Source organism: Electrona antarctica (assembly GCF_951216825.1).
Source record: "Electrona antarctica genome assembly, chromosome: 17".
Lineage (NCBI taxonomy): Eukaryota > Metazoa > Chordata > Actinopteri > Myctophiformes > Myctophidae > Electrona > Electrona antarctica.
In genome coordinates, this window is record NC_136798.1 from 36,647,534 (window position 1) to 36,930,033 (window position 282,500).

General features: G+C 43.5%; 3 protein-coding genes and 1 long non-coding RNA gene across 13 annotated transcripts in view; 2 read left to right on the forward strand and 2 right to left on the reverse strand.

Annotated features, from left to right (window-relative positions):
- Positions 1 to 30,987, forward strand: part of sash1a (SAM and SH3 domain containing 1a) — a 274,948-nt gene extending 243,961 nt beyond the window's left edge. For 5 of the 7 annotated variants that reach the window (XM_079526965.1, XM_079526964.1, XM_079526966.1 and 2 more), the window contains 12 exons: positions 350 to 485; positions 822 to 1,831; positions 4,496 to 4,570; positions 5,345 to 5,488; positions 6,472 to 6,604; positions 8,765 to 8,934; positions 10,286 to 10,495; positions 14,839 to 14,989; positions 16,622 to 16,750; positions 21,242 to 22,293; positions 27,127 to 27,258; positions 27,956 to 30,987. In XM_079526965.1, coding sequence (XP_079383091.1) covers positions 350 to 485; positions 822 to 1,831; positions 4,496 to 4,570; positions 5,345 to 5,488; positions 6,472 to 6,604; positions 8,765 to 8,934; positions 10,286 to 10,495; positions 14,839 to 14,989; positions 16,622 to 16,750; positions 21,242 to 22,293; positions 27,127 to 27,258; positions 27,956 to 28,219 — 3,606 coding nt within the window. In that variant the 3' untranslated portion in view covers positions 28,220 to 30,987. The remainder of the gene's footprint in view (positions 1 to 349; positions 486 to 821; positions 1,832 to 4,495; positions 4,571 to 5,344; positions 5,489 to 6,471; positions 6,605 to 8,764; positions 8,935 to 10,285; positions 10,496 to 14,838; positions 14,990 to 16,621; positions 16,751 to 21,241; positions 22,294 to 27,126; positions 27,259 to 27,955) is intronic. The other 2 variants (XM_079526968.1, XM_079526970.1) reach the window with 1 other exon arrangement.
- Positions 30,988 to 35,886: 4,899 nt separating this feature from the next.
- On the forward strand, positions 35,887 to 146,474 carry usta (uronyl 2-sulfotransferase a). 2 transcript variants are annotated; one of them, XM_079526976.1, is made up of 9 exons: positions 35,887 to 36,538; positions 82,772 to 82,894; positions 95,309 to 95,352; positions 109,845 to 110,000; positions 120,787 to 120,866; positions 123,038 to 123,191; positions 140,125 to 140,222; positions 141,945 to 142,102; positions 143,257 to 146,474. In XM_079526976.1, the coding sequence occupies exons 1-9, from the start codon at positions 36,310 to 36,312 to the stop codon at positions 143,547 to 143,549; spliced, it is 1,335 nt and encodes a 444-aa protein (XP_079383102.1). In that variant the 5' UTR covers positions 35,887 to 36,309; the 3' UTR covers positions 143,550 to 146,474. The 2 variants fall into 2 exon arrangements, with proteins under 2 accessions (XP_079383102.1, XP_079383103.1); XM_079526977.1 differs by lacking the exon at positions 82,772 to 82,894.
- LOC306941477 lies at positions 53,081 to 53,929 on the reverse strand. The gene is made up of 3 exons (XR_013792163.1): positions 53,688 to 53,929; positions 53,512 to 53,571; positions 53,081 to 53,374 (listed from the first exon to the last, which is right to left on the reverse strand). It is a non-coding gene; the product is annotated as an uncharacterized lncRNA (long non-coding RNA).
- Positions 146,475 to 209,259: 62,785 nt separating the features above from the next.
- The window catches only part of akap7 (A-kinase anchoring protein 7), a 148,074-nt gene continuing 74,833 nt past the window's right edge, over positions 209,260 to 282,500 (reverse strand). For 2 of the 3 annotated variants that reach the window (XM_079525449.1, XM_079525447.1), the window contains 2 exons: positions 235,423 to 235,458; positions 209,260 to 211,366 (listed from right to left, as the gene is read on the reverse strand). In XM_079525449.1, coding sequence (XP_079381575.1) covers positions 211,104 to 211,366; positions 235,423 to 235,458 — 299 coding nt within the window. In that variant the 3' untranslated portion in view covers positions 209,260 to 211,103. The remainder of the gene's footprint in view (positions 211,367 to 235,422; positions 235,459 to 282,500) is intronic. The other variant, XM_079525448.1, reaches the window with a different exon arrangement.

Genomic DNA, 282,500 nt, shown 5'->3' on the forward strand with positions numbered 1-282,500 from the left:
ACCAAGGGATACAAATTTCAGTGATGAATGAGCAGACAAAGTTGGAACTGGAACGCTATAAACCTGAAGCCGATAATGATCTTTGTGGAATGCTCTCTCCCGATTAGTGCTGTGGTATCCCACCAAGAAATGCATTTTATATTTATTAAAGATCTGGGGAGACGGGGAGACCCCTGCAACTGAACAAAACACTATACTGTAGCTATGTTTGATTTCAGAATAATATAGAACTATAACTTAAATTTAACAAATACATTTTAAGGAACCAAATTGATCACTTGCAGCATCCTAGGAAAGTTGTGTCATGGTTCAGTAGTTAATTTATCCTCTCTTTACCCTCTTCCACTAGTCTCGGGAACAGTCGGACGACGAACATTCCGAGGAATCGGTGAAATTCAAGCGGCTCCACAAGTTGGTCAACTCCACCCGCCGTGTCAGGAAGAAACTCATCAAGGTGGAGGAAGGCAAGAAACGTGGTTCCGAAGGTAAGAAACCTGTCCGAAATATATTATCATACATGCATATTTAACAAATGTTACTTAATTGGTTTGAACATATGGGTATTAATAATATTCACATTATAGCAGAATCACGCACAAAATATTTCTTGTAAAAAGATATTCTGTAAAAGCCTAAAACATGTCATCACGTGTCATCACTCATCATACAAATATTGTATAATTCACAATAGTTGTATGCCGACACATTTATATCACACAATTTTGGTAAACAAATCACATGATTGCACTTTGTTTTCTATTAATACCATGTCGTTCCACCATCAAGAGTCACAGATTGCCGTATATCGTTTCTTCTTGTAGATTCTCTGAGTCTGGAGGCGTCCCCCACCTGTGAGGACAACGCGGCTCTGTACACGGGGGTCCTGAAGAAGCCCCCTCTGGCGCAGGACGCCTCGCTGTCCTCGCTGCCCTCCCTCGCGCAGGACCAGCTGTCTGCGGACGGGGACACGGACAGCCTGACCACCTCCCCGTCCTCCAGCAGCCTGGACACCTGGTCGGGACACAAGTTGGTGAAGACTTTCAGTAAGTCCTCCAGCACCCACGGCCTCATCCGGCCCCCCAAGAGGAACCCCGCGTGCTCCTCCTCCCCCGGGGGCGGCATCGGGAGCTCCGTCGTCGCGGGCCTGGGCGGCAGCGGCTCCTCCATCTCGGAGCTTGAGAGCTGCGGACTGGACGACGAGGGGAAGCTGTCGCACTCCACGACCGACGGCGAGATGCGGAAGGCCCTGAGCTCCATCTCCCACGGGGTAAGTACCAACGAGAGCCTCTACGCCTTCTACGGCCTAACCAAACCCCGTCCCAAACCCCACGGCCAGTCCCGCCTCCTGGTCTCGCTGGACGACGGCCCCCACCAGGGCAGCCCCAAACACCAGCCGGCCGGCCGGCACCACGGCGGCTGGACGCACCGGAAGCCCGACCCCAACTACGCGTACTCCACCAAGCACCTGCTGTACCAGCGCTCGCGCAACACCAAAGCCCCCGCCTCCCCCCTGTCTGTCGTCACGCCGTCGTCCCCCGCCCGCTGCGACGTGGCCAAATCGAAGATGTTCGGAGGCGGGGGAGGGGGCTGGGCGTTCCCCTCTCGCAGCAGGCTGCGCGGTCGCACCGCGGTCAGCGAGCTGAACATCACCTATGTGGTGGAGCGGAGTCTGTACGGCCACCTCAACTGGGCACAGCTGGTCCGCCCGGTCACCCTGAGCCGCACCGAGCGCCGCTGTCTGCTGGAGGAGGACCGAGAAGCGGACAGGAAGTGGGCGGCTAGCGTGGACCGCTGCACCAAGCGCGTGCTGTTGCGCATCCAGCAGAAGTCTGTGAGTTCAAGCCCTTGGGGGTTCACCTCGTGTGAGCAGGAGGGCTCGGTGGACTTCAGAGTTGCAGAATAGCTCACGGAACTAGTAAGGCGAGGCGGCGGTGCATTGTGGCCTACCGCAGAGGGACAGGAAAGGTCAAACTCAACCTCTTTCTCATTTCAGCATCGTCTGCGTAGATACAAAAGAAAACGGAGTCTTTTCACACTAATGAGATAAGAACCATAGGCATTAAAAAAAGATTCCATAGTCCATTTCAAGAGCCAACCTCTTTCTCACAGAGCATACTAAATGACTTCCTCATAATGTCCTCTCTTAGGACCTTTAAACGAGGGCCTGTGGCATTGGACCCTTTTATTTTTTTATTTTAGGATGATATGAAATGGCGATGGACTATAATAGTGTCCCACTTTGGGAGTTAAGTAAGCCGCCGCAGAGTTTTTATAAATGTCACCTCCTTCAAACACACTCATGTATCGTACACACAAACACACACACACACACACACACACCCTTCCCCGCAGGAATAATGGGGGATGTGGTACAAGCTCTCACTCTCGCATTTCCTCTGTGCTCCACAAACACATAGTGTAGCCTCCTCGGGTTTTGAATGAACTGTAAACCTGTGTCCTCAATCACTGAGCTGTATTGTAAGTAAGTAAGTACTTAGCTGTATTGCTACGTTGCAGTGTCTGATGAATATAAAGATATACAGAGAAATGAAACTACAGATGCACACAGAGAAGTGGGCATATATGCAGGGAAAATAGAGTTAATGGCTTCATGACATCTCTTATCTTAAGCGTATTGTTATTTAGTAAGCTGTCCCAGCTTGTGCTGTATCTATATTAGTTTATACTAGTGACACCAGTTAGCAGGCGTGGCGATACAGGAGAGCTATTCTGCAGCGCTGAGGAGACCCGAGTCCAACCCTGTGCTGGTGAAATCTCCGGACGTCGTCACTCATCGATTTTTGAATCCACCCCATTCCGTTGTTGCTTTTCTATTCTCTTTGGAACATGCCTCTGTGGTTGCAAAATGTGATATATGGTGTGTATTATATATTTTTTTCTCTCTCTCTTTTTTTCCTTTTTTTTTTTTAACTTTCCTTACACTTTTCGTTGGAGGACACACATTTCTGGCTGCATGGTCATTTCATTGAGCATCACCATCATCTTGGAAGCCGTTTAGATTTTGGGGGTGGCTGTCTACTCCAAACTGCAGTTTACTGGGAAGACGCCATGTGGATGTGCAGCCGTTTGTTTGGACGACGTCTATTATGACGCATTCCATTATAACGGTTCTCTCAACGCCAAAACGTATCACGTGGAAGAACTTGGAATGGGGATGTTTGGAAGCTCCGTTGAGTAGATTTATTGGGTCTGCAGATGGCTTTTGAACCCGAAAGCCCTATTTTCAAAAAATAGCGAACATAGAAGATCGTCATGAGCTCTCATGAGGTTAATGTGGATCTGCTATTTGGGGTATTTTGGGGGGTGGACATTGAGTGGTTGTGTCAGTGACTGTGTCCCATTGTGAAACCGTGTGCTTTGGGGCAGATCTGTATGTGCTCATCTGGATGTGTTGAAATATGTCCTAGGCTATTTGTGGGAAACAATTATTCAGCCGAGGAAGCTTGCCAGATTGCCAGAGGTCAAAGCCTGCAATAAGAACCTTGATCCGCTCCCTCTCCCTCCCCCGCCACACCACCATGCAGTTCTACCACTGTCTTAATTATTTTCTTTGTACTTGACCTCCAAATGAGCCAACATGAGTATTATATATGTTGGCTCTCACTAATGTTCCTTGCTTCCCAAATAACAACACACTCATGTCTGAAAATACCTATGACAAGCGGATGACAACGCACAGCTCTTACAATTTTCTTTAGAACACAATGTTATTTCACTATATATCGTAAATGAACTGGCTACAACGGGCATTACACACGCACTGTAAAGTCACTCGGACCTATACGATGTGTGTGTGTCTCTGTACTAAACCCAATTACGTATTGCTCTTAATTAACCACAGGGGAAACATCGACGCTTGGCATATTCAACGTATGTTCACTCATAAAACACATAATTGAAAATATTCGCTCGGCCACATCAAGTGACTTCATTTAACTACCTTCACCATGTTCACAAGGGATCGCCAAGTAAAAAAAAATAACATGACTCACTGCCTAGTTTAAACATTGACTGCATACTCTGTAAAATCACCAATGGACGCTGACCTATTTGTGACTCTTAAGTGTACGAATGGACCCATATGGACCCATACAGGTCCATATGTGGATCCATTCGTACACTTCTCAGAGTTAAATTAACACACTCCTCCTTGGTCGATAACTCAAGCTAATTTGTCTGCGACTGCACAGCAACTCACAAACTTAAAAGGCAACCTCATATAACTCTTTTCATGTTACATCATGTCTGTTGCTTGTCCACAAATTCCATAATTAACGAGATGGTGTCACCCATATATAGTTTACCCATGCAGACCCATATGCTCATGTACATTAATCAAACGGTGTTGTGCCAAGCATGAATCATTGTAAAGCTGACTTCTCGCTGGGTGTGTGGCCGTTTGAATTGATGTCGTTTAATTTGGCTCGGTTGCTTCTGAGGCTGACCCCCTTGATTTGTCTTTTGACCCCTCCAGAGGACGTGCAGTTTCGGAGGATTCGACCTGTCCAACCGCTCGCTGCATGTGGTCAACGCAGGCTCGGAGCCCAACGTAAGTACTGTACTCTAAGCTTACACAGAATTTCCATTTTCCTCTTGGAACTTTTGACCTGTCCCTGTTTTGGGTATGTTATTACAGGTGAATCTTTTCAAATGTTTTAACGGTGCAGTAAAAGTGTCTTTTGTTGAAGCAAAGACATTTTGTTAAGTTAAAATCTATAGTCTGATAGTTATTAATTATTATAGAGGGTATGCCCATGCATAATGGCAAAGTGTATGGCAAATGTTGTTAATGTTGTTTAATACAACCAGATAGGACTTTTCTGTTTGGATGTATGGACTGTCAAGGCCAGAACTTCCGGGTATGATGATGATGTTTGAAAATGATGCATCTGACGTGATTGTGAGCTTGCAGATCGACTAGCTAACTCTATATTTGAAATACGGCTTAAGAACTCGGCTTTTAGCAGTGAGCCCAGTGTCTCTGGTGTCATGGACACTGGGCTCACTTACGTCCTGGACTACATGTTGTCTCAGTAAGACAGCCCTACCCCTATCCACAAGGAGGAGCAGTGCACCAAAGCATTATGGAAATTGTAGTCCAGGAAGTAAGTGAGCCCAGTGTCCATGCCATCAGAGACACTGGGCTCACTGCTAAAATCTAAAATATCTAAAACCACATATTACACACATAAAGACCCCCAGGAAAGTGTTCTAAGTGTCCCTTTAACTCTCGTCATTGTGTTCCATCCCCTCTGTTGTCATGTCATCTTTCTTCCCCTCTCCCGAACTTTATTTTACCCCCCCCCTGTTACCCCCCTGTCAGAATAAAGAGCAGGAGGCCATATACAGAGAGGTGGTCAAGTCCCCCGCCACGTCTCGTATCTCGCTGGGCAAGAAGGTCAAGTCGGTCAAGGAGACCATGCGGAAACGCATGTCGAAGAAATACAGCAGCTCCTTGTCCGAGCAGGTAAATAATGTTTCGCCGTTGGTTTGTTGAACTGAACGTCTATGCAGCAGTTGCATTCCATTTCCCCCACTTTTCACAGCAGCGAGCCACATGCAGAATGTAGCAGACATTAGAGCTGTTGTTGAGACTCCAAACATTTCACAGGATGTTTCTCACTGGATGCCACGTCTTCTGTTCAGTCCACGGGCTCTCAGCCTGTGAGTGGGTGGGAGTGTATTTGTGTTAGCTACAGAGTAAACATGGAGCACTTAAACGCAAGTGTGGACACACGCGTACAGATGTTTCGCAAAATGTTGACACACACACACACACACACACACACACACACACACACACACACACACACACACACACACACACACACACACACACACACACACACACACTCAGCTGTCCTCACTTTAGACTGGTCTCTCCCTGGGCTCATGGTGTGCAGGGTGGAGTGTGTGTTGGATTCTGAGATCATGGAGTGATGCAAGCCTCCCCTGGGCAATCTCTTAAGAAAGGGAGACTTGATTTTGAGACTTGAGTGTTCTTGCGCTGTCCGTTTGTCTCTGTCCCTGTGTTATCCTGTGTGTCTGCTGCACAAACACATGTAGTGTGTACACTACAGTATACAGTAAATGCGTCTCCATGACTGCATTGGCCTCTTTTCTTGGCATTTGGCTTCCCGTCTCGTCTCGAGTCTCACTGCCAGAGCAAAACAAAACATTAACTGCCATGCCATAATGTGCTGATTATTTTGTAAGCCACAGTGACACCTAGTGGTTCATTGAAATTTTGCCGTTATGTGAACTAAAAATTGTTTTCCTGAGTGATGATGGGCTTTTGAGCGGGCTAATGAATTCTACATTTCTCTCTTCCTTTTCCCCTTATCCCCCCCCCCCCCCCCTCCAAATCTCCTGCATTACTCCCCCATGTTCCTCCTCCTCTTCAATGTCCCTCTGGTGTCTCCCTCTCGCCCTCTCCTTCCTGCCTTCCAGTCCAGCCCAGATGCTGCTCCTGGTTCCCCTCAGTCTCCCCAGCCAGACACCGACTCCCTGGAGAAACCCAAGCTCAAGGCCGGGGGGTCCGTGGAGAGCCTGAGGAGCTCGCTCAGTGGACAGAGTTCCATGAGTAAGTGATGACAGTCATGACACTGTTGATTTTTGACAGCAACTTTTAGATTTTGAGTTTCAGTCATGGTCTTTATGAATAAAGTTCCATTTAGTTTTTGTCACCTTTCAGTCATCTGATTTTTTTTTAGTTTTAGTTGATTAAATATAATGTACCGTAAAACTACAGTTGATTTAGTCTAAAAAAACAAAAAAAAAACAGAAAATACACTGGCATAGAGCCCTGAGGGACTCTCTTCAATCACGTATCGGGCTTATGTGGTTAATATATTTTCAGGAAAAAAATGGTGACACAAGCCCTGTTTTGGGGAGCCTGATGTTGACAGTACACATGGTGGAACACTAGATGGAGCTCTCACAACATGCAAGCAATCACCTTCTATTTTGCTCACATTTTCCATGGATGTGTGACTTAACCACTATTTACTTCGTTGAGTATGAATAGGCCTTTACTAGCCTCCTCCCTTTTTCCCACTAAATATCATAAGATTTTAGTCGACTAAATCCACAGTTGATTTAGTCGACTAAAATGTATTTTGGCGGGCCTTGATGCCCTCGTAATGACATGCTGAAAATAGCCGATCTACAAGATCTTGTACATTGGCTATTTTCAGTCCCTTCCTAACATTTTAGTTTTTTTTTAATTTGTTGACAACATTTTCAATATATTTAGTTTTAGTCATCATAGCTTAGTTTTCCATTTAGTTTTCGTTAGTGAAAAAAGGTAGTCGACGAAAAAATATTCGTCATAGTATTCGTCGACGAAATCAACACTGGTTCAAGTGGTAGTAAAATGACATGAATTCCAAATGTGAATACGGCTCCACGTTATTATCACAAAGACACGTGCAATTCCCCGTGATAATTAACGTCTAGTCACCAACAGGGCCTGTTTCAGTGTGATCACTACTTTTCTGGTCTACCAAGTTGTCAGAATGTCATTAGAACTCACTGAAGCTTGTACAAAGTCACGCTGTGTAATAATACGAGTTCAGGGTAAAGTCTGTGAAAATGTAGCCTGCTTAACTGATAAGGCTGCTGAGACACACACACACACACACACACACACGTGTCACACACACACACGCACGCGAGCGCACAGTCGCACACTTACACCTTCTCACAGACAGACAGACAGACAGAGAGACAGACAGACATAAAGTAATGATTAGATGCAAAGACTGGTCTCTCATTCCAACTAGTGCCGTGATTACAGCCTCCTCTCATCCTGGAGACTATGATGAATTATCCACTTGCTGCCCTCATATTTCATCTCAGCCCCAATAACCACAAACGACTGGCGCTAAATGGTCGGTCATTTGACTCCTACATTTTCAATTGGTGCACTAGTGTGCATAGAAGGGCAATTAATTGAACCTTTTTCAGTCGTCCATGTTCATTGCTTCGACGAGACCATTTGTGACCAGATTTGACTGAGAGACTGCCATCGCGCAAATTACAGCTTTTCACCAGAGGAGAAAAACCTTTTTTCTTTTTTTTTTTCCTCAAAATGAGTTGATAGCACAGGCAGACTCTTCACATACTAGAGCATGTCTGAAATAAGTGTCAGAGCTGAAATCGACATGTAAATATGAAATAAATGCTTAAACATGTAGCTAGATGTAATGTTAGAGAACACAGAAGTGAACCTTTCAAGCCTGTTTTCTCAACTCGCTGTTTTCTGCAAGACATTACTCTATAAACCATATCTCCAAAACTGGTGGGTCAAACTGAACAACCAATATGTCAATTTGAAGCTATGATTCCCTGCTTTCATATGCCATGAAAAAACGAAAATCCAAAAAAATCCAATGGCAGTCCCTCAGTCAAATTTAGTCACATTTGATGAGTCCAGGGAGAGTAAATGGTGGATTCAAACAGTGGTGGGGGAAAAAGTACTCAAATGTTTTACTTAAGTAAAAGTATCAATACTGCCATGAAGAAATACTGTGTTGCGTCGCATCGCGACACATTGTGAGCTTGTAGATCGGCTACTTTCAAATGGCCGAAATTGTGCTGAAGTGTTTTGTAATTATGATCAAAATAACCAGTACCCAAAGTTTTCAACTGATTGATATTTGGATATTTGGATCCGAGATGTAGTGGAAGTAAAATGATTGAAAATTGGAAATACTCAAGTAAAGTGTGTGTGCGTGTGTAGGCGGTCAGACGGTCAGCACCACAGACTCGTCGGCCAGCAACAGGGAGAGTGTGAAGTCTGAGGACGGTGACGATGAGGAGCCAGCCTACAGGGGTCCGTTCTGTGGCCGTGCCCGCGTCCACACCGACTTCACCCCCAGCCCCTACGACTCCGACTCCCTCAAGCTGAAGGTAAGCTCGCTTCATCAACACCACCCGTCACAATCAGAAGCAGAGGCAGCTTTATTGTAGCGAGGAGATGCGCACACCGTTTTAAAAGCTCCCAAAGTAATTTATTGAAGACAGAGCGGACAAAGAAATACAACGTTTGTGCGGATCTCCTCTCTCCTTTCTCAGTCTTTTTTTTGGATCCTGCACCCGTTGGAATTTTCGGATGTGCGTGCACCTCTTGACCATTTCAGCTTTATTGTAGCCCCCTGGCATGGTCAGACTGATGTCACTGTGTGAAGATTTATTTCAAACAGATTCCAACATCACAGCAAAAAAAAAAAAAGTCTCACTTTAAATAGTGGGCTCTGATTGGTCACCCACAACTCTGGGGTGAGCGAAATGTAATTCAAACCGAGGAGTGCCAGACCGATCTCCCCAGGGATTTTATTTATTTTTTGTAGCAAGGAAAAAATAAAGTTTGAGCAAAGCTTTTACCACAAACTGTACAAGTAAAGGATGTATGGGTCCTCCTCATACGCGTTCTCAATATTATTGTGCCAATATTCTCATGTGCTTTTTTTTGTAATTATTTCTCAATATTGACAAGCGTTTGCTACAAAACTGTACAGCTAAAACAGTTTGTTTTATCTTTTTACCACAAACTGTACAAGTAACGGTTGTACACGTCTATACACTCACTCGGTCACATCCACAGAACTACTGGCATTGATAACTTAAAGATGTTTCCTCCCCTCATCTGCTCCCCAGACATGTCTAAAGTATGTTACCGTGTGGAGTATGGATGGTAAAGAATAAAAGAATATGTTTGACTTCTCCGTGGAAGGGTTTCTTTGAGCGCACCTAAACGTTGTATTTTACAGCTCCACATTCATACAGTATAGATACTGTGACTGTATGTGTATTTACTGTACACACAGCCTTAAATGTTGCGCCACCCCTTATCCCTAAACCTATTTGCCATTTTTTACAATTTTGAACAACGTTTTAAAATAGTTCAAATTGCCGTTCTACAAGCTCACAACGTGTCGATGTAGATCGGCTAGTTGAACTATTTTAAAATGTTTTTCAAAATAGTAAAAAAATGGCAAATAAGTTTAGGTATAAGGGATAAGGGGTGGTGAAAGATAGGGCCCACGGTGTATATACTCTTGAGCGCAAACATTTTCATGTCTGAGACTTGCCCCGACCTGCCGCCGACGACAAGTGCTCAATGGCATTTCTAAGGAAACAACCGTGTTTCTTATTAAGTTTCTCCGTTGACACTTCTCTATACCTCGTGCCAAGCAGGAAGTCTTCTTGAGTAGCAATCGGTCTTGTCTTTTGTCCTGCTCACATCTCCTTGGTCCTGCAGCGTGGCGATGTGATCGACATCATCAGCAAGCCACCCATGGGGACGTGGATGGGACTGCTCAACAACAAGGTGGGCACCTTCAAGTTCATCTATGTGGACGTGCTGAGCGACGAGGAGGAGAAGCCCAAGAGGCCCGTGAGGAGGAGGAGGAAGGGCAGACAACCCAAGCCCACCTCCGTGGAGGACCTGCTGGAACGCATCAATCTCAAGGTCGGTGAACAACCAGAAATGATGCATATAGTAAATCCCTAAATGCTTGTTGCACGCTGCTAGAGGAGAGGATGGTGGGGTGTTGTTGTTGGGGTATTTTGCACATACTGTATCTGGAACTTGTCCTCTACATTTACCCATCCGAACTATTAGGAGAAGTGGATACTATTCAGCACCTGGGAGTGGTTGGGGATCAGTGTCTTACTCAAGGACACTTCAACACTACTAAACCTGGAGGGGATATCGTACCCGGGGGACCGGTTCCACTCCCAGATGGCCAAGATTACCTCCTGAGCCACATGCCAGCAGAATTTTAGAATAATCTCTAGTGGTTGTCTCTGAATTCTGTGGCAGATTACCCTTTTGACAAGTAGATGGGCTAAAGCAAACTTGTTATGTTGTACGTAGATACATAAAGTTACAACACGTGATCCCGGGGCCAGCACACGCTCTGGTCGCAAAACATACGATGTTTGACATCACGCATAAACATTATCACCCACATTCGCACACCCAGATCGTGACAAGTCGCCGTGTCTTTCAATTAAACCTACATGTAGCCGTGCACTTCATAACATTTCCTCCCACACGACAAGCCAGTCCTGTTTTATCTCTGAGCGCTGAGATTAAAGACCTAGAGGCTCTGCCACCAGTCGAGGACAGAGCAGCGCCACGGCCAGGTATTGATGTTACATCACCGGTGACGTCCTAGAGCAGTGGTGGGCAACTGGCGGCCCGGGGGCCACATGCGGCCCCCACCTTCACTTAATGCGGCCCTCAGGTTAATGGCAGAATACTGATATAATATTGGTTTCAGCTGTTTACAATTCCACAACATGCTTTAATTACTTCAGTCTAAATTAGTAGCTCAATGCTTCAACACTCGTATAATTAAAGGCATTTGATTTCAATTCGAATATAGCAAAAATAGCCGATCTACAAGCTCAAAACGTGTCGCAGCGCGACACGTTTTGAGCTTGTAGATCGGCTATTTTTGCTACGACTAATATATGGCCCTCTGGAGTGAGTGTGGAAATATAGTGGCCCTCTCCATCGTCAAAGTTGCCCACCCCTGTCCTAGAGTCTTTATTAGAAGGTCCGAGACCACAAGCAGAGTGGAAGTTTAGATGTGCATCAAAGCATTCTCCTTCATCACAGTCACCGCCAGAGTCTAGGAGTGGGAGGGCTAGACTAAACATGCTTTGCCATTCCGTGGAGCACGCCAATTTAATTTTAATTGATTGATTGAATTATCCGCGTATAGAGGGTATGCACGTGACATCATCATCAAACCCGGAAGTTATGCAGGAATGCCTACTGAGTGGCAAAAAACTACTTTCTGGCCTTGACAACCCATGCATCCATACAGAAAAGTCCTATCTGATTGCATTAAACAACATTAAACTCACATTTGCATGTTGCTTTCCCACGCGATGTGCCATTCACTTTAAGCATGCGCATACCCTCTATTACCTGCCATTTAAAAAATACTGCGTAAGCTTGCATGACGGCTAATTTCGTCAACAAACAACATACCAACATAAGTATGATTGTCATAAATCACACGGTTGGGGTATAAAGCCGAGGCAACAGCACGTGAATTATTCTATTAATTGGTATAACTATTCCATCTTGGTTCCTTTTGTCTACTCATACTAACAGCTGTAAATTTTGGAATACCGAGAAGGATTTCCATGCACTCGTCTCCCTCTTCGTGGGATGTCCTTGACATGCCGCTGTCTGCAATTATGACCACACACACCCTTTGTGTCCGCCTTTGTAAACCTCTGCATGCTTCGGATCTTTTGGCCGTCGCTGGTTTCGTAGCGTGTTTGGACGCCGTGTTGGCCGGAGGGCGAACGATGCTGTGGAAGAGACGTTGTTTGTGTTAGCCGGTGGTCCTTTGTTTGCAGTGGTGTAAAGTAACTAAGTACATTTACTTAAGTACTGTACCTAAGTACAATTCTGAGGTATTTGTACTTTACTTGAGTCTTAACAATTTCCAATACTTTTACTTCTACTCCTCTGCATCTCAGAGGCAAACATTTTACTTTTACTCCACTACATTTATTTGAAAACTTACTAGTTACTTTGGAGATTTTCAAAAGATTTCTTTTACACATTTTAAACTTGTGAAATGGGACATTCTGCAATATGAGCACCTTTACTTTTAGTACTTTAAGTACATTTTGATGCCGATACTTTTGTACTTTTACTTGGGTACGTTTTGAATACAGGATACATACATACTTCTACTTGTAATGGAGTATATCTACATTGCAGTATTGATACTTTTACTACATTGGAGTGCTTTTCCCCCACCACTGCCTGTGTGTTTGTGTTAGCCGGTGGTCCTTTTGTTTGGCCCCTTCATTATGCTAACCAGAAAGAGAGCAGTAGAACGCACGGTGCTGCTCCACAGCGTACACTGTGCCGTTGTGTAATTGACGGTCTGTCTCGCTGGTGACACGCTGTCTGTGTGTTCCTTCTCCAAGGTTCCAGAAGAACGCGTTATAGTGTCTATTCTGAGGGGAAAAACCAATTCACACTGATGATGATAGTGAACGATAGTGTCATCTAGTTAGATATTTTGAGTCTGATTTTCTTTTCTTCTTTAGGCGTGTACAATGACTACTTAGCCGAAGCGCTGTGGGCTGAATGACTTGACTGTGTGTGTGTGACTGTGTGTGTGTGTGTGTGAGTGTGCGGTGGCGGCATGGCCAGTGACGTAATTGACGTAATGAAATCAATAAATCCCTTATGGCCACTGACGTAATTGACGTAATCGATTGATTCCCAATAATCGGGAGCTTATTGTCGCAAAATTTAGCATTTTTTAGCTAATTTGGCTAACGGCCGATGTAATCTTCCTAAAACCGGCCGAAAATCCGCGTGTGCACGGTCGATCGCGCACGCGCGTGATCGCGCATGCATCGCTGCGTAAAATGCGATGTTTTGGGCTTGATTAGAGCTTAATTTGACTTAGTTATGAAAATTACGATGATAGCTTAGCATTCCGGACATCTTTCATTGTGGCACACTAGCAAAGCTACTGCCGGATATTTTGATCCTAACCGGATGTGGTCATCGTTCACTCGCTCCTTTTGGTCAGAATCGGCAAAATGGTGACGTTACCGCCACCATCAGGACTGATTGTCCCAATACTATGGTCTTGCCCCGTCAGAATGAGATATAGTGTGTATATCGCGGATTTTTCTATTGGCATTAAAAAGACAAATTAAACATTTGAAAAATGCTGGCTGAAGAATCAATCCACTGTTAATTAGGCTTGGCCACAAGAGGGTTAAGTCATCTCCTTTCCCACCATTGATGTTGCCACGCTTGTCCTTCAAGTTCTATTTGCTCTTTTGGTCACAGCAAGAATAGCTTGGGATGGTGGCCCAGAGATCAGCTTACCGAGTACATTTAAAAAAAGAAAACAGATGTTAATGGTCCATCCTGCTACTGACACCCAGTCCTTTAATGACTTGTAGTGTTACAAAGTTAACAGGTTCTTGCCATTTTTCTTCACAAAATAGATATTTAAATGTGGTTCATTAAGTTTTTGGCCATTTTATAAGCTCTTAAGTTTTCACCCAGTACATATTTAGATGTGGTTCGTTGTCGATGTAAAGAACATACATGGTATGGATGGTAAATGAAGAACAGATGTAGGTGTTCTGTAAATACCCCACCTCTGTGTTTCTATAGCCTGTATTCTGTTACATTACACTGTGTACACTACTGTGCTTCTTACTCTGCCTGGTAACAAAAATCCAAGCACACCGCTTTTCTCCACAGGCCCATTGCCAGAGGGTGATGTAAGGGCCCGGGGTATTGCAATTTGCCATTGGTCTGGCACCGCTGGGTGGATTTCACTCCCTCCGAAGTAGTGAGGGACCAATCGGGAACCTGTATGCAAATATGGGGCGGGTGTATCACCAGAGGCATTTTTTTTAATCCGCTCCTTGGAAATGCAGGTTCCACACAGAGATCCCTCCCCCCCCCCCCCCACCAAAAAAAATGAAAAAATCACACCTGTGTGAAGTGAGGGGCGCTAATATATTAAAGTCTAACTCATGTTGATTAGGTGATGTAATGGTGATGTAAAACAAATGGTGCCAACACAAACATTAAACGCCATTAACAACAAAGAGACGATATGACGTAAATGACACATTATGACGTACATTTTCCCTTCATTGTCAATGCGTTTACGAAACAAACGTTGAACTATAAAGACAAACGCTAAACCTGTGTATCGGAGGGGCTGGCGCCCCTCAAAACCAGTTTGGGAGCTCACTGGGTCTAATGCTCTGGTTTGTGTCCGCCCGTCATTGCAGGAGCACATGCCCACCTTCCTGTTCAACGGCTACGAGGACCTGGACACCTTCAAGCTGCTGGAGGAGGAGGACCTGGACGAGCTGAACATCAAAGACCCGCAGCACCGCGCCGTGCTGCTCACCGCCGTGGAGCTGCTGCAGGAGTACGACAGTAAGTGGCTTCTCCATGTGGCCTCCGACCGGCCCGTGGTTTCTCCATGTGGCCTCCGACCGGCCCGGTGGTTTCTCCATGTGGCCTCCGACCGGCCCGGTGGTTTCTCTATGTGGCCTCCGACCGGCCCGGTGGTTTCTACATGTGGCCTCCGACCGGCCCGGAGGTTTCTACATGTGGCCTCCGACCGGCCCGGTGGTTTCTCCATGTGGCCTCCGACCGGCCCGGTGGCTTCTCCATGTGGCCTCCGACCGGCCCGGTGGCTTCTCCATGTGGCCTCCGACCGGCCCGGTGGTTTCTCCATGTGGCCTCCGACCGGCCCGGTGGCTTCTCCATGTGGCCTCCGACCGGCCCGGTGGTTTCTCCATGTGGCCTCCGACCGGCCCGGTGGCTTCTCCATGTGGCCTCCGACCGGCCTGGGGACACCTCAGCAGTGTGGCTTCTCTATGTGGCCTCCGACCGGCCCGGTGGCTTCTCTATGTGGCCTCCGACCGGCCCGGTGGCTTCTCTATGTGGCCTCCGACCGGCCCGGTGGCTTCTCTATGTGGCCTCCGACCGGCCCGGGGACACCTCAGCAGAGTGGTCGAAATCAGCCCTCGACGGCTTCTGTCAGAAATATGGGGAGGGAAGACATACTGTACATGGCCGGTACAGTATGTCCAAACCACACCGGTAAGGGCTCGTTTTAAGGTCAACCAAGTAGTGAGTTGCATTGGTGTGGTTGACCTTAAAACGGTTTTGTGTGGTTGACCTTAAAACGCTTTTGTCCCAAGGAGTCCCTACCATTGTGGTTCTGGCTTTAGGACTGAGGTTAGGGTTTGGGGTAGGTTTAATAATGTCTGACATACGTAGTACCTACGTTCACCCGTGGCTTTGTGCGGTGCCACTCAAAGTGACTACTGGGTTGGGCTTGCTGGATGCACCCCTAGTATGTATGTCAGAAGCATTTGAGGGCTGATTTCACCCCCATGCATACCCCTGACTTGAGGAGGGTTCCAGACCAGGGCGTCTCCAGCTAAATTATTGATAGTTAGGAACCGCACGGTCCCTCATGCTGCGTTCACACGGGCAGACGTAACGACGCAAAGCCACACAGCGTAGCTGTTGCTGCTTTTGCAGCAGCTACAAGCGTCAGATTTGCTTTGTAGCTTCACGTCGCTGGCTTCCATTGACAATGAATGGTAGACTGCGTCGTTGCGTCTGCCTGTGTGACTGTGAGTCTGTAACTTGTGGACCCACTTGTGGAAGGTCAATTTCAAGCATCGGGTTGTCAGCACAGAGTAGTGTATTGCATTTGTGTTCAAGCAAATATACCAAAAAAAACGTACCTTCCGCTCTTCCCCTCTCACATACGTTAATGCGCAGTTGCGCGCACCTGCACACACACACACGCATGTGCACGTAAGGTATTTGTACTTGCATGGAATAAGCCGTGGAACATATGACATTTAATTTGGCTTTAGTTTTACATTATTGTTTACATTATTGTGCTTATCATGCAGATTTCAGCGCGTCTCAATATTGCGTCTCAATATTGATTGAGAAGATAATGTTTTGTAATTGTGTTTTTGGTGTATTATAATCCCGTAACGGATGTCGCTATAATAATGTCTTCTCCCTGTGCGTTTCCAGGCAGCAGTGATCCCGAGCGCAGCGGCTTGTCGGGCTCCCAGGAGAAGCTGCTGTCAGAGGGGTGCGGCCTGGTGGGAGACTCCCCGCGTGACTCCGGCTGCTACGAGAGCAATGAGAATCTGGAGAATGGTAATGACAGCCTAGCCTAGCCTAGCCTTGCCTAGCATTAGCGTAACCTGGGCCTAGCCTAGCGCTGCAGTGACTGTGACTATTCCTGCTTGGTTTTCCGATACGGGCTTCCACCTGCTCCGCCTCTTGCCATGCTTCAGCATTCTAACACCCAGTCCATCTCACCGTCTCGTCTGGACTGGTCCCTGCCAATCAAACTCTATCTGCCATGTCACCAGACAGATCCACCCCCTGCTCTCCCCTCAACCATCCTCTGGCATCCCGGTGCTGTGTGGAGAAACTCTCCCGCCTTTTATCGCCTTGCTCTCTTTTCTTCTGTCCTTTCACGCTCCACTCTTTCCACCCGCTCTTTTCCATTTTCGTAGGCATTCTGTGTCACCAGTGCCGACACCCCGTCATAGCCGAGAGGGACCCGGCTCACAGACCGCTAAGCCTGGTCCGCCCCACAGTGGTGGAGTCCTGTGTGCAAAGGCAGAGACCCTCCCCTATGCACAGAACTGTTCTGTTGAGAACAAGCTCGCTTTCCGATCACGGACCCAGGCGGCCACCTCCTCCACCCATAGGGGTGGAGTTAGTATAGCGATACCAGGAGGATCGTTGCCCCACGAGAGAGTATTTCTGTTAATATGCTGTAGGTGTCTGAGCCTGGAACCCGGCCCATGAAGCAGCATGCCAGGGAACACTCTGGTTTTGCTGTGGTGGTAATAGCCACTGAGTTAGTGACGAATCAAAACAAACGGCATTTAAATCTCTTTGTGTCCGTACCATTTCAAGATGTCACTTTGCTTGTGTTTACCTCTATAGTGACCATGATGTTGCACAAATACTCAAATGTGCCTAAAAAAAAAGTTGTTGGATGAAAATATTTTTTAAATCGTAGTGCATAGATTGTAAATTATAAAAATCATTATTTTTTTCCTTATTATTGCAGTATATTGAGGTCTTATTCCTGGGATTTTTCTTTTAATTCTTTTTAATTTCTTTTAATTTTTTTCATTTTATTTTGAAGACTTGCCAGAGTTCCCTGAAACGATTGTGTGCTTGCTTTCTGTCCCACCCACCCACACACAACTTTCTGTTAATAGCTCCACAACTCATAAACCATTGCTTTGTCATAGCTTATCTTCTCTTTCTCCATCTAATGGGTTCCAGTTTTAACCACTGCGTTCCCCTTTATGTGTGTACTATGTGTGTGTGTCATACAGTTCAAACAGTAAATTGTGCAATTTGCCACAGTAGAGATTTCAGTTGTGGAATAAAAAACCACTTCTATAACAGAAGGACCCGGGTCCTGCTCGCTTTATTTCATGTCTCTTCTTTCTTTCTGTGTCTATTTTTCCTTCCATTCCACTAAAAGCTGGTCTAGTCTAACTGCATAACATGCAGCATGCATTCTGCATTCTGCTTACGATGTCTGGGTTCTACGGTACTATGATGACACGGCATGTTAATTATTTGCATTATGCTTAATCAATAGAGACATTCCGAGTTGCCACACACTCGTAGCTCTGGCGCGATAATTTATTGAGACATTATTAAAAAAAAGAAACAGAGCCTATACCACATACATAGACCGCCAAAAAACAACCACAATACAAAATATAATGCTACATTGCTTTAATGTTAATGTTGGATCACAGATTAACTCTGATGAAGGCAGTTTGGCAGTTTTTGTCTTTAGAATTTTGAAAATGTTGCCTCAGAGCGTGTGGCAACTAATTATATTCATAACAGAGCTTGTGTGGTTTTAAATTCAGAGAAGGAGACGGAGAATTAAATCACACCAGGTGTCAGAATGTCCTTCCTGGACTTCTCCTTTGTTCTCCTCCATTAGTAAGCACATGCGTGCTGTGACTGTAGAACCCTGAACAATGTTCTGGTTTTTGTTAATAAACTTTCTTCTGTCTCTGTTCACTTTCCCTGTAGCTCATCATAGATGCTCTTTTGACTCATGCCATGAACATAGTATTCCCCTCTAACTAATAACTATCAATAGCGTTATAATTTTCAAATGCACACAGTAGTACATGTGTTTACTACGTTCAGGTGACTTAAATAACTACTTTATTATAACAAATTTAAATTAACAACATGTGTATTGTCTTGAAAGTGCTGGGGAAATGCTTTCACCAGTATTGTTTTTTTGTTTGCTTTATCCTCCATTCCCTAGCGGTTGTATATCCTAGTTGTAATATTGCCTAGGCTGTAATCCATTAGACTGATGATCTTCCTAGATAAATATGGCCATGACTGCAGAGGAAAATACTGTGGGGGGCCATAAATATTTATTTGCTGAGGTTGCACCATTATATAAAGCATGCCTGTACCTCACAAAGAAAGTCTACAGTACACACAAGCTCGATTTGCTCCACCATAATATCAATAATAATACAAATGAGTATCTGCAATGGGGAAATTGTATATCTTTTTTTTTTTATATGACTGTTTAATGCATAGTTATGCATTTCTCAGCCAGCACTGCATACAAAATACACGAGCAAAGGAGGGAGTAAGCGTTGCTTCTTTAGAAAGTCAATGTTTAATCTGCAGTCTCGATATTTGAATTCGACATAAAATCCCAAAATGTACAAGGTGATTAAAATGACTTTTAGGCTGTGAAGCATCCTAAAAATCCTTTGCAGACAAAAGGCAGTACGTGCGCCAATACCATCTGCCAGCTGAGGAGAGAGACAATGATATAACATTTCATCTATTTCTGTCATCACTTCATTCGTAATCTTTGGCATGGCATACTTTTATGGTGTTCCATCCTTCTCTTCATAACTTAAGACTGGAGATGGATGGTAAGTCATCTTGGCCCTTTCTTGTGGTGTGATGTTTTTGAAGCCCCTTGTGTCTATATTATGTTCAGTCAGGATTCCTCATAATATGACAATAACTAATCAATCAAACTCTTAATTCACACCAGCAGGTCACAACAACGCTGGCACATTTTGTGAACGTGTCAAGTTTTAATAGAAAGTCTATGGAGACACATGGCCCTATTTTTGTCAGTGCCTTAATCCTTATGCCTAAACTTCTTGCCTTTTTTTTTTACCATTTTGAAAAAACATTTTATCACCACATATTTCACCACATACCCGAGGACGGTGGGGTTGGCGAAAGGGCCTTTCTGTGTGGAGTTTGCATGTTCTTCCCGTGTCCCCTAGGGTAGGTACCCTCACAAAAAACATGCAGTAATAAAGTAGTCTCTAAACTACCTCCCCTGGCCAGCCGGGGCGCCTGATAGAGGGGAAAGGAACTGGTAGGAATAACGTGTTCCTTGCACGCGCTATGTCCGGCCGGGGAAACACTCCCCTGTCATAGGTGAAAAGAAGCAGCTTGGACTCCTCATGCATAGCATGAGGTCAGTCCGCTGCCCCCCCAGGTTGGCAGAGGAAGTGTAGCGCCTGCAGGATTACATTAGATTGACACTGGGTTAAAAAATGGGTTGTAAAAATCGTGGGATAAAAATGTACTAAAAAAAGAAAGAAAAACATTAATACAAATTGTTCAACTAGCTGGTCTATATCAACGTTGTGAGCTTGTAGATTGGCTATTTTAACTATTCAAAAATGTTTTTCAAAATTGTGAAAAAAGGCAAAGAAGTTTAGGGATAAGGGGTAAGGCACTGGTGAAAATAGGGCTCAATTTTTGTCCATGCTAAATGTGTATTTAATATATCCTCTGATGCGAGGACCTGCCGTACAACAGAGCTACAAGGGCTGTCACCAAAATTACTCCTACAATAAATAAATGTTATGCAGGATGGCTTTAAGCATTTTCCACTTTGTCTCAGATACCCCCTGTAGCTGATCAATCTTTTGATTAATTTCACATCTACAGCTGCCAGTTGAAATCTTCACCTTGGCAGCAGACAACTAGCTGATCCGCCGCTGCTGGTGTGAATTGAGCGTTCGGTCCTTTCCAGTGGCAATTACTCTGCAAATGATACAGAAAAAGATCAAAACTGCCCTTAAAGATTCATTCATCAGTTACCCCTGAACTGTTCTGGCAGACCTCTTAGTTGAGTTACCCCTGAGCTGTTCTGGCAGACCTCTTAGTTGAGTTACCCCTGAGCTGTTCTGGCAGACCTCTTAGTTGAGTTACCCCTGAGCTGTTCTGGCAGACCTCTTAGTTGAGTAGATTGTGCGTTTGTTTTTTACTTTTTTTGTGTGTGGAATTTTTTTGTACTTTCAACAGTTACTACTTTAGTTGTAGTAGCCTACTCCTACTTCCTCTTTACTTACCGTATTTATCATAATCAATAACTACAGTTTTGAAAAGGATGTGTGCCCAAATGGCAGCAGAGGCAGAACCTGTCTACAGTTTATAGATTTTGTGTTACCGTAGACGGGTGTGGCGAGTTGCTCCCTGTCTGTCAATCGCTTAAGAAGGAAGGAATGGGTTTATGTCAATACTATTAATTAAAACATTAATACAATACATATATTTAAGTGAGCTTGAGCATTTACACGTTATGTGTTGCAGGTAAGAGCAAGAAAGCCTGCCGCTCTGGGCGCTCCTCCGCTGGCCTCCAGTCCCCAGACTACCCCACTCTCCCTATGACCCTCTCTACTGAGGCCCTGCAGCAGAGCAACAAGAGCCAGCGCACAAAGTTCTCCAAGGGCTTCTTCCTCAAGCCCACCCTGAAGGGCTTCAGCCTGCTTGGGCTGCGCAAGGCCCACCGGCGGTCCCCTATCCCGGCCAGCCGCAGCTGCGAGGACCTGGATGGATCCCCGCAGCCCGCTGGACTGTGGAAACGCTCTCATTCCCTCGGAGACCTCCGCTGGGAGCAGTGCTTCGACCAGAAGAAGGACGTCAGCCTGGAACTCAAACCCGCCAAAGGAGGATCAAAGTCGGCGGACAACAGCAGCCCCGTCAGGAGACATGGAGATGGAGGCTCCCCAAGTCATAACGGAGCCCCCGCCGTGAGCCCCAAGGGGAGGATGGACCGCCCCCCTGTGCCCTCCCAGTTGCCCCTCCGCCCCCCCTGTCCAAGCACCCCTGCTCCCACCCCCCCAGAGTCATTATCCAGTCTCACTCCAAGTCCTCCTCCGTCTAACACCAGTGTGGAGAGGATCATTCGGACTCATCCCAAAAAGCCTCCGGTCCCTCCTCCCGTTCCAGCCAAAAAGTCCAAGGAGAGGCTGGCCAACGGGCTACGTCACCCACCTCATTCCCTGCCTTCCTCGCCTTCCCCGACTCCCTCCCCTACCCACCCCGTCACCCGCTCCCATCCCGCCAGCCCGGTCGTCCGTAGCAGCTGCAGGAGCCCAAGCCCCAGTGCTCCGGCTCTACCCACCAAGGCCCCCAGCAGCCCTGCTAGCCCCTGTGCCTCCGCCTCGCCAGCCTCGCCCGTCAGGGAGGAGCCAGGTTCCTCTCCAGCTGTGCCACCGCCCTGGCTGTCGGATCTGGGGGGCAAGGTGGCGGTCGCTAGGAAGGCGTCTCATTCCAAGTTGGGTCCTGACCTGCTCACGCTCCTGGAGCAGAGGATGGAGACGGAGGGCATCGATCTGACAGAGGAGCCCTATTCTGACAAGGTCAGTCAGTCAGCCGCTCAAATCTCCCGATTGCGTATCCAATAACATTATATAATACGTTCTTAACGTAATGAAGTAACATGGTAATGTTTAAATACACATTTTTGTCCCTTTAGAATCAGAACCTGAAACAAATCTGACACTTTATAAGCTTGGTGCCTTTACAGCCCTACCCACACCAAAGGGTCGGGTCGGGACAAAACATTTTTTAAGGTCAACCACACCAATTCAACTCCTTGCAACTCAATGAGTTGCATTGCCGTGGTTTACCTGACCCGACCGTTTGGTGTAATTTGGGTTTAAGACCAATGTACACTTTCAGGACTACTGGACTACTACTCACACATTATTCTAGGGGAGCAATGCAACAGAGACACAACAAGGCAACCTGTAGAGGTGTACATAGTCGAGCTGCATGGCTGTGTTCCAGCAAGTTTATTTTTGTGCCCTCTGTTGGGCACGTTTGTGGACATACATATTTGTAATGTACTGTATACTGTTTCTGCTCAAGTAGTACAACGGACCACACATACATTTATTTTGTCAATGAGGCCTGTCTTCAACTATCCATAGTTCCATACTTAACAGTAAACATGGCTTGTGAGTTGACTAGTGAGATAAGAAACATGTTCTGCCCATAAAGAACAGGCATACGCTCATATTCTCACAGTAACTACAGTTCCAGAGAACATCCCAGACAGCCATGGTTATATGTTGTCTGGCGTCAGGGCCTCTGGGGCTACATCATAACATGCCTAACTTGACTAAGTCATTATTTGATTGTAGCTCAGCTGGAAAATGTCTCTCGTAGCCCAACAACATGAGCGGCTTGTTTTGGGAGCAATTTGGCTCCAACATAGGCTAGTAGAGTGCGTTTTTGGTGTGTGTGTGTGTGCGCGCGCGCATACACACAATTGTACTTTGGTGGGTATTTGTGTGCATGTGCCCGTTTGTTTTCATTCAAATGTGATTCTGTGTATGCGGCGGCGCGTCTACAACAATACAGAGACCAGCCAGAACAAGAGACTGTGGGCTGAGTGTTACTATGGTGCGGTGCAGACTGTTACGTTTATGGGCTGAATCTCACTGAAGGCAGGCGCGCTAGTAAAGTATGCAGCCACGGGCCAGACCCCAGACTGGGCCCCTTTATCGTGACACACACACACACACACACACACACACACACACACACACACACACACACACACACACACACACTATCTAGAGATTATAGTAAGAAATTGTGTTCACAACTTCACAGCCCAGCTGGATTACTACTAGTGGAGAGGCACGCTAGTACTGCCACTTGAGTATTACTAGAGCGTTGCCTGTTGGGCAATGGCCTACTTGCAAGTTGGAAATGCATGCCCCACCCAGTTATTAGGTCTGTGTCCCTTTTATGCCCATATATGGAGTTCTTTGTCAGGCATGCCTATGCAGAAGTCAGAACACCATTGTGATGTCAGAACAGGCCAGCTCCATATATGGTCCAGGCCCAGGCAGAGGCTTTTGTGCTGGTTCTGGACAACCGGCTAGCGCGTGTGTCTAATTTGAAGTCGGTGGGGCCAGCGGTTTTCAAGTTACGTGGTTTACAGACGTACGTACACTAGGGCTGACCTCGATTAGTCAAATAGTCGACTAATCGATCGGAACGGGTCTCAGTCGACTGACAACCTCTCAGTCGATGTTCACCAAAAAAAAAAAAAAAAAACAGTCTGGACGATTTTTTTCTTTTGGGCCGGGTGGAAAACCCCTCCGTTATAATGGTATGCTCCCAGTCCCCGCACCGCAGCATCGGGGAACACTCTGGCAGCCAGAGTAAAGGCTGGGAGGGACCGAGCCGAGGGAGGCTACTGTACTGTAGCCTACATGTTGTTTATGCTCCGGAGTCCAGACCCATGCAGTTTAATAATATACAGTCACAACAGAATGCACACTGCTGTCTCGTGTCTCATCACAATCCCAATGCGCCACCCGTGAAGTCGGGGGGAAAATAAAAAACAGGCTGCTAGTGTTAGTGTAGGGTCAGGGATCGTTAGCTTAGCGCGTAGCTACTGATTCAACCCACTGATTGAACTTCATCTCCGCCTGTAATCTAGGTTATTTTTTTATTGACAACGTGAACGAACCCCGACACCAGCGCTGCAAAAATAGACAGATCTACAAGCTCTCAACGCGTAGCGAACGGCGCTGCAAAAACAGGCAGGACGCGATGCCTTGAGAGCTTGTGGATCAGCCTCCCCGACGGTGCGGGGAGGCAAGAGTTCTCCGGGGAGGAGGAGAAGTTACCAGGGCAGGCTACATGTTGCTGCGGCTAACAACACTGTCACCAGCCAGTGGTTGTGATGTTAGCTTGGCTTGCACTTCATCTCCACCTGTAACTTTTTTTTTATTTTGTTACCCTGGCTGCGCAGCTGCGCTGCAAAAATAGACGGATCTACAAGCTCTCAACGCGTAGCGAACGGCGCTGCAAAAACAGGCAGGACGCGGCGCCTTGAGAGCTTATCGCCCAACCTTAATGCAAATGTGTTTTTTTTGGGGGGGGGGGGGGGGGGGGGTGCAGGGGGGTGTTCAGTCGACTATCAGTCGACTAACAGCAAATTTATTCATATTAATTTCGACTATACAAATCCTTAGTCGGGGACAGCCCTAACGTACACACGTACGTCCACACTGAGACTTGGTGCATTTATACAGTAGATAGATATATGACTACTGTCCATACAGCAAACTAGTGATACAATGTTGACGGTGGAACTCTTTGAAGTCCATTCCTCTCCCTTCTTTTGTGGCAGCTTAATTGGCATTAAAGCGAGCCGTGTGTGTACATACAGCGCAGAACAGGACCTAATGAGAGACTGAAACCACATCATAAAGTGCACTGATCCAACGTATGTGGTAGGCTACCAGCGAGAGGCCTTTGAAGGGCCCCGTGATCCTGGTAGGGAGGACAGCAGGTCAGGTGTCTGTCTGGCTGTATGACCAGCTCCCCATCCCTTCCTCCAAGTACGCTCCACCCAGACCCACCCATTCCTTCTTGGCCTCCAGACCAGACCAGACCTCCAGGTCTGTTTGACCAAGCCTGGCTGGATATCAGCCATAGCTCCAGGTGTCTAGGATGGGGGGGACGGGAATGGGAAGGGAAGGGGAAGGAACTGCAAGAAAAGAGGGCTGGAGAAAAAGGCACCCTGCCCCCATAGGGGTGGCAGTGACTAGAACGGCCACTTGCGAAACTGAATGTTCTCGGTTGGATCCCTGGCTCCCCCTGGGTTACTGTCAAAGTGTCCTTGAGCAAGACACTGAATCCCTAACTGAGCAGGTTGGTGCCTTGCATGGCTTCCTCCACGGTCGGTTTGTGAATGGGTGAATGTAATGCACAGAGTGAGAGGATCTACTAAATATTATTGGGTTAAATATTTTGCCTTTCACTGCCACTACTCAAAACAGCTGATATTTGACCATTATTATTATTATGCAACCGATGTGTCCCGATTTTTAACCATTTTCAACCTGCCGTATTTGGGCATGTCATTATTATAGGACATGCTTTGATTAAAAAATGTAGCACTTTATGACAAAACATTGTCAAAATATCGGGTAAATGGCGGGCCAGGATTCTCCAAAATCTGAATCGTCATGGGATCTAAAGATCTCGCATCGGCCGTCTGGCTCTATTCAACATGTTGTCTCTCACAGGCCCTTACTCAGAATGTTGTTGTTTTCAATCATATTTCGACATCTTATTGGCCATGTATGTTGCTCTGACTCACATTCGTCTCCCCCTTGGTTTTTAAAGCAAGACAGTTTTATTATAGTCTCACCCTCTTCATATCTCTCCGTCTCTGCTTTTGGATAATGTGCTCTTCTCCCAGCCCATAGTTCCTCTGTGCTTTGGCTTGTAATATGAGATTATTAGTCTGCTTCGCTCGCCCATAAACATCCACATCTGAGCTTCTCATGCCTCATAATGTCCACAATGAGCACATAAAATAAAAGAGGCTCCTCTGCGTTAATCCAACTCGTGTTACAATATAAAACATGCGCTCTGTCAACAAACCTGTCTCTGGTCTTAAGGACATTTTGTGTAGTTGATCTGTGATTTCATAGACCTTGTTGGTTTCCGCAACAGGCAAGACCTCCTTTGTTGTTAAAGGGGCATTCCACTCATTTTCAACATTTTACTATGTCATTAATATACCTTAGAGCTGTTGTGTGGAAATAATAAAAAAGTCCCCCCATTCTGTGTTTCCTAGAACTGTAAGTATGAAAAAAATCATTAACATGGTGAAACGCATCTTGATGACATCATCAAGATGTGTTTCACCATGTTAATGATTTTTTTTCAGACCTCTAGTTCTAGGAAACACAGAATCGGGGGGACTTTTTTATTATTTCCACAACAGCTCTAAGGTATATTAATGACATAGTAAAATGTTGAAAATGAGTGGAATGCCCCTTTAAGATCTCTGTTGCTTTTTAGCATTTTGTTTCGCTGTCCCCCCCCCCCCCTCCCCACCACCCCCCAGGATATATAGTACATACCGGTATACATATACACAGGATATAGTACTGTAGATAGTTTATTTGTTCTCAAGGAGGAAATTCTTTCCACTGGGGTCAGTGTTTGTGGTGTTTTGTTTTTGTGCACCAACTCTTGTAACCCGCTGGAGATGTGCGCGCGCACGTGTGCGTATGTGTGTGTGCGTGCGTGCATGCATGCTCGTGTTTGTTTTTTTTCATCAAGATGTCCTTATTTTTCAGTCTGCATTCCTGCAGTGCTATTACCATGTTCTCATTCTCTGTGTGTGTGTGTGTCTCTTTCCTTCTGTCCAGCATGGCCGCTGTGCTATCCCCCAGGCCCTGGTTCAGCGTTACTCGGAGGACCTAGAACAGCCTGTCAAAGATGTGGCGTCTACCATGGACCAGCTGCGCGTCAAGGAGCTCCGTAAACAGCACCGCATGGCTGTAAGTCCGCACGCTACCTCCTCTCCAAGCTTCATGACATGTCCATGCAGAAAGTCATTAAAGATGGAGTGGTTAGAATATTGAAATGTGTCTTCCCTGTGTATTATTGGTTTCTTCCTGAAAGCTGAAAGCCTTTAGCCAAATCCAAATTCCAATACCCAAAATCTCGGCCACTCGCTCACTGACACTCGCTCACTCCAGCATGTTAGTGTTACAGTGAAATTTGTGACCTGCTGATATATCGTGTAGTCACATAATGTCAGTGTCTGAATGTAAATCGTTGCAGTTGTCTGTTGTATGAAGTCCACAAGATGGTAACATATTTCGGCAGGTCACCAATTTCACCATAATTTGCCATGCTGGAGTGACCGAGTGTGAGTGAGCGAGTGGCCGAGATTTTGGGTATTGGAATTTGGCTTTTGAGTCAAAAGGCCCAATCAACCCCTCTACTAACCCCCCTCCCCCTTTATCATACAACAACAGCTGTGGGTTCAGTTCAGTTTCACCCACCTGAAAACCAGGCATACTTAATGAACTGGTGGGTGTGGCAACATAAAAACATAATTTTAACACTTTCTGTAGATAGTACCTGATGATCACCTTTTTAGGGGGCGGGGGTAGTCACGGCATTCCATCTTTAAACACATTGTATAACGTGACATCATTTTGAGCGGTACGTTGTCATTCCGTTCCTCAGATCCCCTCTGGAGGTTTGACAGAGATGTGTCGGAAGCCGGCGTCTCCGGGGAACATCCACACGGTCTCCGATTGGCTGGTCTCCATCGGCCTGCCCATGTACGCCGCGCCCCTGGCTTCGGCGGGATGCGACACGCTGGGCCGCGTGGCGTCGCTCACGGAGAGCAGCGTGTGGGAAGCCGGGGTGCACGATCAAAGACATGCCCGCCGACTGGTGAACGAGGCACGCTCGCTCACCGCACAAAGAGACATGCAGTCATCATAACCGCGCTGATGGAATGTATGGGTTGCAGGTTTTGCCTGGTTAGTCGATGCTGACTGATTTGTGGGTGGTCGAGAGCAAACTGGCCACAGGACTGAATGACCGTGCAAGTGGCCACAGCACAACTTCCTCTTGCACCTGTCAAGACTTGTGATTGGACAGTAGAGAAACTGACATCACACTCGACTTACAGTAGTAAGTGTCGAGATACCTTGCTCGTTCTCTCCATCTCTCTCTCTCTCTCTCTCTCTGTTGCTCTTTCTTCCCTTTCTTAAAAGTTTACGGCTTTTTGGAGTTTTCTCCTAACGCCACGACCAGATATCATATGCCTTTTAAGACTCTAGACTTGCTCCGTGGAATGGCTTCCATTCGTAAAACATCCCAATGGTCTTAAAACAGAAGACTTGGAACTGCCTTTGAGGAATATAGCACACTCTTTTCTAGGTCGGACATTTTTTCTTTTATCTTCTTTTTTATAAAGAAAGACTGTTCATCAATGTTTTTCTGTGTTTCATAAATGCTTCGTTTTAAACTCTTGTGTGAAACAAAAATTACCCACAGGTCTTAAAGATGTAGCGTGGCCAAAGTGGTTTCCTTATCACTTTGAATTCTTTAACGCTAACTGATTAATATTTTCTACAGCGACATAATTCTGTCAATATTTGGGTGCTTAATGAACTTAAACGCATAACTCAAACGATGAATAACCGGTTGTTTTGAAATGTTAAATGTCTTATTTTATATCATGTTTCTGTAATATACATATATTCTAATTTTAAAATGAGTTTACGTTAAAATGCGATGTGTTTTTTTGCCTTGTGAATGTTACAGCCTTATTTTGAGGCCATGTCTCGGTCAGAGAAGCTATTTTATATTTCAGATCGTTTGTCCAGTTTCACAGCAGTTTTGATGCATGTCATTTTTCAATATTTAGAGCCTGACAGGAAGCTGTGTGTTTCTTCAATAGTCAGCTACGGGGAGGGAGGCAGGCACATGTTATTGCCTTACCATTACAGTATAATATCTACAGTAGACTGAACATATTGTGTTCTAAATACCGAGCATTTGTCAATATGGACCCTGTAACCGAGGCTCGACTGTCCCAGAGGTGCCCCATGCCTGAATATTTTGAATGTGTCCGGTGTTTGAGGAAAAACTGAGATTTTATGAAAAACACAAACTAACAGACACTTGCACACGGATCCACACTGCAGTATCTGCAAATTAGAGTGATGTGGTTTCTGTACTTGTGGAGGCAGACATCAGATACAGACATCACACCCCATGTACTTAACAAAAATAAGATATTTTCAACGAACTAAGTGTCAATACAAACACATTGGCACACTTTCTGACAAGCACACACACACACACACACACACACAATCCTACCCACTGAGGTCGACACAGAATACAGAGTGAGGTGGGGAGACAGACATTGGCCTACTGTATATTCCAGAGAGACAGCAATCACATTCCGGAATTTATATTACATGTCTAATTTTGCGTATGTTCACCAATACTTTTGATATGTTGATGGATAATGAGCCTTTTGGAATGTTCTTGGTCCACCATCAAATATAGGTCACCTTTTTACAAAGTTTACAAAGTATAGACAATAATAATGTGTAGCTTTGACACTGTCCTCTCAAAATGTGTAGACACTGTTGGAATAAAAATCTAGAAAACAAAAAGTGAAGTGATGGGGTAAAAAAAAAAAAACGCTTCTCTTCCATAAGGGGACACAACATGGCAGTTATAGGTTGAGACTTTCATTTTGGGTCATCCCCGTTAACACGTCGCTACATTTCTAGGCCAGACACTGTCTGAACCAAATTTATTTTCTCTTTTTTGTGAATGTTTTGTCATTTAAAGCTTAAAATATCCATTGGTGTGTGGAGTTCTAAAGAAGAAAGTAAACTTACAACTTTGTTTGAACTGAAATTAAGTCTTATTCCCTGGGTTTGGAGTTTTAAAAACATAAGATTGAGTATTGGTACATTTTGAGGATGCTTTTGCAGTGGACACTCGATTGCTGTTTGATGCCTTTTTTCCTCTTCAATCAAAGTGGTGCTCTGGGTCAGCTAGAATGATAGAGGGGGGAGGCGGGAAGGTCGTTGGTTTAAAAAAAAGACTCAACCTTGAAGATGTATTTTGTAAAGAATGAAAATACAGACACTGTATATGCACTTTAGAAGGTAAATCTAGCTGTTTTATAGGCAGAATTGGCTAACTTTTGTTCAGAGGTCCATATGTGGACGTTTGTTGTCAGGTATTGTAAAGGGTTTGAATTGGTCATGCTGGTATTTTATTTTAGTATTGAGTTCCCGATGCCAAGTCAGTGTACAAATGTTAATAATCATGGTTCATTCACAAATTAACCTAGATTTCCCCGATTACTCACTTCCAGTTTGTTTTTTGCAGTCTTTCAAAACTAAATTCTTAATTACATATATGAAATGCTTAACAAAGGTTGCACATTCTGTATATGTAATTGGTATTTAAATAACTTATTTTTTGGCTTTCTTTTCATATCAACTGTAATTAGCTGTACTATATGAATAGCAATACCTTCCTGCATAATGCATATTGCTTTAGCCAGTAAGAAGCAACAGTATGTATTGTAAAATAAGTGAGTGTACAAATTATTTTATTTGGTTTCATCTAGCTAATGATTGTCCATAAAGATTTGCTTGTGTATTGAAACAACAAAGTAATGTCCATAACTATTTGTCATTCTGAAATATAATAAAAGACATTCTTGCCATTTAGTGGCTTGTAGCTCATCTTTTTGCATTCACACTTGCATGTGAGTGCGCGCGCGCACACACACACACACACACACACACACACACACACACACACACACACACACACACACACACACACACACACACACACACACACACACACACACACACACACACACACACACACACACACACACACACACACACACGTTACAATGGTGACAGCTAATTTACTTAATCTCATCTCACCATTGTGTATAACAGCTAAACCTGCTTCACATTTGGTCTTTTGGTTGCTTTTGTAATTACGTTATGAAACTAGAAATATTAACTCGGTAGAGTTCATAACTCAGCCAATGATATGCAATGCAAAGTTGGGCAGCAGCATCACGGGAGAGGTGAAGAGCATAAAGTAAGTGAAAGTCACCTCACACTCAGCATTCCATTTGAAAGGTACATTCTTGCCAACCATGTGGTTCAGTAAACTGTAGTTCAGGCCCGCAGACTATCCTGGACAAGACTACTTCTCAGTGGGTGAGGTGGTCCTCCAACGTGTGACTGTAAATCAATGGTACACCGTGCAGATGTGCCATGGCAAGCCCGTGAAGATCATATTCATTATGGCAGGAGAATAATTGATCAGGCCCATCGGCATGACCCGCCACTGGTATAAGCTTCTGCCTGTCATGAAGGATGTTTTCTCCTGCGGCCCTTCCAACTGCCACTAGCCAATTTAAAAGTCAAGTCGGCTAACCCAGGATGAGCCAGCCAGGGCGGGCGTCAAGGCTGACTGTCACCACCAAGTATGAATCCTTGATTGTCACAGAGTTGAGGCAATAAATGCAGAATACCCATTGCCTTTCCTCCTAACTAGCACCACTGGGATCACCCTGGTACTGCCAAATGATTCCACCGCCCCATCAGCCAGTAGCCCAGCCACCTGACGTTCAATCAGCCGCTTCGCCAGAGACACCCGCTATAGGCACGTTGCTTGACAGCAGGATGGTCACCAATCCCAATGTGGCGTTTCATAAGTGTGTGCTCCTGCCTGTGTTTCTGTCTGAGAGGTTGCACAGACCACCAGATCTCTGCAGGAGTCCTGACAGCTCTGTCCTCTGCTGTGCCGTAATGGCTGCATCATCCAGGGTGGCGGGTAGAGTAGGGGATGGTGGCTGAACCGTTTCAACATCAGGGGGAATGGGGATGTGTTGTAATATCAGCATCCTCTACGAGGTAAAACTTACCCAGATGCAAGCCCTATTTAAGCTCAACTGTCTTCCCTGTGGGATTAAGCACACAGGCCACCGTGACATCATTCTTCACACTTGCCACTGTGTGCCACCACCAGTCCAGTTGTGTCAGGAATGTTAGGCTCCAAGTAGCTGTCAAAGTCTGTGGTAGGAAAGCCTATGCCAGAAGAGGAAAAGACAGGACACAGAGACGTAATGCCGTGACCAATCCAGCCGCAACCAGCACTTTACTCTTCTCTCTTCCAGCATTATGTCAAAACTTTAGAACTCTGCCAATAACTCCTGCCTCACGGCAACTCTGACAGGACACACTGCCCTAAATACCAGAGCATCTTTTCAACACATGTAAACACAGGATATTCTGTCGAAATATCGAAATGTATTTCAATAAATTGCCACAGCTCAGCATTTTCTAGAGTTTGGATAGAGGGGGGAATTATACTGTGAAGACCCATGCTGACACCCATATCTAATAAACCTATTGTGCTTCATGGACACCTAAGTAAGCATGGAGTGGTTACTTTGAAGACAAAAGTGTGTAAACACAAACATTGAAGACAAAAGTGATGATGCAAATTGTGATTGGCCAGAATGAGATGATGTATGAAGACATATGATGATAAGAGCGTCCCTCTCACTTCACACAGTTGTGGTTTTTGATAAACCGTTCACATCTGGTCAGGATCAAGCCAACAAAACCAGTTTCACAACAGGTTCATTGGCTATCTGGCATTGATTGTTGCACAGCTGTTGTCAATTAAACATATAGTCACAGTATCAGTACATTTCTTCAATGAAATACTACTGTATGAGAGTAATGGTGGTTATTTTAATGCTTACTTACAGTACGAATTGAGCTGCGGGGAAGTGAACACATTTGGAGGAGCATTTCCACCAGGTGGAAGGAGCCTTTTGCCCCTGCTTTATGTAGTTGGTAAGGCGGTAAGCACTTTTGTATGCCTTTATGAGACTATGAGCAGTCACCGTCTATGTCCCAGCTATCTCTTTTACAGATGTAACTGCTCATCCAATTGAAAATAACTCAGGAGGAAATTGTGAGGCAGCAGGGCTTTGTGAAAAGTGCATTGTAATGAAAAATGTCAGTTGCAGCTTGCTTCCAATATGTCTAGTGCACCTTTCTCAGTGGAGGTACAAAAGGTAACAACTTATAAAGCTTAATATGTTTTCCTTTTCTCTTTCAGCTCAGTGACATTTTGTTTTGTCACCTGGAAAGAGAATCCTCTTTAGTAGCTCTTTTGGCCTTTGAGTATTATCTTTTTGAAATCCACTTCATGTTCTAGGGATGATGTTAACATGGCTGTAACCTGGTATACATTTATTGTAATCCTGAGATATATGTAAAACTTTTAATGTTTTAGATAATGTAATCCGGTGTAAGTTATTTACCCTACAATGAATGTCTTGGAAAGAAGACAGGACTGAAGCAAATCTCCTGATACTGAAACCTCTTTCACTTTGCCCAGAGAGGGTAAAACATGCTTCACTATGACCTTGTTGACATCTGTATTTCTGTATATTGCACTCTGGTACTTCATTATGTTTAGTAGGCACAGAGCTCCCAAGACCAGGACACTGCATTATGCCTTGTTGTATAGTGTCAGACTAATTTACCATTCATTTACCCAAGATAATCTCCCCCCTCCAGGTGTCCTTGATCAAGAGGTTATCCAGCAAAGCGTTAAACACTTAAAGGCCTCGACAAAGCTGTTTTATTTTTTGGCTATTTTTTTGGCTCTGTAAAAATAAAAAGATCTACAAATTCACAACGCATCATATCACATCTTAAAATTGGCACGTAAATCTTTTCAAATGGGGGTCTGCACCAAATACATCAATTTGCGAGTCTTTGATATGAAAATGCCCAGTGTCATTACATTTGCTCAGGCTGAATAGTTCTGCACTGCTGCTCTGCTGTCAGTGAAAGTAAAATAGCCATAGGCTTTGTGGAGGTAGCTAAGTACTATGCAGAGCTTAAGCACAGGTGTACCCTGAAGGTGCGGTGTTGCTGAGGAAAGGCATGGTACACATAACAGCTTGCCTAGGGGGAAAGAACATGTTACGCACGCACGCACGCACGCACACGCGCACACGCGCACACACACACACACACACACACACACACACACACACACACACACACACACACACACAAGTCACAGTATAGCTGTCAGTCAACGAGGAAGCCAATACTGTAAGTGTGTGAATGATGCAGGCTGTACAGAAATGTACAGCCTGTACAATGTTATATATAATGTCTTAATACATTGTGTGTTTAACTGTCTTGTTGTACAGTAGTAGGCTATATATTCTAAAATCAAACCACACCGATATGGAGTCATTCCTTCATTGAAGTGTGTAACATTTACACTCCATTGGCTCCCGGTCGCTGCCCGCACAGAATACAAAACTCTGATGCTGGCATTCAAAGCAACCAAAGGCATGGCCCCCCCATATCTCACAAGTATGATCGTACCCTACAAACCCTCCCGCTCACTCAGATCAGCCAACGCAGGGAAGCTGGAGGTACCTTCACTAAAAACGCCGGGACAACGCTCCACACGTCCCAAACTCTTCTCCCTTCTGGCTCCAAAACTATGGAATGCACTTCCCATTGCAGTCAGAACTGCAGCCTCACTCCCAATCTTCCGCCGTAGTCTGAAAACCCACCTCTTCAGACTCCACCATGGCCCGTAGCACTTGCCCTAGCCTAGCCCCTTAGATAGCACATTATGTAGACTTAGATAGTATTTTAAACAGACTTATAGCTTGTTATGTAGACAGCTCTAGAATTGCACTTTATGTAGTCATAGCACTTTATAGTACACATGTATAATATATTATATAGTATAGTATGTATAGTTTACATAGATACTCCACTGTTACGTTCTTAGTTTACGCATGATTCATGATAACTACTTTTTATACATGTGATGTATGCCATGCTTTTTGTTATTGCTTAATGTAAGTCGCTCTGGATTAAGAGCGTCTGCTAAATGCCTAAATTGTAAATTGTAAAATTACATTGCGTAAGCTACATTCTGCATTCCGCATAAATGTTTTACACTCGAGTCATTACTTACTTACTTACTTACTTACTTACCACTCATTTTAATTTACCTCCGATTTGTATTCCCAGTTCCACAGATGCCGAGCCCAATTGACCTTATGCACATCGCTGCCATCTTGCCAGCAAGGTGGTAACTAGATACAATTTCCCATTGACAGCCCATTCATCCAAACAGAATCTGATTCAGTCAAACTCAGCAACATTGCAGCTGTACTTAAAGCTTCAATTATCCTCTTTTTATCTCTTTTTAAGTGTTTGTTTCATAAACATCCACTGTAGTATAGACTGTAGACATTTTAATGTTATGAGCTACTTCCTGTCAAGAAATTCCTTGCAGATTATTTTTCTGCAGTGTCAGAGTTTGGAAGCACTCCTTATCAGTAAAGAACCTGCTGCCTCCTGCATTATGTGCAAATTCAAAACAGGTGGTACGCATTGGCCGTCGTTGAGTGATATTCAACGAGCACTTCCAAACTACACACCACTTGACAGGAAGTAGCTCATAACATTGGATTTTTATGAAACAAACACTTTGCAGATAGAAAGAGGATAATTACCTAGAGAGCAGAGAGGGAGACTCGTCTCATTTTGGAGTGTCGATCCATGCTCCCCTCTCCCTGAACACGAGGTGACGCTGTTTTACGCATTTGACTCGAACCAAAATCTTGTGAGGTGGAAGTTTTTCTTCCACGTTCAGTAATCTGACACCGCCGCCGTCCCGTCCCCGTCCCCCACACACCCCCAAAAGAAAATCCGAGCAAACTTCATTTGGAAGGAAGCAACTGTACAACGAAGCACGAGAGCGAGGGAGACCGAGCGCAGGCGAAACGGTGTGCGCAAAACAACTCGTGGCGGCGGAGGAGGGTGCCTGCCTAGCTGCCTGCCTGGCCGCGTCTCCGATTTGAGGTGTCCGTTTTCAGATGATATCAAAGCAAGAAGTTTCACTTTCCACACGCGGATGGGTGACTACCGCTTCCAGCTGCGGCGCTCTGTGAGGAGGAGACGATGAAGAATTACGGCAACAGTCCCCTTCACAACAATCAGACTCCGAACCACATCAGAGAGAGGAACAACAAGAAGTATAGCGCGCTGTCTGCTATTATTCCGCTGCGTTTCTCCCTGCGAGGTTATGGTTTTTGCATGGCTACGTTGTTCCTCTTCTGTTTTGGCTCCCTCTTTTACCAGCTGAACGGAGGACCCCCTAAAATCTTACTGGACATCCGACAATATCTCGGTAAGAACTTTTTTTGTTTGTTTCTTTCTTCTTCTTTCTCCTCCCCCGTGCCGTGGCTGAGCATTCCTGCTCTGCTGTCAAAGCAGCAACATCTCCAAAGTGGGCATTAATACAAGCTACTACACAGCGCATTAATAAGGCTACTTTGCTTTTGTAAGGAGGCGTAAAAAGACACGTTCAAGTATGCACGGGGCAACATCTGATCCATATGTCGTCCTCCTCCACTGCTCTGCAACACCTGGAGCGTATTCACTCTGAGACCTATCTCAACGATTCCCAGAAGTTGATGTTTTGTAGACCATACAGTTGTAAATGTACAGATAGTGTCTGCCACTGCATGCTTTCTTTGGTTATTTCTTGTCTATTCGACTCTCATCTGCGCTCCGCGTTATTAATTCAAAACACAAAGTATTAGTAATGCCTTTGGTACACGACGCTGACTTGTCAGAGCAGGACTGGACTATTGTCTATTGTGGTAACAGGACCATAGCAACTGTAAAGACTGATATTGGAATGGGAAGGATGGATTGCGTGTATACTGTAGTCTGTACTGTACTGTATGGTACAGTGCGCTCTGACTTGTGCCACACAGCCACAGTGTTCCCATTCCCATTGATTGCGCACGGCTCACACAGACAGGTGGCACGTACAGACACGTCTACTTAATTGTTTAGCTGACTTAATGTCGATGTCTTATTCTTAACAGCAACAAGTGACAACATTGTCTATACTCTATATGATTTAGCCCATTGAAAAGTTATGGAATAGTCTGCATGTAAGTAAGGTGCTTTTCAAATTATAAAATCTTACCTCAAGGGCCAAAGCAGATTTTTGTGGATTATGTAAATACCCGGGGATGCAACTGCCCACACTTGCAAAAAGAAAAAAAGCTAACAAACGCTTATATTTTGGGAAATGGAAAAATCAGCTTCAGTTCTTGCCAATGCACAATGCCCATGTGCAATTTAATTTTGATTGGCCAATGCATTGAGGAGAAAAATGGATGCACATAGACAGTCAGACAGAGTTTCCTCAATTAGTTGCAATGTTGTGTGTGAGTGAGATGAGCGTGTGTGCATGCGTGTGTCTCATTCCCATGGTCAACACACACACTTGAAGCCTCCCCATTCTTGACAGTATCAGATGCTGTCGGTGATTTCCTATCAATGTCTACAGTCTAACACAGCAGGTACCAGAGGAGCAGCAGCAGGAAACTAAAGGTGTGTGTGTGTGTGTGTGTGTGTGTGTGTGTGTGTGTGTGTGTGTGTTGAAAGGCGGTCGTGTTCTTACCTACTTCGTACAGGGGGATTGGGGCCTTTTATGACGTGATAAACATCTGGAACAGAATGAGAGTCACTCACCAAGTCAGCCACTAATCCCTAGGGTCAGATTGGTTTCCTGTAGACACGTTCACACACGTACACGCACACGCACGTTCATGTACACGCACACACACGTCCATGTATACGCACACGCACGTTCATGTACAGTACACACACACACACGTTCATGTACACACACACACTATTCACTCACTATTTTGCTAGGGCAGCCGCAGCACAATATTTGCAGAATGCACACAAACAGTCTAGCTTTGTTGTGACTGTACTGTACTATTGTTGTGTCTGCGCGTTATGCATTTTGGCACAGGTGGACATACCAAGACAATACAAATAAACTTCATAAAACATAGCCTATACCAGGGGTGCATGTGTTGGGTACTTAGACATACCCAACACAGTCCTACAGTCATGAGTCCGACACCCTACCCCAAAACCTAACCATTTACAATTTAGGCATTTAGCAGATGCTCTTAATCCAGAGAGATTTACAGTAAGCAAGAACAAAACATGATGATACAGCAAATACATAGAAAATAGTCATCAAGAATCGTACGTAAGCAGTGAACAGTGAAACTATGCGTATACATAGACTGAGTGATATCTACATAAGATGCTATCTAAATTAAGTTGAGAACTTGAGCCTTTGCATACGCATGTAAGGTCGTCGAGGCTAGGGCAAGTGCTACGGGCTAAGAAGTCTGAAGAGGTGGGTTTTCAGACTATGGTGGAAGATTGGGAGTGAGTCTGCAGTTCTGATTGCAATGGGAAGTGCATTCCATTCCTTGTTTTGTAGCCAGAAGGGAGAAGAAGTTGTCCCGGTGTTTTTAGTGAATGTACTTCCAGCTTCCCTGCATTGGCTGATCTGAACGCGCGGGAGGGTTTGTAGGTCCAATCAGACTTCTACGATATGTGGGTGCCAAACCTTTGGTTGCTTTGAAGGCCAGCATCAGAGTTTTGTACTCTGTGCGGGACCTAACCCTAACCGCACACGGCAGCCACGGTGATTTGTAACCGGCAAGGGTTTGTCGGACTCATGACTGTAGGACTGTTGGTATGTCTAACCAACATACTGTATGCATAATTTGCATATGTAATGTATGTATGTATGTAATATGAAAACATATGTTTTCATCCTTTTTCGGGGTCAAGGTCCATTATGTATTCTGCATTTGAGCCACACGTACCACCATTTGATAAGATTTAGCCTCTCAGAACCAAAAGTTTGTTTACCAACTCTCTGTCATTTTACTGGGGACCACGTTGAACCCCCTCAAGGACCACTGGTGGTCCCCGGACCACTGGTTGGAAACCACTGGCCTATACTGCTATAACATTTGAGATGTAAGAATCTGTTGAATTGGGAGATGGGACATGATGAAAAGAGAATGTAAAGATAAGACAATGCTCTTAGGGGAAATTACTGACAGATCATTCTCAGCTGCAGCAGATGACTGTTGTTCTCCCTTTTTCCTTCAGCAAAACTCTTACCTTTAATTTAGCTCTCTATCACTCTTAAGAAAAAGAGAACCTGCAATTTGCTGCCTATCACCCTGCCTCCTCTTCCATTCTCTGTCTGTCAGACAAAGGGAGACACGTGCGTGCGTGCGTGCGTGCGTGCGTGCGTGCGTGCGTGCGTGCGACAGTCATACTAGCAGGCTTTAATGAGAGCAGGTTGATCGGATGATTTATTTGCTTTTAAGCTGCCCATGTTACCTTTGGCTGTACATACAGTGCTGCGCAGGGGTGAGGTTTCCTAGCGGGGTGGGTGTGTGTGTGTGGCGTGCGCATGTGCACAGGAGTAATGGTGGGTTGATTTGTGTGTGTGTGTGTGTGTGTGACTGTGTGTGTGTGTGTGTGTGTGTTTTTTAGTCATACCCACTGTCGAGGGAACAGACTTTGTTTTGTTTGGTCCGGCGGGGTGGCTGGCGTTTGAGGGCGTCACTCAACATATCACCACAGTAACCACTCAAATGGACAGACCTTCAGGCTGGATTTACTGCCCCCGTCTCCTATCTGTTCCCTCTCATTAACTCTCCTGCGCGTGTACTGTACACACGCACACACACGCACGTGCGTGCACACACACACACACACACACACACACACACACACACACTAACACTTTCTCTCTTTTTCTCTCGCTCTCACACTCAAACTGACGTTCACCTGACTAATTCAATTACTTCTCGGGAACGTGCCAAACAGTCTCCACACTTGAGAGACCTGATTGTGTAGTCTGTGTGTGTGTGTGTGTGTGCGTGTACGTGTGTGTGTAGTGTTTCTGCAGTGTTTTTCTCAGAAGTTTTTCTTTGGACTGACTTCTCTTGGCAGAGCTAAAAGGTCACAGTCAGGAACAGCTGCCATTGTGGCAGCTATGATTAATCTGTGATTATTGTACATTAAAGTATTTTCTATTTCTCATTAGGATCATAAATTCACTTGCAATTTGTTCACGGTTTAGCTACACACACAAAACATGTAGGCTACTTTATAAAGGAAATATGAAGTGATTTACAGGAAACTCTTATTCTGTCAATAGTTTGAAGATCATCTAATGTTACTTTGAACAGTAGGCTCCTCTTTCTCCTTGTGCATGGTACCCAGTACTCTCCACCCACCAATGCACACATCCATGTATCAAAGAAGTGAGTCTCCAGTCAGGATGCAAATGGGAGTCTCAGGATAGAACATCATCTCAGACAGGGGAAGTGAATGTTCTGATGGGACAGTGAGTTTGGCTGTTCACTGATACTCTTTGGCATGTGCTCATATAGGTCTCTATAGGGGCTGGAGCTAAGAGAAAGACACACAGAGACGATTTAACTTTTTCAGTACCCGGTTTTCCACCTCTCCATCTCCTTGGAAAGCCATGCTTCAGGGTCAGCCAGCATGCTGTGTGTGTGTGTGTTGTGTGTGTGAGCTGAATCCTTAGACATTTGGATGAACCCAGGTTCACAGGCCTCCCTGTTTGTGTGTGTGCGTGCATGTTTGTACTTGTTAGTTTGAGTACAGGGTGTGGGTGAATGAGCAAGTGTTTGATTGTGTGGACGTGTGTGGGATTGAGTGTGTGTGCTAGAGTGAATGTGCGTGTTGTAATTCAGAGATCCCACCACCATAAATCATAAATGCTGAGTAAAGTCAGACGTGCAGTCTCAGTCTCTCTCTCTCTCGCTCTCTCTCTCTCACCAAGTAGCAGTCTGCTTCACAAAAGCGCTCTGTAACCCTAACACATACATAGTACACCTACACATACTGTGTTAGCATTTCAGCTGCCAAAACCTGGCCAGTATTAGGTGCAGACTCTAATGCCGTATTAGGAATTTGATAAGTATTCAATTGGCAAAAATGTAAGTTCTCTCTCCTCTTCCCACTTTTAAACCGTTTCCTCATCTCATTTTTCCAACTGTAAAAAAAGTAAAGTTTTAGGTGAATTCACATAAAATCTTGCTTGGCCGTCAAACAGCTGGTATGACGGGGTGCGCCAGATGTAAGTATTTATAAGGCATAGACAGCACTAGGGCAGAGCTAGACGAGAAAAGAGTGATAGTGAGACAACCCCAACTGTGAGAAGGCCAAGGAAGAACACGTAGTAAAAATTAGAGCCCAACCAATATATCATTCTGGCCGATATATCAGCCATTATTTTGGAGACATCAGTATTTGTATTTAGGCAGCGTATGTGCCCCAATTTCATTAACCACATACAACTGACGTCCCTATTTTGAGTATTATTGTCTATAGACATGCTAAAATGAGTTTTCAATAAATTAATAATGTAAAGATATTATATATAAAAAATGCACATCTACAGTAGATGCAGATCATCTATTTTAGCAAATGGTTGAATATGGCTAAACCAAGTAGTATCCAGTTTGTGTGTTTTTTTTTAAAGTAAATGTTCTGAAATACAAACTTTAATCAAATCTATGTTTTTTAATACATAGATTATCAAAACATTGATAATCTGTGTAGTCTAGGAATCAGAACCCAAAATCTGATATGGGTCAGGCTCTAGAGTCTAGCATAAACCACCATGCGTGAGTCACTCACACAGCACAGACGTCATACACACACATGGACATTCTAGTCACACTTCACTGATCACAAGTTTTTGAAACCTGACAGACTGACGTAATCTTTTAGCTTGAAACACACCTTTTTTAGTCTGTTAGAAATTGAACATCCTGCAAGAAGTGTTCCCTCTTGACTCATTCGGTTGTCCCCCCCCCAAGAAAACAATTCCTATAAGCTGTACAGTATATGCGTTTTTGTATAACAAAACAAAAACAGACGATCTACAAGCTCTCAACCATGCAAAAGCAAAACAGTGTGGGATTACTTTTTCTTTTAATTGACACATTTTCTAATGTATTGTGTATTATTGACACACCCCTTGCAAGGCCAGCCCTTGCTGATTCGGATGTTGCAATGACGTACTGTACCGTAGCATCCTTATTGTTTGCAAAGAAGAGAGTTGTGATATGAAGCCCTTGTACAAATTAATTTAGCTGGCACTTCTCCTTGGACAATATTGCATAGATAGATTAATATCAGTAAGACGCCCTGAGGCCCTAGATCTCCATATATGGAGCTGGCCTGTTCTTACATCACAATGATGTTCTGACATCTGCATAGACTCCATATTTGGGCATGCCTGACAAAGAACTCCATATATGGGCATAATAACTGGGTGGGGCATGCATTTCCAACTTGCATCGTTCCAAGTAGTAATAATAAATATAGCTGCAAGCAGCGATAAAGCGGGACCAAGATAGAAGAAGAACAATGCGCAATAAGATCAACACGCACAAATGAGACCGACGAGCCGAGTTGTCGGTACCGGGATTTGAACTCACAACCTTGTGGACCGAAGGCGGGAGCTCTACTGACTGAGCTACACAGAGACAACCAGTGACTACATAGTAAACAGTAAAACCATTCAGTGATTTGCTAACAAGAAGGTGTGTCCTCATTTTGGACACACCGCGTGCGTGCGTGCGTGCGTGCGTGCGTGCGTGCGTGCGTGCGTGCGTGCGTGCGTGCGTGCGTGCGTGCGTGCATGCCTGCCTGCCTGCCTGCCTGCCTGCCTGCCTGCCTGCCTGCCCGCCCCTGCCTGCCTGCCTGCCTGCGTGCGTGCGTGCGTGCGTGCGTGCGTGCGTGCGTGCGTGCAAACTTCTCTTTGTGTGTGTGTGTGTGTGTGTGTGCGTGCGTGCGTGCGTGCGTGCGTGCGTGCGTGCGTGGCTGCATGCGTGTGTGTGTTAGGCAGACATTCGTTCATAACCATGGATTTGGATTGAAGATCATCTCTTTAGTTTTTGTGGTGTTTAACATAAGGTGGCAATTATCACACCAGTCTTTAAAGTTATTGATCTCACTGATATAGCCCACAACAATATGTACAAATAAGACTGACAAGCTGAGTTGTCAGTAGCTGGATTTGAACACACAACCTTGCGGTCCAAGGGCAAGAGCTCAACTGACTGAGCTACACGGAGACAATCAGATACTCCATTGTTAACAGGAAAATCATTCAGTGTTAGTTCAGCATAAGTACTCAAACTTTGGTGTGTGTGTGTGTGTGTGTGCGTGCACGCGCAATTTTCATTGGCTCATAAAAACTTCATTTTTTCACTTAGAAAAAAATGTGCTACGATTATTTAAATTAGCAGATCTACATGCTCATAACATGTCCCGGTACGGTACGGTACGGTACAGTACGGTATGGTACAGTATGGTACAGTACAGTACAGTACAGTACAGTACAGTATGGTGCAGTACAGTACAGTACGGTGCAGTACAGTACAGTACAGTACAGTACAGTACAGTACAGTACAGTACAGTACAGTACAGTACCATATGGTACAATACGGTACAGCACAGTATGGTACAGTACAGTACGGTATTACACATTGCACTTATTACACTATTACACTACTATTACACTATTACACTATTACACTAAATACACTTATTACACTATTAAAAAATTTGACTCAATACACTATTTCAATATTACACAATTACACTATTACACTTATTACACTATGAGACTTATTACACTATTTCAGTTACTAGTATCTCTATTATTGTGATGCCATGTCCTAGTGCCTGATGGGTCAAATGTAATCTACTTCAATATTTATATAGTTGAGTCATCACAAATCTTGCAGCACACAATGGATACACTGAGTTGTCTTTACCGGGATTTGAACACACAACCTTGTGGTCCAACGGCGAGAGCTCTACCAACTGAGCTATGCAGACACAGTCAGTTGACTCATTCTAAACAGTAACATCATTCAGTATAAACTTTAGTGTGTGTGTGTGTGTGTGTGTGTGCGTGCGCGCGCAATTTTCATTGGCTCATAAAAACTTCATTTTTTCACTTAGAAAAAATGTGCTACGATTATTTGTCCGTATATGTCCAAAGTTCACGTGTAGAAGTTTTCGTGCATTTTGAGCAAAGATTCTGGGAGACGTTACATTTTAACTGTTTTTCATATAATTCAAAATGGCGGGTGATCTAAAGGTCAGAGGTCAAAAGTCAGAACACGAAAGTTGTTCGGCATGAGGAGACACATATGTGTATCAAAGTGTCATTGCCAACGGTCAAACGGTTCATGAGATATGCACGTTCAAAGTTTGCAAGTTTGCAAGTTTTGCATCAATTGAGTGTTATAGCGCCACCATTTGGCCAATCATGATGGGATTCGCATAGTAAAGTGACATAAGCATGTGTGTGTATTAGAGGCAGAAGAATAATTTTCACAAAACAGCAATTTTCATTGGCTCATAAAAACTTCATTTTTTCACTTAACAAAAATGTGCTACGATTATTTGTCCGTATAGGTCCAAAGTTCACGTGTAGAAGTTTTCGTGCATTTTGAGCAAAGATTCTGGGAGGAGTTACATTTGAACTGTTTTTCAAATAATTCAAAATGGCGGGTGATCTAAAGGTCAGAGGTCAAAAGTCAGAACTCGGAAGTTGTTCGGCATGAGGAGACACATATGTGTATCAAAGTGTCATTGCCAACGGTCAAACGGTTCATGAGATATGCACGTTCAAAGTTTGCAAGTTTTGCAAGTTTTGCATCAATTGAGTGCTATAGCGCCACCATTTGGCCAATCATGATGGGCTTCACATAGTCACCGTTTGGCATGGTCCTCTATCATGTTGACAAGTTTTGCGCAAACCGACTGCACGGTTCAGTCAGAACAGCTATTTTTGGCAGAAGGAGAATAAAATAAAGTACTGATCATATAATTCAAAATGGCGGGTGATCTAAAGGTCAGAGGTCAAAAGTCAGAACACGAAAGTTGTTCAGCACGAGGAGACGCATATGGGTATCAAAGTGTCATTGCCAACGGTCAAACGGTTCATGAGCTATGCACGTTCAAAGTTAGCATTTTCAATTGAGCGCTATAGCGCCACCATTTGGCCAATCGTCTTGGGCGTCGCATATTCACCGTTTGGCATGGCCCTCTACCAGATTACCGCGTTTCGCGAAAACCGACTGCACCATTCAGTCAGAACAGCTATTTTTGGCGGAAGAAGGAGAAGAAGGAGAAGGAGAAGGAGAAGAAAAATAAACACAAAAACAAGTAGTGACCAAAGTCACTGCGTGACTTCTTGGTCCCTAATAATATAATAACCGGTGTTATAGCCATACAATCTCGGAAGATGCATGCAAACACTAAAGCAGCAGTGCGCCGGCAGTGCGAGAACAAGCGCAGACCGATGCTGAAATTACACACACACACGTGCTCGGGCAAAGGGTTTTGTTGCACCAGCCCAGCCCAGTCATAGAAGTGTGATTTTTGGCAAACACACTCTCCTCCTCTCACACATACACTAGCAGACCCGTTCTACACTTCCTGTTATATGAAAAAAAAAGCTTTTATTTTTTTCCCAATCGTATTTGGCCTTCAAAAGTTGACCGATGTATTCGTTCTGCATCATGACTCAGGAAGGTGGAGTCTGCACACTGTGGGGAAAATGACCAATGTTGCACACAGGTGGTGCAAGGGCAGTTTGGAAATGGTGCTGGTATTAGTTGAGCTGTCCCTCAACACGTCAAAATGCTCAGCAGGGCTAGTTTGTGTACATGGATTAGACTGTGTATATGGCAGTGGAGTGGGGCTTGCCAGATGGAAACATACTACTTCTTCTGTTCTAAAAATAACCGATTCAGCAATGCATCGCGATCCGGATGCAGTGCAGCAATAATAAGCGATAATCGAAGCCAAAATATATGTAATATACTGTATAATTTGTATATATGTATATTATGTTATATGTATACAATTTAATTCTAAATAAAGTATGCTGTTCAGTATATCTGACTGCTTGTATTGACTGATGAAAAAATTGCGTGTGGTGGCGTGTAGTTGAAACTTGAAAGCCAACGGCGATAAAACCGAGAAACTGGTGCTCGGATAAAATGTTTTTCATTGAACAACGCGGAATGCACGGGTGCTTATAGCCGACCCAGCAACATTCTAACATCCTTGGCACCTTGGGTGAGCACTTTCTATTTGAAATCGGAACGTTTATGTTATGTGTACACATTTGCTTTGTAAATGTAGCAGTGCCAAAAAACAGGCTGAAGTTGTGCCATGACACTTGTGAAGTATGAGCGTCATGTAAACCATGGCTAGTGAGTGTGAGGTGAAGGAAAGACAACATAGCCATATTAGCCAGCTCCTCTAACATTACCTTCATTTATGCAGAATCTTGGGTCATGTTGGAGTTCATACAAGTAGAACCTGACCAATTATGTTTGGGTCTGATAGGAGTACCAATCCAGATTTCTTTCAAGTCCTCAAACCGATTATCGATGTTTGAACATTTTCTAATCACTTTGACAAAAACTTTATGACCAAACAAATAAATTAACATAAACACATGCGTTTTTGATAGATTAAAAATGGTTACTAAGTCAGGAACGTGTCCCGATGTGATCCGTGTTGTGAGCTTGTACATCTGCTATTTTGAAACATTTAAGAAAATTGCTGCATAATTGCCGATACCAATGTTGTCAAAAACCAGTGCCAAACCGATATATTGGTTGGGCTCTACATACTAGTGCTAGTAGTCACAACTCCCAAGACAGCCCTGTGATGGACGCAAACAACACCTAACTGACATCACATCCAGCCTTTATGCCAAAACAATCATTCGGGTGGTAATTCCCTCTGGGCTGGCAAAAACAAACAACCCTTCCTAGTGTGCGGAGGCAAACTGTGCCTACTGTTTGTTTATCTGTTTTTAACATGCGCGGTGGTTCCTTTAATTGGGTTTAGGGGGTCAATAAAGGGCTAATGGTTTTCACATGAGTGGAGAGCCAGAGAGCGACCTGGGTGCTCTGACTTCTAGAATAGATTGAGCATGTACATTTGCAAATAGAAAGTGTACAGTAAATACATGTCAGCGGAATTTATATCATATATTTCTGTGTTGTTTTACATTTTAGTCTGATGTCTATATGCCCAAATAGGCCTCTTAACCACTTCATTGAACAGAGACCCCGGGCCAGGACTCCCCCTCCTTTTTCCCTCTACAGTGTAGAGTCTACACCAAGGGCTCCATTTTCGTCACCGCTAAAGCCCTTATCCCTAAACTTCTTTGCCTTTTTTTTTTACTATTTTGCAAAACATTTTTGAATAGTTAAAATGGCCAGTCTACAAGCTCACAACGTGTCAATGTAGATTGGCTAGTTGAACTATTCAAAAATGTTTTTCAAATTAGTAAAAAAAAGGCAAAGAAGTTTAGGGATAAGGTTGATGAAAATGGAGCCCCAAATCTCTTCTCCGAAAATAGCCGATCTACAAGCTTTGTGAGTTTCTAGATCGGGTATTTTGGAGCGAATGGTAGCCTGTCTTTGCCTAATGCTTGCCTGTTATGACCAAAAATGGGAACGCTAGGGTTAATGCTGTGCGATTGTAAACTATTGATTTGCATGTTCTCTTATGTAACAATGTTTTTGAGTGGTGCAACCACTCCAATGAACAGCAATGTCCGTGTCCGTGTTTGTGTGTGACTATGTGACCAGTACCAATGAGTACCAAAAGTGGCGCTGTTGTGCCAGAAACGGAGAGAGAGAGATAGTGCTGCATGTTGCCTGCTAATGAGAGAGAGAGAGAGAGAGAGAGACAGAGAGGGGGGGGGGGGGGGGGATTTGCACCACTCGGTTCACACGGGTGTGATTTTTTTTGGTGATATTCAAGCCTACTGTAGTTTAAATAAATGTCGGGTCTGTTGATTTTATTTGTTGTGCTGTGTGGTACCCCGCCCGGCCTCCCATCCCTCCCTTCATCAGGACAATGTGAATTGATCTGGGAATTCATTCCGTCTAAACAACCTCGTCATTAGATAATAAGCGCAATTAGCATCACCAATTAGCGCCTACATGGCAGAGAGGCTCCTAACAACCTCTCCAGAGAGGATAATTATCCCCCATTAACTGCATTTGTTTTGTCACACAAAGGGAACAGATGAAACGCAAAAGAGCGACACACTTGGTGTCAGCCGTAGCCGTCTAATGCAGAGTGAAAAGGTAATGACCACACGACCCCCTGATAACTTCCACAATGACACTGTGGGGAATAGAATGACCACACGACCCCCTGATAACTTCCACAATGACACTGTGGGGAATAGAATTACTTAACTTGTGGCCTTTCCTTCGTGTGTGATATAGGCCAGATTGAGTGGAGCAAATAAGGCAAAACGTAAATGCAGCAATCAAAACCGTATAGCATATAATGAGCCCACAATGAAAAGTGAGACACTAAACATTAAATCTAATTGAATCCCATAAGCCCTGTTTTACAAGCTGGTAGATCTGCTGTTTTAAAAACATGTTGAACGTTTCTGGAAATATCTTGAAATTGTACGCCCCGTTGTGATGACATGCCCAAAATAGGGACTCCGGGGATAATGTGGTTATGAAAAAAAGACTGAAATGTTTGTCCCACAGACCGTTCCAAGGTAGCCACATTCACGGGAGAGTTCTTTCTGGGCCTAGATGCATGTCAGCTGGGCTTCCTGTCCTGTGATGAAAGTTGTAGGTGTGGTACTTTACTTTGCATCCTTCCAGGCTTGGAGTCTAGGGGCCCTATTTTGCCAGTACCTTATACATAAACTAAACTTCTTTGCCTTTTTTACTATTTAGAAAAACATTTTTGAATAGTTAAAAAAAGCCGATCTACAAGCTCCCAATGACTAGTTGAACAATTTTAAAATGTTTTTCAATATAGTTAAAATAAAATTGAACTGCAACTGGCCAGAGCACTTCTCCAAATTCAGCAAACTCAATACGTCTGGTAAGAATGAATGGCCTCCTCAAAATAAAATGAAAAATCATAAACTGCTTTAAGCACTTTTTTTTCATTTTATTATTTATCCTTTAAGGGTGAAATTTTTTGATGTATCAAATCAAACGTTATTTGTATAGCATTTCCAACGACCAAGGTCGAACCAAAGTGCTTCACAGAGCATATAACAATAGACAAAAAAGAGAATGAAAGTGAAAGAGTTAATGAAAATTAAAGACGTAGTGAAATGGCTTTTTGAGGAATTTTATTTTGAAGTTTCAGTCTGGCAGAGATGGCAGGAAGTGTCGGGCCGGAACATCCGTCAGATGTATTTCCCCCGGGTACGATATTCTTTCGACCAATCACAACACTTTCATTCACGGAGATGTAAAAAGATTTGTAAAGCGTCAGCGTCATTTCCTTGAGCGGTACTTCCGCCCAAATCCTGCAACTTCCGCCCCCCAAAAATGTATGCCGTCTACAGCGTAGGTCTTGCCCAGTGTGGGGCGTTAACAGAGACTGGGTCCGGCCACAGCGAAAGCTTGGCCACCCCTGGTCCTGTACTGCATATCAGGCACAATCAGGAGTAGACTGGAACTCACCTACGCTTTCTATGGCATAGGCACCTCCCGGCAGGATCCGCCGGGAGAAACTAGACACAGCTGCAGGACATGAGACTAATTAATTAGAGCGACAGAGAGAGAGAGTATGTGTGTGTGTACGTGTGTGCGTGTCTGCTTCAATTTAACAAAGGTGAAGACGAATTGAAGTGGACTCGGCCCCAGACTTTCTTTTTCTCTCCCTGGAAATAAAAACGTCTGGGTTTCCGAGGCTAAATCAGGAGTGACTGGTCCGCCGATCTCATGGCTCTACAACACAATTTCAGTCAATCAATCAAACGATATTGTCATATAACTATAACAATAACTATATATCATTTACCAATGTATTTGTTATAGTTTTATAGTTCTAGTATATCTTTGTGGATACATATGGGCAAGTGCCCATACGAATGAAATAGGGAAAAGGGTATAAAATAGAGAAGATGCATGGATAAAATGGATAAGAAAATAGCTGCAGGTTTATGCATACGTTGACAGTGTCATTTGCATGGTTAAATTCCTTGATAAATATATATAAAAAAATAGCAGCATCAGGTATACATTCCCACTTTTCATATGCATGGTGACAGTGCTCAATGCTTCAGCAGTCTGGTGATTCGAGCTTTTTGAACACCATTAACTCTTTGAGATATTCATGGATTTCTATATAGTTTTTAGACTTCTCTATGGCAGAATGGCGTTTTTGAATGATTTATTGAAAATTCTCTGTTGTGAATGTGTGACAACGAAAGACCTTCAGAGAAAGCTTGACTTGTCTGCTTCCAGGAAAAAAATGAACTGAGTTGATAAAATGTTTAGTTCTTGTGTTGGAAGCCATTTAAAAGAGCCTGCATTTACACTGTTTTCTGTTTCTAGGACAACAAAAAAAGTTATGACCAGTTGAAGTTTTATTTTCTAAAGAACTTTTTTTCTGCTGGGCGTACACACCCATGCCATATCTCATTTTAAAGGGTGAGTTGTCTAGTTAGAAAAAGAAAAAGAAAAAAGTTTCTCACATGTACCACTGTAGATATTTTGCCATCTATAAATAGCATGGTCAGTCAGGACCAATCTGACCTATCCAGCTAAAAGTTCCCATAGCTCTGCATTGGAACGTGATAGAAACTCAAATTCTTTTTGGGGTAAATGTAGACATTCTAACGCACATTTTGATATATACCATGTCTACATAGTCTTACCAGTACCTTGTATATTCATGCATGAATCTCAAAAACCTGTTACGAAGAAACACAGTTTTGATAAAAAACACATCCAAGGACATTGTTTTGATATGACTTGGTGCCCATGATATGTATCAAAATATAGACTTGAATGTATACTGCATTATAAAAAAAAATTGGGTTCTTACCATCTACAATTACAGAGTAAATCACAGTTGAAACTCGCTTAGTCAAACCATAAACCTCAGAATAGTGTAAAAATAGCCCGACAGGTATCTCAAATTGGAAAAGTGCACTTTTATTTTTTCAGAACATAACCAGAACATAACCAGAACATAAACATTATAATTTAAAATAATTACAGAAAATAAATAAATACTAATGCAATACATAGTGTACATACTGTACACTATTTTGACGTTGACATTGTATGTGTAGGCTATACAGGGTACAGTTCTATTTGACGTTGACAGTGTGTGTGTAGGACCCCCTCCCCCCCTCCCCCCCTGAACCACCGGAGATGAAGCAGCTTAGCCGCACTGTTACACTATTTTGACGTTGACATTGTATGTGTAGGCTATACAGGGTACAGTTCTATTTGACGTTGACAGTGTGTGTGTAGGGTATACAGGGTAGTTACAGTTCTATTGACGTTGAGGGTGTAGACTTTCAAAATAAGACAGAAAAAAAGAAAAAAAAAGAGAACAGTTATTCAAAGTAGTGCTTGATATTCTTGTCCTTGTGGTAAACGAAGAAGCATGGGAACAAACACAAGGGCACCTCACAATCAGGGCAGTAATACAGGGTCATATGCCGGAGTGGTCTACCATTGGGACCGTTACTGAGCAGGTGGAGCCTGCAGGTTCTCTTGTCAATTCTCACTGGCACATGGCCACGCAAATGCACCTCAAGTCTCCTATTATCATCACCTGCTCTTGCCCTATATGGACGATCACCCCCCACTGCCCCCTCCGCCGCCTCCTCCTCCTCCTCCTCCTCCTCCTCCGGCCTCCCTGGTCTCAGTGATGTCCACCTCTCCACCACCAACATGATATAGTCCAGGAGAGTTTTTGTCCTGCCCTGCTTGAGTTTGTGCAACACGAACGCATTGTACATCACCATCTGAAACATGTAAAAGACAAACTTCACAGGCCACTTGTAGGACTTACGGGCAAACGGATAGTAGGAGATATGTTGGTCTAGTTTGTCCACACCATTCATGTACTTGTTGTACTCGTTGACACAATGTGGCTTAATTTTTTTATCCCTGACTGGCTCGCCTGGCGTCACTCTGGCTTTCTTACGCCTCTCAGTGACTGTGACCATCGTGTGTGGGTGGATGGTGCTGCACATTTTGACAACCTTCTTGTCCCGCCAAGCCAACAGCATCACCCCGTCATTGTTGTGGCGCATCAGAGTCTCGCCCAGCTTCATGTCGCCTGGTTTGCTAAGCCGCTTCATCTCCGGTGGTTCCCCCCTGTTCTTCCTCATCGTCCCACATACATGGGTTCCCAAAGACAGTAGCATAATACACCTGTTCACTGAGTTGTACAGATTGTCCATGTACAAATGGTAGCCTTTGTTGGACAACGGTCCGAGAAGCTCCATCACGGTCGTGTCCAGCCCACAGCCTACTCCGGTATATGGCTTCATGTTCCAGAGGTAGCCCGTCGCTGAATCGGCTAGGCAGTAGGATTTAATCCCCCATTTTACCGGCTTCAACGGATTATAGCACTTCCAAGCCAGTCTTCCCTTCCATAGCATAACACCTTCGTCGATGGATATGTTCTTCTCTGGGGTGTACATGGACTGAAACCGGGCCAGAAGATAGTTCACAAGATATCTGACTTTGTACATGCGGTCCGCTGTGTCTGGAGTCTCCTGGTCACTGAAGTGAAGGAACCGCTTGAGCAGCAGAAACCGGGTCAGGCTCATGGTGCGCCTGAACTGCTGTGTCTCATTAGCCTTACGCCGGGACCAGTATGACACAAGGGTTGGCTTCCTCACAAGGCCCGTCAGGAAAAAGAGCCCGAAGAAGTTCTTCAACTCTATCACAGAGACATCCGTCCAGTGTGGGAGTGGGTCCTGGATCTAGATAGATAGATATATAAGTTAGATTTATTTGCAGAAATTACAACAAAGTCATCAATTTGGGAAAACATCAATGTGGAATATACACAATACACACCATTGCGATGGACTGCGCTGCATATCTGTTGGTCTCATCGCAAATATACTGGAGCAGCTCATCGGTCAGCAACAGCTCAAAGAAGTCCACTGGATCACTCTCTGCACTGAGGTCACAGTGAACACCCGGCTCTCCAGTAAACGGGATGTCCTGTGGCTCCCACCCACCAGCAGACCACCCTGGCGAAGCCGTTGAGTTGGCATCACCTAAATTACAGGAATACACAATTATTAGCATAAAAAACATTGTTTTTATTCATGTAGAATACATCTGGTGGAGCTGTAACATGTGATGAGACTATAAAATGATATACATGATTTTGTTCTGTGCATTGTATTTATACCTGCTTCCATGGGCACAGGGGCAGCATCTGCAGCTGTCGAGATGATGGGCTGTTCATCATCTGTAAAACAACAACCATTTCAATCAATTAGAGGCATGGTGTAGCGTTCTCCATAGTGCCAAATGCAGACAGACTTTAGCCACATCCACAAGTTATTTAGCTCTCTAGTTACTCACCTCCATCCACATCACTGTTCACCTCATCTTCATCATCGTGCCACTCCTCATCACCCGGTTCTAAATATGTACAAATAAATAATCATTTAGCTGGAGTGCACGCTACAATTACATTCCTTCATACAAAAATGTAGCCAATCACATACGAATTGTGGCCAACACATCCATCTATTCAGTGTTGATCCATTTCAGCCAACACATTGTAGCCAACACACATCAAAGCAAAGCAAAGTGTCCATCGTTGTATCCCCCCCCCCACTGCTACAGCGGTGGAGTCCTAAGCGAACCAATGGGGCTTTCAAATAGATCTGTATTGAGCTTGCATGATGATCAAATGAACGTATTGTACCGTGGTTTATATGCTATATATTATGAGAAATGTTCCATTACTTTTTTCCCCATCTATTCAGTATTGTTTTATCGTTTATTATGATCCCTGTTTTTTTGTATTACTTTTCCGCGCCGCTGGGGGAAGGGTGGTGTAATGCAGGCCGCAAAGCTAAGCTAATTCATTATACTACTAAATCTATATAATATTGCGCTTGCATGATAATCAAAATAGTGTATTGTACCGTGGCTTATAGGCAAAATCATATAAGATGATCGCTAGAAATAAATGATTTGGATGATGTAGCATGCACGATAAAACTATCATATAAAAAATGTATTTTGACGATGACGAAGGTTTGACGAAGGTGCCGCCATCATGCGGCCATGCCGCATGATGGCGGCCTCCTCCTGAAAACCTTCGTCAACCTTCGTCAACTAACTATACACAGATAAGACGGCAAGACGCGGACACTTTTTTTTTTTTTTTTTTTTTTTTTTTTTTGACAGACAAAGACAGACAGACAACAGACTACTAACTAAAGAATCTAAACTAAATATAAACCTAAATTACTACAACTAACTACTAATATTACTACTACTACTACTACTATTACTACTACTACTACTACTGCTATAAAACTCGCTCAATCAATCAATACTACTCACTCACTTTCGACACGCACCATAGACTACTCCAAAACTGTCTTCCCCACGCAGATCCCGGGGGGGTGGCCAGGTTTTATAGCAAAGGATGCAGGTGTGTCACGTGACACGGGTTTTATGGGTAATGTAGTTGGAATATAAGCTCAGGAGTTTAAACAGCGCTCCGGAGGATGTTAATATGGTTAGATTAATAAGAAAAGCTGAAGACGCCAATTGGCGTCATTGATCATTTACGGAATTCTGATGAAGACGCCAATTGGCGTCTTTCATCTTCTAAGGGTTAAAGAAATGGCTCATGGGCTGTGTGTGTGTGTGTGTGTGTGTGTGTGTGTGTGCATGCGTGCGTGCGCGCACGTGTGCGCGCGCCTGTGTGTGTTGTCTTTAGAGCTTTAAAGTTTGTGCTGTTTTTTTCAGGGGTTGCCAAGACACTGATGAGAATTGGTTATGGTGACTTTAATGTTCCTGCTGATGGCAGTGAGTTAGCATGGGTGGCTCAGAGCCTGCAGCCACTGGGTGGTACCCAGTGAGTTAGCATGGGTGGCTCAGAGCCTGCAGCCACTGGGTGGTACCCAGTGAGTTAGCATGGGTGGCTCAGAGCCTGCAGCCACTGGGTGGTACCCTGGTAGTTAGCATGGGTGGCTCAGAGCCTGCAGCCACTGGGTGGTACCCTGGTAGTTGTTCCTGCTGATGGCAGTGAGTTAGCATGGGTGGCTCAGAGCCTGCAGCCACTGGGTGGTACCCTGGTAGCTGAAAGGGAACTTTACATTATGTCCCATTAAAATAAAACAGACGGTATGAAATCGAGCTTCTAAAGGGAGAAAACGTAAGTGTCTATACATGTTCCATAATGTGATCCCTGTGCTTTGTCTGCCTTGTTCTATTTCTTTTGAACGCTTGCTGGTGGTACCAGTACCACCAACATCAGCTCAACAAAGTAGTCACAGACACAGACAGTCAGAGTTCTTCTGATCAAAGTCTACTCTCCGAGAATAGGATCGTCAAAGCTAGGCGTATAAATGCTGATATTCGTTCTCGTCTCAGTGACTTCGTTTCGCCGTTGGTAGCCTATCGGGGAAGCTCGCTCGTTTACCTCGGTGAGCGTTAAGACACTCCACATTCCTTTTAATGCCACAAAACATCCACAGTGCATTGCTGAGCAGTTGTTTCCTCCCAGTCCTTACCATTGGGTTTGGAGACGATTCACTTGTCATCACGCATGCGGTTAACCAGGATATACTGTAGCCAAGCCATTAGTTTCCATGTTGTTGACTCAAACTTGAGACTAAATTTGACTGAGGGACTGCCATTGGATTTTTTAGAATTTTCGTTTTTTCATATCATATGAAAGCAGGGAATCATAGCTTTAAATTGACATATTGGTTCAGTTTGACCCACCAGTTTTGGAGATATGGCTTATAGAGTAATGTCTTGCAGAAAACAGCGAGTTGAGAAAACAGGCTTGAAAGGTTCACTTCTGTGGTCTCTAACATTACACCTAGCTACATGTTTAAGCATTTATTTCATATTTACATGTCGATATCAGCTCTGACACTTATTTCAGACATGCTCTAGTATGTGAAGAGTCTGCCTGTGCTATTAACTCATTTTTGGAGAAAAAAAAAACTTTTTCTCCTCTGGTGAAAAGCTGGAATGTGCGCGATGGCAGTCTCTCAGTCAAATCTGGTCACATATTGTCCCTCTTGGGTGAGGGTGGAACTGATTTCTTAACAAACTCACCAAAAAGCTTAATTGACTGTCATGGGGCTTGTTAAGAGAAACCACACCAGCCTAGTGGTCAGTTCCTTACCTTCTCTCAGCCTATCTTTTTCTTGGTGATGGAACCACAGCCGTGTCTGCTACCCTCATTTGATGGCCATGAAAAAATATATAGTGGTCCAAAATAGTAGCCGTAAATGTACAGCAGCCCAGAGAAGTGGCAATGCCAGGCCCATGTTGTTAAGACCACAACTTGCTAGCTTGGGGCAATGTATCGCTATGCACTTAAAGTTTTTATATAGCCTAGATGTCCTAGCTGCTGTACTGAAGACAGAAGACAGATTCCTGGTGTCCTCTAGAACCAGAGGCCATCTGTGACAGTTGTTTACTCCAGCTGTAATCTACATCATAATTATCATGTTATGCACGGTGGCAATGATGAGTGAGGGTGAAATTCCCTGCAGTGCTTGACCAAAGTTTGACTTCTGTTTCTATGTCCATTATACCCATTCAAACCATGAGTGTGAGATCTTAAAATGATCTCGGATAGACCATTTCCATTTTCTTTGAATTTCATTTCTTGGAGATCACAGAGCCGTGTCATTCCTTCCGAGCATGAGACGTTTTCCCTCTATTAGAAATGACTTAAGAGCGTTGTTACAGATAATGTTATTTTGCCCCAGATCAAGGCTGGGACCTGCAGGGTAGTGTCGGGTTGAGATTTTATAATGTCTTCAAAGGGGGCTTTTTGAAAATCACAAGTTAAACACAGTAATTATAATTTTCCATAACTACCTCTGCTTTGAGGATTATATGGAAGTCTTTCATGTTCTCTGTAGATTTTTCAAATGCTTAAGCATAACATTTGATGGACTGTGTGTTTGTATACTTATGTTACGTAATAGCCGTGTGTGTGTGTGTGTGTGTGTGTGTGTGTGTGTGTGTGTGTGTGTGTGTGTGTGTGTGTGTGTGTGTGTGTGTGTGTGTGTGTGTGTGTGTGTGTGTGTGTGTGTGTGTGTGTGTGTGTGTGTGTGTGTGTGTGTGTGTGTGTGTGTGTGTGTGTGTGTGTCTCACTTTGTCCTCAATGAAACGTAACTGAACTCAATTGAGGAAATGCCATTAAATGGCTATTATGCAAGAATTTCACTAGGAATGCAGGGAAGTTGTGAAAATTCAAAGCAAAACACAAAATAACCAACTCATCTGCTCCTCAGTTTGCATAAATGATTCCATTGTTTCACTGGCAATATACAACTTGATTAAAAGAACATTTTTGTATTCATTTTGCCTATCTGCTGTTGTATGCATTACGAGACACTCGCGCACGGACGTGGTGAGAAAGTAATTTGTAGCAGCCTATTCATTTATTAAAGGCAAGTCGATTTCACAGAGTCACTGCAGTCCAAGCTAAATGAAGACCAAAGCCATAGAAAGTTCCAGTAGACCCTCGCCTCGACCCCACCTCCAGCAGCTCCTCCGCCTCCACCAACAGCAGGTTTTTATTTCTGCCCGTCATTCACAAATTCATAGCTGGAACTTTGCAGACCAATGTGAAGAAGCTCTAAAAAGGACAACTTAAGCAACTGGAGTAGATGCATTAATTAAATTAAATGTGTTAAAGTGGCAAATCACAACAAGTTGGCGAGAGACAGAGAGGGGCACAGAGACAGACAGAGAGATCTGGGTATCTGGAGTTTTTGTGTTTACCTAAATCTTACTATTCCACTTTGTTGACGGTCAAGTCAGTGTACTGTAGCAGTGTAACAGTGTCTTGTGTCTTGCAAATCGTTTTTATAGCTGATTGTATTGACCGAAACTGAAACAGAAGCTGATTAATATGTTGTTGGTGGAAGGGGCTTGGTGGGCTCTCGGGGGACAACTCCAAAGGGCTTTTTGAGAGCTCATGAAGGAATGTGGTTCTACCCTGTGGAAAGCAAACTTCACATCAGCCAAATCTCTCACCTTCATCTGAAAATGTGCTCTCCATTTCTGAAACTTGTCTTTCTCTCTCTCTCTCTCTCTCTCTCTCTCTCTCTCTCTCTCTCTCTCTCTCTCTCTCTCGTGCATACACTTTCTCCTCATCTATCAACATCTCTTTCAGTCTCCCACTCTTCTTCCCATACCCTCCTCTCTGTCTTTTCCAACCCGCCTCTCTTGTCCCTGTGAATGATGGGAGTAGACAGTGTGACTGACAGTATACCATTTACTCACAAGCAACCTTTCAGAGCTTGAAATTCACTTTTTTGTTTATTTATTTTTGTTTTACTTTGGTAGCATTGGTGCTCCCAACTTCAAAAAGGAAGTTAGGAGCGCCAGAAAGAGTTTGTTGCTCCCCCACCAAAATGCGAGGAGCACCAATGTATATAATATATCTTTTGTATCGATAGAAATCAACAATATAATATATAACGGCATGGTTTCCAAGTAACATAGCATGGTGAAAGTAGGTTTAAAAACGAACGGCAGGTCAAATAACGGGGGTTTATGCGATATAAAATTCTGTGCAAACAAAGCGCAGAGTAGTTTAAAAGCGTTGTGAGAAGACAGGATGATGGGAGAATAAATGTGAGACTGTCACTCATGAAGATCGCACACAAAGGTTGGAATTAATGTAGGTTCAGCGGTGCTCAATGACGTCTCCGCTATGTCGTGCCAATGAGCAAACTATTTCCACGCTGCATAGCACCTACTTTCCCATATGCAGAGAGACGGCTGTCGGTTCACGAGGCACATGAGTGTACTAACTAGAGGGTACGTATGTAGAGGAAGGGACATTCGAGTGGAAAGAAAAGGTCACACCAGAAGAAGTAGTTTACACTCGCACAAATTCTCCCAATTATGTTTTGAGGTCGCATATGGTTAGTATTATAATATAACATCTTCTCCATGGATATCATGTGCTCAATATGTGTCAGTCAGATTGTTCATAATCCATTCCGATTGGCTACGATTGGTGTACAAAGTTTGTGATAAAGTGCACGTTTTGCAAAGAAATGGCAAGAATCACGAACGTCCGATCTACCCCAAATTTGAGTCACACATCAAAACAATGCAGAGCCAAAATTTCACTTGCAAATGTCACATGACTCATGTTTTCATACTCCACACTGTTTGCCTGTAATTCGATTCACAGAATTCTGGCTGCTATCCATGACTGACATATAGCCCTGGCAGAGATCTGCGCCCCAAGGAGCATTACTGATGAATATTAATCAAACATCTCATACTAGCGTAGCATAGGGTAAAACTTTAATGTCCCTGAGGTGCAATTTGTTTTAAAAACGGTAGTCCAACTCAAATGCATACAATATACACACACACACACACAGTACAAGATCCATATCTCATACAGCTGTCACAATGAATCATGGGGGAAAAGAAAGAGAGATACGGCGATATCCAGGGTTATTCTTTGTAAAACAAACAAAACAAAACAAGCAAAAACAATAGCTGGTGGTCTCTACCTGAGATGACCCTCATAGAGGTGCTATAAGTTAGTGAGGGTAGCATCTGTAATGTTACTGTGCCCATATTGGGTACAGGCATAAGTTCCGACATACTAACGGTCCGACAGTCATTAGTCCCACACCCTAACCTAACCCTAACCGCAAGTCATTAGTCCCACACCCTAACCTAACCCTAACCGCAAGTCATTAGTCCCACACCCTAACCTAACCCTAACCGCAAGCACGACGCAACGCATGTTGGACCAACGCATGTCGGACCAACGCATGTGGGGAGCAAAGGGTGATTTGCGCATGTCGGACTTTTGGTGTGTCGGTTGCGCACCCCCCATATTGACCAGTAAAAAAATATATATATAACACTGAAAGCAGAAACAGAAAATGATAGAAAAGGAAAGTCTCAATAGAAGAGGAATCGTTTCAGTGTGATGTCCATGTTACAAATTGGGAAGTTCATAAAAAAAGAACAACTGTATGTAGCTTATGAATGAGAGTCCGTGAGGTATTTGATCAAATATAGTGATATTTGATTTTCATCCAGGCCTAACATATTTCAGAATTGCGAGCCTTGTTTCAGTGAAGGGCTTGCATTTAAAAGAAAAACACGGCCATCACTTGTTGCAGTTACTTAATATGTCATTTAAGTCTTTTTCTGTCTTTCTTTTTGCTCTGTACAAGGCATCCTCCAACCACTAATGCTCCTGCTTCAACATTTGGCCCAGTCACACGCTGCAGACATAACCCCTTACAAACCCCCTTTTCTATTGGACAAACCACATTTATCCAGATGTTTGAGAGAGAGAAGGGGGGGGGGGGAGGGATAGAGAGAGGGATAGAGAGAGAGCGAGAGAGAGCTCTCCAAAGTTAACAAAGCTTTTATCCAAAGACACACAAATGCCGGGCGGCTTCCAAGAAGCTGTACTTTTCCTGCACTGTAGGTCATGACTGGGTCTTTTTTTCCCCAGAAGGGGATTGGTCCACTGAGAGGTACAGGGATGTGGTTGGTAAAGTCCCTGTTTTTGAGGCATGGATGGGTCAGTGTCAGTGATGGGTTGGAGTCGAATCTTTTGTTCTATTTTAGGTGTGTTTGTGCGCGTGCTGCTGCCCGAATGCATGCATCAACACTTGAGAAACCACTTGCAGTAAGCCATTTTTTATACTTCATTATACTATGTTGTGCCGCACCAAGGCAATAATAGATAATCTACAAGCTCACAACTTGTCACATCACATCGCGATGCCTGTAGTTCTGCTACTTTTGCATTTAAACAAGAATGACACGAGTATCTTAATGTCAGGTGAAACAAGCAATGTCTGCGTTGTGCATCTGTCCTGCCCCCGTCTATCTCATTTGTGTGTGTGTGAGCACCTGATCGGTGTCTTTCTGTACAGCATGCCATGTATGGTCTTTGCTTGCATCCCACTGCTTGGCTCGCACTTAACCACAGTAGTAGCCTTTTTAGATTTCAACATTCCACTTCAATTACTGGGCAACCGGTCAGAGGAGTTCAGGAATGTAACAAGGTGGTCTTCTTCACGAGCCACGGTGGCCAACAAGCTCTCCAGCCCTTTTAACAAGGAGTCAAAGGTCATTTCAAAACCTAGGATGAACCCAGCTCCAGGTCAACTGCATGACTTCCACTTTAGGATGTTTTTACCGCTGCTGTTGCATTCTTTTCTTTTTTTCCCCCCACTTTCTTTTTCACACACACGCACGCACACGCACGCACGCACGCACGCACACACACGAACACGCAGTGTTGCTGCACCTCTTGAAAAGCCATCAGTTGTCTGGCCTGGTTCACTGGCTCTGGTCCTAGTTGTGTAGTGTTTCCACTGGCGTGGGCCAGTGAGTGCAGCCTGCCTGCCTGCCTGGCCCACCGACCAGCGTCCACATGCTGGACCAGTCTGGTTTGGACCGGACCAAATCTGTGCCAGTTGGACGAAGCTTCCCAGTAAATACAATTCAGCACCATGCACCGCCGCTGAAAGCTGCGCTAATTCTTTCACGACAAATTGTCATCACCCGCATTCGGCTGAGGACCGTTGGTCCTTCTTTGTTACTCTTTGTTTTGGTTTTGTGTCCTCCTCGTTTATCTCTCTCTCTCTCTCTCTCTCTCTCTCTCTCTCTCTCTCTCTCTCTCAGAATCAATTGTACTGTAGATCAACCATTTCATTTAACCTTTTTGTCATTAATTCATTAATAATTTCAGTTATTTGTCACATTTGCCCTGTGCATTTTTGTTATTGCCAGGAAAACAGAAATGCATTCTTTATTCATAAATAATTCATAAAGATGCATGGACTAAAGACCTTTTTAACAAAGCATTCTCTTAATTTTTCTTACCTTTTTCTGACCATTTTAGTTTAGCCAAACAAGAATCATGATATTGATTCTTGCTTATGCTGTTTTTAACTTTTTATCATTTCTTTTGCCATGCTTTTAACCCTGTAGCACTCTGAGATTTGTCAGAATGTAAAGTGCTTTATAATTATTTATTCATTATTATGATTATGATTATTATGATGTATTATTATTATTATTATTATATGTTCCAGTGTTCATAGCCAAAATCGTTAATCGCAATTATTTGTGAGACAATTAATCGTCAACTTAAATGTGTAATCGTGACAGCCCCCCACTCTATCTCTCTATTTGGTGCAGTACTGCACTGTATATGGCCTCCCTCCTACTCCTCCTCTCGTGTGTCCTCTCCTGGCAGTGTGCTTTATGTCGTCCATGGCCTCCCTCCTACTCCGTCTCTCGTGTGTCCTCTCCTGGCAGTGTGCTTTATGTCGTCCATGGCCTCCCTCCTACTCCTCCTCTCGTGTGTCCTCTCCTGGCAGTGTGCTTTATGTCGTCCATGGCCTCCCTCCTACTCCTCGTGTGTCCTCTCCTGGCAGTGTGCTTTATGTCGTCCATGGCCTCCCAATACTCCGTCTCTCGTGTGTCCTCTCCTGGCAGTGTGCTTTATGTCGTCCATGGCCTCCCTCCTCCTCCTTGTGTGTCCTCTCCTGGCAGTGTGCTTTATGTCGTCCATGGCCTCCCTCCTACTCCTCCTCGTGTGTCCTCCTGGCAGTGTGCTTTATGTCGTCCATGGCCTCCCTCCTACTCCTCCTCTCGTGTGTCCTCTCCTGGCAGTGTGCTTTATGTCGTCCATGGCCTCCCTCCTACTCCTCCTCGTGTGTCCTCTCCTGGCAGTGTGCTTTATGTCGTCCATGGACTCCCTCCTACTCCGTCTCTCGTGTGTCCTCTCCTGGCAGTGTGCTTTATGTCGTCCATGGCCTCCCAATACTCCGTCTCTCGTGTGTCCTCTCCTGGCAGTGTGCTTTATGTCGTCCATGGCCTCCCAATACTCCGTCTCTCGTGTGTCCTCTCCTGGCAGTGTGCTTTATGTCGTCCATGGCCTCCCAATACTCCTCCTCTCGTGTGTCCTCTCCTGGCAGTGTGCTTTATGTCGTCCATGGCCTCCCTCCTCCTCCTCGTGTGTCCTCTCCTGGCAGTGTGCTTTATGTCGTCCATGGCCTCCCTCCTACTCCTCCTCTCGTGTGTCCTCTCCTGGCAGTGTGCTTTATGTCGTCCATGGCCTCCCTCCTACTCCGTCTCTCGTGTGTCCTCTCCTGGCAGTGTGCTTTATGTCGTCCATGGCCTCCCTCCTACTCCTCTCGTGTGTCCTCTCCTGGTAGTGTGCTTTATGTCGTCCATGGCCTCCCTCCTACTCCTCCTCCTGTGTCCTCTCCTGGCAGTGTGCTTTATGTCGTCCATGGCCTCCCTCCTACTCCGTCTCTCGTGTGTCCTCTCCTGGCAGTGTGCTTTATGTCGTCCATGGCCTCCCTCCTCCTCCTCGTGTGTCCTCTCCTGGCAGTGTGCTTTATGTCGTCCATGGCCTCCCTCCTACTCCTCTCGTGTGTCCTCTCCTGGTAGTGTGCTTTATGTCGTCCATGGCCTCCCTCCTACTCCTCTCGTGTGTCCTCTCCTGGCAGTGTGCTTTATGTCGTCCATGGCCTCCCTCCTACTCCGTCTCTCGTGTGTCCTCTCCTGGCAGTGTGCTTTATGTCGTCCATGGCCTCCCTCCTACTCCTCCTCTCGTGTGTCCTCTCCTGGCAGTGTGCTTTATGTCGTCCATGGCCTCCCTCCTACTCCGTCTCTCGTGTGTCCTCTCCTGGCAGTGTGCTTTATGTCGTCCATGGCCTCCCTCCTACTCCTCTCGTGTGTCCTCTCCTGGCAGTGTGCTTTATGTCGTCCATGGCCTCCCTCCTACTCCGTCTCTCGTGTGTCCTCTCCTGGCAGTGTGCTTTATGTCGTCCATGGCCTCCCTCCTACTCCTCCTCTCGTGTGTCCTCTCCTGGCAGTGTGCTTTATGTCGTCCATGTAAATTCTTTCCTGGACAGGGAAGGGTCCTGTAGGAGAACAGATGCAGCCTGTGTTGTCGTCACTCAGTCTGCCTGCATATGCTATATCTTCGCCGTCGTGCTGAAACCTTGTATGTTCACAACCATTACTTTTCAGGAAATGGAAAAAACAACCTGTGTTCCAATGGATCCAATGGAGCTATTATTTTAGTCACAAGCTAAGCCGTTGTATACTTTTCACCGGCTAAATATTTATAAAACCTACAGACAGAAATGACCACTTTCACTTTCAAAGTGTTTCAAGAAGTAGCAGAAATGGCAGACCTACAAGCTCACAACATCACGGTGTTACGTGTTGTGAGCTGCTTGCAGATCATCTATTTTTGCTAACTTTTTTGCTACCGACAAAGTATAGTGCATACATTTTGAAATAATTTAGAAAAATAAATGTTCTGCCCGTAAAAATATGCTGCATGTGGGTGTAACTGTGCTGCAAACAGTGTTTGTGTCGAATCACTATAGCTTGCATGTTGCTTCATTCCGTGCACTTAAAGGCCAGTCCACACACACCAATGCAACTCCTTGCAACATGCAACCACTTGCAACCATTATTATCCCCAATGGCAGTCGCAAGGAGTTGCATTGGTGTGGACTTAGCCTGGCTAATAAGCCAGACCGAATCAGCCGTTGGCACAAAAAAAATTGCCTGCCGGCGGATTACGGTCTGGAGAGGCTCAATTGTACGCCAATTTCCTACACCAGAGAACTGGTGTGGCCAATCGGGACACGGTATGCAATATGGGCGGGGTTTGGTACAGTGACGTTCAATGCTTGAGACCTTTGACTGACAGTAGCTCTGACCAATTGCGTCAAAGAGAAAATGTTTGAACCCGCCCCCCGGGAAATAAGATCCATACACAGCATCTCAAGACTCAAATACCACACAACAGTGTGATTTGAGTCTGGCTTATTAGCCAGGCTAGTGTGGACTGGCCTTAAAACGGTCTTGTTGCCAGGAGTTGTGACTAGTTGCATTGGTGCGGTGTAGCCTTTAGCCATAGAATTACACAATGACAGTCTCTTACAGCCATCCTATGTCCTCAAGTGTGCATGCCTTTGTGTAGGGACTCTAGGGAGATTTCACTGTCTGTACGTGTGTCTGTGTGAGTATGCGATGTGTGCGCGCATGCCTATTTGTGGTATGAAAAGCATTTCTGCCTCATTACCAAGCATGAGGACTCAATTTAGTATAATTAAATAATTTATCGTGACAACCCGAGGTACTTGTCGCATTTCATATCACCAGCTGCTGAAATTAGTTGCAGTTTTCTCATCTGGGAGAAAATAAAGTCTACAGTATGGTTTTGGCACTTCGGTTTTGAGGCTGAATGCATGTCAATTATATATCCTCAGAAATGTAGGCACTTTTATTGTCTGTAACTGGGAGGGCAAAGCATAAAAGACGTGAGTAGAACATATAAAAAGACTTAGAGAGAGAGAGAGAGAGAGAGAGAGAGAGAAACCCTATTCCTCATTCAGAGATGAAGACAGAGAGAGAGAGAGAGAGAGAAACCCTATTCCTCATTCAGAGATGAAGACAGACAGAACAGAAGTGAGAATGGGTTGTTGAAATATTGCGGTCACAGCCTTAGGGGATTATCAATATTTAACCTTTACTTTTGGGCCAAGCAATTTCATGACCAGACGACCCCGTGTGGAAAGAAAATCACAGATTAATTCTCCTGTGATGGGCATTGTCCATCCCAACTGAAATGTCTTTGAGCATTCTGACCCCTCTCTATGCCTTTTGATAGCAAGTTCCTTTTGTTCCTGACTTTCTCATGTCTCTCTCTCTCTCTCTCTCTCTCTCTCTCTCTCTCTCTCTCTCTCTCTCTCTCTCTCTCTGTAACCCTAACCCTCTTTCTCGCTTTCCCCTCCCTGCACTGCCCATGTTTTGTAACAGGTTGCTGTGTGTATTGTGGCTATATAGCATGTAGCCTCGACTTGGACGCACGTCTATAGTTAGCCTCTCCGTTCTAATGAGGTGTTTCAGTAAAGCTACAGCTAGCCACAGACCGCTAGCCTAGCCTAGCCTAGCCCACATCACTAAATTGAAGGGATGCTTGATGTTCTGGCATAAAAGTGAGCTGGAGCCGGCACTCAAAAAGTTGCTCAGTTCAACATGGTGTTCGCAAAGATACACACATGCAGACAGAAAACAAAGCGGGATTCCTCAGCCACATGTTCATGTAGGTGGTCACACTCAATTAGTCATTATGCTTTTGCACTTGTGTGGAAATGGACAGTAAAATGCTCAGTGTTAATTTGTCCATTTGTAACCCAAGAGAGCGTGCAACGTAGGTTTGTATGCTCTTAGATGTGCGTTAAACACTCAGTATTTTTACCGTGTAGGGGCGTATACGGCTATATACTGTATGCTGCCAGTCTATTTATAAAGGTAGAAGATGCCAGCGGGTCAGTCTTAATGACGGGGTTGTGTAGCAGCAACTGAGCTTGTGCGTGGGTTACACTTCCCAAAACAATTCTTGGCATTTCTGGCTGCAGCGTCCCATACAGTCGTAAAAGCCACACCACTCATCCCGAGATGGAAATGAGGGCGTGCCGAAGGCAGCATTCGTGGGTTTTGTTGTTGTCTCTTTTCTCTTTTTTCATTTGTTTACTTTACACATCTCACTTCTGAAAGCTTCGAGCCAGCCACTTTTTGTTTTGCTGCTGTTGTCTGCCGCTAACTAGTGCCAGAGTCAAGCCTGAATTATACTCGTCGCAGCTTGTACATCGGCTACCTTCGGCATGAGACGCCATCGTAGGACAGAGCATGAATGAAAGGCTTCATGCTAAGTTGCGCACAGGCGTTGCGCACCAAAAATAGCGTGATGCATTTTGATCTTTGCCCCACAACCAAGTATACATCAGGCATAACTCTCTCCCTCTCCATTGGTCTCTCTCCTCTCTTTATCGCCCCCTCTTCATGTATTCCTCGGGCCAATTCTCCTAACACTGTAATTTCCTAGATCACACAGTGTTGTGTCTCCTGCAGAGTGGACAGATTTCGGGTTGTATTATAGCATAGCCAAAAACACACTTCACCACACACACACACACACACACACACACACACACACACACACACACACACACACACACACACACACACACACACACACACACTGTGTGCGATGGACACTACACAGTACACTCGTACACTCGGCACACTGATTACAGGCCTGGGCAGACTGTCTGTGACTAACTGTGACCTGCAGTAAATGGCCTAAAATGAACGACCACAAGTACAGTTGGACGCTGAACCGAGTTGGGCAGCGAGTTGGCTGCTGACACGGTGAGCGTAGTGCTGTGGTGTGGTTCAGCGCTGACGCACCCAGTGTGCCACATGCCTCCCCTCAGTGGAGGAGGACTGAGCACCGGGCTTATTTTCATTGTCACTCTGTATTTTACTGCGGTGGCCACATTGTGTGGCTGTCATCATCGCATGGCTGTTTGCCTGAATTAGTTGCCTGCTTGGATCTGTGATTATTCCGGGCCTTCGTTTCTGAGCAATTGCAGTAGAACATGGAATGATTTATCCAGGTGTGTAGTCTGTTCAGCTACTTCAGAGGAAACCGCTGGCCGCGCCGGCACATTCCTCTCCCTGGTTCATGTGTCGATACAAGGAAAACAAAGACCATGTCAGTCCTGAAACTCAGGCTTGTTTATCTAGGCAAATAGATGTTTTTTTTTTTCACCAATAAGCCCTATATTAATAATGGAACCAATAAGCCCTATATTATAATGGCATAAACTAGAGTATAAAATATATAGCCTATATAATGCAAGGATTACAAATGGTAAATGGTGCATTTATATAGTGCTTTTATCCAAAGCACTTTACATAGATTGTGCATTCAAGTGGTGGTGATTGTGCATTCAAGGCACCAACCTGCACATCAGGAGCAAAGGGGTTCAGCGTCTTGCTCAAGGACACTTCAACACTAACTCTGGGGTTTTTAACTCATATCTTTGCTTCTGGGGGCTCCCTGAAACAACACATTTTCAGATGGGGGTCGGCGGCCAATTATATATGATGTTTGGGGTCCTTGACATGAAATAGTTTGAGAATCACTGATATAGAAACATAGTTTATTTTCAGAAAACTGTCATGATTTAGAAGACATTTGTAGAATCAGGTCTCAGGTCTTGTGTGCCAAAACCTGCGTGTCGTGACGCACGCAAGCTGCTGCCTGCTGGTGACCGCTCGCTGGCCCCTGCAGAACTGCTTGACCACAGTTCACCACTGCAGCTGACCACCACAGACGACAATAGCGAGCACGTGTGTGTGTGTGTGTGTGTGTGTGTGTGTGTGTGTGTGTGTGTGTGTGTGTGTGTGTGTGTGTGTGTGTGTGTGTGTGTGTGTGTGTGTGTGTGTGTGTGTGTGTGTGTGTGTGTGTGCGCGTGCACAGCTGGAAAGTGACCACTGCCGTCACTGTGAGCCAGTGTTGGTTGGTGCCGAAAAAAGTTGAAGCCATGCCCATGTTTCCAGAGGCCAGCCGAGGGTGGGAGAGTTTACCCTCCTCGCCTCCTCCAACGCCGTGGCACACACACCATTTCCACCTCGCTCATTTGCATGAATCAACAGTGCTGGCGCGTGGCTGCCGCATTTGTTTGTGCCTGCATCGCGTGCACTTGTACAGTTCCTGCAAGTGTATAGTGTGAAGTTGTGTGTGTGTGTGTGTGTGTGTGTGAGAGAGAGAGAGAGGGAGAGAGAGAGATTCTGTATGTCAGACACAGTGGGGAGTGGGGTGGGGCGGGGGCCTCCATCTGAGTAAAGGGCTCCAGTGTGCTGCCCTTACAGCAGCCCTCACTAAAGGGGTCTTTATAACCATGTGCCTCCGACACATAGGGAGACAGATTTAGCACCCTTCCGTCCCTCCCTTGGTCCCCCCCCCCCCCCCTCCCTCCCTCCCTCCCTCCTAGATGACAGGAACAAGGAAGAAATACACTTTGGCGGGTGTGAAGGTTTCGCTACCATCGCCGCCGCCATGAGGAAGTCCACTTTATGCAGAAAGTGCTGGGTTCTCTTTAATGACACATAATCATTGGTCAGCTATTCATGCATTGGCCTCTTTTCGGCTGTGCGGTTTGTGTGTCATTGTCAGAGGAGGCGTGAGAACATGGGGGGGGGGGGGGGGAGACAAAAATATCATCACTATGCAGAGAAGCTTTTCCTTGTGGTGTTACGCGTTTGTCTAGTCAGTGTAACATGTGTCAAGGGAGGGTGCCCACCAGTGGGGGGAAGTAACTAAGTAAATGTACTGTAATTAAGTACAGTTTTGAGGTATGTGTACTTTACTTGAGTAATACAATACTTTTACTTCTACGCCCCTACATCTCAGACAACTATTGTACTTTTGCTCCACTATTATTTGAAAACATTAGTTACTTTGTAGATTTGGATTAGTATTACAAAACATACATTAACCACTTAAACCTATACATTTTGGCCATTTGAAAATAGCCAATCTACAAGCTCGCAATGCGCCGCAACGCGCCCATTGTGAATCTGTTTTAAGTAAAACATTTGAGTGCTTTTTTTTACACCACCGTTGAGACTGTGCCTTGACGTCCTCCCTAAGACCAACAGAAGAGCTCAACACAGTGGCAGGGACAGTACACGGGGAAATAGGGAGTTGATATTATGACTACATTTGGAGAAAAACTGAAAAATGGTAAAAAATAAATAAAGGGGGAAAGAAATAAGAATATGCCAAAACTGTTTCCTTGTGTGAACCTTCTACATGGCAATAACCCATTCAGGCCTGACGTCGAAATAACAAAAAAAGTCTTTTGTATATATATATGTATATTGTATATATATATTGTGTATATATATATATATTCAAAGATTTGTGCCGCATTTTCACGATTTTTCAAAAATAGCAGACCTACAAGCTCGTAGCGCGCCACTCGGTGGCGCGCTATGAGCTTGTAGAGCTGCTATTTTTCAATAGCTAAAGTATAACATAATGCTTAGTTAAACTTAAAACACCAAAAGGGGCTCCCGTTCAGAATGGGATAAAGACTTTTGGGGTATTCAGAGTTCTGTACGACTGATGAAGGTAGCAGACATGAAATATCTCTCCTCTCGCTGCTACCTCTTCCCAACTTTCCCTTTTGTAAAGCACGCGGTATCATCAATCGCACTCTCCCATCAGTTTTACAGTGTGTATCTCAGACTGGCTTAGTCTTTTATAGACTGCTGTAACCCGCCATCAGTAGGAGACTCTGAAATGTCTTTCCGCTGGCGCTGACTGATATCCTTTGTAGTGCACTGTAAAGATGGCGTCGGGATAAGACGGTGTAGATAACACTCAAAGACGCGGAAATCCCTCACAATCTCAACGTCTCTATGGTGTATTTGTGCAATATTTAATATCAGTGTGGGACTTTGTCAAGTAATGGTTCTAGTTTTATTGTATTAATGGCTTTGCACAGTGCACCTGGAATAACGTCCAACTATTCACAAAGATTTAAGTTAGAAATGAGATAGCAGCGTGGCGGTTGAGACCTCCTTTCCTTTCCTGGCAGCGGTTGGTGTGAGGAGGCTTCGACATGAAGATAAGAGAGGATGCTGGGAAATGAAGTCATAATGTCAGAGTCCAAGGTTGATCCTCTGTTCCTGTCTTAACTCTCCCCCTCTCTCTGTCTCACACACGCACGTACAACGTAGTGGTGAATATACGGTATAACCTACTCCCTTCTCTTTAACCATATGCCGAGTAGCAAACGCAGCCTTTTTGAAATTGTTCCCACAATAGGGACAACAGGGTTCATGTGGGTTAATTTTAGAATTAATATAAATGTCCGCCTTCTCTCCATGAATGTGTGTCTGTCGGTGTTACGAGGCCACGCAGATGCTTGCCGTCATGTGTCTGTCCATGTGTTTTTATACGTGTTGTAGTTTCGTGCTGTGAGACAAGTATTTTAATTCGACAAAACTCCAAGGCGTGAATCAATTGAAAACACATTTGTTGGGACTATTGCCGTGGCGCAGCATGCCATTCATGTGCAGGGCACAGATCCATTTCCCAGAGAGCAGAGCGCTGTGCTTCAAGTTCACGTCAGATCTGCTTTCTGATATGTCCTGCTGGGTTGTGGTCTCGGCTGTTTTATTGGTTGGCAATGGTTCGGTAGGACGCCGAAAGCCACACTACTGTCATTGCATTGTCACCAAGCCGACGATTAAAGTATGATTAGATTTCTCAATGGAACCAGACGATCGTAGATAAAGCCATTTTTCAATAAAATTGTGATTTGTCCGTCGCAGAATAACAAACATGGAGTAGTAGCATATGTGGCACATACAGCCTGTGGTCTATATTATGTTAGCTAAACATTGAAGCCATTCTTTTATTGTTTGTTCAGATTCTTTGGTCTTCTGTGACTGATCACCGTTGGTCTACATGTGCTCAACACATGTCCCCGTGCACTGTGTTTGGCACCTGATGAGGAGAGGGACTCGAGGAGGGAAACGATCTGTAAGGAACTGCGCTTGCATTGGTGCGGCGTGTGTGTGTGTGTGTGTGTGTGTGTGTGTGTGTGTGTGTGTGTGTGTGTGTGTGTGTGTGTGTGTGTGTGTGTGTGTGTGTGTGTGTGTGTGTGTGTGTGTGTGTGTGTGTGTGTGTGTGTGTGTGTGTGTGTGTGTGTGTGTGTGTGTGTGTGTGTGCGCGCGTGCGTGCGTTAACAGACGTCATACAGCGTCTCGGGAGGCATCAGGATGATGTCAGGGGTACCCGGTGGTCTGCTGCGCTGTGCGCACGTCCTGTGGTTTCTGGTATGGGGCAATGCACTGTAAAATACCCCTAGACCAGTTACCAATGCACTGTAAAATACCCCTAGACCAGTTACCAATGCACTGTAAAATACCCCTAGACCAGTTACCAATGCACTGTAAAATACCCCTAGACCAGTGCTATTCAACCCTTTTCATGTCGAGGTCCATTATTCATTCGACATTTGAGCCACGGACCACCATTTGATGAGATTTGCCTCACAGACCCACCAAGCATATTCTTTTGGATAAGAATTAAGATTTTGTCCACAATTATGTATTGTATTGATGTTGGTACCATAGGAGAGACAACAGACAAGCTTTGATCAAAATGACAATTATTCAAAATTCTCTATAATTGTGTACATTTCTTGTAAATTACGGGTCCATTTGGTTTCATTTTACGCTCTCAAGAATTAAAGATCTAATAAGAGTCCATTTGGTTACCAACTCTCCATCATTTAGCTGGGGACCACTGGTTGAACACGTGTGCAAGCATGCATGCGCGCGCGCGTGCGCACACACACACACACACACACACACACACACACACACACACACACTTTGTTTCTCTCTTCCATTCACATATGCCTGCAGTCAGGCATCGTGCGACTGCACACAAACATCCCTGTCCTAGTATTCACACAAACACGTGAAACAATTAATTAGCTTTCGTTCTTTCACCAAACAAACGCCCCACACGCATATATATACACAACACATTCTCACACTGAATGACACTGTTTTTAATTATTTTTCAAGGTTGGATACTATTAAAATATTATGCCTTTGAAAGAGATTTGTTTGTCCTTCTCTCTCTCTCTCTCTCTCTCTCTCTCTTCCAAACTCTCCCCCACACTTTTTTTCCACACACACACACACACACACACACACACACACACACACACACACACACACACACACACACACACACACACACACACACAGCATGCTCAAAAAAGCACTGACCACTAAACAAGGGAGTGGCGTTTCCCTGGACCAGCGGGTGGTTTTCACCTGGCACTGACCGGGGCTGTCCACCACTGTGTGGCCTGACAGCAGTTTCCGTTAACTCTTAGAGTGCCAGGTGTTAATTATTTAATTCATCCGCCAGTGCCAGTGTTTTCAGTGTTTTCAGTGTTTTTACCTTTTTTTTCTTTCTTTTTTTTGGTCCACAATTTAAACAAAGCCACAAAACAGGACGGGGCCTAGTACAGAGCCCTTGGGAATTGAGTATTGGGTTTATTAAAGGGGCATTCACTCATTTTCAACATTTTACTATGTCATTAATATACCTTAGAGCTGTTGTGTGGAAATAATAAAAAAAAAGTCCCCCCCCATTCTGTGTTTCCTAGAACTGTAATTATGAAAAAAATCTTTTTCATAATTACTTTTTTTCAGACCTCTAGTTCTAGGAAACACAGAATGGGGGAACTTTTTTTTTATTATTTCCACACAACAGCTCTAAGGTACATTAATGACATAGTAAAATGTTGAAAATGAGTGGAATGCCCCTTTAACCCATTAAGACCTGAGGCCTAAAAATGTCTTCTAAATCCTAAAAAAACGTTTGTTTCTATATCAGTAGCTTTCAAACTTTTTCATGTCAAGGAGCCCCAAAATTATATGTATTTGGCCATCGACCCCATCTAAAAATATTTAGAATTTGTGAAAAGAGCAGATCTGCTATTTGTTGAAATAACATTTCTTGCCAAAATGAGGACAGGTTCAAAGTGGGTAGATTAAATGGTAAATGGTGTATTTATATAGCACCTCATTATTATTATTATTGATATTCTGTGCATTCAATTCTTATTTTAAACGTGGTGTCCGTAAAGAGGAACATCACAGGTGCAGCATGGTGACTGGGCATATCATGTTTGTTTTAGTTTTTTCCCAAAAATGACGTTTTAGTAAATTCAACATAAACAAGGCAGAAAGAGCCTGCTGGTTAGTCAGTCAGGGACCAATCAGAAGGCTGACAAATGGTGAATTAGGAGTCTTGCTCAAGGACACTTCGACACTAACTCTGGGGGAGCCCGGGATCCAACTGGGAACCTCGGCTACTCTACCAGCCACTCTACCCCTGAGCCACTGCCACCCCTCCAAAAGTGGTTTATTATTATATACTAGTGTATATATTACACTAAATTACATTGTCATTTACATTCAGAGGTGTAGAAGTTCAACGCACGCACGCACGCACGCACGCACGCACGCACGCACGCACGCACGCACGCATGAACACGCAAACATGAACAAACACACACATGAACACACACATGAACACACACACACATGAACACACACATGAACACACACACACATGAACACACACACATGAACACACACACACATGAACACACACACACATGAACACACACACATGAACACACACATACACACACACATACACACAGTCAAACACTGGCACCGTGTCCACCAGTGTTCATTAGGACGGCACGGCACTGCTGTGCATGGAAAACGGAGAGAGGTGGAGAGCAGGAGTCATGCTTTTGGAAGGGCATAACTCTTCCCAAGTGGTAATTGGGTCGGAAAAATATTGCCTCGAATATGATTATAATGATGATACATGAGGTGGGAGAGAGTTGAAGCAATTATCTCATTGGGAATAAATCAACTAACCAACGTTTGTGGAACACCCCGGTGGCATTTTGAGGCGGCCTTGCGAGTATAGAAGGGCTCGAGGCGAGAGTGTTTCTGTGGGCCCGTGTTGTGACTGGCCCAAGGCTCCGGCCGGAATTACCTGAAGTACCCGTGACAATGTGTAGAACCTGGCTCCGCTTCATGTCGGATCACATTTGGTGTACACTCTGCGTCTGGCCTTTAGAAGCCCAAACCAAACCAGTGGCAACTCGTTGCAACAAAACCGTTTTAAGGTCAACCACACCTAAATGGGTTAAATGTGGTTGACCTTAATTGTGCACGAGCGCATGCCTCAGACGTCTTTTCTTTATGTCGTACCTACAGTAAGCAAATGCAGATGTGAATTGTGAACCACGTATGTAGCCTAAGCCCTATATTATACTTTCAGATGTGCTAAAGAAATTGTGAAAAGAGCAGATACCCTGAAACAACATATTTTCAGTTCGGCGTTCGGCGGCCGAATAATATTTGGGGTCCTTGACATGAAAAGGTTTGAGAACCACTGACATAGAAACAGGTTTTTCAGAAAACTCAGTCTCGGTCTCAGTCCTATAAATGGGTTAGAGTTAAACAACAATGTCCACACCGTGTTGATGGGACTCCTCCAATAGACAATGATAGTGATGGCGAGTGAACGGCGTGCCGGTCCAGTCTCCACTATGTCTGGAATGGATCGCCTGTGTGCTGAAATCACACCTCTCCATGTCAAACAGAACAGCACAGCGCAGCCAGTCCTATAAAAGCCTGGGCTCATGAGAAAGCTAACATGCTTCAGTGGTCACTCGCAGTACACACACACACACACGGTTGTGTGCACAACCCTCGCCCTCCTCCCGTACCCCCCCCCCCCCCGTGGAAATATTTTATGACACGGTCTCCATGTTGACAGGGCTTTCCAGAGAGCTATTAAAGCTATCTGACACTTTTTTTTTTCTCTTCTTCGTATTGTACATTTCTCATTCCGAGCCACTTTCTCTCTCGGTTTCGTCTTCTTATTGTCTCTGCTTATTACAAACCTTTCTCTTCCTATTATATATGTTCCTCTCTCCTTCCCTCTCTCCTTCCTTTCCTTCCCTTTCTCTGCCCCCCCCCCCCCCCCCCCCCCATCTCTCTCTCTCTGTCACTCTCTCACTCTCCCCTCTCCCACTTTCCCTCGCTCCGGTGTGAGACTGCGCTCCACACAGGGTGTCTTTATGCACTGACTGTTTGTTCTACTGGGGCTATGCTGTAGCTGCCTGCAGCAGCAACCCCGCTGTGCTCGCTAGTTATTAGCTAAAGTTTGATTTTGATTAGAGTTTTTGATTTTTTTCCCCCCAATCATTCAGGATACAGAATTCAGTCAGGATTAAATAAGTGGAATTGTAAGGCATGACACAAAGAAATGAGCAGACAAAATTGGAACTGGAACACTATATACATTAAGCTGATGGATGGAGACTTTCTCCTGATTGGTTGAAATTTGGTCACCTACCTGAAAATGTATTTTCTGTTTATTAAAGAGCTGGAGAGACAACCCCTGTTATTGAACAAACACTATAGCAATGATTACTATCCGAATATAGTGATTCATTTAACCTTTTAACAAAAAACGTTTTGTTTTAACCAAAACTATCACTTACCCTACCCTTTTAAAATAGTAAAAAATGGCAAATACGTTAAGGGATAAGGCCTAGGCAAGATATAGCCCTAGTTCTATATTGCAGTAGTGATACTTTTACTTAAGTAAATAACTGAGTAGTTTTTCTACCACTGAAGATGGGAGAGAGAGATAACATTTGTGATTTGTCTGCTGAGGTGAGGCCGATTTACATCATAGCGCATGCTGGTGCACATCAGGCACGCACGCACGCACGCACGCATGCATGCACGCACGCACGCACGCACGCACGCACGCACGCACACTTACTCACTCTACTGGTAGAATTGTCTGATCTTATTATGTTAAGTTAAATTGCACTGCTGCTGCACATGGTGAATAACATTAGAACGCAGAATACATTTGATGACGGGCTTCATGTCCACACATTGTTGGCTCGTGTGCTTCATGTTTGAACCATGACGTCCTCTTGAAGCAGTTTTAATCCATTAAAGGTTCATGTTTGAACCATGACGTCCTCTTGAAGCAGTTTTAATCCATTAAAGTTCGAGACCCAAAACACTGATTTTGACGTTTGTCCGGGAACCCAAGCTATAGTGAAAATAGCAGATCTACAAGCGTTGCAAGCTTGTAGATCTGCTATTCTTCTTAAAGTTCTTAAAAAAACATTAATAATAATTTAAAACATTATTTATTTAGGCCAGTATTTAGAATTTTTCATAGTTATTATGTACTGTATGTGTCCCGGTTATGCCCATATATGGAGTCTATGCAGATGACAGAGCAGGCCATCTCCATATATGGAGATCTAGAGGCCCTGTCCATAGCCTGGGGCAGAGGCCTTTTGTGGCGGTTCTGGACAACCGTGGGTCCGACCGCGACACCGGGCACTGCACTTCAAGTCGGTGGGGCGAACCGTTCTCGAGTTACGTGGATTACAGACGTACAGTACACACTTGGGGCATTTATAGATAGATATACGGCGTACATTAGCTCTTCCAGCATTCACTCTATCCGTTTCTCTCCTTCCATGTCTCCATCTCTCTTTCTATCTTCCCTCCTCTTCATTCTCTCTTTTTTTTCCTCCCTCGCAACACAGCTGTTTTTCCTGAATCGGGCTGCTCCCGTCACATGACGACCCCAGAGGAATTCTGGGTCTCCATAGGTATTCAGTGCTTGTTGATCCCTTCTTTTATACAACCCCCCCCCCCCCCCCCCCCCTTCCTTTTCTCCCCCAAACCTTTCCATGGTGGAGCCTGTCCACACTGGCTGCAGGTCTCAGGGGTCCCTCAGGGTGAAGGTAGGGGCGGCAGGTGATTCACATACCGTAGCACACCATGAGCTATCCAGCTGTGAGAGCTCTGAGAGGGTGCAAACTGTAACCATAATGGAGCCATTGCGTTGCATTAGTACTGTCCGTGACAAAGACTTGGTCATGTCCGTAGCAAATTTTAGATTTTTTTCTTTCTTTTTTTACACACCATTATAATGTTCTTATTTTGATCATAGACCCCATTACTGGATGTCATGAATTTGTATGACACTTTATGGTACATTAGGAGTTCCAACTAGTACTAGTGGTTATTTGCAAGGACCTCCTCCCTTTCAAATACCAAGGGGGTCCTTGCAAATAAACCCTGGGGGTATTGAGTTAAATTAACACGTAGGACTTTACAGTGCAGAAGTGCTTAGTGTGAGTGTGTGTGTGTGCGTGCGTGCGTGTGCGTGCGCGAGCGAGCAATGCAGTACATGAACCTGTGATCCTTCTGCCCTTGGTCTCATTTAACCTCCGTAGCAGATGTGCTTGAATTCGTAAAGTGTGTGTGTTTACGAGTACATGCGTGGCTTGTTGTGTCCCTGGTTGACGGTTTAAGGCTCACTAAAGTGTCTGTGACTGACTGTGCATCTGCACCTTGGTTTGTGTCCACGTGCCAACGGGTTGTGAATGAGTATATGGACTGGAGGTCAGTCAGACCATGCAGATTGACTGGAGGTCAGTCAGACCATGCAGATTGACTGGAGGTCAGTCAGACCATGCAGATTGACTGGAGGTCAGTCAGACCATGCAGATTGACTGGAGGTCAGTCAGACCATGCAGATTGACTGGAGGTCAGTCAGACCATGCAGATTGACTGGAGGTCAGTCAGACCATGCAGATTGACTGGAGGTCAGTCAGACCATGCAGATTGCAGCCGAGGTGGCTGCAGGCATGTCTGAGCACGACACCTAATGTAGGTGCCTATAGCAGTGTTCATTTTGTTGGCTAAAAGACTAAAAATGGTGTGTTGTTCATTGATTGATTGGTTGACATTTTTATTTCACAGTATGCAGAATGGGTGCATTTCAAAGAAAGCGACTTGTTTACAACAGGGTCCACCACTTTCAATTCATTCGAACATGTTAAGACGTACAAATATACACTTCTATAAAAAGAAAACTGGAAATCATCATATACAGAAAGTAAGACTAAAAGACTGAGATTTTATAGTCGACTAAGACTACAGTAAATGGTGCGCTAATTGACTAAACCAAAATCAGCTGAAAACATTAACATCGGTGCCTAGGTGGATACTGTAGCTGCGTGGAGTAGGGTATGCGTGTGACATCATCATCAAACCAGGAAGTTATGCAGGAACACCTAAAAAAAACCTACTTTCTGGCCTTGACAGCCCATACATCCACACAGAAAAGTCTTATCTGATTGCATTAAACAACATTAAACAATGTTAAACTCACTTTGCCTGTTGCTTTGCCACTCGATGTGCCATTCACTTTAAGCATGCGCATACTCTCTATAATACTGACCAAATACCTCATTGGTGATAAAATCGTAGCATCGAAGATGAATTAGAATAAAATTGGCTATTAGCTATTGGCTTCGGAAAATTTTTTCAAATACATTTGTTGCTATATACTGTACATAGCAACAACTACCCCAAAAGCCGTTCCCGTCCTAAGTATATTAAAGTATATTAAAACCAGAAAAAGACAACACGCGCGTGTGTGCGTGTGCACGTGCGTGTGTGCGCGCATTTGTGTTTTTTTTTGTTTCCGTCCTCCAGATGTAGTTGTTGCGTGCCTCACTGTAATTCAGTAGTTCCACTGCATCCGACTACTTCCAAAATCAAGAGTTGAAGCAGCCTAGAAAGACGGATGGCTCATTGCCACGATGAATCGTTCGTGTAATTACAGGTTGACGTTTTTTATATACTTTTTTTAATCCTGGCCCCATGTCTTGCTAGTGGTTTCCAAGGAGATGAAGGAAAGAAATACAATAACACATGGACAGCAGGGGAAAGTTTTTCTTTTCTTTTTTGGGGGGGGGGGCTGTCCTCTCAGCTGGTGCTTACAAAGGTGAAAGTTCATAACAAGCAGGTGTGACATTACTCGAGGCAGTTACACTTCCTGGTTTACCCTCCTGGCTGCCGTTGAAACCCAGAAGATAGATCACTATCAGCAAAAGTGGGACGTAATGAGAAAACCACAGACTGGCTTCAGTCAGAAAGAAAAATCGTGTGAACTGAGTGGTGCAACTCCCCTCTCCCCCTGCCTCCCTCTCTCTGTCTCTCTCTCTCTCTCTCTCTGTAATTGTCAGGCAACAGTGCAACACTATCTCTCTCTCTCTGTTTCTGGCACAACAGCGCCACTTTTGCCCCTACTGGTACTCTAAACATAGTCACATAGGTTAGGACATAGTCACATAGGTTAGGACATAGTCACATAGGTTAGGACGGACATTGCTGTTCCTTGGAGTGGTTGCACCACTCAAAAAGATTCTGCTAAACTGCGCGCTCTATAGATGCACAAAAGAAGCAATCTGTTCATACTTCTGCCACGAGGTTCCCAGTTCGATCCTGGGCTCCCCCAGAGTTGGTGTCGAAGTGTCCTTGAGCAAGACTCTGAACCCCTAATGTGCAGGTTGGTGCCTTGCATGGTTTCCTCTGCCATCGGTGTGTGAATGGGTTAATGTAATGCACAATCTATGTAAAGCGCTTTGGATAAAAGCGTTATAATAAATGCACCATTTACCATTCACTATTATCTCATCTCTGCACAGGTGGTTGAATACCAAAACCAAATATCGCACAAAAAATAAACAATATTTTCATGAATCCTACATGAGGGAGATCAGTGTTTACTCGAGTCGTAAAGACATGCCAAATAAAACGTGAGTGAGATGCTTTCAGGTGAGCGCTACGCCGTCACTGAACCTCCATTCTCCATTCAGCGGCGGCGTCTGCACTCAGGCAAACGGACATGTTCTATTTGGATAGTGTCCTCGGGAGATTTGCCTGAGAGGAGGGAGAGTCAGGAAGGGTTGCCAGAGTGATGTCTATTTCAGGAGGTTTGGTAGGCGAAGAAAGAAGACAGGGTGCTAATTTATCTCAAAGCTTTACTTTTCCCGTCTAAATTGGGGATTGAACTGTGTGTGAGATAACAGATATGTTATGCAGCTATGTGTGTCCCTGGGTCCCTGGGTCTGTCCCTGGCTAGGAGGCTGGGTCTGTCCGAGCACGAAAATAGCGTTATAGTGTTTGTTCACCACCAAGTGTCACTGTTGCACAGCCTAACACACACACACACACACACACACACACACACACACACACACACACACACACACACACACACACACACACACACACACACACACACACACACACACACAGAGACGGGGAGTGTGGAGAGATGGTAGTATCGTGGATATAATTGGGGTTGTTGGAGTATCAGTGTGAGGTCCAGACGTTAGATGTTGACTCGATGTTTGTCTGTAATATACATTTTTGTTTGTGCACTCAATCCTTTGGATACATACGTGCGTCAGCATGAGTCTGTGTGCCTCGAGCGTTCCAACTACACGCGCGCACGCACGCACGCACGCAGGCACGCATGCACGCACGCACGCGCACGCACGACTCTGCAGTCTGGCAGATTAATGTCTGTATCACTTCCTCACATCATAGATCCGTAACGGCCTGTTTTATTCATCCTACCTGCACTTCTGCTGCAGGGCATCTGGCATTGGTCTTATACTGTACATGTGTGTGAGTTGGTCTTATACTGTACATGTGTGTGAGTTCAGTGGTCTTATACTGTACATGTGTGTGAGTTCAGTGGTCTTATACTGTACATGTGTGTGAGTTCAGTGGTCTTATACTGTACATGTGTGTGAGTTCAGTGGTCTTATACTGTACATGTGTGTGAGTTCAGTGGTCTTATACTGTACATGTGTGTGAGTTCAGTGCTAATAATGTGTTTGTGTTCACCACATTAATCCATATGAGTCCATATTTTGGGCATCCGCAATATAGGCAGACCTTTTCTTTCTTTCAAAGATGTACAGAACAATTCTTGAGCTGTCAAAAATAGATTACAAGCATACAGTATAGGGAGGACCGCTTGCTTGGAACCGCTGCCTTAAACCACTTAAGCCCTATTAGGGCTTACAGTAAGTGGTTTAAGCCAGCGGTTCTAAATCTTTTCAGGCCGTGACACCCCAAGATAATCATATTTGAACTGGGGACCCCCCAAAATAATCATCATATTTGAGTTGCAGCCTTAGATTTAGTTTGCCCATTTTGCCGATGTACAAGCTCACAAAGCCGCGCCAATTGTTGCCTCTAATTATTTGACTATTTTGGCCAATGTTTGACCAGTTTTTATACTATGGTTTGTTGATTAGTTTTGATGCAGTAATGGTCTTTTTCCATTTAATACATTTTCTTTCATTTCCCCCCCCCCCGACAGTTGTTTAGGTATTAAAAAGGTCTTATAAGTCCTTAAATTGTCACTTTAGTGTCATCTGGGAACCCCCCAAAATCATCTGGGGGTCCCGACCCACAGGTTGAGAAGCACTGGTTTAGTCAACGGAGGTTGACTTCATTCAACTGTTAGTGGTATAGCCACCGTTGTGGTTGGTGTTCCTGGGTCGGTGTGATGTTTGCTGAGGCTAGCTAAGCTTTTCTGCTGCTGCGGTTGTGCTAATGATGGCCCAACATGATGTCTGCTGTTTCCTGTTCTGATTCCGAGGGATTTAGACTAGTATCCGCAGTGTTAATTTAAGGGAAGAAAATGCTTAACACTCAAGATTTGACTGTGCACTCCTGGGGTTTACCACCGTAGAATACGTTGATATGTGTAAACGGGTAATCTTGGCTGATATACAGTATGTGGTGTACTTTATGTTTTCAGTTAACCTATGAGTAGATTTACATTCTCGCTTTCCATTTGACCTTCCATTTTTTTTTCACTTGTATTGAGAAATATTACAAAAACGTTGCTTATGTGCAGTTAAAAAACGTTTTTGTAATTTTTCTCGAGTCGTCCTAAAACAATGACGAAGGCAGAGGGTTTAATCTCCTGATTAAATTACAATAAAATAATAAAAATAATAATAAAATAATAATAAAATAATAAAATAATAAAAACCCACATTTGGCTTCTTTTATAGGGGTGTATGGGACAAATCACTGGTCAATCAAAATGGCCTCCCACGGCAGGCTCTTTATCCATAAGGACAGGCTAGCGAGAGAGGCGGTGTCGCGTCCACAACATGTCCACGCGCTGAAAGGAGGTACGTACAGTACGCATAAACTGTTGCAGCCAACTTCTGGTTCTCTGAAATAGGAAAGGAAACCTCTGGTGACAACGTTGACAGAGCATATGCTGTCATAACACTATGCCCTAGGCTGTGTCGCTTCCTGTGATTAAGAGCGGCTATCCCTTCCCGATCGGTGGACGACCCTCGTTGCTGTGAACGAGAAGGGAAAGTTCATCAACGGGGCATCATCCCCGAGTCTGACGAAGGCATTGTTCTTTACGCAGCGGCTCCCCCGCTTGTCGACGCGCTGCCTTTTTTTTTTTTTTTCAATGATTGCGGCTTTGACTGCCTGTCTCTGTCATCTCTTAGAATCTCAAGTCTTTACCCAATTTTCTACTTCACAGCTCATTTCTTAATTTCAAAGCTTGCTGATTTCAAAGAGGCAGAGACGGCAGATTCCGTGCATGCCGGGTCACGCAGATAGCTGCACTCTTATGGAGTCGACGTTTGTTTTTGACTTGTTGCTGTGGAAAAGTCTGAGCAAAAATAAAAATAAAATCCGAACGGCCCCCAAAAGCAGGTACTCTATGTGTACCTAAACTAAATGGATTACACAAGTAAAACAGCCCATAACATGGCCCTTCTCCTAATGCCCTGGCAACGGCACAGAACAGGGACTGGGGGTCAGAACACACTAACTCCCTGTCCCGAAGCTCGTCTGTGCTCGCTAGAATGATGGAAATATCCCTTTCCCGGGGATTTACATTTTAGGAGTCCTGCCACAGTGCCTTTAGGGTTGTCGGAGAGGTGATAGGGTTCACTGCCTCACGTGGTTCCTCCTCCACTCACTTGAACTGACTCACATGATGTGATCCACTTGGCTTCAATTGAAGCCAAGTGTATTTTCAAAGTATTTTCAAAAGCATTTTCAAAAACAACAGATGTCAGTCAGTGCCCTGAAAACAGACACACGTTTTTTTTCACGCATATGGCCGCTTGCACCCTAGTGTCCTCCTTACTCACGACAGGCAAACCCTCGCTGTTCTACAAGTTCACAACTTGTTGCAACGCGGTTCGTCGTGAGCTTGTAGATCAGCTGTTTTCAGCAAAGAGTTTGATGTAGTAGGGGAAAATGGAGTGGGCCCAGGATGGACCCTGGGAGACCCTGGACTATGTCAGTGGTTTCCAACCTTTTTCATGTCAAGGACCCCCAGAATTATCTGTATTTGGCCGCCGACCCCCATCTGAAAATATGTTCTTTTATGTTCTTCCAGAAGCAAGGATTTGTGTTAAAAAGGTTCGCTGTAAAAGAATATATATTCAAAAGATTTGTGCAAAGATTTTTCTACAAGCTTGTAGCACGGCATTCGGTGCTGCGCTATGAGCTTGTAGATCTGCTATTTTTCAATAGCTAAAGTACAACAAAATGCTTAAAACACCAAAAGGGGTTCTCGCCCCAAAATGGGTTAAGTGGTTACATGTTATTGATTAGGCACAATGGATCAAAAGTGTTCAGTCGTCTTCTCTTCACATCATACCGTAAAAAGCACTGCTGAAGCTAAGACAGGTGATCAGCTGTTGGCAATACAACGGCTACCAGAGGATCTTAGTCATATTTCCCTGCTCGCCTTAAAATCTATGTTTCGTTTATAGCTTCCAGTCACCTCTGTCCATCTTTACTACAACAGGTTGTCACATAGCCGTCAACCTTAACTCCGGCGTGCGTTTTCACTAGGTCGTTCTTCGCAGCACCAGCAATGTGGATTCACTCTGATTCGACGCCTGTTGGCTCGCCTCTCCTTCCTCCTCCACGCCTCTCATCTCCACCACCCGTCACGAATGCATGACATATCGCTGGTGTTCCTTTCCTGCCTGTTCTTCCAAGCATGTCTTTTATTTAGACTACTCCCGAGTCCCACAGACTTGTGTGTTTGGCTCTGAAGCCGCCAGAGTCAACACGGGCCGGCCCACTACGTTCGGGTCATCACTTACAGGCAGCCCATCCCTGCTCGGTACCATAACACAGTGGCAACCATGCACCGCTAAATGACATGCTGACATGTCCTCACGTATCCCTATTCCCTAACTCCTGTATGCCTGTGTGTGTGTGTGTGTGTGTGTGTGTGTGTGTGTGTGTGTGTGTGTGTGTGTGTGTGTGTGTGTGTGTGTGTGTGTGTGTGTGTGTGTGTGTGTGTGTGTGTGTGTGTGTGTGTGTGTGTGTGTGTGTGTGTGTGTGTGTGTGTGTGTTAGCATTTTTAGCAACAGACATTCATAAAATTGTTAACTTACATTGTGATGTTCTCACAACCATAGTTGTAATACAAATGTGTGTGTGTGCGTTTGTGTGAGCGCGCGTGCGCCCATGTGCATTATGTTCTTGTGGACTCCCTCCTCCATGTGAGAGACCAAAATTTGAGAGCAGAAGTAGAATTCCGCAAATTGGTCACCCTGCCCAGTCCTCCGGGGCCAGTGGGCAGTGCACCCACCTGCAATAACACGGTGACAGCGCAGCTCGGCGCTTTATATTTATATGCTGAAGATGGCTGACCGTCCCCAGCCGTTCCACAACAGAGACTGACTGACTGACTGTGGAGAGATTTGGTGGGTGGAGACCCTAACCCTTAGCCCCAGCTGGCTGCCCCCTGTAATTAGCTGGATGAGTCGAGCCATGAGTCCTAATGGAGGGCCACTCCTACGCTGCAAATCAAAGGGTTGGGTGACCGCACACACACATGCGCACACGCACCACACACACACACACACACACACACACACACACACACACACACACACACACACACACACACACACACACACACAGTGACAGTACACACATGCAAGCATACACACATGCAAGCATGCACACAGGCGTTTTTGAATGCACACATTGCGTGCACTCGCAGGAGCACACGTAAACACACTCAAGGCTGTATGTGTGCATGTGTACGTGCACGCACAGCACATACATGCACACAGTACACACACACACACACACACACACACACACACACTGGCTAAGAGCTTGTTTGCATATCTTCTATTTTGGACGTCGTGTGGAACCAACCTTGTAATATAGCGTAATTGTTTGGTGTGAGGGCTATAAATATAAGCATTAACTGGGTGTGTTTAACACAGCGGAGTTATGTCATTTTCTCCCGCTTGTCCTAGAAAGAGAAAAGTCTGGCACAGACTGCTTTTACTTGTTGGCCGTGCGCAATGAGCATGTAGTGACAGGTGTGTGTGTGTGGTGGGTGTGTGTGTGTGCATTTAACGTCATGTGAGACAGGTATTATCTTCAGGTGCCCAAAATGATCTGTCCTGTCTGATCTTTCCATTCCATCCGTTTATACACATGGCTCCCAACCCTTTTCATGTCAAGGAGGTCGCCCCCTCATGTCAAGGAGGTCGCCCCCTCATGTCAAGGAGGTCGCCCCCTCATGTCAAGGAGGTCGCCCCCTCATGTCAAGGAGGTCGCCCCCTCATGTCAAGGAGGTCGCCCCCTCATGTCAAGGAGGTCGCCCCCTCATGTCAGGGAGGTCGCCCCCTCATGTCAAGGAGGTCGCCCCCTCATGTCAAGGAGGTCGCCCCCTCATGTCAAGGAGGTCGCCCCCTCATGTCAAGGAGGTCGCCCCCACATGTATTTGGCCGCAGAGCCTCAACTGAAAATATTTTGTGCCAAATGTAACCGCATAAAATGTTTTCAAGATATATTTTTGTTTTTGTAAATACCACATCATACAGTACAAGCTCACGATAATGTGTCACATCGCAGCGCGCTGGTTTTTTAAAATTTGCCCGAACAGATTTTGATGCTAGCTGCCAGCAGAACACTTGAGAAACATTTCATTGACTAAGTCTGAGGCAGTCAGCAGGATGTGCGGTGAATGAAGAGAGAAGCGTCCTCTTTGGACCCTGCAATCTTGCCGTGCACGTTTAGAGAGTGTTTCATCCCAGCACTTGTGGGGATGTATATATTCGATGTATATATTCGGGCATATTTATATATAATATTCAAAATCTGCAACGTAACTACCGTAGTAACTAAAGATTTCAAATAAATGTAGTGCAGTAAAAGTACAATATTTGCCTCTGAGATGTAGTGGAGTAGAAGTAAAAGTATCGGAAATTGAAAATACTCAAGTAAAGTACAAATACCTCAAAATGATACTTAATTACGCAGTACTTAATGGGGAATTAATTTTCAACATTTTACTTGTCATTACCTTTGAGCGGAATGGGGGACTTTTTTATTATTTCCACAAAGCAGCTCAAAAGTATATTAATGATGTTGAAAATGAGTGGTATTCCCCTAATAAAATCTACACTGATTCTGATATCCAAGCTGTACACTGACTACTTTACATTACATTGTATCAAAGTGTCGTTTCTTCAGTGTTGTCACATGAAGAGATATTATTTTTTTTTGCAGAAATGCGAGGGGTGTACTCACTTTTGTGAGATACTGTGTATACATATACATTATTTTTTTTTGGGGGGGGGGGGGGGGGAATAATTTGGCGACCCCCCCCCCCCGGGGGGTCGAGACCCACGGGTTGAGAGCCCCTGCTTTACACCAATGTCGTTAACAGCCATTCCTGTGCGGTTTTCCCTCTCCCTGCCCGTAGCCTATTCTGGGACGTGTTCTCCACTAAGCCCGTACTTATACCGAAGTCACCAATTTCATGGAGCAAATGAAACGGTCTATGCTCTAAATGCATGTTTATGAAATTCCCCAACATAGGAGTATAGCATTCCTGGTGGGGGGGCCAACACCGAAGGGAAAATTCCAGTGTCTGAAGGATTTGTTTGGGGCGGGGTCTGTTGAAGCTTGATACGTCGTTTAAGATACAAAATAATAATAATAATTAAATGAGACTGGAAGAAGAAAGAAATGCTTCCTGCATGCAGTATTTCTCGCTGCGTATTGAAACATACTGTATTTTTAGCCCTCCCTCTCAGCGTGACAGGGTCGTGGGCTTGTAGATCAGCTATTTTTGTTGGCAGCGACACGGTGCGCAACCAAACCATAAATCACGCATTACTTTCTTTTATCTATGATTATATCTTTCTCTGATCCTATATCCACTTTCCCTTCCCTCGGCTGTGATTGTTAAACCAAACTACCACCCCACCCATTCTGCACAGTATACGGTACTGTATATGGACCACTAGCAATCTGACAACTTATTCAGAGCCCTGCTAGTGGAAAGGGCATTTGATGGAGGTGTTAATTAAGCTACAGGACCAGTGGGGAAAACACAAGATCCTTCAGCAGAGAGTGTACTGTATGTATGCCAGAAGTGGATTCATTCACCCATGTGAACATGCATGTATCTGGAACTTTTCTGGGTGTTTTAGTTTAGAAATGAGTACCACAGTATGTACTTTACGTACATATAGTATGCATTATACTTTTTTTTACTCAAAATGTTATTTAAAGGTAGTCAGAAAGTACTATAGTATATATATATATATATATATATATATACACTGTACACTAGAGCATTGTTTCCCAAAGACTGGGTCGCAAGTTCGCAACCCACGGGACGTAGGTGTGAGGGCCGCATAACGACCCCCCAGTGGATCTTGAGGGGGTTCCAGGTGGTCCCCAGCTAAATGATAAGACAGTTTGTGTAACCAAATGGACCCTTATATATCTTCTAACTCTTGAGAGGGGTGCATGTGTTTGGTCTGACGTACTAACAGACCTACAGTCATGAGTTCCGACACCCTATACCCAAAAGCCCACCCTAAAAACCTCACAGGAAGCCACGGGCTAGTTTTAACCTGCCACGAGTTAGTTGTAACCTGGCACGCATGTCGGGCACGACAGGTTAGTTTTAACCCGCCACAGGTTAGTTTTAACCTGCCACAGGTTAGTTTTAACCTGCCACAGGTTAGTTTTAACCCGCCACCGGTTAGTTTTAACCTGCCACTGGTTAGTTTTAACCCGCCACAGGTTAGTTTTAACCCGCCACCGGTTAGTTTTAACCTGCCACTGGTTAGTTTTAACCTGCCACAGGTTAGTTTTAACCCGCCACTGGTTAGTTTTAACCTGCCACTGGTTAGTTTTAACCCGCCACAGGTTAGTTTTAACCCGCCACCGGTTAGTTTTAACCTGCCACTGGTTAGTTTTAACCCGCCACAGGTTAGTTTTAACCCGCCACCGGTTAGTTTTAACCTGCCACCGGTTAGTTTTAACCTGCCACTGGTTAGTTTTAACCCGCCACAGGTTAGTTTTAACCCGCCACCGGTTAGTTTTAACCTGCCACTGGTTAGTTTTAACCCGCCACCGGTTAGTTTTAACCCGCCACAGGTTAGTTTTAACCCGCCACAGGTTAGTTTTAACCCGCCACATGTTAGTTTTAACCCGCCACCGGTTAGTTTTAACCTGCCACCGGTTAGTTTTAACCCGCCACCGGTTAGTTTTAACCCGCCACAGGTTAGTTCTAACCTGCCACAGGTTAGTTGTAACCGGCCACGCATGTCGGGAGCGTCTGTGTTGTCGAACTAATGCCTGTCGGACTGTTAGGATGTCTAACAAATGTATGCATCCCCTTGAGAGTGTAGATTGAGAACCAAATGGACCCGTAACTCCCAATTATTGTTAAACATGTGCATTACTTAATTTACAAGAAGTCTACATAATTAGATTTGCCTATTATCTCTCCTATGGTACCAACATCAATACAGCATGGATTGTGGACAAGATATTTTCCAATGAAAAAAATATATATTCTAAGTCTGAGAGGCTAAATCTCATCAAATGGTGGTCCTTGGCTCAAATGCCGAATAAATAATGGGCCTTGAAATAAAACGTGTTCGAAAGCCACTGTTCAAAGTAGTAGGTACTGACAACCGGTTCCCCATTGACTTCAGCCTAGTGTAATGAATAAACTATTTTCGTATTATGGCTATTCTGTGCTGTACAGTACGTCTTGATTGTAGCGTTTATTGGAATGCCAGTCTGAAAGAAGATATTCAGGAAGAAAAACATTGTATTTATCGATTGACTCAGATTTGTTGTCCGGGTTGTCGCATCGATTTGATAGAAATCCAGCGAGCAGCGGGAATGCAGCTGCTTCCAGCCACAAGCTGGATCTTGTGACACCATAATCCAATTAACCATTAAGCTGCATCCTTCTGATCCTTGTGCTTAACAACATAGGTCCACTTATTGTCTAATAAGACGTACCCAGACGTACATGCACAAGCGCACACACACACACACACACACACACACACACACACACACACATACGCATACGCACGTATGCGTATGTGTTTCTCTGGGTTTCGGAGACTGACATTGACCGTCAGTCTTTCAGACTTAAATCTCATGACCTCCCCTCCCCCCCGTCTGGTTGAGGAAGAGGCCAACAGAACAGGACAGGAGTCACAGTGGTCTTGAATGTTTTGCACATATTTTTTAGATGTGGGAACTGGGAACAAGAACATAAGAACATAAGTTCATGATCTGACGAAGATGTAACTGAAACATCGAAACATATTTTTTTTTCTTGCACCCTGATAATAAAATAAGGGCTTAAACTGTCCGAGTTGCTCCAGTGCCTCCTTTTCTCCAAGAACATAAGTACATAAGGGTAAGGCTGTCAAGATTACAAATTTAAGTTGACGATTAATTGTGACACAACTAAATGCGGTTAACGATTTGCATTTGAACATTGGAACACAACGTCAGTTTGCCTTTCAGGCTTCGTAATCACAAATTGCACAGGGCAGACGACAAATAACTTACATATACAAAGAAAGCACTGACACATAATAGTTTTTTTTCTTTCCAAAAAATTTACAAAATAGTGGAAATAGTTGATCTGTTGATCTGCTATTTCATAGTCACCACAGGAATCCACGGAGAAAAAGTCTTGATTCGGCGGAGAACATTCCTAATTCCGTGGAGAACAATCCTGGATTCCGCTGCTTAGTTAATATTCCGCGGAGATGAACTTATTTAACCTAAAATTACCAGTTTTGTTTTAATAATCAAGTAAAATCTTTTATGAAATAGATACAATTAATTAGGCCTATGGATGGGTCATAATAATCAAATATTCCAATAATAGTTTTTGGGGATAAAAATCGAATTATTATTATAATGAATTACTTTAGCATTGTCAGTCAGGACACAGATTCAGTTTCAGTAGGAACCATTTACACAGATTCAGTTTCAAGTCGGACCAGATATTAGGACGGACCTTATCTGCTGTGAAGAAAGTGTCCTCACCAAGGGGGCAGGCAGACTTTCCAACGTTGAAGCTCTGGGTCCTAGTGGTAGGAGGAGGGACTACAGGCGGACCCGTGGATTCATGACCGGGAAACCCCGTGCAGCTGGGCTTTAACGTTGAGCGCTCGGTTGCCCTACGTCACTCAGGACCTCAAAGTTGAGGTCCTGGGAGGGACTTCCGGCAGTCTTCCGGGTGCTTCAAAACGCCACTGAGCCAAGGGGGCAGGCAGACTTTCCAACGTTGAAGCTCTGGGTCCTAGTGGTAGGAGGAGGGACTACAGGCGGACCCGTGGATTCATGACCGGGAAACCCCGTGCAGCTGGGCTTTAACGTTGAGCGCTCGGTTGCCCTACGTCACTCAGGACCTCAAAGTTGAGGTCCTGGGAGGGACTTCCGGCAGTCTTCCGGGTGCTTCAAAACGCCACTGAGCAACTTCCACTGACATGAATAGCTGGGGGGGCGGAGCTTCGCGCCAGTTCAGTCTCTATTATATATATACTCTATGCACTGAGCAACTTCCACTGACATGAATAGCTGGGGGGGCGGAGCTTCGCGCCAGTTCAGTCTCTATTATATATATACTCTATGGTCCTCACTCCTCAGACACCTCACCGTAAATGTTATAGTACCTACTTATTACTACCTAGCCTACTGGTACCTACTGGTAGTAATAAGGAACTTTTGTCATGTATTTTGGACGGAAATCTTCCCATTAAAAATTCCGGGAGGAAAAACGGGGACACGTCCGACTATTCCACGGACGTTCTAGTATTCTGCGGATGGGCGATAAAACCGCGGTAAATTCGCGGATTCCTGTGGGGACTAATTTCCGATTTTTCATCATGGAAACGATCGATGATTTATACTGTAATTGCGATTATCTCAAATAATTGCTATTAGGCTATTATGTAATAATTGTGACAGGCCTACACAAGGGGATAAATCTCCAGGAACACAAGGAACATCTTAACACATTCCATCCTATCCGTCTGGAAACGTCGCAGAAAGAATGCCTCGTCTCTCCTAATCCGCTCTCCGTGGTTTTCATCTGATGGATATACTAGCGCTTCATTTCTGCTCCTCATCCGCCTCTCCCTCAAAATATGAACGCTTTTTGGAGCTTCTAGCGATATAATAAAATCGAGACCACGGTAAGCTAGCAAAATATTTCGAATTGTTTCCAGGGGGGGGGGGGGGGGTTCAGAGTAAAAGTGGCCATTTCTTATCGGCACCCCAGAGCTCCTATTTTGAAGGAATCCCGGGAATGATTGTATTAAACGGATAGTGAAAGTCCTCCAACGAGACACATGTTCCCATTATCCAGTCAATTAGAGCCGTTTTCCTAATCGGAGGAATCAGAGAAGAACAGGCTTTAGCCTCCCCACTGCAGGTTTTTTTTTTCTTCATCTTTTTTTTTTAAAGTTCTTCCAACCTTTCTGTCTTTGTGGGTGGTGGGGGTGGTGGCAGCCAGCTGTCAGCCTGTTACGAGGCCCATGCCCTGGAAAGAATTAGTTCCAATCCCCGATCCAAAGCGTTAATGAGAAGCACACACAGGGGTCGTCCATGATGGATGACAGAAGAGGGAACGGAGATGTCTGTTTCTCCCAGGGTTCCCCGCCCTGCCGCGACCTCAAATGCCTTGGTGCGATCTGCAAAACCAAGGCTCTCTCAGCATTCCTCAGGAAGACACACTGTGTGTGTGCGTGTGCGTGCGTGCGTGCGCGCGCATGCTTCTTCGTGTGTACTTGTACACATGTGCATAAAACAGTGTTTCTTGAACCTTTTCATGCCGAGGACCTACAAATTAACATGTACTACAGCGGTGCCCGTTGGACACTGGCCTACTTGGAACAAGCAAGTTGGGAATGCATGACCCACCCAGTTATTATGTCTGTGTCCCTTTTAGGCCCATATATGGAGTTCTTTGTCAGGCATGCCCAAATATGGAGTCTATGCAGATGTCAGGACCTCACTGTCATTTCAGAACAGGCCAGCTCCATATATGGAGATCTAGGGGTGATCAGGTGTGATCAATTGTCTGGAGTGGGCAGAGGCCTTTGTGCTGGTTCTGTTATTAGGATGTTTCATAAAGTGTGTGTGTGTGTGTGTGTGTGTGTGTGTGTGTGTGTGTGTGTGTGTGTGTGCGTGTGCGTGTGCGTGCGTGCGTGCAAGACAGTACATGCGTGTACCGGTGCATGTATGTTAATAATAGCTAGGCCAAAACAAGCCAGATTATATCTCAATATAAGAGAGTAATTGCCCAGAACCTATACACACACTGCTGTCTGCAGTATAAACAGTACTTACTGTACTAAGCCATACAATGCACTTCCAACATGGCTTTTAGAACAGCCTCTCTACGTGCTGTGCCAAGTGAGTAAACCCTTGGCAAACCACAGTGAATCATGTGTTCATGTGTGAGTTTTCATTTGTCACTAGTTTCATCAGTTTCTTAGAGAGCTCCGCGCTCCTTTCAACACTTTCTGTCTTCTGCTGTCTGCTGTCTGCCCCCTATTTTGATTGCTTCCCATTTATTTTTACTCTCTTTTTTTCCCCTCCTTTTTCCCTTTGTGTGTTTCTCTGACAGTTTCTTTTTCTCTTTCCCCCGAATCCCAACACTGTTTATCTCTCTCTTCTCTTTCTCTTTCCGACGTTCACTAGCTGTGTCATTCTCTCTGTGTTCCTCCTGAGGTGATAGCAGGTATTCTCTTGTCTCTTTGTCTCTGGACTTTGGACAGGCGTTGCGAGCCGCCCCGTGAAAGAAAGGGCCATACTGTCATAAGTCAGGGCTTGGATTTGGAGAGTTGACTGAAAGGAGAGCACAGATCCAAAGTGTTCAGGCCGCCTTGAAAGGGTCCCATTGTGCCCCACATGAAATGTCTCTCCGCGCATGTTGGCAGATATACTTTACTGTAGGAAATGGCTGTACAGTTGGGTGCCACCGATATTGTCCCTTATCATTTGACCCATTTAGGCCTGACCTCAAAATTTTCTAAATCCTCCAGTTTTCTGAAATAAATATTTTCACGATTTTTCAAAAATAGCAGACCTACAAGCTCGTAGCGCGCTGAGCTTGTAGATCTGCTATTTTTCAATAGCTAAATGATAACATAATGTTTAAAACACCAAAAGGGGTTTCCCGCCCAAAATGGGTTAACTGTCCTTTTGCGCAGATCACGCAAACCTCAGCAAAAAGAAACGGACAATATCGATGGCCTCCAACTGTAACTCTCTCTCTCTTTATGATAATGACGACACTTTATGAGGACGATTGTGAAGAGCTGTACGTATTTTTCTTCGACTGACTATATCGGAGGATGACGGTGGACAATTTCTAATGAAGCTGTTTTGGGGTTTTTTAGTCTTTTATATACTGTATATGAATTATTATATATTAATATCTATTGGACACAATCCAGCATACTGTCTTCCCGTACTGCTGGCCCGCTGAATGAAGTTCAGAGTTCCTTGCCTTGAACACTACTGTACATGTTTACCCCAGTGCTATGAGGTGAACACTACTGTACATGTTTACCCCAGTGCTATGAGGTCCATGCATTGCCATTCTCAGTTCACTATAATCTCTCTACACTTTTAAAGGTATATTCAGTGATTTGACTTAATTCAAATATCACTTCTTTTTTCTTTTTTTCTGGATAATGCTCCCTACTATAGAGTGTGCTGACCATATAAGGAGTTCCTCCCTGTCCCCAGTGAGCCCCTGGGGTCAAAAAACCCTAGTTTCAGTTTTGGTGGCGGGTGGCAAAGCCTTCATCCAATCAGGATGAGAGGGGCCTTCCTCCAATCATGATCGAGTGGGGGCGGGCCTTGGTGCACATGCTGTTGGCCTGTTGCACTTCCCCTCACTGTAGAGCGTGCATGTGCACATTTTGTTACCGGGGCGGACCGGGTGGTTTTCCAAATCACCCAAATCACTGAATGCTCCTTTAAGGTTTTACTCTATTACTTTATCGATGTGAGATTCAGCTACCCACAAAAAAAACAACATTTGACATTGTTTTGAAAATGGTCAATATACAAGCCCACTACACGCATTGCGAGTCTTTGAATTTGAATGTTCTTTTTCAACATTTTCGCCATGGCCATTTTCTTCAGCTTTCTGACATGCCCTAAATTGGAACACATTTTTTAAATGGTTGCGCTGAGAATCCTGAACGCTCTGCTTCCTTTTGTCTTTGCAGGTGAATCTACATTTATTGATGACCACGGACCTCCAGTGCCAAGGGTGAGTCTCTCTCTCTCTCTCTCTCTCTCTCTCTCTCTCTCTCACTCTCTCTCTCTCACTCTCTCTCTCTCTCTCTCTCTCACTCTCTCTCTCTCTCTCTCTCTCTCTCTCTCTCTCTCTCACCCTCTGTTCGTCCTACTGCTGGCGCTCTCTAACCTCTCTCTGATGTTCTGCCATGTGTATGGGAGCCAGGTCAGTGCAGTCCAGGCGGGATAAAAGCCCTGTTATACTTAAAGGTGGATCTACAATTATGCGTGCGTGCATAGTACAAGGATCTACAAGATTGTATGTCTGCTATTTCCTGTGCCCGTCACCGCCTCACGCACCTACAGTATGTACATCAAACATTACATAACAGATAGTTCTGTATGAAGGAGCCGTGTATGAGCTCGCTCTAAATACTAAATAGACCCGCGCCTCGGTGCTACAGTAATGCTTTGAACGCACGCACGCACGCACGCACGCACGCACGCACGCACGCACGCACGCACGCACGCACGCACGCACGCACGCACGCACGCACGCACGCACGCACGCACACACAGAGCCCTCCGGACACAGGGGCCTTGTTTTCATCCAGCTGCATGTCTATGAGCTGCATCCTTCCTCTATGCCTTCTTTCTCTCTCTTTCTGCCGGGCAGTCCGCCTTTGACCCACCACTATCTGTCTTCCTCCATGTTGTTAAACTGACATATTTACACCCCCCCCCCCCCCCCCTCTTCCAGAATAATGACATGTGAGCAAAAATATCCAGCGTGTGAATATGGTTAATCACCCTCATTCTCACACCTATCTCAAACCTTTTCATCGCTGTCTTGGAATGCGTCTGTCTGGCCAAAGTGCTTATTATAGCATCATCATAGTAGTAATTATAGCGTGTCGATGCTCAAAGCCTTTGCCACATTTTCACTTTCTGCCATTTTTGATAAAAGGCGAAATTCGAGCCCGGGGTGTTCCACAAGCCAATTATTGGAGATTATCTCAAATAATTGCTACGAGACGACTATGTATGTATGTAATAATTGGGACAGACCTATCTATAATGGCATGCCCTAAATAGAGTCACCAGGTTCCAGTGTGATGCATCCTGACGAATACCAACTCGCCCCCGCGAAAGGTTTTAATGTAGTTAACAGTTAATTTAGTATTTCCCTCCCTCTCTGAAATCTGAAATTATCTCGTATACAGATTTATTTGATTGTATAGTAGTCGATCTCTATACTATAATTAAGAAAGAATAACATGACACAGAGACGGTGACTCCTTAATTAAGTTAATTTAGGACCTTCTAGCAGTTAATTTCGTTGTATTAAACACATTTCTTCCATGTAGCCCATGTTTTGTAATGGCATGCTATTATGCCCTTGGATATACAGAGTGAACTTAACAATAATAAATGAATATGATAATACCTTTTATATAATCACCAACATGAATTATGTTTGTTTACCTGTTATCATCCTGACTGATGAACCCATTTTGGGCGGGAACCTTTTTTGGTGTTAGCATTATGTTATGCTTTAGCTATTGAAAAATAGCAGATCTACAAGCTCATAGCGCGCCACCGAGTGGCGCGCTACGAGCTTGTAACATAGCTTTTTCAGAAAACTGTCAGGATGTAGAAGACATTTTTAGAATCTGATCTCAGGTCAAAATGGGTTAATGTAGCCGAATCAATAGAATGGAGCCGACCTCATGGAAATTAATTAGATCAACTGTTACCAGTCCACCACTCACTGCTTCATATATGCACTGGTCAGACAACTGTTACCAGTCCACCACTCACTGCTTCATACATGAACTAGAAAAAGTGCCCTTCTGGGCACAGGTCTCCACCAGGGCAGGTCAGGTTGTGGCCTCCTGGTGGCGCTATAATAGGCCAATGTGAAAAGGGTGCCATTTCTTCATACGCCTTTGATGGCAATTGTATGATTTGAGGCATTTTGTTCCAAAAATGTGTTTTGCAAAAATCAACCTGTTGGTGGCGCTATAACAGGCCAATGTGAAAAGGGTGGGATATATTCCTCAGCCTAGTAAGAAAATGTGTGAAAGATTTCACGTAAATTGCATGCTGCGTTCATGATTTGAGGCTTTTGTTGAAAACGGGGCAATCTTGCAAACTGTGAAAGCCAATTATAGCCAATTAGGATGGAATATGAGATATCGGACAGATCCGACTTGAGCACATGACCATAGAGATACTGTGTAACGATTTGTGAGATTTTTGGACAGAATCTGGAGGAGTAATATAAAAAAATGTGTTTTACAAAAGTCGGCCTCCTGGTAGCGCTATAAAAGGCAGATGCGGAAAGTGCAGGTCAAAGGTTTGTCCTTAGCCTCTAGGGAGTGTGCATGCAACGTTTCACGCAGATCGTGCAGTTTTAGGTAAAAAATGTGAAAAGCTGCCTCATGGTGGCGCTATAACAGGCCGTTCTGGAAAATGTGGGGCAGAGGTTCATCGTTGGCATCCAGGGAGTGTGTGTGCAAAGTTTGGCATCGACCGGGTTAACGGTGCCGGAGATTAGCTGTTCACAGACGGACGGAAGGATGGAAGGACGGAAGGACGGAAGGACGGACACACGGACGGAGTGCAAAACATACTCTCTCCCCATGCCTTCGGCCTGGTGGAGACAATTAGATCAACTGTTACCAGTCCACCACTCACTGCTTCATACATGCACTGGTCAGACTGTTACCAGTCCACCACTCACTGCTTCATACATGCACTGGTCAGACAACTGTTACCAGTCCACCACTCACTGCTTCATACATGCACTGGTCAACTGTTACCAGTCCACCACTCACTGCTTCATACATGCACTGGTCAACTGTTACCAGTCCACCACTCACTGCTTCATACATGCACTGGTCAACTGTTACCAGTCCACCACTCACTGCTTCATACATGCACTGGTCAACTGTTACCAGTCCACCACTCACTGCTTCATACATGCACTGGTCAACTGTTACCAGTCCACCACTCACTGCTTCATACATGCACTGGTCAACTGTTACCAGTCCACCACTCACACATTCATTGCATGCATGCAATTTGGTGTTTATTTTGTGTTTGTTCTCAGTCAGTAGGTTGTAGAGATACGTGGGGGACACGCACGCACGCACGCACGCACGCACGCACGCACGCACGCACGCACGCACGCACGCACAATTTTTATTTTATTATAGAAGAATAATGAGAACTGAAATGGAAATGGGGCTTGATTAACTTCTTATTGCTAAAGATTTTCGTATTTAGTATTAAGTCCTATAAGAAATAGAGGCCTTTCCTACGCTGCTAAATCATCAGCAGACAATTATGGTTAGAAAAAAATGTGTTATGATTGGCTGTAAATGTCAAGAATGCAACCACAAAATGTACGAGATAAACCATTTTTGCCATTATGAGGAGACCCCCAAACCCACCATAAATACTGCCCTGGCGTCCGACCAGATCTCTGACGGGCTACTATTATTCCACCCAGCTGGACCTTGTATAAACTTGTGGAACACCCCATATAGCGCTGCGTTCTCTGTTGAGTTAGGAGGCCTGTTATTTACAGCTCCGCTCATGTGTGGACTGTGGACGTGAGCGGCTCTTCAGATTATGTTCTGCTCACATCTGGCCTTTGTTTGTGTGTTGTGTTGTGTTACTGTTTACTCGGAGAGGCCTGTTTTCGTGTTGGCTGCTTACCCAAACTAAATCTGAGGCGAGGTGTTATCAGTATGACACAGAGCCTGTGGCCGATTGGGGTTGCTCTGGAGAAGTCATGAGATTCCCTGACCCTGAATCATAATAGTTTTCGTGTTCAATGGGAGTGGGGGCTGTTTTTTCCCCCCGAAGTGTCTTAACCCATTTTGACCTGAGATCAGATTCTACATCGACAGTTTTCTGAAAAAGCTATGTTTCTATGTCAGTCGTTCTTCGACTTATAGCAGACCTACAAGCTCGTAGATCTGCTATTTTTCAATAGCTAAAGCATAACATAATGCCAACACCAAAAGGGGTTCCCGCCCAAAATGGGTTAATAGAAGCCATAGCACCTCACTTAGAGTCGGTCCCATTGGAGCGAGCCTTTTGAGCTGGATTTTATGGCACTTGCTACACAAAAGAAAATAAAACCACTAATGGTCTCCATCATCCCCAATTCAAGACAGAATAGGCCTATCTCACAGCCCGCTTTCCACGCCCACTTCCGGTAAATAGTGGTGTCTTTAACATGAGCATTTACACGTTTTTTTCTCTGGAGAATCTAAGTACATTTTCTAATGTAAAAATGTGACAGACCAATATTATTATGAAGCAAACAAGATGGTAAATCAGGTCGAACAGATAGAACAAACCTTACCTTGAGAAAACAAAAGTTGTAGACTTCTTAAATTACCTCGGTTAACATGTAGTGTCTATGGAGTGACGTCACGCTATCACCACTAACCCCGAAAGGGGGCGTATTTAGGGGGGCGGGGAAATTCTGTGAGATAGGCTTATAGAGCATAGCAGCTTGCCTGTGTCAGAATAATGGCTGGCTTTATACCAGGGCTAGCTGGAGCATAGCACAGTCACAGGGATCCTTAGCCCTAGTTCAGCGTCCCCCCCAAAGCAACTTTTTCTCAGTGCCAACTGCCAAGGCACCAGATCAGTCTGTTGGATTCTCCACAGTTACTGTTACCACCACACCGCCTCTGATTGAAACCAGTCACCAGTGGAACGATCACGGCTCCCGGTTTCCGGACAGCAACCAGAAAGAAAATGTGTAATCAGTCGCAGATGACATGATGATCGCCACTGCCAGTACTTAAAGTATCCTGTTGCATGTGCTTTCTACTTTGCATGTCATTAGTTTAATACATGTGAATTTTCCCAGGCATTTTGGGGAATATTATGGGGCAGTGTGTGCAGTTGCACCTGGAGCTGTCCAGTGCTGAAATACTTTCACCTTTGAGGCCTCTGCCCAAGTTGGGTAGTTGACCTGCTACAGTATATGATATAGTCTCCACCTGGTCGGACGGCCGAAGTCCGGAGAAGTTTTAATGATGCATCTTATTATAAGCTATGAAACAACATAGCGATATGATTCAGTAGCCATACATTATATCAAAATGTTGAAACTTCTTGGGGAAAAATACATCAATTTATCATTACTAAGTGTGGCTTACTTTTATTGACGAAAACAAGCTGTTCCCTATTAAGTGCTCTTTAACCCTGTGTATTGACCCAGCTCCGCCTTTTAGCACCAGCAGAGACAGAGTCCTGGCGCCACAAGCGCAACTGTTCAGAATGCAATCAATCCTGAATATTTACAAACTCAGCAGCTCTGGTGGTTATTCTGAGTTTGAAACGTACGGTGTGATCAGTCAACGTCTCATAAGGAGCCATAAGGAGCAAAAAGTCTAATACACTCTCAAGATCAAGACGTTTGTCTGGCTTCCTGCGTAGGCCTTTAAACCCCAAATACAATCTGTTGTTTGTCAGGAGGAGTATGTTGTCTAATTACACGCACCACAACTCCTCTCTCTTTTCATCCTGGCTTTTGAACATGTTACCATTAGTCACCGCAGTATCCTGGCAGTTTTGCTACTGCAGCGTATTCCCTTGTGCTCGTTAGGCGCAGGCTAAAGACTGCAGACTGCATTGGGTGCATCTGTCATTATCTCTTTCCGAATACAGGCGATGCTAATGCCATGTTTGCAACAAGCGCTACATCAAACGGTTGATGCTGATCCCCGGCACCTCTCATTATCCCATTCTCTGATGTCCCGATAAGACCGATGGGGATATGTTTGACAGAGGTTGGCTTTATTATAACATTCACATGAAGCAGTAGAGCCCGGGTTTCATCATGTGAGGGTTTTTTTTCCTTGAAAGCAAAAAGGGCTCAATCTTAACCCATTCTGGGCGGGAACCCCTTTTGGTGTTTTTTAAGCATTATGTTATGCTTTAGCTATTGAAAAATAGCAGATCTACAAGCTCGAACTTGTAGGTCTGCTATTTTTGAAAAATGGTGAAAATGTAGTGCAAATCTTTGAATCTATTTCAGAGCCAATATTTTTAACTCAACTATTTGCTTCTGGAACAACATATTTTGAGATGGGGGTCGGAGGCCAATTACAGATAATATTTGGGGTCCTTGACATGAAATATTGAGCATCACTGACTTACAGTAGAAAAAAGGTATTTCAGAAAACTGTCAGGATTTAGAAGACATTTTTTTAATTTCGACGTCAGGCCTACATGGGTTAAAGGAATAGCTCACCCAAGAATGACAGCTCTGTCGTTATCTAATCCTCGTGCCAGTTTAACGTTTTATTTATCCACACTCGGTCGTAAATGGTGCATTTTATGTAGCGCCTATCTCTGGAGCGCTACACAACGTGCATTACAGTCATTCACCCATTCACACTGATGGTGGGGGAGGAATGCATGCGAGCAAGGCATCGGCCTCCTCGCGCGGGAGCAGTTAAGTGTCTTGCTCAAGGTCACTCAAACGCAAACCAGGAACCATAAGATTCCAAGACAACCACGTCTGAGCCACTACTTGCAGATGAGAGGAGTTTGCCAGCGAAACGTCTCTTCTACAACAGAAGTGCAGTTACCTCACACATTTATGTTTTGGTGTTTCAGCTGCCATGAGGGTTAGTTGATAATGACCGAATTTTAACCCATTTAACTACTTTAACCCATTCAGGCCTGAAGTCCAAATAAAAAAAACGTTCGCTCTGAAAGAATATATATTCAAAGATTTGTGCCGCATTTTTATGATTTTTCTAAAATAGCAGACCTACAAGCTCGTAGCGCGCCACTCGGTGGCGCGCTATGAGCTTGTAGAACTGGTATTTTTCAATAGCTAAAGTATAACATAATGCTTAGTTAAAACACCAAAATGAAAGCATATGTAAAAACCAAACAGCTCTCAGAATAGTTGAGTCATATGAGTCATATTATGTGTTAGTTTAGCAAGCATGACAAGAATGTCCCTGTTACACTTTACACTCCTGAAACACTCATATAAGGTGTATGAGCACATTGTTTTAGCAATTTCCATTTATATTTCTCAAAAATCCTTCCTTTTATCAATTATTTAGCTACAGCACTACCAGAGTAGTTGGATGGCTCATCTCTAGTGCACTTTATTGCAGTAATCCGTCCCTTCTCCATGTACGAAGGATCTCTTTCAAGGTTCCAAGGACCACGTCTCTCTGTCTCTCCGCTCCGGGTAGGTAGGAGTATAGGATGAATGAATAGACGGGCCATTAATAACAGGAAGTGTTGAGAATATCCTGCGTGCCCTGAGTTGAAACCTCAACATGCCGTCCTCCGCTTTAGCGGGGGATGATGGGTCTCTCGGTGACAACAGAGAGATGATGGGCCTCTGGGTGACAACAGAGAGAGGTGAACTCGGAGCAAGGCTAAGTGAAAACAGCAGAGGAACCTTTTCCGAGGAAAGCACATGTTAGCCGTGGCATGCGTACAGTACAGTACAGCGCATGGGCTTCCAGGAATCGCAGCACAATAGAAGGGAGGGAGGATGAGGGTGTGTTTGTGTGTGAGGAGGATGCGTGATGCCTGATGTTTGGCAGATTTGGACACATTCACAAACTTGCCATTAGAGGTTTTGCGGACTGCAGTCGAACCACATAAACAGTGGTGTAAAACCTCAAACTATATTCTGGTCGGTCTCAATGGTGATGATTGATGATGTTGTTAAACACATGAACCCTGGGCTAAAGTGTAATGTCCCAATTCTAGGCATGTCATAATGAGCCAACATACTGTATTTGGCAAAGATACTGTAGCAAATCTACAAGCTCTACAATTGAGCTTGTAGATTGTAGATTGTTGGGGAAAAAAGGAGGGGACTGATCCCATCTTATAATGAACATTAGTGAGGATCAATAATGAAGGTTTAAAATGAGCGACGTGCTCCTTTAAAATGACATTGAACTGAAAGTTCAATTTGTAAAAAAAAAAAAAAAAAAAAAGAAAGAAAAAATGATTAGTGTGGCTGATTGTCTGTGGGTTGGTACATGGTATAAATACAGGGCGGGGGTGCTTGAAAGAAAAGGAGATTGAGAAAAAGAATCAAAGAAGAGCAGGGAGAGCGCTCATAGCGGTGTAGGGAGCGTGAGACTTGAGCGCCTCAAAAGTGCGGTTCCAGTCCTCTGCTCGATGTCTGCTGCAAGCCTGGATGGCTGGCATCAGAGCTGCAAATACCACAGCACTCTGGGACCCTGGGAGAGCTGAGACCAGGTGTGATCAATATGTCTGTACACGGACAAATAGTGTCCGTGTCAAAGACTTGGTCTTGTCCGTGGCACATTTTAGATTTTCTTTTTTACACACCATTAAGTTCTTATTTTCCAGTTACTGAATACCAAGTATCCAGGTTTTCTTCAGAATATATATGACACTAATGGAACACTAAGGGTCCGCTAGTAGGCCCGGGCTGGCCTAGCGGTCCAGGCAGGCGCAGATAGTTCTTATAACGGCAGTGGCTGCCCCCCCCCCTCGGCTATTAGTTTGCATTGCACAGTGTGCTCAGTGCGCTATTTCCGAACACGCCCATTGTGTCAGTGGGTGCTTCAGCCCTCAAGCACTCCCGGATTTGACGCCACTGGGTCCAGGCACCTAGGCTGGTAATCCTAGGACTTTTGCTGCACGTCACCCCCCTATCTCTCTCCCCCATTTTCATGTCACACTAATCTATCAATAAAGGCATAAAAGGGCCACCAAAAAAAATCTAAAAATCACACCCGTATGAAGCTCTTATCATCATACGTCATCATGCATCATTTCATTCTGGCCATTCACATCCTATGTCCAGCTTTTAATGTTTGTGTTTACACTATGACGTAAAAATGGCCATTCATTATCAATGGCATTTAATGTTTGTGTTAGGACAAGGTTTGTGTTTACACACACACTAAAAGCTGGACAAAAAAAGTCCACTAGTAGTAGTGGTACTCAAAATGTATGTTTTATTTGCAAGGACACCCTTAACTCTGTACAAATGACCTGTTATGGTAATTTAGGGCTAGCTCTTTGTGTTTATGTAATATTATTGACCACCCATTTTTTTTATGTCCGTGGCAAGGTTAATTTTGACATAAATAATAATAATTTCCACCACAAGCCAACATGGCGATGACCTTTCTGTTTTTTTTTTGCGGCTTTCACCTTTTTTTTATAGAGGGACAGACAGTAGGCTGACAGGAAATGGGGGAGAGAGATGGGCGGGGGGGGGGGTGACATGCAGTAAAGGCCGTCGGGATCGGGAGTCGAACCCACGGCACACTGCCAGACTCGGACTACCGGCCAAGGTGCCTGGACCGCTGAGCCACGGCCAAGGCCTGGCTGAGACCATGCTTGGTGGAAAAAAAGAAACTCTTACATAATGCATTTTTTACAGAATGAATTGAATATCGACATAATCCACGCTCAAGGCAGAGACATTACAAATAATACCGACAGTGTGCAACAGAAACCTGAGCTCGGCGCATTCTACAGGACGAGAGCATAAATAGTGAGGCTGCTGTTTCAGTGTTGTGTTGTCCATGCCAGCAGGGGGTTGGACACACACTGATGCCCAAAAAATAAGCATCAAGGCAAAGTTATTCTTGTTTTTTTCTACAAGGTTATTATTTTGTAAGGATACAATCGACTGTTGGAAGTTGTATTTGTTCAATCAGTCATTTTGTTATCCTGTCAGTGAGGAATGGCCTCCCACAAATTGTGTTTGTGTTTCATCAGACTCGTTAGTTTGACAAACGAACGAAGTCTGTGATTACACTTTGCAAATGATACGTGCGGGAATGTTGAACTATATGCCTTATCTAGAACAAATGGCGTGATGATGCGTTGAGTTTACTACTTTTTTTGGAAACTTTGTCCAAAATAGGGACACCGCGGTTAATGTGGTCAACATAATTATTGTTTATTTAATTGTTAAATTGTGATATTAGCAAACATAAATATTCTCTGAACTCCTCCCACATCCGCTGCTTTGCCTCAATTTCGGCAGTGGCTGCTGCCCTTATGCCTCCAGAGTATATATACACACACACACACACACACACACACACACACACACACACACACACACACACACACACACACACACACACACAGTCACACACAGTCACACACACACACACACACACACACACACACACACACACACACACACAGTCACACACACACACACACACACACACACACACACACACACCAGCACCACCACCACCACCACCACCACCATGGTATCATTCTTTTGTAAAGCTACCCAGGCTGAATCGTGCCGGTTTAATCTCACCAGCTAATGATTCTCCATCCCTCGCCTTTAAAGCTGGAGCCACTGAACAGAAACATGGTTTCCTGTGCCAAACTGCTTTATCAACTAATGACTTCCTGAAAAGTATTACAGTGTTTCCAGGAGGGGAGGGGAGGGGGGGGGGGCAGGAAGTGTACTCCTGATAAAGCAGTGACGCGTGTGCCCATCGAGACATGGCACCCTTCTTCTCAAACCTTTTTTTGAGTCTGACCCTGAGGGTCCCTGGGCCCCACTCTGAGAACCACTGCATTAAATCCATCGATCGCTTTTATTTTTTTATCTCTTTATCTTCTCATTTTGTTCTCTGCTTGGCTCTGGCAAACAGCCAGCGAGGCCTTAACTGTTTTGTTTTTTTGCTGAGCTTGGGTAAAAACATTCTGGCTTTTAAAATGTTTCATCCGCAAAGACGTCCCTAAAGGCTCTTAGTTTATAGCACCTTTTTTTCTTTGCTCTATCTCTGCCCTCGTTTAGTAATGATCCATATCCTGGTATGAATTATGCATATGTTTGACCTACAGAATGTAGAGAAACCCTAACCCACAGACAATCAAATGTACCGCAACGACGACAACAAGCCTTCCTCGGTGACTGAGTCACTGAACACATGGTGGTGTCAGGTTAGGGGGGAGTGCTTGTTTCGTGTGTCTCTGCATACTTCCTCATTGACTAATGCTGCATTTAGTGAGGCTCTGATTGGCGTTCAGTGTGTGACCTTGTTTATGCATGCCCTAAAGTATTCACATTTTAGCCCCTCCTATATTCAGCTATTAACACAATCGGTGCCGGGATTCCTTCAAAATAGTAGCTCTGGGGTGCCGGAAAGACATGGACGCTTTTACTCTGAAACCCACGACCCGGAAACAATCCGCTAAAAAATGTTGCTTTACATTGCTAGCTTATATTGCTATCGTTTTAATTTATACGATATATGATCCAAAAAGCGTTCATATTTTGCGGGAGAGACGGATGAGGAGCAGAAATGAAGCGCTAGTATATCGATCAGTTCAACACCACGGAGAGCACCCTGGATTAGGAGAGACGAGTCATTATTTCTGCCGCGCTAACAGCTAAGTCAACGGTAAACTAACATGAGCCCAGAGCGTAGCATACGGTAGCCGAAAGGTGAACTGACAAATAAAAAAAAGGAAAAAATTCAGAATATTCCTCTCTCACCCGGTATCATTGACGATGCGCTAGGACGTCTACAGACGTCGTATGCACCCCTCGGTTCGATTCCCTATGACGTTTCCACACGTCCTATATGTGTTTATATATGCCCTACACAAACATTAAATTCCCATTAACAATGAATGGAGAATGTTACGTCAAAGTGTCTGAGCAAATAGGCATAGTATCTATTTTACGTCATGATGATGTACAATGATGAGCGCCCCTCACTTCACACTTAAGTAAAAATAATGTACCAATACTGCAATATAGAAGTACTCTACAAGCTCACAATGCGTTGCGATTAAAATCTACAAAGTTACTAGTAACTCAAGTTTTCAAATAAATGTAGTGGAATAATAGCACAATATTTGGATCTGTGATGTACAGTAGACGTAAAAGTATTGGAAACTTGAAATACTCAAGTAATGTACAAATAGCTCAAAATTATACTTAGTAGTATAGTTACTTTCCACCACTGGTTGCATGCCCCGTCAGACCAGTTTTCAGTGACTGAATACTAGTCTGAAGATGAGTTATAAAATTACAGTAATGCTTTGGAAACATGCAGAGAGCAGGTATAAGCTTCAAAAATACATACAAATCAAAAACAGGATTTCTTCCCACATTAACCACTTTCAACCTGGCGTCCCTATTTTTTTTTGGGGGGGGGGGGGGGGGGTCCATGTCAGCCCCGTCACTTACCTACTTACCTGCCTATCAAAGGGGTCAAGCATTAGCCCAAAGTCCCAAACTAACTCTTTGCACATGTGTTGCCAGTCAGACTGCAAGCCAGCCAGCAGATCCGTCTCGACTCCTCCGGAGTCCTGACGGCAACATTGTGTGCCAGATATACAGGATTCCACATCAGCAAGCACGGCCACTATTCCAGGCACAGGAACACTTGACAGTAATTTATCACCGAAGCATTTCTCCCCATTATTCTTTACAAAATAGGGTTCATTTAAGGAGAGAGGGTTTTTCTTTTTTTTTCTTTTAACCCATTCTGGGCGGGAACCCCTTTTGGTGTTTATAGCATTATGTTATACTTTAGCTATTGAAAAATAGCAGATCTACAAGCTCATAGCGCGGCACCGAGTGCCGCGCTACGAGCTTGTAGGTCTGCTATTTTTGAAAAGTCTTGAAAATGTGGCGCAAATCTTTGAATATGTATTCTTTCAGAGCGTTTTTAACTCAAATCTTTGCTTCTGGGTGGCGCCTTGACATGAAAATGTTTGAGAACGACTGACATAGAAACATAGGGTTATTCAGAAAACTGTCAGGATTTAGAAGACATTTGTAGAATCGTACTCAGGTCTAAATGGATTAAGGAAATGGTTGTTTCTTTCTCTAACAGAGCAGATCTCTCGTTCTAAAGAAAATCTCTCCAGTATATTGCAGATCTCTAAATTGTCTCACTTTCTTCCATTCCTTAATCCCCTCTACTCCATCTCCTGCTGACCATGGGCGACTGTGGCTCAGGAGGTAGAGCAGGTCGTCCAATGATCCATGGGTCGGCGGTTCGAATCCCGGCTTCTCCTGTCTACATGTCGAAGTGTCCTTGGGCAAGACACTGAACCCCAAATTGCTCCCGATGTGCTGGTTGGTACCTTGCATGGCTTCCGCCGCAATCGGTGTATGAATGGGTGAATGTAATGCACAATCTATGTAAAGCGCCTTGGATAAAGGTGCTATATAAATGCACCATTTACCATTTACCATGACACCGTCTCCCATTATCTGTCCCTGTTGTTCTCGTAAAACCTTGTATGGATTCGTCTTCTCACAGGGACAGTTTTGTATAGCTAGCATGTCCTTTAGGGGTGATTGTCAAATGAGTTAATTCTTGTCTTGTCATCTTCATACCAAAACGAGGCTCGCGGCCCATAAACATGTCCATGCACAACCTCCCTTTCCTCGTCTCTCGTAGAGACAGAGATTTATTATAATTACTCCAACTGCTCAAAGCAAGGCAAAGTTTAAGCTTCCATTGAATCTCTGACTAATACCTACGCTAGTTAATGAGGTGTGTGGATGTGTATTTGTGGGTGTAAGTGCAACACGATTTTTCAATAGTGCATGGAGGCTAAAGTTGCTGAACCACCATGTAATCTGTCTAGTGAAATTCAGTGGAGGTAAGCCATACTCTGTGGTCTGTGGACGTTAGTGGATGTGTGTGTGCGTGACTGCGTGTATGTTCAAAGGCTACTAGGCCTACTGTATGTGGAGTCTTATTAGCCAAATGGGCAGCAGCTGAGGGAAGTACACAGTGGACTCCAGAGTGAAATGGTCTCTGAAGATCCAATGAATAGTGGGGGGGGGGGGGGGGGGTGCAGTCTGTCAGAGTGTTTTCCTTTTTTTCTCATTTGATAGGTAGGCCTACAGAAAGCACTACGAGAGCAGGCAGGCGCGTCAGCTACACTCCGTTACTTAACAAGACATCTGTCTATAAGCGCCAGACAGCTCTCTTATTATGTTAATGTGAATGGGCTCCTCATAATATACAATAATTTGCATTGTAGTGACTCGTGACTCGAGTGGACTTGGTGGGGGTAGAGTCCCGAGTCCCTTTGTCCGAGACGAGACCGAGTAAATGAAAATGTGGACTCGAGAGCGGACTCGAGACGAGTCAAGGACTCGAATAACACAACACTACCAATGATTTTTACTCCTGCACGTATTTCCTCCCGCTTTCCCTCTTTGTGTGTGCCTACATAAATGGAAGGGACAGCGTGATATTCTGGCTTTCCTTCCTCGTCATCATGCAGTAATTGGTTTCAGCCGCGGTGCCGCTGAATAAAAACAACATGACACACAGCAGTGCACACGACAGTCCAATACGCAACACCTGCGGTTTGTTTTGGCTCGACACATTCCACTGTCTCATTATCCCACTCTGTTCTGCTTTCTCTTTCTTTCTTTCTGTGTGCGTGCGTGTGCGTGCGTGCGTGTGTGTGTGCGTGTGTGTGTGTGTGTGTGTGTGTGTGTGGTGAACATAGGTGTTGCCGTTCCCTAGCCAGGTGGTGTACAACCGCGTGGGGAAGTGTGGCAGTCGCACGGTGGTCATCTTGTTACGGTTGTTGGCCGAGAAGCATCAGTTCAACCTGGTGTCGTCGGACATCCACAACAAAACCCGCCTCACCAAACATGAGCAGGTAAGATGGAGGTGCAGGCAGGCCGGGCTGTGGTGGGGAAACAGTACTCAAGCATCAATACTGCAATGTAGAATTACTCTGTTACAAGTAAAAGTATGGAATTCAATATGCACTTGGGTGAAAGTGCAAAAGTATTGGCTAATTTGGCTTCAATTATGTACCCAAAAGTAAGTGTGCATTATCATCAGCAGAATTCAAGTTAGCAAATGTGTAATAATCTTTTGAAAATAGCAGATCTACATGTAGATTGGCTATTTTCAAATGGCCGAAATGTGTATAGGGCTGAAGTGGTTACTGTATGTTTTGTAATAATAACCAAAATCTACAAAGTAACTAGTAAAAATGTGCCTCTGAGATCGATGTAGTGGAGTAGAAGTACTGAAAATTGGACATACTCAAGTAAAGTAAAAAATACCTCAACATTTTGTGGTTACACCAAGGCAAACGGCTCGCAACAAATACATACAAAATGATTGTTGATCACTGTGTTCACTCTGAGGCCATGTCTGTTTGGACTTTGGAGGTAGTCAAAACATTTTGAACATCATGATAATAATAATAATAATAATATATTGCATTTTTTGGGTCATTCATTATATAGTTAAACAATAGTCGTGGCGTAGTGTGAGCTTGTAGATCAGCTATTCGTCGTATGATAAGTGTAGTGGTTAACTTAAGCCCTAGAGGTTAAAACACAAGTTGTGGTGGTGTCACCTTTCTTCCGATGTAAGCAGGGGAGCTCCAAGGAAAGAAGGTTGGGGAAACACTGGATTAGTTTATCATGATGCTCATGATATGGCTCTAAGGAAAGTCAGTTCATTTCCAGGCACGTTACGTAATCATACACTTCTACACATTTACGCTCAGGGGGCTGCCAAGTATAATAAAACACAGTATCATAACAGTCTGTTCCACACCACCTACCTTCGATGCTACTGACACCTCTATGTAAGGCATTAGTTCTCAACATGGAGTTCGTGGACCCCCAAGGGTCCTTGAAGAGGTTCCAGGGGTCCCCAACTAAAGGATGGATAGCTACGAACGATGTAATCAAACGGTTGGTCTATAGACTAATACATAGCTGTCCTTTCAATAACAAAAAAGGTTGAGACTCACTGTTAAAGGCTAAACTACAGGCAGCCAAGCAGACATGTAATATTCTCAGTATAATTATATACAGAGTAATACATGCAAGTCCAAAGTTTGAATGAACTTTTTCTTGTTCATTGTTGTTTTGAGTATTTAACTGCCTGTGGACATTGGACACAATAGTAGCAGGAGCACTTGCAGCATGTTTGACTTTTATTTGGTCTGAGAACAAGTCAGAACTTGGAGGATCTCCCGTTCATTTTTATTTTATTTTATGACATGAGTGCAGGCTAGAGCTGCTTTCGTTTAATAGACCGCAGCCCTTCGAGACACAAACAAATGCCAGCCTGTGCCAGTGGAAATGCCAATGCAAATGCCAACACGGACGAAGCTTCGAAGTTTCAGTGTGTTGAGGAATTAAAACACTTAATCTCCCATCTTGTCTATTTCTTCCACTATTTCTGGAACAGATATTGTTTAGTAAAGTTGGTAAATAAAACTTTGTTTTCCAGCTGAAAGGAGAGCATGGTTAGTCGACACTGCCGACTAACCACAAAGTGGGGTCTGGGGACTCCCAGGGGCCGTTGAGAGTTGTCCAGCTCCATGACTTAATATATGTGTTTAACGACTGTAAACCTTCAAACCTGCCGCTCGTGAGCGTTGTCTATTGGGGACCCTGGCACAACCTGTTTTCTGGTGCCAAATACATATTAATTTCACCCCCAAATTGAACCACTGCTCTACGTTTGTGCTGAGAGACTGTGTCCAGTGATCTGGCCTTGTCATTTAACTCTGAGAGTGTGAAAATGTATACTGGCAGGTCCTTCTTTTTTTTTACACATCACTGTGTATTTAGCCGTGCACGTGTAATGCCTCTGTGAAAGACATCTCCCATGAATCCTGACACATTTGCTGTAGTAGGACCAGGTCCGTGTGCATTGATTGATTGAAATATTTATTAACAGTTTGCAGAATTACAGTACATTTCGAGCACAAACTCAATATAAAGGCTGTGAGTGGACGACCCAATTAAGCATTACACTTGTTTACAACAGGGTCCACCATGTTCAATTCATCAAAACATTTAGAGACGTACAAATAGACACTTCTATATAGACAAAGAACAGAACAGGAATTCATCATAATGGAGGTAAAAAGGGAAAAGAAACATATACAGTGAGGGAAAAAGGGGGGGGGGGGGGGGGGGGGGGATTCAGATTTTACGGGGGCCAGTTTCGAATTGCGGCCGTCCGTAGGTGCCCTTTGAGAGCGGTTTTGAAGGAGTCAAGGGATTCGCATGTCTTAATGACTGTTGGTGAAGGAAGTGAGTGACTGTGTGGGAGTAATGCAGTTATGGCCCACATCCGCCACAGACGCTGGCCTCGGTGCCCAAAGCGCACTTTAGGCCATACATTGGCAACTGGCGGCCCGGAGGCAACATGTGGCCCCTACCTTCACTTAATGTGGCCCTCAGGTTAATATCAGAATACTGATATATTATTGATTTCAGCTAGTTACTAGTATTACAATTTAATTGTCTTCTTTTTTTTATGTCCAATGTATATTTGTATTTAGTTTATAAAGTTAACATAACTATAACTAAATGCATTGGAAATTTAAAAAAAATGTTACTTTTCAGGATTTAAATAAAAAAAATGAAAAAGAAGATTATTCTGGATTTCAATTCAACTATAGCAAACTATACGGAAAAGTCCTTCTGCACACCTACAAAGGACAGGTGCGTCGGATAGCAGGAACTGATAGGTAGAAAAAAGAGAATCCCGCAGACTTCAGGCTGTTGCCTGATGAAGGTCTGACGACCGAAACGTTGCAATAAAAACCAACCTAAGTGAAGACAGTGTGCGGGATTCTCTTTTTTATACCTATCAATTCAACTATAGCAAAAATAGCTGATCTACAAGCTCAAAACGCGTCGCAGTGTTGAGCTTGTAGATTTTTGCTACGACAGTATGTGTACGACAATGTGGCCCTCTGCAGTGAGTGTGGAAATATAGTGGCCCTCTCCATTGTCAAAGTTGCCCACCCCTGCTTTAGGCGTAAGTTATTGTAAACTACTATTGAATGGTCAGCAGCAGCAGCGCATGCTAAACATGCATTACCATTACCAAGCGATTTGATTAGATGTTAATTATGCTATGCTAATGTGTTTACCCATTCGTCAGACTCTGAAAGGCTGGCTGCGCTGATCAAGACAGAACACTTTTAGATTAATTCCCAGGATATAAAACATCTCTGTAAACGGCTTCATGCAAGCCTGTCCAGTGTGTGTGTGTATGTGTGCGCACGCTCGCGTGCATGTATACAGACAGTCACACACAGTCTGTATAAAGTCTGTATACATGCTTGTGTATGTGTACAGACACACATGTGCACGCACACACACACACACACACACACACACGTTGTTTGTCTCTCTATGAGTATACACACACACACCCACCCACGCACGCACGCACGCACGCACGCACGCACGCACGCACGCACGCACGCACACGTTGTTTGTCTCTGTATGAGTATATTGACTTAGGCAGACACACACACACACACACACACACACACACACACACACACACACACAAAGCCTAACATTAGTTTTGGTTCTGGCTTGGCGACTACCACACTGGACCGTCCGGCTGTTGGCTCTCCGAGTGGCCTGCTAATGGGTTTGCCCACAGTCTCTGCCCTTTGCGTGGGTTTCCAAACAACAAAGTTCCCTTCTTGTCCAACATGCTAACTGCGGGTCATCGAAGATTTTTCATTGAGGTCCAAAAATCGCCTAATTGCCAATCCTGGCGCGCATGAAGAAAAGATTCAGAGAAAAACGCTGCTAATGATCGTGGTTATAACGGGAGTGAATGGAGGGGGAATTTTTGGATCGCCCTCCTTCGCGGAATGGTCTTGTCTCCTACGGAAACAACACCCGCCTACGGTTAGTATAATCGAGGGTCGTCGAGGGTTGTACAGATTGACACTTTAACATAAATTGTGAAAGGCGTCATCGGCACGGAAATGTTGGAATCACGATTAATGCAGATTTTAGTTTTTAACATTTGCTTAGTGTCTTTGTTGTTCATTGTGCTTATGAGGTATATCTTTGGCCTAAATGCCCTGATTGTATTGAGCCTGATGGGCGAGGATGAATGGTGAGGAGATGAGGGCACGGTGCAACAACTGACCAATTAAGATTTTAGAATGAATTGACAAGTTTCACATTTAAATATTTTGTGAAACTAAACTAAATTAAAGGTTTAGAATGTTTTTGATGAATTGTGCAACCGTAGCTTGTCAGAACAGATACGTTAAAGGCTCGTCTTGAATGAAAGAAAGAAAGAAAGAGCGACTCTGTGTTTGCTTGTTTACGTGTGTTTCTGTTTCTGCCCTCCCAGAGATGGGATGTGGATGTACTGCAGCCTTGAACCTTGTGTGCCTGACTGTGACTTTAAGCCACAGGATATGCAAACATTCAAAACGGTTTGGCTCTGGTCAGCACAAGCAAAGTCTTCAAATAGCTACACCCTACTACTGTAGCCATTCCAATTGGCTCTGAATCAAGATGAAATAATTCAGTCCAAATGAAGAAGAAGAATTGCTTTGGCTGCAAGGAATGTGTAGTTGGTTAAATCTGTTCTAATTTATCCATTGACCAAATAATATTTTACCTAATTCTTACAAAGAATGTTCTGGCATCTTTCTGGCACTAGAGCTCTTCACGGGTCCCCCAAAAAATGGTGCTGAACGCACAATTGATCAACAAGTGCATATTGCGGGTATCACACACGGTCACACACACGGTCACAAGTCTTTTTGGATCCACTCAGGTATTACACATAATGATAAACAGACCTGAGTTCCGACACGGCCCAAGTCATTATGAACAAAAACACAGAACCGACCCGTACGGTTCCCGGGTGCTGTCGGGCGTAAAGAGCTCTACCAAGTACACAGTAAAATCTGGAGTGGTCATTTCACTCTCGGTCCATGTCCAGATGTCCCCTGGTGTGGTGTCGGTGTGCATAGTTTTTATCTCCACGCCAAAACACCCCTAAAGGACATGTACAGTAACCCTTTCTTTGCTAAATAAATAATAAATAATAAAAGGAGCTTATGCACATGTATACATTTGATCCTCCCGAACTCCACCAGAACACGAGCATCCACAGAAAACATCCACACGGAAATATCAAAGGCACCGCGATGAAAACAAACAAGCCGGCCACTTGCTGATTGACTGTAACAGTTTGTTACAGGGGAGCACTTGTTTTAGTTCAACTCGACGTACCTGCGTACTTCCTCATTGATTTAAAGTGATGTTTTAGTGAGGCTCTGGTGTTTGGCACGTGATGTCACACCCTGTCTAACCTGCGTCAAACCTCGATTCAGTGAGTGAGTGCAAACTGTATGTAGGCCAGATCATTATTTGTCATAAAACACAATACAGTTAGTATCAATGCTTTGGAGAAACTACCAGGATTTTCATGCAAAGCCCCAGAAAGACATTAACCAAACAAAAACATGATTTTGTGGGTGGTGGGTCTTAACCCTAGTTTTCACCACTACACCAAACTAGATCTAGATCTATCTATCTATCTATCTATCTATCTATATATATATCTAGAGGCTATTTTCGACCAACATTCGCCCCCCAAAATAGGCAGGCTAGGGTTCATGTGGTGAATTTAACACTTTAGATTTGACTGAGTTGCAGGGGCAATGGCCATAATAATGTTCTGTGGGTTTACTCTCCCTCCATTTCTCCCTGATGAGCCCCGAGCATGCCGTGGGGGCAGTTTGTTCAGGAAAGGCGTGTGTGTGTGTGTGTGTGTGTGTGTGTGTTGGGGGGGGGGTTCAGGTATGCCTGGAATCCCAGACTATCCTCCGCTCTCCTTCTCTGGTTCCCTCTCTCCTCCCCACCCTTGGTAAATGGGAGTTTTGGGGGGAGGGGGGGAGGGGGCTGTTGGGGAAGGGGGTTGGGGTCACTAGACAGAGCAGAGGGCTGGTTCAGAACAGTAGAGGGTGTGTGGGCCTTCCCCTCGCTCCTAAATCACTCCCTCTCACCCAATGTGTTTAGGGGTCTAGACACCCCCCCCAGAGGGGAGTCTCTGGGTGAAATTGGTCTGGCCCAAGGGGTGTTAAAAAGCAATTGTTAAGTAAAACAAAACATTTGCACACAATTATTTGTAACTTTTTGTACGTTCTCCTAGCTATGTTAACACTACATGGTTTTACAGTGGACGGTGTTTAGGAGAGAGAGCCACAGGGGTGAGTCGAATTCTACGACACTAATGAAAAGTTTGACAGCTTATAATTTGCGTGGAGGACGGAGCGAAAGTGGTGGAAGCGGAGAGAGTGGAAATGTACTGAGTTTATAGAGAAGAGCAGGAGGGGTACGAAGCCCGAGATCTAACTGGGCCCTCAGATAAACTGACTTGTGTACATAAACATGTATACATATTAGTGTTCCTGTCCAAATAGTCCGCCTGTGACGTAACAGCTGCCCAACGCGCGGTTTATAGAGCAGCACATTCAGACGGCGCTGGTCATTTCAGCCAGGAGGGGAAAAGTTTTCTATTTAAAGAGTAATCTAGCTTGTGCTTATAAGAGTACAGAATGTGAAGCGTTTCATTCCAACAGCAGCTAGAAATCCGCCGGGAAAGAGGCAACTCTGAAAATGATGATAGCGTGACATCAAAATAAAAATGATGGCTTTGTTCAAAGAGGATGACTGATCATCTGAGTCTCAGGTCATTATTCTTTTACGGACTTGATCAGTGGTTCTCAACCTGTGGGGCCGATTCCTTTGGGGGGGGGGGGGGTCCCCACGTGACAGTGAAGTGACAATTTATGGACTTTCACTTCTTCTTTTTAACCAAAAAAGGAAAAGAAAATGAAAAGCCATTCAAAAGTAACCATCAAACTATACAATAAAAACTGGTCAAACATTGGCCAAATTGTCAAATGATTTAAGAGAATGTGAATATATCCACATTGCGAGGTGAGTGACCTTGTAGATTTGCTATTTTCACAATATTTATCTGTGGAACAGAGTCAAACTAAATTTCTAAAATTCTTACAAAAGTGCTTGTCAGGGTGGGGGGTCCCCAGATCATATATGATTATTTTGGTGGTCGCAAAGGTTAAGAACCCCTGGACAAGATCCTCAAAATGTTTTTGCTGAAATGGCAATAAATTGAGCTTTGGAATGTAACCCTTCATATCCTTGACGTGAAGTGTAGAACTGTGGTAAAGGAATTGATATTCATGGTGGGGAATGGCCATGAATTGAAGCACTTTTCTCAGATGACTCACAAATAGATTGAACCGATATTTATTATAGAATGACAAAAGTGTGGATATAATATCTCATCTTGGCGTTCGGCTCTGCTCCATTTTTCTCCCTGCTCAGCACAATTAGACAGTCATCATTAACCCATTTTGGGCGGGAACCCCCCGCTACGAGCTTGTAGGTCTGCTATTTTTGAATTTTTTTGAAAATATTTATTTCAGAAAACTGGAGGATTTAGAAGATTTTTTTTTTAGATTTCGAGGTCAGGCCTGAATGGTTAAACATTAGATACATATACAATAACAACAAGCCCCCCCATGGGGAACAGAACCGATAGCAGAGCCCACCGGGTGGTGGTGGTGGTGGTGGTGTTGGTGCTGGGGAGGCAGTGGGAGCAAACTGTGCATAACAACAACTAGGAACGCAGGAAGAACGCAGACTTAGGTGAGCTGAACCCATTTAGACCCGAGGACGATTCTACAAATGCCTTCTAAATCCTGACGGTTATCTGAAAAACCTCATATGTTTCTATGTCAGTGGTACTCAAACAGTTTCATGTCAAGGACCCCCAAAAATGTTCGCTCTGAAAGAATATACATTCAAACATTTGTGCCACATTTTCACGGTTTTTCAAAAATAGCAGACCTACAAGCTCGTAGCGCGCAGCTCGGTGGCGCGCCATGAGCTTGTAGATCTGCTATTTTTCAATAGCTAAATTATAACAACTAGCCCTTACCCGTTGTGAGATATTGCCCCCCCCCCCCCCCCCCCCCCTTGTGGCCGCTGGGGGTACTGCGCCCTGGGTGAGTTTTTAATTCACTAATAAATTCATTATTAATCATTAATGTGTAAAATAAAAAAAAGGGCTTCGTTAAGACCTCCATATTATTATGGTCAATGCCTGTGTGAAAAGTGGGAGCGATTGGTGCAGGTGGTGAGGAGATACGGCGGTGTTTCTGACACACATTCATTCATTCAGACAGACATTGACTGAATTATAGTATGATGATGATGATGATGATGTTTAAAACACCAAAAGGGGTTCCCGCCCAAAATGGGTTAAATACCCTGCCCAATTGCTCAGCTGATTGCAATGTCAGCGTATGACATATGGGTCTTGCATAACACTGTATACACTCACATAGTAAAGCAGCGTATTAACTCAATGGTCGCCAAGGACTTATTTAACTTCTTTTTCATGATGTCCTGGAGCGCCAAGGACGTGTTTTTCGTGTTTTATAACATGGTAAAAATATATATATATATATATAAAATAAAATAAAAGATATATGGTGGCGGTCTGGGACTTTTGGCGCCCCCTGGTGGCGGTGAATGAGTTTTAACCCCTCGAGTATACCTGACTGAACTAACTCTGCATCATTACATCATGTGGGTCGAACTTTGAACCACGGTCATCAACAGTAGGAAGCAGAGAGGAACTCAGAGGTATTCACAGTCATCCCTACTAGGTCTGGACAATATGGATTTTTCTTTTTAATATCTTGATATGTTTGACCAAATTCCTTGATTTCGAAATTATGATGATAATATTGTATTCACAATAATATAACAAAAGTTATTTTGGAGAATTTGAAATAGCAGATCTATATGTTTGCAGCGCATTACATGACATCAAATATCAGTTTCAGTTCAGTTTCAGTTTATTTTATTTATAGTACAAAATCACCCCAAGGGGTCTCTGTGCACTTTACAGCATTAATACATACAAAAACAAATCAAAGACACAAAAATATAGCAATAAAAAACATAGTAAAACATGTGCATAGCTATGGATCATACACAAATATCACTGTATTTTAATATTATTCAAAAAGGGTGCAGAGGTTAGACCAGTACGGTGTTTATAACCATGAACCGGTCATTATCAGCATGGTGCCATTACTAATGAACACATTTGAAATGCATTCTAAAAGTTTATTGTTCTGATTTTAGCTGGTAATATATACTGTACCGTATTCTCCAGTAATCCCTCTACCATGTTTTTTGTTTTTCTTCACTGAATATACTATCGCTGGAGATCATGTGATGTTATTGCCAGATAATTGTTATGGTGATAGAATAAGCTATTCCTCTGGAAACAATTAAGCATTGGCTACAGATTCTGTATTGTTATTTAGTCTCTCGGTCGCCTTTTGAAGGCATCGGGTTGTGGTTGTCTTTATTAAACGGAATACTTTCCATCACTTTAGTCGCCAATAAATACAATGAATAAGCAAGGGGCATTGACGCGTAGAAAATGGCAACCTGCATAGAAACCCGGTGTAGTTTGACACATTTGGCACACGGACAACGACAGGACTTCACTTCAGGAGCCCATTCCATCACATCCGTCATCACAGGAACATCCTTGGCCAAAAAAAAGAAAAAACCCACCCGAGGGAGATGTTTCTGACCTCTCTCTCTCTCTCTCTCCATGCAAAACATGAGAAGCCTCAAGCCACGCAGGAAGCTTGTTTTTGTAAAGACGGAAAGCAGAACAGAATATAACCGAATAATCACATAACAGACATTTTGGAAAATGTGTGATGTCACCAGGGGGGTTCTCAGATGATGAATAGGCCTATTGTGAGATGCTGTAGTTAGTATACACAGTAGATTAGTAGTATTGTATTATGTCCAGTCCAGCCATGACTCTGGAAGTTAAAACATTGATGAGGTCAGTCTCCATCGGAAGAATCAACGCAAGGTGCAACTGGAGCCAAAACATTCCAGGGGGAAAGAAAAATCACGTTTCAGACATGATTTTGAGCACGGTGCAAGCGGTCACATGGTCATGGTTATTGCGTTTGTTATGAAGGGTAAAAAAATACTCGATCTACAAGCTCAAAACGCAACGTTCGACGTGTTGTGGGCTTGTAGATTGGCTATTTTTTTGCAGAGGGTTGTTAAGGAAACAATGTGTTTGTTTTTTGGAAAGCCCTTGTTCAGGACAGCACTTTCAGTACATACAGTATGTACAGTACAGTACATAACACTTTATGGTACCCGGAGCTGACATACATGTGCTTTTGGTTACCTTCTCCGTGTAATGTAATAATTAGGGATGAACCGTTTTGGTTTTCCACCATGACGCGATGTACTGGCACGCGGACGGGGGATCCCAGCAGGCTGTGGCCACTGCCTGGCCAAGCTGACAACACAATTATAGATGTGTCCTCCTCATTGGCCACTGCATCCCCAGTTGTTTAATAAAAAAATATCTTTAACTGGCTTGAGTTTGGAGCGATTCCTAGAGTCAATAATTGGTAATTAATTCGGCATTGCCTTTTAAGTTCTCAATGTATGTTTGCACATTTCAGTCTAGAATAATAACTTTTAATTAATACTTTTTGTGTGTGTGCGTGTGTGTGCGTGTGCCCGTGTGTTTTGCAGGTGGATCTTATGAAAAACATCACTACAATCCCACAGCCATTCCTCTATACGCGGCATGTTCACTTCCTCAACTTCACCAGGTAGTCAATTCAAGTCAATTCAATTCAAGTCAAGTCAATTCAATTTAGCTTTTTTGGCATGAGAAAACATACGTTTACAATGCCAAAGCAAGTGTCAAAATATAATAAAAACTGTTGAAAATGGGGAAAGTATATACAGTTGGAGGGGGTACAGCATTGTGTAAACAGAGCTATGTCACATTGCGTCGTTATATACATTATGTTACAGGGTATAAAGCTTTCTGACCAACCTTTTGCAGTCAATTTGGGACAAATAGCATTTTTTCTCAAAACTACTTAAATACTATACAAAAAAAGCCTCAGATTTAAAATGTGTGTAAATGTAGCAGCTCTGTTTTCACGTGTTTTCACGTTAATACAAAATAAAGTAAATAGAGCAAATAGCAGATCTACAAGCTCACAACACGTTGTGATGTGACGCATTGTAACCTTATAGAATGTCTACTTTCACTCATTTTGCATGACACACTACCGCGATGATCGTGTATTGTATAGGGCATTCATTTATGAAGAAAACACCGACAGCGGCAACGTTGAAATACGGAGATACAAGGTTTCTATATGATGCGAACACTCTCGCGTCCATCTGTAAGTCAAAAACTGTTCCGAGAGGTGATTAACCCATTTTGGGCGGGAACCCCTTTTGGTGTTAGCATTATGTTATGCTTTAGCTATTGAAAAATAGCAGTGGCGCGCTACGAGCTTGTAGATCTGCTATTTTTGAAAAATCGTGAAAATTATTATTATTTCAGAAAACTGGAGGATTTGGAAGATTTTTTTTTTTAATTTCGAGGTCAGGCCAAAACGGGTTAACTTTCATCCGTCTTATCTCGCTCACTGCAGCAGGGCTTTGCACGTACTGCAGGAAAATAAAACGAATGCCACAAAGATTAGATGACAATCAACGAGAGCGTATTTGAGAGTGAATTGAGGATATTTCCCTGTGTCAACTATCACTGAATTACACTTTACGCTGTGTGTCCCTGAGATGTTATCACCTCAGACAGGCTAAAGTGGCTAAGCTTTAACCCATTATGACCTGAGATCAGATTCTAAAAATGTCTTCTACATCCTGACAGTTTTCTGAAAAAGCTATGTTTCTATGTCAGTCATTCTTCGGTTTTTCAAAAATAGCAGACCTACAAGCTCGTAGCGCGCCACTCGGTGGCGCGCTATGAGCTTGTAGATCTGCTATTTTTCAATAGCTAAAGCATAACATAATGCTAACACCAAAAGGGGTTCCCGCCCAGAATGGGTTAATTTGCAAAGTTAGACCTTGGAGCGTTTGTATCCCCATCATATCTGTACCTTAACCACATCATATTGTATTTGAGAGTGAATTGAGGATATTTCCCTGTGTCAACTCAACTGTCACTGAATTACCCTTGCGCTGTGTGTCCCTGTGATTGTATCACTTCAGACAGGCTAAACTGGCTAAGCGTTAATTTGCAAGACCTTGGAGTGTTTGTATCCCCATCATATCTGTACCTTAAAACACTTTAATTGCCCGGGGTTATTTAATCCATTACATTATAGCGCCCATTCGATTTATAAACACGGACCACTTTTACCGACGGACCGGATGTTGTTGTGAATGTGTGTGTGTGTGTAGCAGCTAACAATAGCCACACCACTCTAGAGTCGATCGACAACAACGGGAGGTAAGAATAAATCTATTGCGACTAGCGACTGGGCCGCGGAGGGCCGTCTAACACAGGGTCTTTTTTCATCATTAGACGGGATGGTTTAGATCGTGAGTTATTAATGTTTTAAGATTTTCATTTTCGTCGGCTAAACAGGGGAGGGAGTTTTTCAATGACGTCTCACTCTTACGCAACATTGAGGATTGCCCAACAGGCGCTCCTAGCCTGTGAAGCGATGCGATCCGTTCCGTTCTCATATCAATAAACTTTGTCTTTTGGACAATACTTCGTCCTGGGCGTCAGGCGTTACTAATAGAAAGGACGGTGAACTTCGTCCTCTCGTAACCACAGAATATTCTGGAGCGGAACCATAGCCGAAAAAGAGCTGATCTACAAGCTCACAGCACGCTTGTTTGGTGTTGACAGTAAAAAAGCGGTCCAAGTACAGAGACGGCTCAGGTCCAGTTTACCAAGTCTAGAGGGGTTAGGAGGTTTTTAATATTCTGTCTTGGTTAACGGTCCGTTTAGGTTCAGGATAGAGCAGCCTGTCTACGTCAACATCATCCGGGACCCCATCAACCGCTTCCTGTCAAACTACTTCTTCCGTCGCTTCGGGGACTGGAGAGGGGAACAGAACCACCTCATCCGCACCCCCGGAATGAAGGATGACGAAAGATACCTGGTGAGCACTTATATACAGTACGTTAAACATGTTTGTTTTTCAGGAAAGAGGAATGTTTTTTGTGGTGATTGTTGTATTTCATCGCTGACTTTGTTTCCACAACCTTCTGTACATTCCCCAAAAGGACGTGCATGTATTTAATTGAGTCTGACCAGAAGCAGGGATAAAACGTATCACCACCGGCCATAACAGATGAAGGACCAGAGGGGGGGGATATCAAAAACGGAGGCATGGATCCCCCGCGATGGAGGGGCGCCGTCTCACGCGAACTTGAGCCGACTCAGCCCCTTTCGAGTGGCGACCCGACAGGCACAGAAATAGTAAATCCTCGCCCCCCCCCCCCCTTCCCCCCCTCCCCAACGAGCACAGCGGAGTGCTCTCTACCCCACTGACAGCCCGTGGGCAGAAAACGGGGGTTGCGTCCCAACCCAGCAAATTGGCCCCTGTTTCTAGCAAACCTTCTTCTCATAGTTTTCGATATCAAACGGTGTTGATTTTGACAGCAAATTCTGATTTTTACACTGTAGTCATAGTCTCTTGAATGAAATTCAATTTAGTTTTTGTCATATAAATAAATAAATATCATAAGATTTTAGTCGACAAAAATGTATTTTGCCGGGTCTTGATGGTGTCCCTAATGGCTGATTTTACACTTGGTTGCATGCTGAAAATAGCTGATCTACAAGCTCACGAGTCGCAGCAGGACGCGTTGTGAGCTTGAGAGTCTTCTATTTTCAGAGCACCCGAGCACAACCAAATTGTCAATATATTTAGCCTGAGTTTTAGTCATAGCTTAGTTTTTATTTAGTTTTTGCTTGGTTTTAGTCAGTGAAGTAATGTAGTATTTACAGTAGTTCTAGTCGATGGAATTGACACTGATATCAAAGCTACAAGTCACTATTTGATCTTTGTCTGAGACGTGTCTCTGAGAAATGTAGCTCACCTAGAGGCCACTTCCCACTGAAGTGGTTGTGCTTATCTGTCTCGTTGTGAATAGGCCCCCAGGGCCTATTCACTCCTATAGGTACATTAACTCAAATCAGTGCCAAAAATGTTGATGGCTTGAACTACCAAGGCATCTGGATGATTCATCAAAGCTTAGCAGTGATTTTACGACTGGCTTACAGACCTGCCAATAGCAGTGCATTAAATCTGTGTCTGCCTCGGGTCCCAAGCCAGCAGTGCGTTTCATAAACACACAGTTGGAGCATTCTTTATACCGCCTTTTGCTATAAATTCCACATTCTAGTATGCCAGTGATACACACTGTAATTACAGCGTCCCGCATACTTAATGAGTACAGCTTTGCTAAAGCTATACTAAAAATGCAGGGGTACCTATTATGTTTCCCAAACAGTGGGTCGGGACCCATATGTGGTTCGCAGACCAATTGTTATGGGTCGCAATTTAAATACCCCTTTATTTTTTGTTTCCTTCATTAATGATACATTTTGGGCCCTGTCCAGAGCCCGGATGGAGGCTTTTGTGTCATTGTTGTCAGAAAAGGCCAGCTCCATATATAGGGGTGATCAGGTCCAAAGCCCGGGAAGAAGCTTTTGTGCTGGTTCTGGACAACCGGCTATCCGACGGACTCGACACACCGGTCACTGCAATCCCTGTGTGGGTGATGAACGCGTGTGTCGAATTTGAAGTCGGCGGGGGAAAACGGTTCTCGAGTTACGTGGATTACAGACGTACGTACGCACTGAGACGAGGGGCACTGGCCTACTGGCCTACTTGGAACGATGCAAGTTGGAAAACGTTGGAGTTCTTTGTCAGGCATGCCCAAATATGGAGTCTGTGTGATGTCAGAAGAGGCCAGCTCCATATATGGAGATAGTGGTTGATCAGGATTCAGGACCAGAGCCTGGGCAGAGAAGTCGGTGAGGCGAACGGTTCTCCAGTTATGTGCATTTCAGATGTACACACGTACAAACAGACAGACAGACAGACAGACGTTCAGAGATGTGGTGCATTTATGGGGCGAACGGTGAGAATTATGTACAGTATGTGTCTCTCTGTGTTCCTTTATTCCTACAGTATATATGGAGTTCTGTGTCAGGCATGCCCAAATATGGAGTGTTGTGATGTCAGAACAGGCCCAGCTCCATATATGGACCTTGGGCAGGGGACCTGTCCAGAGCCCGGGCCTTTTGTTGGCGGTTCTGGAGAACCGCGGGTCCGACTGACTCGCCACCGGGCACTGCACTCCCTGTGTGGGTGTGGAACGCGCGTGTCGAATTTGTGGTCGGTGGGGCGACCGGTTCTCGAGTTAAGTGCATTCCAGACGTACACACGCACAGTACAGACAGAGACATGGTGCATTTATAGTTAGATAAATAAACAGGCCCCTCAATCAGGAAAGAAAAGGGAAAAAAACTGAGAAACTTCACCTGATTGAACAAGAAAAGGGAAAAACCTTTGAAAGGATAAAACAAGTCAGGGTATAATAATAGCGTGGCTTCCATGTGGATCTCAGATGTCCTGTGACCAGTACATGACCTCCGTACTATGATCAATCATATCCATACAGTATGTAGGCAAAACGTAAATCCAATCCAACCTCCATTGACTTCCAGGGGGGGGGGGGGGGGGGGGTTACTTACTTGGCCTACTGGCAACGTGCACAAATCTCGCGCATGATCGACGGTCCAGTGGTTTGCAAGATTAGCCCCAGACAGACAGACAGACAGACAGACAGATAGACAGACCCCCTTCTAGCCTGCTGGCCTCTGAGGAGCCATGTGTCCCTATCCCTTCGCCCCCAGCCGGTCTTGTATTCGTTTTACTGTGCTTAAGGTAAGGAATAAGGTTAGGTTTAGGCATAGTTTACTGAGGTTAGGTTTAGGCATAGTTTACTGAGGTTAGGTTTAGGCATAGTTTACTGAGGTTAGGTTTAGGCAAAGTTTTACTGAGGTTACATTTAGGAATACCTGGTGGCGACCGCTCCGAGGTCGCAGGATATGATCCGGGGCGAGCGTGTTTTTGGAACAAGCGCTTTTGTATTCTTACTTAGCACTATCCATTCTGTGTGTCATATGCCCCATTCTCTTTGAGCTCTTTGTCACCAACAGTTTGTGTGCCCTTGTATTCTTTCAAAATAGCGACGTGGGGTGCCCATCCGACCCCCCCCCCCCCCCCCTTTGAAAATAAATAAATAATAATAATCTATAATATATATTTTATTTGTATTATTCTCACAAGACGTGTACAGACGTCTTGTGCACACCATGGGATAATTCCCAGGACGTCTGGAGACGTCTTGGGCACACATTGGGTAAAAGAGTTTGTGCCAGGGACCCCAGCAGTGAAGATTTGTCAACATTTTGTCAACATTTTTGTAGATATATAAGCTCACAACAATGTCTGGATTGTAGATTGGCTATTTTTGAAGAGGCCCAAAAATATAATCAGTTGTTTTAAACATTTCCTCTGGGGCGGTGGTGGCTCAGGGGTAGAGTGCCTGGATGGTAACCGTAAGGTTGCCAGTTCGAACCCGGGCTCCCCCAGAGTTACTGTCGAAGTGTCCTTGAGCAAGACACTGAACCCCTAATTGCTCCCGATGTGCTAGTTGGTGCCTTGCATGGTTTCCGCTGCCATCGTTGTATGAATGTGTGTGTGAATGGGTGAATGTAATGCACAATCTCTGTAAAGCGCCTTGGATAAAGGCGCTATATAAATGCACCATTTACCATTTATTTTACCATTTTTATTGAAAGCACAACACACTCCCTTTGAAGACAGAGTGCATGTGTTGCCAGACTTGCCACAGGGACACTGGAAGCTGGCGAATTCTTTGGCCTTTTCAGGCTGATTCTAACCCAATATTTAAATCTGATTAGGATCCCAATTAGAGACCTGCCTTATTTTAACCACATCACACAGTTAGGTCTGAACATCTGTTTACTCAAACTGCACTAAAATGGTTCCCCCCTTTAAAAAAAAAGAAAAACCCTTTAGACGTTTCACAATTTTAAGAGCAATTTATGGCCTTACCCTTTCCCCCAAAGCTGCTGATTCTGTGCGAGTTTTATTGAGCACAGGTAGTACTTTGCTATGGTTTGGGCTTAGCAGTGAAATCCACCACTGGCGTATGCACGAGAGGTGCCAATGAAAGAACAAATGTACACTACCTACATGACATGTACACATACAGCTACATACATACATAGACACTAGATGTTAGACAGTTGTGTCAGGTAGATAGCAATTATCATTCCACAGCCTCATATAGCTCGGGGAACAAAATGACCATTTGAATCATTCAGTGGCCATCATCCTAAGAAGGACGAATCTGTCACCGAAGCAGCTTTTTGTGTTTTCATGAATATTTGATGCAGTGAGTGTGTGTGGTATACGGGTGCGGTTTATCTCCGTTAATGAATTGAAAAAGATAAATATTTCACAGGGGAAATAGAACAAAAGAGATGAAGTCACTGTTTTTGGAGATCAAGTGGCATCAGCGTTGTTTTGTTTTCGTCTGGAAGAGATAAATCACAAATCAATACCCACCCACGCATAGAAAACATGCACACACACACACACACACACACACACACACACACACACACACACACACACACACTTAGTAATTCACTCATACTATTGTATAATGTGTTAGATAGTGTGCCTGCCCGACTGGCTGTGTCACAATCTGACTTGCACGCACAGTCGCACACACACACACACACACACACACACACACACACACACACACACACACACACACACACACACACACACACACACACACACACACACACACTTAGTAATTCACTCATACTATTGTATAATGTGGTAGATAGTGTGCCTGCCCGACTGGCTGTCTCACAATCTGACTTGCACGCACAGACACACACACACACACACACACACACACACACACACACACACACACATACACACACACACACACTTACTAATTCACTTGTACTGCTGTAGAGCAGTTCATATCATGTCCTCAGCCCCATCAGGAGGCTGACTGAGGCAATGTCATTCTGACTGGGGGTGTAATTAAGTGCCGCGCCGCCTTCCCCGGAGTTTTGGACCATGTGAGTTGAGTTATTAAAGTATGCAAAGGGGCCCCCTCGCCGCAGTTACAGGGAGCAACTGTGCTACTATGGACCCACAGGCTTACCTGTGTGTGTGTGTGTGTGTGTGTGTGTGTGTGTGTGTGTGTGTGTGTGTGTGTGTGTGTGTGTGTGTGTGTGTGTGTGTGTGTGTGTGTGTGTGTGTGTGTGTGTGTGTGTGTGTGTGTGTGTGTGTGTGTGTGTGTGTGTGTGTGTGTGTGTGTGTGTGTGTGGTAAGTACATTTCATTTACTCAAGTACTGTGCTTAAGTACAAGGTATTTTTACTTTACTTTTCCAAATTCCAATACTTTTACTTCTACTCCACTAGCACGTGCGTGTGGGCGTGGTGGTGGAAAACTCTGATGTTTTACTTAAGTAAAAGTATCAATTCTGCAATGTAGAAATGCTCTGTTACAAGTAAAAGTGTGGAATTCAAGTATTGGTATCAAAATGTACTTAAAAGTACAAAAGTAGAAAGTACTCATTATGCATGTCCAATTTCTCAAGTTTTCAACTGTATGAAAATAATTTGAAAATAGCCGATCTACAAGCTCACAATGCGTCACTATTTTCAAATGGCCAAAATGCATATAGGGCTGAAGTGGAGTGGAGTGTATGTGATAAGTTTAAATCCGTGAAGGCCGAAAGAAGCGAAGTTCTGACTGGACCAAACTCTGGCTCCCAAGGGTTTGGTGGTCTTGAGGATAGGTTTAGAGGTACAGCCGGGGCTGGCTTGACATCTTTGTCAAAAATAATCAAAATGTACAAAGTAACTTCCGGTAGTAACTAAAGTTTTCAAATAATTGTAGTGGAGTAAAAGTACAATATTTGCCCCTGAGATGTAGTGGAGTAGAAGTAACAGTACTGGAATTTGGAAAAGTAAAGTAAAAATACCTCAAAATTGTACTTAAGCACAGTACTTGAGTAAATGAAATGTACTTACTTACTTTACACCACTGTGTGCATGTGTGCATGTGTGTGCGTGCGTGTGGTGCTATGTCAACACTCGCTGTTAGGACCAGCCTAATAGTACAGAGCGAACAGCAGAGTGGGCCGGTCCAGTCGACCTGTCTTTGGGTCTGTCCACAGAGCTAACAGCAGAGTGGGCCAGTCCAGTCGACCTGTCTTTGGGTCTGTCCACAGAGCTAACAGCAGAGTGGGCCAGTCCAGTCAGCCTGTCTTTGGGTCTGTCCACAGAGCGAACAGCAGAGTGGGCCGGTCCAGTCGGCCTGTCTTTGGGTCTGTCCACAGAGCTAACAGCAGAGTGGGCCGGTCCAGTCGGCCTGTCTTTGGGTCTGTCCACAGAGCTAACAGCAGAGTGGGCCAGTCCAGTCGACCTGTCTTTGGGTCTGTCCCCATGCCTGGGTGTGTATTAGCTTCGCTGATCCCTTGCTTGCCCTGTGTGTGTGCACGAGTGTGCACGGGAGGTGTCAATGAAAGAACACTGTCAGTTTCCCCTAGCCTAGAGCCCAGGGAACCCGATGCACGTGTTACTGAGACATTCCTGTGGCAGGCTTAGAGTTTCCATCCATCCCCACTCCCCTCCCTATAGTCCCATACACACACATACACACATGCACTATACTGTGCGCAGATGCAATGGCATGCACTGGACACATATACACACGGAGGCACACACGCGAGCGTTCACATGCATACCTTCACATGCAAACAGACACAGCATACACAGTACACATGAGACTCGAGAGCTCGTGAAGTTTCTTGTGTTGGGAACGAGCTCTGCAAATATTCCACGTTTTCTTCCCTACATTCATTATGGGAATGAACGGCTAACACAACGCTGCCCTGTTGCTCTGGTGTTTATCTGGTCAGGACTTCAGCTACTGGACATAATTAAGAGTGGTTTTGTTTGGCACGTTAAAATAATAACAAACGCAGAGCAAAGGAGAAAAATGAATGAACACGGGGGAAATGATTTCACCGCAGGCTGATAATCACCATTTGTCTCTACACTGACTGTTTCACTCAACAATTGAGTACCACAGACGAAAAACAGTCTAAGTCCAAATTTCAGACTGACCCCTCCATGAAAAGGCCTCGTTGTCCTGAACCCTTATCTACCATTTATATATTATGGATCAATAGTGTGGACTTAGACTGTTATTCGTCTGTGGTACTCAATTATACGTACAAACAAAACTAAAGGCTAAGTTCCTTGGCGTGAAACATATTTCTTGCCCTGCCCCTGCCATGGCACATAAGACATGGCAAACTTGACCACGATGGCGGCACCGACGCGCAGTTGTGTACCCTCTCGCACTTGTTCTAAAACACTTCTCCACACACCGGAGTGTAACCCACCGGGAGGACATAGAGCCTGGCTTCGACCTACTCCGCCCGCCCAACACTCCCTGCTGACACTCCTGACAGGTGCCACCCCAGCCCTTAGGAATAGGAATACATGCAATGGGCCCGGGCCCACCTAGTGGTCCGGGCATCTAGGTTGACAGCCTGACAGCATGTTGCGGGTTCGAGGACCGATCCCGACTACCTTTCCTGCGTGTCTTCCCCCCCCCCCCCATCTCTCTCCCTGTTTCCTGTCAAGCTACTGTGATCTATCAATAAAAAAAAAGCACAAAACATCTTTTAAAAAAAGTACCCTCCCCGACTGACTTCCCTCACACAAACACGGGCCAATTGTGTTCGCATAGACAGCCGTCTGCACCCCGGTGGATTTGAACCGAGTGCCCTCATTTTATAACTCTTAATCCATTTGAAATGATGCACAGTTTGTCTCCCGTCCTTTCTATTCTGTGCTCTTAATTGTTTTACCTCTTTTATCTGCGATACAGATGAGCCTGCACAAATAAGAATTTCACCCACTTTAAAGTGATGTGACGGTAAAGATTGATTCTCTCTGATTGATTCACTCTTTCAAACATCTATCGCGGCACACTTTGTCCCAGATGCAACTGTAAAAGCCCTCTCCATGTATACTCATACACATACTCATTGGGTTCGCAACAAAGTACCTGCTTCCACAGCCAATATAAATGCCAAACCTGTTCCACAGGGTACAAAAATGTTTATAAAAAACATACAGTTGGGTGCCACCGATATTGTCCCTTATCATTTGACCCATTTAGGCCTGACCTCAAAATTTTAAAAAATCCTTCTAAATCCTCTGTTTTCTGAAATAAATATTTTCACGATTTTTCAAAAATAGCAGACCTACAAGCTCGTAGCGCGCCACTCGGTGGCGCGCTATGAGCTTGTAGATCTGCTATTTTTCAATAGCTAAATTATAACATAATGTTTAAAACACCAAAAGGGGTTCCCGCCCAAAATGGGTTAACTGTCCTTTTGCGCAGATCACGCAAACCTCAGCAAAAAGAAAAGGACAATATCGATGGCCTCCAACTGTACTCATTGGGTTCGCAACAAAGTACCTGCTTCCACAGCCAATATAAATGCCAAACCTGTTCCACAGGGTACGAAAATGTTTATAAAAAACATATTTGCAAATGATGTTTGGCACAGATTTGCAAATATGTTTTTATAAACATTTTTGTACCCTACTTAGGATAATACAGTGAGAAGTTTGGAAAAACAGTTTAGTATACTTGGCTGAGTTTGGCAGTTTACCTAGCACCTGGAATGAAACGTAATAGACTCTAGCCAGTTAGAACTTGGAAGAATAGAAATGTAGATTAAAACAAACAATGTCGTCGGTCTGAAACAAGGTGTAGCTTTTGAATTAAAACAAATCTCTGTAAATGTTGAATGCTTTGGAAGTTCACGGTTCATTTTTGAACAGTATTTTTACATTTGAGAATTCTTGGATTTAGCTTTTGTTTTCCTAAAAAAACAGCTGTATCGCCTTTTTAATATACCGCCAAGAATAAAAGGCTGAGAATTATTTAGTTAATGGCATTTGGGCAGCGGTGGCCGAACGGTTTGCGGAGCGGTCTTGTTATCGGAAGGTCGCCAGTTCGAATCCCCGGACCGGCACGTTAAAATTACCACCGCTGAAGTGCCCTTGAGCAAGGCATTGAACCCCTACCATGAAATGTTCTATGAGCAGGGTCTGGCTGTAAACGAGCATCTCGAGCTTAGTCAATTCACCCTGGGTAAACAAAGAACTTTGCTTTGCTTTGCATTTAATCTAAGTTGCCATCTCCTTAACGAGAGAAAGCCCTGATGCAGGCTTTGTTGTGAGCCAGTGTTGTGCACCGAAAATAGGCAATCTACAAGATGACATTCACAAGTGTTGTAAGCTCACAGGTTGGCTAGTTTCGATGTCCAACACTGGCACACAACTAAAGTAAATAAATCAGGCCTGAAGGCAGACCGTCCCATGGGAAAAGGCTCAAGTCATTCACTCCTGTCGCCATTCATGCATTCATTCCATTCACTGGAATGGGAGATTAAGGCTCATTTAGATACAGTTTCTGTGAGTGCTCAGCTAACCCCAACTGCTCATTTGACTTAATCCACATGGAGAAATGGGAACAATGAGCGTATACACACAAAGTTGCCTCTCCAATACTAATGGGGCTTCTTAAACAGAAGGTGTGTGTGTGTGCGCGTGTGCGTGTGCGTGCGTGTGCGTGTGTGTGCGCGCGTGTGTGTGCATGTGCGTGCAATCAGAGAGTTATTGGTTCAAACCCCGGGTGACTGACTAACTGCCTCAAATGAAATGAGCAGGTTGATGCCTTGCATGGTTTCCTCCGCTGTTGGTGTGTGAATGGAATGCACATTGTAAGGCGCTTCGGACAAAGGCACAATAGAAATGCACCCTTTACCATTTGTGTGTGCCCGCAATGTTCTGAATTTATAAATACATTTAAGTCTGACCTTAACTGAGCACAGTCTATTTTGCTCAGTGTGCGTTGTTTTATTTTTAAAAAAATGGTTGGGGTCGGGTTCCCTGACGTTTTCCTGACCTCTCTGTGAGTTGTCCCGTGTCCAGTGACAGAGCAAGGACGGACGACTGGCTGGCTACAAGCTGTGACTGTCAGAAACACATGTCATACATGTCGAATGGTGTCACACATGTCATAACCGTGTCCTTCTGTCTGTCTCTACAGCAGTGGTTAAAATGGTAAATGGTGCATTTACATAGCGCCTTTATCCAAGGCGCTTTACATAGACTGTGCATTACATTCACCCATTCACGCACACATTCATACACCGATGGCGGCGGAAACCATGCAAGGCACCAACCTGCACATCGGGAGAAAGTAGGGGTTCAGTGTCTTGCTCAAGGACCAGGAAATGATTCTCCGTTCATTTTCCTCATAGACATTTCGGAAAGTATTTATTTAAAGACGTTTACGCCGCGGACAAAGCCAACTCGAGTCGTGACAAATCATGACAACAAACACAATTTTTTGGGCCGAACAAATAATTAGAAAGAAGAAAAAAACGGCAGGTTACAACACTTCTTTTGTTGTTTTTCTTCTTTGTAATTATTTGTTCGGTCCAAAATATTGTTTGTGTTGTCATGAGTTGTCACGACTCGAGTTGGCTTTGTCCGCGGCGTAACCGTCTTTAAATAAATACTTTAAGAAATGTCTATGAGAATAATGCATTGGGATTCATTTCCTGGTCCATGGTAGGGGGCGGGACTGCGACGCTCTATACCCTACACGGCATGGAATTGTGGACAAAATCCTATCCAACGACGACAAAATATTCTTAGTCTTTGGTCTGAGAGGCTAATTAATCTCATCAAATGGTGGTCCGTGGCTCAAATGCCGAATAAATAATGGGCCTTGAAATGAAAATGGTTGAAAACCACTGCTCTACAGTTCTGCTCGTCTTTCTTTCTCTTACTATTTTTGTCTCTCTCTCTCTCTCTCTCTCTCTCTCTCTCTCTCTCTCTCTCTCTCTCTCTCTCTCTCCCCGTCTCTGTTTTTCATTTGTGGCACAATAGTGTTCATTGGAGTCGTGTACGGCTAGTTGCAGAAAGGCTCCATGGGGGAATTCACTCAACCATTCTCTGTTTAAGAGCTTGGCAAACCGAGGAGCTGCTTGTGTGAAATATAAGCACGTATTGTATATTTAATGCCCGTGTCGTGACTCGTTCCTCGGCCTGTTCCGGTAACAACTTTTATTTTATAGACAGGTCGTGTTTATTAGGGGTCTAGCGATAGATTTGAACAGCGATTATAGGATACGCATCACGATACATGGTTGATGTATGGACGATATTGGTTCATTCATGGCGATACGATACGAATGGAGATGAGAAAGGGAGAATTTTGTGGACTTGCAGGCTCAGGAATGGCCACCTGGAACCTATGATCAGTATCATGGTCAGGATAGTCGGTATCATGGTCAGTATCGGCAGTATCATGGTCAGTATCGGCAGTATCATGGTCAGTATCGGCAGTATCATGGTCAGTTTCGGCAGTATCATGGTCAGTATCGGCAGTTTCATGGTCAGTATCATGGTCAGTATTGTCAGTATCATATTCATGTCAGTATCATTGTGAAGGAGGTATAGGCAAGTTTGTGCTCTGAACTCAAGGCTTACTATAGGGCTGTAAACAGGTGTGAGAGGCCACCATGAATGTCGACTAGCAAAAAGAAGGGGCTCGCACTCTGAAGGAAGAATGACGCTCTCTGGATGCACAAAATAGTGTTTACTTGCAGTGATGACATGGTGGAAATAAAGTGACACAGAGCGCACGTTTCGATCGTCAGACTAGACCATCAACATGTCAGTATCATGTTCATGTCAGTATTATGTCAGTATCATGATCATGTCAGTATCATGCCATGGTTATGTCAGTTTCATGTCAGTATCATGGTCAGTATCATGTCAGTATCATGTCAGTATCATGGTCAGTATCACGGTCAGTATCATGGTCAGTATCATGGTCCGTATCATGTCAGTATCATGGTCAGTATCATGGTCCGTATCATGGTCTGTATCATGTCAGTATCATGGTCAGTATCATGGTCTGTATCATGTCAGTATCATGGTCAGTATCATGGTCAGTATCATGGTCTGTATCATGTCAGTATCATGGTCAGTATCATGGTCAGTATCATGTCAGTATCATGTCAGTATCATGGTCACTATCATGTCAGTATCATGGTCACTATCATGGTCAGTATCAAGTCAGTATCATGTCAGCATCATGGCCACTATCATGTCAGTATCATGTCAGTATCATGGTCACTATCATGTCAGTATCATGGTCACTATCATGTCAGTATCAAGTCAGTATCATGTCAGCATCATGGTCACTATCATGTCAGTATCAAGTCAGTATCATGTCAGCATCATGGCCACTATCATGTCAGTATCATGTCAGTATCATGTCAGTATCATGTCAGTATCATGTCAGTATCATGGCCACTATCATGTCAGTATCATGTCAGTATCATGGCCACTATCATGTCAGTATCATGTCAGTATCATGGCCACTATCATGTCAGTATCGTGTCAGTATCATGTCAGTATCATGTCAGTATCATGGCCACTATCATGTCAGTATCATGTCAGTATCATGGCCACTATCATGTCAGTATCGTGTCAGTATCATGTCAGTATCATGTCAGTATCATGTCAGTATCATGGCCACTATCATGTCAGTATCATGTCAGTATCATGGCCACTATCATGTCAGTATCGTGTCAGTATCATGTCAGTATCATGGCCACTAACATGTCAGTATCATGTCAGTATCATGGTCATGTCAGTGTGCTTCTCTACCTCTGTACCTAGTAAAATACCAGTGATAATTTAAGAGCGTACAAATGGCCATTTATACACTCTGAGTTAAATTAACACCAACACATTTTCCAGTATTGTATTTGTTTAAAAAAAAACTAAAAAAATCCTGATGGTTGAAGTCATGGAATCTGAGCATACATTCCTTTCTCAAATGTAAATTGGAAAATAGGAGGGAATGTATTAATACAAAATAAAGTAATAAAATAAAAGGATAAATTATAACAAGAGGAACATACAGTACAATTATGTCTGATCATAATAATATTAATTAAAGAAACAAAACAAGAGCAGTGGTTTCATTGGCTTATAGACCCTGCATTGATGATAGCACAATACTAAACTTATTAATCCATTGAGACCTGGAACGCATCCATGTCACGTTAGCGTTTAACCACATTAACCATTAACCCATTTTGGGGCGGGAACCCGTTTTGGTGTTTTAAACATTGTTATAATTTAGCTATTGAAAAATAGCAGATCTACAAGCTCATAGCGCGCCACCGAGTGGCGCGCTATGAACTTGTAGGTCTGCTATTTTTGAAAAATCGTTAAAATGTGCCTCAAATCTTTCCGAAAATGATTTTTTCAACGTCAGGCCTGAATGGGTTAAATGTCCCTCGGGAGGCGGGGTTGTGGTTCCTTTGGAGAGATTTATTCAGTGGTACATTCCACTGATCATCAATAAATACTGTCCCCAGTGTCCCACGCAGTGCAGTCAAACATGAAGTTCAAAAACGTTGGAGACAATTGCACCATTCAGCTCAAGAGGGGGGGAAAAGTCACTTAATTTATGTCGTCTTGGCTTACGTATATATAGGCTTTGGCCTCGCTTTCCCAATGTTCCTGTCAAGACTACCTTGATGTGTGCAAGAGAATATTTGTTCGTGTTTTTCTCTCTTCCCTATATGACTCAGGACGGATTCGAATGGTGTATGCTAGAAGAGAGCAGCATAATGAAATGGAGCGAATCATCTGCAATTCCATTTTTACCGTCTCATCGGTCATGTAGCGCTCATAGAAATAAATGCATAGAACGTACCATTTCCATTCATAGCGACGCTGTGCTTCCGGGTCAAACAAGAGTGGAAGTAAATGAATCCACGGAGGCCTCCGGGACATATGTTTGTTTGATATGAAGATGCGTCCGTTGTGGTATCCATAGCAATAAGAGTGCTTGGGTGCTCCAGCAAAGCAGGTGGTTTTGAACTATACTTTTATATCTATGTAGCTAAGATACCTTAAGAAAACATACTGTACCTTAATCAGTCAGAACAATTACAACACACACACGTACATCTCCAAACTTGATCAGGGGTCTTCAACGTTTTTCAGGCCAAGGACCCCTTAGCTGAGAGATAGATGAAGCAGGGTCCCGTCTCCCTTACATGTTGTATAGAATTGTGTTGCAGATTACACCTTTTCATAGATGGCTTCATAGACTCGTTTGACACACCTTTTCTTGGTAAATGGTAAATGGTGCATTTATATAGCGCCTTTATCCGAGGCGCTTACCCATTCACACACACATTCATACACCGATTGCAGCGGAAGCCATGCAAGGTACCAACCAGCACATCGGGAGCAATTTGGGGTTCAGTGTCTTGCCCAAGGACACTTCGACATCTAGACAGGAAGAGCTGGGATTCGAACCGCCGACCCATGGATCATTGGACGACCTGCTCTACCTCTTGAGATTGGATTCACGTTGATCTGTATTTTCAGACAGTCAATACCCTCAATATTTAGTACACTTTACCATTGTTAGTTACTGCGAGAGTGTGGTCTAGCCAACACCAACTCGGACTTCTGGATCGTTGCTCTCCACACTCTCCTATCCAACATCAGGTTCCTGAGGTTCCCGCCACAGGGCGTCTACGTAGGTGGTGGTCATTGACCATTGTATCTGCACTTGGTCTGCTCTTTTTCCCTCTAGATCTAGAGCTTGTTGATCCGCTATTTTTGGCTAATGTTCCCCATCACACAAATATGTGGCAGACCCCCTGGGGGTCCCGGACCCCCTGTTGAAGACCCCTGAACTAGATCATTAAATTGTTACCCTAATTATCTTGATGTGTCTCTCTCTGTAGTGACGTTTGAGAGTTTTTGAGGTTATTCATTATTATTTTTTAGACATTTTCTTTAAGTTGACTTGACTATTATTAAGTCTGTCTAAAGTTAATGTTTTATTTGTTTCTAAAGTGGTCACATCCGCGCAGGGGTGTGTGTGTGTGTGTGTGTGTGTGTGTGTGTGTGTGTGTGTGTGTGTGTGTGTATGTGTGTGTGTGTGTGCAGGTGTGTGTGTGTGTGTGTGCAGGAGTGTGTGCGTGCGCTTTGAGTCACAGCTGACTATTACTTTAATTGATGGTTTAATGCCGCCATAGTACATGCCATACATTGTGTTGTCAGTGTAGGGTCTTATCAAGCCGGTTTCTGCCCATTAGCAGCTGCCCTCTCATACAACCCAGCGCATGCCTCTGCTCTGGTCCTGTCCTGGTTTTGCTTAATTCTCTATGATGGAGCATCCTGGCCTCAGCCGTTAGCTTTGACAAATTGCTCTTTCCTAATTTCAGCCACGACTGACCCATTAGGCGATTAATCACAAAGGCAGCCTCGAATTAACTATTACACATTTACTGTCGAGGTCTTATTTTCTTTCGTCCATAGGCTTGTCAACACCCTTTACCTCATACATGTTCGCTTAGTACTGAGAGAGAGAGAGAGAGAGAGAGAGCGTGCAGGTCTATGAAAGTCATGTTTCGTGGGGTGTTTTGTTGCCCAGACCTCGTTGCCATCTATAAAGCTTACGTCACCTGAGATGGATTTCACTTCCAGGTCCACAGCCCTCATCACTGTAGCACAGATTGGCTTACTTCACTCCTTGGTGTGTGTTTTTAATGTTTCCAATGTTATTTCTTTTCATTTATTTTTTCTTTAAATGGCTGCCTCGTCTAACTGAGAAGTGCATGGTTAATTGTGTCTCAGCTGTAATGAAATTCTACTCGTTTGTTTATTATTTGTATATGACAGTTATTTCTTGGCAGGAAAAAAAGTATTTGAGCAATGTGTTGCTTGCCGAGAACCTCAGAAGTAGCCCAGTCTGTGCCCCTGTGTTTTCTGCAGCTAAGATTTATCTGCAGAAATACTATTAATTTACACACAAGCAGATTATTATTTTGTATCATTCAGCAGCTCTGCGTCTGAAATCAGCTGACTTAAAAGACTACAGCAGATCTTATCTTCGCTGAAAGGATGTGGTTTTGGTGCAATAGCTTGGTTTCACAGATAATTACCATCACGGAAGAGCACCTTGTCATTTCATTGGTGAAGCTCGCCCTCTAGTGACCACATTGCCGAATTACAGTACCTTTTGTTGGTATGCACTCCTTGCTGCTGACCAGAGAGGATACACTGAGGGCCAGTGTGTTATACACTGTGCATGAAAGTAGCAGGGCACCTTTTCATTTACTTTGCTCTTGCAATCTGCATGAAATTAGCACCTGATTCACCAAGGCAGCAGCTAATGGGGCCGCCTTCTAGTCACACTCTTTGTGTGCAAGAACAGCTTAGTCCATTAAAACTGGGAAGGTATCTGTGTCGTTTTAGGTTTGAGCTAAAAGGCTTTATTTTATACGTTGGCTATTCAAATATAGCAGATACACAATAATGGCAGATATACAAATAGCAGATATACAGGCTCAAAGTAGTGAGACATAGTGTGACACTTTGTGCCGAACTCTGAACTTCCTGTTGATTTTACTATTTGAAGATCCGGATGCACGGATCCAGTCCCGGGTTTTCTTCCTAATAATAATGGCAAAATCAACAGTAAGTTAACATTTTTAGAAAAAAATAAAAGAGTTTTGGTGATGTTCTATATTGTCTGAATCACCTTTTGTTTGTGTTAGTTTACGCACTATAAAAGAGTGACTTTGAGAGCTGTTTCAAATTATCAATTTCTAATCACTGGATCAATTATTTTTGATTTCTTGTCCACATTTGGAGTTACATCATGGCAAGGTAACTACACAACCCAAACCTACTTTTTCCACCACTGGAAGGGAACCGTCAGAATCATCTTTATTCAGAATCATCAATAATTAGTATTGTAATGTATGTTTGAACTCATCGTTTGTCTCTCTGTTTGTCTTGTAGGACATCAATGTCTGCATCCTGGAGAACTATCCTGAGTGCTCCAATCCCCGGGTGTTTTACATCATACCGTATTTCTGTGGACAGCATCCCCAGTGCAGGTAACTGGAGACGTCTTATGGGTGAATGGATCGCAGTGATCCGAGTCAGCACATTCAGGACTCTGGGAATGCAGTCGTTTGTTGCATGACATAAAGCGAGGATCTGTAACTAGCTCATGTTCGCCTGGACTCCTGGAGTGTGAAGCTCCACTCCACGCAGCTTCAGTCTGATAATGAGGCTAAGCTCATGTTGCAGTGTGACACATTGTAGAGCTTGTGTTTTCGGTGCGTGACACCACCGTGCATCTTAGCATGAATCAGTCTTAACCGTAACACCATGAACGCATTCAGGACGGGAACCCCTTTTGGTGTTTTAAGCATTATGTTATACTTTATTGAAAAATAGCAGATCTACAAGCTCATAGCGTGGCTACAAGCTTGTAGATCTGCTATTTTTGAAAGATCGTGAAAATGTGGCGCACATCTTTGAATATATATTCTTTCCGAGCAAACGTTTTTTAACTCAAATCTTTGCATCTGGGAGGTCCCTGGAACAGAATATTTTCAGATGGGGGTCCGCAGCCAAATACAGATAATCCTGGGGGTCCTTGACATGAAAAAGGCTGAGCACCACTGACATAGAAACATAGGCTTTTCAGAAAACCTATGTTTTAGCCTATGTAGAAGCCTTTTTTTTTTTTTTTAATCTGCCTTAGATCTAAACGGGTTAACGCCGGGAAAGCATCTGTTTCAATAAGTGTGAATCAATAAATATGAATCTTGATTTCATTCACCTGGTTTATTCCCATCGCTGTGTCCTCCAAATACAGCTGGTTTTGATTACAGAACTACTCTGTTTTTATCTCATTCAAGATGACATCCAGACAGTGTATTCCTCGTTTTAAACTTAATCATCACGCATCACGATTGTCTTTGTCCTAGTTGTTGAAATAGTTTAAGTATAGGGATGCACCGATATGTAAATTCGTGGCCGATGAGCACACAGGACGAAGTTCTCCAATTAGTAACGCCCAGCGCTCAGGACGGAGATTATTGATATCAAAACCGATCGCATCGCTCCACAGGCTGGGAGCTTCTGTTGCGCAACATTCTATGTTATTTTCCGGTGGGACGTCATCGAAAATGTTCCCCCCCATTTTAGCCGACGAGATCGAAAATCTTAAAACGTGAATTGATTTAAATCATTCCGTCCAATTCTAAGAAAAGATTATGTGTTAGACGGCCCACTGCGGTCCCGTCGCTAGTCGCGTTAGAATTAATCATACCTCCCGTTGTTGTCCAGTGTTTTGGCTACATCAAGCTACTTCAGCCACACCCGCGATAACATCCGGTCTGTCGCTAAATGTGCTCCGCTGCTATAAATCGCTGAGCGCTATGATTTAATGGATTAAATAACCCCGGGCGTTCGGGGTGTTAAAATGACAATAACTGATACCGATATATGTTTATTTAGTTTTTGTTGTTTTTATTTCCCCTTTTGTGCCAGAGACACAAATACATCTTCAATACAAGAAATTCAGAAGCTACATCTTGGTAGATAACCAACACACCAACATAGCCAACGCAAAATGTATGTTTATCAACAATATTGGCTACTGCCATGGGTTAATTTGCCGATACCGATATTGCCCGTGGCCGATGCATCGGTGCATCCCAATTTGAGAACCACTGATATAGAAACATAGGTTTTTCAGAAAACTGCCATGAAGACCTTTGTAGAATCTGGTCTCCATGGGGTAAATCTCTCTCTCTCCCCACCAGGGAACCAGGAGTGTGGGCTCTGGAGAGGGCCAAGCAGAACGTACTGGAGAACTACCTCCTGGTGGGGGTGCTGGAGGAGCTGGAGGATGTTCTCCTGCTGCTGGAGAGGCTCTTGCCTCACTACTTCACTGGCGTGCTCAACATCTACAAGAGCCCCGGTAAACCACCGCAATCAGTCACTCGCTGTTGGCTATGGCTGCCCCGCTGGTTGTCAAACCTTTTAGAGCCAAAGGAGACGTTTTATATCTCCACGCAACCCACACAACACGTCACATTGCACTGCTTAAACATTTGGTTTCTAATTTATGGAATTCTTTCTTTTATGAAATTATTTTGAAAAATCGTTGAATTTGTATTTAACTCATGAATAAGCTTATTTTTTATTTTTTTTAAAATAATAATAAAAGAAATATATAGGATTTTTTTTTACTCATGACCCATAAAAATGTTCCAGCGACCCACCCCTCCCGACCACTGGAAACACTCATCTGTGTAGTGCCAAATGAAAACAAGTTGTCTCAAGACACTTTGCATATCTAGACCATACTCTTCTTCTTTTCAAAATCTTTTTATTTCCGTTTTATAACAGTACAATTTAGGCATTTAGCAGACGCTCTTAATCCAGAGCGATTTACATTTAGCAAGAACAAAAGCATGGGAATACATCACATATATAAAAAGCATTTATCAAGAAACATGCGTAAGCTAAGAACGTAGCTAGAACATATCTATATAATGACACTGTACATATAAACTATACATATATACTATACTATGCTGTACATATATACTATGAAGTGCTATGACTACATACAATGCAATTATTGTGCTGTCTACATAACATGCTATAAGTCTGTATCAAATGCTATCTAAGTCTAAAAAGTGCTGTCTAAGGGGGTAGGGTAAGTGCTATGGGCCATGGTGGAGTCTGAAAAGGTGGGTTTTCAGACTACGGCGGAAGATTGGGAGTGATGCTGCAGTTCTGACTGCAACGGGGAGTGCATTCCACAGTTTGAGCCAGAAGGGAGAAGGGTGTCAAGTCACAGGTCACAGGGTGTCAAGTCACAGGTTCATAGAAAAAATAAAAAATAAAATATCAGCTTTTAGTATCAGTGACTGAGGTAAACAAACGTAGCCTACTGTATGAATCAGAGATCGTGGGCAGACATATTAAATGAAAAGACTGTTAGACCATACTCTTCTTAGTAGATAGTCTCTCACCTCTCATTGAAAATGAATAGGCACGTCAATCGCTCCCCGTTCAGTTTTTGACTAATATATTTATTTTTGCTTGGGTCTTCATCACCCACAGACTACAGGAAGATGGGGAACATGACGGGCACGGTGCGCAAGCACACGCCCACCCTGGAGGCCCTGCAGGTGTTGTACCACCGCATGCGCTACGAGTACGACTTCTACAACTTCATCCGCGACCAGTTCCACCTCATGAAGAAGAAGATCGGCCTCAAGTCGGTCTCCCAGCCCCCGGCCCACTCGGCCTCCTTCCTGCGCGAGCTGGCCCTCCGGACCCCGGAGCCCTTGGACGAGGACGAGGAGCTGGACATGGACCTGGAGGACGCCAACAGCTGGCTGGTTCATCCCTGAGGGCTTTGCTTTGTCATCTCAACAACCCCCTGGCATCCCCTATGCTGGAGGAGGGGGAGGGGGACATTAGCCAACAATAGCGGATCTGCAAGCTCACAACGTGTCGCAGAGCGACGGGTTGTGAGCTTGTAGATCGGCTATTTTCTGGCGAAGATGATTTGTTGTAGCGGGGAAAAAAACAAAAGAGTGGACCAGATACGGAGCCGACCCCCGGTCAACAAAGTATGGAGGGTTTTGAGTGGTTAAACGGTGGACAAGGCCAACAGCGGGTCGGCTCGGATTGGCTGGAGGACGCCTGAAGGCGACGGGGGAACGTGCCCCGACTGTCTGCATTCCCAAGACGTGCGAGGTGGCGTTTGGGGGGGTGTGTGTGGATCCTGCTGCTCGTGTTTTTACGGGCTCCGTTCTCCGTCCCGCGATAGACTTACTGCACTGCGTTAGCGCCGTGGGATTGGGTAAATAATATACATTTACAAACTGTTCTATTTAAAAACTGACCATGGATAATAAAAAAATATATTATATTTTATCTCTAAAACTCAGTTTGGTCGACCTCCAGTTTGATTTCCCTCCTGAGCTTGTTTTTTTATTTTATTTTATTTTTTATTTTTTGAATTTAAGATGCCTACTTTGCTGTAATCTCCAGGAGAGATTAATGAATGCATGATGTGGACATGGTAATCTATTGGGAATTGACACTGCCAGTAATGTGGACATTTTAGCATTAAGACTAGAATCTGTGATACTATCCAAAGTGGGTAAAATGAGTGTGAATGTCCTAAAAGCTGGAAAACTCATAGGGAAAGAGAGGGAAGCCATGACGTGACCCTCTTGGAATATTTTAGATACTATATTAAATAGTTGTCTATGTCTCTCTTTGTAAAGGTGTCTGTTAAGGATCCCGTTTGTGCGTCAAGAAAAGTGCCAAAACCTTTTATGTATTTTGTCACCCAGAACTATTTTAAGTGCCAAACCTATCAATGAAAGTCAGAAAAATGTGCGTAATGAAAATCACTCCATATTGCTGGAGGACTTGTAACATAGTGATGTCTGTGTATAAAATATGAATTGTATATGAGAGTCAAAAAGTTATCACTCGCTTATGAATTCAAAGAATTCCAACTGGGTGTGATTGTATTTGACCCAAGCATCACAGGATGGGAACAAACAGAGCCAACTCATCTGGATTTGTCATCGTGTTTGTGTGGTCCTCCTGACTGAGCCAGCACTTTTTTGTGATGTGGTCTCCCATGTTAACGGTGAGTTTTTCCAAATGGTTGATCGTGCCGTCAAGAACTGGTTGTATATTATTGCATTTTACTCTTGGCCATTACACACGACCCACACATTCAGTTTGGCACTGGCGTTACACAGGTGGGCAATGAAAGATGTTTCTCTGTTTGTTTCTACCCTGCGGTATAATAATAATGGGCAAGGCAGAGAATGCAAACACAAAAAGCTTTTCTGGAATAGTCTTGTTAATCCAAAGTTCGGGGGGGCACGCGTTAGTCCGACATCCCGTTAGTCCAGTGGTTTTCAACCCTTTTCATATCAAGGTCTATTTATTCGACATTTGAGCCACGGACCACCATTTGACGAGATTCAGACCCAAAACTAAAGAATAGATGTTGTCCACGATGCTGTATTGATGTCGTACCATAGGAGAGATAACGGGCAAACGTTGATCAAAATAGAATTTCTTCTACATTCTCTAATTGTGTAGGCTTCTTGTAAATGAATCCATTTAGACCTGGTGTAACCCATACGTTGTTTTACCTTTAATGCTGGGAGCCACACATACACTGTGTGTCATATAGCAACATATTTTTTTATTTATATTTTTATTCAAATGTTAAAGTTTTCAGAAAACGTTAGGTTAGGTTTTAGAAGGCGTTTTTAGAATCGGCCTCAGGTCTAAATATTGCAGTATGTTACTATGTTTAACACTAATTTAACTCTTTAGAGTGTGAAATTTTACGCTCTCAAAAGTTAAAGACCTATAAGGCTCCATTCCTTTACCAAGTACCAACTCTCCATCATATAGCTGGGGACCACCTGAACACACCCTCAAGGACCACTGGTTGAAAACCACTGCGTTAGTCTGACTACGTGGCCGGTTAAGACTCACCCGTGGCTTTGGCGTGCGGTTAGGGTTAGGGTTTTGTACAGCCGGGTCTCTATGGCCGGAATATTGGGTAGTCGGATTATTGGGACGTTGGACTAACGCTACGCACCCCCAAAGTTCAACACCTGAGCATGCCAAATGGAAGTACCTGAGTGTCAATTTGCCAAACTGTGGTGTTTCACGAACCTGAATGAATGGACTGCACTTGATCTGGCTGTTTCAAACATCCTACGGCGAAGTTCAGTGAACTTGAAGTGTTTGCTATGCTGGAATGTTGGAAATATCCAGCAATTTTTCAAATTAAAATTGGTCAATGTCACTAAGACACTCTTTGTTTGTGTTCTAATACTTTTTTTAAAAGTGTTTGCCAGGTACCACTTTCTGTAATTCTACATTTTGTCCTTTTTGGCTGAACCAGTGAATAGCTAGCTACTCACTGCTTGTCTTCCATCACATCCAGAGAGATAAGCTAATACACAAACATATTCTTCCATATATCTCATCAGCCATTCTAATCTCCATTATATCAACTCATTCATAGCCCTGTCATTTGTTCAGTAGGCCTATTTTTATTTTTTTCAGTTTAATTTATTGTTTTGTATTCATTTGCATTCCAGATAAAATTCTCAGGAACAACAACAAAACAAAGTTGTATAACCTTAATTGCTTGTACCTTCGGGTTATTTTAGCTATGAAGCTATGGAGTTTAAAATATATCAACGGCTGAAAACTTTGCTGGTTAACAACTAACACGGTACATTTTTCCAGTCTTCAAAATAAATGTCCTCTAACCCCTTGCAGTTCCTCTACTGTTTTATTCAAAGATGGCTTAATTGTTTTGATCTGACACTTCTCTCTCTCTACTCTCTCCCCACCCCCTCTCGCTCTACTTCTCCCCCGCCCCCACTCTCTCTCTCTGCCACTTACAGCTCCATCTCAATTAATTAGAATATTGTGTAAAAGTTCCAAAGTGCCAAAACTACTAGTAACTGGTGTACTGACCATGGTGTTACTGTGCTTAACTGACCATCGAGCTGGCCTGAACCCCACAGAGAATCTAGGTTGTATTGTCAAGAGGAAGGTGTGAGACATGAGACTCAACAATACAAATGCATTTACGGCTGTTATCAAAGCAAACCTGGGCTTACGTAACACCTCAATAGTGACAAAGGCTGATTACCTCCTTGCCACGCCCCATTGATGAAATAATTTGTTCAAAAGTAGCCCAGACCAAGTATTGACTGCATACAACACCATGGAGGCCCGGGGCGGAGATCTCCGTCAAGTTCAAGGTCATGGTACTATGGTCAAGTGCCCAAGCCGGAGATTGATAAATAGGACGGAGATTAATGATATCAAAACCGTTCGCATCGATCCACAGCCTAGGAACGCTTGTTGCCCGATCCGATGACGTGTCAAACAGTGACACGTCATCGAAAATGTTCCCTGCCTGTTTAGCTGACGAAAACGAAAATCTTAAAACGTTCATAACTCCCGATCTAAATCATCCTGTCTAATTCTGAAAAAAGATCCTGTGTTAGACGGCGGTCCAGTCGCTAGTCGAAATAGATTTATTCTTACCTCCGTTGTTGTCGATCGACTCTAGAGTGGTGTGGCTATTGTTAGCTGCTACACAGACATGCACAACAACTTCCGGTGCGCCGGTAAAAGTGGTCCGGGCGCTATAAATGATGGGCACATGGATTAAATGGGTCCGGACAAGCAAGGTGATGGTCGACATTTCTTGTTTAAAAAAATCATTTTTTTAGTGGTCTCGTAAAATATTCTAATTTGTTGAGATAGGATTTTTTTATTTTCATGAGCTGTACACCATAATCATCAAGATTAAAACAAAAAAAGGTTTTAAATACTATGAAAGTATCACCTTTTTAATTATATTAGGGAAGAAAAAAACGTACACAATATACTAATTCATTGAGATGGAGCTGTATATTAGAGCAAATATCAAACATTCTTGTTGATCGGGCCGATCGCGCTTTGAGCGGCCCCGAGCAGATCGATTGAGTCGGGCACCCCCCGAGCGTCAAAAAATGCCCGATTAGCGGCTAGTGTAAGGCCACCTTAAAGGGATTTTTTTAACTTAAGTTGTATGAAATACTTGCCATTAATATAGTGGTTGCAACTGTATTAATTGATTGCCCGAGTCCCGTGGTGGGAGTTCTGCTCTGGTTTTGGTCAATATTAAGTAGTTCCAGTCATTTTGTGGGGGCACTGGGGCCACGCAGTAAAAGTAAATGAATCCACAAAACGAACGTAATTTGTATTGTTGACCTATTTCTAAAATATTAGCGCGACTTTCGTTCAACTTTGACCCCTCTATCACATGGAACTATTTTTTGGGCGTAGTGATATGGACACAAAAAACATAGTTCTGTGTGATAGAGGATTTTGTGGATTAATTTACTTTTACTGCGTGGCCCCCAGTGCCCCCCACAAAATGACCAGAACTACTTGATATTTCACCAAAACCAGAGCAGAACTCCCACCACAGGACTCAATCAATTAATACAGTTGCAACCACTATATTAATACAACTTAAGTTAAAAAAATCTGAACTATCCCTTTAAGGCCACCTTTAGACGTAATCAAATCTACAATTCAATTTGCACAAACACATTAGTGTCATCTTTTCAACAGATCTCTATCTCTCTGCTTCACTGAGCACATAACCAACGGGACGTCCATACAACGTCTATACGACGTCAAACAGACCTCTCGGTAAACGCCAACCCCAAAACGTACATAACGACGTCCTGAGCACATAACCAACGGGACGTCCATACGACGTCAAACAGACCTCTCTCTCTCTCTGTAACCACACCAACCCAGAACGTCCAGGTCGCCGGCCGTCCCAGCCAGACGTCCATACGACGTCCAAACAACGTCTTCGATACGACGTGACAGTCAAACTACCTGCAGACTCAGTCCGTTGCAAAAAGACGTCCATATGACGTCCATACGACGTCCATACGACGTTGACAGCTGTGGTTACCAGATCTGCTCGGCTCGGCTGCAAAATGTGCTCGGGTCCTGCGCGCACTGCACTGACGTCATCCGTTTCTTCCTAACTAACTTTATTGAACCACGGTACAAAACAGCAGTTTTACAGCACAGAGGTAATCTTATATTATGCAACACAACATGACTAAACAGATGTATGTTGTGTGTTTAATATGCTCTATGGTATGTGTTCATCTGATGAAAGACATTGATTGATTGATTGATTGATTGATTGATTGATTGATTGATTGATTGATTGAGGTATTTGTTAACAGTTTGCAGAATTGCAGTACATTTCAAGCACAAACTCAATACGGGGACTGTTAACTGTGAGTGGACGACCCAATTTAGCATTACACTTGTTTACAAGAGGGTCCACCATGTTCAATTCATCATGACATTTAGAGACGTACAAATAGACACTTCTATATGGTCAAAGAACAGAACAGGAATTCACCATAAGGGAGCTAATCTAGACAAACAGATTGATGATGTTAGCCAAACAGCAGCTAAAGCTCTGCCTTGTTTACATCTTGTTCAAGGGTCTATTTTGCATAATCGTTTCCGGAATGTAACTTCACAATGCAACGTCTGGTGGTGCACCCACCGGTACTCCCATATCATGTATTATTTATCAGTCAGCACAATGAATGGATTTTTACCTCCCTTATGATGAATTCCTGTTCTGTTCTTTGACTATAGTAGAAGTGCCCCCCCCCCCCCCTTGTGGCCGCAGCGGGTACTGTGCCCTGAACGCATTTTTAATCTCTGCTATAGGGTCTTGACTGTATTACCAGTATAATTGCCAGTCAAAGCAAACACTGGAGGGTGGCACATCCTGCTGGACATGCTTGCAGAGACTCTCGGGTAATGACGTTGGCTGCCATGTTATTTGTGTCCAAAGTTGGCTACCATGTTATTTGTGTCCAAAGTGGCCACTGACAACGCAAGCTACATACAGTGGTGTTGCCACCATGCTTTTTCCCACAGAAGAGCAGTTAAGGGCTTGACACCAGGACCAGGATTCGAACCCAGGACCTTCTGCTTGCCAGGCAGCCTCTCTACCCATTCAGCTGCCTCTTCTTATCAACACAATGATTCTCAAACATCTTCATGTGAAGGACACCCAAATGATATATTAGGTAGGTATTGCACCCATCTATGATTCAGATAGAACAGCCATGTCTGGATTTGAACGGCTCAACCTGAGGATATACAGTACACAGTGGCCCTTTTTGAAACTAAGCCCTCACCACTCGCCCTACACCCTTCCACTTGGTTTGAGCATAGATATATAAATAATAGAGACGGCACCGGGATTCCCCTCGCCTCCAGTGCCGTCTCTATTATTCATATATCTATGCTCAAAACAAGTGGAAGTGTGTAGGGCGAGTGGCGAGGAGCTAGTTTCAAAAAGGGGGAGTGTCTTAACAGAGGGAGCCACCATGTTCTCTGTGCCTACCACAGTTATAGGGACCTGTTCTTCTGGATGTCACTCTTTAAAATGTGTTGAGCAGAAGGACATGGGCTGGACTTGAACCCACAACCTGTGGCTCACATAGACAGCAGCTTATCACAGAGAGCCACCATGCTCTCTGAGAATCTCATCAACATTCAATTATTCGTCTGGGTGTTATTCTCCAAAATGTGGTCCACAGTGAAGAGTAGAAGGAACTCAACTAGACTTGAACCAACAACATGTGGCTCACATAGACAGCAGCTTATCATCTCCTCAGCTTTCCATCTCTTTCCAGTGTTGTTCTGGATGTTATTTTCCAAAACATGCTGCAGAGTGAAAATAGGAGGAACTCAGCTGCACAACCTCTAGCTCACATGGATGTTGTCTTAACAAGGGTGCCACTGAGCTCGCTGAGATTTTAAGTTTTACGTTGTTCTTCTTGGTGTTACTTTTCAAATGGGGCCTTGGGATCATATACAGAGCATTTTAATGGTGTTTGCTGTGCATCAAAGGTGTCTTTAGTGCTTTTAAGTATTATCATGGATGTTATTCAGATAATACAGAGGAGAAACCATGACAGAACATGAGAGAACACAGAGACCCTGGTAGCTCAGTGTGTTAAGTGGCCGTCCACATGATCCAGATGTAGTGGGTTCAAATCCCACTCTGGTCTTTACTCTGAAACTTTACTTTGAAGAAAGAAGAAGAGAAAAGTGCCCGGAAATCTCACTCAGTCAGGCTAAGGTAGTGATGGTGCAGTTGGTAAAGAAAAGGACCTTGAAGTTTGTGCATGTGTGTGGTGGACAAGTCACAGGTTCAAGCCTAATGCCACTAACATGTCCTGATCCTACTGGTTGACCATGATCCTTGTGTAGTAGTAAGGATATGTATATGGGAGTGGGTGGTGGTGCCCCCCTGTTTCGGACAATAAAATGAGGTGGTTATAAAAAATAAATTCCAGATCTGGTTCAAATCTTAATACAAGGAGAGAGAGGAAGGGGTGTCGTGAGAGAGAGGAAGGTGTGTCTTGACTCTATTCACACATTTTATTATTCAGCTTACTGTGGAGACACATGCTGGAACTTTTTACTTAAATATTTTGTAGTTTCTGAGTTATTTAACTTAAACGCCCAATGCATTCTCTATGGCAATAGCACAAACCTTGGCATGCTACTAGTCCTACATACTTACACCTAGAAACCCCATTCAAACGTATTTAGGTTCATCTTACGGTGGACATGTTTGCCTGAAAAGGAATCTTTGAAATGTTTCATCGTTTTAGAAATATAGTGCTTTTAATTTGAGAAATTCAGAATGGGGGTCAATGGTAGATTTTGGCAAGTAATGATTTGAGTGGGGTTTGAACCCACAATCTCCAGATCATGCAGCCAGTGTGCTAAGTCACTGATCTATTTGCTACCTGCCACAACACAGTCTGCTGTTCCCTTTGAGTACAACATTGATACAAAAATAAAATACAAAAAATAAAATAACAGGAGATTTGTCTATTGTTTCTTTTGCTGTTGTTTATCTCTAGACGTTCGAATGTTTATGAACCACAATGGAAACAAGTCTCTGGCTCTTCTGTCATTATCTATTCAGCCTTTTAAGAACAGCATGCACAGTGGCTCACTGGGTACAGAGCCTGCCTGGGAATCAGGAGGCTGCAGGTTCAAGTCCTGGCTCCGACATAGTGTCCCAAAATCATGAAAATATAACAAAATACATTATGCCGTCCCAAACCATGGACTATAGTATGTCGTTTTTTCATGATTTTCATCTTTTTTTCAAATCCTCCAAAATCATGAAAAACGACATGCTATAGTATGCCGTCCGAAGCCATGAACTATAGTATGTCGTTTTTTCATGATTTTCATCTTTTTTTCAAATAGTCCAAAATCACGAAAAACGACATGCTATAGTATGCCGTCCGAAAAAAATTATAACTTTGGCATGCTACTAGTCCTACATACTTACACCTAGAATCCCCATTCAAACCTATTTAGGTTCATCTTACGGTGGACATGTTTGCCTGAAAAGGAATCTTTGAAATGTTTCATAGTTTTAGAAATATAGTGCTTTAAATTTGAGAAATGTACAATGGCAGATAGTGGCACGTCAAAAAATCATTCACCTAGAAACTCCATTCACACTTTTTATAATTCAGCTTTCTGTGGAGACACATGCTGGAACTTTTTACTTTGAAATGTTTTGTAGTTTCTGAGTTATTTAAGTTAAACGCCCAATGCATTCCCAATGGCAATAGCACAAACTTTGGCATGCTACTAGTCCTACATACTTACACCTAGCAACCCCATTATAGCCTATTTAGGTTCATCTTACGGTGGACATGATTGCCTGAAAAAGAATCTTTGAAATGTTTCATAGTTTTAGAAATATAGTGCTTTCAAATTTGAGACATTTACAATGGGGCTCAATGGCAGACATTGGCACGTCAAAAAAGCACTTTCACCTAGAAACTCCATTCACACTTTTTATTATTCAGCTTACTGTGGAGACACATGCTGGAACTTTTTACCATGAAATGTTTTGTAGTTTCTGAGTTATTTAACCTAAACGCCCAATGCATTCTCTATGGCAATAGCACAAACTTTCGCATGCTACTAGTCCTACATACTTACACCTAGCAACCCCATTCTAGCCTACTTAGGTTAATCTTATGGTGGACATGTTTGCCTGAAAAGGATTCTTTGGAATGTTTCATAGTTTTAGAAATATAGTGCTTTCAAATTTGAGACATTTACAATGGGGCTCAATGGCAGACATTGGCACGTCAAAAAAGCACTTTCACCTAGAAACTCCATTCACACTTTTTATTATTCAGCTTACTGTGGAGACACATGCTGGAACCTTTTACTTTGAAATGTTTTGTAGTTTCTGAGTTATTTAACTTAAACGCCCAATGCATTCTCTATGACAATAGCACAAACTTTGGCATGCTACTACTCCTACATACTTACACCTAGCAACCTCATTCTAGCCTACTTAGGTTCATCTTACGGTGGACATGTTTGCCTGAAAAGGAATCTTTGAAATGTTTCATCGTTTTAGAAATATAGTGCTTTTAAATTTGAGAAATTCAGAATGGGGGTCAATGGCAGATTTTGGCAAGTAAAGATTTGAGTGGGGTTTGAACCCACAATCTCCGGCGCGCGGCCGTCGCGTATTGTTTAGCTAAACGGCCCTAAACGAGGTCCCGTTCATTCTCTACGGTAGTGAATTTTCACTACGGGCGCAGTACCGCTTCCGGCCGCAACGTGGGTGCGGACGGCGGCCGCGGCGCTGTCCTAAACTTCGGTACCGATGTAATATATGTCTGGCCACAGAGTGGGTGTGGATGGGCTGGCTGTGGCGCTGTCCTAATCTCACTGCCGATGTAATATACGTCTGGCCACAGAGTGGGTGTGGATGGGCTGGCTGTGGCGCTGTTCTGAATGTCACCGCGAAATGCCTCTGCTCTTCTTCTCTCGAGTTATGTTTATCCTCTCGTCTCGTTGTATTCAAGGTCTGTGAAATATTTTGTAATGAATAGCTGACTCTCTCGCGATTTTGGCGTTTACGTTTTATATATTTTTGGACGAGATTAATGCCTGGATTCATATATGTCTCTCTGCCTGTTTCATGTTTACGTCACATACATGAAGTCCCGAGCAGCAGCAGAAACTGACAGGTCGGTACAATGCATTGTCTCGACCACAGAAACGCCGATAAAGACGTGTAACATAATGTGTATACATTGACAGATTTTTTATTTTGCACGTCTTTGACAAAGGAAGGGCTGCTAATCGAATTAGCGTGTTAGCGTCATCGTAAACAGACGTTGTATGGCTCAATGGGGCACGAACAGATCACTTTCTGACTTGTCAAAGGAAACGTTTTAATGCTTATGTCTTGGTGATTTGGTGAATGTAGTGGATTCGTTTTTAGATCGATCAGGGATCTGTTAATTATGTACTGTGCTGAGCTGTTACTGTACATGGAGCTGAACCCTATAGCAACCAGCAGACAAAATAATAACTCACTGTATCAGTGTTTACTCCTGCTTAGACCCTACAAAAGACCCGATGTTATATTTCAGGGTGTAACATTTATTTGACTGAGTTTAATGGTCTGATTTGTTGAAAATAGCTGATCAACAAGCTCGTAGATCGCCTAGTTTCAAATAGCCGATGTATAGGCTTTATAGTTGCTTTAGCTGATGTTGATGCTATTTAAAAAACAAAACACAAAATCTGGGGGTCCCCGGACCCCTCACTGTGCTATTGGAAGCTATATTGTTATTATAGGTCAGTCAGTAAACACTGAAGTTGGTGCTTTCATTTAAGTACATTGATTCACAATACCAGAATGCACTTTTAATTATAATACATGAAGCAGACAGCCATGTGATTAAATCTTTAGCATTACACTGCAACCACACTGTGGTTAATATGTTTTATTCACAATGTAAAGTTATTGTACTCCTATCATGGTGTAGTCAAGCACAGTGGATTCATATCGTAATAGATCTGGGATGTTAACATGTTAACAGCAAAACTGTGTTCAATGAATTGCCTCATCAACTGTTATTGCTACTCCTAGAGCATGTTGACAGCTTAGTTATCTCTGTGTTATAATTAATGGGCTTGGTTGGTTACATTATTTTATTAGACAAATGTAGAACAGTATAAGTACAGTCAAAACAATTCACATGCAAGTAAAGACATGGTGTTGCAAAGCAAAAAAAGCACTGGTAGAGTACTATCCGAGGTTCTGCCTCGATATAGGGTTCGAAGCCCTACAGCGCTGTGACCTGCTGACTGCCTCACCTTAGTCCTGTTGGTATATTTACATTAAATATGAAATGCACTATTTCACTAGAGTGTAAAGACGCTGTGTTCAGATTACCACACTTGAAACCCAAATATATTGTCTACCATACAACAACATAATTTGTGTGATATAGCAATGCAATTTTAATTGTCATATCAATATTTATAACACCCAGACAGCTAATGCAGTGTTTTCCAAACTGTGGGTCTCTCACTCAACAGTAAACAAGCCAACATACAGTTTAAGTGTACACTTGAGTTTTGGTGTTTAGTAAGAGTCATGACTGTACTTTTCAAGGTGTATACTGTAGCTTGCTGCAAGCAGATGACTGTCTTTTTATTTTATTTGATACTTTATTTAGTATTTTCAACAGTTGTAGACCTGAGGACGATTCTACAAGTGTCTTCTAAATCATGACAATTTTCTGAAAAATCTATGCTTTCATGTCAGTGGTGCTCAACCTTTTTCATGTCATGGACCCCCAGAATGATCTGTATTTCGCCGCTGACCACCATCTAAAAACGTGTGTCTAATATTTGCGCCACATTTTCAAGATTTTCCAAACATAGCAGATCTACAAGCTCATAGTGCGGCACTCGGTGCCGCACTATGAGCTTGTAGATCTGCTATTTTTCAATAGCTAAAGTATAACATAATCCTTAAAACACCAAAAGGGGTTCCCGGCCAGAATGGGTTAACCATACAACAAGTCCCTGTGCCCCTTTGCCACACACGCCCAGGAACTGCTTCACACAACACCAGCTGACACCGCCAAGGCTTCCTGGGTGATGGCGAGATGGAGGGACCAGTGGAAGGCAGCAGAACATCCAGGCTTCACCACTACATCAAGGATCCCACAGATGTTCATGGCCAGCCAGCACCTGCCCCGCATGGAGTGGACAACCCTCAATCGTCTGAGGACAGGTGTGGGACGTTTCAGTACAGCAATGCAGAAGTGGGGTCTGACAGATGTGTAGGCAGGGCAGGAGAGAGAGAGAGAGAGAGAGAGAGAGAGAGAGAGAGAGAGAGAGAGAGAGAGAGAGAGAGAGAGAGAGATGAATAGAGTATATAATTGCAATACATACAATCACTAGCAGGCAACTTTTATCTAATCTCACTTTTATTTGCACTGTTGCAAGGTCAACCTGTACACACTGCCCACGCTTGATGACTTGAATACATAGAACCAGAATGGAAACAAGGCCTGTTATCCTTTTAGCATTATCTGTATCTCTGTACTTCTTTGCAAACTATTCAATCAATTAAACAAACCATTAGAAGAATCCCTTCTGTATTTCTACTCAGCCGACACGTTTTGTGATTTGTGATTTGATGCATGAATTATAGGGACAATGCAGATCTTTCTAATCAAACTAACCGGTCATTTTAAAAACATTATGCTTTCCCTGCCTGTTTCAGGTGTTTCAGTTAACGAGTGAGTGAGTGGCAGACCTTGGTGACGCAGTGCAGGAGCTGGGCGCTGCCTTCATGGACGCACAGGTCAAAGTGTCCTTCTGGAGGCGAGGAGAAGGAGGGCCACCACATCACAGTCCACATCACCTCACAGTCCAACTGTCTGTACGCCTCTACTGTGCCTGAGGAACACACGCGTGCGCGCACACACACACACACACACACACACACACACACACACACACACACACACACACACACACACACACACACACACACACACACACACACACACACACACACACACCAGTGTTGATAAAAACAAATGACTAAAACATTTTTCATAGAGAGAGAGAATGGACTCTGAATGGAATGGAATGGAAGCACCTTAAGGAATACAAATCATTGTGTACACTGTTAATACTCCTACACTGCTTACAGCAAATTACATCTGTATATAGAAATTCTGTTAAATAAACAAGCAATACATTCTTCATTTGTTTTATTTTTAGAATGGGATTTCAACTGCTGCTAGCCGATACATTTGCACTATATATTGTATCCCACAGTTTTTTGATATTTTATCTATTTTCTAATACTATTTATCTTTATCTTTGTATGTATATTCCATTATGATGAATTCCTGTTCTGTTTTTTGTCTATATAGAAGTGTCTATTTGTACGTCTCTAAATGTTTTGATGAATTGAACATGGTGGACCCTGTTGGAAACAAGTGTAATGCTTAATTGGGTCGTCCACTCACAGTTAACAGCCTTTGTATTGAGTTTGTGCTCTAAATGTACTGTAATTCTGCAAACTGTTAATAAATATTTCAATCAATCAAAAAATATAAGAGTTTATTTCACAGAGTTCAACAGAAATGTTTTGTTGCTGTGCTATGCTATGCTTTATAACAGCCACTAGATGGCAATGATGATGACTATACTACTGCTATATAGACCAATGGTTCCCAAACTTTTTCATGTCAAGGACCCCAAATTACACTAATTAGCCTGCGGACCCCCATTTGAAAACATATGCCAGGGACCCCCCATAAATAATATAATTATTATTATATATTTTTTACGGCTAGAGCAGTGATTCTCAACCCGTTTAATTTCAAGGACCCCCAGTTTGACATGCATTATAGTCTAATTTAAATGCCATTTAATGGCATTTCTATATCTGGGCAATTTATATTTTCAAATCAATGTTAATTTAACTCTGAGAGTGTACAAATCGAACCAACGGGTCCATTTGGTTCCCTTTGTACACTCTCATTACACATTTGGTTACTAACTATCATTTAGCTGGGGACCCCCTGGAACTCCCTCAAGGACCCCTGAGGGTCCCCGGACCCCACTTAGTTATCTAGATGGAAAGAATTTATCCAAATTCATGAATTCAATCATAACTACTGACAATGTAAATATAAGCAGTATAGAAAATCAAGGGCAGAGAAAAATAAGTCACAGACACAGTGGTACAATTATAACTCAACATATTGTATTATTTTACATCCAGGTATGCCATTACCAGGCCGTTAACTGGTCAATAACTAACTTTAACTATGGATGCATCTTCCATGAGGGGGAATCGAACTCCAGTCTCCAAATCCCCTACAAATAAAAGTGAAAAATTCTGATTGGGTGAAAAAGATGGCAAAACTGCCTGGCAACAAATGCAAGCCTTCGTTTCATTGGCTGTCCGGCTGTGCCGACTATACACGACCGGCCGGCGCGTGAAGCCAGTGTGCTAAGTCACTGATCTACTTGCTAACTGCCACAATGCAGTCTGCACTTTTTATAATTTAGCTTACTGTGGAGACACATGCTGGAACTTTTTACTTTGAAATGTTTTGTAGTTTCTGAGTTATTTAACTTAAACGCCCAATGCATTCTCAATGGCAATAGCACAAACTTTGGCATGCTACTAGTCCTACATACTTACACCTAGACACCCCATTCTAGCCTACTTAGGTTCATCTTATGGTGGACATGTTTGCCTGAAAAGGAATCTTTGAAATGTTTCATAGTTTTAGAAATATAGTGCTTTCAAATTTGAGAAATTTACAATGGAGCTCAATGGCAGACATTGGCACGTCAAAAAAGCACTTTCACCTAGAAACTCCATTCACACTTTTTATAATTCAGCTTACTGTGGAGACACATGCTGGAACTTTCTACATTGAAATATTTTGTAGTTTTTGAGTTATTTAACTTAAACGCCCAATGCATTCTCTATGGCAATAGCACAAACTTTGGCATGCTACTAGTCCTACATACTTACACCTAGCAAGCCCATTCTAGCCTACTTAGGTTCATCTTACGGTGGACATGTTTGCCTGAAAAGGAATCTTTGAAATGTTTCATAGTTTTAGAAATACAGTGCTTTCAAATTTGAGAAGTTTACAATGGAGCTCAATGGCAGACATTGGCACGTCAAAAAAGCACTTTCACCTAGAAACTCCATTCACACTTTTTATAATTCAGCTTACTGTGGAGACACATGCTGGAACTTTTTACTTTGAAATGTTTTGTAGTTTCTGAGTTATTTAACTTAAACGCCCAATGCATTCTCAATGGCAATACCACAAACTTTGGCATGCTACTAGTCCTACATACTTACACCTAGAAACCCGATTCAAACGTATTTAGGTGCATCTTACGGTGGACATGTTTGCCTGAAAAGGAATCTTTGAAATGTTTCATAGTTTTAGAAATATAGTGCTTTTAAATTTGAGAAATTCAGAATGGGGGTCAATGGCAGATTTTGGCAAGTCAAGATTTGAGTGGGGTTTGAACCCACAACCTCCAGATCATGAAGCCAGTGTGCTAAGTCACTGATCTACTTGCTACCTGCCACAATGCAGTCTGCTGTTCCCTTTGAGTACAACATTGATACAAAAATAAAATAACAGGAGATTTGTCTGTTGTTTCTTTTGCTGTTGTTTATCTCTAGACGTTCGAATGTTTATGAACCACAATGGAAACAAGTCTCTGGCTCTTCTGTCATTATCTATTCAGCCTTTTAAGAACAGCATGCACAGTAGCTCACTGGGTACAGATCCTGCCTGGGAATCAGGAGGCTGCAGGTTCAAGTCCTGGCTCTGACATAGTCTCCCAAAATTATGAAAATATGACATACTATAGTATGCCGTCCCAAACCATGGACTATAGTATGTCATTTTTTCATGATTTTCATCTTTATTTCAAATCCTCCAAAATCACGAAAAACGACATGCTATAGTATTCCGTCCAAAACCATGAACTATAGTATGTCGTTTTTCATGATTTTCATCTCTTTTTCAAATAGTCCAAAATCACGAAAAACGACATGATATAGTATGCCGTCCGAAAAAAATTATAACTTTGGCATGCTACTAGTCCTACATACTTACACCTAGAATCCCCATTCAAACCTATTTAGGTTCATCTTATGGTGGACATGTTTGCCTGAAAAGGAATCTTTGAAATGTTTCATAGTTTTAGAAATATAGTGCTTTTAATTTGAGAAATGTATAATGGCAGATAGTGGCACGTCACTTTCACTTTCACCTAGAAACTCCATTCACACTTTTTATAATTCAGCTTACTGTGGAGACACATGCTGGAACTTTTTACTTTGAAATGTTTTGTAGTTTCTGAGTTATTTAACTTAAACGCCCAATGCATTCTCAATGGCAATAGCACAAACTTTGGCATGCTACTAGTCCTACATACTTACACCTAGACACCCCATTCTAGCCTACTTAGGTTCATCTTATGGTGGACATGTTTGCCTGAAAAGGAATCTTTGAAATGTTTCATAGTTTTAGAAATATAGTGCTTTCAAATTTGAGAAATTTACAATGGAGCTCAATGGCAGACATTGGCACGTCAAAAAAGCACTTTCACCTAGAAACTCCATTCACACTTTTTATTATTCAGCTTACTGTGGAGACACATGCTGGAACTTTCTACATTGAAATATTTTGTAGTTTTTGAGTTATTTAACTTAAACGCCCAATGCATTCTCTATGGCAATAGCACAAACTTTGGCATGCTACTAGTCCTACATACTTACACCTAGCAAGCCCATTCTAGCCTACTTAGGTTCATCTTACGGTGGACATGTTTGCCTGAAAAGGAATCTTTGAAATGTTTCATAGTTTTAGAAATATAGTGCTTTCAAATTTGAGAAATTTACAATAGAGCTCAATGGCAGACATTGGCACGTCAAAAAAGCACTTTCACCTAGAAACTCCATTCACACTTTTTATAATTCAGCTTACTGTGGAGACACATGCTGGAACTTTTTACTTTTAAATGTTTTGTAGTTTCTGAGTTATTTAACTTAAACGCCCAATGCATTCTCAATGGCAATAGCACAAACTTTGGCATGCTACTAGTCCTACATACTTACACCTAGAAACCCCATTTAAACGTATTTAGTTTCATCTTACGGTGGACATGTTTGCCTGAAAAGGAATCTTTGAAATGTTTCATAGTTTTAGAAATATAGTGCTTTTAAATTTGAGAAATTCAGAATGGGGGTCAATGGCAGATTTTGGCAAGTAAAGATTTGAGTGGGGTTTGAACCCACAACCTCCAGATCATGAAGCCAGTGTGCTAAGTCACTGATCTACTTGCTACCTGCCACAATGCAGTCTGCTGTTCCCTTTGAGTACAACATTGATACAAAAATAAAATAACAGGAGATTTGTCTATTGTTTCTTTTGCTGTTGTTTATCTCTAGACGTTCGAATGTTTATGAACCACAATGGAAACAAGTCTCTGGCTCTTCTGTCATTATCTATTCGGCCTTTTAAGAACAGCATGCACAGTAGCTCACTGGGTACAGATCCTGCCTGGGAATCAGGAGGCTGCAGGTTCAAGTCCTGGCTCTGACATAGTCTCCCAAAATTATGAAAATATGACATACTATAGTATGCCGTCCCAAACCATGGACTATAGTATGTAATTTTTTCATGATTTTCATCTTTATTTCAAATCCTCCAAAATCACGAAAAACGACATGCTATAGTATTCCGTCCGAAACCATGAACTATAGTATGTCGTTTTTCATGATTTTCATCTCTTTTTCAAAAAGTCCAAAATCACGAAAAACGACATGCTATAGTATGCCATCCGAAAAAAATTATAACTTTGGCATGCTACTAGTCCTACATACTTACACCTAGAATCCCCATTCAAACCTATTTAGGTTCATCTTATGGTGGACATGTTTGCCTGAAAAGGAATCTTTGAAATGTTTCATAGTTTTAGAAATATAGTGCTTTTAATTTGAGAAATTTATAATGGCAGATAGTGGCACGTCACTTTCACTTTCACCTAGAAACTCCATTCACACTTTTTATAATTCAGCTTACTGTGGAGACACATGATGGAACTTTTTACTTTGAAATGTTTTGTAGTTTCTGAGTTATTTAACTTAAACGCCCAATGCATTCTCAATGGCAATAGCACAAACTTTGGCATGCTACTAGTCCTACATACTTACACCTAGACACCCCATTCTAGCCTACTTAGGTTCATCTTACGGTGGACATGTTTGCCTGAAAAGGAATCTTTGAAATGTTTCATAGTTTTAGAAATATAGTGCTTTCAAATTTGAGAAATTTACAATGGAGCTCAATGGCAGACATTGGCACGTCAAAAAAGCACTTTCACCTAGAAACTCCATTCACACTTTTTATTATTCAGCTTACTGTGGAGACACATGCTGGAACTTTCTACATTGAAATATTTTGTAGTTTTTGAGTTATTTAACTTAAACGCCCAATGCATTCTCTATGGCAATAGCACAAACTTTGGCATGCTACTAGTCCTACATACTTACACCTAGCAAGCCCATTCTAGCCTACTTAGGTTCATCTTACGGTGGACATGTTTGCCTGAAAAGGAATCTTTGAAATGTTTCATAGTTTTAGAAATATAGTGCTTTCAAATTTGAGAAGTTTACAATGGAGCTCAATGGCAGACATTGTTACGTCAAAAAAGCACTTTCACCTAGAAACTCCATTCACACTTTTTATAATTCAGCTTACTGTGGAGACACATGCTGGAACTTTTTACTTTGAAATGTTTTGTAGTTTCTGAGTTATTTAACTTAAACGCCCAATGCATTCTCAATGGCAATACCACAAACTTTGGCATGCTACTAGTCCTACATACTTACACCTAGAAACCTCATTCAAACGTATTTAGGTGCATCTTACGGTGGACATGTTTGCCTGAAAAGGAATCTTTGAAATGTTTCATAGTTTTAGAAATATAGTGCTTTTAAATTTGAGAAATTCAGAATGGGGGTCAATGGCAGATTTTGGCAAGTAAAGATTTGAGTGGGGTTTGAACCCACAACCTCCAGATCATGAAGCCAGTGTGCTAAGTCACTGATCTACTTGCTAACTGCCACAATGCAGTCTGCACTTTTTTATAATTTAGCTTACTGTGGAGACACATGCTGGAACTTTTTACTTTGAAATGTTTTGTAGTTTCTGAGTTATTTAACTTAAACGCCCAATGCATTCTCAATGGCAATAGCACAAACTTTGGCATGCTACTAGTCCTACATACTTACACCTAGACACCCCATTCTAGCCTACTTAGGTTCATCTTATGGTGGACATGTTTGCCTGAAAAGGAATCTTTGAAATGTTTCATAGTTTTAGAAATACAGTGCTTTCAAATTTGAGAAGTTTACAATGGAGCTCAATGGCAGACATTGGCACGTCAAAAAAGCACTTTCACCTAGAAACTCCATTCACACTTTTTATAATTCAGCTTACTGTGGAGACACATGCTGGAACTTTTTACTTTGAAATGTTTTGTAGTTTCTGAGTTATTTAACTTAAACGCCCAATGCATTCTCAATGGCAATAGCACAAACTTTGGCATGCTACTAGTCCTACATACTTACACCTAGACACCCCATTCTAGCCTACTTAGGTTCATCTTACGGTGGACATGTTTGCCTGAAAAGGAATCTTTGAAATGTTTCATAGTTTTAGAAATATAGTGCTTTCAAATTTGAGAAATTTATAATGGAGCTCAATGGCAGACATTGGCACGTCAAAAAAGCACTTTCACCTAGAAACTCCATTCACACTTTTTATAATTCAGCTTACTGTGGAGACACATGCTGGAACTTTCTACATTGAAATATTTTGTAGTTTTTGAGTTATTTAACTTAAACGCCCAATGCATTCTCTATGGCAATAGCACAAACTTTGGCATGCTACTAGTCCTACATACTTACACCTAGCAAGCCCATTCTAGCCTACTTAGGTTCATCTTACGGTGGACATGTTTGCCTGAAAAGGAATCTTTGAAATGTTTCATAGTTTTAGAAATATAGTGCTTTCAAATTTGAGAAGTTTACAATGGAGCTCAATGGCAGACATTGGCACGTCAAAAAAGCACTTTCACCTAGAAACTCCATTCACACTTTTTATAATTCAGCTTACTGTGGAGACACATGCTGGAACTTTTTACTTTGAAATGTTTTGTAGTTTCTGAGTTATTTAACTTAAACGCCCAATGCATTCTCAATGGCAATACCACAAACTTTGGCATGCTACTAGTCCTACATACTTACACCTAGAAACACCATTCAAACGTATTTAGGTGCATCTTACGGTGGACATGTTTGCCTGAAAAGGAATCTTTGAAATGTTTCATAGTTTTAGAAATATAGTGCTTTTAAATTTGAGAAATTCAGAATGGGGGTCAATGGCAGATTTTGGCAAGTAAAGATTTGAGTGGGGTTTGAACCCACAACCTCCAGATCATGAAGCCAGTGTGCTAAGTCACTGATCTACTTGCTAACTGCCACAATGCAGTCTGCACTTTTTATAATTTAGCTTACTGTGGAGACACATGCTGGAACTTTTTACTTTGAAATGTTTTGTAGTTTCTGAGTTATTTAACTTAAACGCCCAATGCATTCTCAATGGCAATAGCACAAACTTTGGCATGCTACTAGTCCTACATACTTACACCTAGACACCCCATTCTAGCCTACTTAGGTTCATCTTATGGTGGACATGTTTGCCTGAAAAGGAATCTTTGAAATGTTTCATAGTTTTAGAAATATAGTGCTTTCAAATTTGAGAAATTTACAATGGAGCTCAATGGCAGACATTGGCACGTCAAAAAAGCACTTTCACCTAGAAACTCCATTCACACTTTTTATAATTCAGCTTACTGTGGAGACACATGCTGGAACTTTTTACTTTTAAATGTTTTGTAGTTTCTGAGTTATTTAACTTAAACGCCCAATGCATTCTCAATGGCAATAGCACAAACTGCATTCTCTATGGCAATAGCACAAACTTTGGCATGCTACTAGTCCTACATACTTACACCTAGCAAGCCCATTCTAGCCTACTTAGGTTCATATTACGGTGGACATGTTTGCCTGAAAAGGAATCTTTGAAATGTTTCATAGTTTTAGAAATATAGTGCTTTCAAATTTGAGAAATTTACAATGGAGCTCAATGGCAGACATTGGCACGTCAAAAAAGCACTTTCACCTAGAAACTCCATTCACACTTTTTATAATTCAGCTTACTGTGGAGACACATGCTGGAACTTTTTACTTTGAAATGTTTTGTAGTTTCTGAGTTATTTAACTTAAACGCCCAATGCATTCTCAATGGCAATACCACAAACTTTGGCATGCTACTAGTCCTACATACTTACACCTAGAAACCCCATTCAAACGTATTTAGGTTCATCTTACGGTGGACATGTTTGCCTGAAAAGGAATCTTTGAAATGTTTCATAGTTTTAGAAATATAGTGCTTTTAAATTTGAGAAATTCAGAATGGGGGTCAATGGCAGATTTTGGCAAGTAAAGATTTGAGTGGGGTTTGAACCCACAACCTCCAGATCATGAAGCCAGTGTGCTAAGTCACTGATCTACTTGCTACCTGCCACAATGCAGTCTGCTGTTCCCTTTGAGTACAACATTGATACAAAAATAAAATAACAGGAGCTTTGTCTATTGTTTCTTTGCTGTTGTTTATCTCTAGACGTTCGAATGTTTATGAACCACAATGGAAACAAGTCTCTGGCTCTTCTGTCATTATCTATTCGGCCTTTTAAGAACAGCATGCACAGTAGCTCACTGGGTACAGATCCTGCCTGGGAATCAGGAGGCTGCAGGTTCAAGTCCTGGCTCTCACATAGTCTCCCAAAATCATGAAAATATGACATACTATAGTATGCCGTCCCAAACCATGGACTATAGTATGTCATTTTTTCATGATTTTCATCTTTATTTAAAATCCTCCAAAATCACGAAAAACGACATGCTATAGTATTCCGTCCGAAACCATGAACTATAGTATGTCGTTTTTCATGATTTTCATCTCTTTTTCAAATAGTCCAAAATCACAAAAAACGACATGCTATAGTATGCCGTCCGAAAAAAATTATAACTTTGGCATGCTACTAGTCCTACATACTTACACCTAGAATCCCCATTCAGACTTTTTTAGGTTCATCTTATGGTGGACATGTTTGCCTGAAAAGGAATCTTTGAAATGTTTCATAGTTTTAGAAATATAGTGCTTTTAATTTGAGATATTTATAATGGCAGATAGTGGCACGTCACTTTCACTTTCACCTAGAAACTCCATTCACACTTTTTATAATTCAGCTTACTGTGGAGACACATGCTGGAACGTTTTACTTTTAAATGTTTTGTAGTTTCTGAGTTATTTAACTTAAACGCCCAATGCATTCTCAATGGCAATAGCACAAACTTTGGCATGCTACTAGTCCTACATACTTACACCTAGAAACCCCATTCTAGCCTACTTAGGTTCATCTTACGGTGGACATGTTTGCCTGAAAAGGAATCTTTGAAATGTTTCATAGTTTTAGAAATATAGTGCTTTCAAATTTGAGAAATTTACAATGGAGCTCAATGGCAGACATTGGCACGTCAAAAAAGCACTTTCACCTAGAAACTCCATTCACACTTTTTATTATTCATCTTACTGTGGAGGCACATGCTGGAACTTTCTACATTGAAATATTTTGTAGTTTTTGAGTTATTTAACTTAAACGCCCAAAGCATTCTCTATGGCAATAGCACAAACTTTGGCATGCTACTAGTCCTACATACTTACACCTAGCAAGCCCATTCTAGCCTACTTAGGTTCATCTTACGGTGGACATGTTTGCCTGAAAAGGAATCTTTGAAATGTTTCATAGTTTTAGAAATATAGTGCTTTCAAATTTGAGAAATTTACAATGGAGCTCAATGGCAGACATTGGCACGTCAAAAAAGCACTTTCACCTAGAAACTCCATTCACACTTTTTATAATTCAGCTTACTGTGGAGACACATGCTGGAACTTTTTACTTTGAAATGTTTTGTAGTTTCTGAGTTATTTAACTTAAACGCACAATGCATTCTCAATGGCAATAGCACAAACTTTGGCATGCTACTAGTCCTACATACTTACACCTAGAAACCCCATTCAAACGTATTTAGGTTCATCTTACGGTGGACATGTTTGCCTGACAAGGAATCTTTGAAATGTTTCATAGTTTTAGAAATATAGTGCTTTCAAATTTGAGAAATTTACAATGGAGCTCAATGGCAGACATTGGCACGTCAAAAAAGCACTTTCACCTAGAAACTCCATTCACACTTTTTATTATTCAGCTTACTGTGGAGACACATGCTGGAACTTTCTACATTGAAATATTTTGTAGTTTCTGAGTTATTTAACTTAAACGCCCAATGCATTCTCAATGGCAATAGCACAAACTTTGGCATGCTACTAGTCCTACATACTTACACCTAGAAACCCCATTCAAACGTATTTAGGTTCATCTTACGGTGGACATGTTTGCCTGAAAACGAATTTTTGAAATGTTTCATAGTTTTAGAAATATAGTGCTTTTAAATTTGAGAAATTCAGAATGGGGGTCAATGGCAGATTTTGGCAAGTAAAGATTTGAGTGGGGTTTGAACCCACAACCTCCAGATCATGCAGCCAGTGTGCTAAGTCACGGATCGACTTGCTACCTGCCACAATGCAGTCTGCTGTTCCCTTTGAGTACAACATTGATACAAAAATAAAATAACAGGAGATTTGTCTATTGTTTCTTTTGCTGTTGTTTATCTCTAGACGTTCGAATGTTTATGAACCACAATAGAAACAAGTCTCTGGCTCTTCTGTCATTATCTATTCGGCATTTTAAGAACAGCATGCACAGTAGCTCACTGGGTACAGATCCTGCCTGGGAATCAGGAGGCTGCAGGTTCAAGTCCTGGCTCTGTTTTTCATGATTTTGGGACATAGTGTCCCAAAATCATGAAAATATGACATACTATAGTATGCCGTCCCAAACCATGGACTATAGTACAGTATGTCGATTTTTCATGATTTTCATCTTTATTTAAAATCCTCCAAAATCACGAAAAAGGACATGCTATAGTATGCCGTACGAAACCATGAACTTTAGTATGTCGTTTTTCATGATTTTCATCTCTTTTTCAAATAGTCCAAAATCACGAAAAACGACATGCTATAGTATGCCGTCCGAAAAAAATTATAACTTTGGCATGCTACTAGTCCTACATTTTTACACCTAGAATCCCCATTCAAACCTATTTAGGTTCATCTTATGGTGGACATGTTTGCCTGAAAATGAATCTTTGAAATGTTTCAAAGTTTTAGAAATATAGTGCTTTTAATTTGAGAAATTTATAATGGCAGATAGTGGCACGTCACTTTCACTTTCACCTAGAAACTCCATTCACACTTTTTATTATTCAGCTTACTGTGGAGACACATGCTGGAACTTTCTACATTGAAATATTTTGTAGTTTTTGAGTTATTTAACTTAAACGCCCAATGCATTCTCTATGGCAATAGCACAAACTTTGGCATGCTACTAGTCCTACATACTTACACCTAGCAAGCCCATTCTAGCCTACTTAGGTTCATCTTACGGTGGACATGTTTGCCTGAAAAGGAATCTTTGAAATGTTTCATAGTTTTAGAAATATAGTGCTTTCAAATTTGAGAAATTTACAATGGAGCTCAATGGCAGACATTGGCACGTCAAAAAAGCACTTTCACCTAGAAACTCCATTCACACTTTTTATAATTCAGCTTACTGTGGAGACACATGCTGGAACTTTTTACTTTGAAATGTTTTGTAGTTTCTGAGTTATTTAACTTAAACGCACAATGCATTCTCAATGGCAATAGCACAAACTTTGGCATGCTACTAGTCCTACATACTTACACCTAGAAACCCCATTCAAACGTATTTAGGTTCATCGTACGGTGGACGTGTTTGCCTGAAAAGGAATCTTTGAAATGTTTCATAGTTTTAGAAATATAGTGCTTTTAATTTGAGAAATGTATAATGGCAGATAGTGGCACGTCACTTTCACTTTCACCTAGAAACTCCATTAACACTATTTATAATTCAGCTTACTGTGGAGACACATGCTGGAACTATTTACTTTGAAATGTTTTGTAGTTTCTGAGTTATTTAATTTAAACGCCCAATGCATTCTCAATGGCAATAGCACAAACTTTGGCATGTTACTAGTCCTACATACTTACACCTAGAAACCCCATTCAAACGTATTTAGGTTCATCTTATGGTGGACATGTTTGCCTGAAAAGCAATCTTTGAAATGTTTCATAGTTTTAGAAATAAAGTGCTTTTAAATTTGAGAAATTCAGAATGGGGGTCAATGGCAGATTTTGGCAAGTAAAGATTTGAGTGGGGTTTGAACCCACAATCCCCAGATCATGCAGCCAGTGTGCTAAGTCACTGATCTACTTGTTACCTGCCACAATGCAGTCTGCTGTTCCCTTTGAGTACAACATTGCTACAAAAATAAAATACAAAAAATAAAATAACAGGAGATTTGTCTATTGTTTATTTTGCTGTTGTTTATCTCTAGACGTTTGAATGTTTATGAACCACAATGGAAACAAGTCTCTGGCTCTTCTGTCATTATCTATTCGGCCTTTTAAGAACAGCATGCAAAGTGGCTCACTGGGTACAGCCTGCCTGGGAATCAGGAGGCTGCAGGTTCAAGTCCTGGCTCTGACATAGTGTCCCAAAATCATGAAAATATGACATACTATAGTATACCATCCCAAACCATGGACTATAGTATGTCGTTTTTTCATGATTTTCATATTTTTTTCAAACCCTCCAAAATCACGAAAAACGACATGCTATAGTAGGCTTTGCCGTCCGAAACCATGAACTACAGTATGTCGCTTTTTTCATGATTTTCATCTCTTTTTCAAATCCTCAAAAATCACGAAAAACGACATGCTATAGTATGCTGTCCGAAACCATGAACTATAGTATGTCGTTTTTTCATGATTTTCATCTCTTTTTCAAATCCTCAAAAATCACGAAAAACGACATGCTATAGTATGCCGTCCGAAAAAAATTATAACTTTGGCATGCTACTAGTCCTACATACTTACACCTTGAATCCCCATTCAAACCTATTTAGGTTCATCTTATGGTGGACGCGTTTGCCTGAAAAGGAATCTTTGAAATGTTTCATAGTTTTAGAAATATAGTGCTTTAAATTTTAGAAATGTATAATGGCAGATAGTGGCACGTAGTTCTGAGTTATTTAACTTAAACGCCCAATGCATTCTCAATGGCAATAGCACAAACTTTGGCATGCTGCTAGTCTTACATACTTACACCTAGAAACTTGAAAGTAAAGACTTGAGTGGGGTTTGAGCCCACAAGCTCCAGATCATGTAGCCAGTGTGGTAACTCACAGCACCACTTTCTACCTGCCACAACACAGTCTTCCTTTGCCTTTGAGTAACAACATTGATACAAAAACTAAATGGCATAATTAAAACAACAGGACATGTGTCTATTGTTTGTTGTGCTGTTTAGTATACTTTTGAATGTTTATGAACCACAATGGAAACAAGCCTCTGGCCGGGACTTCTATTGTTATCTATTTGGCTTTTGGTACACAGCAAGCACAGTTTCTCACTGGGTAAAGAGCCTGCCTGCGAATCATTAGGCCACAGGTTCAAGTCCCGGCTCCGACAGTGTGTCCCTTGGGATTGTGACAAGTCAAATGGCTTCAACAGAGATTTGCAGAGAAAATGAATTAAGTACATTAAGTACATTACGTTTATTTATATAACATATTTAAAATGCAATTCTCATTGTACCAAAGTGCTTCACAGGTCAGAAAAAGCAATTATAGGCTACAATACAATACAGCAATATAAGACAGTCAATGATGAAACAACACACTCATCCCACTGAGCATTAGACATCTAAAATACGTCTAAAAACTGGTTATAACTTTCTAAAAATGAAAGTTTTTTAGTGGTCTAGGCTTAGATTGGACATTGAAACAACATCGTTTCAACAGCAATACGGTCTATATATAATTTAAAACATAGACTGTCTATAGCCGTTAAAATAATTGCTAATTCACGCCTAAGCTTAGCCTAGACCGCTAAAAAACATGAACTTTTAGACCAGTTATAGCCTGGTTTTAGACGGACGTCTAATGACTATTGCTCAGTGGGGCAGTACTCAAGCAATAGAAGAACATTAAGGGCAGTATAAGAGCAGCAAGGCAAACATTTTCTATGAACATGAAAGTACAGGATCATGAGGGATCATTCAAAGGCTTGTGGATATAAAAAGGTTTTAAGTTTTGATTTAAAAGACTCAGCGTGCTCGCCCTTGAGCCTCTTTTTTTGTTGGCGGGACGTTTAAAGTTACTATGCATGTGATTCTACGAATAATAATCATGACTTAAAGTGATATCAATGTCCTTTCACATTTTACTATTTAAAGTTTGGCTATAAAACTATTCTGAAGCCCTGCCGTACTCTATACTGTTGTATTTTGAATAAAACGTGGCACATCGAATGTCAATGTATTTTGTGTATCAGTTAATATATCAACTAACTTTACACCATTTTATGAAGGCCTTAATAGGGAAGGTCCAAGTAATGTTGCACCATATTCAGTGAGAAAAAAAATCATGTTTAGTTTCTATGGATTGAAATTACACATTTTAATTGTGCGAGAGAGAGAGAGAGAGAGAGAGAGAGAGAGAGAGAGAGAGAGAATCAGAGCTCTGTTTTCCTCCCGACCTCCTCCTCTGTCTCCTTGTGGAAGACTGCTCCGTCGGGCTGCCTCTTCCATGTCAGCTTGACGTCTGCACTCACTCCTTTCTGCTTCAGGTCATCTCTCACCTGAGAGAGACACACGAGTCGACACGACACACATTATACAACAGGTCGTTTCGAGGAAGCAATCTGACTGGTTGAAACAGCTTCCTGGCCCATGCTTAAACGACAGTATAGGAACGCCTAATCAAAACAAAGAAATCACCTGCTCTGTTCTCCCGGAGTGCAGCAGACTGGGTTGCTAGGCTATAGCTACTTTCTTGGGACATTTGTGGTCGTAGTGGCTACATCTGTCATTCCAAAAAATATGATTTATTTTAGCGATCTTAGTCTTAAGGGTATCTGTTGTATTATTGCAACATTACACCCAAGGTGTTCTTTATCGTCATTAATGCACTTCTGCACTGCATTTCGGAGAGCGAGTTCCTGCAGCATCGCAGGCGTACATTAATGACGATAAAGAACACTATCTCATGTAATATTGCTTAAACGCGATACATTTTCATTATAGTTCATTTATTTTTATTTTTTTGAGTGGTGCAACCACTCCATTAAGGAGCTTTGTGTCCGTCCCTGGCTGGCTGGCTGGCTGGCTGGGTCTGTCCGAGCACGAAAATTGCGTTTGGTTGGTTTTCACAACAAAGTGTCACTAACACACACACACACACACACACACACACACACACACACACACACACACACACACACACACACACACACACACACACACACACACACACACACACACTGTATATATGATAATTTCGGTACACGGGACAGTACAGTACAGTTACAGTACAGTACAGTAGAGGGACCCCCTGGGGACCCCCACACGGGAACTCTGTCATTTCCCAACCGCTTCGGACGCGGGGCGGCTCGCCGGAACCACCCTGGCCCCCTGGGCGCGTTCCTGGGGGTCACACGGAATTGCACCACTCACTTCACATGGATATGATTTTAGTGTACAAAAAGATCTACAAGCTCACAAAGCGTTGCTTGCGACTTGGGAAAAGGGATGTGTTTCCCTGCCCACGGGCAGGGCTTCAGGTGAATTTCACCCATTGGCAGTTGATGCTATTATAACTGGACCATTCTCACATGGTAGGACAGGAGAAGAAGTTCCTATTATTATTAGATTTAATTTTATTTTTGTGAAATTTCATGTTGAAATATCAAATAAGAGTACCTCAAATTGCCATGTGTATATTGTTGTATCCTACTTTAATATATTTTGATGAGACACTTTTTTTATGGAATTGATAGCAGCAGGTAAAATATACCCAGCGTTAGTGATGGTGCAGCCTCGGAGGCCACAGGCGTTTAATTGGTTTTAGTGATGAAATTAAGGGTTAAGTGTTCTAGGGTTAAGTAAAACATTTGAGTACTTCTTCTTCCAGCACTGGTTCAACCTAGCTTTACACATCAGTAAAGTGACGCTCACCTGCTTCAAGATGGCCTCCATCGCAGCAGGATCATTCAGGTCGGCGAGGTCGCCTGCAGTCACCTTCAGTTTCATTCTCAACACCTGCTTCGTCTCTCCGGTGGTAACGGACGGGAACTCAGTGGACGATGCGGGGACGGAGGGGGACTCTGTCAATGATGTGGGGATGTTGGGGGACTCAGTGGACGATGTGGGGACGGAGGGGGACTCTGTTGATGATGTGGGGACGTTGGGGGACTCAGTGGTCGATGTGGGGACGGAGGGGGACTCAGTGGATGATGTGGGGATGTTGGGGGACTCAGTGGACGATGTGGGGACGGAGGGGGACTCAGTGGACGATGTGGGGATGTTGGGGGACTCAGTGGACGATGTGGGGATGTTGGGGGACTCAGTGGTCGATGTGGGGACGGAGGGGGACTCAGTGGATGATGTGGGGATGTTGGGGGACTCAGTGGACGATGTGGGGACGGAGGGGGACTCAGTGGACGATGTGGGGATGTTGGGGGACTCAGTGGACGATGTGGGGACGGAGGGGGACTCAGTGGACGATGTGGGGACGGAGGGGGACTCAGTGGACGATGTGGGGACGGAGGGGGACTCAGTGGACGATGTGGGGACGGAGGGGGACTCAGTGGACGATGTGGGGACGGAGGGGGACTCAGTGGACGATGTGGGGACGGAGGGGGACTCAGTGGACGATGTGGGGATGTTGGGGGACTCAGTGGACGATGTGGGGACGGAGGGGGACTCAGTGGACGATGTGGGGACGGAGGGGGACTCAGTGGACGATGTGGGGACGGAGGGGGACTCAGTGGACGATGTGGGGACGGAGGGGGACTCAGTGGACGATGTGGGGACGGAGGGGGACTCAGTGGACGATGTGGGGACGGAGGGGGACTCAGTGGACGATGTGGGGACGGAGGGGGACTCAGTGGACGATGTGGGGACGGAGGGGGACTCAGTGGACGATGTGGGGACGGAGGGGGACTCAGTGGACGATGTGGGGACGGAGGGGGACTCAGTGGACGATGTGGGGACGGAGGGGGACTCAGTGGACGATGTGGGGACGGAGGGGGACTCAGTGGACGATGTGGGGATGGAGGGGGACTCAGTGGACGATGTGGGGACGGAGGGGGTGGAATCTGTAGACAACAGATTTTCAAGGATCAGCAAAAAGGAATTTTCGTGTTTGAAATATAATACCAGTGGTTCTCAAAACTTTGTATCAGCTTGCAGAGCTGATCAATGATCGCCCAGAGTACTAGTCTAGTAGCAATGTAGTGGCGAAATTTTCATTATTGGCTGACCTCTAAGCCAATGGGAGACTAGCCCAATACGGCCAATGGTCATGATTGGCTTGCCTCTAAGCCAAAGGCAGACTAGCCCTATGGTTAATGGGATGGGACATTAAGGGCTCCATTTTTGTCACCGCTAAACCCCTTATCTCTAAACCTCTTTGCCTTTTTTTACTATTTTGAAAAACATTTTTGAAGAGTTAAAATGGCCAGTCTACAAGCTCACAACATGTCAACGTAGATTGCCTAGTTGAACTATTCAAAAATGTTTTTCAAAATAGTAAAAAAAGGCAAAGAAGTTTAGGGATAAGGGGTTTAGCGGTGACGAAAAAAAGCTACAAAAGGCTATAGGGTGTGTAGCTGTAAGCTGATTTAATATATGACTTGAGTCATTGGGCTTGTTTTATGTCAAGGACCGCTACATTATTATTATTTGGCAGTGGACCCCCATTTTAAAGATTTGCTTTTTTTTTATTTTTTATATCAGCTCTAGCGCTCACATTGATTCGAGAACCATTGTATTAAATCATTGACGTATAACTCAACTGTGACGGTTTCAAACCAGCAGTGTTGATTTGACAAAAACTATGACAAACTTTTTTTCACTGATGAAAACTAAATAAAAACTGACAATACTGACAATTTTGTCAACAAATAAAAACTAATATAAAATTAAAAATAAAATGTTCCAGTATAGAACTAAAAGACAAGTCAGTGTATGCTTGGTTGCAATCTTAAAATAGCCGATATAGCCGACATCACAACACGTCGCAGCCTGCATGACGTGTTGGGAGCTTGTAGATCTGCTATTTTCAGAGTGCAACCAAAGTGTAAAATCAGGCATTATACGACACCATCAATGCCCGCCAAAACACATTTTAGCCGACAAAATCAACTGTAGATTTAGTTGACCTTAAATGTGACTAAAACTAAACCGGCTCACCTCTGTAACAGAGGAAGTAATGGCTGTCTTCGCGAACGTTGAACATTTGTCCTGCTGAAACCAACACTCGGTTGGAGCTCTTGTCCGACACCGGCTGCCCCGCCCCCCAGAGTCTGAACGAGGAGCTGCTTCCGTCAGACCACCTTGGGATGCAAATTATCGATTCATTATTCATTAATTGACAGTCGATAACCTTAACGATCGATTAATTGATAAGCAGCATTTTTTTAGGACCAAAAGGAAGATTCTTGTCCAAAACCGAAAATGAATGCAGATACATGTAATTGCTTTGATGTATATAACATTAACGAATGTCAACGAACATCAGCTGTACACACACACACACACACACACACACACACACACACACACACACACACACACACACACACACACACACACACACACACACACACACACACACACACACACACACACACAGTCTCTGCACTCTGCAGTGCTTTATGGAGTGTCTAATTTCTTATCAAAAGCCCTTGAATATGATGGAATGGAATATGATTTAACTGTCTGTGCTCACATTAAGCTCACATAAGCTCACATTTCATGTCACACACAACATACCTGTAACCTATAGGCAAAAAAATAAGAAATCAATTGATACATTTAATCAATCAATTAATCAAATAAAGTCTTAACGGCAATGAATCTATTATAGCTTAACCCATTCTGGGCGGGAACCCCTTTTGGTGTTTTAAGCATTATATTATTATTTAGCTATTGAAAAATAGCAGATCTACAAGATTGTAGGTCTGCTATTTTTCACAAAAATGTGGCGCAAATCTTTGAATGTATATTCTTTCAGAGCGAACATTTTTAACTCAAATCTGGGGTCCCTGGAACTACATCTTTTCAGATGGTGGTCCACAGCCAAATACAGATAATTCTGGGGGTCCTTGACATGAAAAAGGTTGAGCACCACTGACATAGAAACATACGGTAGGTTTTTGAGAAAGCTTTTTAGGATTCAGAAGACATTGTTTAGAATCGGCCTCAGGTCTAATCCCTATACCCCCAGTAGTCTCTGAACAGGCCGATCCAGACGGCCGTTCCGTCGGCGACGATGTGGTGAATGTCCTGGTTCTCTGCCGCGCTCCTCACGCTGGCCAGGTCTGTGTGGTGATTCCTGCAGTAGTGCTGAGCCTCCCTCCACGTCATGGGCTGACTTATCAGTTTGAGTTTGTTGTCCCCCAACATGGCGTCTGTCAAATATACAAATATATACAAATGTGCGTTTGTCCATGTTGATTTCGGATGGACTAAAACCAAAAGGCAAAAAATGTTTGTCCATTGACTATACCTTTTTTTTTCACTGACTAAAAACAAAAAAACCTATATGACTATAAATACACTGACAATTTCGTCAACAAATAAAAAATAAGTAAAATGTAAAATGTTATATGAAAGAAATTTATAAGGAGGGACTATACAAGCTTGGCACTCAATGCCGCTTTTTAAAGCAGATGTACAAATCTGCTATTTTTTGAAAAATCGTGAAAATGCAAATCTTTGAATATATCATTTCACAGCCATCATTTTAACTCATATCTTTGCTTCTGTGGGTCCCTGGAGTCCTTGACGTGAAATAGTTTGAAAACCACTGATATTATAGAAACATACGTAGGTTTTTCAGGTCGTCTCAAAATGGGGTAATGTCAGTCAGTGACTCACTATAGCAGACAAAGGGCCTTTTAATAGTACAGGTGATGGAGGACCAGTGACCTCCAGCAACCTGGACACAGTCATTCCCCTCACCGCTGGGCTCTTCTGCAGTCCAGTTCCTGTAAGCAGACTGACCTCCTGGTCAGGCGGGAAATTGCTGATTTTAATACATGATAGTTCAGTTAGTGATAGGCCTACAATATGACAAGCTGGCCTTCATATGACCCTAATTGATATTCAACCTCTGGCCATGCAGAATTCCAATTTCCATGATGGCTGCCAGTTAGGGTCATAATGAAGGTCATCAAATGTCATGCCTGTATCACCAACTGTGGATTAACCACTTCCAGATACGTGCACATTTATGCAAGACATATTGGAAGATATGCCGCCATGTTGGAACCTAATTATTAGTCAAGTTATTTTTCATCTTATAGAACTACTTGGGAAAGCAAAGATTTACAAATGCGTATCGGTCCATTTGCAGCCATTTCGAAAATTGGCGGCCATCTTGAAAATGTAGGAATTCTGCGGGGCCAGGGGTTGATTATCAATTAGGGTCATATGAAGTGCCAAATGTCATGCTGCCTGACTGCCTGACCTGGTCCATAGAACGCAGGATCTGCCAGAGACCAGTGCCACTCTGTGGTGTCCCCCCTCATCAGACCGGTCCAGTACTTCTCTGCGCTCGTTGTTGTCTTGAGTATTTCTCCGTATTCCTCCATGCTGTTGATGGTGACCAGGTCGCTGTAGTGCCCTCTACAGTAGTGCTGCGCTTCATACCAGAACAGTGTATGGCTGGAAGCACCGTACTCAAGCCAAGCACTCGAGGTGAGAACACCAATAAGATCTGTAATCATGAACGAAAACGAGCACGGCTGTTAAAATATGAAATGCCACAATGTGCATGCAGGTAGAGGAAATTACGTCTTGAAAAGAAAAAAAAACGTACTAATAATAAACACTTTTGTCTGTGTATATGACTGTGTTTGTGGACGGATGTATAGTCGTCATGATCATTTAGTTATTTAGATAAGACACATTATTATTATTATGTCTTTTCGCTTTTCTTCTGATGAGAGACGAGAAGAAATAAAATAAAATTTAAGCAATCGTGACGATAGATGTACTTACCTGGGAAAAACAAGCAAGTCCAAGTGATCTGCAACAGTTTCCCCATTGTCGTCCTTGATACCTCGAACCTCCACTAGGAGGAGCTGTACCAGGTAACACTTCCAGGGGTGGGACACTTACAGATGTCAAGGAATAAATCTATAAATCAAACAAACTTTATTTAGCACCTTATGTAAAACATTGCAATACAAAGTTAACAGTTAACAGTTAACCACTTAAAACCCTATTTAATTTGTTGTCCGGGTTGCCCACCAGCAGTGGTTCTCAATCTTTTCAGGTCGCGACCCCCCAAAATAATCGTATTTGAACTGAGGCCCCCCTAAATAATCGTATTTGAAATGGGAACCTCCCAAAATATTTTTATCCCACGATTTTGCAACCCATTTCTTCACCCAGTGTCAATTATCTAATAAAATCTAGGGCGCTACACTTCCTCTGCCAACCTGGGGGGCAGTGGACTGACCTCATGCTTCCTTCTATGCATGAGGAGTCCAAGCTGCTTCTTTTCACCTGACGGGAGAGTTTCCCCGGCCGGACGTAGCGCGTGGAAGGAACACGTTATTCCGACCAGCCGTTATACGTGACAACGTTAAATACATTGTTTCTACAATCTCTCATTTTCTATAGTGTGGGACATTTTGAAAATTTAGGGAATTCTGAGTGAATTCGAATTTGTTAGTATTTTTGCCACACTTGATAAGTGCACTAATTGGTGTGATACTGTAGATTTCATTAGGACTGTTTCATTTTCCCCCATTTGGGACACTATATACGTTTAGTGACACAGCTCCATGAGAATGCAATTACATTTACACAATTGGCAGCAATACCTATTGATTCAGTATAACCCCACCTTTCCAACAAGGAAATATGTATATACTGTAGGCCTATACTGTACGTGTTGCTATGACAATCTATGTCAGTCACTACAATTACAAACTACAAAGTAAATAAAACATTAGATTTACATTTCTGCCGGTATTATGTTCAAATGACGACCTCCTGTTAATTTTAAACCTCGTCATTGTGGTCCAACATTAGTCTATATGTTGACTACAGTAAGTATAGGCTACATTTACTTAAATACTGTACTTGTGATGTATGATTTTGAGGTATTTGTACTTTAACGTGAGTATGTCCAATTTCCAATACTGAATAACTTCAACTCCACATCTTGGATCCAAATATTGTACTTTTACTCCATTACATTTATTTGAAAACTTTAGTTACTACTTACTATGTAGATTTTCATTATTACTAAACATACATTAACCACCCTATATTATACATTTTGGCCATTTGAAAATAGCCAATCTACAAGCCCACAATGTGCCACGGTGGGATGCATTGTGGGCTTGTAGATCTGCAGTTTTCAAAAATATTTGTATCCAAGTTATACTTCTATATTGCTGTATTGGTACATTTACTTAATTAAAAAAAATGTGAGGAGGACTTTATCCACCACTGGTTACAGCTACATTTGTTGTAGAATAAATGAAATGTTAGAACATTACCCGTTCTGAATGTGAACTCCACTCACTGTCTGTCAGTCTGTCTCTTCTAGCTTGGGGTTCTTCAGTGTTGGGATGGAGGTCTGGTCTACTTCAGGGTTCTTCAGTGTTTGGGATGGAGGTCTGGTCTACTTCAGGGTTACTCCACTCTGCGAACATGAGATCATTCCTGTGAGCTAAATCATTTGACTATATGTACACACCGATGGGAACATAAACATGCTAGTGAACAGTGGCGTTCCATTATGGGGTTCAGTAAAAGATGACATTGCATGATTTGCATTCACGTCAGGAACATAAACTAATAATATCCCTTACTTATTACATGGCTTGGTTGAATGCTTGATTCTGATTGGTCAATCGCTTAATTCAGCGGTGAGTTATCTCATGTTATTACATGGCTTGGTTGAATGCTTGATTCTGATTGGTCAATCGCTTAATTCAGCGGTGAGTTATCTCATCATAATGACCGATCCGCTGTAGCCTATACAGACCTCTGCCTAATCAAACGCTCTGAGCACCAGCTGCGCCCGCTTGATTTACTGCTGTTTCCAACATGACAGCCATGTAAACACACACACAGTGACACACAATGTCATTTCCAGCTAAACATTGCTCTCAAAAATGTTTTTGAAAACATTTGAGCGAGAAATAGACGAAGCAGTACCCGAAAATGGATTCTATTTTGATCAACTCACTTCCTTGTTTTCCGAGTTCAGACAGTGCTGCAGCCCTGCAGCTGGCCAGACGCAGCCAGCGCGAACTTATGGAATACTGTTTTTGTTGTGTTTTGGGTCAATGTATTAAGTCATGTAATAAGCGGGATAATATAGGTGGTCATTGTCGGGAGATAATTCACCTTTGAATGCCGACACGGACAGAAGACAAACTAGTAACTTATTATGATCATAAACTTCACTTTATGACATGTTTGAGGGCTGTAGAGAGTTTTAGTATAGGCTACCATTGATCCAGTTTGAAATGGTTGCAAGGACCATGAGACCAAGTTTCCATGCATGACAACCGTTATATCACTGTTTCCACATCAAAACAAATTGGGTCAGGACCTTACTCTAAGGTCAGGACCCATTTAATGGACACATATGTATGAGCCTGTTTATTTTTGTATTCCTTTTTCCTACATTTTGCTTTTAATAATTACGGAAAAATAAATAAATAAAGCTGTGAGCTTGCAGATCTGCCTTAGTTGATCATCTGTGGCAATGCCACAAAGAAATCTGCATGCATCATCTCATCTTTAACTTCTAATAAATGCCAGATCAAACATGAGAAATAAACGGTTTTAAAATTCATAGCAATAAAAAAAACAAGAAAAAAAAACCCTCACAATTTGCGTCCTCATCTTCGTCATCAATGTTTGTGTTATTGATGTAAAATTCTCCATTCATTGACAATGGGAATTTAATGTTTGTGCAGGACAAAGTTTGTGGACACAGGTTGATTAATATACCTTTACTGCTTATTCTGACTGCATACATGTTGATTAAAGAATAGCTACACATTTGTCAGTCAACACAGTCTGTAGGCTACTCTTTTAAACTCAAATATCACGTAGGATCTTCCCCCGACCCGCTGCTACTGATATGTGTATTGTGTAACCAATAACTGTCAACTATCTAAAACCTTATTGTTTAAACCCATGTTGTGTCCGCCCTTCGGAAAGGCGTTGTTGTTTGTTTCTTTTGTTTGTTTATCGAGCCTTATTGTAATATATCTTTTGAGTTCTGTTTTATTATATATATAGTTTTATAATAAAACATATTTACACGCATGCGTGCGTGCGTGACTGTGTGGTTTCACTTTCATTTCATTGGTACAGAGAGTGATCTGTTTTATTATATAGAAGTGCTGTCTACACGGGGGTAGTGACTAGTGAGGAATCTACAGTAGCCTATATAGCCTATAGCCTACAGTTGTGGAGGTCAAATACCTAGCTGCAAGAAGAATTGAAGTCATAAAGGTACAAATGGCTGTAGCTAGGCATTCTGAAAACATTGGGTTCCACGATTACAAAAATGACACCAGCACCATTACACCGGCAAGAATTATTGTAGAAATTGATCTGCAAAATAAATCAATCTATGAAGATCTTGGGACCAAGAAGGACAAAGGCATACTGAAGATACTGCAGTCTGGTAAGATTACTGAGACTAAAAGTACCCCAAATAATTTATTTACCTTTTTAAACAAGATTTTCAAACATTTTAACTCATATTACTTCTTCCATTTTGCTGTGAGCTAGTTCAGGAGAGGGTTATAAATTATCAAACAGCTGGCCTATCTGCCGGTCTATTTAAACTAATCTCATTCCTCTTGCTGTTCTATTTAAACTAATCTCATTCCTCTTGCTGTACCGGTGGTGGTATCTGTTTATTGTCTCCACCAGGCCGAAGGCATGGGGAGAGAGTATGTTTTGCACTCCGTCCGTCCGTCTGTCCATTATGTGTCCATGTGTGTCCGTCCGTTACCAGATAATCTCCGGCACTGTTAACCCGGTCGATGCCAAACTTTGCACACACACTCCCTGCCAACAACGAACCTCTGCCCCAATGGCATGTTATAGCGCCACCATGAGGCCGATTTAGGCAAATCACATTTCTGTAGATTACTCGTACATTTTATCCATACATCACGCAATTCGGTATACACTATCTCCATAGTCATGTGATCAACACGGATCTGCACCATTTGCCATTATTCCATCCTGATTGGCTAAGATTGGCTTCCAAAGCTTGCATGATTGGTCCGTTTTGAATAAAATGCCACAAACACAGTGTGCAATTTCCGTGAAATTACACACGTACATTTCCACTAGGCAGAGGATGACATGGCACTTAATGTTTTCCAAATCAGCCTCACGGTGGCTCTATAACAGGCCAATTCCTGTTTTTACCTATAACTGCATCGATCTGTGTACAACGTCATATGTGCACTCCCTAGAGGCCATGGCAAAACATTTTCCCTGCATTTTCCACATCTCCCAGTTATAACGCCACCATGAGGCCGATTTCTGCAAAACATTTGTTTATATTAGTCGCACAGATTTAATCCAAATCTCCTGCAAATCGGTACTACACATCATCTCTGTAGTCAAGTTTTCAAGACTGGCCCATTTTGTACAAAATGCTGCAAATCATGAATGTGTGCAGTGAAACTGTGCACACGTATTCTCACTAGGCTGAGGAAGCAATGCCACTTGACCTTTTCCAAATCAGCCTCATGGTGGTGCTATAACAGGCCACGTCACATCTTTACATGCACCGATCTGCATACAACTTTGTATGAACAAAACATTGTGTGCAGTGTGCACACTCCCTGAAGCCCAAGGAAAAACATCTGGCCTGCATTTTTCAATTCTGCCTTTTTGAGCGCCACCAGGAGGCCCATTTATGTGCAACACTCTTTTTTTATATTAGTCCTTCAGACTTTATCCAAATATCAATCCTGGTGGAGACCTGTGCCCTGAGGGGCACTTCTTCTAGTTAAGAGTTCTGTTTTACCCTGGAAGGATTTTATATGCTGCATGCATCTTCCTGCTCTTACATGGTTGTGATCACTAGTTCCCAAACAGTGGGTCGGGAGTCTCGGGACAGCCCCAATAAAAGAAAAACAAATCTGAAATAAAAGAAAAGATCTTTCTAAAGTATGGCCCAGACGGTTAGCTCAACCGTCTGGGCACCTAGGCTGCCAAGGCACCCTGATGGCGTGCCATGGGCTCGACTCCCGGTCCCAACAGCCTTTGCCGCGTGTCACTCCTCATCTCTCTCGCCATTCTTCCTATCGAGCAAAACCTCGCCGATCAAAGCTCGATTTTACATCAGATTGGGGGTTTTGTCGGCGAGCGCCAAAAATGCTCCCCGACAGCATAATCGGAGCAAATATCGGGCAGTGTGTACGAGCCATAACCCATAGATTGTAGGCCCGACCCAGCCCTAAAACATCGGGTCGGATCGGGCCTGGTCGAGTTATGGCCCCTACACACTGTAGGAGTTTTAAAGTTGTCGGCGAGTCATCAGATCGTTATGTATTTCACACTACAGGAGTCTTTTTTTTAAAAATTGGCTGTCATTATATCTTTGTGGCTTTCACACTAAACGATTGATCGCCGACCAGGGATCACACACTGCAAGAGTTCACCAAGATGCGATCCAGACCCGATACATATAGCCTGCGGCTACATAATTTGTTTTTTTATTCCAATTAATTTTGACATGCACGTGCAGGATGGCGTGATACAAGCGCGAGACCCACACAGGGCGCATCTCTCTCTCTCTCTCTCTGCGCCTCTACACACACACAGGAATAGCCATGCAGGCTACACGCAGGGCGGCATTTTTGTGATAGCGCTATAGCGAGACAGGACGTTATAATCTTGAGTTTCATTAAATAACTATGTCTCTCTCCGCGCGCGCACGCACACACACGCACGCACACACGCGCACGCACACACGCACGCATGCGCGCGCACGCACACACACACACACAGCGCACGAGGTCCAAACCAAAAGTTTGCTCTGCACTGTTGATTCCGATGCGGTTTTATCAACATTATTCAAGTGAAATGCTTAACGCAATATTGGGCTAATATAGGCTACCAATATGTGGATAGCCTACAGGGATTTACCGATGGAATGAAGGTTATATATAGGTATATATATATATATGATCATCTATACAGTCGACAGACAGACAGACAGACAGACAGATAGACAGCAGTGCTGTGAGCAGTGTGCTCTCATTGGCTGTAATACAGTCCTTATCGGGGCGCAGTCGCAACTCGCAACCCATTTCATACTGTATGATATCCAGTCGGCGACAGAGTCAAATATCAAACGTGCTAGATGTTCAGAAATCGGGGAGGCGTCGGCGAGCGCTTTTATCGGCGCTGGATCTTCTCGCAGCTCCTTTCACACACAGCGCGCAAAACCTCGCCGATCAAAGCCCGATTTTACGCCAGATCGGGGGTTTTGTCGGCGAGCGCCAAAAACGCTCCCCGACAGCATAATCGGAGCAAATATCGGGCAGTGTGTACGAGCCATTAGGGCAGAATTTGAGAACTCTACACAGAGTAAAAGTGAAATGCCAGTCTGCACCATCTTTATAATAGATAAATACAAACTTTATTATTATAAAAAAATCACACCCGTGTGAACTGAGTGGTGCAAGGTCTTATATAGCCTGATCAGCTGTGGTCTGACGTAATGTCAGTGACCATAGTCAGTGGTCAATGGTCAGTGACCATGCTCATTTTTGAGTGGTGTAAACCACTCCTACATAAAAAAATCACACCCGTGTGAACTGAGTGGTGTAAGGTTTTATATAGCATGATCAGCTGTGGTCTGACGTAATGTCTGACGTAATGAAATCACACAAAATATGTTAAGTAAAAAAAGCTATCATTTTTGATAAATGTATGTATCACACCCGGATGTGATTTCACAACTGGCTGTTTTTGCGCAGAGAAAATGACCACGGTTGCTACGGTCATCCAGTTCACCCGGGTGTGATTTAATTACGTCAGAAATTATTTTGAACATAGCAACCATGGTCATTTTTTTATGCACACAAAAGCCAGTTGTAGGAGTGGTTTACACCACTCAAACACAAAAGCCAGTTGTAGGAGTGGTTTACACCACTCAAAAATGACCATGGTTGCTATGTTCAAAATAATTTCTGACGTAATTAAATCACACCCGGGTGAACTGGATGACCGTAGCAACCGTGGTCATTTTCTCTGCACAAAAAAAGCCAGTTGTGAAATCACATCCAGGTGTGATTTCATTACGTCAGATCAGAGCTGATCAGGCTATATAATACCTTACCTTATATAATACCTCACATCGGACAAAAACTCCAGGTGAATCAACCTTACACCACTTAGTTCACACGGGTGTGATTTTTTTTGGTACGAACAAACACGGGTACATGGGGGTACCAGGTCGTCTCGCCCCTTTTCCAACTCGCCCCCGCGAAAAGTGAAGACGGCTCGCCACAGAATTTCGAAAAGTGCAGACGGCTCGCCACAGAATTCTATATATTATATATTATACATGTGTACTATAAGTAATCCAGATGTTTATTTATAAATATCAATATAAATCAATACAAATATAAATCAATGCAGCATAAATATCAGGTTATTTCAATGTATTTCAAGGATTTACTATAGCCCATACTATACTATATTATTATTCCCGTTGGGGTGACCGCTCTTCCCGTTGGGGCGACCGATCTTCGCCGCTTTGGGCGAGTTGGAAAAGGGGCGAGCCGTCTCGTATTCTACATGGGTACAAAGCCAGTTGTTGGAGTGGTTTGCACCACTCAAAAATGCAATATATATATATATATATATATATATATATATATATAGCGTCTTCAATGTGTTTTTATATATAGGGTCTTCAATGTGTTTTTCTTGACCAGTGAGGAGATCCTGTATAGGAATCTTGTTCTTTGGTTGACTTTTTTGATTACGTTGGTGGCCATTTTATCACCGGAAAGATTTGCCTCCAGGATGGAACCTAGGTACAGTAGGTAATTTCATCTTTTCGTGTGATAATATTCTCACCCACTCTAACCAAGAAGCCATCTGCCTTGCTGATATTACATTTTGATCCAAATAGAATGGTTTCAGTTTTTCCCAGGTGTAAAGATTTGTTTGTTATCAGCGAGCCAGGTGCAGATACTACCGAGTTCAGAGCTGAGGGCCTTTTCAACCTGCAGTTTGTTCCTGTCCGAGACCAGCAGTGCTGAGTCATCTGCAAACAGGAACAACAGGATGCAATTTCTCATAATTTATTGAGAATGCTTACACGTTTTGGCAATCGTTAAAACATCAGAGCAGATTAAAAATGAAAATATTCACACTTGCATTTACACATGGATTAAAGTTCTATAACTAAAAATACATCGCACGGATGCACGTGGGACATATCCTCAGGGATGTATCCTGAGGTCAACAGGGTTTCGGGTCTCTGCCAGGGCTGGGAGGTACACTTCTGGTACATGGAAGGACTAGGCTTCTCACTATCATGTAAAGTAAATTTCTGATTAAACGAGGATAGGAGTGAAAATATTCAAGATGGACACAGAGGAGAGATGAGGGACAATAAGACTGAGGACAGTGGACAGTTAGAGGACTGTTATAGCATTCTTTGATGCCAATATTAGTTAAAGTTAAACAGATCAGGAAGATGCAGGACTCCAATGTCAGGATTGATATGAATTGACATGACATGAATTTCATCCACCACAGGACTGATTTATTTGATGGGTAAAATTAGGGTTTAGCTAACAGGACTTTTAGACTCTTATCTTCTTTTTGTCAAACAGGGAGAAGACCTCTCATAATTGTTGCTGTGAGTCTGGGGATGCTGTGTCTTATATCGCTGGGTATGAACATAGTCCAGGCTGTGCTCTGTGAGTATTACATGTCACTAAACTACCACATCACTCACTCACGGATTTCTAGCTGTGAAAACTATAAAGACCAATACAGTATTACCCCAAACATTAATGTGACTTCAATTTTTAACCTAATTCTCACTGTTTCCTTTTCTCTTATTTGTTTGTGTATTACTGTGCATCTGTAAAGTATGATAAAGCAAGAGGTGTCAAGAAGTGATGCACACTGTTAAGAAGTGATGCACATAAAAAATAACTTCAGCCTTGACCTCATCATGAACAGAAGCAACAACTGTTTATTGTCACCATTGTTTGTCCTTTGTAGTCAACAACAACCTGACCCTGGAGAATACCCAACTGAAGACTGACTACAACAATGTAGTAAAGCAGCTTAAATGTCAGGTAGCAGGTGAGAGAAATTATTATTATTATTATTATTATTATTATTACTTGTGCAAGCAGAGTGCGCAAGTACTAGTTTCGCCCAGGACGATGCGTATGCACCGTCCCAGCAAATGACGTAATGACTACTTGTGCCTGATACGGCAGTGGTGCCAGACTAAATACATGCATACATAGGAGCATTACCTCTAATCCTACCGACACTAAAACATATCGTCATTACGTCACCATCAAAAACCAATTACACTCTGGACAAAAGTAACCACAGTATACCACTAATCAACTTACAAATTACATATACATAGAGGCATTTCTTGTAATCCACCCAACATTGATCGAGATATACGTCACCATCGAAGGCATTGGGTCCTTTAATCCACATCTTTATTACGTCATCATTGAGAGCTAGTCATCATTGAGAGCTAGCTATACCAGTTATACCCTGACGTCATATGCTGGGACGGTGCATACGCATCAAAAGCAACCACAGTATACCGCTAATCAATTTACAAATTACATATACATATACATAGAGGCCTTTCCTTTAATCCACCCGACACTGATCGAGATATACGTCACCATCGAAGGCATTGGGTCCTTTAATCCACATCTTTATTACGATATACTTCATAATACTACTTTTTTACATGCAAAAAGCAAGGTACGTAGCAAATAGCTAAACCTAATAATTCAATATTTCAATCGTTCTTTCAAAGAGAAGCTGAGATTTGACAGTTTGTAGCGGTCGACAGTACTTGCGTGCTCTGCTTGCGCACTAGTTTATGGCCTACTTGTGTGCAACAAGCAAGTAGGCACACGACAGAGTGCAGTTCTAGTTACTTGCGCAAGCAGAGCGCGCAAGTACTAGTTTCGCCCGACGATGCGTATGCACCGTCCCAGCAAATGACGTAATGACTACTGACTACTGAGCTAGCTATATCAGATATACCCTGACGTCATTTGCTGGGACGGTGCATACGCATCAAGAGTAACCACAGTATACCGCTAATCAACTTACAAATACATATACATAGGAACATTACCTCTAATCTTCCCGACACTAAAACATATTGTCATTACGTCACCATCAAAAAACAATTACATTCTGGCATTGGGTCCTTTAATCCACATCTTTATTACGTCATCATTGAGAGCTAGTAATCATTGAGAGCTACCTATACCAGTTATACCCTGACGTCATTTGCTGGCACGGTGCATACGCATCAAGAGTAACCACAGTATACCGCTAATCAACTTACAAATTACATATACATTGTGATGTTTCCGATGTAAATCAAACACAGGGCTCAGGTTAACCAGGGTCTGGACTTTTTCTAGTCACGGATTTTATTTTCTCAGGGTTTCTCACACGGGGAAATAAACAGTGTGAGACAATGTTCAGGGGGGTGAAGCTCTGTTCTCCTCTGGAGTCCGGTCTGTAGGGTGAGAGGGCACAGAGTTATACACTGACAACCAACAGAAACACACGTTGGGGCCCTGGGTCCACCCAGGGCGGTCTACCAACGTTTAAATACCAGATAATAATCCTCTTCTTAGCACTTCACTTTATGGACAGTAGGGACGGCGGTAGAGCCCTAGGGGGCGCCCTCGGGCCGCCTGACTGCCGCAGGTGGGTCTAGAAGAGGCTTTCTCTTGTGCGCGTCTAGGACACGGAACGCGGCCCAACCGGATCTTCAGACGGATATGGTTGAGTGGGTGGGTCCTTAACCGCTATACGATATCTTCGGCCAAATAGTAATAATAATAATAGCTTCTCAATGTCTCTTCCCCTGCGATCTCTTCTTTCAGGTCGAGGCGCTCACACAAGGTCCATGGGAGCTGGCCAGGCTCGAATTGTTAATCACCGTCTTCTTTAACAGTTCTTTATCCTTAGCTTCTATTCGGATGGCCGTCCATAGAACGTAAGATTAAAGGTTGGCTTACGACCTGAGATGAATGAAGGCGTCCGGGAGATGCGAGCTCCTTGTCCTCGCATTAATCGACCGGGCCATTTATATATATTCGTCCATAGACGCGGCTGCTCCGCTCTCCGTCTCCGCGTCAGGACTGCTACTGCTGCTGCTCCATGAAGCCTATGAATGGATAGAGTGGTGAGGGTGTGGATCAGGCATATAGGAATGTGGTACAGAGAGGCGCTGCATTTCTATGCCACTTACCACCCAAGGCTCGCTCTACGAGCTCGCTCTACGAGCGCGCTGCGTCTCTAGCTCTCTCTACGTGGTGAACCAACCTGCACTGACACGCGAGTCCGTCTGTGTTTATATAGTCCTCGTTCAGGCTCGCAGGTGAGTGTGGTTACCTGACGAGTAGGCGGCGGCATCAACCCTGACTGGCCGAGTAGGAGGTTCGGTAGGTAGGCGTTGTCTACAACGACACCCAGAGCGCGTCTCGTGACGTAGGGTGTCTGTCTGCTTGGTGCGCTGCTGGTTACCATGGCAACGTATGCCGGTGAATGGTGGCTGTCACTGGAGACACCACAACATATACATAGGAACATTACCTCTAATCTTCCCGACACTAAAACATATCGTCATTACGTCACCATCAAAACCAATTACATTCTGGCATCACCTAAAACAGACCTTTCGAAATTAAAGACATTTCTCGAAAACTTGATAAAGTATCTACCCTCTTCGACTTCTTCTATTATGATACTAGGAGATTTAAATGATGACCTGTATAGCGAGAAAGATGGAAGTATAAAGACCTTCATGTCCAGATTACAAATACCAGTGATTTTATTGACATGAACCTTCTATTTGTTGTTCTCCAATAGGTCAACCTTGACCTGACCTTTATCTATCACATATTTCCTAGCACTAGGGATGTATACCTACCCAAAAATCGCAAAACCATGCGTTTTTGTCACCTCACTCACAATCCCCGTCACTCACAATTGTCACTCAATCTGTAACTCACAATCGTCACAGGTCTTGTGACATCACTATGACATCATCAAGGTTTCATAGTTAACTGCGACTACTATTACCAGTAAGATGCCCTGAGGGCGAGAAGCGACCAAATAACAGGACTGGGACGCCCATATATGCAAGACCTTTTTTTTCTTCTTTTTTTATTTACGTTTTCGGGCCGGGTAGGGCATAAAATGTGTGCTAATTAGTAAGGCCAGGCGGGGACTTGGGCCAGCCCAGTTAGGGCCCAGGCCTTATTATTTTCGGGCCTGTTGAGAACTCTGCCGGGCGCGGCTGCTCTAATACCTTTGGGGCAGGCCCGTCTAGAGTGTGAATGGACAGGTTTCTGTCAAAAAGAATACATCGAAGAGGAAGGACGGATGGGGAAGGATCGACATATGGAATGTCAGAACAGGTCAGCTCCATATATGGAGATCTAAGGGTTTGAGGTTTGAGGTCAGATGTAGAGTTGCTGGCTGGCTCCATATGCAGTACAATATGCGTTAGAATTGATTCAGTACATTGAAAATCCATCAGTAAATCTCCAGTTTGATGTTTTTAGACGAGCCGTGCCCCAGTGGATGGAAGAGGTTTGGATGCAGCTGTTACTACAGAACTACTGTAGATAAAACATGGCAGGAAGGTAGAGAAGAATGTCTGACTCAAGGAGCTGATCTGGTGGTCATTAACAGTAGAGAAGAACAGGTTAGTGTGTGTGTGTGTGTGTGTGTGTGTGTGTGTGTGTGTGTGTGTGTGTGTGTGTGTGTGTGTGTGTGTGTGCGCGTGTGTGCGTGCGTGCGTGCGAGTGAAGAAGTTAATGTATTGGATAAAATTAATGATGATTCAATCATGTACATATAATCAGGAATTCCTCCATGGATTGAAGACTGGGGATTTGATTTATGCATCATGGATTGGTCTGAACAGGACGGATGGCAGATGGACGTGGGTGGATGGAACACCACTGACAACACAGTGAGACATTTGACATGTTTTTATATTGTAATTCTATCAAAGTCACTGTATGTGAGTGACTGAGTGGATGTGGTTCAATACATTGTTGTTTATTGTGCAGGTACTGGTGGGGGCTTCAAGAGCCTCATAACAATGAAGACGAGAAGAACTGTGCATACTACGGTCACTGGTACACTGGAACATGGTTTAATGTGTTATGTTCATCTACATGGGCCTCAATCTGTGAGAAGTGATGTTTGTTTTCACTTCATTGATCAAACTGCAGCTCAGTGTTCTGCTACAGTAGTAATCAGTAGTGAAAATGATACAAATCAGACCAGTCTGAACTGAGTGGCGCTGTGTGTGTGCGCGCGTGCGTGCGTGCGTGCGTGCGTGCGTGCGTGCAGCTCAACAGTGACATTTGGTGGTCAACCAAACACACCACTTAAAAACTCAAACATTTTATTGCACAGAAGTACAAACTGTTGTAGCCATAACCACTTTAACACATTAAAACCATCTGTGTCATTTAGACATTTAAGCGTTAGATATTCAATAATAGCAGATGTACAAGCTCACAGCGCGGCACCAAGCGACGAGCTGCAAGCTTATAGATCTGCTATTTTTGAACATTTTCTAAAATATGTGAGAACTAGTGATTTAGAAGGCATCAGGTCTTAATGGGTTAATACAAAACAAACTTTCTGCAAAAATAGTAGATCTACAAGCTCACAGTTGCTGCAGACAATGCACAGCAACTGTGCATTTATTATGGCTTATTATTATTGTATATTTGTATTGTCACACTGTAGAGGAGGTTTAATACAATAATATCACTGTGTAATGTTGTCACAGGCTGTACTGTAAATGTGACAAAACTCCTTGACTGTTGATGATTGTGAGTAATTAATAACTTACTGTAATCGTAACCCAGCTTTTTAACTGAGCAGTGGAAGCATTTAATAAAACTTTGCTTGACAATATTATTATTTCAGTCTATTAATTAACAACTGACGTGTGGGTAAAGTACTGTATGTGTGTGTACCTGATTCTGTACCTGACCCTATTCAGGTAATAACTTGATAACACTCTGGATCGCTACACAGCATCTCTATAGACATTACATGAAACTTAGTCTTTCAGATTTTTCATATTCCATCCTGATCGGCTACGATTGGCTTCCAAAGTTTGCAGGCTGCAGCAGTGCTCCGTTTCGAACAGCAGTAGACTGTAATTATAATAAATATCAAAATATCTGTCGAAACCACGCCCTCTTAAAACCACGCCCTCTTAGGAGACCATTAGGATTTGTGTACCATTTCAGTGGCTCCAATAACTATCTTCCTATTAATTAACAGTCTTTGATAGAGCCTATAGAGCGTCGCAGTCCCGCCCCCTACCAGGGCCCAGGAAATGATTCTCCGTTCATTTTCCATATAGACATTTCAAAAAGTATTTATTTAAAGACGTTTACGCCGTGGACAAAGCCAACTCTTGTCGTGACAAATCATGACAACAAACACAATTTTGTTTTGGGCCGAACAAATTAGAAAGAAGAAAAAAACGGCAGGTTACAACACTTATTTTGTTGTTTTTCTTCTTTGTAATTATTTGTTTGGTCCAAAATATTGTGTTTGTTGTCATGAGTTGTCACGACTCGAGTTGGCTTTGTCCGCGGCGTAACAGTCTTTAAATAAATACTTTTTGAAATGTCTATAAGGAAAATGCATTGGGTATCATTTCCTGGGCGCTCTATAGAGGTTATTATGTGCGCGTGACCTCATCATCATACCCGGAAGTTATGCGGGAACGCCTACTGAGTGGCAAAAAACTACTATCTGATTGCATAAAACAACGTTAAATACATTTTGCCACTCATTTTGCCACTCGATTTGCCATTCACTTTCTGCATGGGCATACCCATAGAGTTATATAAATTAGAGACGGCACTGGAAGATAGCGCTTAGCTTTATATATTTAATAAAAAACAAGGGAAACATTATGATGAATTAGCAAAGTAAAAGAATATGGAAATGCCATTTATAATTTATAATACAACCGAGTGTATGAATTAAATAAATAAATACAAATGAATGAAAATCAGCTTAAATAATAAAACAGAAGTGCATTTATGATTGATCAACAAAAAATGTGTTATAGGCCAAACAGAGATGGACATGAAAACATGTAGGCCTATACATAAAGGCGTATATGAATACCGAAAATAATTATGCATATCATGGGTGTATGTGAGATTGCATATTTCTGTATTCTTGGTTTGTCTCATGCTAAAATCTGCTGATGTATGTTGATTTTATTTTTGTGAACTAAGCTCTATGTGGTTTTGTTTTGTAACCAAGAAAGTTACTCTTCAAGCTTCGGCTCCAGCCTACACCTTTGTTACCTCTGTACAGTATATGTTTAAACTAAAGCACTGACTGTGAATAAGGACAGTAAGAGTTTTAAAAGTGATGCAAAGTGCCAAGTGCTGTCACATTCCTCCTTCCTCTCTACAATTTGGAGCCCTTGCAGCCTCTCACCCTCAAGCACTTACGTGACTTACACAAGGTCCATGTTGTGTGAGAAAATGTTTGAGAACTACACTTGTCTACAGGACTACCGCCAGGGGGCAGTGTCAGTACGTCTGACAATGACCCAGGCTTTATTTCTCTGATGGACGACATCTGATAGTTTGTGGGTACCAGGGCTTATAACAGTCTTTGATAGCCTACTCTTTATTCATTTTAGAGAGATTAAGCTTAATTGTTTTAATGGTTTTAATGTGTTTTGATCAAGCAGGGTTATTTGCATTTTGGCCTGGTATAGTTTGTTTTATTACGCCTTATTGGCATGAATACATATCAGTGCAAATATCTGTTTAAGTTATCAGAAATCAACAACTAAAGACAGATTAAATTGGGGTCACCCACAAAGAGCAGTTCTGATTCTGAGAAGTTTAAGCTCTGTGAAATTCGAAAAGTATACTTAACTGCTGTGTGTACGTGTGCGTGCGTGCGTGCGTGCGTGCGTGTGTCCTTTAGTCATTTATTTGCCATAGACTGCCTGTGATTGGCTAGTTCCGCTCCATACCCTCGAGGGATATCTTGCTCTATGATAATCAATTTGTCAAATTACATAATTGCCGTTGATGGATTTGAAAACATATTAGAGAATTGATGTCCTTGGGCTGATGCTCAAGAAATATGATGCTAATCAGTCTAGTATACATGCATGGGCAACTGGCGGCCCGGGGGCCACATGCGCCCCCCCCACCTTCACTTAATTAATAGCGGAATACTGATATATTATTGCATTCAGCTGTTACAATTCCAAACATGCAAACTTGACCTGCTTGAATTACTTTAGAGCTTGATAACTAGTATTAACATTTTATTGTCTGTTCCAATGTCTTTGTATTTAAGTTTATAAAAATAACATAAGTATAGGCCTAACTGAAAATGAAATCATGTTTTTTGGATATTCTATATTCCTTGTTGACAATCAGGTTCTAAATGTTTTTATTATATCTTACATACAGTTGGAGGCCATCGATATTGTCCTTTTCTTTTTGCTGAGGTTTGCGTGATCTGCGCAAAAGGACAGTTAACCCATTTTGGGCGGGAACCCCTTTTGGTGTTTTAAACATTATAATTTAGCTATTGAAAAATAGCAGATCTACAAGCTCATAGCGCGCCACCGAGTGGCGCGCTATGAGCTTTGTAGGTCTGCTATTTTTGAAAAATCGTGAAAATATTTATTTCAGAAAACTGGAGGATTTAGAAGGATTTTTAAAAAATTTGAGGTCAGGCCTAAATGGGTCAAATGATAAGGGACAATATCGGTGGCACCCAACTGTAGCAGGTAGAGGCCTCGTATAAGCAAGCCCCTTGGGCTTCTTGCCTCAACCTGGCACTTTCCCTCATATTTTTTATTGTATTGTTTTAATACTGTGCTGAATAAATAAAATAAATCAATCAATCAATAGCTAAATGCATTTCAATAATAATTAAAAAAAAACATTTCAGAATTCCAATTCAAAAAGAGCAAAAATAATGCAGGATTCGAATTCAAAAGTATAGCAAAAATAGCCAATCTATTCGGCTATCTGCTCTTTTTGCTACTTTTGAGTGACGAGTATGACGAAGTAAAATAGTTACGTTAAGTTACATTTATTGTCTTGCTATGTGAACATTTATTTGGGTGGTTATATTATGTCTTCATAGATAGTACAGTAGGTTGACAGGAAGCGGAAAGAGAGAGATGGGAAGTGACACGCAGCAAAAGGCTCGCCGAAAATAGCCACCAATCCACCAGGTGACGTTGTGAACTTGTGGATCACTAACTCTGGGGGAGCATGGGATCGAACCAAAGAGATTCTGATCGAACTGTGGGAACCTCATGGTTGCCATCTGGCTGCTCTACCGGACACTAAATGGTGCATTTATATAGCGCCTTTATCCAAGGCGCTTTACATAGATTGTGCATTACATTCACCCATTCACACACACATTCATACACCGATGGCGACGGAAGCCATGCAAGGTACTACCAACCAGCACATCGGGAGCAATTTGGGGTTCAGTGTCTTGCCCAAGGACACTTCGACATGTAGACAGGAGGAGCCGGGATTCGAACCGCCGACCCATGGATCATTGGACGACCTGCTCTACCTCCTGAGCCACAGTCGCCCGGACACTCTATACCTCTGAGCCCCTCCCTCCCCCAATTCCATGCTGTAGTGATGTGGAGAGATAACAGGCAAACGTTGATCAAAAATAGCAATTCTTGTACATTCACTAATTTGTGTAGACTTATTGTAAATTAAAGATGGGGTGCCATATAGTTTTGTACTTCTTCTGTTTTGTGTTTTGTGTCTATGAAGTAATGTGACTATAGCCTATATTCTTTGAAACACACAAACATGTATTCCGGGGCGTGGCATGGCCAAATCCACCATTCCTTCATAAAACAATACATCTTAACATTGGAAATGTATCAGGGAACGTAGACATTGTTACATTTTATGGGTTTTCTTTAACGTATTTTAAATGTATCTAATACAAGGAAGATAGCATTGCTGACATGGAATCAATTCACTTGAGGTTATGATTACCTTTGTGTGACAAAAAATAATAATTTCGAGAAATTGCGAAATTGAGAGGATATGGGCTGCATACCAAGAATCCAACCATGGCTGTTTTGTGAACCTCGGTTAGGCCGTCTCGCCATCTGCGCCGGGTCAGCTGTAACCTAATTGCAGAAACACACTACATCATGCCATGTGGAACTTAATTACGCCACAGCCCAGGGAATCTAATGGGATTTACATCTAGATGACGGTGAAAATTCAAAGCACTGGTCTTTGTGTTTCCGGCGTTTGAGTGGAGCGGGATGGTTCATGTTAACGGCAATGTAAGAGACTTAAGCTGACGGTTAAGTCAGTGGCTCTCAACATTTTGTTTTCAGCCCCCCCCCCCCCAATGCAATGCGTTGTGTGCTTGTAGATCTGCTACTTTCACTAGCTTGGGTCCCGGGCAAACGTCTAATCTCTCTTTTTCTCCACCAGGCCGAAGGCATGGGGAGAGAGTATGTTTTGCACGTCCGTGTGTGTGTGTCCGTCCGTCTGTGTACAGCTAATCTCCGGCACCGTTAACCCGGTCGATGCCAAATTTTGAACACACACTCCCTGGATGCCAACGATGAACCTCTGCCCCAACTTTTCCAGAACGGCCTGTTATAGCGCCACCAGGAGGCCACACATTTTTTTATATTACTCCTCCAGATTCTGACCAAATATCCCGCAAATCGTTACACACTATCTCTAAAGTCATGTGTTCAAGACGGATCTGTCCGATATTTCATATTCCATCGATTCCAATTGGCTAACATTGGCTTTCGAAGTTTGCAGGATTGGCCCGTTTTGAACAAAAAGCCTCAAATCATGAACGCAGCGTGCAATTTACGTGAAATCTTTCACAGACTTTCCTATAGGCTGAGGAATATATCCCACCCTTTTCACATTGTTATAGCACCACCGACAGGTGGATTTTTGCAAGACACATTTTTGGAACAAAATGCCTCAAATCCAAGGCGTAAGAAAAAATGGCACCCTTTTCCCCATTGGCCTATTATAGCGCCACCAGGAGTCCAATGTCCAATTTCTGCAATGTCCCGCCCCATATTTGCATATTGGGCCCTTGTTGGTTATAGCTTGCATGGTTCCAGGCGAATCCGGTTGGCTCACCATTTCGGACGTGAAATCCTTCCACAATTGAGAGGGGCCAGACTTCATCTGCCTGAGGCAATATGCATTGCAAAGGAAGATGAAGGCTGGCTGATCGTTGTGTCAGCAAAGCTTGTGGAATTATGAAGGACTCAAGCCATCCCAACCGCAGACAGTTTGAGCTGCTGCCGCATGGAAAACATTTTCGTAGTCTCAAGGCCACTGGAAACAGTCTGCAAAAAAGCTTCTTTCCCCGAACAATTAGATACATGAACGAACTGATTATAACCAGAGCCAAACAGGGGCCAGAGCGAAGAAAAACACTGTGTGTATGTACTTAATGTACTTTCAAAGTTTTCAAATGTATACAAATCTCTTGAAAATGGCAGATCTACAGTAGGCTACAAGCTATTTCAAAAGGCTGAAATGTATTTTGGGCTGTATGATTTAATAATCAAAATCCACAAAGTAACTAGGCCGCCTACAGTTTTCAAAGATTTTTTTGTGGAGTAGAAGTAGAAGTAAAAGTGCTGACAATTGGAAATATCCCAGTAAAGTAAAAAAAAAAAAGAAAGAAAGAAAACAAAATCTTGAGTAGGCCTACAGTAGTCAAATAAAGAAGACTTAGATACTTTACACCACTGGATACAATTGGTATCCCAACCTGAAAATGTATGAAGAGCTGGAGAGACAGGGAGACCGTAGTCTCGGCCCCAGCCTTACTCATCTGCAAAGAGAAAAGCCTCATGGTCATAATATAAGGCAGAGAGTGCATAGATGGAAATGTCTGGCCGGAACATCCGTCAGATGTATTTCCCCCCGGATACGATATGTTCTGACCAATCACAACACTTGTCAGAATGTAAACAGATTTGTTAAGTGTTTCAACGTCATTTCTTTGAGCGAGACCTCTGCCAAAATCCCGCTACTTCCCCCAAATTCCAGCAATGCACTCTACAGCGTAGGTATTTCCCAGCGTGGGAGACCCCTGCTACTGCACAAACACTCAATAGGCAGGGTCTTTCCCAGTGTGGGAGACCCCTGCTACTGCACAAACACTCAATAGGCATTGACTTTCCCAGCGTGGGAGACCCCTGCTACTGCACAAACACTCAATAGGCAGTGCCTTTCCCAGCGTGGGAGACCCCTGCTACTGCACAAACACTCAATAGGCAGTGACTTTCCCAGTGTGGGAGACCCCTGCTACTGCACAAACACTCAATAGGCAGTGACTTTCCCAGTGTGGGAGACCCCTACTACTGCACAAACACTCAATAGGCAGGGTCTTTCCCAGCGTGGGAGACCCCTGCTACTGCACAAACACTCAATAGGCAGGGTCTTTCCCAGCGTGGGAGACCCCTGCTACTGCACAAACACTCAATAGGCAGTGACTTTCCCAGTGTGGGAGACCCCTACTACTGCACAAACACTCAATAGGCAGTGCCTTTCCCAGCGTGGGAGACCCCTACTACTGCACAAACACTCAATAGGCAGTGCCTTTCCCAGCGTGGGAGACCCCTGCTACTGCACAAACACTCAATAGGCAGTGACTACAACCAGCATAATAGAGCGATGTAACACCAAATTTAACAAAATAACAAAATCACTTTACTGCACCTTTAAGACATAATTGAATGGGACCGCCAGCACAGTCAATACAGATAAAATACACAATTTATAATCAATTAGGCGTCATTATATAGTTTGTCGTGCGAGGTCAACCGTGCGTTAATTGCATTATGCAGACAGCCACGGGGACTGGCGGGCTGCAGCCATGCACTCAGTGCACTCTCTCCAGGCTGTTGCATCACATCACATGACGCTGTTTGTACGTGTCAGTGACTCACATCGCTGCTTCTTAACCCAATGAGACCTGCATGAGTGATTCTATACTCTAAGGGTGCGTTCGGATACAGGCACACAGCGCACAGCCAATACAAACTAGAAGGCGAGTGCACTCCCGTTGCGCATTTCCGAACGCACCCTAATTGTCTTCTTTAGAACAAGAAAAAAATTATGTTGCTACAATCAGTGGTTAAAGAACAGTCCAAAATGATAATGTACTAATTTGAATTTGGCACACCATCTAAAACCATATTTTGTTCAAGGGACCCTTCCAGAAGCAAAGATTTGAGTTGCAAATGTTCACAAAACATATTATATTCAAATATGTGCACATTTCACGATTCTCAAAAAATATAAACCAATCATTTAAAAAAAAGTGCAGATCTACCAGCTCACAGAGTGGCTAACAGCCAAAGACAAAGATACAATGATGGTTAAAATCTAAAAAGAACATGGATGCCTTCCCGGTATTAGCGGGTTAAACGGCGTGGGTGAAATGTAGGTCAGTGTACAGTAGCTACTCTGTATGTAACCACAACGTTACGCTGCTAGCTAGCGTGGAAAACCCTGCTCTAAATTTAGCGCGGCATCAATTCAGAGCTGTAGAACAAGTGGTTCCCAACCTCTTATCCCCCCTCGGAGCCCCCAACCTGTATTACAGTGGTTCTCAAACCTGTTCATGCCCAGGACCCCCCAAATTGAAATTTGAAAAGATATACCAGTGAAATTTGTTTACGGCTCTAGCAGTGATACTCAACCATTTTCATTTCAAGGACCACCAGTTTGAATCGTACACTGCGCAATGAGTGACAGAAAATGCAATGCAAATATTCACGTACGAGGAAACATGCATAATGTGCAAGTATACACATAATTACACATTGTGTCTGAGGTCAACCTCGGTTGACATTTAATTCGGATCGGCTTCTGTGCGCAGTTGCACGCACGCACGCGCGCACGCACGCACACACGCACGCACACACACACACACACACACAGTATTTATGTCCACACACAGGGAAAGCATACCAGGGACACACATATTTTAGGTGCAGTAAAGTAGGTGCATTCACAAACTCATGGATACGTTCTCATGATACAACACGCATGTCACTCAGCACTTCATGGGCACAACAGAACTAAGCATACACTGGGAGCTCTGGGGCAGCCGAGACAGAGCAATACTTTGCTAGCTGTTCTGACTGGTCTTTGGTTAACCAGTCGGTGGGTAAATGTCCTAGGCTGGCGGATCACCAGAGGAAACAAAGTTCTTAGTGTTGTAGTGCAGCCTCACACTTGTGTCCTGTGTGTTCTGTGTGTCATGGCCGCGTGATTATGAATCCCACCAACGTTCTAGGGTAGACCCGCCTCACCATGTGTCTGATTGGCTCCCGGGAAGGCATAGTTTTACTGCGGTTGGGCCGTTCGGGTTAGGTTTAGGGGGGTGCATACTTAGTTTAGACTAGTCATTGGTTAGACATGGGTTAAGGTTAGGTTTAGGTGTGCTGCCCCGTGGGGGGGTTAGGTTTAGGGTGAGGGTTTGAGATAGGTTGTAGTTGTAAGACTAATGACTGGTCGCAAAAACGAGAACTGTCAATCACAACGACTACTGGCCAATCACAGCAGGGCTTTCCTAGAACTGCGGTGGGATAAATAATAACGCGTCATGGCCGCCTCAATGCATTTCCAATGGGAGTCATATGGTTTCATGACACGACCTTGTTGCATGGCTGTCTTCTGCCCTCCCCCCCATGCAACAAGGCTGTGTCTTCACACCACGTGACTCCCATTACAATTTACAATTTAGGCATTTAGCAGACGCTCTTAATCCAGTGCGACTTACATTAAGCAAGAACAAAAAGCATGGCAATACATCACATAGGCCTACATAAAAAGTAGTCATGAATCATGAAACATGCGTAAGCTAAGAACGTAACAGTGGGACATCTATATAATGAGACTATACATTTAAACTATACTATACTATACTACTATGCTATGCTATACATATGTACTATGAAGTGCTATGACTACAATGACTACATATAATACAATGCAATTCTAGTCTACATAACATGCTATAAGTCTGTATCAAATGCTATCTAAATTTGAAATACATTGAGGCGGCCATGGCACACAAGAAGACACAGGACACAAGTGTGTCTTGTGTGTGTCTTAGGTGTGAATGAGGCCTTAAAGGGATAGTTCAGATTTTTTTAACTTAAGTTGTATGAAATACTTGCCATTAATATAGTGGTTGCAACTGTATTAATTGATTGCCCGAGTCCCATGGTGGGAGTTCTGCTCTGGTTTTGGTCAATATTAAGTAGTTCCGGTCATTTTGTGGGGGGCACTGGGGCCACGCAGTAAAAGTAAATTAATCCACAAAACGAACGTAATTTGTATTGTTGACCTATTTCTAAAATATTAGCGCGACTTTCGTTCAACTTTGACCCCTCTATCACATGGAACTATTTTTTGGGCGTAGTGATATGGACACAAAAAACATAGTTCTGTGTGATAGAGGGTTAAAAAAAGAACGGAAGTTGCACTAATATTTTAGAAATAGGTCAACAATACAAATGACGTTAGTTTTGTGGATTAATTTACTTTTACTGCGTGGCCCCCAGTGCCCCCCACAAAATGACCGGAACTACTTGATATTTCACCAAAACCAGAGCAGAACTCCCACCATGGGACTCGGGCAATCAATTAATACAGTTGCAACCACTATATTAATGGCAAGTATTTCATACAACTTAAGTTAAAAAAATCTGAACTATCCCTTTAAAGCACTCTCTAGTTGTTTTCATGTGTCAGGTGGAAGTCTAGCAGACTGAGAGATACCGCTGGAAGGCTGCTGGGTCTATGGGGACTGCCCATAACTCAGACATCGGATCTATATTGCCCCTCTTCCCACTAAGCTGTTCACGGGAGGGGCCGTCAGGTAGCGTCGGCTGTTGGTAGATTCCACCGGTGAATAGTGCCTTCTCGTATGCAGGCTACATAGTCCACAGAGGTTGTGAATGCATCCACTGCACCTACTACATTGACAAATCACGATGGCAGTTAAACGGAGCAGTTTAACGTCATGCCCAGGACACACACACACACACACACACACACACGCACGCACAGACACACAGTAGCTCTACATTCTCTATTCAGATTACCATGGTAACCAGTAAAAGTGTAAGTTAGCGTAAATGTGTGTGTCTGTGTGGGTGCACGTGTCCGTGTGTGTACGAGTGTGTGCGTGTGTCTGTGTGTGTTGGTGGGGGTGCGTGGGGGAGTGTGGAGTCACCTCATTCGACTTCAATCACTTTCTCAACATCAGGTCTGGGCATCAGTGGTCGAGAGGCAAACGTAACCGTAACTCGGGTGTGCAACTCTGAGAGTGTACTGTATATGTCACCGCCAATCAGGAATTTCATGAATTCGATATCGGTGCACTCGTTTTCATGCCCCGGCTACCGACTTAGCAACACCGCGGCTCCCGCTATAGGCCCGTCCGGGGCCTTCCAGAAGCTGGGGTGTTTCCCATACTCTTTGGACACCATTGGAGGCGCGACGTCTCAAGCTAATTTGAGACACGAGAGGCCCTTCCGAGCGAGCTAAAGCAAGTGAGTCGCCACGCCGACCGTCTGCTTGAGCCGACTCAGGGCCGTCCGAGTTACGAAGCGATAAGGACAGAATCGCAAATTATCTTCCCCCCTACTAGTAGGAACCTCAGAGACGAGTTAGCTGCTAAGCGGCTAACTAGGGGCTTGCAGATTTGCTGTTTTCACTAATTTGGGTCCAAGGCAAACGTCTAATTTCTCTTTTGGGTCATTACTACAAAAAGGATACCTGCACGGTTTGTTTTTGTCTAAGTTTAAGCTGGTGTATGTCATTATGATATTAAAACATTCAGGGACATTTCAAGGTTACATTATCGTTGGAAAAGTCAGGCTCAAAATAGCCTCCTGAAGAATATATTTTGTTGTTAATTAAATGTGCAACTTTTTAAGGGATCACAGACTAATCATTGAATAGGGTAAGTTTAGTGAAATCTTCTGACAAAGTATTACTCACTTATATGCATGCACACCAATTTGCTGATGACATTTTCCATTGCTGTAAATTACAGTAATTATCATGGCTGAGTCGATATGAATCTATAATGTGTGAAAAAGAGAGAGAGACAAGAAGGGGACAGTGGCTTATTCTGAAACAAAGTATGAACAACCAACATACGGCCCAAAAGCTCACAACACATTACATTGGAACAATAACCAGCTTGTAGATCTGCTATTGTCATTAGGCTATTGTAACATGTTTTAAAATAATAAAAACATATACATTTTGTTGTCAAAGTTGTACTTCAGTTCAAGTACTAAAATAATTTATACGTACAATCAATATGTGATCAATATATTCTTAAGTTTATTACTACTCTTTACCATCAATGGATTGCTGTATTGAAATTGAAAAAATTGAGAAACTTTCAGTACAATTCAAAAGAAGAGAGAAGAGATAATACTTGTACTTGTACATCCTCTACTTTTGAATTTTTTTTTAACATCTTGAATGTTTTTATTTTATTTTTAGTTTAGAAGGCATTATGAATGGTATTAAATTATGAAATATGGAGATACAAGGTCTCTGCCCTCGCACATAGCCTACTGTACGCATGCACGTCACGTGCACAGATTGGAATCACCAGACGGAACAGAGGATATTGTTTCCAAACTTCATATCCTGATTTTATTGGTCAAATGTTGCAGGACAAGATAAAACGACACAGTGCAAAGAAGAACACACACGCACACACACACACACACACACACACACACACACGCGCACACGCACAACAATGTGTATTAAAGGGGATAATTTTTTAATACACAGATTAAGGATCTGGTGTACAATAAAATAAACTTCCAACACATGAGTCAGTTCATTAAAGGGAAAGTCCACCCTGAAGAAATCATTCACATCGGGGCAGTGTTGATTTTGTCGACTAATACTATGATGAAAAATGTTCGTCGACTACCTTTTTCCACTGACGAAAACGAAATGAAAACTAAGCTATAACTAAAACTAAGACAAATATATTAACAATTTCGTCAACAAATTAAAACTAGACTAAAATGTTAGGAAGGGACTAGTGGACAAGAGATCCAGTACAAGTCATTTTACACTTGGTTGCATGTTGAAAATAGCTGATCTACAAGCTCAGAGTGCGTTGTGCTGCGACGCGTCGTGAGCTTGTAGATCGGCTATTTTCAGCGAGTGTAAAATCAGCCATTACGACAGCATCAAGGCCTGCCAAAATACATTTTAGTCGACTAAATCAACACTAAAACATTCCAGGTGACTAAAACTAAATGGCAACTATTCAAGAGGCTGACTAAAACTAAAACTATAAACTAACTGCTGTCAAAATCAACACTGCTTCGGGGCTGTACGTCGGCTATTCAACAAATAGCAGATGTACAAGCTCGCAGCAGGTCACTTTGTGCCGTGAGATCTTGTCTATCTATCGTGTAACGTGAAAACGTTTGAGAACCACTGGCTTATGTTGCGTTCACACGAGGCATATACTGTACATGCAAAGATCACAGCATATTTGTGGCTTTGTATACATCTGTTGCTCACACGTAGCCTGGCTAATAAGCCAGACTCAAATCACACTGTCGTGTGGTATTTGAGTCTGGAGATGCTGTGTATGGATCTTGTTTCCCGGGGGGCGGGTTCAAACATTTTCTCTTTGACGCAATTGGTCAGAGCTACTGTCAGTCAAAGGTCTCAAGCATTGAACGTCACTGTACCAAAGCCGGCCCATATTGCATACCGTGTCCCGATTGGCCACACCAGTTCTCTGGTGTAGGAAAAGGGCGTACAATTGAGCCTCTCCAGACCGTAATCCGCCGGCAGGCAATTCTTTTTTTGCCAACGGCTGATTCGGTCTGGCTTATTAGCCAGGCTAGCTCACACGGTCGTTGACATCATCAAGCGTGCGTCCGTATAGTGATGTGTGTGGGAGGCGCGACGCCCGGCGGGGCAGTCTCAACGGCGAGGCCTTTTTTTGGACCTATAGGCATTATTTATATGCATGGGAAACAATGGAAACGGACTAGGAGACGTGGCCGTCGGGATCGGGGAGTCGAACCCGCGGCACACTGCCAGACTCGGACTACCCTTAGAGTATATATTAATAGAGACGGCACCCGGAGGAAACCCTGAGGCGGAATGGACATAGTGGCCGAATTTGGTATTGCAGCGCCGGGCCAATTCTGGTTCGTTGACTATCATTGCTCGCGTTCATGATGACACGTGAACGCCGCATCATAGGTGAACGTGTGCAACGATAGTCAACGGCCAGCGCGTTCACGATTTGGCCCAATCCATCCCAGAACATGCACTCTTGTTCCTACCCTGAAGGAGGAGTGAAATCGCCTCATGCGCTTTCGAGCAACTTAATGCAAGTGGATGGGAGGAGAAATCCGGTGCCGTCTCTATTAATAATATATACTCTAAGGGACTACCGGCCAAGGTGCCTGGACCGCTGAGCCACGGCCCAGGCCAGCTTTGCATTCTCTTGCAGCAGCTACAAACGTGGGATTTGCTTCGTAGCTTATAGTTCACGTCGCTGGCTTCCACCGACAATAAACGGTAGACTGTATCTTTGCATGTGCCCGTGTGAACGCACCATTCGAGCTCCGAGAAGTGTCCCGCGCAAAGCCATGTGCTTTTTAGTGTCAGGGTATATACAGTGTACCTACAGTACAGTACGTGCTTGGCTGCTGTTTCACCTCATGTATAGATTCATGTGCGATTCAAGGGCGTCTGAGTCAGCATCTCCACCAACATGGACAGAAAACCATACATATTGAACGAGAGAACGGATTCTAGCTCGCGTAGATTCAGCTTATTTTTCCGAATAGCCAAAGAACCTTTAAAGTGGAAAACCACCCATTTTCAACATTTTACTATGTCATTAATATACCTTAGAGCTGTTGTGTGGAAATAATAAAAAGGTCCCCCCATTCTGTGTTTCCTAGAACTGTAATTATGAAAAGAATCATTAACATGGTGAAACACATCTTGATGATGTCATCAAGATGTGTTTTACCATGTTAATGATTTTTTTCACAGCTCTAAGGTACATTAATGAAAATGAGTGGAATGCCCCTTTAACCAAAATGTTTCTCAAGGACTCCAAAACGCACTTTGAGAACCGGTGGGCTGACCGCAGCGCCGCAACGCTTGGGGCACGGAACGGATGTGAAACATGTATTTCGGGGTGGATCTTCCTTTGGAAATCAGGAGTTTGGACGTTAGTCGACATCATTTAGAGGTTGCCAGACTCCTGTGGTCGTCGGGGTAACATCATGTCGTGGCAATGCGGGCAGTTCGTTCAACCGGCAATTATGCAGCGGTGGGAGAAGAAAAAAGTACTCAATTGTTTTTACTTAAGTAAAAGTATCAATACTGCAATGTAGGCTAGTACTACTCCGTTACAAGGTCCGGAATTCAAAATATACTTGAGTAAAAGTAACAACAGTATTGGCAAATTTGGCATCAAAATGTACTTAAAAGTACCAAGAGTAGAAAGTACTCATTGTGCACGATGTGACATTTCAAGTTTTACAAAAGTATACAAATATTTTGAAAATAGCAGATCTACAAGCTCACCATGCGTCGCATGGCGACACATTGTGAGCTTGTAGATCGGTGAAGGTTACTGTATGTTTTGTAATGATAATCAGAATGTACAATGTAACTAATAACTCACGTTTTAAAATAAAATGTAGTGGAGTAAAAGTACAATATTTCCCTCGGAGATGTAAAAGTAGGCCTACTAGAAATTGGAAATACTCAAGTAAACACACAAATAACTCAAAATTGTACGGTACTTTGTTACTTTCCACCACTGAAATTGTGCCCATGTATCCACTGTCCATCGGCAGAGACTATCGCCAGTGGCGTGCACAGATAGACACTAGGGGGTGCTAGAGCACCCCCTGCCCTTTTGGCAATGTGCCCTTTTGAAAAAAAAAGAAAAAAAAAAACTTTTTTTTTCTTTCTTTTGATTTTTCAAAAATAGCAGACCTACAAGCTCGTAGCGCGCCACTCGGTGGCGCGCTATGAGCTTGTAGATCTGCTATTTTTCAATAGCTAAAGCATAACATAATGCTAACACCAAAAGGGGTTCCCGCCCAAAATAGATTAAGGCAACCGGCCGGTTCCACGCGCTGCACAAGGTGCCCTTTTTTTAACTTGAGCACCTGCCCCTCTAAATGTCTGTGCACGCCACTGATATGGCCGTATACGTTGGACCGTCTCAGATATAGGAGTGCAACACAAAGATCACACTTTGATTTGTTTTAGTGAAGTAAGGCCATGTTGAACAGTGATTATATCAGTCAATCATTATTAAATCATATCCTCAATCATTATTAAATCATATCCTCACTCATTATCAAATCATATCCTCACTGAAAGAAAACAGAAAACAAAATTAACATGCAGCCACAGAATAACGCCGTCTTCATCTCATCTCCAAATCAAAAATGTTCTCTCTTTTTTTACTTCTTCATCTATAAACGCATTTTTCATTTAGTGTAATATAAAGCATACGCAGGATGGCAACTGTTTTGTTGACACCAAAAGCAAATGAAACGACTATATCAAATAAAACTAACAGAAAACAACATCTTGGTCAGACGGTCAAACGAATCACCCTGATTCTTCATCATTATCCACATCATCGTCATCATCATCACATCACTGTGAACCTTTGAGTCATTGGGGGGGGGGGGGGGGGAATAAATAAAAATATACAATCATAGTTTAACCCATTTAGGCCTGACGTAGAAATAAAAAAAACGTTCGCTCTGAAAGAATATATACCTATTCAAAGATTTGTGCCGCATTTTTACGATTTTTCAAAAATAGCAGACCTACAAGTTTGTAGCTTGTAGATCTGCTATTTTTCAATAGCTAAAGTATAACAGAATGCTTGAAACACCAAAAGGGGTTCCCGCCCAAAATGGGTTAATAACTGCCCATAACGTGCCACTTAACCCAATGGGTTTCACCTAATGAAAAGACACTAGCAGAGAGCCCTGGGGGACTCCGGGTTTAACTACTGACAGTAAAAATCAAACTACTTCAATTCATCAATTATGAAACAAAAAAAAAATCTATAATTGATCATTTAATTAAATAAATGATTAATAGACAATAATCATCTAATACAATAATCGATTAATAATCGATCCCTACTTTGGGCATGTCATTATAGGCAAAACAAATATAAATTAAAATAAAGAAGACAAAGTAAAAACCTTCTACCCAATGTAGTAAAATGCAAAAATAAATTGCAGATCTAAGAACTCACAAGGCGTCACATTGCATCATACAGCACCGATGTAAGAGATGTATGTTAAAGTACGACTGATACAGAATGTCTTTAATCTCGATATGTTGATAAGTCACCGACAGAACAATCACAAACAATAGTGCATGTTTCATGTGTAGTGTTGAGAGTGTTATTAACGTAGCCAGACGGTCAGCAATATCCGTCATGGGGTCGTCTAAATTCAATGTACAGGCACGTACGCCATTTTGGAAAAAAAACTCTACTCTGCTTCCGGGCCTCTTCCCTATACTTCCTTCACAGGTGTTACCGACGATACTAATTAAGGCTCCGTTCCATTCTGGTCAAACAGAGTCAGGATGCTGCTATTGTGGATATGTTGGCTCACTGGAAACACTCTCAAAGTGTCCTTGAGTGGGTTTCAAATGGCCCCCTACGGGTGTATGACTCTGAGAGTGTACAAATGGAACCAAATGGACCCATAAGGGTCCATTTGGTTCCATGTGTACACTCTCAGACTGAGTTATAGGGTTCCTTGAAATTAAAATTGTACACTAAATGGAACAGATAATTAGCATCATCGGTAACACCTGTGAAGGCAGTTGGAAGAGACCCGGAAGTACTGTAGGAAGAGTTCTTTCCAAAATGGCGTATAATGTGCATAGAGCCCAAACCCACGGCCACTGCCTCCAAAACGCGTTGGCGCGAGTGGGTCAGATATTGTTGTTACAGTTGCAGCCGATAACATTGGATCTTTCACGCCACCTGATGTATCGATGGCCGAAGATCGTCGGGTCGCCTGGCCACGCCAGACTGCTCACTTGGCAGATGTGTGAACGATGCGCAGGGCTCCGGGGAAGAAAAAAGGTCGCCGCGCGCCGCAGGGTCAAACATGAAATACCCAGCTTACAATGCATGAATCCAGCTGATCGTTTAGTGTCACGATGTGTTATAGGCGATTGTCTGAGGCTCTACAGTAGACTACAGTGACAGTTGTTGCTGTTGGGGCTGTAGGATATAGTCCATTTAACGCAGGGACTGACGTGCAGCCGACGTCAAGCTTTCAGTCTCTCGAGGCAGACAGACGGTCGCCTCACAGCGTATTCAACAGTCTGTGCAACGGAAGAGCTGAACAACATTTATGCACATTGTAAAAAGCGGACGTCCCGTAGTCCTCCCCCTCCGCCCCGTCGCGCTACAAGCTCACCACGCGTCACATTGCGGCAGGTTTTGAGCTTGTGGGTCTGCTATTTTCGCTAATTACAAAACTTGAATCAAGAGAAAGAAACACTTGTTTTCCTTCAAATTTTGCCCCAAATAAGGTCGTCGGGGTGAACTTGTCTGCATAATGACCAACCTCTCGTCGAAAGGAAATTAATAGGTCCAACGTTGGAGGACCCCCCCCCCCCCCCTAAATTATATAAATACCTTAATTCTCCTGAATAGTCTTTGATTACACGAACGGAAAACCAATCGCCTCACTCGATTCAGCCATTGTCCTTTGCTGCAAATTATGTCCTGTCATTGTCCTTTTCAGAGGTCACAACAGACCACAGAGGCCATTTTGTCCTGTATGACATACCTGGAGGGCCTGATTGTGGGGGTGGGGGGGGGGTGTCAGCTTTGTTTCAATTGCAGCCGACGGTTAACGAAACCTTCGCACAAACAAAAGCTACGCGAGGAATCAAATTCTGAAAAGCTAACATGTGAGTGGCAGGAGAAAAAAAAGAAGAAGTCCTTTTCGACCGTAGATGTGCCATGTGTTGGTCTGGGGGATTTGCATTGTTGTATTATCTAAATGCAAAACACAGACCCAGATAAGGATAGATCCTTGCTGTTAGAACATTATTTTTCAATCTTTTGTGTGTGTGTGTGTGTGTGTGTGTGTGTGTGTGTATGTGTGTGTGTGCGTGTGCACGTGCGTGAAAACTGTGCTCAGTGGCAGCATAGCTTAGCATAGCTACAGCTTGGCTGCTGTCGAAGGTCAGCTACCATCTGTAGCATGTCTGGCTATAGAGGCTACCAGGTGTTTGGCCACGGTTGTACAGCAAGGCCAGCCACAGTATAGGTATGGCTGGCATCGGTGTCTGAAGCTGAGATCAGTGGGATCGTCGGCTAGCCATGTGGGCTAGGTTAATTTAGCTGGTTGGGTTGCTGGGTTGGTGAGCCAGTCGGCAGGACCGGAGGCTGACTGGTTGGCTGGCTGGCTGTTGACTCCAGGCAGCAGGAGGTTCCCCCAACGGACTGGTTCAACACTCAAAGTGTCCAGGGGTTTGGCTCGACTGAGTTTAGCCAAAACGCGCCTTTCCTGGACACACCCACCGTCGCTTCGGTCTCGTGACCCATTACCGACGGCGCGGTCACTTCCTGGTGTCGGCGGCGGAGTTCGCCGCGGGGTCCGACTTGCTAGCGGTGCCCGCGGCGGGGCGAGGAGTGTCCGCCGCGCTCGGAGTCAGGTCGACCGCGGTGCCGTCCGCCGTCTGCGTGGCGTTGGGCGTCGCGCCCCCGTTCTGCAGCGCTTCCTGCTTGTACTGCTGCAAGGCCCGGCTGACGGCATCCTCCACCAATCGCTTGCTGACCCTCAGTAGCTCCGCCTCGTCCGGTGCTGAGCGGCGACGCCCACCTGCGGAGAGAGAGAGAGGAGAGAACGTGTTGTTATGGCCGAGTTGCGCGCCTCGTTGACGGAAGACCTGTGTCCCCTGTCGTGTATTTTCTAATGAATGAACCAAAATTAAAGTCTATTTTCAACTATAGTCGGTACGGTTATAAGCAGTTGTGTTTGAAGTTTTAGAATGTTCTCACTGAAGGGAGCTATTGTTAAAACGTCTGAGCAAGCAGCACCTTATAAGGACTGCAGGAAGAGAACCCTTTTGTTCTAAATACAGAAGGTGTGAACCGTGAAGCAGCTGGCTGGATCTGAAATGGCTTGAGTTAAATGTATAGACTCTAAACTTTATATATTCTTAAAAAACACTCTTCTGTTACTATAGATAAACGCTAGGAAACTAAGACAGACTAGGTTACTAAATTATTAGCACTCAGTACTAATCTAGAATGTACTCTTAACATAGGGTATTTCAGGAATATAGTGTTATGTATCAAGCTCATACATTTCTTAAATATAGTCAGGTTTATATCAGTTTCATATAGTTCTGTTCATATATTTCCGTTTATATCTTCATTGTACCTTTAATTCATTGTTGTGGTATTATGTCAAAGCTATACTTCGTCAAATGTTTACCATAAGACTCGCCTTTTGTCTAGAAGTGCCTGCCTCTAACAGGAAGTCAGGCTCAGACCTCATTGGTTAGAAGTCAGGAAGTGTTTATACCCAGAGAGGGGAGGGACTTCTTGGGGGACGGCGAATCTTGAGTATTTAATGCCATGTAATGTCAACATTCAGGGCTGTATCAACTAGACTCATTTTGGGGACGGAGGCTGGTGTAGATACAGACCACAGCGTGTAATTTCCACATGCATGTTTTGTTACGACCCTGACTTCTGTGCTTAACAAATAAATGCGGATGTCATGAGACCATCATCACGGGTTTTTCTTTGTTCTTTCTCCTACTCCGTCCGAGGCGACACACACACACAAAAAAGGATTCCACAAAGTGGTGCGGAGACCCGGTGTTTTTGGGGCAATATCTTTGCTCCAGGCAATGAGAACCAGTGGACCAGATTTTTCAGTCTAATAGGAGATGGGTGAGTTACGTTTTGGCTTGCTTGTGATGGTTTTAAACCGCAACAGAGCAACGAAACAGTGTGTGTCGTGTCGATGGGGGCTTAGGAGGTGTAACACAGGGAGATCTAATGATGTTTGTTTCCGGTCGCGACAAAACAAACCGGGCGCTTTTTCCTTTGTCTGCCGTCCGTTTATTTTTATTTTTTTTCCCGTGGACTGATCACGTGGTCCGTTTTAAATAGGGGTTTATTTTTTTTATCATGTTTCATCTGTTTTGGTGCACGCTTGGCTGTGTGTTTCTCTTTGCGACAGGTTTACCGTACGCGCGTAGGCCGGCTGTCGTAAAGCGTCGTAAGTTATGGACTGGAATAGCATGTGATGGGACATTTCGTGTTATTTCTGTTTTCTGCGGCGAGGAATTTGATGGTAGGGTTAATTAATCATTTATTGTTCACCTTCATTTAACTGGGCGGAACAACTGTATGTTTTATTATTTTTGTTGGTTGGTTGGGGCAGATGCGCCTGTGAGCGACGGGGTTTTGACGTAGACTCGGTTGTTAGGCTTCTCAACTTTTGTCGTGGTTTCACCCGTCGACGGCGCGCTAAAGGGACGTTGCATTTATCTGCATTTTAATTTTTTAAAGGTGTGGATGGTTGTGTCCTGGTGCAGAGTCTGTCTGGCGTTTCTGTAGCTGAGAAATGTTATGTTTGGTTCGGTTCGGAGCGACTATTTCTCTGATTTTACAGAGAGGCGGAGGTAAGGTTGTGCTGGTTTGGTTGGTGGTTTGATAAAGAGTAGGTTACGTTTGTTTTGTTGATATATGATGTTTGTGTGATGGTGTGGATGTTGGTCTTGTAGGTTCCTTTGTTCTATTGTTTGTCTGGGGGTCCGCGGGCGCCATTTTGGATTTTTGGCGGGAAAGTTGTGGATGGTTGTTGAACATGATGAATGACTGAATGGGGGTTGTTTGTGTGTGAGTTGAGGGGAGTTGATGAATGGCTGTTGTGTGTAAGTTGAGGAATGTCAGTGGTTGATAGTGGGGTGGTTAAGGATGGTTTTATGCCTTCATGAGGTTGGTGTTATCTTAGATGTTTGTTTATTTGTGATAGTCTTATCTTGTTTTGTCTTTGTCTTTGTCTTTGTTTTAGTTGTTTTTAGTATTTCAATGTTTTATTTTAGTCTTCATATGGGTTTATGGTTTTGTAGTCTCTGCATGCGACTGGAGGGTTTTTAGGGGGGTACAATGGCATTTGGGGTGATCGCTCGATGGGTGTTTGTTTTCTGGCTGGTCCAATTTACAAACCCGGCTATTGTGTGACCGTGGATAATCTTTTGTTTTGTGTTGAGACTGCAGGACTAGGGCGGACACATGTTTAGACTCGTTTGTGTTGTTGTTTCCGTTTTTGTGTTTTGAGTGGATGTTTGTTTTTTTACGGAGCCCGCCAGTCGTTAATGTAATGGGATTATTTGTTCTTTCTTTTATCTATATCTCCGTTGTTACACTCAGTGTTACATATCTATTAGTGTTGTTTTGTACTTTCGGAATGGCTCAGTTTAAGAAAAAAAAAACGTTTAAAGGTGAGTAGTTTACATTCTTTTCTTTCAACATGTGTTGTATGGGAATGATGTTTTATTTTATTTTTCAGTTTGGGGGTCTGTCAAGGGAAACACGTGAGTATCTCTTTGTGTAAATATCAAGTCTTTTTTCACTATTCTTAATTGACGGTTGGGATAAATTATGTTTGTCTCGGTCATAAATTGCTAATTGTCAGTGAATTACATTTGGTAAACATAATTTGATATTGTCTCGTTGTTACATTTTGGTCGGCTTCCTGACTGTCCTCTTAAAGGTTGTTCATTTTCACTATTCCTTTTGGGAAAACCATTCGGTTGTTTCAAATTTTCTCATAGTTTTATAGATACAGATACAGTTATAGTTACAGTTAGCATATGGTCTTTAATGCATGCATTTCTTTTCTCTGACTAACGGACAATTCCTGGATTAATGTGGTGACTGGTGGCGTTTCATTTTTGTTGCATGATTCTTTTTGTTGTCAACTACTTGTTTTAACAGTGAAAACTGTTGTGTGGGGTTCTTTAAAAACCTGTGTTCTCTTTCAGAGAACGGGGTGTGTTTCTGCCTGTTCGAGGTAAGGTGTAAGGGTTTCATTTGTGGGGGGTTTTTGCTAAAATTTAGGTTCAAACTTTGTACTTTTTTACCTTTCCAACTCAAAAAGAAATAGTCCATTTCGTTTGCTCTTGTTTAAAGCTTATAGTCAGTTATAATATTTCTCACACAGGTTCTTGAACTTGTGTATAATATATACAGTAGTTTTTTGCATTTCACATAATTTGCGTGACACCATACATTCCTACAGTAACGCAGCTGTTCACAAGTTCTCAAGTGCCTACAGTCTGTAAGTGGTTGGCAATTTTTTTGGAGTTCTCTGTATGTTCCCTGTTTAGGTGAGGTGGTGTTTTAGGAGCATTACGAATCAATTGCATCCGTGAAGGTTAGTTGACGTGACATTTATTGTAATTTAATATCTCTGAACTCAATAACTTAAATACTGGTTATGGATTCGTCTAGTCAGCAAGCTTCTTTCCACAATGATGATGTGCTTATTGACGAGTTATCATCAATCCTGGGGAGATGGGAGTTACATGGTCCGATAGATGATCGGTGTTGGCCACGGGAAAGCATATTCTATCCGGATGTCATTGGGGACATGGGGGTCCGTGTGCACAAGTATGAGAAAGCGTTGGCGGCTGAGGTGAAGGAGGAGCGGAAAGTGATGAAATTGTTTCTTCAACAGGGTAAAAGGATTTGTATGGCCTTTGCTAAGAAGGCCTGTGCCAAGAAGGTCTATGCCGAGAATAACATGTTACCCACACAGCCACTCTCTGAGATTTTTGTTTTTGGTGAGCAGGCTTCAAGTTCTTCAGACGATACGGCGACATCGATTGGGCAGCACGTGACGACGATGACAGAGCAGGTGTTGGGGGTACCGGTTGCCGGAAATGGACTGCTGTGTATGGGGGGGAATAATAGATGTGACAGTCCTCCACCTGCATATGTGTCCACGCTTCCGAACACACCTCTGAGTCCGGCCACCCACTCCACACGTGCTGAAGGTTCTGGAGAAGGGGGAGATACGTCTGATGTCGCGGACGGGGGGGCCAGGTGCGGTGGGTTTTCCTCGTTCTATGGTCCCAGCTGATCCCAGTATTTTTTTCTCCCCTAACTGCTACGGAACATCCACGAAGGTTCGTTGACCGTGCTTATCAGTCTTGGGCCGACGTGGCGGGTTGCGATTCGTCCATGGTCGATAATGATTATACAGGGCTTGCCGGTCAGTGTACGACTTGGGATGTTGAGTTGTTTCGTGCCAAGGAGGACGCCCAGCAGCGTGAACATGCGGAGACTGTGAGACGTATTGCAGAGCTGCAGCTACAGCATCTGGAGCAGCAGGTAGCGGCTCTCGCGGCCGTACCGAAGCCGGTGACTCGGACCACAGGGTGCCTGCCGGTTGCTTCACCAAGCCGGTTGCTACTATCCAATCCAGGGGGATTTCTCGAGGCCCCCCACGTATTTTTTTCTGGTTGTTTTACTTGTGGTAGTTTGAATCATTTTGCAAGGAACTGTGACGGGTTTGGTGCCACTAGAGCCTTTTCTCAGGGTGCCTGCCGTTTCCAGCCAACGCCGTTTCCATGCCACCTGGCCAGGGCCAGGGTTTACCGGTACGGCGGTGGGGACTTGCGTCCGCTCTGTCGATGCGAAGCTGTCCTCCGCGGCCTTCACCATCACGTGACCCGCAGTGAAGTTCGGCTGTCACAAGGACTCTCATCACTGCAGCCCATCAACGAATATCGCAGTGAGTCTGTCCTATTTTGCGCGGGATGCAACAGTTTTATTTTTTATTTTTTTTATTTTTTGAAGTGCTTCCATTGACTTTGGACTCTATGAGAGAACAACCTCTTTCCTGGTGATGTGGTGGCAACTGTTGGCTGAAAAAAAAAAAAAAAAAGGGGAAAAAAAAAGGACGGGCGACGACATGGCAGGTTAACGATTTTTTTCCCCTGTTTGGAGTGTGCAATTTCTGAATACTTTCTGTTTCCTTCCTTCTGTCTCAGCGTTGGTATGGGTGTTCGTGGTTTATGCTTTTCGGTAGGCTACGGTTTGGCGTAAAAGGACATGGACATTGGGCATGGACATGGGTTGTGGCAGGAAGCTGTTTTGACGTTTTGACACAATCAGTATGCGTGTGTAAATTCTGTCACTCTATTTTGAGTGACAGAAGGGGGGAGGGTATTGGTTAATCAGATAAAGGTCAAATTGATAATGAGGGGCATTTTTTTCAGATTGCACTCAATGCAGTTTGATTAAATTCTTTAAAAATGTATAACATCTTATGAGGAGTCAGAGTGTCACGATAAATTACTTTTGTTTAGAGGGAACATGCAATGAGTTAAACTTATTGTGGCTTATAATTGCTTGGAGAAATGACTATTGTCAACAAATGTGCAGTCTAATTTAGGATGCATTATTCATGTATAGAAGTAATTTGGTTGTTCAAGAAACGACCATTGCATTAATAAGGCAAACGAAAAATGAGTCTACATTGTTAAATTTATCAGGAGTTGGCGAGACAAGAGAGTACAAGGAACAATTTGATTTTAATATGAGTGGATAATCTTTTTTTAGGACTTTGTAAGTAACACTGAGTAGTCAATACTAACATGTGTGAACCAAATATTTCAATGCATGGTTGTGTTTTGCAAAAGAATGTCTACTCTAAATCTTGGTGTGGAGTTAGTTCATATTTCTAAACAGGAGGATGACGGAGAAAAAACAGTTGCAGTGACCCAGTTTGGAGTATGCCAGTGTACCAGTGGACATCCGACATCATGTCAATATTGACACCTGTGCCGATGGCGAGGTCTGCTCTCCTCTACACAACAGTGGTCAACATCTACAGGGCATCCTACAGCTGCTAAGCGGTTAACCAGAAGATTTCGTTGCCAATACTACGTCATCTATGGAGTACGGACGTCTGCACCAGGTGTCAGACGACATCAATCTTCAGTTCAAATCACCAGGAACAGGAGGAGAAGGAAGAAGCTGCATGTACACCTTGTAACACTATCCTGCCAGGGGATAGCGTGTACGTAAAAGTTTTCCGCAGGAAGTGGTTCCACGGACGCCGATCCGGTCCTTTCCTGGTCACTCGGTGCACGGGAACGGCACTACAAGTCGAGGGATCACCCACGTGGTATCACCTGAACCATTGTGTTAAGGCACCAGCAAACAACGACGACCAGGACCTCGTGTTAGTCTAGTCCTCTTTCAGCAGACATGGAGGACACTGACGTCGATTACAGCGGGGCATTCGGTAACATTGACACCAGATTCATCCCTTCAGCGCCCCACGCTGAAGGAAACAGCCAGGGAAGCGGTGCCGAGCCACAAGACACTGGAGCTCTGGTCCAGGGGGGAGAACCACAGCTTGCTCTCCCCCGTGACCCCAGGCCAGTCCGTGAAAGGCGTCGACCCCGAAGGTACAATGTCTAGACTCAAAGAAGGTAACCCTGTTCTCATTCCTCCTACCACCGAGCCCATGTCCACTCTCATGCAGCCTATACCGGAAGATCTGGTTCCCAATATTGAATCACGGCCTGCTAGGTCAGCTAAGAAAGCTAAATCTGGGTTACAAAATTTTATAGGGATGGTCACATTTTTTCAGGACCTTGTTGATGCACCAGTTACAAGTATGACGTACGTACGAGATATGTCAGATATTGTGGGTCCTAACAAACCCACTACTGTTCATATCACTCCTGTTAGCTATCCTCCTCCCATCACAGTCACTAAATTAGATAGTGTTATTCCTCCTAGTTCTGTGGTAATATCTACTGGTTCTGTTGAAACTGAGTATAGCCTATTATCCCCTAGTTCTGTTGAAACTGAGTATATCCTTATAGAAGAGACCCCAAATATTTTTGTCACTTCCACGATAACGTCTCCGCTTGAATATTTTCCTGATATACAAACGGAGGACATCTTAGAGTTCAACATTAATTTAGACCCGGATTTGGTTAAACATAGAACAGCAAGAAAGGTCACTCCAGATGATGAAGAAATTGCAAAAGCAACTGGCTCGTTCCATATGAGTAGTCTGTTTAATACAAACCCAGGTGGCATTTTGGAACCATTATATCACATGGCTTTGGCAAATTCTTGGTATCAATGGAGTGTCTTTTCCGTTACGACAATAGGCAAGTCTGACTGTTATTTCTGTGCACAAGCACACCAGACACATCTAACTGTATTGAATACACATTTTAGTTGGAAAAATTGTGAAAAAGAACAGAAACAAACTATACTCAGTTCCAATGGAGTGTTAAATAATGATTCTGACCCAAATTTAGTCCCCTTCTGCCAGGCAGAATGTTTACAGTACCTAGGATCTGCTGAATATTATAACGAATCTCTACCAGAACACAAAGCAAGTCAGGATTCTGTAAATCAGGACGAGACTGTAGGGCCCACACTCGGAGAGATGTGTAGTAAACTGGACATACGAGTGAAAACAGATCCGTCTACAATTCCTAGTGGAGTTCTAAAATTAGTGGGTACTTTTGAATGTTTTGAGAGGGGTAGATTGGGAGCACAGACTACGAGACTTGTGGATATGGGTAACTTTACTGCAAAACGTTGCGACACAATATGGGATTTATCATACGCTCCACAGGACACACAGGTTTATGAATATCTTTGTCGACCACAGCCTGGGAAACTGCCCAGATTGTATTATAATCAGCAGAGGTTTTTGAATTTCACTATCGCTGCCCTGGGAGCAATTGGAAGGCAGTTGGCAGCCACTAGTCAGATGACCTGGCAGAATCGTCAGGTGTTGAATGTGGTCCTCGCATCTCAAGGCGGGGTTTGTGCAATGTTTGGCGATTTCTGTTGCACATACATCCCGAATTCTACGGCAGTAAATGGTACTTTCACTCAGGCCATGGGACATATACACAGCCTGAGGGCTGAGCTCCATGCGCACACCGGAGTCACCTTTGGACTGGCTGAATGGCTGGAAAGCCATTTGGGTTCCTGGGGTGCATACCTGGTGACAGCAGGGATGTGGATCCTAGGAATAATTTTCATTGTAGCTTTTATCTTTTGCTGCTGTCTTCCGCTCATCCGTGCCTTGGTAATCAGAGGGCTCACAGGGGGTGCGGGCGGGACAATGGCACTGCAGGCCATTCAGTCGCCCGTCCTCACTCACATGGATACATGGGATATGGAGGCTGGAATGAACGATGGAAAGGATGTATCGATGTATGCTGAGGAGGTTTGAGAAGGATTTTGCCCTGTCACATGCCCTTTTTCACTCCCCCGCACACTTTCTCGTGCTTGGAAGGATTTGCCCAAATGCCCATTCCCCGTCTGTGTCACTATGGCATGCCCTATCTTGTATCGCTCAACTCTTTTCTAAATATCTGTCTCTCTATCTATGCTCTGAGGTCAGACGGTGACGCTTACCTCGAACTTTTGTGCATTTCTTTGGCTAAAGAAAAAAGAACGGACATTCGTTTTTTTCGTTTTTTGGATTTTGATGGAAAAAAAAAAAAAAAAAAAATGTGTTTTGATATCTTGTGTCTGAGTTTAACCTTGGTTGTATTTTCAGCCTCCCGTGCTTGGATATTCATCAGGCATGGTAGGGTGGTACGATGATGGTTCGGCTGTTTTGTGTTTTTGTTTGTTTGGTTTGCTGATTTTTAGGGTGATTACGGGTGTCCAGGGAGGAGGTTTGGACTTTTATACCTGTTTTTTTTTTGTTTTTTTTTGTGTGTGGGTTAAGGGTGGTTATTTGGTTTGGTGTTTTTGGGTTTGTTTTGTTTTTTGACAGACTGTTTGGTCTGTAAAAAGGGGGGGGGGGTTATGTAATTTGGGTGTCCTGGCTATTTCGGACTTTTCTTAGTTAGTTGTTTTTTTCTGATAAACTTTTTTTGTTTTTAATGTATCAAAGGGAGGATTTTATTTTGGTTCATTTATCTTGATGTTTATGGAGCATATGCCCCATAAAAGGGAGGATATGTCGTGTATTTTCTAATGAATGAACCAAAATTAAAGTCTATTTTCAACTATAGTCGGTACGGTTATAAGCAGTTGTGTTTGAAGTTTTAGAATGTTCTCACTGAAGGGAGCTATTGTTAAAACGTCTGAGCAAGCAGCACCTTATAAGGACTGCAGGAAGAGAACCCTTTTGTTCTAAATACAGAAGGTGTGAACCGTGAAGCAGCTGGCTGGATCTGAAATGGCTTGAGTTAAATGTATAGACTCTAAACTTTATATATTCTTAAAAAACACTCTTCTGTTACTATAGATAAACGCTAGGAAACTAAGACAGACTAGGTTACTAAATTATTAGCACTCAGTACTAATCTAGAATGTACTCTTAACATAGGGTATTTCAGGAATATAGTGTTATGTATCAAGCTCATACATTTCTTAAATATAGTCAGGTTTATATCAGTTTCATATAGTTCTGTTCATATATTTCCGTTTATATCTTCATTGTACCTTTAATTCATTGTTGTGGTATTATGTCAAAGCTATACTTCGTCAAATGTTTACCATAAGACTCGCCTTTTGTCTAGAAGTGCCTGCCTCTAACAGGAAGTCAGGCTCAGACCTCATTGGTTAGAAGTCAGGAAGTGTTTATACCCAGAGAGGGGAGGGACTTCTTGGGGGACGGCGAATCTTGAGTATTTAATGCCATGTAATGTCAACATTCAGGGCTGTATCAACTAGACTCATTTTGGGGACGGAGGCTGGTGTAGATACAGACCACAGCGTGTAATTTCCACATGCATGTTTTGTTACGACCCTGACTTCTGTGCTTAACAAATAAATGCGGATGTCATGAGACCATCATCACGGGTTTTTCTTTGTTCTTTCTCCTACTCCGTCCGAGGCGACACACACACACAAAAAAGGATTCCACACCCCCATATGCGGTTGTTCCCAATATGAGACGCCAGCATGCAACTAAATATATATGGATCAGGCCTTATACCATTATATATTAGGAGTTACCTAATATCAGGGTATAAGCATATTCCCAGTCTCCTAATAATAATAATATAATATATAATAAATACACATACTTTCACGGCCCACGACTTCCACAAAGGAAAACAAAACGATCATCCCCCTAAAGGAATCTAAAGCACATTTTGACCTAAATTAATTTAACTCGATTCCAAATAATTAATATTTACCATTTGAGGGAAAATGTGTCGCACGCCAATTTTTATGTAATGATTTTTTGTTTCCTGAAAATAGCAGATCTACAAGGTTGTAGATGAGCTATTTTCACTAGTTTGGGTCCCGGGGAGACATTGGGAACCACCCCAGTACTAGTAATACTGTAATATTCTAGTCTGGTCTGAATGAATACACATAAACTTCGGGTTCGAGTCCCGCTGGGGACGCTGTGGGCGTGTTCTCTCCTCCGCGTCATCAATGCCCATACCCGAGGCTGGGTTGACGAAAGGGCCTTTCTGTGTGGAGTTTGCCTGTTCTCCCTGTGTCCCCTAGGGTAGGTACCCTCACAAAAAACATGCAGTAATCCTGGTCTCTAAACTACCCCCCCTGGCCAGCCGGGGCGCCTGATGGAGGGGAAAGGAACTGGTCGGAATAACATGTTCCTTCCATGTGCTACGTCCGGCCGGGGAAAGTCCCCCCCTGTCAGGTGAAAAGAAGCAGCTTGGACTCCTCATGCATAGAAGGAAGCATGAGGTCCCCCCCCCCCCCCCCCAGGTTGGCAGAGGAAGTGTAGCGCCCAGGATTAGGCTACATTAGATAATTGACACTGGGTGAAAATTGGGTTGCAAAATTGTGGGATAAAAAAAAGAAAATAAAAAAAATAAAAGCCCCTACTATGGCTCTTTTAATTTCCTTATTTATGTTTTATTCATGTGATGAGCTCCACCCTAGCCTCTGTTGTTTAGTGCCACGGGCAGCAGAGCTGGCCAACCACACACGCACGCACGCACGCACGCACGCACGCACGCAAATGTCTCTCCCTCTTGCTGATGAACCTATGACCTTTTAACATTGCTGCAATAGAGCCATGTGCCGATAGAAATACACAAAACACTTGAGCACTTGAACTTTCATTCTACAAAGATACAGAATAACCACTGTGTGTCAATGGAAGCCAGGCGACATGGCGATACACAGATACATAACGTGTTTGCACACGCTTACAGCTACCAAGCCACAACAAATTTGAGCCGTTTCAACTTCAGCAAACAAAGCTACAAGGTATCATCGTCGCCGCAAATAATGAGTCCCCCGCCACACGAGAAGGAATTGTGTGAAGAGAGAAGATGACAGCTGAAACAAGCTCAACTAGGATTGCAGTGAACGTGGCTTTGTAGATGTCGTAGCAGCTACAAACGCCGAGGCGCTCCTTTGTGATCTTTTGCTGTCGCTGTAAAGCTTTTTAGCTGCAAGGTGTGAACGGCAGCCTCACCGTTGTTTTGTTAATATTAAATCTATAACTCTTTTCTTGTGTCGCATGGTTTCATGTGAAGCAACTGCTAGCAAGCAGCAGTGTGTCGAATGCTTCTCATGTGTTTTGTGATGTGCGTGCGTGTGTGTTCTTTTTGTGTGAAGCAAGCAACGGACTGCCCAAGGCTAAATTATCCTCTGGGAAAACTTTTATTCTCTCTCTATGTCCGTGTCTGTCTCTCTCTCTCTCACTGTAGGGTACCAAAGCGAACATCAACATATTTACATTTCAAAGCGGCATCTATCGTTTCCATACCGCCGAAGGTCTAGCGGTATGCATAAGACATAATATTCTTCCGACACACTTTTTTCCAAGGCCCCTTTTTCCCCTCACAACTCTTTATTGGCTTCCGATCCAGAGAGAGAGAGAGAATATAAATAATAATAATAATAATGAGACAACTAGCAGTGATTTAGAGGTGATCGCCATACAAAATCAAGTGTTAACGAGTGATTTAGTGGTTCTATTTTTTTTCCCACGACTCGCTTCCCGCTTCTGCTTTCCTTGTATGTTCTTTGATGGTTGTGGTGTTTGCTGCTTGTTGTACACTGTGACTGGCACTCAGCGGCTGTCATTTCGCGGCAGCCTCAATTTACACAGCGGGTTGCTGGAGGGACTGCTATTATTCCTCCCTGCTTAGAAAGAGGTGGGAATCCTTCAGGAGTTTCAGCGACTTCGGTTACCGTATTAAAGGACCACTTCACCACTTTTCAACCTATCTAATAGGTCCTCACTAATAATCATGATAAAATGTCACGATTCTTTTCTACTCAGTCTGTGTCTCATAGGAGGGCTGTGGGCAGTTTAGAAACCGTCCTCTAGTGACATCATCATTAGGCAGAACAAGATTTATTTTTACAAAAATGTTTAGGTTTTCATTATCGTGAGAACGATGGCTTCCATTTTTGCATTGCAACTTTTCGGGACTAGAAAGCCTGCAGTTTCGATTAGCTTGTATTCCCCATCGATGATGTCACTGGTGGATTGCTAGTTTTGTACTAAATAATATCTAAATGCGGAGAGTAACTAACTGAAGCTGTCAATTAATAATAAAAAGAGTTAAAAGTAGGCTACAATATTTGCCTCTGAGGTGTAGTCAAGTACACAAGTATCAAGAAAAGGAAATACGTAAAAGCATCTCAAAATTGTACCTAAGTAGCCTAAATGTACTAATTTACTTTGCACCACTGCTTGTAAGCCTTACAGTGTGTGTGTGTGTGTGTGTGTGTGCGTGCGTGCGTGTGTGCGTGCGTGCGTGCGTGCGTGCATGCGTGCGTGCGTGCGTGCGTATTTAGAGTGCATGTGACTGATGACCATGTTCTGGGGGTTGTGCACGTGTATCAAAAGGCATGTGGCGACGACGGGGACGGATGTGTCCAAATCAAACAACAATCCCATGCAATCCAATGTGACACGAACACAACACAGCAGATACTGTACAGCACGCAGCCAAAGCACGTCACCCATGGAAGGAACACAGACCATTACGTGGGTTCCCCTCCCTCCCTCCATACAGCACACTGTTGGTTTGGACGGCACATTTTGACTTGGTCTCAGTCATATAGGGCATAGCAGTGGGCGGGGTTGTCTGGTTCCACTGACAAATCGGCCATTTGTGTTTCCCATAGAGATTTACAAAAAAACATTCATGTACATTACTTTAAGTCTATAGAATGTTGCTACCTATATGCCCAACCATGTAAAGCGTCTTTGGGTACTCAGAAAAGCGCTATAGCCTCCCCCTGGTGGAGGGGAAAGGAACTGGTTGGAATAACGTGTTCCTTCCACGCGCTACGTCCAACCAGGGAAACTCCCCCCTGTCCGGTGTAAAGGAGCAACTTGGACACTCAGGCATGAAGGAAGCATGAGTTCAAGTCCGTTGCTCTCCCCATGTCCCCCATATATGGGGACTAGGTTGGCGGAGGGTGTGTAGAGCCCAGGATCACATCAGATAATTGACACAGGGGTGAAAAATGGGTTACAAAATCGTGGGATAAGAATTATATAAAAAAATAAAAGCGCTATATAAGTTTGAGATATTATTATTAGAATCAAGCCATTCGGGATCCTGGTGAGTAATGACCATAACACCTTTGATTCTGTGGAAAAAAATAAATTAAAAACGTTTTATGGTCATGATTCACCAGGACCCTGGATGGCTTGATTCTAGGCTTGAAATAATTTATATCAATATTTTTGTAAATCTCTATGTGAAAAAGTTAATACGTTTTTTCAGTGGAACCAGAAAACCACGTCCACTGCTGGCCGGTAGTCGACGGGACATTTCTCGTCATAGTTCTAGCCGACAAAATCAACACTGACTCAAGTACTGCACAATTCTGAGGTATACTTTCCTTTGAACTTTACTCGTGTATGCCAAAACATACAAAGGTTGTGAAGTGAACCAGTTCACCGCGCATATGCACAGTTTGTCAGTTAGCGGCAGTGGTGGCCGAACGGTTTGCGGAGCGGTCTTGATACCGGAAGGTCGCCAGTTCGTATCCCCGGACCGGCACGTAGAAATTACCACCGCTGAAGTGCCCTTGAGCAAGGCATTGAACCACTACCATGAAATGTTCTATGAGCAGGGCCTGGCTGTAAACAAGTATCTGATGCTTAGTCCAGTTACCCTGGGTAAATATAGTAACTTTGCTTTGCTTTGTCTTTGTTACCGTTATATTTCATTGTATCTGTTCATTCTGTGTATCATGTTTTCCTTTGGTTGTTGTAAAAAAAAGGAAAAATAGGGAAGCACCTTGTTTGAATCATAACCGTGTGTCTTTTGTCCTGCGCTTCACAATGAAGATATTTTAAACACATACTGTACTATGCTTCTATACTATGCTCCTTAGATAGAACTTGATGTAGACTTAGATAGCATTTTATACAGACTTTATAGCATGTTACGTAGACAGCACTAGAATTGCATTTCATGTAGTCATACTGTAGCACTTTATAGTATGTATAGTATGCTTAGTTTATAGGCATAGTTTCATTATATTCCACTATTACATTCTTAGCTTACGCATCAACGCATGTTTCATGATAACTACATTTTTATCTATGTGATGTATTGCCATGCTTTTTGTTCTTGCTTATTGTAAATCGCTCTGGATTAAGAGCGTCTACTAAATGCCTAAAATTGTAAATTGAAATTGCCTAAATTGTATACTCAACTACATCTCAGAGGAAAATATTACACTTTTTTTTTTACTCCACTACAATTATTTGAAAACTTCAGTCATTGGTTATTTGGCAGCTTTACGTTATTATTAGGAGGTGCATGTGTTTGGTCCGACGTACTAACAGCCTAGCCCGACAAAAGAAACCTAACTCAAACCTCACAGGGAAGCCAGGGGTGAGTCTTAACCAGCCACACATGTTGGGAGCCACAGGTGAGTCGACTCTTAACCGTTAACCAGACACGCATGTTGGGAGCCACGGGTGAGTCTTAACCCATTTAGGCCTGACGTCGAAATTTAAAAAAAATCTTCTAAATCCTCCAGTTTTCTGAAATAAATATTTTCAAGATTTTTCAAAAATAGCAGACCTACAAGCTCGTAGCGCGCCACTCGGTGGCGCGCTATGAGCTTGTAGATCTGCTATTTTTCAATAGCTAAATTATAACATAATGTTTAAAACACCAAAAGGGGTTCCCGCCCAAAATGGGTTAACCGGCCACGCATGTGTCTTAACTGGCCACGCAAGTGTCTTAACCGGCCACACATGTGTCTTAACCGGCCACGCATGTGTCTTAACCGGCCACGCATGTGTCTTAACCGGCCACGCATGTGTCTTAACTGGCCACGCATGTGTCTTAACCGGCCACACATGTGTCTTAACCGGCCACGCCTGTCGTCTTAACCGGCCATGTATGTTGTCTTAACCGGCCACGCATGTGTCTTAACCAGCCACGCATGTGTCTTAACCAGCCACGCATGTGTCTTAACCGGCCACGCATGTGTCTTAACTGGCCACGCATGTGTCTTAACCGGCCACGCATGTGTCTTAACTGGCCACGCATGTGTCTTAACCGGCCACGCATGTGTCTTAACCGGCCACACATGTGTCTTAACCGGCCACGCCTGTCGTCTTAACCGGCCATGTATGTTGTCTTAACCGGCCACGCATGTGTCTTAACCGGCCACACATGTGTCTTAACCGGCCATGCATGTGTCTTAACCGGCCACGCATGTGTCTTAACCGGCCACGCCTGTTGTCTTAACCGGCCACGCATGTGTCTTAACCAGCCACATGTGTCTACACAGGGAACTTGAAGACATATTTGCATATCATAACCACAGCTGGAGGTCTATTAGAGTAATGTTAACTCCATAGACATAAAATCATGACACTCCACTGGTAGAAGTACTGGGCTACAGCCACCTCTGGTAGAAGTACTGGGCTACAGCCACCTCTGATAGAAGTACTGGGCTACAGCCACCTCTGGTAGAAGTACTGGGCTACAGCCACCTCTGATAGAAGTACTGGGCTACAGCCACCTCTGGTAGAAGTACTGGGCTACAGCCACCTCTGGTAGAAGTACTGGGCTACAGCCACCTCTAGTAGAAGTACTGGGCTACAGCCACCTCTGGTAGAAGTACTGGGCTACAGCCACCTCTGATAGAAGTACTGGGCTACAGCCACCTCTGGTAGAAGTACTGGGCTACAGCCACCTCTGATAGAAGTACTGGGCTACAGCCACCTCTGGTAGAAGTACTGGGCTACAGCCACCTCTGGTAGAAGTACTGGGCTACAGCCACCTCTGATAGAAGTACTGGGCTACAGCCACCTCTGGTAGAAGTACTGGGCTACAGCCACCTCTGGTAGAAGTACTGGGCTACAGCCACCTCTGGTAGAAGTACTGGGCTACAGCCACCTCTGGTAGAAGTACTGGGCTACAGCCACCTCTGGTAGAAGTACTGGGCTACAGCCACCTCTGATAGAAGTACTGGGCTACAGCCACCTCTGGTAGAAGTACTGGGCTACAGCCACCTCTGGTAGAAGTACTGGGCTACAGCCACCTCTGGTAGAAGTACTGGGCTACAGCCACCTCTGGTAGAAGTACTGGGCTACAGCCACCTCTGGTAGAAGTACTGGGCTACAGCCACCTCTGGTAGAAGTACTGGGCTACAGCCACCTCTGGTAGAAGTACTGGGCTACAGCCACCTCTGGTAGAAGTACTGGGCTACAGCCACCTCTGGTAGAAGTACTGGGCTACAGCCACCTCTGGTAGAAGTACTGGGCTACAGCCACCTCTGGTAGAAGTACTGGGCTACAGCCACCTCTGGTAGAAGTACTGGGCTACAGCCACCTCTGATAGAAGTACTGGGCTACAGCCACCACTGGTAGAAGTACTGGGCTACAGCCACCTCTGGTAGAAGTACTGGGCTACAGCCACCACTGGTAGAAGTACTGGGCTACAGCCACCACTGGTAGAAGTACTGGGCTACAACCACCTCTGGTAGAAGTACTGGGCTACAGCCACCACTGGTAGAAGTACTGGGCTACAGCCACCACTGGTAGAAGTACTGGGCTACAGCCAACACTGGTAGAAGTACTGGGCTACAGCCACCTCTGGTAGAAGTACTGGGCTACAGCCACCACTGGTAGAAGTACTGGGCTACAGCCACCACTGGTAGAAGTACTGGGCTACAGCCAACACTGGTAGAAGTACTGGGCTACAGCCACCTCTGGTAGAAGTACTGGGCTACAGCCACCTCTGATAGAAGTACTGGGCTACAGCCACCTCTGGTAGAAGTACTGGGCTACAGCCACCTCTGAGAACAGAGTGTTTGTGAAGGCCAATAGATACTTTATGTTCTCTCGGCCAGCTGGAAGCATCAGAACATTCCGGATCACTTGGGTACAGTGCATTTACAGCAATGTCTTAATTATCCAAGCTGTGTGATACCGTGCTTTGGCAGTGGCCGCTATTGAACCCAGAAACTGGAGATTCAACTACATGCGTGCGTGCCCGCACCCACAAGCTCTCGCACGCACGCGCGTGCTCGTTCACACACACACACGCACGCACGCACGCACGCACGCACGCACGCATGCACGCACACGGGGGGGGGTTAACTGATCTACACAGAAACAATTCCTCCTCTGTTCGCTGAGCCCAACATCAACACGTGAGGATGAGAGTTGATTTTGTGAGACGTCCAATTCAAACACTAGTCAGCAGATCTCTACACAGCCTCTCCTTCATACTGGGGCTGATGTGGAAGTAGAGCTCAGAGTCAGCAGATCTCTACACAGCCTCTCCTTCATACTGGGGCTGATGTGGAAGTAGAGCTCAGAGTCAGCAGATCTCTACACAGCCTCTCCTTCATACTGGGGCTGATGTGGAAGTAGAGCTCAGAGTCAGCAGATCTCTACACAGCCTCTCCTTCATACTGGGGCTGATGTGGAAGTAGAGCTCAGAGTCAGCAGATCTCTACACAGCCTCTCCTTCATACTGGGGCTGATGTGGAAGTAGAGCTCAGAGTCAGCAGATCTCTACACAGCCTCTCCTTCATACTGTGGGGCTGATGTGGAAGTAGAGCTCAGAGTCAGCAGATCTCTACACAGCCTCTCCTTCATACTGGGGCTGATGTGGAAGTAGAGCTCAGAGTCAGCAGATCTCTACACAGCCTCTCCTTCATACTGGGGCTGATGTGGAAGTAGAGCTCGACGCATGCCGGATCTTTTGGGGGGTCTGATGTCCATCTTGATTTTGGACAGTCCTATAGCTATAGCAGTGGTTCTAAACCTTTCCAGGCCGCAAACCTCCAAAATACCCTATTGGCCTGAATATAGGTTTTGTTCTAATGGAAATGGAGTCGTATTATAATCGGGGACTAGACTATTTGACATTCAATGTTCTTTTTCCAGTCTTGGAACAATGTGGGTCGTCTTATAATCAGAGTAGCCTTATATTCTGCGCAATACGGGTAATCATGTTTGAACTTGAGGACCCCCCCTTTTGAACTGGGGACCCCCCAAAATAATCATATTTGAACTGGGGACTCCACTTTTGAACTGGGGACCCCCCAAAATAATCATATTTGAACTGGGGAACCCCCAAAATAATCATATTTGAACTGGGGACTCCACTTTTTAACTGGGGACCCCCCAAAATAATCATATTTGAACTGAGGACTCCACTTTTGAACAGGGGACCACCCAAAATAATCACATTTGAACTGGGGACCCCCCAAAATAATCATATTTGAACTGGGGACTCCACTTTTTAACTGGGGACCCCCCAAAATAATCATATTTGAACTGAGGACTCCACTTTTGAACTGGGGACCCCCCAAAATAATCATATTTGAACTGGGGACCCCCCAAAATAATCATATTTTAACTGGGGACCCCCCAAAATAATCACATTTTAACTGGGGACCCCCCAATATTTGAACTGGGGAAGCTCATAGCGCGCTATGAAATTGCAGGCCCAAATCTTTGAATATAATATTTCACTGCAAACGTTTTAACTCAAATCTTTGCTTCTGCTGGACCCTGGAACAACATATTTTCAGATGGGAGTCGGCGGCCAATTACATATCGTTTTTGGGGTTCCTTGACATGAAATATTGAGCACCACTGATACAGAAACATGAGGTATTTCAGAAAACTGTCAGGATTTAGAAGACATTTTTTTAATTTCGACGTCAGGCGTAAATGGGTTAAATACAAACTGCAGTGACACGTATGTGGACTTGCCTTCTCCTCCATTGTGTTTTTGTCCAGCACCCGTGGGATGTTTTGCGCTGTGCGCGCTTCCCTCTTGGGATCGCCATTTCGAACATTTTGAGGGTATAGTGCACGTGTGTGCATATAAAGGCGCCTTGTAGTTAGGGCTATAGTTAGCTACATTTGTGACCAGTCTGCAAAATAAATGCTTACCAATAGCTTTCATAAAGGTGTCTGCTATCACCTCTCAAATTGTTCCAACCCAACTCCCTTGTGGGAAACTTGGTGACAGCTGGTGAAAGTTGGGGTACCATTAACCACCTACGGTAATATGCAGGCACATTTTACACTTTACATTTCCATTCTGCTTTAACCCATTTTGACCTGAGATCAGATTCTAAAAATGTCTTCTACATCCTGACAGTTTTCTGAAAAAGCTGTTTCTATGTCAGTCGTTCTTCGATTTAAAAAAAATAGCAGACCTACAAGCTCATAGCGCGCCACTCGGTGGCGCGCTATGAGCTTGTAGATCTGCTATTTTTCAATAGCTGAAGCATAACATAATGCTAACACCAAAAGGGGTTCCCGCCCAAAATGCTTTAAGTACTGTATATAGCAGCATGATGACATGGGTCAATCTAGGGGGTTTTCATGATTCTGAATCCATTATTATTACACCACTACACTATATCCTAATATTCTCATACATTATATATTTTATTATCCGACAACATTGCTATACCATATTACACTATTTCATTAATTATATTATCCTACACTATTTCATTCGACTTATTATTGTTATTGCTACTACTTGTATTTGCCTGTATCCCTTTCCCCGACTATATCTCTTCTATTATTTCTTCCTATTCCCCCCCCCCCCTCTCTCCCCCGACATGGTCGAGGCAGATGGCCGCCCACCCTAGAGTCGGGTTCTGAGTTTTTCGTTACCATTGTCGCAATATTGCTTGCTCTGGGTGGATCTTTGTTGGTTTGTAAAGTGTCTAGAGACAACTTGTTGTGATTTGACACTTTAATAAAAATTTAATTGAATTAAATTGAATTGCACGCATTTGTTTTGCACGAAAAACACTCCTTGGGCTAAAAATGTGGCCCTGCACAGAGTGGAGGATCTGCAGAGTGCTCCAGATGCGACCAGGTGTACCACACATGACCCTAACGGGCTCATTAGTCCAGCGGCCCATTATTCTGACATGTTAGGGTTATCTTCGGGTTCAGTTTCTACTTGTCAGCAATTAGACTGCTGAACAAGAGCCAAATCTGACGACACTGCACAGACTGAACTGAATTTGTCTGTTTGTTTTAAAAGGGACCCCTTAATATTTTATACACAAACTTTATACACGAACATTCATGCCTAGTTGCCTACCGTATTTATTTCTCATTTATTATGCACTCGCATCGTATCATACAGATTAGTCACTGTATCAGAGAGAGAGAGACAGGGAGAGAGAGGGAGATGCGTCACGCTTTGATCTCGCTCCAAAGCTGGCTGCTATATGGGCTGTAGTTCCAAACATCGGAGCTTCCTTATTGAGACAGAACGAGAACTTCCGCATTCCATTCTTACAATGGGAGTCTATGTTGGTGACGTAACTCTCCATCTCTATGGGTCTGGCCATTGTTTAATTGGTAATTAATTATAAACATCACCGGCCAGCGTGGCCGACGGGGAAAATGCTGTTATTAGGCTATTACATCATTTTAGCCTAATCATGTTATCCCTTGGATGAAGTAACACAACATTGCAATACGTAGTTTATCATCATTTACAGTTTAGATCCTGATGTCCTGATGTCCTATCCTGATGGGTGGTTTCATTCCAGTCATAGTGCGCTGCAGCTATCTGATAGGTCCGCCTATTCGTCCTACGATATGCAAAAAACTGTGTTGTTTTTGGCAGCAAATTTTGATTTTAGTTTTAGTCATAGTCCCTTGAATAGTTTATTTCGTTTTAGTCACATTTTAGTCACCTGGAATGTTTTAGTGTTAGTCTAGTTTTAGTCGACTAAATATAGGATTTTAGTCTACTAAATCTACAGTTGATTTAGTCGACTAAAATGTATTTTGGCAGGCCTTGATGCCGTCGTAATGACTGTTTTTACACTTGCTGAAAATAGCTGATCTACAAGCTCACAACGCGTCGCAGCGCAACGCGTTGTGAGCTTGTAGATCGGCTATTTTCAGCATGCAACTAATTGTAAAATGACTTATACAGGATCTCTTGTCCACTACATCCTAACATTTTAGTCTAGATATTTGTTGACGAAATTGTCAGTATATTTAGTCTTAGTTTTAGTCATCATAGCTACATTTTATTTAGTTTCCATTTAGTTTCCGTCAGTGGAAAAAGGTAGTCGACGGACATTTTCTTACATCTTAGTTTTAGTCAACGAAATCAACACTGATGCAAAACTTAGTTATGTAAAAAAAAATCACTAATGGACAAGTATCAGTCAAAAGGGAGACATCGAAAAGGAAGGACGGGTGGGGAGGGATCAACAACATATGGAATGTCAGAACAGGTCAGCTCCATATATGGAGATGGAGGCGTGATGTCACAAGGCGTGACATATTATATGGAGGCGTGACCATAAATGCTGGTGTGACGTGACACACGGAAATGCAGGTTTTCATAGTAAATAATAATCATCATCATCATAAGACTGATATTACATTGCTGTGAGAAAGAAGGTGATTATTATGGTTGTGGCAATATAACTATGAGGTCATACAGCACACCACCTATAATAGGCTCAATGCACAGCAGCAGCCATATTGGAAAGCATGAATTGGGCCTCTCCTTAATTTGGGCAAGGCAGAGGTGACGTGTAAACGACGATGATACTAAAGAAGGCTCTGTTCCATTTAGTGTAGCACAGTGGTTCTCAAACATTGCCATTTGAAGGACCCCCATGACTCTGAGAGCCTACAAATGGAACCAAAAGGGCCCTTAATATAAAGGAGAATTCCATGCTAGAAGGCTTTCTTACCTTTATTTGCAGTTGTTACGTCCCCACCAACGAGGTCCAGGTGTTATTTCCCCTACCATAAGCCCTCAATGAATTGCATTGAATTGAATAGGGCTATGTGTGTTGCGCTAATTCGCTTATTTCCATCGCTCAAAAATCTTTTTTTTGGTATATATCCTCTCTTCATAATGTAAATAGTATCCCAAGTGGCACACTTTACTACTTATTTCGATGGAAATAAGCGAATTAGCACAAAAACCCGACCCCATTGAGGGCTTATATTAGGGGAAATAGCCAATAATGCACTTTTGCCCAAAATAACACCTGGACCTCTTTGTTGCGGACGTAACAACTACAAATAAAGGTAAGAAAGCCTTCTAGCATGGAATTCTCCTTTAAGGGTCCATCCATAAGCATTTTAAATTATTTTGTGGAAAGACGGGAGATGACAAATTCTGAGAAAGTGTCATATTTACTATGGCCTTCAAGTTCAAATGCAATACTTTACTACCAGATGGAAGGCAGTTGATCTTTTTCTCTTTGGAAAATAATATTGAAGACACTGTCACTATAAAAGTGTATCAGTCACTATCAACACTTTTAGATGGACATTTTGGGTTTTTCCGGGTATCGAGCTCCATCCCTACCCTTAGAGGGTCCACACTTTGAAACCTAGTGTGTTTCAAGTGCACAATATCAGTCCACCCTGACCAGAATGGAACAGAGCCTTCCTTAGTAGGCCTATAATTGGGAAGGAAGGAGGCCACATTTCTTTCCAATATTATCTGTAATGACTGTTTTTACACTTGCTGAAAATAGCCGATCTACAAGCTCACAACGCGTCGCAGCGCGACGCGTTGTGAGCTTGTAGATCGGCTATTTTCAGCATGCAACTAATTGTAAAATGACTTATACTGGATCTCTTGTCCACTACATCCTAACATTTTAGTCTAGTTATTTGTTGATGAAATTGTCAGTATATTTAGTCTTAGTTTTAGTCATCATAGCTACATTTTATTTAGTTTCCATTTAGTTTTCGTCAGTGGAAAAAGGTAGTCGACTGACATTTTCTTACATCTTAGTTTTAGTCGACTAAATCAACACTGATGCAAAACTGGCTATTTCCTGACCAGAATGGAACAGAGCCTTCCTTAGTAGGCCTATCATTGGAACAGAGCCTTCCTTAGTAGGCCTATCATTGGAACAGAGCCTTCCTTAGTAGGCCTATCATTGGAACAGAGCCTTCCTTAGTAGGCCTATCATTGGAACAGAGCCTTCCTTAGTAGGCCTATCATTGGAACAGAGCCTTCCTTAGTAGGCCTATCATTGGAACAGAGCCTTCCTTAGTAGGCCTATCATTGGAACAGAGCCTTCCTTAGTAGGCCTATCATTGGAACAGAGCCTTCCTTAGTAGGCATATCATTGGGAAGGAAGGAGGAGGCCACATTTCTTTCCAATATTATCTGCTGTGCAAAGAACCATAATAGATACTAATTGATTGCTTGTTGGCAGCAGAATGTGACGATTCTAATGAGATTATTCCCTCATCAAATCAGGCAATCAGCAACAAGCGGTGGGAAGTAATCACAATCGGTGATGGAGTGTGATTTTTTTCGCGACGGGGGAGAGGAGTTATTTCATGTCCCCTTAATCAGGAACACATTGATTGGATTGTTAAAGGTGGATGCCCAACCGTGACTGTGGAAATGCGAGTTCAGGAGGGACACGTACTTGTGCGTTTGGCATGGAGTGGATTCTGAGCCAAATCTGAAACACAGAACAGAAGCACAAACACACACACAAAAAAGAACATGAAAAACAAACACAAAAACACATGCGTAAAATAAACACAAAAAAAGCAGAGAGCACACATTCAATAAATGAAAGTTAAAAGACGTTGAGCTATACTTGTATCCGTCACTACAACCTAGAACCGCTCATAAGTGCGACATTGAGCATAAATCACCGTCTTTGCCAGCAAAGCGTTGGAAGTAACAGTTTTGGATGTTCCCACCCGACAGCAGAGGCGCCCCTGAGGTGACCAAAGTGTGGTGGCTGCTGCTAGCACACACACCAGTAGGCACACATGCCCCGCCTCCCAACACCGCTGGTGGAGTGTAGGCCAATAAAAAACGTGAAGGAAGTCAGAAGTGGCGAGTGTGTGCAGTGGGCTCTCCCCATAGAGTATATAAAAGGATAGAGACTGAACTGGCGCGAAGCTCCGCCCCCCCAGCTATTCATGTCAGTGGAAGTTGCTCAGTGGCGTTTTGAAGCACCCGGAAGACTGCCGGAAGGACCGTCTCAGAACGTCTACTTCCGCATTTGACCACCACATTTTGGTGGTCAAATGCGGAAGTGCAACCGAGCGCTCAATGTTAAAGCCCAGCTGCACGGGGTTTCCCGGTCATGAATCCACGGGTCCGCCTGTAGTCCCTCCTCCTACCACTAGGGCCCAGAGCTTCACCGTTGAATAGCCTCACTGGCCCCTTGGCTCTCCCGAGTCCTGACTGCATGCGCTGAGCTGCGGATGCTGCTGCTCTGTTCACAATCGCGACAGGTACGTTCACAAATCACAAGTGCTGTACAGTCAGTGCCCCGCTATGGGGGGCTGACCCGCGGACCAGCCCGCGTGGGGGCCTGCTGATGACGTCTAGTTATGCGGCTGCCTGACAGAGACAATATGTGTAGGAATCGAAAACACGAGGCCTACGTTCTCAAAATACAGTTCAGATGGCCCGGGCGGCTAGTGTAGCGGCTGCCGAGCCTGACGGCGTGTCTCGCGTTCGACTCCCGATCCCGACGACCTTTGCCGCGTGTCACCCCCCCCCCCCCATCTCTCTCCCCATTTCCTGTCACCATACTGTACGCTATCCAATAAAGGCAGAAAAAGCCCACAAATATGTAAAAATACCGTTCAGATGTTAATGTTGCGAGGAAGAATGGAATTTGGCAAATACAAAATAAAATAATAAAAGCTTTTAAATATGCCGTCCCCTTCATCCTGGAATGCATTGCAGAAGGATCTGAACTGATCTGAGCTTTGGGGTGAATTTCAATCTATATTAAACGACGAGAGATTAGCACTATCGGCAAATGTGATTGCTTTGACATTTTGTCTACTGCCGCACCTGCTGATGTTCTGTGACCATTTCTGTTCCTGTTTGGCATTTTAACTGGATGTTGCGTTCAACTTGTTTGCAGTGTGTGACATTTGTATAATCTTTTTATTCTGTGTTTATCGCTGTAATAGTGTTACATGCTGCCTCAAGCCCCCGGAAGTATTTTACCTGGTTAAATATACGTTCATGTTGAAAGAAATATAGAGAGAGAGATAAAACATGTCATATATATATAAACACAAAGCAGAAAACGTGTAATACATAAATACTGGTCACAAAACAAAATGAGCATATACAGGACAACAGAGAACATGTAACGTGTAATTTAGACAGTCGATATACGAGCTTAAAACGTGATGCCATAAACAACACATTGTGAGTTTGTAGATCTACTATGGTCGATATCGTCGCACGATAGACGAGTATAACTCGACGCACTTTAGTGCGATGATTTCACTCACTCCCAAACCAACAAAAGCCTAACGAGGTTACTCTGATAAGGCAGAAGTAATTGGGGACAACTCGAGATAAAAATAGATCTTCAGATTACGCTGAAGAACAAAATGACAAAATAATTACCCAATTAACCACTGGCAATCATTTTGCCCAAACCCCTCTCAAGATAGAGGCCAATTAATTTTGGCCACTCTACAACACAAAGTAGCTGCAGGAAATCAACTTGCGGCGCCGACTAGTTTTGAGTCATAACATAAGAGAAATCATGACATTTTCTTTTATGAAAGGACATCTTTGGGGATGTTCTGCCTTTACTGCACAGTAGAGAATGCCAGGAAACGGGGAGATTCTTTTGAAACTGGTTGCGATGGCCACACCCTGAGAGAGACTGAGTTCACAATGTCAGATAGAAGATTTAAAGGTACCTGTCACAATTATTACATAATCGCCTAATCGCAATTATTTGAGATAATCCCAATTATCTTTGCATAAACGTCCAATGTTTCCATGTTGAAAAATGTCCAGACATTTTCAAACATTTTTCAAAAATAGCAGAAATAGACAGATCTACAAGCTCACAACATGTCACTTCAGCTTGTAGATCAACTATTTCCGCTATTTAATACACCATATTTTATGGAAAGAAAAAAATCTTAAATGTGTCAGTGATTTCTTTACAGTATGTATATTTAAGTTAGGCTATTTGTCATATCTGCGCTGTGCAATTATGTGATTACGAAGCATAAAAGGCAAACAGAAATACACATCGTAACGTTCAATGCAATGTTAAATCGTTAATCGCAATTATTTGTGTGACAATTAAATATCAAGTGAAACCTCTATTATGCTGATAGTAATCATTGCTGGAGTGTTTAGTAACAGGAGTCTCTCTAGCACCGTTTGGAACCTCAGCCTACGCTCTTAGCTCCAAGCATCGGCAGAAAGGTGGTTGAGCCGTCCAAAAACAGTGGCGAAAACCATTTATCGTTTCCAAAAAGTAAAGGTGAATTCGATTTCCCAGTTCATTCGACATTCGACCAGGGGAGGCGCTAATGCTGCCTGATCTCCGGCTGCAACTTCCGACAAAAACACGTTAATGGTTAACTTCATAAGCTATGTAAGCGGTTGTTTCACCCCGGTCTGAAAATTGTACTTGCCAAAGTTTACCGTATAGCTTGTCAGAAATACCTTTACTTTTTGGAAACAATACTGCAAAAGGTGGTTTTCTTCTTTGTTTTTTTGACCTATCACTGTAATTTTCCCAGATAAAAATCACACACACATGCAGCTATAAATTCATAGGGAGGCATTTATGACGCAGTAAAGCTGTCCTCTGTACCTTGACACACACACACACACACACACACACACACACACACACACACACACACACACACACACACACACACACACACACACACACACACACACACACACACACACACACACACACACACACACACACACACACACACACACACACACACAGATAAGCCTAATGATTGATAGTCTCCATAGCACCAAGGCCAGCAAACACACACATATCTTTGTTGCACTCTCTTGCAATTGATCGTTCCCAACTTCCCACAATAAATGAATTTACTACACGTGTCACTCTTGTTACATAATACAGTTACAGTCACAGACTTCTTGTCCCTCCACATGTAGACCCAGGCTTACAGATCATAGGCTCTCGTCCACTGCCAGAGCAAAGTGAACCGTGACGTCAAACCAATTTCCGCGGCTTCTGGGGTCGTTTTTCTCTCTCTCTCCGTGCACTACAGCTCGGTTTAAGATAAGAAGAGGTTCTCAGAACAAACGTTGGTCGCTCTGACCTCTAATATTTCTTATCATATTTATGCAGATCCAGCTTTATTATTATTGTTTGTCTTGGGCAAACAATGTGTAGGTCCAGATTTTGGTGCCACGTTATGTGGCCAGAAGGGCCCTTAGGTCTGCAGAACAGCTAGGTCTGCTAGCTAGACCCACCCTCCACTAAACTAAAAGCTAAAGGTGATGATAAATCATTACAGGCTGTAGCGGCCAAACTTTGGAATGCTCTTCCACTAGCGATGAGATTTGCACCCTTTTTCAAGAAAACATTTTTTTTTTTTTATAATTTGTGGATGGTTCATCTTGAACTTACTAACCTATTGATTTACAATGTATTTCTGATGCTTGTATTGTCATTTTGTTTGAGCTGAATTGCACAGCAATCATTTTTTATCTGCTTTAATTGCTCGTCTGTTTTGTATTTTATTGCATATAAAGCACTTTGTGAGACCTCTCTGTGAAAGGTGCTATAGCCTATAAATAAAATGTACTTACTATACTTACTAGTGACACTTGCAGTGGCAGATTGTACAAAATGTCTAAACCATAGCAAACGTGTACTCCAGAATTGTTCTAAAACAGCTGGAGTCAATGAGGTTTGTTCATGACATTTGTTCAAAGATTGTTGGACAACAACTTCAGAAACTTTATACATCCACGTATAATAACAGCATCCTAAGGTTAGCAAGGACTATCACCTCTAATACTAAGCATGTGTTGTATGGAGAATATAGGTTGCTACCTTCAGGAAGGAGATATGGTGTACCAGCGTACAATACGGTCAGACTAAAGAGGTCCTTTGTCCACCAGTCGACCTTGAGGCTTAATCAGGAGTTGTAGTAGCCACGGGGTAATCTAGGCGGTGGATATTGCTCTTGTCTTCATGTCTTTATGTATGTAAATCGTCTTGTTCTTTGTGTTGTGTCAAATGTGTTCTGCATACTTGGCTGCTGGGTCGCAAGACAAATTTCAGTGTGAACTAACTATCAAGTACTATATCATATCATATCATGACGTACCATGACTCTCCCCACTACGCTTTATTGTTCATGACGAACCATGACTCTGCCCACAAGGTTTGTTGTGAGGAAGTGTCGACCCACGAGCTCAAAGCATGCTGCGATGCAAGGCCATTGTGAGCTTGTAGATCTACCACTGTATGTCCTATCAATCAAAAGTGTGTCTGTGGGGTTTTATAAATATTGAAACCATTGAACTGACATTGATGGGCTTGCCGGAGAAGAAAACGAACTTGCCAGCCTAGTGGAAAGGCTTGACAGCACTTCCCGAGCCTATGGAATGGAAATCCATGCAGAAAAAACAAAAATGATGACCAACAACGTCAGCGGCATACGCTCAGACATCCAAGTAAACGGACAGTCACTGGACACGGTCTCCAGTTTCAAATATCTTGGAGCAATCGTGTCCGATGAAGGATCCAAACGGGAAGTTCTTGCTAGAATTGTGCAAACAACTGCTGCCCTGGCAAAACTCAAGCCCATATGGAAAGACAAAAACATCAGTCTGGCATCAAAGGTGAGACTACTGCGATCACTTGTCATGTCAATCCTTCTTTATGCTTGTGAAACAACAACAACATGTCACAAACGAGGAAGTACGGCAAAAGATCAGCCAAGCCATCGGACCACATGATGACCTTCTGACCACTGTCATAAAGCGTAAACTGAGGTGGTATGGACACATCACCAGATCCTCAGGCCTTGCAAAGACCATCCTGCAAGGCACTGTACGAGGTGGCAGGAGAAGAGGGAGACAAAAGAAAAGATGGGAAGATAACATCGGAGAATGGACACACTTGAAACTCAGCGAGGCAATGAGAGCTGCCGAGGACAGAGAGGGATGGAGAGAGCTGGTCAGCAGATCGTCTGTGGTGCCCCAACGACCCTCCGGGGTTACAAGATAGGTGAAGGTGAAGGTGAAACCATTGAAAAGTATTAACAAGAGCTTTTTGTGACTAAATCACGAAGGATCTTTTCTCCATTTTCCTGAAAAAAAGCAACCGTTTTGGACATCCAAGGTTTCCAGCCGGCAGGGACAGTACTGCAGTATACACCACAGTGTGACAGCTGGTGGGTGTACAGTAGTGACACAGAGAGACGCCTGCCATGCTGTAGAAGCACAGATGGCACGTGGAAGGAGGTTAGACTCAGGAAGGCCTGAAGAAACGTCCTGCCATGCTGTAAAGCAGTCGTTCCCAAACGTTTTAGCCCGTGACCCAAAAGACAAATTAGACATTCCCCTGGGACCAAAACAAACCGTGAGAATAGCAGATCTACAAGCTCACAACGCGACGCTTCGTGCCGAAAAAAACCCGGTCGAAATGACTAACTAATCAGGAAGTAGACAGGCAAATCGACCAATGACAAAGCTTCTAGGAAAATCTTTGAATGCAGATTGTGGCCCCATGATGTGTCACAGAAACTAAATTGTTTTTAGGAGCGTTTTACCCATTGCTGTCTGTCTGTCTGTCTGAATACCAAAAAATAAAAAAGGTAATAACATTTTTGACATATTATTGCTTATAGCAGCTTTAAGGACTTTTAAGACCTTTAAAAAAAACTCCTACAATTCCAGTTCAAATTTGATCATTTTTTTGGGGGCGTCATGCCCTTAAAAAAAGGTTGAGAACCTCTCCTCTCTGTCACGACGCACCGTTTGTGTGTGAGTGTGTGTGTGTGTGGTGCACCGTCCTTTGTGAGCACAACGACCCATTCAAGATGTGTGACATTCTTTCTCTCTCTCGCTCTCTCTCGTTGCCATGGAGACAGAGTGGAAGCCAGCCTCTTCAACAGGTGTGGTCGTTCATTCATTCTCTCACTCACCATGCCGAGGATCACATGCAGCCCTGCAATCGGCGACGTTAATATCCTAATCTGCCAAATCATCTGTGCCTCGGACAGACGTGATGTCCATTTTGAACTCTTGAGTGACACCGTTTTATTTTATTTTTATTTTTTTCCTTATAGACCCATCCGGCTGCTCAACCGGCCACTACTACTACCGTATCTCCAAAGGTTCGAGAGCTGTCCATGGTGAGCCGGCGCGCACCCGACGATCGTACATCATTTGTGATTTTGTATCGCATCTCATGGAAAATGTAGCTGGTTGTTGTGCTAGCTAAAGGCTGTGGGGGCTGTGTTGTGTGGTGTCGTTCCACTTCCGGAAGCCCCCACCTTCCTGTTTAACCCGGAAGGACAACAAGCTCCGTAGCATTGAAGTCAATGAGCGGCAGTGAAGCGGTCAAACTTTTTGAACACTAGATGGCAGTAAAGAAGTTAACAAGATTCAAATGACCACGCGCGTCTTTTTAAAAAAAAATCCCGATTTCAATAAATGACATGTTGAAAGCTTACATTCTGTAGTGTACGTGCATCGGTTCCGTCACATTTGGAACAGTGTCTTTTTTTTTTGTTTGTTTTTTTAATCTTGTAGTCACACCTACGGCTGCAGGGATCCATTTGGCTCCATTTGGACCAGTATAAGTCAGCACTCCCACCAAATGAGTCCAGGAATGACAGTATAAAGCATGTGCTGCCAGAAGGTGTTGGAAGTGGCTGTTTAGTATTCCGTAGACACGCTCTGTCTGTCTGTCTGTCTGTATGTAGCTCTCATCATTCACTATTCATCTACCTTCCATTTCCATTTCTCTTTCACACTCCCCGTTTCTACGGCGGGCACTGTGTGGTCATGGTTAGACAGACAGACAGACAGACAGACAGACAGACAGACAGACAGGCAAGCAGATAGACTTCACTATTTACTATGAAAACCTGCGTGTCCTGTTCGTCCGTCAGTGCCGTCACCCACCCATGCCTCCAAATAATGGTCATGCCTCGTGACATCACGTCTCCAAATACGGTCACGCCTCGTGACATCACGTCTCCAAATATGGTCACGCCTCTTGACATCACGTGACATCATGAAGGTCCCCTTAGATCTCCATATATGGTGCCCCGTGACACGTCACGCCACCATATCTGGCCATCACCACATATATAGATCACGACACTGACCTCATCTAACCCTGGATAACCATACATGGAGAAGACTGGATCATCACCAGGCCCGAACGGAATACGCGGCCGCGGTGTTCCGATGAAAACGCCGCAGATTTTCCGCGGAAATTTAACCCGTTCATGTTGTAGTTTACTTTACCCAGGCCAGCATAATATTAACCAGTGGATGCATCCCGCCCCTCCCTCCTCCCCTCATTCTCTACGGCTGACTAATATGTTGGAGGCTCTGGACGAGAATATTTAATATAGCTTTATATCAAAACTTCAAAAGCTGTCGGAAGTCTTTTTTTTCAAGTGCCGTATCTGTTACCTTCGCTGCCCTGACTGCATGGCTGACTGTCACTAGTGTCCAAATGCCGGTGGTCGCATATTGCTCGCGCTCGTGCACAACGCAACAAACAAACTTCGGGAGAGAACGCCACTATAAGCACTTTTCATGGCCACGGACAACGAGAGCAGCAGTCTAACTGCGGAGGGAGAGTACTGTTTCTGTTTGTGGCATGACGCTGCATGCAACGAATGTACCCGTACTATTAAAGGGTAGATCGCTACCGTTTGGGGGCTTAGCAGCCCCCCAGACGGATCTAGCCTTATAGAACGAACGTACCGATATGCTGTGAGCCTAGCCTGTTGCTAACGCGACCCCACTCCTCTCTCTCTCTCTCTCTCTCTCTCTCTCTCTCTCTCTCTCTCTCTCTCTCGCGCGCGCGTCTCTCTCTCTAACGCAACTCTCTAACGCGACTCTCTCTCCCCCGTTGAAGTTGCAATAGTTGGATCACTGCAGTGTTGCACTGTTCATATTAGCTGCTTTGATATTATAGGAAATGGCCTACCTTACATTTTTTATTTTACATTTTATGTTATTAGTATTTGCATCTGAACTTGTCATTAGCCTAACTGTAGGCATAGATACATACCATACCATAGCCTATTTGAATAATAATAAATAGGATAGTAAATAGTACTGTGACCAGATTTGACTGAGGGACTGCCATTGGATTTCTTTTCATGTCATATGAAAGCAGGGAATCATAGTTTAAAATTGATGTTGATTTTATTATGGTATTTGCCATAGGCAATATGCCAATATTGTTATAAAAAAACGTTAAAATGACAAGTGAGCACCTGCAACTGCACTTTTTAATATTTTATGAGGACTTTGTTTCAATAAATGAGTCCAGTACATTTTACAGGATGCTAACTGTCTAACAGACCCAAAATGTGATTTCTCATTATGATCTGTTTGAAAAGTAGAAATATAGGCCTCCTTCTGGCTGCTTATAGCTGCCTCCTTCCAATAAAAGCCCGGTATCAGAATCGGTTAAGACAAATAAAAGCCCCGGATTATAAATGAGGATTTACGGTAGATCTTAATTACTTTGTTGTGGTACTTTAAGGTTTACTTGGCATATTTAGAGTTATTTTTGCTCTAAACACATTGATTATAGTCCTGGATAACTGTCTAAAACCTTCAAAGAAAAAAAAAACACTCCGCAGAATCCCGCAGATTTTCCTCCGGAGTCACCGCAGAAAAACAGAAAAAAACCCGCAGATTCCGTTTGGCCTTAATCATCACCTAGATCTGGCTATATGGAGCCGGCCATGCAACTCTACATCTGACCTCAAAACTCAAACCCTTGGATCTCCATATATGGAGCTGACCGGTTCTGACATCCCATATGTCAGCCCTTAGGGCGAGGTCGCTTGTCGCCCTCATTGGGTCTTACTGTAATGATAATAACAATAATAACAACAACAACAATAATAATAAAAACAACAACAATAATTGGATACTGACAGACTAAGGCTTCACTCACACCTTCCCATCTAGCATACAACATTGTTGGATGCTAGATGTAAACAAAGGGTAAGTATCATGGCCGCCCCAATGCATTTCCAATGGAAGTCACATGGTTTGACACATTTTTGTTGTACGGCTTTCGGCTGTGTTTCGACTGCCCCCCTCCCCCTCATACAACAAAAATGTTGTGTCAAACCATGTGACTCCCATTGGAAATGAATTGTGAGCTTGCATCAGTAAACAAGTCTCATGCATCAGCTATATACAACAATATGTTGTGACCGTGTGAGTGAAGCCTTAGGCCTCACTCACACCTATACATCTAGCATACAACAATGTTGCATGGTAGATGTAAAGAAAGGGTAAGTGTCATGGCCGCCCCAATGCATTTCCAATGGAAGTCACATGGTTTGACAAAACATTTTTGTTGTACGGCTTTCGGCTGTGTTTCGACTGCCCCCCTCAAACAACAAAAATGATGTGTCAAACCATGTGACTTTCATTGGAAATGCATTGCGAGCTTGCAACAGTCAACAAGTCTCATGCATCAGCTGTACAACAATCTGTTGTGCAGGTGTGAGTGAAGCCTAAAACTAAAGACATTTTCCCCTTTTAGTCCGTTATAGATGGATTTGCAACAACACAGCTTGGACAACACAGCCTCCCTTTTTATTTAGGCTCACCAAGATAATACACAAACAGCAGTAGTGTTCAATTGTACAGTTGTCGTCCAATTGGGTTAATAACTATGATAAGCCTGTCAAAGAGCCCCACGCCTCGCACGCTGCCTCGACACTCTGACGGGAAGCCAGCGCACCTCCTGTCCTGAACGCACCCACTTCCCCAGCTGTAGCCTACTAGAGGCACACTGTGTGAGTGGGTGGGGTTTTGACAGCGGTGGAAAAAAACGTATTCACACGAGAGACGAGAGAGAGAGAGAGAGAGACAGAGACAGAGACAGAGAGAGAGACAGAGACAGAGACAGAGACAGAGACAGAGAGAGAGAGAGAGAGAAAGAAAGAGAGAGAGAAAGAAAGAGAGAGAGAGAGACAGAGAGAGAGAGAGACAGACAGACAGAGAGATTGTGTGTTTTTGGCTGTTTTTTGGTGAGCGGGGTCAATCGATATGGTCTGAATCGTTGCCTTTTGCTAAATTAATATCCGGCGTGTTTACAAATCTAGATATCTAGACCTGAGAGAGAGAGAGAGAGAGAGAGAGAGAGAGACACACAGAAACAGAGTGAGAGAGCATTTTGTATATGCGCCCACTGCATACAAAACGTGGTGTGGAAACTGCTGGAAACTGAGCTAGACTTTGTCAAATACCTGCCCGCTGCCCCAAGCCATCAGAGACACTTTACTAGAGTGTCTGACGACGTGACTTAAATGGCACTAAACTTCCCCATATCTGCTGGGAGAAAGTATATACATACGATGGGCAAAACACAGCAGGAGAGAAGTACTTACAATGTGATATACAACCACCTTAACCCCTTTTGGACTGAGGACGATTCTACAAAGGCCTTCTAAATGCTGACAGTTTTCTGAAAAAAAACCACGTTTCTGTCTCATTCGTTCTCAAACATTTTCATGTCAAGGACCCCCGAAAATATATGTAATTGGCCGCCAGCCCCCATCTGAAAATATGTTGTTCCAGGGACCTCCCAGTAGCAAAGATTCGAGTTAAAAACATTCGCTCTGAAAGAATATATATTCAAACATTTGGGCCACATTTTCACGATTTTTCAAAAAATATGAGCTTGTAGATCTGCTATTTTTCAATAGATAAAGCATAACATAATGCTTAAAACACCAACAGGGGTTCCCGCCCAAAATGGGTTAAAGACTGACAGCTATAGGTGTATATACGTATGTATATATATATATGTCCGTTTATTCATTGCATTGGTTCTTTATTGTAATCTGGCTCCTACTATACCTCACTGCAGAGTTGAAATGTTACACTGCACTGTTTATACATTTCCTTAATCAAGGAGCACCATATCCTTTAACAGTACTGTATGTATGTGCTCTAAATTAGATTTGTGTTTGATTTATTTGACTCGCACTTCGGCAACATAAACGCACAGTATGTGTACGTGTCCCGTGCCAATGAAGCCACTGACTTCCAAGGATTAAAAGCAAGCTGAGAAGAAGTGGAGCGCGGCCCGAGTCCTAATGTGCGATTTGTGGAACCGTGTGTGTGAAAGGAGCCCACCCACACACTAGCGCTGTGTCCAAAACAATTAGGACAATAATGGTCAAATGATGATGTTTTAGTAATATTGTTCCCAGTGACGTGCAGAGAGTGTTAGAGAGGCGGGGGCTGAAATCCCGTAAGAGGGGGCACTTTTGGACAAAAATAGCGAAAATAGCTATTTTCGGGCGCAAACCATCACAATTACCTAGTGGAGATGCGGTGTACGACATGGATTTCTTTTTTTTTTCTTTCTTTTTTCCTTTTTTTTTATAATATTTATTTTATTTGGAAAAAGCAGTACAATAACAGCATTTCTATGCATACATAGACCCCTCTTCCCTCCCTCCCCCCTCCAAGTGACTCCATCTCCAGTGTCTCTGTAACATCCTTGCTTTCTTCAGGACTACATATGGCATCAGGTCAACACTTAACCCATTGAGACCTGGAACGCATCCATGTCACGTTAGCGTTTAACCACATTAACCATTAACCCATTTTGGGGCGGGAACTCGTTTTGGTGTTTTAAACATTGTTATAATTTAGCTATTGAAAAATAGCAGATCTACAAGCTCATAGCGCGCCACCGAGTGGCGCGCTATGAACTTGTAGGTCTGCTATTTTTGAAAAATCGTTAAAATGTGCCTCAAATCTTTCCGAAAATTGTCATGATTTAGAAAACTTTTTTTTTTTAATTTCGACGTCAGGCCTGAATGGGTTAACAGGGGCAAAGGGCAATATCGCTTCAGAGTGTATATTTCAGAAGGAGAAAAAGAAGAAAGAGTGGGCAGACAAAACGACATGGATTTCTAAACAAATTTGTTCAACGCAAAATGCTGCGTTCAAGTTCAGGAGACTTCGGGGAAAAAAAGCAATTCTCCTGAATGCTACAGTAGCTGCCTTCTGGAAAGGAGTGGCATTTGCATTTCTTTCACCATAGTGAACGTTGCATCCGTGGTCTGGAGAGGGCAGTTGTTTTACAGACGGGTAAAAGGGCAGGGGCTGAAGCCCCCTTTGATGTCTATGTGTGCACGTCCCTGATTGTTCCTGCTGTCTTACCCAGCTGAATAAATCACAGTCTGAAGCTTTAAACTGTGCTTTTATGAAAATATCCCAGAGCATTAGGGTTTCATGGATGACGCTTTGCGAGCATATTGCTGGTTTTATTACCACTTCAAATGCCCTTAATCTTATAATAATAACAGAGAACAGCAAAAAAATAAAAAAAGCAACACATTGAGAGCTCGTAGAGTGCAAATAAATCAAAGATAATACCAAGGATAAAAAAGCTCTTTCGCTGCACAACGTGCTTCCATAGAAGACATGATGCTACGCTGGGCTCCAAATGACCGTAGCGCCAAATGACTGCAATCAGTAGGGGCGGCAGACACCTGGCTATAATCCATGCACTTTGAGAGATGGAGAGAGAAATGGTCTCGAGCGACTTGGGAAGAGGAGAAGCATTTGGGTTAATCCCTAGGCATGTCTCGATACACTTTTTTCATTCCCGATCCGATCCCGATACCACAATTTCTGTGTTAGCCGATACCGAATACCGATGTCAGTCTTGTGATCTCGTGTTGTGTTTATAGCTATCTAGCTATATATCTCGTGTTGTGTGTATAGCAGACTCCTCACTCATATGTGCACTTGCAGTTTGGGCAACTCGAAAGAAAACTCCACATGCCCAAACATTTTATTTACCTGCCATAGTGTCAATCCCTTACCCCTGTGTCGGATCGATGGTCAGACTGGCATATTCGCCGATACCGATATGAACAGATATGACAAATAAGGGCCGATACCGATACAGTATCGGGACATCTCTAGTAATCTCTCAAGAACAGATTCTGAGCAGCCAATTTACAATTTAGGCATTTAGCAGACGCTCTTAATCCAGAGCGACTTACATTAAGCAATAACAAAAACCAATAACAAAAGCATGGCATACATCACATATATAAAAAGTAGTTATCATGACTCAAGCGTAAACTAAGAACGTAACAGTGGAGTATCTATGTGAACTATACATACTATACTATATTATATTTTATACATGTGTACTATAAAGTGCTATGACTACATAAAAATGCAATTCTAGTGCTGTCTACGTAACAAGCTATAAGTCTGTTTAAAAATCACACCCGTGTGAACTGAGTGGTGTAAGGTCTTATATAGACTGATCAGCTGTGGTCTGACGTAATGAAATCACACCTGTGTGAACTGGGTGACCATAGCAACCATGCTCATTTTTTGGTACGAACAGACAGACAGACAGACAGACAGACACGTAAACTAACAAAGCCAGTTGTAGGAGTGGTTTACACCACTCAAAAATACTACCTAAGTCTACATAAAGTGCAACTCCCAGAATGGCATTTGGGTGACAGAGAGAGCGAGGGGGTATATGAGGACAGTGGGGGGGGGGGGGGGGGGTGTAGGGAGGTAAGGGGTGTGTGTGAGTGTGTGTGGGGGGGGGGGGGGCTGCTAGCATATTTAGAGACGGAGGAGCAGTTTCCTCAGGAAATACCAAAGAGGACTGCGCTCCAATCCAGGAATCTCACGGCTATACCGTGCTTGCCATCGGCGCTAGGCAGGAAATCCCCACGCCTCGCAATCATCCTTACGGTCCAGGTCTTATTTATAAGCATGAGGGTGTTTCTACGCGTCTCTCTCTAAACGGGGTCATCCCCCCCCCCCCCCCCCCCCCCCCCGGTGTGAAAGTGAAACGGCTCTGAGGTGTTGGAAGCTCGAGCGCATTTGGGATATTGTTACGTAAAGCTGAATCACTGCGAACAGAAACACTGGAGAGTGCTCTTCCGTTCTGAAGGGGGGGGGGGGGGGGGGGGGGTGATCGGTGGCACACTGGCATTAAGTGCATGAGAGAGAAGAGGATCTTTCTTTTAACAACATATTTCTGAGGGGCGCTCCTATGCCCATGTGTGTCTGTTTGTGTGAATTTTAGCGATGATTTGATTGGCTGATTGGCTCATATAGCGATGATTTTAGTACATATTGAGGATAAAATGTGAGGGCAGAAAATTGAAGACACCATAGAGAGAGAGAGAGAGAGAGAGAGAGAGAGAGAGAGAGAGAGAGAGAGAGAGAGAGAGAGAGAGAGAGAGAGAGAGAGAGAGAGAGAGAGAGCGATAAGGTGGTCAATTACATTAAGTCCCCTCACATCTGTATGCAAATGACATCCGGCACATCATTCTCCATTCATTCAAACTGGGAGCCTGTCTAAGATCATTTACATCCTGATGGGAAAGACAATATTTCAGCAGGAGGACCCAACCTAAAGATTTAATTTTGATGAGGTGTCATATTAAATGTCATATCGATTCAGCACACCGACTATCAAGACATTAAAAACGTGGCACTTCATGTCAAAAAGGTTGCCGACCCCTGGATTACTCTATCGATTGGATCATATCGGACACGCTCAAATGATTGGCGGATGCTAAAGGTCACTCGAGTACAGAAAAAAAGAAAACAGCCTTTTGTCACCACCAAAATACTTGTGATTAACGATTTATTTGTGTATTTTGTATTGGAAATTGGACAGTAATGAATAGAAACTACATTTCTTAGTTTGCCTTTTAGGCTTTGTAATAAAAAAAGGCACAGGGCATATATGACAACTATAAAACATACCAAGAAATTACTGTCATTGTAATTATTATTGTTAGGAATAGCGTAAATAGCTGATCTACAAGCTTACAACATACATTTCTGCTTTTTGTGAACATCTTTCAACATGGAAACGATTATGACAAAATAATCGTGATTAGCTCTAATACTTTATACTTTATATTCCGATTATGTTGTGCCACTGCACCAGCTGTCTGCAGCTGTATTTAATTGTGTTGTATCATGTAAGGGAGAAAGCTTGTTTTGTTGCGTTAATGAAATTGTATTTGTATTATGATGTATGTAGTCAAAGTCAAAGTCGTATGATTTGTCACACACGTTACTGCAGTGAAATTTGTTCTCCGCATTTGACCCATCTCTTGGAGCGGTGGAGCTGCAGACGTGCCACGCTCGGGAATGATTTGATTTGTTGATTTGACCCCCCCCAGCTCGGGAATGAGCACGTCAGCTCTTCAGACCACTCTATGGAGGATTAGCAGTAAAGCAACTTCATGACTGTATGGTTGAACTTGAACTTGACAATACTCTGCGCCTTAATCTCATGTACTGTACAATGCAATCTTCTTATACGCTAAAGTCTGGGAACAGATATCGCACTGCTATGTTCATGCACCTTACTTCTAAACCTCGACATGTACATAAAGTTTGGATGGCTACACCACGTGTAAATGTGCAGATAGATACGTTGTTTGTCTCTTTTTTTAATTTATTCTTTTTTTCCCCTGTCCTTTAGTTTACAGCAGAGAAAAGAAAAGCCTGGAAAAATGAGCCACATTTCCTGGTCTAGGAGTGGGAGTGAACTAAATTGCAGAGGGGCGTCGCTCCAAAGTTGGTGACGTCAGTGTTCCCAGCTGTTTTCTACCGGGGAGGGGAGGGGAGGGGAGGAGGGGGGGCAGGCACTTAGATTGATGAACCAATAGGATCCACCGCCTGGCTGGGCCAGGCCAGAGCCATAGAGTAAGACAGAGTTATGCATTAGTCTCTATGGGCTTGCATGACGTTTTCTGCCCCCTCAATGTCGCAACTCTGTCTATACTCTATGGCTCTGGGCCAGGCTAACAGCAGAGCGACCCATTTCATTCAACGGTTTAGCTCACGGTGTAAGAAAAATACAAGTGATTTACCTGCTTGTGCACAAACGAACGCGCACGCACGTGCGCGCGCGCGCACGCACGCACGCATGCACACGCACACACACACCCTTTATTTTCTGTGTACATACACAGGGGGCTACCCACCCCCAGTTCTATTAAGTGTTGCAACCCTAATTACGACGCTCAGTTCTTACAGGAATGTACTTGGGGCTAAGAGCCAGTCAGTCACCCAGTATTATTCTGGGATGGCTTATCACCATGGTGACCCAGTTTCCGCACACACGCACACACACACACACACACACACAAGTACACAGTCTTTGTCCATTCTGCAAGAAAATGCAGCCACAAACATGCATTGCTGACACACACAGACAGATGCACACGCACGCATGTGCCACGCACGCACGCACACAGTCTTTGTTCTTGCCGCTGAAGGCGACACGCGTGCGTGTGCGTCTGTCTGTGTGTGTGCGTGTGTCAGCAATGCCTGTTTGTGTTTGGGTGAACGTGCCTTTTCTTGCAGAATGGACGAAAAGATGTGTGTTAAAAAATAACAACAGAAAAAAAACAAGCGACACAGAGCTGTCACTGCATCACACAAAGAGATGAAGCGTTGCGTACGTATACTCCCCATGGCTTTCTACCCACTTACTGTACATGCAAGTATATGCAGAATATAGCCTATGCCAGGGGTTCTCAACCCGTGGGTCGCGACCCCTCGGGGGGTCGCCAAATTATTTTAGGGGGTCCCCAAATTATTTTAAAAAAAAATAAATAAAAAAAAATATATATTTTCACTTTTTTTCAAAAATAGCAGACCTACAAGCTCGTAGCGCGCCACTCGGTGGCGCGCTATGAGGGTCTACTTTCCATTGGTTCAATATTTTCGAAACAACACACATACGTAAAGGGTTTTTAACAGTTTGACGCCACATCACGCGGAACCCGACTTTTAATCAAATTTCCTACGCTGCCTGGATTGTTTTATTACCTTTGGAGCATACGCTGAAGTATTTGGGCATTTGTTCCGTGAAAATCGGGTAAGAAATGGTCCGTCGTCTTGTTATGATAAAACGAGCCAGCGGCCATGACAATGCGAAACGAAACCAGAGTTATGAGGTTTCCTCCCGACAGCAACGATATTATATACAAAGATTTGCACAAATGTTCACAATTGCTCAAAAATAGCAGATTTACAAGCTCACAGCGCGACACGAAGTGACGCACTGTGCTATTTTTTAATATCCAAAGCATGCAATATGGGTTAAGAATCGTTCGTTGCCAACAAGCGTTGTACAATGTGGAAAACCGGGACAGCGGCTTTGCGAAACATTGCTGAGGCCAGGGTACCACTATACCAGGCCCTGCATGTCAAACACACCATGGAAACATTGCTGAAGGTACCACTATACCAGGCCCTGCATGTCAAACACACCATGGAAACATTGCTGAGGGTACCACTATACCAGGCCCTGCATGTCAAACACACCATGGAAACATTGCTGAAGGTACCACTATACCAGGCCCTGTCAAACACACCATGGAAACATTGCTGAGGGTACCACTATACCAGGCCCTGTCAAACACACCATGGAAACATTGCTGAGGGTACCACTATACCAGGCCCTGTCAAACACACCATGGAAACATTGCTGAAGGTACCACTATACCAGGCCCTGCATGTCAAACACACCATGGAAACATTGCTGAGGGTACCACTATACCAGGCCCTGCATGTCAAACACACCATGGAAACATTGCTGAGGGTACCACTATACCAGGCCCTGCATGTCAAACACACCATGGAAACATTGCTGAAGGTACCACTATACCAGGCCCTGTCAAACACACCATGGAAACATTGCTGAGGGTACCACTATACCAGGCCCTGTCAAACACACCATGGAAACATTGCTGAGGGTACCACTATACCAGGCCCTGTCAAACACACCATGGAAACATTGCTGAAGGTACCACTATACCAGGCCCTGTCAAACACACCATGGACACATTGCTGAAGGTACCACTATACCAGGCCCTGTCAAACACACCATGGAAACATTGCTGAAGGTACCACTATACCAGGCCCTGTCAAACACACCATGGAAACATTGCTGAGGGTACCACTATACCAGGCCCTGTCAAACACACCATGGAAACATTGCTGAGGGTACCACTATACCAGGCCCTGCATGTCAAACACACCATGGAAACATTGCTGAGGGTACCACTATACCAGGCCCTGTCAAACACACCATGGAACACACAGACCCCTTCAAAAGCCGCTCTCGTTGCCGGATGGTTCGCTTCAAATTCATGGCTGGAGTGTGTAGTGTATAGTGTGTAAAAGTGTGTAGTGTATAGTGTGTAAAAGTGTGTAGTGTATAGTCATCACTGGAGTTTATCCAGACGCATAAACAACCAAAAACAAAACAACATACTGCAGAAAACAGAAAACCTCAGACACACACACACTCACTCACTGCTTCTGTGCAATGATGACAACACCAGATGTATTTTCAGTCAAACCCCCCCGGTCCTCTCTCTCTAGCGTGCGCGCACGTACGCACGCACACACACACGCACACGCACGCACACACACACACACAACTTTTGAGATCAGTGATTTTATTTCATATGTTGCATTTTATTTTAGTTAATTTGTTGCTGTTTTTACCAGCTGCTGTGCAAGCACAGCTGCGGTCAATGTTCTCTCTGCGGTGCTTTCACGCCCACTTGCTGTAGTTGAGACCTATGTGTTTCTCATTGGCTGTACTGACAACCTATCGTCCTGATTGGCTGCCTCGTCTCTAGGCAACCACACACTTTTTGCCTCTAGCCGACCTCTCGGCCATGGGATATAAGGCAGCAGCTGGTAATTAATAGATTTTTAACCATGAATGGAAAGGCAAAACAAAAGAGGTGATTTACAAGAACCTGTGTACAAATGTATCACACTTTATCACTCACACTCACACAGGCCTAACCCATTTTGGGCGGGAACCCCTTTTGGTGTTTTAAACATTATGTTATAATTTAGCTATTGAAAAATAGCAGATCTACAAGCTCATAGCGCAGCACCGAGTGGCGCGCTACGAGCTTGTAGGTCTGCTATTTTTGAAAAATCGTGAAAATATTTATTTCAGAAAACTGGAGGATTTAGAAGATTTTTTTTTAATTTCGAGGTCAGGCTTAAATGGGCTAATACAGGCTCAGTATACCATATATACATGTACTGCACGATGATTCATGTGTGTGTCTGTCCGCGCGCATGAGCTCTATACTGTACTAATACATTTCATTCCATTTCAGGAGTCCATTTAATGAATTCCAAGCTACGGTAGCAGAAACCACAGCCTTTTCGCGTCCCGGGAAAGCGGCCACTGGAGGCGACTGGACTGGCTGACTAGGCGAGTTTGTGACCGGCGCAACGGCCCCTCCTCTGAGACGCAGAGAGAGACGACATGCCGTCCCTATAATGAGCCAACACAGAACAAACGTGGGGGGAAATTCTCATTCCCTGAATGTGGACGCAGGTCGTTCCACTACAAATGTCGTTCCAGTGTTGTTTTTGGCAGCAAATTTAGATTTTAGTTTTAGTCATAGTCTCTTGAATAGTTTTCATTTAGTTTTAGTCACATTTCAGTCACCTGGAATGTTCTAGTGTCTAGTTTTAGTCGACTAAATATCACAAGATTTTAGTCGACTAAATCTACAGTTGATTTAGTCGACTAAAATGTGTTTTGACGGGCCTTGATTCCGTCGTAATGACTGTTTTTACACTTGCTGAAAATAGTCGATCTACAAGCCCACAACGTTGTGAGCTTGTAGATCTGCTATTTTCAGCTTGCAACTAATTGTAAAATGACTTATACTGGATCTCTTGTCCACTATAGTCCCTTCCTAACATTGTAGTCTAGTTTTTATTTGTTGACAAAATTGTCAGTATATTTAGTCTTAGTTTTAGTCGTCGTAGCTTAGTTTTCATGTGGTTTCCATTAAGTTTGTGTCAGGTAGTCGACAAACATTTTTCGTCATAGTTTTTAGTCGACGAAAACAACACTGCATTTGACTGGAACAATCTCCGTCGTTCTCTCAGGTCTGTTATACCTCTCCTGGAAGCTTCCGGACTTCCCTGTATTCACACCTCAAAACAACCTGTTCAAGTGCTATACTAACACTGCCTGTACTGCTGTTTATGTCTGACCTTTACACAAGCCACTGTACGCTATTCACAATGTCTTCTTCGTCTAAAAAGAGCTGGGGGAGTGGGTGGGAGAGGATGAGCAAGCTAACTGTAGCTGTACTTGTGTATTGTGTAACTGCACCGTACTGTAATGTATGTCATGTTTTCCGTGTGTATGGGACCCCCCCCCCCCCATCTAAAATGAGATGCTGCATCTCAAGGGGCTATCCTCTCAATATAGGATTCAATAATAATACAAAATCACTCTACTGCTCGTCCACCAAACATGTGGAATGCCCTGACGCCATCCATACCGCCACCAGGGGGCGCCAAAAGTCCCAGACCGCCACCATATATATTTTTTTTTATTTTTTTATTATTATTATTTTTTTCCCATGTTAAAAAGGCGTTAAAGACGTCCTTGGCGCTCCAGGACATCATGAAAAATAAGTTAAATAAGTCCTTGGCGCTCCAGGACATCATGAAAAAGAAGTTAAATAAGTCCTTGGCAGGATGTGAAGAATCACTGGTTTCTTTCAAAACTAGCCTGAATAAAAAAAGTAGGTGTGATTCACTGACACTGTAATTCATTTTTGTTCATATATTGTTTTATATTTGTTGATGATATGGTAAACGGTGCATTTACATGGCGGATTTATCCAAAGTGCTTTACATTCACCATTCACACACATTTCACCCACCGATGTCAGGGGAAACCATGCAAGGCACCAACCTGCACATTGGGAGCAATTAGGGGTTCAGAGTGTTGCTCGAGGACACTTTGACACTAAGGCCTCTTTTAGACGGTGACCATCTCCAGATAAAACGGCAAAGTCCCGTTGCGTTCTCATTTCTTATTGACCCTTTACACGAGAACGCACACTTTATGAAAACGCTATAATATCGCTAGGTGGCGGTAACGGGCTGCCAAATAGACCAGTCACCCACGTTACGTACAAGAAGAAGAGCCAGCTCCCCCTTCACGCAACCCTATCGGGGTTTTGCTATTCAACATTAATGTTACATTATAGCTGAATATTGGATGTTAAATTTATTTTTTTAATAATATTGATCTGTGACCATTTAGTCTCTCTAGAAACTAAAGAGACACGACAGTAAAGAATACCGTATATTTCTCCATTTCCATTGGGAAATGTGTTGGAGAATAGTTAGTAGGCCTATAGAAAATAATAGAACATTACAAATCTATAACAAATCAGAACACAACGTGGTTGTGGCCGTCGCTCGCTGTCTGCTTTCTATAACGCAGGTGACAGAGAGGCTGACAGACAGCCCAGAGCATGCAGGCAGAGCGCGCCATGGGATGGTTATATATTTTATAATACATTAGGCTACATAAACGCTGCTGCCGCGGCTGCCACCTATCACAATTAAGGCATTATATTTACATCATGGTTTTACATTCACCATCGCTGATGAGCAGCGCTTTGTAGGCGAGGAGGGAGGCTTGTTCAGGAACTCCATTATATCATAATTATATGGCTCTGCATCAATGTAATAATATATGCGCCGCGAGCCAACGTGAGCCATGATGTCATAAGTTTTGCGGATTCACCGTTTTGCCTGTTTACACAGAGAAAGGATAAAACGGTGTTCTCAAAGATTTCCACTCTGGGAGGTGGTTTCACTTTGTTGCGTTTTCAACTCCTGAAAACACCATTCTCGTCTAAACGGACCACAGCAAACGATACTTTATTTTGCCGTTTCTTATGAACACCGTTCTCGTGTGAAAAACACCTAACTCTCTGGGGGAGCCTGGGATCGAACTGGGAACCTCACGTCAACATGTCAACGATGCAGATGTACAAGAGTGTGCATCCGATATATATATGTTGTGCCATGCCACACCGTCACAGTCTAAATCAGGCTTATGTACTTATAATCGGATTCCGCCGACTCGAAGGCAATGAGCCACCAATCCTTTTATCCACTTTCCACTGACAACTAGTCTACAGTAGGTGAGGGAGTGGACGATAAACAGAGGGCTGTGAATACGCCCTTTGTTTTTCAGGGAGAAATGGTTTCCGCCGGTCAGTCCATATCACCGCCATTTAGTAGTCTGACATTTAGCACAGCAGGAGCGGGCATCAGCTGCACGCACGCACGCACGCACGCACGCACGCACGCACGCACGCACGCACGCACGCACGCACACACACACACACACAGGCACAAAGGCATGCACGCACACCTCTAAAAATCTGTATTAACCATACAACATACTGTAGGCTTGTCACAATTATTACATGAACGCCTAATCACAATTATTTGTGACAATCGCAGTAATTAATTTGCGTAGTCGTCATAATCGTTTGAAAAAGATATTCAAAAAAATAGCGGAAATCGCAGAACTATACAAGCTCAAAACCCACTGTATTCGCATTATTTGGTCCAAAAGGGTTTCCGAAGAAAGACCTTTCGGTCTTCCATTCCATTCGGGTCCCATGCACTCACACACATATAGTGAAAGACACGTTTCGTTTAAGTATAAAGTTATTAAATGATTATGTCATTCACATCTGTCCTGTGTGCCACACTACAACCTTTTGTAAAAAGCCAAACAGACAGATGTAATTCATATTCATCATGCTCCAATGTTCCACGACAGAAACCAGGGAAATGCTTCCTCACGACCACTAGTTCTCTGATTAGGACATTTGGTGCTCACAACGCACGCACGCACGCACGCACGACACACACACACACACACACACACACACACACACACACACACACACACACACACACACACACACACACACACACACACACACACACACACACACACACACACACACACACACACACACACACACACACACACACACACACACACACACAGCCATTTAGCACAAAGAAATGAGTCATTTTGTACGCATGGTGAGAATGCTTAATCAGACACACAGCTTTAACTGCAACTGTGCACGGGCAAATATGTGCACAACAATGAATCAGGCACTGAATGATGAATTTGGGTGCGCATGTGTGGGTGTGTGCGCGCGTGTGTTTTAGCGTGCATGCATGCACGTGTCTGGTGTAGTGTTGTGTGTGTGTGTCTGTTTGTTCCCCAGTAACAGCTAACAGTCACACCACGTGAAGCCTTGTCTAATCAGTTATGGCTGACTGCACACGCACGCATGAACACACACACACAAACACACACACACACACACACACACACACACTCACGAGGGGTGACCATCAGTATATCACAGGGGTAGCATCTGACCTGCTACACCTCTCTCTGTCTTAGTCTCACCTTTCTCTCTCCATCTGTTTCACTCTCGTCTCTCTGTGTATCCATCTCACCGCACTCTCTCTCTCTCTCTCTCTCTCTCTCTCTCTCTCTCTCTCTCTCTCTCTCTCTCTCTCTCTCTCTCTCTCTCTCTCTCTCTCTCTCTCTCTCTCTCTCTCTCTGTGTGTCACTCTCACCTCTTTCTGTCTCACTCTCACCACGCTCTCGCTCTCTCTCGCTCTCTCCATGTGTCTCACTCTCTCTCTCACCTCTGTCTCACTCTCACCTCTCTCTCTCTCTCTGTATCTCTCACCTCTCTGTCTCACTCTCACCTCTCTCTCTCTCTTTATCTCTCACCTCTCTGTCTCACTCTCACCTCTCTCTCTCTGTATCTCTCACCTCTCTGTCTCACTCTCACCTCTCTCTCTCTCTGTATCTCTCACCTCTTTCTCTCTGTATCACTCTCACCTCTCTCTCTCTCTGTATCTCTCACCTCTCTGTCTCACTCTCACCTATCTCTCTCTGTATCTCTCACCTCTTTCTCTCTGTATCACTCTCACCTCTCTCTCTCTCTCTCTGTATCTCTCACCTCTTTATCCCTGTATCACTCTCACCTCTCTCTCTCTCTCTGTATCTCTCACCTCTTTCTCTCTGTATCACTCTCACCTCTCTCTCTCTGTATCTCTCACCTCTCTCTCTCTCTGTATCTCTCACCTCTCTGTCTCACTCTCACCTCTCTGTATCTCTCACCTCTCTCTCTGTATCACTCTCACCTCTCTCTCTCTGTATCTCTCACCTCTCTCTCTGTATCACTCTCACCTCTCTCTCTCTCTCTGTATCACTCTCACCTCTCTCGCTGTATCTCGCACCTCTTTCTCTCTGTATCACTCTCACTTCTCTCTCTCTCTGTATCACTCTCACCTCTCTCTCTGTATCTCGCAACTCTTTCTCTCTGTATCACTCTCACTTCTCTCTCTGTATCTCGCACCTCTTTCTCTCTGTATCACTCTCACTTCTCTCTCTCTCTGTATCTCTCACATCTCTCTCTGTATCACTCTCACCTCTCTCTCTCTCTGTATCACTCTCACCTCTCTCTCTGTATCTCTCACCTCTTTCTCTCTGTATCACTCTCACCTCTCTCTCTCTCTGTATCTCTCACCTCTCTCTCTGTATCACTCTCACCTCTCTCTCTCTCTCTGTATCTCTCACCTCTCTCTCTGTCTCACTCTCACCTCTCTCTCTCTGTCTCACTCTCACCTCTCTCTCTCTCTGTATCTCTCACCTCTCTCTCTCTCTGTATCACTCTCACCTCTCTCTCTGTATCTCTCACCTCTTTCTCTCTGTATCACTCTCACCTCTCTCTCTGTCTCACTCTCACCTCTCTCTCTCCCTCTGTATCTCTCACCTCTATCTCTGTATCACTCTCACCTCTCTCTCTCTCTGTATCTCTCACCTCTTTCTCTCTGTATCACTCTCACCTCTCTCTCTCTCTGTATCTCTCACCTCTCTCTCTGTATCACTCTCACCTCTCTCTCTGTCTCACTCTCACCTCTCTCTCTCTCTCTCACCTCTCTCTCTGTCTCACTCTCACCTCTCTCTGTATCTCTCACCTCTCTCTCTCTCTGTATCACTCTCACCTCTCTCTCTGTATCTCTCACCTCTTTCTCTCTGTATCTCGCACCTCTTTCTCTCTGTATCACTCTCACTTCTCTCTCTGTATCTCGCACCTCTTTCTCTCTGTATCACTCTCACTTCTCTCTCTCTCTGTATCTCTCACATCTCTCTCTGTATCACTCTCACCTCTCTCTCTCTCTGTATCACTCTCACCTCTCTCTCTGTATCTCTCACCTCTTTCTCTCTGTATCACTCTCACCTCTCTCTCTCTCTGTATCTCTCACCTCTCTCTCTGTATCACTCTCACCTCTCTCTCTCTCTGTATCTCTCACCTCTCTCTCTGTCTCACTCTCACCTCTCTCTCTCTGTCTCACTCTCACCTCTCTCTCTCTCTGTATCTCTCACCTCTCTCTCTCTCTGTATCACTCTCACCTCTCTCTCTGTATCTCTCACCTCTTTCTCTCTGTATCACTCTCACCTCTCTCTCTGTCTCACTCTCACCTCTCTCTCTCCCTCTGTATCTCTCACCTCTATCTCTGTATCACTCTCACCTCTCTCTCTCTCTGTATCTCTCACCTCTTTCTCTCTGTATCACTCTCACCTCTCTCTCTCTCTGTATCTCTCACCTCTCTCTCTGTATCACTCTCACCTCTCTCTCTGTCTCACTCTCACCTCTCTCTCTCTCTCTCTCTCTCTCACCTCTCTCTCTGTCTCACTCTCACCTCTCTCTGTATCTCTCACCTCTCTCTCTCTCTGTATCACTCTCACCTCTCTCTCTGTATCTCTCACCTCTTTCTCTCTGTATCACTCTCACCTCTCTCTCTCTCTCTCTGTATCACTCTCACCTCTCTCTCTGTATCTCTCACCTCTTTCTCTCTGTATCACTCTCACCTCTCTCTGTCTCACTCTCACCTCTCTCTCTCTCTCTGTATCTCTCACCTCTATCTCTCTTTATCACTCTCACCTCTCTCTCTGTCTCACTCTCACCTCTCTACCACTCTATCTCTCTGTATTAGGGATGCCAGAAAGTGACCATCAGCCAAATCGACAGCTCTGCCGATTAATAATCGATTAATTGAACCCAATATCAGATACAACTTTTAAGATTTTATATTATGCACATGCCATGGTCACATAACCATTATATGTTGAGTGCATGCTTTGATGGTTACAGTTTTACAATCAGTTTTGATGAGTAAACCTTTGTGGAGATCTTCTCATTGTATGCTAGTTACTGCCATTCAGGATGGAAAATGAAATAAGGGGCTGGTATGAAGTACTTGATATAAACAGAAAACGTTCAGTTCACTAGTCTACAACTGCCTTCATTTCATCTGATTGTCTGTCTGGCAGGCACTTAACAAGCGATCGTTAACTGTGTCTGTTAGAGAGAGGGGCAGAGAAGAGTGGCTTTGCTCAACTTGATTTATACTTATATTCTCCACTCTGATGAAGGTACATGTTCGATATATCATGCAGCCTTACTTATTAGCCTATATTTTGGCTATTAAAAAAAAATGTTTTAATTTTCGATTATGAAATATTAAAATGTTTTGATTTCGGAGACTCCCACGATTAATCGGAAAATCGATTAATCGGCGCCATCCCTACTCTGTATCACTCTCACCTCTCTGTTTCACTCTCACCACTCTATCTCTCTGTCTCACGCTTACCTCTCTCTCTGTGTCTCACTCTCACCACTATCACTCTATCTCTCTGTATCACTCTCACCTCTCTCTCTCTGTGTTTCACTCTCACCACTATCACTCTATCTCTCTGTATCACTCTCACCTCTCTCTCTGTGTCTCACTCTCACCACTCTATCACTCTATCTCTCTGTATCACTCTCACCTCTCTCTCTGTGTCTCACTCTCACCACTCTATCACTCTATCTCTCTGTATCACTCTCACCTCTCTCTCTCTGTGTCTCACTCTCACCACTATCACTCTATCTCTCTGTATCACTCTCACCTCTCTCTCTCTGTGTCTCACTCTCACCACTCTATCACTCTATCTCTCTGTATCACTCTAACCTCTCTCTCTGTGTTTCACTCTCACCACTCTATATCTCTGTATCACTCTCACCTCTCTCTCTGTGTCTCACTCTCACCACTCTATCACTCTATCTCTCTGTATCACTCTCACCTCTCTCTCTGTGTCTCACTCTCACCACTCTATCACTCTATCTCTCTGCATCACTCTCACCTCTCTCTCTGTGTCTCACTCTCACCACTCTATATCTCTGTATCACTCTCACCTCTCTCTCTGTGTCTCACTCTCACCACTCTATCTCTCTGTATCACTCTCACCTCTCTCTCTGTGTCTCACTCTCACCACTCTATCACTCTATCTCTCTGTATCACTCTCACCTCTCTCTCTGTGTGTCTCACTCTCACCACTTTATCACTCTATCTCTATGTCTCACGCTCACCTCTCTCTCTCTGTGTCTCACTCTCACCACTCTATCACTCTCTCTGTCTCACGCTCACCTCTCTCTCTGTCTCACTCTCACCTCTCTCTCTCTCTCTGTATCTCTCACCTCTCTGTCTCACTCTCACCTCTCTCTCTCTCTTTATCTCTCACCTCTCTGTCTCACTCTCACCTCTCTCTCTCTGTATCTCTCACCTCTCTGTCTCACTCTCACCTCTCTCTCTCTCTGTATCTCTCACCTCTTTCTCTCTGTATCACTCTCACCTCTCTCTCTCTCTGTATCTCTCACCTCTCTGTCTCACTCTCACCTATCTCTCTCTGTGTCTCACTCTCACCACTCTATCACTCTATCTCTCTGTATCACTCTCACCTCTCTCTCTCTCTGTGTCTCACTCTCACCACTCTATCACTCTATCTCTCTGTATCACTCTCACCTCTCTCTGTGTCTCACTCTCACCACTCTATCACTCTATCTCTCTGTACCACTCTCACCTCTCTCTCTCTGTGTCTCACTCTCACCACTATCACTCTATCTCTCTGTATCACTCTCACCTCTCTCTCTCTGTGTTTCACTCTCACCACTATCACTCTATCTCTCTGTATCACTCTCACCTCTCTCTCTCTCTGTGTCTCACTCTCACCACTCTATCACTCTATCTCTCTGTATCACTCTCACCTCTCTCTGTGTCTCACTCTCACCACTCTATCACTCTATCTCTCTGTACCACTCTCACCTCTCTCTCTCTGTGTTTCACTCTCACCACTATCACTCTATCTCTCTGTATCACTCTCACCTCTCTCTCTCTGTGTTTCACTCTCACCACTATCACTCTATCTCTCTGTACCACTCTCACCTCTCTCTCTCTGTGTTTCACTCTCACCACTATCACTCTATCTCTCTGTATCACTCTCACCTCTCTCTCTCTGTGTTTCACTCTCACCACTATCACTCTATCTCTCTGTATCACTCTCACCTCTCTCTCTCTCTGTGTCTCACTCTCACCACTCTATCACTCCATCTCTCTGTATCACTCTCACCTCTCTCTCTGTGTCTCACTCTCACCACTCTATCACTCTATCTCTCTGTATCACTCTCACCTCTCTCTCTGTGTCTCACTCTCACCACTCTATCACTCTATCTCTCTGTATCACTCTCACCTCTCTCTCTCTGTGTCTCACTCTCACCACTCTATCACTCTATCTCTCTGTATCACGCTCACCTCTCTCTCTGTGTCTCACTCTCACCACTATCACTCTATCTCTCTGTCTCACGCTCACCTCTCTGTAATCTGTATCACTCTCACCTCCATATCTCTCTGTGTCACTCTATCATCTATCAGAAATGGGCGTGCAACATTTCATCAAACTACTACAGTATGGCATAGATATGAAAATAAACAATTTATTTAATGAAACGATCCATTTTAAATCACTATGTTATTTCGGCGACACAGTTCTATTCCCCCGTTTTCTATGAGACTCGTCTCCTTCTCCATCTTTTCTCTCCCTTCCTTCCTCCCCCTCCTCCTCTCTCTCTCTCTATCAGAAGTAGGCCACAGTGGCTGGACTGTTTATAGTAGCAGTGCAGCTGCAGATACAGAGAGAGAGAGAGAGAGAGCGGAATGGCAGACAAAAATGTTGCCAAGTGTATACACACATACCTCAAAGATTTATCTGTCTGCCATACCGTAGCTGCAAACGTATCTCACTCTCTCACACGCACGCGCACGCACACGTTTATAATAGGTACTAGAATATTTTATGAATGGCTTTATTTGGTTGAAATTATCAGTATTTGAAGCCGAAAATAGCAGATCTATAAGCCCACAACCAGCATTGTAGTTTAGTCATTTGAATAAAACTTAATTTATTTAGTCATATTTTAGCCATCTGAAATATTTTAGTGTTAGTCTAGTTTTAGTCGACTAAATCTACAGTCAATTTTGTCGACAAAAATGCATTTTGGCGGGCCGCGATGGCGTCGTGATGCCTGATTTTACACTTGGTTGCATGCTGAACATAGCCGATCTACAAGCTGAAAATAGCCGGTCTACAAGCTCACAACGTGTCTCGTTGTGTGCTTGTAGCTTTACAGAAATGCTTTGTGAGCTTACAGGAATGCAAACAGCAACACAGTGCAGTCAAACCCTTGATCTAAGAGGAATATCACCGGAAAAAACTGTCCTCGCGGTCTTTAGTTTCCATGCCAGGTCCTATGCATTCAATTCATATAAGCAGGACATGAGAAATAACAACACAATTCCATATCCATCACAATATATGAAACACTATATGTGCAGAGTGGAAGAAAGGAGTAGGTGGGTGTAGAGAGGATGGAGGGAGGGAGGGAGGGAGGGAGGTGATCACCTGTCTAAAACCATCTCCTCAGGCCTGTTTTAACACAATTTGGACTGAGGTCGATTTAAAAAAAAAAAAGGCTTCTAAATCCTAACATTTTTCTGAAAAACCCATGTTTCTATGTCAGTGCGGTGCTCAACCTTTTTCATGTCAAGGACCCCCAGAATTCTCTCTATTGGGCCACAGACCCCCATCTGAAAATATGTAGTTCCAGGGACCCCCCCAGAAGCAAATATTTTAGTTAAAAATGTTCGCTCTGAAATATATATTCAATGATTTGCGCCACATTTTAACGATTTTTCAAAAATAGCAGACCTACAAGCTCGTAGCGCGCCACTCGGTGGCGCGCTATGAGCTTGTAGATCTGCTATTTTTCAATAGCTAAAGCATGACATAATGCTATACACACCAAGAGGGGTTCCCGCCCAAAATGGGTTAACACAATGTGGGCCTTGGACGTGCACGTGTCGATATATATAAAAAAAAAAATACAAATCAGATTTTTTTTTCTCCTTGTTGATTTGCGCATTGCGCGCTGCCGTTCACTTCCTTGTCTACGGCTCAGAAAGAATGGCTCGTATCTCCTAATCTGGGGAACTCTCCATGGTTTTGACCAGATGGGCAATATTCTAGTCTTCTTTTCTGACTTAAGGATGCCTCTCGTTTGGAATATTAACGCTTCTAGAGAGACTTTATATACCATTGCACGGTCAGAATGGAAGATTATGTCTCCCGGTTTTGGTGGGGAACGGAAGGGGGGGGGGGTGTTTGTGTTTCAGAATAAAATCTGCTTAGTGTGAAAGATGCTGGCAGCATCCGATGTGTTAAAGCAGGGCTGCCCACACTTTTTTTTTTTTTTACTTGAGAGCTACTTTCAAAATGATCCGCTTAACAAGATCAGATCTACCCACCCCCCAATTGCTGGAAATTGCTGAAAATAGCTGCGCTGGCGTTATAAGACAAACCTTCTTTTATTTATATATACACACACACACACACACACACACACACACACACACACACACACACACACACACACACACACACACACACACACACACACACACACACACACACACACACACACACACACACACACACACACACACACACACACACACACACACACACACACACACACACACACACCTTTTCCTGTACCTTATCAGTGTTACCCAACTTTGTAATGCTAATGATATTTGTGCACAACACTATTAAAACAAAGTATTACATTGTGTGTTTGAGCTGACAGGTCCTTTTTGATGTCAATCAATCAAGTCACCTTAATTCAGGTTTTAATATTTTAATTATACAGTATATATATATATTTTAGGGTCTACCTGCACAGCCTTTGTGATCTACCTTTTGGGCACCCCTGTGTTAACCCATTTAGGACGTCATAATTAAAAAAATGTCAAAAATCAAAAATCAAAAATCAAAAATCAAAAATCAAAAATCTACAAGCTCATAGCGCGCCACCGAGTGGCGCGCTACGAGCTTGTAGGTCTGCTATTTTTGAAAAATCGTAAAAATGCGGTTAAAGGCAGGCTGTCAGCCAGGCAGGCATGCAGGAAATAAACTGTCTCGGCAGGGAGGTGTCTCTGTATCGTTTACGATAGGCAGGGAGGTGTCTCTGTATCGTTTACGATAGGCAGGGAGGTGTCTCTGTATCGTTTACGATAGGCAGGGAGGTGTCTCTGTATCGTTTACGATAGTTTGTCACTCATATTTGATAGCGCGTGGTCTCGGCCAGGCCAAAACAGCGCAGCGCAGCCAATGCAAAACAAAACACAGCCAATGAACCTCGCAACAGAACGTCGGAAACGAACGTACGCAAATGGCCGCGAGGCGCGAGGTTGTGACACAAACACATACACGTTACTAATAAAACAATAATATGGGGGGGAGAACACAACGGAGACAGCACTTCTCTCACCTGACATTATATCACGGTGATTAACCCATTTAGGCCTGACCTCAAAATAAAAAAAAAATATTCTAAATCCTCCAGTTTTCTCCTCCAAGCTCATAGCACGCCACTCGGTGGCACGCCACTCGGTGGCGTGCTATTTTCCAATAGCTAAATTATAACATAATGTTTAAAACACCAAAAGGGGTTCCCGCCCAAAATGGGTTAATTCTTGTTGTCCTATCACTTGTCCATTTACAGAGTTCCCACACATTTTTACCAACCTTGACAGAATATTTAGCCAAATATCCAGGTCTATATATCTCTTAGAGAGGGGGGGGGGGGGGTCGCAAACTGAATGGCTGGAATATGGAAATGAAGACTTTACATAGTACATGCATAAACTTTCCTTAATGATTATATCTGTTTTCAGTATTCATTTATGATAGATTTTCTCTAATATTAAGGTTATTTTTGCAAGTCAGTTTGTATTGGCGGTGGGGAGTGGGGGCGGGGGGCGCGATACATGGCCAAAGCATTTCCGGGGGTCCCGAGGCAAAAACGTTGAGAAGCCCAGCTCTATACGGCATTGGGGGATCACGCTGCAGCACGTTGTGAGCTTGTAGATCTGTACAGTAGAGCACAGTACACACACACACACACACACACACACACACACACACACACACACACACACACACACACACACACACACACACACACACACACACACACACACACACACACACACACACACACACACACACACACACACACACACACAGACAGAAGTGTTGCTCCAATCTTTGTGTCAAAGTCTGTGTTTATGACAGGATGATCAACAGTCCATATAGCTTCTGTCGCGCGCACACGCACACACACACACACACACACACGCGCACACGCACACGCACGCGCACGCGCACCCCTGCTGAACCTCAGCACCGATTTATTATTCAGCCTCAATAAATAATCCATAGGCTTGGAGGCAAGTAAGTATGCTAACAGTAGGCTACAGTATAATATTGAACTGTATTCTAAGGCAACAGTCTCGGTTGGTGGTTGCAGAGATACAAGGAACAGACACAAAGAATAAAGATTTAAACAATTTTTCAAAATGGAATAATTCACATCCGTATAGTTCTAGCCGTGTATCATTTCTGTCCTCATATCTGAATATTTAAACACATGTATATCTCGTACACGGCCTACTGCATAAGATAAGAATGTTGCACACAAGTAGTTGTGAGCTTGTAGATATCTTCACTACTCTTATCCAATAAAAAGGGAACGGTTCCCGGAACATACATGGTTGTATGGTGGTGTATATTATCGATTGATTGATTGTTTTGATTGAGTCAAATGAGTCATTAACCCATTTTGGGCGGGAACCCCTTTTGGTGTTTTAAGCACTATGTTATACTTTAGCTATTGAAAAATAGCAGATCTACAAGCTCATAGCGCAGCACTCGACTATGAAAAATCGCGAAAATGTGCCTCAAATCTTTGAATATTATATTCTTTCAGAGTTTCAGTTTTTAACTCAAATCTTTGCTTCTGGAGGGTCGCTGGAACAACATGTTTTCAGATGGGGGTCGGCGGCCAATTACATATATTTTTTGGGGTCCTTGACATGAAATATTGAGAACCACTGATATAGAAACATGAGGTATTTCAGAAAAAAATACATTTTAAAAATATATTTTTTTAATTTCGACGTCGGGCCTAAATGGGTTAACAGTAGAGGCAGTATACAGTCCATTTCCATTGTGGTCCTTTGTACTCAATTCATCAGCAAATGTTATGCTGCATGTACTGCCTCCAAAGCTGAGACTCGCTTAACCCTAGGATACAACACGCAGCCAAGCCCCCCGTGTTGATCTTTTCAAATCCTTATCACATCATTCGTATCATTTGTATTGCAAATGCGTGTGAACTAATCTTTTAACTCTGAGAGAGCACAACTGGGACCAAATTGCATTTGTTTCCGTTTGGTACAATGTCCGTCCGAGCTACAGATTGATGCATGAACAGAGAGGATTTTTAGTGTGTGAGATCAGCTATTTATAGAACACTGAAGATGGGTGTGGTTTAGGACATCAGTACACATTTACAATGCATAATGTCTACATGCGACAGTAATAAAACACTGCGTTGAACATTAACCCAATTATACTGGTAAAGCATCCGTATATCATTTTTTTATTTTAGCCATTGCATAGAAGACACTGCGTGAAAAGAGGAGTTAACGGGCAATTATGGGCACTAGATTTGCCCGTAAACCTCAAGTTTAGCAGCATATACAAGTAATATACGGTAATATGGTACAATTCGGGAGTTTACCGGAGTTTGTTGGAAAGTTTAACGGGAGTTTCCTGTAATATACACATCCGTATTCCATGCTTTTTGCGCAGTGAGAAGCACACCAACGAGGGACAGGTGCGTCGGATAAATGAACTGGAATAGTATTAATTACTAGTATTAATACTCGCATGACTGTAGTAAGGACAGGTACCACACAAGCTGACTTCAGGTCATGACTGTAGTAAGGACAGGTACCACACAAGCTGACTTCAGGTCATGACTGTAGTAAGGCCAGGTACCACACAAGCTGACTTCAGGTCATGACTGTAGTAAGGACAGGTACCACACAAGCTGACTTCAGGTCATGACTGTAGTAAGGCCAGGTACCACACAAGCTGACTTCAGGTCATGACTGTAGTAAGGCCAGGTACCACACAAGCCGACTTCAGGTCATGACTGTAGTAAGGCCATGGTTACCACACAAGCTGACTTCAGGTCATGACTGTAGTAAGGCCAGGTACCACACAAGCTGACTTCAGGTCATGACTGTAGTAAGGCCAGGTACCACACAAGCTGAGTTCAGGTCATGACTATAGTAAGGCCAGGTACCACACAAGCTGACTTCAGGTCATGACTGTAGTAAGGACAGGTACCACACAAGCTGACTTCAGGTCATGACTGTAGTAAGGCCAGGTACCACACAAGCTGACTTCAGGTCATGACTGTAGTAAGGCCAGGTACCACACAAGCTGACTTCAGGTCATGACTGTAGTAAGGCCAGGTACCACACAAGCTGAGTTCAGGTCATGACTATAGTAAGGCCAGGTACCACACAAGCTGACTTCAGGTCATGACTGTAGTAAGGCCAGGTACCACACAAGCTGACTTCAGGTCATGACTGTAGTAAGGCCATGGGTACCACACAAGCTGACTTCAGGTCATGACTGTAGTAAGGCCAGGTACCACACAAGCTGACTTCAGGTCATGACTGTAGTAAGGCCAGGTACCACACAAACCGACTTCAGGTCATGACTGTAGTAAGGCCAGCCAGGTACCACACAAGCTGACTTCAGGTCATGACTGTAGTAAGGCCAGCCAGGTACCACACAAGCTGACTTCAGGTCATGACTGTAGTAAGGCCAGGTACCACACAAACCGACTTCAGGTCATGACTGTAGTAAGGCCAGCCAGGTACCACACAAGCTGACTTCAGGTCATGACTGTAGTAAGGCCAGGTACCACACAAACCGACTTCAAGTCATGACTGTAGTAAGGCCAGCCAGGTACCACACAAGCTGACTTCAGGTCATGACTATAGTAAGGCCATGGGTACCACACAAGCCGACTTCAGGTCATGACTGTAGTAAGGCCATGGGTACCACACAAGCTGACTTCAGGTCATGACTGTAGTAAGGCCAGGTACCACACAAGCTGACTTCAGGTCATGACTGTAGTAAGGACAGGTACCACACAAGCTGACTTCAGGTCATGACTGTAGTAAGGCCAGGTACCACACAAGCTGACTTCAGGTCATGACTGTAGTAAGGACAGGTACCACACAAGCTGACTTCAGGTCATGACTGTAGTAAGGCCAGGTACCACACAAGCTGACTTCAGGTCATGACTGTAGTAAGGACAGGTACCACACAAGCTGACTTCAGGTCATGACTGTAGTAAGGCCAGGTACCACACAAGCTGACTTCAGGTCATGACTGTAGTAAGGCCAGGTACCACACAAGCTGACTTCAGGTCATGACTGTAGTAAGGTCAGGTACCACACAAACTGACTTCAGGTCATGACTGTAGTAAGGACAGGTACCACACAAGCCGACTTCAGGTCATGACTGTAGTAAGGCCAGGTACCACACAAGCTGACTTCAGGTCATGACTGTAGTAAGGACAGGTACCACACAACCCGACTTCAGGTCATGACTGTAGTAAGGCCAGGTACCACACAAGCCGACTTCAGGTCATGACTGTAGTAAGGACAGGTACCACACAAGCTGACTTCAGGTCATGACTGTAGTAAGGACAGGTACCACACAACCCGACTTCAGGTCATGACTGTAGTAAGGACAGGTACCACACAAGCCGACTTCAGGTCATGACTGTAGTAAGGCCAGGTACCACACAAGCTGACTTCAGGTCATGACTGTAGTAAGGACAGGTACCACACAACCCGACTTCAGGTCATGACTGTAGTAAGGCCAGGTACCACACAAGCCGACTTCAGGTCATGACTGTAGTAAGGACAGGTACCACACAAGCTGACTTCAGGTCATGACTGTAGTAAGGCCAGGTACCACACAAGCTGACTTCAGGTCATGACTGTAGTAAGGTCAGGTACCACACAAACTGACTTCAGGTCATGACTGTAGTAAGGACAGGTACCACACAAGCCGACTTCAGGTCATGACTGTAGTAAGGCCAGGTACCACACAAGCTGACTTCAGGTCATGACTGTAGTAAGGCCAGGTACCACACAAGCTGACTTCAGGTCATGACTGTAGTAAGGCCAGGTACCACACAAGCTGAGTTCAGGTCATGACTGTAGTAAGGCCAGGTACCACACAAGCTGACTTCAGGTCATGACTGTAGTAAGGACAGGTACCACACAAACTGACTTCAGGTCATGACTGTAGTAAGGCCAGGTACCACACAAACCGACTTCAGGTCATGACTGTAGTAAGGCCAGCCAGGTACCACACAAACCGACTTCAGGTCATGACTGTAGTAAGGCCAGGTACCACACAAACCGACTTCAGGTCATGACTGTAGTAAGGCCAGGTACCACACAAACCGACTTCAGGTCATGACTGTAGTAAGGCCAGCCAGGTACCACACAAACCGACTTCAGGTCATGACTGTAGTAAGGCCAGGTACCACACAAACCGACTTCAGGTCATGACTGTAGTAAGGACAGGTACCACACAAGCTGACTTCAGGTCATGACTGTAGTAAGGACAGGTACCACACAAACCGACTTCAGGTCATGACTGTAGTAAGGACAGGTACCACACAAACCGACTTCAGGTCATGACTGTAGTAAGGCCAGGTACCACACAAGCTGACTTCAGGTCATGACTGCAGTAAGGCCAGGTACCACACAAGCTGACTTCAGGTCATGACTGTAGTAAGACCAGGTACCACACAAGCTGACTTCAGGTCATGACTGTAGTAAGGCCAGGTACCACACAAGCTGACTTCAGGTCATGACTGCAGTAAGGCCAGGTACCACACAAGCTGACTTCAGGTCATGACTGTAGTAAGACCAGGTACCACACAAGCTGACTTCAGGTCATGACTGTAGTAAGGCCAGGTACCACACAAGCTGACTTCAGGTCATGACTGTAGTAAGACCAGGTACCACACAAGCTGACTTCAGGTCATGACTGTAGTAAGGCCAGGTACCACACAAGCCGACTTCAGGTCATGACTGTAGTAAGGCCAGGTACCACACAAGCCGACTTCAGGTCATGACTGTAGTAAGGCCAGGTACCACACAAGCTGACTTCAGGTCCTGACTATAGTAAGGCCAGGTACCACACAAGCTGACTTCAGGTCATGACTGTAGTAAGGCCAGGTACCACACAAGCTGACTTCAGGTCATGACTGTAGTAAGGCCAGGTACCACACAAGCTGACTTCAGGTCATGACTGTAGTAAGGCCAGGTACCACACAAGCTGACTTCAGGTCATGACTGTAGTAAGGCCAGGTACCACACAAGCTGACTTCAGGTCATGACTGTAGTAAGGCCAGGTACCACACAAGCTGACTTCAGGTCATGACTGTAGTAAGGCCAGGTACCACACAAGCCGACTTCAGGTCATGACTGTAGTAAGGCCAGGTACCACACAAGCTGACTTCAGGTCATGACTGTAGTAAGGCCAGCCAGGTACCACACAAGCTGACTTCAGGTCATGACTGTAGTAAGGCCAGGTACCACACAAGCTGACTTCAGGTCATGACTGTAGTAAGGCCAGGTACCACACAAGCTGACTTCAGGTCATGACTGTAGTAAGGCCAGGTACCACACAAGCTGACTTCAGGTCATGACTGTAGTAAGGCCAGGTACCACACAAGCGGACTTCAGGTCATGACTGTAGTAAGGACAGGTACCACACAAGCTGACTTCAGGTCATGACTGTAGTAAGGCCAGGTACCACACAAGCTGACTTCAAGTCATGACTGTAGTAAGGCCAGGTACCACACAAGCTGACTTCAAGTCATGACTGTAGTAAGGCCAGGTACCACACAAGCTGACTTCAAGTCATGACTGTAGTAAGGCCAGGTACCACACAAGCTGACTTCAGGTCATGACTGTAGTAAGGCCAGGTACCACACAAGCTGAGTTCAGGTCATGACTGTAGTAAGGCCAGGTACCACACAAGCTGACTTCAAGTCATGACTGTAGTAAGGCCAGGTACCACACAAGCTGACTTCAGGTCATGACTGTAGTAAGGCCAGGTACCACACAAGCTGACTTCAGGTCATGACTGTAGTAAGGCCAGGTACCACACAAGCTGACTTCAAGTCATGACTGTAGTAAGGCCAGGTACCACACAAGCTGACTTCAAGTCATGACTGTAGTAAGGCCAGGTACCACACAAGCTGACTTCAAGTCATGACTGTAGTAAGGCCAGGTACCACACAAGCTGAGTTCAGGTCATGACTGTAGTAAGGCCAGGTACCACACAAGCTGACTTCAGGTCATGACTGTAGTAAGGCCAGGTACCACACAAGCTGACTTCAGGTCATGACTGTAGTAAGGCCAGGTACCACACAAGCTGACTTCAGGTCATGACTGTAGTAAGGCCAGCCAGGTACCACACAAGCTGACTTCAGGTCATGACTGTAGTAAGGCCAGGTACCACACAAGCTGACTTCAGGTCATGACTGTAGTAAGGCCAGGTACCACACAAGCTGACTTCAGGTCATGACTGTAGTAAGGCCAGGTACCACACAAGCTGACTTCAGGTCATGACTGTAGTAAGGCCAGGTACCACACAAGCTGACTTCAGGTCATGACTGTAGTAAGGCCAGGTACCACACAAGCTGACTTCAGGTCATGACTGCAGTAAGGCCAGGTACCACACAAGCTGACTTCAGGTCATGACTGTAGTAAGGCCAGGTACCACACAAGCGGACTTCAGGTCATGACTGTAGTAAGGCCATGGGTACCACACAAGCTGACTTCAGGTCATGACTATAGTAAGGCCAGGTACCACATAAGCTGACTTCAGGTCATGACTGTAGTAAGGCCAGGTACCACACAAGCTGACTTCAGGTCATGACTGTAGTAAGGCCAGGTACCACACAAGCCGACTTCAGGTCATGACTGTAGTAAGGCCAGGTACCACACAAGCTGACTTCAGGTCATGACTGTAGTAAGGCCAGGTACCACACAAGCGGACTTCAGGTCATGACTGTAGTAAGGCCAGGCAGGTACCACACAAGCTGACTTCAGGTCATGACTGTAGTAAGGCCAGGCAGGTACCACACAAGCGGACTTCAGGTCATGACTGTAGTAAGGCCAGGTACCAAACAAGCTGACTTCAGGTCATGACTGTAGTAAGGCCAGGTACCAAACAAGCTGACTTCAGGTCATGACTGTAGTAAGGCCAGGTACCACACAAGCCGACTTCAGGTCATGACTGTAGTAAGGCCAGGTACCACACAAGCTGACTTCAGGTCAAAAATACGTTCTTTTCCCTGCGATGTTATCGGCTACCGTTTCCCCTTGGAGCTCCAGACACTTTGACAGCGCTCCTCCCAGCGGGGTAGAGCCATTGTCTATTAAATATCGACTACTTGAACAGTGGGATGTCTGGAGGTATGAAGTCCACTCCCGTGTGGGAGAAAGGGTGACATGGGTCAGTTTGACCGAAAACAAAAACGGGCAGGAATGGTATAAGTATATCTAAATTCATATTTAGAAAATGTTTCAGATGGGAGAAAAAAAACCCCCAATAAAAACAGATGATTTGAATCAAATATTTAGGAAAAGTCATGGAACCCTTCACAGGCAAAGATAATCAACTTAATAATCTCAAAATCGGCCAGAAAGACCTCACAGACACTCTAGTGTTAAAAGACTGGAATCCCACACACTTTCTTCACTTACAGAATTTTATTGAGGCAGAATTTGATTGATGCTGATGAAGGTCTGACCGACCGAAACGTTGCTTAAAAGCCTCAATACAATTGTGCAGGATTCCATTGCTTTCAAGCCATTTATTGCAACATAAGTTTCTTCAGAAAACTGTTAAGACTTAGAACAGTGGTTTCACAAGCGAGCTTGCACATCTGCCACAAGATGTTTGAGAAACCGTAGACATTTTGTGAGCTACTTTCTGTCAAGACATTCCTTGCAGGCGATTACTTTTGTGTTAAGAGTTTGGAAGTGCTCGCTTTCAGCAAAGCAACCTCCCACTGCCTCCTGCATTACGTGCTAATTGAAAACAGGTGGTGTGCAGGGCCCTGGAATCATCCAACGAGCAGAAAGTAGCTCATAACATAGGGTGTTGAGTGGTATAAACCACTCCTACAACTGGCTTTGTTAGTCTGTCTGTCTGTCTGTCTGTGCAGAAAAAATGATCAACATATCCGCCTGGGTGACAGCAGACTGCTGGGCGAGCGCTGGTGCTTTGGCGTGGGGGGGGGGTCAGATCAACATATGGAATTAATTCTGTACTGGCCATATATGGAGCGTGTCTTGAGTGTACAGGGTTTGATGAGGTCAGATCAACATATGGAATGTCAGAACAGACCAGCTCCAACCAAACAACTGACTGACGGGAAATGCACGATTTCATAGTAAATTAAATTGACATACTGTACATACTCCTCTATACAGATGAGTTAAAATAACATTGTCATTCATCAACATAATGTTTGCAGTCTGCATGTCTGTCTGTCTCGGTCTCTTCATTCGCTCAAGTGGAAGTTTGCGAAACTATAGTTTGGAAAGAATCAACAACAAAACAAGACAAAAGTCTGTTTCACCATAACAACAGGGTATCTGCCCACAAACCTCAACTTGAAGTCTCAACTTCAACAACTTAAAACCCTTACACAGCAAGAACTCTGCTAGCCAGACCACGAGCAACTATCTATTCTAAATCTATTAGTTTTTATATGGAGCGAGATAAGCCCTATATATGCTTTCCACTGGTAGCTCATAAAACAATGAAAACATGCATAAAAAACAACTCAGCTTTATAAGTGGACCAGACAGCTGACCTCACCTCGTCAGCACGTGTGTCATCACTGGAGGGGAAAAAAAAGAAAAAAAAACGCTCCACGGCCTGAGGTCCAAGCCAAGCCACAATTTTCAGCATGCAAACAAACGGAAAGTCTGTCATTCCAACGCCATCAACCCATTTAGGCCTGACCTCAACATTTAAAAAAAAATCTTCTAAATCCTCCAGTTTTCTGAAATAAACATTTTCACGATTTTTCAAAAATAGCAGATCTACAAGCTCATAGCGCGCCACCGAGTGGCGCGCTACGAGCTTGTAGATCTGCTATTTTTCAATAGCTAAATTATAACATAATGTTTAAAACACCAAAAGGGGTTCCTGCCCAAAATGGGTTAAGGCTCGCCAGAATACATTTTCAACTGTAGATTTAGTCGACAAAAAACCTCACGGTATTTAGTCGACTAAAACTAACAGTAAAACATGTCAGATGACTAAAATATGACAAAAACTAAATTAGATTTGTACTCAAAAGACTGACTAAATAAAAATGTGGAGGAGAAAAACGTTTTATTTTTTCAAAAATGAGTTAATAGCACAGGCAGACTCTTCACATACTAGAGCATGTCTGAAATAAGTGTCAGAGCTGAAATCGACATGTAAATATCAAATAAATGCTTAAACATGTAGCTAGGTGTAATGTTAGAGTCCACAGAAGTGAACCTTTCAAGCCTGTTTTCTCAACTCGTTGTTTTCTGCCATAAGACATTACTCAATAAGCCATATCTCCAAAACTGGTGGGTCAAACTGAACAACCAATATGTCAATTTGAAGCTATGATTAAAAAAGATCCAATGGCAGTCCCTCAGTCAAATGTAGTCACATATAGCAGTCAGCAGGACGACGGGGCTAGCCGGTCACTGCCATGGACGGAACTCCCTGCCAAAAAAAACTAAGAGATAAAAAAAAGAGAAGCTTGCACCGTGGGAACTAACACACAGGCATCGATCCAAAAAGGACGTCACACACACACACACACACACACACACACACACACACACACACACACACACACACACACACACACACACACACACACACACACACACACACACACACACACACACACACACACACACACACACACACACACACACACACACACACACACACACACACACCTAGTCCTATACCTACGTATGTGGATGTGCTAAAGAAAGAACGCTGGCATGTGTGCGAGAAACAAGGAAACAGGTGTATGAACGGCAGCATTGATTGCTGGTTTGCGGAAAGCCGGCGTACAGTATGGGAGAGAATGAACCCATTCTGACCTGAGATCAGATTCTAAAAATGTCTTCTACATCCTGACAGTTTTCTGAAAAAGCTATGTTTCTATGTCAAGTCGTTCTTCGATTTTTCAAAAATAGCAGACCTACAAGCTCGTAGCGCGCCACTCGGTGGCGCGCTATGAGCTTGTAGATCTGCTATTTTCCAATAGCTAAAGCATAACATAACGCTAACACCAAAAGGGGTTCCCGCCCAAAATAGGTTAAGCCAGATGACGGGAGACTATGGTGGAGGTCTCGTCTGAGGATGGCACAGATCAGGGGTGGGCAACGTTGATGATGCAGAGGGCCACTATATTTCCACGCTCACTCCAGAGGGCAACTATAGTTCCACACTCACTCCAGAGGGCAACTATATTTCCACACTCACTCCAGAGGGCCACTATATTTCCACGCTCACTCCAGAGGGCAACTATAGTTCCACACTCACTCCGGAGGGCCACTATAGTTCCACACTCACTCCAGAGGGCCACCATATTTCCACACTCACTCCAGAGGGCCACTATAGTTCCATGCTCACTCCAGAGGGCCACTATATTTCCACACTCACTCCAGAGGGCCACCATATTTTCACACTCACTCCAGAGGGCCACCATATTTCCACACTCACTCCAGAGGGCCACTATAGTTCCACACTCACTCCAGAGGGCCACTATATTTTCACACTCACTCCAGAGGGCCACTATATTTCCACACTCACTCCAGAGGGCCACTACATTTCCACACTCACTCCAGAGGGCCACTATATTTCCACACTCACTCCAGAGGGCCACTATAGTTCCACACTCACTCCAGAGGGCCACATTGCGTATACTGTCAGGCAGAGACCTCTTACCTCCGTGTTTTAACTTTCTTTGTAAATTCATGTCCTATAGTATACGTCATCCTATAATGTCACACTAATGTCACACTATCTACAAGCTCAAAACGTGTCGCAGCTCGCAGTGGAACGACTTTTGAGCTTGTAGGTCTGGTCATGTTTGCATGTTTGGAATTGGAACAGCTGACAGGTTTTAGTCATCATGGCTTAGTTTTAATTTAACCCATTTTGGGCGGGAACCCCTTTTGGTGTTTTAAACATTATGTTATAATTTAGCCATTGAAAAATAGCAGATCTACAAGCTCATAGCGCGCCACCGAGTGGCGCGCTACAAGCTTGTAGGTCTGCTATTTTTTGAAAAATCGTGAAAATATTTTTTTTTTGAATTTTGACGTCAGGCCTAAACGGGTTAATCTTCGTCAGCTTTATAGTCGACGAAATCAACACCCGGCCTTATACGCACCAGTCCTCTGAGAACGTAACCTTTGTAACAGTTACACAAACCGTTTATAGGCAGCTGGGCCAAGAGTCTCATTCACCAGTCAGTGGCCAAACGCACAGAGAAACTCTGCAGTCACTGCCAGGGTCGAGTCAATGGAGCTTATGGAGGCGTGAAAGACCAAAGCAGGGGTTTCAAACCCATGTCATTGTTTATTCAGCATTTGAGCCACGGACCACCGTGTGATGAGATTTAGCCTCTCGGACCCAAACGTTTGCAGTTGCAGTATGCACATGTTTAACACTAATTAAAGGTATATTCAGTGATTTCGCTTCATTCAAATATCACTTATTTTTTCTTTTTATTTGGATAATCTTCCCTACTATAGAGTGTGCTGACCATATAAGGAGTTCCTCCCTGTCCCCAGTGAGCCCCTGGGGTAAAAAAAACCCTAGTTTCAGTTTTGGTGGCGGGTGGCAAAGCCTTCATCCAATCAGGATGAAAGGGGCCTTCCTCCAATCATGTGTGGGGGCGGGCCTTGGTGCACATGCTGTTGCACTTCCCCCCACTGTAGAGCGTGTGCAAACTGTTACCGGGGCGGACTGGGTGGTTTTCCAAATCACCCAAATCACTGAATGCTCCTTTAAACTCTAAAGGTGCGTTCAGACTTGGATGGTTAGAGCGGCGCGATAACATACGAAGTCAATGCAAAGACGAGAATTGCGCGAACGGGCGCGGCACGACCTGCCGCGGCACAAACGGGACGAAGCGAGGCGAATTTATTCATTCAGGTCTGAGAGTCCACTTGGTTTCACGAGTTAACCCGTTTAGACCCGAGGACGATTCTACAAATGTGACCAGGTCTAGCAAAATGGTCCTCATCTCGCCTATAATGAAAAGGCAGAAAACCTAAAATAAACTTGATTTTTCTTTTTTTTGTGATTTTCGTTTTTTTCATATTAGTTTGAATGTTGAAGAAGGTTTTCATTCCAACAGATTATTTATTTGGGCAAATTAAATGTATACATTTATACAAAGTCAAAGTAGGCTAGCCAGCTCTAGGTGTTGAAATGTTGTGAACATTCAAAGGGGATTTTCTCAGCTTTGGGTAAAACGGCACAATCATTTTAAAATGGTCATATCTCCTTCAAATATTTTCCATTGCATTTCATTGAATGATACATCATATGAAAGCTTACATTCTGTACTTTAATAATCTGTAAAAAACTGAAAAATTACTCTGGTCGAGATGAGGGCCTATTTGCCAGACCCGGTCACAAATGTTTTCCAAATCCTGACAGTTTTCTGAAAAACCCTGTTTCTATAGTATATCAGTGGTTCGCAAATTATTTCATGTTAAGGCCCCCTGACATTTTATGTCATTGGTCGCCGACCCCCATCTGAAAATATGTTGTTCCAGGGACCTCCCCCAGAAGCAAAGATTTGAGTTAAAAGCGTTCGCTCTGAAAGAATATATATATTCAAAGATTTGTGTCCCATTTTCACGATTTTTCAAAAATAGCAGACCTACAAGCTCGAGCTTGTAGATCAATTATCTACGAGCTTGTAGATAATTGTTGTATCACTGCTGTAACGTACAGCATCAAATCAAGAACCCATTCTCATCTAATGACCGAGCGACGACTTCAAGCAATTATTATTATTTAATCAGGACAAGACAGTCCCCATGCATAAATACACACTGTGTATTTACCATAGTCAATGTAGTCTATATCATACGCTATGGACGAAGTGCCAGCAGCTTAACTATATTTCAACCCTAATCTAAACATCAAAAAGACAATGTACAAAGCTCACAGTGCGTCACAGCGGGACCGTCTCCCACTCTAATAGCATGCCCAATACGGAGAAGCCGGGCTCTCACAGTAACTCAAATCTTTGCTTCTGTGGGATCCTGGGGAAAATGTCTTGAGTTGGGGGTCGGCGGTAACCTGACTCCGCCAGATGGGGCAGCAGAGAGTACACTGGGTTCCCCCCTCCTGCTCCCATCTGGGAACTCTCAGGCAGACTTGATGCCCGGCCACAAAACGGCCTGGCCAATCAGCAGCAGCTTCTAGCAGCCTATAGCAGCAGCTTATAGCTTCTAGCTGCTGCTATAGGTCGGCGGCCAAATCTAACGAATAATTCTAGAGATTGCATCCTCTAAATGTGTCCTAAAAAAGAATCACACCCGTGTGAAGTGAGGGGCGCGAATATATTAAAGTCTAACTCATGGTGATGTAATGGTGATGTAAAACAAACATTGAACGCCATTAACAATAAAGAGATAATATGACGTAAATGACACATTATGACGTACATTTTCCCTTCATTGTCAATGCATTTACAAAACAACCATTGAACCTGTGTATAGGAGGGGCTGGCGCCGCTCAAAAGTTTGAGGACAACACTTGCGTCCTCAGATATTGCGCCATGTGATTGGCAGGAAGGTATGTTATTCTGCGCTGCGATTGGCTGAGCATCGCATAACGGGTGTGCCACATGAGCCATTTATAAGTGGCAGATAGAGAGATGTGGGGGGGCGAAAGGTATGTCATATCCCCGAACAGGTAGTACATTATAATTATTGGGGACTTTTCAGTTTTTTCTGTTTACTTCTGTTGAAGTAAACTGGAGCGAAACTGGAGCGAAACTGGAGTGATACAGACAGGGGGAAAACAGCGTTATGAAACATAACAAAAAAAAGACGTCAACATGTGATCTCGGCGCTGAGGGCCAAAGGACAAAAAGATGTCTA

Coding starts and splice junctions, on each gene's coding strand:
- usta (XM_079526976.1), top strand. CDS start 36,310: ATGAAGAATTACGGCAACAGTCCCCTTCACAACAATCAGACTCCGAAC. Junction 82,895..95,308: donor TGTCCACGCGCTGAAAGGAG/GTACGTACAGTA, acceptor TTGTCTTTGCAG/GTGAATCTACATTTATTGAT. Junction 95,353..109,844: donor ACGGACCTCCAGTGCCAAGG/GTGAGTCTCTCT, acceptor TGGTGAACATAG/GTGTTGCCGTTCCCTAGCCA.